Source organism: Anser brachyrhynchus, assembly GCF_964034855.1.
Source record: "Anser brachyrhynchus genome assembly, chromosome: 23".
Classification (NCBI taxonomy): domain Eukaryota; kingdom Metazoa; phylum Chordata; class Aves; order Anseriformes; family Anatidae; genus Anser; species Anser brachyrhynchus.
The window spans coordinates 2,284,274-2,547,222 of NC_137716.1; the positions used below are offsets into that span (position 1 = coordinate 2,284,274).

Genomic DNA, 262,949 nt, shown 5'->3' on the forward strand with positions numbered 1-262,949 from the left:
AGCTTGGTTGTTGCTGGCAGCCCTGGCCCCTGTCAGCCCCAGAGCTGAGGACGTGGCCGTGCAGCGGCCGCTGTGCCAGCACGGTCGTGCTGCCGGGGCTCTGCTGTGGGGCTGGTGAGCCCTGGCGTGGCAAGGGGGGCCCTGTGAGCATGGGGCGCCCCCAGTCCTGTGTGGGTGCGTGACCTTTCAGCTGGGGCACGAGCAGGGACGAGCTGCGTCCCCGGGCTGCGCCACGCAGCGCCCAGGCTGTGCGAGCCCCTCTGTCCTCACCCCGCCTGCTTCTCGCCCCCCAGGAAGCAAGTCTTGGGAACAAAGGTGGACGCTGAGCGGGATGGCGTGAAGGTCCCCACCACGCTGGCAGAGTATTGCGTGAAGACCAAGACTCCGGCCCCCGATGAGGGCTCAGACCTGTTCTACGACGACTATTACGAGGACGATGAGATGGAGGAGGAAGCAGACAGCTGCTACGGTGACGATGATGACTCTGGCAATGAGGAATCTTGATGGCCCCCTGGCGTTGCAAAGCGTACTATAAACTACTGAATTTTACCTCAACTAGGACAAACCGGTTTGAATTTAGGATCTGTCAGCCCTGAAATTAACTCTCTACATCTCAGGGAGACTATTCTGCTGTTGTAAAGGAAACCCCACCGCTGTCTTTGTAGAAGAAGCAAAAAAAAATAATCCCTATTTTAAAAGCTTCCTGGGTGGGGACGGGGAAGTCTCTCTGGGGCATTCACGAGCCCACAGAGGCTGGGGAGCTGGCGGCTCTGCCTGGGTGGAGGGACGGGGACGGCTGCTCTTGGCTGCCCGCTGTTCGGGCACGTTCAGCTCCCCTGGAGGCGCGGTTTGGGGAGGCTGTGGAGCTGGTGAGCGGTCGCTTTGGGGGGGAGCAGGGGCGCTTTTGTGCAGCTTTCCGCAGCCTCCAAGCAGGAAGGGGAATGCGGAGGGGGCGCAGCTCCCCCTTCCCTGCGGTGAGGCCGTCCCGTGCGGGACCCCGCTGCCGCCCCTTCCTGCGGAGCGGGGGCGTGGGGCAGGACGGGGCTGTTCGCAGCTTTTAACGAGCTGGGAGGGAGGGGGTAGTTCTGAGTCCTTCTGCTTCTGTTTTTTAGAAACTATTTAATAAAGTGCTTTAAGGGAGTGGCTGTGTGGGTGCCTGAGGCTCTGCCTGTGGTAGCGGTTTCTGCACCAGCCCCGGACAAGCTCCTGCCCCGCCGCCTGCGGCCCTGGCAGGCAGAGGCGCCGCTCCGAGGGCTGCGGGGGGGGCTTTGGTCCTGCAGCACCCTCATCCCTCCCTCCCCAAACCCAGGGGGCGGACAGGCCTGCGGACAGGCCTTAAATGTGAGAGCACGGCTGGGTTCAGGCGGCTCTGCGTGCCCGGGGCCTGCCCAGGCAGCACCCGCCTGCGCTGGGCTCGGAGCAGGGGCCGACGGGGGCCCAGGCTCCCCCCCCCCAGTGCCTCTGATCTGGGCGCAGCTGGGCCCTGCCCCAAGTCCGTGGGCTGGGACCTGCCGGGATGTGCGAGGTGCTGGGCTCAGCCCCCCAGCCCTCACCACACGTGAGCGGCGTTGCTGCCGCCTTGCTGGGCTGCGGGGGGCACAACGCTGCTGCCTGCCCCCCCCCCCGGGGCTGTGCCCTGCAAAACGCCTGCCTGGGGCCTCTGCTGGCCCCGCAGGGCTCCCGCTGTGACCCCACCTCGGATCGGTGATGAGCAAAACCTCCCCCTGCCTGATGTGTAAATGGGATAAGGCTTTGATTGACACCTGCGACCGCACGTGGTGAATGCATGTGCTTTGTTGCCTTAGGAAATCAGGCTAAAAGGTGAATAGGATTATTACTTTACCGGGGCTGGAAAATGGCTCCCAAGGTCACCGGGCTGTGCCAGCCCGGGCTGCTGGGTCTGGCCTTCCCCTTTTTCTCCCGGGGGCTGCTCCCTCCATCGCCCCACGCGTTGCTCCATGCCTTACCCTGCCCGGGCTCGTCCCTGGCCGTGGATGTTTTCCCTGAATCACCGTGCCCGCGCGCCTCTGGGGCTGCTCACGGCCGGTTGCCTCTCGCTGCCCCGGGATGCTGGGGGATCGGGCTGTGAGCTGCCACCAGCCCCGTGTCCGGGAACGCCCCAGCCCCGGTTGTGCAAACCAGGCAGCGGCGAGAGGGGTGGCTTCCCTACCGGCGGTGTCGCGGTAGCAGGAGGCCACCGGGCCCCCCTGTCCCGGGGCTAGGACGGCCGAGGGCACGGCACGGCTCGAGGTGCCTGTGGCTGCTGGGAGCGGGACCCTCGGGGGGAGGCTGCCCCTGCTCTGCCCCAGGTCTGCGCCGCGGGGTCCGCCGGTGCGGGAGGACACAGGTGGGGGGGGAAGGATGTGAGCGGATGGGGGGGCAGCCGGGCAGGACGTGCTGGGAGGCAGGCGCAGAGTTCGGGGGAAGAGACGCTCCGGGAGGATTAAGGAGTTTACAAGCCCGGCAGATCCCCACGGGGAGCGCGGCGGGGGCTGGCGTCAGCAGCCCCATTGTCTCGGCTCTTCCTGCCCCGCTGCCAGCGCCCCCGGTCCCCCCCGGCCGCGAGCTCCATGGCTCTCCTGGGGCTGCCTCAGCCAAGCACCGCTGCCCGGGCCGGGGATGGGCCGGGGATGGGGCTGCTCTCCTGCAGGGCCCCCGGCCCTGGTGATCAGGGCCGAAACAGCCGGCGGTGCGCTGCTATCGTCCGCCCGGCACCTTGGTGTTATCGGGCAGCTGCAGCTGGGCTGGGAACGGGGACCAGAGACCCCTCGTCCCCGGGGCTCCTGGAAAACCCTGCCTGGGCCGCGAGCGAGGGGTCTGCTCCTGCAGGGCCCAGCCTGCGGGCACGGCCGGGATTTCAGCCCCGGGGATGTCCGGTGGTGCTGGCCTGGGCTCGCGAGCGTTCCCCGCTCCTCGCGGCTCCAACCGGGGCTGTGTGAGCCTCGCAGGACTGGGGCCGTGCAGCAGGGGCCGGGCCGCCGGTTTGTCTTGGCGCGGGCCCCGCCGCCGTCCGCAGGCAGCCTTTGTCTCTGCCTCGCCCCCCCCGCCGGGGAAGCGCTGCCCGGTTCCCTTCCCACGCGTGGGGCCGCGGCCCCGGCTCACCCCGGCTGCTGGCAGCGCCTCCGGGATGGCCGAGGCGGGGGGGGGGGAGGCACCCGTCCTGCCCGGGGACCCCCGTGGTGGCGGGGAAACCCCCAGCGTGCCCTGTGGGGCCGAGGAGCGGGGGCAGAGGGCCCCCAGCAGCCGCCCCCCGGTGCCCGGAGCCGTGCCCCGGCCGTGGGCCGAGCACCCGGTGCTGCCCGGTGCTGCCCGGTGCTGCCCGGAGCTGCCCGGTGCTGCCCGCCGCGTCCTGCAGACAGGAGGGCGAGCCGGCGGGGGGCGGGCTGCAAACCCCGGGGCCCCCCCGGGCGGTCCCCGCTGCTGCCGAGGCACCGCCGGGAGCCCCGCGGCCGCGCACCGGCCCGTCCTTGCGCCGCCCTCCCCGGGCCCCCGCTCGCCCCGCGGCCCCGGGGGGCAGCCGGGAGCCGGCCCTGGGCCGGCGCGGGGGGGCGCGGGGGCCACCGGGGGCGGGCGGCGCTGCGCAAGCAGAGCAAAGGGCGGCCGCTGCGGGGGCTCGGGCACCGGGCAGGCGCCGTTCCCGTCCCCGGGGCTCTCCGCGGCACAGCGCAGGGGGGAAGCTTTGCCCGCACCGGGCCCGGGGCTTCTCCGCCCTGCCCCGCGGGCACGGCCTCGGCCTGCGGACGTGCTGCGCTCCCCGCACTGCGGGCACCGGGCGCGGGGGGGGGCCGGGGGAGCCGGGGGGGGGGACCGGGGAGGGGGTCGGGGGGGACCGGGGGGCACCGGGCGGTGGAACCGGGGAGGGAGCCGGGGGAGCGGGGGCCTGGGGGGAGCCCCGCGTCCGCCCGCGTTCCGCGCCCCCCCCCCCCCCGGTCGCGCCCTCCCATTGGCTGCCGTCGCGCGGCGGGCGGGGCCGCGGCGGGACCGGCCCGAACCGGCTGTCCCCGCGGGGGTCGGCGGGCCGCGGGAGGCCGCTCCGCGGAACCTTTGCTCCGATTGGCCGGGCGCGGCCGGGAGGGCGGGGCAACGCGCGGGAGCGGCCGTGCGATTGGCGCCGGGGAGAGCCGGGGGGCGTGGCCTGAGCGGTAGCCCCGCCCCCGCCGCCGTGCCCCGGCGCGGCGCTTATAGCGGGCGGGCGGCGCGGCGGGAGCGCGGGCGGCGATGGCGGCGGGCGCGGAGGGGCTGTGCGGGCTCCTGGCGCTGCTGGTGCTGGGCGTGCTGGCGGCCGGCGGCGAGGGCACAGGTACGGCGGCGGGGGGCGGGAGGGGAACGGGAACGGGGGGAAAGGGAACGGGGAGGGGGGGCACAGCGCGGCGGCCCCGGGGTGTGGGGGGGCGGGCGTGCCGGGGGTGGTCGTGCCGGGGGGGTGGTCTCGGGTTTGTGCACGGCCATGGGGCGGCGGTGGCGGCGGGGACTGGGGGTGGGTCCGGCACTGGGGGGATCGTGGCCGTGGAGCCCCGGGGGGGGGGGGGGGGCGCGGCGGGGGGGAGCGGGGAGCGGGGGGGGGGGAGCGGGGAGCGGGGGGGGGGGAGCGGGGAGCGGGGGGGGGGGGAGCGGGGAGCGGGGGGGGGGGAGCGGGGAGCGGGGGGGGGGGAGCGGGGAGCGGGGGGGGGAGCGGGGAGCGGGGGGGGGGGAGCGGGGAGCGGGGGGGGGGGGAGCGGGGAGCGGGGGGGGGGGGAGCGGGGAGCGGGGGGGGGGGGAGCGGGGAGCGGGGGGGGGGGGAGCGGGGAGCGGGGGGGGGGGAGCGGGGAGCGGGGGCTGCCCGCCCGGCCCCGCTCCGCCCCCCGGTGCTGCGCCCTGCCCCCCGCCACGTGCCTGCCCGCACGCACCTCGCGGTGCCCGGTTCCCCCCCCCCCATAGCTGAGGGGCTCCGGTTCCTGCAGCCCCCCCGGCCCCGGGGCGCTCGGAGCCCCCGGGCCGCCGCCGTGCCCTGCTCCGCCGCCTCGTGCTCCCCTCGCGGTGTGTGCTCGGGGCTCCGGGACCCGAGGCTCTGCCCCCACCGGGGCCCGCCCGTGGCCGCGGAGCTGCCTCGGAGTCGAACCCAAGGGGAAGGGTCGGGGCCGTCGGAGCGGGGCGGGGGGGGGGGACGCTCAGCAGCCCTGGGGAGGGTCGGGGGGGCTCATAAATAACCCAAAACCGCGGTGCCCCGCTCCCGGCCCGGGGAGCTGGGCGAGGGCACGTTCCCCTGGGGCCAGCGCCCCCCCCCCCCGGTGGCTGCCCCACGTCGGGCTCGGGGCTGGGGGGGCCCCGCTGCCTGCCCTCGCTGGGCGCTTCCCCTCCTGCCCGCGGGCAGACCCCCGGGCCTGAGCCTGCCTGGGGCGCTCAGCCGGGTGGCTCCTGCTGCCTCCGGGGAGGGACCCGGTGCAGGGCAGGGTGCCTGGGGGGGGCCGTTCCTGCCCCCGGGCTGGGTGCGAGGAGCTGCGGGGAACAGCCCCGGGGCCGCGCCTTTTAGCTCTGCGCTCCCGCTGAAGTCCCCGTCCCCTTCCCTCTTAGTGACCCGAGCGGGGGGCTGGGAGGTGGGGGGGGTCTTCTGCCCCTCCGCGGTGCTCAGCCCTTGGCTCGGGGCAGAGCCCCAGGGGTGTCCGCTGAGGCCGCGGCGTTTGTGGCTCGCGGCAAAGAGCGGCTGGCGGCGGCGTGGGTGTGCTTGGACTCTGCTCCCAGCCCCGTGCAGGTCTCCTGCCCGGTCACACAAAGCTCTGGGGAGAGTCCATTTTACAGCTATTAGTGGAAACGGCAAAAAGTCGCCGCTTCGGATGTCCCTCCCCGAGGCCAAGAAGCAAAGGTCAGGCTGCGGGGGGAGCGCGCCCTGCAGCATGGTGCCGGCCCCCGCCAGGCCCCCGGCGCCGCCCGCGCCCTCCCTCCGCACAGGGAGGCTGCTTTTAGTTGGAAGGTGACTCAGGGGAGCGCTATCTGCCCTCGCACGCCGCTGCGCTGCCCCTTGGCCTGGGGAGCTGGCTGCAGCTCGCAGCCCCTCGCCCCCCGGGGAACTTGGGGGCAGCTCTGACGGGTCCTGGGGGGCTGATGCCGGCAGTGCTCGTGTGCCCCAGGACTTAGCGGGTGCTCTCCCCAGCCTGGTGGTTGCTCTGCCTCGTGTAGGAAGGGGAGAGGACGTGAAATCCCGTGTGAGTGCAGGGGGCACCTGCTGTTACTAGTGTGGGCTAGCTGAAGCCTCTCTGAAAGGCATGAAGTGCCCTCTAACTCGGAGCACGTAACCTTGCAACAGCTTATTTTGTCAGCACACAATAATCACCTTACAGCTGCTAAAAACCAAACAAAAAGCCCCACCCACCCCCAGAGACAAAAACAAAACTCAAACCCGCTGATATTTACTAGCTCCCGTTTTAAACCAGGCTGCAGTTGAAGTGGGACAGGCTCCTACATGTGCAGTAGTCAGCTCCGTGACTCTTCAAAATAAGGTGGTTGGGAGTGTTTAATCACAGGCCCGAGGTGTAAAAGCCCATTCTGCTGCCCAGAAGCGTCAGGAGGCGTGCGAGCGGCTCGTCCCGTGCCAGTGTGCGAGTGTGGCCCTGGAGGCTGTTGGGCTTGTTCTCTGGGCGCTTCACGAGGCAGCCTCCAGCAAGTTCTGGTGCACGAGAGCTGCTTGTTGCGGGGACCCGTATGTCTTCTGGAGCCCCGGCCACCTCCTGCGCCTTCGTGAAACCAGTTCAGGATCGTTCTGGTGTCTCTGCTACAATTCTGTAATCCAGAATTGCTTGGAACATTTAAAACTGCTGCAGAGGTGTTACTGCGTTTCTGGAAGCAGCCAGCAGCACTGTTGCTGGCGTGTGAAATAGCAGCAGGCTCTTCTAGCCCCGAGCTACTCTGACCTCTGTTTTAAAGGTGCCTCAGTTTTAAATATCAGCCGTCTGCTAAAGCTGTCCTGTACCAGACGGGGGTCAGAGCTCTCCTTGCTTGTCCAAGCACGCTTATTCTTCCAGCTATGTATACTGAAGCTTTAAAAGTCTAAATTCTCCTTTGAGGAATGTGGAAGTGATTTACTTAGGACTCTGAAATGTACCTTGCAGACTCATTTGTGTTTTCCTTGAGTTTGAGCAATGCTGGTTTCATAATACCGGTTTGCTTCCACACTCTCAATAAGCCATGAGATTTCTTATTTGAAACATCTTCAGAAATTCAAAACCAAAAGAAATTGTCCCTGAACCCACCTCCCTCATGCCTGTGTGTTACGATACCTGTGTGGAGCAGCCTGTATAACCATGACATTCAAGTGCTCAGTAACAGAAATTTCCGGGGAATACCCTTAAAGTCTGCTGGTGGCGGTTCTGAGAAGTGCAGCCTGCAGTCAGTGCAGGAAGTACGTGTCACAAGCCTCGCTGGTTCTTCGGAAACCTTGCTCAGACTGAGTCACGTAAGTAACCTTGACGTTGGTGTGATGTCTCTTCCTGGCCTCCGGGACCAGCCCTCCCGGGGCCCTGCTCTTTCCCCCGCTGTCCTGGAGCGATTGGTGCCGGCTCCTCTCCGTGGGCTGCTGGTGGCAGCCGATAACAGCCTGGGGGCACCGCGGGCAGCTCGGCTTCCCGCAGCCCTGGGGCTTTTGGGGCTGTCTCTGGGCTGTCGGCTTCCTGAGAGCCAGGCCCCGGGGCTCCGAGCACAGGAACAACTTGAAGGGTGCCGTCGTTCTGGGTGTCTCTGCTTTTAAGCTGTTTATTGCTAATTTACCTCTGCAGAGTTGTCTGTCGGATGGAAAATCTGATTTTGTTGTGTGGCAACGGATGTTAGAAATTTCTTCACCTCGTTTGTGGCATCTTGCGGACTGCAGGACAATCTCAAAAAACCACACACACACACACACACAAAGTCCACAAAACCCAGGCAGTCGTATCAGTAAGGTGTTCAGCGGTGTCCGCCTGTTAACGAGCGGAGCGGTGCGACGAGCTCGTGGGACGGTGGAGGAGAGCGGCAGGGCGGCCCGGTGCCTGTGGCCGTGCGGCGGCTGGGGCAGCGCCGGGCTCCGGCCAGCTCCAGGTCACGGCTGGGAGTGTGGGGCCGGGGAGGAGGTGGGTGAGAAGCGTCTCTGTGCGGCGGGAGGTCTGTGCGGCATGCGGTGCTTGCGATGGGTGGGCACTTCGGGTACCCAGCTGGCGTTCTCCAGGTGGAAATGATGTTACGACAAGGAACGGCGCCTCAGTGTGTTCCGTATGCATGCGCAGATGTGTCCAGGGAAGCGTTTTGCTGTGGGGATGCTCAAGCAGTAGGGTCTGTGGAGGCCGGGGCAGAAACCCGCTGCTGCCTTGGCCCTGACCTTGCTGCGGGCCTGTCCCTCTCCGGGCCGAGGTGCGAGGCTGGGGGGCTCTCGGCCTGCCCCAGCGAGCGCCGCCTTGGGGAGCCGGCCCTCGCAGAAGAGGCAGTGCCGGGGTTCTTGCTCGGATCCTGGCAGATACCGTACATGCTCCTGGTGTTCTGGTCTTGCGGTGGGAGGCCTTGCTGCCTGGAGGCACAACTCTTCAGAGCCAGGGCCCTGTCTGAGCTGCGCGGCTGGACGGAGTCTGGAGAGTGGGGAGGGAGAGGATTCTGACCTGAACACTGTGGCATCTTCTCGATGGCTGAATTTTTTTTTGCTTGTAGAGGGTGAATTCTTGCTTTGCACTAACACTTTGCACTAATACCTCTTCAACTCGTAGCTGGCTTTATAAAGTCACCGCTGTCTCAAAAGAGACTGACTCAGGACAGCGTCGAGTTGTACTGCGAGGCGATTGGCAATCCCATCCCTGAGATCCAGTGGTGGTTCGAGGGGAACGAGCCAAATGAGACCTATGCTCAGCTTTGGGATGGTGCACGGCAGGACCGTGTCAAAATCAACGCCACCTACAACCTGCACTCCACCAGCACCATCTACATCGCAAACCTCACGGGCGACGACTCGGGCACGTACGAGTGCCGGGCCAGCAACGACCCTGACCGCAACCACTTGTCGAAGAGCCCCAAAGTCAAGTGGATCCGTTCACAGGCTAACGTTTTTGTCATCGAACGTGAGTGGCCGTCCTGAGGCCTTGGCACTTGCTCGGACACTGGTGTCTTGAGTCTCCCGCCATGCTCACCCCTGCACCCGTGTCCTGTGACTCCCCAGAGCCCCCTCACCTTCCCACCCTGGCTGTAGATCCGAGAGACTCCCCCTTGTGTCGTCTCCCTCACCGCCTCTGACCTGACCCAAAACGGCCCTCAAAAAGGGTTGTGACTTCCCAACCAAAACGCCATTCAGCAACCCCATGCCTTTTCTGGAGCCAAAGACCTGGAATGTGTCGCTTATTCCCGAGTGCCTCCGTGTCCCGGTGCTGGCTTGCAGAATTAAGTCCTGGTTCTGCTGGTAGACTCTGTCCTAACCACCACTGACAAACCAGCCCTTCCCTGCAGCTCCTACAGCCTCTGCTTCCGTCAGCGGTCTTGCTTTAAGCTCGCTTTCCTGCTAGTGATACAAGCTGTGGGGACCAAAATCTGCTTTTAGTTTCCCGTGGTGCAACCACTTTTGAAATGGCCGTGTCTGTGTGCGACACTGAGTGTGGCGTAGCTGCGCGCTGGGAGCGACCGGGTGTCCTCCGCTCCCAGAGCTGGCAACGGGACCGGAGCTAACGGGCTGCTGGCTTCTGAGTAACAGAAACCTGGGCCAGGGTGAGGGGGTGTAACGTCCTGCTAAGGCCTCATGAATCCTGAAGCGTACTAGGGAGTACAAAACTCCAGCAGAGACTTCTTCCAGTGGAATTGGGGTAGGAGGAAAAGCAGGTCCGTTAGGCCCGTGCAAAACTTGTTCCTTCCAGGTGCAGAGCCTGTGTGGAAGGGCAGGGAGCATAGTGCCACCGGGGCTGTGTAATGGTTCTGCTAATGGCAGCCGTGCGCTTCACTGCCTCTGAGTCGAAATGCCTGACTCGTCTTATGATGTATAATTTACTGCTTCTTGGCACACGGAGGTCCCGGACCTTTTGGAGTCATGGTTATGTGTGTTCTCCCAGGAATAAACCTGGCTATAAAAATTTGGGCCGCATCATATGATGCATGTATTGCTTGTGTAAGGTCACCTTTGTTACCCCTCACAAAAGAGGGCCTTGGCTGCCGTAGGTTATATTACCTGCAGGTTCCTAAATCTGCTCTGACTGTGGGAGGTGTTGACATGTAGCGAGCACTAAAGCGGCTCGTAAAAGCAGGGAGCTGAGCTACTGTAACTGCCCTTCACAGTATGGCTTTTTCCACTGCTTATTGAGCACTCGGCTCTATTAGAGCTGCACCCATTGAGCAGGAGGCTCAAAGCTGTCCATAGGGCATGGCAGCGATCCCGACCCCGGTGGGAGCAGCTGTAGAGTCAGTGTCCTGTTACTGCGAGGTGCAGTCAGGCCCTAGCTCTCTGGCTTTCCAGTCTCCTGCGCTGGTGTCACCAGTTCTGGTAGGAAACTGACCACAAAGGTAAGTGGAAAGCTATGGTGGAGGTGAGGAACTGCGGGTTTTGACTCTTTGCGGTACAGGTTGTTGGGCAGGTGCCTGACCTTGTGAATACCAGGTGCTAACTTCAGTGGGATTATTTACAAACAGGTCCAGACGTCCAAACAGGGTTCTCAGACTCTACTGGCAAGCTGATCCTCAGCTGCAACCTAACCGATCCTGCCTTTGCCGTCGAGGGTCATGAATGGAAGCATGGAGACAAGATACTTCAAACAGACACGGAGTCAAGCGCTTTCACCAGTTACATGTAAGTGTCGGGTGCAAGGCCAGATAAGAATCTAAACAAGGACATTTTTTTTTAACTGGAGGCAATATCTCCTACCCACTGAACTCAAAGCTGAGTGCTTGCAGTCTTGCCAGAAATAAAAAGTTTTAAACTTCAGAACATAAGCTGAACAAAATAAAGTTTTGGTGAGACCCCATTCTTCCTACTTCTGGGAGAGGAGGGAATGAGGAGGCGGAGGGAGGGAAAGTAAAGTGCCACCGGTGTCCTCCTGGTAGGAGGAGCCCCGTGGCCCCGTGTCTCTGTGCAGAATTCGGCCGGGCTGGGTTTGCCAGGCCCCTGCACTGCCTGTGCTGTGCCCGCAGCACTGACAGCAGCACGGCACGGCTGTCTCGCGGAGCTCGGAGGAGCCCCTGCTGCCCCCAAAAGGCACGTGGAGCTGCACGCTCCCATGTTTTCTGTGTATCGTGCTTTTACGTACGTCTCCCTGCTACAGAGCGAGCGGGGAAGCTGCCTGCAGATTAGTCTCTGAAGCTGTTTGCAGGCTGTAGCTGAGCAGGGCCGGGGATACCGGCCGTATTGTGGCGGTGCACTGAGCCTTCCTTTCCGATTACAGTCAGGCCCGGCTGGCTCTGACCCAGCAGCTGTAGAGGCATCATGTCCTTTTGTATGGCAGTGCCGACGTGCCTGTCTCCCCATAGCAACAGGGAGCTGAACAAGGATTAAAGTATTTATAACCCAGCCTCCCTCGCGTGACCTCAATTCCTTAGCTGAGTGGTTTTTGGAAGTGGGAAGCTCCGTGCACAGCAGAGCTAACAAACGGTCTGTTGTCCCAGCGCAGCCGGGGACTGAAACTTTGCCCCTTCCCCTGAGTGGCTATTACTAAGCTGCAGAATGTGATGTTTGTTGCAGTGCAGCATAATCCACTAAATCTCAGGGCAGCAGCTTCACAAAGACAAAAATGGGAGAGCTCTCTCTACACTTGGATCAGTCCAGAGTGACTCAGCCTGGGTTTTTCTCTGTCACTGTCATGTGTCCCAGCAGCCTTCCCTGCACAGGAAGAGTACCCTCCCTCTGAATCTGCTGTCTTAAGGTCCCTTCCCTCTCCTGTAGAGGGGAACCGCAGGGCTGAGGTACTGCTGGAGGTGTGTGGCCGTGCTCGCTTCGTGTGTGGGGGCTTGGTGCAGTAGGGGATGACTTTTAACAGGGCTGCAGTCGTACCTGGTGAAGGCGTGTTGTCCTGATTCTCTGCTTCTGTAGGGGCTAGCAGTCAGCTCTTATTTCCCCCCCTGTAGAGGCCCTGGAGGCAAGAGTGATTTGGGTTAGGGGGTGGAAGCTGCTGGTTTGCAGGGTTTGGGATGCGGGTTATCTCAGTGATCACTGAGTTGACAGACCCACGTCACACTTGGCATGTGTGGAATCCCTCTCTGCCATCCTTAACGTGTGGGGAGAGAAAGGCAGAGAGCAGGGATGCAGTAGGTGCGTGGTGCTGCACGAATCTTGGTGCTGGAATGGGAGAAACGGCCTGTACAGGAGGCTGCTGTTCAGGTGTCCTAGGGCTGTCTCTGTGGGTCTGGAATCGTGTATTTTTGGACAACAGTAGCTGAGCTGAATGCTTATCTGACAACCTGTTTTTTGGTAGAATCGAGGGGAAGAAGGAAGAGCACTCTGGTATCTATGAATGCATCTACAAAACAAGCCCAGAGATAAAAGGAGAAATGAATATATCAGGTAACTTCACGGGTTTGCTTCTGCGGCTGAGGAGGGGAGTGGGGAAGCTGTGGCCTCCTGAACACTTTGCTTTGGTAGCAAAGCAAGCTGAAAAGCTGCTTCTAGCCCTTACCAGTAGGGCTGCTGGGCTCTACTTGTGAATTACCAGGTTTGCTCTGTGAGGCATCTCAGTTACATCAAGCAACTAAGCTGTCTGTAGGGTCAGCCTGGGGACCTTGCAGTAAATCAGCCTTCTGCTGTGGGAGGGGGGCAGTACCTGGTGGTCAAACCTGTCTGAGCCTTTCCTGAAGCACTTGCAGGTGCTTCCTGCTCTGAAAATGCCAAATGTTGGACAAATGAAGAGATTAAGACCCGCTAATACATTTCTTAAACTGAAGTAAAGAAACGAGCAACTTTGTCTGATAGTGGCTAGGTGGACTGCAACGAGTCTTTCGCGTCTCTTCCATGGCGAGGTGTCAGACTTCCTTTTTCTCTTGCTGCAGTTCTGCCCCAAGTGGTGGCATACAAGAAGTCTGAGCATGGGAACGAGGGGGACACGGGGGTGCTGACCTGCAAGAATCCCTCTTTTCCTCCTGTCAGCGATTGGGTCTGGTACAGAAATGATCAAGAGGTAAGTGCTGTGTCTGTCCTGGCTCCCCTTCTGCCTACCCTACTTACCAACGAGGAGGCAGAGGACCTCTTCCCATCAGAATTAGCTGTTTCAGAGTAGCCTTCTCCTTAGTGCCATGGCAAGGATTTCTGTAGTGTTAGGCCTGTGCCCATAACGTGAGCAGCTCCCCTCATGCCAGGAGTACCCTGAAGCTCTCTATTCCTTCCTTCTAGTCCATCGTCAATGGATCTGGTCGATACATTATCAAGTCCAGCGGCAACAAGACAGAGTTACGCATTCTTAAGCTGAACATCGAGGAGGATACGGGTGACTACCACTGCAGTGCCACCAACTCTTTTGGCAAGGGTGAAGCTACAGTGAACCTGCGCGTACGCAGCCGTCTGGCAGCGCTCTGGCCCTTCCTGGGTATAGTGGCAGAAGTCCTGGTCCTTGTCACCATCATCTTTATCTACGAGAAGAGGAGGAAGCCAGATGAAGTTCTCGATGGTAAGAGGCACCTGGGGTTACATCTTTCTGGGGAGAAAAAGGAGCTTGTAGGGTGCAGGCGAATTGTTCTCAGAGAACTCAGACTTTGTCAGATGGGCGCTACACCTCAGTGGGAGGCCTGCTTCTCAGGAATGCTTCTTGTCTAACCGTCGTAGCCTCCACCAGGTTACTTTGGCGTGGAAGTACTTGCACGCTTTCTGCCGATCCTTCAGCAAGCTGTGCTTTGGCTCCAGAGTTACATTCGGTGCAGGTCAGCCTGACCCTTTGTCTCAGCAGTTCCTCTGCACTTTGTTCAGCGGCTTGACGCGAGCATCTCCAGGACAGGGTTTTCTTTGACAGTTAACATTCTGGAGAAAATGATTTGGGAACAGGTAGTAGAGCTTTTCTGAGCTGCAAAGGAAGGGAGTCTGTCAGTGGTTCCGTAACAACAGGCTTAGCCTCAGCTCGTGAATCTGTTTTGGGTCCTCAAATTCACTCATCCCAGCTCTCCGGGAGTTCCTCAAAGCCTGGTGTTATCTCTAATCTGTTCTGGAAGTGTGGCTCCTCCCTTTCCTTATCGGTAGGAATCTTCATTGTTACCCCAGCAGCCCCTCCCTTATCTGATCCCGCTAACAATGCAGTGTAAATGCTCGGTATCCTTCCTGCTGGCTGGGTCAGTCACCTTCGCCCTTTGCAGGGGAACAGCACATCAGGTGGACTGGGTGGTGTGAAGGGAAGCAGAGGGACTAAAACTGAGTACCGCTGCCTGGCTGCGGAGCTTGAGAGATTCTACTCGAGGCGGTTTTATAAGTAAATGTGTTGCCCTCTGACACGGTGCTCTTGGCTGGAAGGCAGATGTCTACTTAAGAATGGCTGTAGCTACAGCTTTTAGCAAAAAAAGCTGTAGCCTGTTTTGCTGAGTGTGGTTTCAGCTGATATCGGCTGAGTCCAGATCCTGCTCAGCTCTGTCCGAGTTGTGGTGGAGCCTTTGACAGATGACGACAGGTCCTGTAATACTGGCAGGCCTCCGGTCTCCTCTGGCGGCTCCTCAGCCAGAGATCTTAAGCTCAGGCTCCCAAGTGCTTGTGGATGAAAATACAGCATTGCACTTGATGCTACAACAGGGCAGTGTAAAGCTGCATCTCGCTCCTCGAAAGCCTCAGGAAGGCAGTGCTGAGCCAGCTTAGAGAGCTGCTGAGCCTCGGGTGTGTGGCGGTGAGCTGGCTGCTCCCTGTTACCTGGGATGGGAAGAGTCCAGCCTGTGTATGGCCTGATTTCCTTGCTGGTGTTATCTTTCCACTCTTCCCTTCTCTGCTGCTGGGTGTCACCTCAAATGGTAAGTGGAAGCTGGTTCCAGCCGTGTCCTCTCACCAGCTGTGTGCAGGTCTTGGTGCCCAAGGCAGCCCCGAGTTTAGAGCTCGGGTCTCACCCCTCAGCGCTGCTTGAGCGGAAGCCTGGGCCATGGAGGAGGTGATGGGAACCCTCTCCTGGAAGGTGGCAGATCGCAAGGAGCTGGTGAAAGGTCCCAGGGCTTGGCACTTGTTGGCAAAGGTGTTTTCTTAGCTGTGTTTCTCTGTGTAGCAAGAACGTGGCGTGCAGTGTTTGCTTTGTTTCACAAGATGTGCAGGGAGGAAGAAGGGCTTTACGTGGATACTGAAAGCCTTGTTCCTGCAGCCTTGACTTTGTGTTCAGATCCGGGAGCTGTTAACAGGGGTGAGAGCAGCAAGTACTTGGGTGTGCTGTCCCACCGAGTGGATTGTGGCTCCCATTTCAGCTCTGGGTGCTAGTGGGAGGACTGGCTGGGGACACGGGGTGTGGATGTTAACAGATGTTAGTGGTCAGCAGCGCTGCTTGAGGCTGCCTGGACACTTCCCTGTGTAATTCTGCTTCTGTGGCTTCCTGGATAGTCTCAGGTGTGCCTCGAGGTTAATAAAGCACCAGACCTGACCTCTGCTGACGGGGAGTAGGAGACCTGGTTGTGCCCGTGCTGTGCCAACAGAAGCAACTGCATAACAGGAGCTTATGTCTAAGCTTGTGCCATGTCTAAGCTTAGACAAGAAGCAGCTTAAGACTCACGCTGGGGGTGGTAGTGTTCTAAGTAGTAGCCCCCCCTGCTCCTCCCAGCCGTGGTGAAATGGGAGCCCTGTCTGCGGTGACCTGCGGTGTCCAGAATCCCGTCACCTCTCGGGATGCTGGTCCCCAGAGTTGCAGAGGTGGAAGAGAGGCAGGGATTACTTTGTGTGTGTGTTTCCCTTGACACTGTTTGTTCTTTCTCTTTCTGTGCTGTCCTGAACATGAAGATGATGATGGAGGTTCTGCACCTCTGTAAGTACCTTGTTTTTCTACTTAGTCATGTTTGTACTGGCAGATCACATTAATCAGGAAATCTGCTTTGAATATAAAAGCGAGCTGGTGCAGGAATACCACATTAGCTTCCGGGGGAACTTCCCCTTCCCATGTTTTTTTTGTGGCCTCTATATGAACTGCATACAACTTAGAATGGTACAGAGGTCTCAAACTGATTGTTCTGGCAACTAAATTCACCTTGCTGTATCTTGAGCGTCTATTTGGGTACGAATCGCATTAGTGGGTAGGGTGGGTTTTTGTGCTTTGTCTTCACTGCCCCTTTTCTCCCTTTTCTCTTTCCAGGAAAAGTAATGCCACAAACCACAAGGACAAGAATGTCCGCCAGAGAAACGCTAACTAAGCAGGGGCCAGGTGAGTGCTGCTCCCGAGGGCAGAGCTGCAGCTGAGAGCAGCTGCTGAGCCAGGTGTCTTCACCTCCTCACAGCAAGGGGCTCGTACGGCCGTCCGGAGGTGCTTGTGTCTGGCTGGAACCCAGCCGGGGCTCTTCAGCAGCTTGTAAAAGCCACGCGGACAAAGGCTCCCTTGGCCCAGCATCATAGAGCGGTTCCTGGGCGAGGGAAGGAAGCCTTGCTGTGAAGTTCAGGCACAGGCCATGAGCAGTATGGTAGGAAACTGCCAAAGCTGCTGGGGCTGCGTGAGGCACACTCAGCAGGGCCTGGCCTCTGCCCAGATGAGCAGAGGGAGGCGGGAGAGTGGTGGGCTCCACAGTGGGGGTCTTGCAGCATGGGAGGGTCAGGACTACCCAATAGTTCGTGCCCTGGACTTGAGCAAGAGATGAGTCCAAGCCCACAGCTTTATTCAAGGCAGCTGTTGTCCTGCTTTATCAGCCCCCCTCTAGCACTGCATGGCCTTATGGTACTGCTAGGTTATCTAAATGGCTTTTCTCTCTCTCACTCCAGGTGATATGTAGCTGAAGAACTCGTCTGGACATTTTTTTCTTCTTTTTCTTTGGTAAAATAGCACCATGAAATATTCTAGTGTGTCCTTGCGATTGAGTTACTTCACTTTCTAAAGGAACTTAAGTTGTAGAAACTAAAATACACGTGATGTTTTTTTAAAAAAAAGTTGTGGGAGGGTTTTTCTACCTGTAAGTGTAAATCCCTTGTTTCTGGTAGTCTTGGTCACTGGCTGTCTGTCCTAGGTCTCTTCATGTTGGTGCAGAGCGGGTGGGTGGGAGTACAACTTCTCTTCCTCTCCTCTCGAAGAGCAGCGTGCGCTGGGGGGGCTGTTCTGAAATGCCCTCCTTGCCCCACCTCAGTGTTGGAGGCCACACAGGGAGCTGCGGAGAGCCGACCTGAGCGTGGCAGCAAAATGCACAGTTCCTTGAGGGCTGCTCCACCAGACATGGCTGGCCTGGGTTCCCAGCAGGGCTGTCGTGTCCTGTGCATGCGGGTCAGGAGGAAACTGCTGTAGCAACCTTCTGGAGGTGACCCCATCCCTCAGAGCATCTTAGGAGGGCAGCTCCAGGTCTTTCCCAGTGCGTTACCTGGAGCAGGGCTGCGCCTTTCCCTTGCTTGGAAGCAGCCTGTGTCCTATAAGCTGCTCGTGCAGGGCCCCCGGGCACTGTCTGGGGTGGTTTGTGGAGGTGTGAGCCGCTCGCTTCCCAGCACGCGCTGCCCAGTGCCCTGCTGTGGGGCAGGCATTCCCCCCGGCTCCTCCAGGGATGCTCTTGGTGGTCACACTCGAAAACAGACAACCAGGAGACAGTGTTAGAGCTGGACACTGGCTGAACATGATTTGTGTTAACTTATTTAATGGGTTGTTAGTATTGCTTCTCAAGTGGCTACACTGGGGTCTGGGGGCAAAGTGTGGGGTGAGTGCTGGGGGTGCGGTGTGGTGGGGGGCGGTGTGACAGCATGTGTTCTTGTGCTTGGGCCATCTTGGTGTTTGTGCAACATAGGAGCCTGAGAGCAGATGAATGCTCAGTGGTGTCTAATACCTTTATTGCTGAGTAGCATTGAGCTGTTCCATCTGTTAACATACTTCACAAATAAAGATAATTCCTTTCTCTCTTTTTCCACCTTGGTTTGGATTCTGGTCTTTCATTTACCTCCTAGGTGGGCCCATGGGTTTCCTGACCTCCTCTGACCCCTTTCTGGCTCCTCTGGCTGCTGGACACAAAGCTTTGTCCCCCAGGCTCGTGCAGCTCTGGCTGCTCTCTGATCACGAGCACGTACACCCTGAGAGGTGTTCAAGCCCTTACAAAGGGAGGTGAGCAACGCTGGGGATGGGTGCTGTGTGCTGCCTCTTCAGGCAAGCTCTGCCTTCCTGCTCTGGCTTCTGGGTCGTGTCCCAGCTGGGCTGCAGGTTCTTGGGATCTCAGTTGCCTGGGACTTCATCCTCCAAGGGCTATTAAAGCCCCATCGGGAGCTCTGTGATCCAGAACGTGTGGGACTGGCTGGGACCTCTCAGTTCCTGCAAGCCCAAGGGGAGGGAGGTGAATGTGGGAGGTGTGAGGCCCGGCTCAAGAGGAGCCTGTGGCAGCAGTGAAGGGTCTCTGCTGACCTGACCCCCAGGAGCAGAGACTGCAGCATCTGAGTTTGCTGCATGCACGTCTCTCACCTCTCTAAACAATTTCTTTCTCCCTGTTCTCTCCTGGGTGGCAAAACATGGGTGCAAGGCCTCCGTCCGCTTCCTTTGCATGCAGCGGGGTTCCTTTAGAGAGGATGTGGCAGGGGCTCCCCATCCTGCGGGGGGTCGTGCAGCTGGGCTCCGCTTGCACCAGGAGCTGCTTCTCCCTGCCTGGGGGGCCACGGGCGGGGGGCCTGGCCCCGGGAGCAGCAGCAGCCGGTAACGGCTCCGCTGTCCCGGTGGCCCCGGTCCTGCTGCACGTCGGCGGGTTATGCAAGCCCTGGCACCGCCGGCCCCGGGCTCGCGGGTGATGAAAAAAAGAAAAATAAAAATCAATGCGTGGTTTAATTTCCTTGATGAGGGTTAGGGGGCCTGCCCGCCCCGGCACAAAAGCCTGCTTGTGCCTTTTGTTCGGCGGGGCTGGCAGCGGCCGGGGAGCCGGGGGGGGGGGGGAGCGGCCCCGTGCTGCTCCCTGCCGGGAGCTGCGGGGCCGACACCGGGCGGCGGGGGCCGGCCCCGAGCACCCGGCTCCCGCCGGTGCCGCCCGCTCGCCCCGGTGCCCGCAGCCTCCCGCCGAAGCGAGGACGCGGCGCCGGCTCCCGGAGCGCTTCGTGTCCCTGCAGGGCCGGGGGGGACCCGGGCAGGCGGGGGCTCTGCGCTCGGAGGCGTTTTGGAGATTGGCCGGCGCTGGGGGGGGCGCCGGGGGGGCTCCGGGGCAGGGTGCGGGGGCCGGGGCCGCGGCTCCGGGGCACCCCCGGGTGCGTTTCTGCGCGGCGAGCACCAGGTGGTGCCCGCGCCCCGCTCGCCGCCCCGGGCCGGCTCCGGGGCCGTGCGCTCCCCGGGGCTTCGCCGCCGCCGCTCCCGGAGCCCGTTCGTGGCGCTCGGGAGCCTCCGCCCCCGCGGCGGGTCCCGGCCGCTGCCCCGGCCGGCTGCTCGGGGCTGAGCGGCGGAGCCGTCGGGGGAGGACGGGCCCGGGGCGCGCCGAGCGGCGGGAGCCCCGCGGGGGATGCGCGCCCCGGGGGCAGCTCCCGGCCCGGCGGCGCCGGGGGACCGGGACGCGGGGAGCGGCCGGTGCCGTCGGGGGGGAGCGGGGCCGCGCCGGCGGGGGGAGCTGCGGAGCCGGCCCGGCCCCGGCGCCCGCCCCCGGCCCGCCCCCGGCCCGCCCCCGGCACGGCGGCGGGCGCCACTCGGCCGCCGGTGGCCTCGGCGGCGGCAGCGGCAGGATGCGGGCGGGCCGCGGCGCGGCGGGCGGGGAGGCGGCGGCCGAGGAGGAGGCGGCGGCGGCGGCGGCGGCGGCGGCCGAGGGGGCGAAGCGCGGCGGCGGGGCCGGGGGGCGGCCGCGGGGCCGCGGCGGGAAGGGGTCCCCGAACGGCGAGTGCCGCCGCGGGGAGCCGCCGCGCAGCCCCGGCGCGGAGCCGCCCCGCGAGCCCAAGGTCTCCTTCTCCTGCGGCGGCGGCGGCGGCGGCGGCGCATCCCCCGGCGGGGCCAAGGCGGCCGAGGAGGGCGACGATGCGGGCGAGGAGGCCCGCGGGAGCCAGGCCAGCTTCATGCAGCGGCAGTTCGGGGCCATGCTCCAGCCCGGCGTCAACAAGTTCTCGCTGCGGATGTTCGGCTCCCAGAAGGCGGTGGAGCGGGAGCAGGAGCGCGTCAAGTCGGCGGGGGCCTGGATCATCCACCCCTACAGCGACTTCAGGTGCGAGCCGCGCCGGGGGCGCCCGCACCGCGCCCGGGCTCCGCGGGGCCCCCGGGGCTCCGGGGCTGCGCCCCCCGGGGCAGCGCCGCCGGCCCCGGGCATCCCCGGCCCCTGCGGGGGCTGCGCGGGGCGGGGGGGCTCCGGCGGCGGCGGGGAGGGGGCGAGCGGGGCCCGCGGCCGGGGCAGGGCCGAGCCGTGCCCTGGAGAGGGCACCTTGAGCCGCGCTGGAGGTGGAAGGCGCAGCCCGCGTGTGTGCAGGGAGGGGCTGGCGGCTGGGCACCCCCCTCCCCAGCGCAGCGACCCGGGGGTGCCGGCAGCCCGCTGCCCCCCCGAGCGGGGTGCTCGGCCAAGGACATCCCCTTGTCCTTCCCAGGGCCTCGGAACGGCTCGGCCCGGCGAGGATGCTCTGGAGACTCCCACCAGGCTTTGGGCCCTAAAGCTGTCACGGGGGACGGAGTCACGCTTGCCCCTGGGGTCCCAGGGCCCCGAGGCCTGGGCTGGGAGACCCGCAGAGCTTTGTCAAGGTTCCCCTTCCCACCAGGAGGCCAGATCCCATCCCTAAGATTCAAGGAGTTTGAGGGATTCGTCTCGCTCCCCAGAGGGCCAGGTCCCCAAGGTCCAGCCTTTGCGGCTGGGAGAAAGGTGCTGCAGCACCCCCTCCTTTCCGTCTCCCCCCTCTGAGCCCTGGGGAGAGATCGGTGGTGAATGGGCTGGGTGGGGGCTGCCAGGAGGGACGTACTGGGGGCAAGCGGCACAGCCCTTCTGGGGACTGGTGGCCGAGATCGGGGCCGTTGGGAGCCCATGGCCTGGTGACCCCGAGGGGGCTGGGGGCCCTTAGCCAGAGGCCGGGAGGCAGCGAGTGGCTCAGGCCCAAGTCATTCTGTCCCTCTTCTAGTGCTCAAGGGGGCTTCACCCCCGTGCAGGAGAGCGGTGCAGGGTGCGGGGGCTGCGGGTGAGCCCGCAGGTGAGAGCTCAGAGGTCCCCGGGCAGAGGAGGCGGCTGCGGGCGGTGAGGCTCTGTGCTGGCCGGGCAGGCTTGGGGCAGGGACCAGCGCCTGCAGCTCCGGCGTCCCGGCCTTGTGAGCAGCTCCTGTGCTGCTCCGGCATCTTCCGAGGCGTGTGGAGGAGCAGCCGGAGGCCTCCAGCCTCCTCTCCAGGGCTGACCTCGCGCTCAGGGTCCCTCACCCTCACACCAGACATTCCCGGTGGGAGCCCACGCAGGTTTCTGCTCATGTTCCCAGTCGGGGACCAGCTCTGCTGCAGGGCCGGGCTGTGAGCGACGCCTGGCCTTAGCCGGGCACGAGGGCGTTACTGTTCCCGCGGGAGCTCCTCGGTCCCTGCTGTGGCAGCCAGCGCAGTGTCCCTGTGCCAGGAGGGTCCCCTGCCACCCGTGGGGGTTCCCGGGGAGCTGGTGAGTGCCCTGCTCACCTCGCGCAGCCACAGGACCTTTGGGAGCGGCGTGGCGATGGGGCCCCGTGCTGACCGCATCGGGGTGAGAGCCTGCCTGGCTCCATGGCCAACGCGGAGCCAGCAGCGCCGCGGTGCTGCTGGAGCACGGGGCCTCCCTGCAGGCGACCTTGGGGGGGTCACCCTGTCCCGCTGCGGCTCCGTCCCCTCCTGGAGCCTCTGCCACGACTCCAAACCCACGGGAGAAGAGCCGCTGCCCGTGCTGTGATGCTGCAAGTGGCGTAGAAGAGTTCCCTGCTCAGCGGGGAGGAGCTGCGAGGAGAACCAATGCATTAGCCCAGTCTACAAATGTGGAAATAAACAAGATCAGCTCAACGTAGGGCTGTGGGAGCCCAGCAGCGAGGAGTCCACTCCACTCATGCGTGTTTAGGACATGTGTCTGTGTATTTCACATTATTCCTGCCTTAAAAAAAAATACATCATTTACCTAGTAATGCTAATGGATATGAACCCATCCACGTTTGCCCTGCAAAGCCCATTTTCCCATCTTAAGATAAAATCATTACCCATCTGCATATGTGACATCATTTCATAATAGGAGTCATTTAGAGATCCTGTCTCCTCCTGGATGCAGCACCGCGATTATTCATGCGAAATTCAGGGGCATGCTTGCTCCAGGAAGGAAAGTCGCTATTTCCATAAATATTGAGTTATTAGGAAGCAGCATGGGTGGCTGTTTGAGATCCCGAGTTGCAAACCTGGTAAAAGAACCTTGCAAATTGTGGGCTGAAGTAGACAACGTTGAGCAGAGCCCCCTCATTCCTGGGTGCTTTGTTCAGTCGCCTTGCCCATCTTCTCCACTTCTGGTCTTTAGTGATGGGAGGAGAAAAAGGCAAGCATTGACTTCGCCGTTGTTTCTGCTGGTGTTTCTGCAGCTGGGGTAGCGCTCCTGGAGCGGGGTTTGGAGCCAGGATCAGGCCTGTGTCTAGCCCTAGCTTTGCAGGGACTTTGGGCATGTCGCTGGCCCAGATCCCGTCCTCGCAGCCCTTTAGGGCTGTGCGGGGGCAGGCGCTGGTGCCCTGCGGGATATGAAGCCTCGTGCCCAAGGCCAAGCACCCAGAGGGAGCGCGGTGGCTCGTGCAGCGGGGCCGGGGCTTCCCAGGGAGGTGGGTGACGGGTTAGGGGCGCTGTGCCGCCGCGCTCCGTCCCTTCCCTTGCCACCGGAGACTTGCATAAGCCTGGAAGCAGGATCCAGCCCGGGAGGGAGGATCCAGCCCGGGAAGCAGGATCCAACCTGGAGCTGCCGGCTGCATTAGTAATGCGAGCTGCAGGCAGCGGATGATTCAGTGGTGGTGGTGGTGCCGTGACGGCGAGGGGCTGCCTGCCGCGGGCGAGCCCGGCCTCCCGCACCCAGCACCCGCAGCGCTGCGGCTGGGCCGGGGCTGAGCCCACGCCGCAGGGCGCTGCCGCGGGAGGGGGGTCCCTGCCCCAGCGCGGGGCGAGGACACGTCCAGGGCAGGTGCGGGTCCTGGCTGCCGCCTTCCTCCTGGTGTAAAGCCGTGTCCGTGGCGCTGCTGCCGCCCGGGTGGCTGCCCTGGCTGCTTCGCGGCCCCACAGAGCGGGTCCTGGGCTTGGCAGCCTGCCGCTGCTCCCGGCGGGGACACTGTGAATGCCAGCGCTCTGTGCCTGCCGATGAGCCTGCTGCTGCTGTTATCTCTGGTGACAGTGACGGGAACTGTGCGCCCACTCCGCCGGATTAATGTGGGGCACGCAGACCTGAGAGATGGCAAAAAGCCACAGCTTACTCATCAGGAAAAAAGGCTGGGGCTGTCTGTCCCAGGGTGATTTTACAGGTTTGTGTCCTTGACATTTTGCAAAGCCTGAAGCCCCAGCCCCAGGGACCGCACGGTGAAAGCTTCTGGGGAGAGCAGCGCCGCTGACTTGCCCCGGCTGCGTGGTTTGGGTGTGCGCGGGTGTTTGGCACCGCACGCGCTGCTCTGCCTCTGCTGGGGCTGAACTTCTGCAGGTGGCTTCTTAACCCACTTCTGTGCGTGACCTCGTTATTTTTGGCTCTGAGTATTTCTTACAACTTCCCAAAGCCCGCCAGGCCCCGGTGCACGCAGCTCAGCCCCAGCAGCGTCCTGGTCGACTGGATTAGGCTAACGGGGAGCGATGCGTGGCACCGAGGCGGACGGGTCATCCCCAGGAGCCGCCAGAGCTCTGTGCTTGGGTGATGGGGCTGAGTGGGGATGTCCCCGGTGTCTCGCCTGGGTGCTGCCACCCGGAGGGGTCCGAGGGTCTCCCTGCCCTCCCCTCCTGCTGGGGACGGGGCAGGACGGGGCTCTGCCGCAGCTCCGCAGCCGCCCGGCTGGGGCTGTTGTGCCAGGCCTGGGGTGAGCTGCGCAGGGGGACAGCGGCCATCCCTGCTCTGAGGCCTTCAACATCTCCTGTCACCATCACTGTGGTTCAACTAGGTCAGAAGTGAAGGGGGGGCAAGGATCCTAATTAATTTGTTTTCAGCTATTTTTAGCAGCCTGGACTGGATCTTTTCTTCCGTGCACGCGCTGCCCTCCAAGGAACAAAGTGTTGGTGTCGCAGCCGGGCCTCCTAAGAGATTGCCCGAGGATCAGCCCCGTTTGTGTGTGCTGGGGGGCGATGGGGGCCGTGTCGTCTCCCTTGGTCCCCCAGGTTCTGGCCCCGTGGGGCTGCGCAGGCTCCTGGGCCGGTGCAGGGCTGTGCCCGGCTGGCGCGGTTGCTCGGTCTCTGTTCCTCACGGCTCGGCGTGGCCGATGGCCCCCCTGGGGCTTGCTTGGTGCGGGGGGGCCTTGGCGTGAGCCAGGGGGAGGCTTGTGGCCGGCCCTGCGGCACCTCGGGGTCCTGCCGGGGGTCTCGGGGGGGCCTCAGTGCCCCCCAGCTGCCCCCTGCTCCCAGGGGAGCTCCGTGCCGTGCCATACCGAGCCGTGCCATACCGAGCCGTGCCGTACCGAGCCGTGCCGTGCCGTGCCGTGCCCCCCCCCCCGGCTGGCAGCTTGCGGAGGGCACCCAGGAGCCGGCCCCGCGTGTGACGTCATGCCTGTGCAGCGGTGACATCACTCGCGGTTGCCATGGCAGCGGCTCACTCGGGGACGGTGTCATTGGGAAAGGGCAGGGGCCGGGTGCGGGGGGGGCCCGGGGGCTGTGCCCGGGGCTGCGCCGGGGGCTCGGGGGGCTCCGTGCCCGGGGCCCCCCCCGGTCCTGCCGTGACCTTGCCGGTGCTCGGGAAGGTCGCGGTGCAGACGTGCGGCGGAGGCGCCCGGCCGTGCCCCCCCCGGCTGTGCCCCCCCCCGGTGCCCCCCCCGGCTGCGGGCGGCGCTGGCTCCAGCTGCAGTTGTACGTGCTCAGCTGCTCCCGCAGCCCCCCCCCCCGGGCCGGGCTCTGCCGTGTGTCCCCCCCGTGCAGGGTCCCCCCCCGGGAGGTGCTGGCACAGAGCTGGCCCCGGCTCACCCGCACGCTGCCCCCGGGGTGGGGGGGGTCGGGGGGGTCGGGGGTCCCCAGCTGCCCCCCCCCCGTCCCGCAGCGGCTCCCCAGCCAGGGGTCTCCCCACCAGCGCCCGGCTTTGTCTCCCCCCCTCGCTCCAGGGCCCGTCGGGGTCTTGGTGCTGCTGCAGGCAGACCACCAGCAAAAGGAGCACAGCACCAAGAGCCCCCTGCGGCCCCGGGCCTCATCCTGCGCCCACACGGCCCTACCTGGACCCGGGCCCGCAGGATCAGGCGCAGGGCTGTGCTCCCTGGGGTGAGCGCGGGGGTGACACCGGGGTGGCCCGTCCCCTAGGGTCCTGCCACCCGTCACGGCTCTGGTGGCCGGACGGGGCCACGCATGGACGTGGCAGTGCCTGGGAGGGGCGTCGGGCCGTGCTGCAGCCCCGGGTCCCGTGGGGGCCGCGGGGTGCCAGCCTCCTCCGTCCTCCCCCAGGTTTTACTGGGACTTCACAATGCTGCTCTTCATGGTGGGCAACCTGATCATCATCCCCGTGGGCATCACCTTCTTCAAGGAGGAGACCACGGCGCCCTGGATCGTGTTCAACGTGGTCTCCGACACCTTCTTCCTGATGGACCTGGTGCTGAACTTCCGGACGGGGATCGTCATTGAGGACAACACGGAGATCATCCTGGACCCCGAGAGGATCAAGAAGAAGTACCTCAAGACCTGGTTTGTGGTGGACTTTGTCTCCTCCATCCCTGTGGACTACGTCTTCCTCATCGTGGAGAAGGGCATCGACTCGGAGGTGTACAAGACAGCCCGCGCCCTCCGCATCGTCCGCTTCACCAAGATCCTCAGCCTGCTGCGGCTCCTCCGCCTCTCCCGCCTCATCCGCTACATCCACCAGTGGGAGGAGGTGAGGGGCTGCGTGGTGCCGGGTGGGGGGGGCCCGGCCCGGCCCCCTCCGGGGGCTTGGGGAGCCCAAACCGTCAGCGGGGTCTCTGCGGCATCGTCTCTGGGATGGAGAATGGGAACAGTCCCACGAGCCTGGGGGCGGACGGGGGCATGGGGCCAGCAGCTGGCGGCGTCCTCCGGTGTCCCCGGTGTGACACCGGGACCTGGGCGCGCTCTGAGTCCGCTGCAGCACCGAGCTCCTTGGGGCCGCTGAGCTGTGCCCTGTGAGTACACGTGCGTGTGCATGCGTGTGTGTGTGTCCGTGGGGACACCCCACGGGTGACAGCACCCCACGCTGGCAGGTGGCACTCCCCGTGCCCACCAGCAGCTCAGCAGCATCCTGCTGCACCCCACCTGTGGCCGGGGGGCTCCTTCCCACTGCCCCCTCCCCACCGGGGCCCTGGGGGGCTGCAGGCGCCGCAGGAGCCGCCGGCCTCGGGGCAGGGCGGGAGGCAGGACGCTGGGGGGGCTGCAGGGGCTGCAGGGGCTGTGCCTTTGTGCCTGGATGCGGCGTGCTCAGCTTCGCCGCGTGGCTGCGGCGCGTGGGCTGCAGCCTCTGACAGCCCCGATGGATGCGGCCGTGCAGGTGCTCGCTGCAGCACGGCGCTGGCTCTGCGCGCGTGCCTGGAGGGGGGGGAGCTGCCTTCGCACCCTCCTCTGCCTCGCTCGTCCCCAGGCCCCAGATCCCAGCCTGCCTGCTCCCTCCTGCACCCTCCTCGAGGGCTGGGCTGTGCTGCAAGCGCCTCCTGCAAGCCCCGTGTCCCAGTGTCCCCCCCACGTGCTGGGATGAGCGGCCTCAGACCCCAGGGTTGGGTGCAGAGGCTGCTGTGACTTTGCTGTGCCCTTGTCCTGCCTTTGCTGTGCCCTTGCTGTGCCAGCTGCTCTGTGTGATGCTGTGGGGCTCCAGCCTTGTAGCTGCAGCAGGAGGAAGACGGGGGGGTATTTAATTTGACTTCTTTTTTGCTTCTTGAATTCAACTTTAAAAAAAAAGTTTAAAGGAGAAGGAACAAGTCCTGAGACTTTCTCCCTTTCCCCCACTGTGCGCACCCAGGGGTGAGAGGCACTGGGGACACGCAAGGCTGTGACCAGGAGGCTCGGGGCAGTGAGGGCACGCAGGGCAAGGAGCAGCCGCGTGTGAGGGCCGGGGGCTGGGTCCCCCTGCACCCGTGGTCACAGCTCCCCCTGCACCCGCCCCGGCCGGGGGCACCTTGGGCCGTCTCCATCAAAGCCACCTCGTGCTGAGCCCGGGGACGGCCCTGCTCCTTTCTCCCCCGGGGCCAGGAGCCCTCGGCTCTCGCTGAGCACCGCGAGCCGTCTTATCCTGATCAAAGCCCGCAGCCACCCGCGCTTCCCGGCGCTGCGGCTCGCAGGCACCCCGCCGGCTATAAATAGGCAGCAGGAGCGCGGCTGCCTTGGGGAGGACTGGGGCCGTTAATGGCTGTTTTGGCCGAGGCCGTGCAGGTTGAGCCTCGTGCCACAGGATGCGGGCGGTGTTCTGCCTCGCAGCCCCGCTCTGTGCCCGCCTCCATCGGTGTCGGGGCAGCCGGGGCTGTGCTGCAGGGGGCTCAGCCCCCGCAGGTGTTTGCGGCTGCGGCTGCGTCCCGCACCCTGCGCCCAGCTGACGCCGCGCTGTGAGCAGGGGCAGGGGCTGGGGCTGGCTGTCCGGGGCTGGACCCGCAACAGGCTCATGCTGGAGGCAGCCGCTTGTGGGTGACAACGGGGCTGGTCACGCTTCGTTCATCCAGGGACATCTGTGAGGGAGCAGCGGTCCCTGGGCATGGGCGAGCTGCAGGGTGAAAGCTGCTGGGGGGTGGGAGGGCAAAACCCCCCCCCTGCTCCGAGAGCCCCCCTCAGCGGGGCCGGGCAGCGGCTGGGGCTGGCCAGGACGGTCCCGGTCCCGCACTCACGCGGCCGCCTTTGTGCCCCGGCCCCTGCAGATTTTCCACATGACTTACGACCTGGCGAGCGCCGTGATGAGGATCATCAACCTCATCGGCATGATGCTGCTGCTGTGCCACTGGGACGGCTGCCTCCAGTTCCTCGTGCCCATGCTGCAGGATTTCCCCCAGAACTGCTGGGTCTCCATCAACGGGATGGTGGTGAGTGCTGGGGGGCACAGTGCGCCCTGGTCCGGGCGGCCCTGGGGACACAGAGACCCCGCAAAGCTGTCCCTGCAGTTCAGCGGGGATGAAGGCACAAGGCAGGGATTGCCTTATGGAAATCCCATCCCAGTTTCAGGCAAATCCATCCCCCCATCCTGTGCCCCTGGCAGCCTGGTGGTTTCCGGGTGCTGCCCTCCCCGAGGGGCCGCCCAGCTCCCGGGGTCCGGGCCCAGGGACACGCTCGCCCCAGCGCCGCTCGCCCTGGCAGAGCACGACGGCTCTCAGGACGTGGGGAGCGATCGATCGCCGGCAGGAGGAAGATGCTGATGTGGCTCTGCCCCTGTCCCCTGCCTCCATCCCCTTCTCATTAGCAACTAAGCTGCTATTAATAAATAATGGGACACACTGCTAATTGCTCCCTGCAATCTCAGCCCCGGTACAGGCTCATCTTCATCCTGCTCTCTCACCATTCATCCCTTCCGTTCTGCCGGGTTTCTATCCCTGTGCTGGTTTCCCTCCCTGCCTGCCTTCCTGCCTGTCCTCTGCTCCCCATCTCACTCTCCTCTTCACCGCCACGTCCGTTCTCGAGGGGAACCGAGGCTTTGTGCGTGGCCAGCCCTGCAGCCCCCCCGCCCGTCCCATCGCCAGCTGGGCAGGGGGCCCCCAGGCAGTGCTGCGAGAACGCGACTGCCAGGCCGTCGGGGCTTGGGCCCTGCACGGCGCTTCGCAGGGGCTCTCTGCGTGTTTGTAGAGCCGCGTAAAACGTGCAGAACGGCTGGCGAGCTGAAGCGAAGCCAGGCAGGACAGCGAGGTGCAGAAACCCTCCAGTCTGGTGGGTGCTGTGAAGGGAGCAGAGCGCGGCGGGACCGCTGCCAACCCAGCTGGTGCCTGGTGTTTGGATTTGTTTGGATCTCACCTGCGCGGTGAGACTGTCAGGAAAAACAAACAAACAAACAACAAAAATCATATTGCTTAGCACTGCTGGGAGCTGCAAGCGGAGGCCTGAGCCAGGGCCGCGCTTTGTACCCACGTGTGCGAGTACTCGCACCCGCACGCAGCTGCGCGCCCCCGGGGCTGACTGCTGCGCTCTCCGGCGCTGCAGAACGACTCCTGGAGCGAGCTGTACTCCTTCGCCCTCTTCAAGTCGATGAGCCACATGCTCTGCATCGGCTACGGGAAGCAGGCGCCCGAGAGCATGACGGACATCTGGCTGACGATGCTGAGCATGATCGTGGGGGCCACCTGCTACGCCATGTTCATCGGCCACGCCACGGCCCTCATCCAGTCGCTGGACTCCTCCCGGCGCCAGTACCAGGAGAAGGTAGGGCTGGCTGGGACTGGGCAGGATTGGGACCACGGTTCCTGTCCTGTGCCTGCCTGTGCCAGCGCCCCCCCCACCCCACCCCATGCGTGGGTGCCTGCGGGTGCAGCGGAGCAGGGCGAGGGCTCCGGGTGCAGCCGGGGCTGGGGCTGGGGCTGGGGCTGCTCTGCCCGCTGTGGACGGGGCGGTGGGGCTGGACCCAGCGGCGCAGGACCCCGACCCGGCTGACGCTGCCACCCTCCCTGTCCGCGCAGTACAAGCAGGTGGAGCAGTACATGTCCTTCCACAAGCTGCCCGCCGACTTCCGCCAGAAGATCCACGATTACTACGAGCATCGCTACCAGGGCAAGATGTTCGACGAGGACAGCATCCTGGGGGAGCTCAACGAGCCCCTGCGCGAGGTGTGGTCCTGGGGGCTGGAGGGTGGCAGCTGGGAGGAAGGGGCCCCCGCCCTGACCCCCCCCCCTGTGGTCAGGGAACCCCTGCTCCCAGCCATGAGGGGGGGCTGCAGGTCTCAGCACTCCTGCAGGACACGCGCACACCTCTGGCTCTGGCTTTGCAGCTCCGAGTGTGGTTGAGTCCTTGCACAATTGTTCCTGAGTGTGCTGACACCTCTGCGTGCGCAAGCCAGCCTCCGGGGACTGTGTCCCACCTCCCCACCTGCTTCCTCCCCTCCTTCCCCTGCAGGAAATCGTGAACTTCAACTGCCGCAAGCTGGTGGCCTCGATGCCGCTGTTTGCCAACGCGGACCCCAACTTTGTCACAGCGATGCTCACCAAGCTGAAGTTTGAGGTGTTTCAGCCGGGCGACTACATCATCCGCGAGGGCACCATCGGCAAGAAGATGTACTTCATCCAGCACGGCGTGGTCAGCATCCTCACCAAGGGCAACAAGGAGATGAAACTCTCCGACGGCTCCTACTTTGGAGGTGAGCTCTTGGGGTCCTGAGCCTGGCTCCCCTTCCAAGGTCTGAGAGGCACCAGGATGCTCGTGCTGCCCTGGGATCCCCTGGGCTCGGTGGCTCTCGCCCCTTGCCCCTGCCCCCCGCCCAGTTTCCAGTTCTTGCTGGTGGGGTTTTGGCTTTGGCACCGTTGCACCTCCCCTCCCCAGAAATCTGCCTGCTGACCCGCGGCCGGCGCACAGCCAGCGTCCGGGCAGACACCTACTGCCGCCTCTACTCGCTCTCCGTGGACAACTTCAACGAGGTGCTGGAGGAGTACCCCATGATGAGACGGGCCTTCGAGACCGTGGCCATCGACCGCCTCGACCGCATTGGTAGGGCTCTGGGGGCTGCGGGGGCGCGGGGACCCTCCTGCTGGCACATCCTGCTGCGGCGCTCCTCGGCGCTGCCGGTCCCTGTGCCCACGGGGGGGCAAATGCCCAAAGGGGCGCGATGGGAACACCGGGGTGCAGGGACCCTGCGGGGTGCTTGGATGGGGGGGTGGCAGTGCCTGGAAGTGGCCGTGGGGATGGGTGGTGAGGGGCCAGGACAGCCCTTGCTGGCACGGGGGGCCTGGCGCAGCCCCAGCACTGGGGCTCATCGCTCTCCCCACCCCGCCCCTCTTCCTGCAGGGAAGAAGAACTCGATCCTGCTTCACAAAGTGCAGCACGACCTCAACTCGGGCGTCTTCAACAATCAGGAGAACGAGATCATCCAGGAGATCGTCAAGTACGACCGGGAGATGGTGCAGCAGGCGGAGCTGCAGCAGCACACGGCCATGTACAGCCCGGTGCAGCCCCAGGTCACCTCCGCCATCGCCACCCTCCAGCAAGCCGTGGCCATGAGCTTCTGCCCGCAGATGGCCAGCCCGCTGGTGGGCTCCATGGCGCTGGGCTCGCCCCGCATGATGCGCCGCTTGCAGTACGCCCAGGCCGTGCCCAGCCCCTTCGCTGTCTCCCCGGTGCTGCTGCAGCAGAGCCCCCCGCAGCAGCCGCAGCCCCCCACGCCCCACGCCAACCCGTCGCCCTCGCAGGACCAGGCGCCGTCGACCGCCCTGCCCGCCTCCACCAGCGCCCTCGCCGCCGCCAGCCCGCCGTCCCAAAGCCCGCTGGCCAGCCGGACGTTCGCCTACGGAGGTGCCAAGGGGCAGCTGGGCTCCCAGCTCTCCCTGAGCCAGCAGCAGGCGCCCGGCTCGCCCCCGCGGCTGGCCGTCCACAAAAGCACACAGGCGCTGCACACCAGCAGCCTCAGCCAGGATTCGCGGCCCCTGTCGGCTTCGCAGCCCTCCCTGCCCCACGGGCTGGCGGCCGGCAGCACCCAGAGCCCCCCGGCCTCGGCGCGCGAGTCCTGCGCCTCCATCGGCGGGGGCCCGGCCGCCGCCTCGCCGAGCTCGGCGCCCCCGGCCGGGCTGCGGGGCCCGGCCTCCTCGCGGGGGGCCCTGTCCCACCCGGCGCCCGCAGGGCCGCCCGCCCTGCAGCAGGACTCGGGGGCGGCCCGCAAGGATTCGGTGGGCAGCACGCCCGACACGGACCCGGCCAAATCCAGGCTGTCTTCCAACTTGTGACCTCCGCACTGCGCCGGCCGCCAGGCGGGCGCGGGGACGGGTGCGCCGGGGGGGCCGCGGTGTGGGCGGCCAGCCCCGTGTCCGCTGCTCCCAGCCCGCACATCCCCACCGAGGCATCCGCGCCAGGGGCACCTCTGCCCCCCCCCCCCCCGGCCACCTCCAGCCCCGCTCCCCGGCTTCCTCCCACCGGGGGTGGGGGGCTTGGGGGCTCTGTCACCTCCGACCAAAGTCTGGCCCCATCTCCTGCTCCCTGCAGGGGTGCCCCACTGCCCCTGGCTGCCCCATAGAAGCCACAGCTGCATCATCCCCCGTGATCAACGCTGTATATGATATCTATGACCTGAATACAAACCTGTATGTGTGCATCCGCAGGCACCTCCCTGGGGGCTTAGGCACGCTGGCCAGCCCCAGCGCCGCCGCGTGTCCCTGCCTCCCCTCCCACAGCGCGATGGCGAGGGGTGACGGTCGCGGACTGGAGGTAAGTTGTGGGGCCTGCGGGACTGCGAGACCCCGTGCACACACCAGCCCCCGGTGCCAGCCCAGCGCTGGGGCTGGGGGCGAGCTCAGCCACCCTCCCTCCTGCTGCAGCCGAGCCCTGGGGTGCCCCAGGGGCAGCCGCTGGTGAGGCAGCGCTGGGCTCCCCTGGCTGGCAGGCTGGGGAAGGCGCACACCGCGCGTGTAAAGGCGTGCCCGAGCGTACGCATGCACCTAGGGATGTAGGAGGTGCGGGTGCACATGTGCACAGCCTGGCACGCCGGAGCCTTCCCCACTGAATGTATGCAGTGCCCCCCGAGCGAGGGGCCACGTGCCCCCCTGCAGCCACAGAGCTGGGGGGACAGGGCCCCGCTCCCAGCGCCCACCTTGCCATCCAGCCCATCCTGTGCAATAAACGTCAGCACCTGACAGAGCTATGCACGACTCCGTCTCTGCTTCTCCTTCGGCACCGTCCCTCCCTGCCGCGGCTCCGGCTGCTCCTGGCCGCGCTCCCGGTGCTCGGGCGCTGCCAGCAGGCACAGCCCCAGGCTGGGCTGCAGGAGGCAGGTTTGGCCTTTGCAGAGCTGCTGCCCCGCCAGCAAAGTGCCACGGCCAAAAGCCTCCTCCCAGACCCCTTCCCCGCCAGCCCTGGCTGGACCCCACGGGGCTGCAGTGGGCGCACGGCCCCCAGGCAGCAGCTGCTGCAGGAGCTGGGCCACAGACACAGCCCCAGGGGAGGAGGGTGGGGGTGGAAGGCCAGAGGAGGCTCCTGGCTAAAGCCGCAAGGAGCAGATGCAAGCAGCCCTGGGTGGGGTCTGGCTCCCGCTCCAGCTTCACCATTCTGCCAGCTCCGACAGCAAATGCTGCAGGAAAGTTTTGCATCCCTTTCTGCTGCAAAGCAGTCACCAAGATGCAACAGGCCCCCGGATAACCGGACCCCCAGCAGTCAGCATGGTGACAGCAGAAGGAGCAGGAGGGGAGAGCCCAGGCAGCCCTCAGACTTCAAGCAAAGATGCTGAGAAGAATAAACTTTCCACCCCATATTTCAAAAAACATTTTATTTACAGTATCATACACTTCCACCCGTGTTAGTGGTTTTCTTCCCCTACCTGAGACCCAGTGAGCAGAATTTAAACACATCCCTGGAAAAGAAGGGGGAGCTGCAGAGGCTGTGCTACAGCAAGAGCTGGGACGGTGCCCGGTGGCTGGACCTGGGCACGGAGAGCAGCACCCACCCCACAGGGGGAGGCTCCTGTGAGGGCCACGGTCACCCTCCTGCCCTCTAGCTGAAGAGAAGAGGGACACGAGGGACAGCACCTTCAGCAAGAGCGACAGCCAGGCCAGCTCTGGAGCTGGCAGCAGCGGTAGGGACACACCAACCCCATCTAATCCCTTGACCCCACACGAGATCACGCAGCCCTCTCCAGCTCCTCTCCCCTCGCCAGGCAGTAACAGCGAATAGCGCAGCCACCCCATCCCCACCAGCCCCCTGCGCTCCTCCAGGAGTCCCAGCTTGCCCCAGCATCTCCACGTGGTGCGGGCGTCTTGGTGGTCTGGCGGCTGTTCCCTTTCCCCACGAGCCGCAGGACAGAATTGCCCTGCCAGCGCCTACCACAGCCTCCGAGGCAGCCAAAGTCCAGAGGCGGTCCAGGGCCCGCTGGCTGCCGGGGCTCAGCTGAAGAAATAGGTGGAATCCATCACCTTCGTCAGGTTGAATTCTCCTGCGGGAAGCAACGGAGACTAGAGGTGAGAGGAGAGCAGGGTCAGGGCACGGTGGGGGTGAGGCAACTGGGAGAGAATGTGCCCTGGGCCCTGCTTTAGCTTGCAGGGAACTGCTTCAGCTCAGCCCCCGCCGTGGGCTCACAGAGGTCCACATGGAACCGACGGCCCTCCCCATGCCTGGGACAGGGAGGAACGGCCAGACGGGAGCAAGGAAGAGAAGGCAGAGGGGCACACGTGGCCTCTCGGTACAAACCGACTGCCTCTGGGCCGTGCTGCCTCTGGGGCTGAGCACAGCGGCTGCTCAGCAGCGGGGGCCAGCGCTCTGCTGGGCTCTGCTGTTTCGCAAAGGCAGGGCAAAGTTTAGCCAGATGGTCTGGCAGAAGCACGGCTGAGAGATTAGGAGGAGTTAAACTAATTGCCTTAATCCCATTGCGTGTATATCATCTAGATCCTGGCAATTACCGTGCTCAGTTCCTCGCTCCCATCTCCTGGCAAATGCTTTGTGGCTGGAAACAGATGGGAGAAGAGCAGCAGGACAGGGGACAGCAGGAGCTGGGTCAACCTGGGGCAAATCCCAGGGGAAAAGCTCCAGGGAAGGCAGGGGCCATTCGCAGGGAGGCTACGGGGGAACAACTAGAGGCGCTGTCTGCAGGCTCTGCAGTCCGGGACGGGCAGGAGAACCTGATCTTTGGGGACCCCTTTGGCAAGCCTGGAGCCTCAGTACGTCCAACTTCGGATGCCACAAACGTTCAGTGATTTTCAGGGCCATTCCCCAGCTCTTTCCCCTTGTTTTCAACCAGTTCCTGAGCTTTGCAGTTCCCATCCTGTGCTCCTACCTGTCTCGGGGACACTCGACAGCTGCTCCATCAGCTTCTTCTGCCAAGGGGCTCTGCTCTCTTTGCTGGGGCTGGACGAACCAGAAGGAAAGCGAGTCAGCAGGGAGCGCTGGGAGAACACGCGCCCTCTTCCACTCGCCAGTACGGGACCTGACAACTGGCTTCAGCTCGTCCAAAACGCGGCACCTTGTGGCAGCGGGAGCCCAGCCCCTGCCACAGCAGCCTCACGCGGGGACTGAGACACCTGCAGGTGCTCCCCAGCCCTGGGGATGTCTCCTTTCACCCGACTCCGTGGTGATAACCGAGGGTGACCCCAGCTCATCTTCCTGCCTCATTCACGGGGAAAGCAAGGCCCAGACGGCACGGCCCACCCCAGGCCCACAGAGGGATTCAAGCATTGAATCCCACTTCAGTAACGCAGCAAAAGGATGCAGACGCCTTGAGGTTCACACCGAAGTCTAAGACAACTTGGGTGTCGTTGGGAAGGAAGCAGAACTTCCCGCGAGATCAGCCCCCAGGGAGATGGCACAGCCTGGGAGCAGCCGTGTCCCACGTGGCAGCTGTGGGACAGGGAACTGGCAGCAGGGAGCGGCCTGGGGGCCACCCGTGGCCAAGCAATACCTGCAGTACTTCTTCAGCATGAACTCGGACAGATCCTGCAGGATCTTCTGGCTGTGCAGAGCCACGAATTGCTGCCGACAGATCTGATCCAGGGAGCAATGGTGAGTCGCAGGTTAAGAGGCGTTTTCCCCTCCTTCCCCTCAGTGCTTCTCAGCCAAGACAGGTCAGGGGTGAGAGGAGGGAAAGCAGCGGGCAAGAGTGGGAAAGGGGGGCTGCCAGACAAGGGTGAAGGGAATCAGTGTGGGGAGGTGGGAAGCAGAGGCCGACCCCCGTTTATCAATCCATCGCACAACAGCCCTGCAGCAGTTCGGAAGGGCCCAGGGCAGGACGGAGGCGCTGCCTCTGCTCTGTGCCGCTCTCCACCCTCCCTGAAGGGTGGCAGGAGGGGGCCTGCGGCAGCACCGAGTCAGCTGCAGCCACCAGCAGGCACCCAGGCTCACCCTGCCTGGGCAAGTCAATCAGCCTATGGAGCGAAGCCCAGGGGAGGCAAGGGCTGGCAAGCGCCCAGAGGACAGATCAGCAAGGTCCCTGCGCACGGGGGCCTCGGGAGCACACTTTTACCTGGTTCATGACGTCCACAGTGAGCGCGTGAGTCCAGTAGCAGTCGTGGACTGAGACGAAGGTCAGACCCTGCCTGGGAGGCAGCGGAAGGTGCCGTGAAGCAGCGCTGAGAGCCGCAGCTCTGCCGCGTTCCCTACCCCACAGAAACCCTGGGGCTGGCACGTGAGTGGAAGGAACTCCCCGCACGGGGCCCGAAGGCCTTCCGAGAGAGGTGGCCGAGCCCCGGGAGCTCCCCGGCCCTGCCCTGCTGCCTCCTCCCAGCCCTTCTCCACCAGAAAGCCCGGCGGCGCCTTGCCCCAGCGGCCCTCAGCCAGCAGCAGGGGCAGGAGCCCCGGCACCTACCTGAAGCAGTGCAGAGCCGTGAGCATCATGTGCGTCGAGTCCAGGGAGTGGATGAAGTTGGGCGGGAAGGCGTTTTTCTGCTTCACTGTGTCAGGCTTCCTGCAGCACAGAGCGGGACACAGGAGGAGCTGGGGCACATCCAGGGCCCAGGGTGAGAGAGCCAGGGCAGGGCCAGCCAAGACCTGGGGTTGACGGGGGCAGCCCTGAAGGGCCCCAGCTCCTCCAGCTGGCTTTCCACGGCTCAGGGGAATACCAGCAGCTTTGGCACGTTGGCGGGGAAGGTTTTGGCCCCAAAGCACAGAACTGGGCATCGGGGACTCGATGAAGGCCGCAGGCTCATACTTACTGGTTGTTGTTGGCGGAGCTTTTCACACTCAGGTTCTGCATGTTGGAATTCAACTGCGGGAAGAAAGGGGATCGGCTGTCACACCACGCTGCCCCGACACCACGAGGCACTCAGCACTGCCGCCCGCTTCTGGGGAGGGGAGCGCGCCACGAAGGTGTTCCGCACACCGCAGGGGACACCCCTGCTGGACGGGGACGTCCGCAGGGCACCCCAGGCACTGCGGCAGCTGTCACTCCCCGGTGGCACCTTGCCTGCTTCCCCTCCAAGGATGCTGGCAAGCATCCTTCACCCCTTCCAAGGGAGATGGAGACGCTGATTCACCCTGCGGGGGCTGAGAAGAGCTCCTGGAGGCGGGAGGCGCCCGCCCGCTCCCCCCCACACAGCCAACGTGAGGCCACCGCAGAGCGGCTGTGAGGATGGGACGAGAGGGGCCGGGGAGCTGTGAGTCAGTGCAGCGGCGCGTGGGAGGCGAGAGCAGCGAGGCTGAATCACGCGAGCCCCGAGGAAGGCTCCGCAGAGCGGAGAAGGGGCCTGAGCCCCAGCCGCCGGAGCGGGACGGGAGCGGCAGACGCCTCGCGGCCCGCCCACACGCTCCGGTCTCCGTGGTGAGGCGGGAGGACGCGCCCGCACGCAAATCCTGCGGGCCCTGCAGGCTCACCCGCAGGCATCGCCAGCCCGCCGGCCTTCAGCTCGCTGCCTCGAGCCCTGCTGCGCCTTCCCTGCTCCCCACCGCCGCAGAGGGACGGGCAAACGGACGTCGCTCTGTCACCGGACACTCACCACAGTGGACCTGACCCGATAGTAGGGCTGCACGATGGGGAGGCCCATGGGGGTGACCCACTCCACCGTCTGTCCCGACTGGGCGATGAGCTTGGCGCTCTCCGTCAGCCAGTGCTTGGGCAGAGGGAAAGGGGAAGAAAGAGGGAAGGGGGAAGAGAGAGGCTGGGGTTAGTGCAGGCGGGGGCAGACCCCGCTCCCTCCCAGCGCCCGCGAGTCCGGCCTCCTGCCGCAGACTGGGACAGCCCGGCACCCGGGGGGGAGCCTGGCCCCGCACCGGGCACAGCCCCACGCCTCCGGGCTGGGACAGGAGGAACCTCCCTGGGCCAGGACCCAGCGGAAGCAGCTCTCCCCACGGAGCTCCTCGCCCCCCTGGTCTGCGTTCGGGTGGACCAGCAAAGAAGAAAAGGGAGAGAGAGGCAAGAGGCGTCTCACCTGGATATCTCGAGTCGCTGAGAACATCTCCTTGATGCCGTTAAACACCTGCCTCACGAGGTATTGAGATGCTTCCCACAAGTACTCCTGCACAGACCAGAGGCAGAGTGAGGGGCAGGCAACGGGGCAGCAGAAGACACGAAGCCAAGTAATGGGCGCTGGGGCGAGCTACGCAGCACCTCCGCTCCCCGGTGCCTCAGAACCGCCTCCACCAACGCCGTGCCACGTCCTGAGCTGCTGCAGGGGGCTGGGGGTTGTGACGGAGGGGGGCTGGGGGCAGCATTCCCTGCAGCTCCTCGTCTGAGGGCAGCCTAACCTCGGCGTGACGTCCCTGCGAGGCTCTCACTGCCTCACCCGTCCCCCGGAGCGCAGCAGGGACAGAAGCGCCCCCGGCCCCAAGCTGCCTCAGCGCGCCGCCCCCTCGGCAGGGCCTGCGTCAGCGGGGTCACGGCACAGCAGCAGCGAGCCTCCGAGAGCTCTGCTGGGGACAAGGCCGCTTCCAGAGGGAAGGACACGGCCACAAACCGTGACTGACACCCGAAACACCAGCTGAGGCTGTCGTGCCGCCAAGGGCCCCGGAAGGATGGGGAGCAGCCCCACCCGCAGATCCCCCGCACCCCGTGGCGCCCACGAGCGCTGGCAGCCGGCTCTCCCCCAGAGCCCCCCCTGCAGGAACGGGGGCGCAGTCCCGCACACCCCTTTGCCAGCTGAGATTCAGGAGGGCAAGGAGAGAGCAGGGCAGGAGTGACTCCCGCAGGACGGGCAGTCCAGGGGCCTCTCCCAGCAGGGGCCGAGCCGGGGCAGACGCTGCAGGGAGGCTGGGGCGGGCACGCTACCTCGGGGAACTCGTCGATCTCCTTGAGACGCTTCTCTATCTGCAGCCGCCCGCCGTAGCGCGTGACGCCGTACACCACCGTCATCACCGTCTGCTTCACCACCTTGCGGCTGATGAAGCCCTCCAGCACCTGGGCGATCTTCAGCCCCTCCGCAGCATCCTTCTTCCGAAACTCCTCCACCTGGGGAGCAGAGCGCCCTGCAGCTCAGCACCGGCCCCCAGCTGTGCTCGCCCAGGACCCCTCCGTGGCTGGGAGAGCCTGGGGGACCCCGCGAGCCCCCCCAGCTGCACGCTGCCTGCCCTGAGCTATCGTCATAAACCCCGCGGCCCACCTCCGCCTGCCCTGGGTAACAGAGCTCATCTGCTGCAAGAATCAGGAGGCGGCCGGACGCTGCAGGTCACCGTGCCCGCGGGGAGCGGAGCCTTCCCCTGCTGCCTCAGCAGAGCCGCGGCGCTGGCGGCTGCGCGGTGCCGGGCGCCACAAGGACGCGGCCCCGGGGCTGCGGCGCGGGGCTCGGGCTGTCCTGCCCCTGCCACCCCGCCGGGACCCCTGAGCAAGCCGTGCACCACACGCAGGCCCCTCCTGGGCGCAGGTGTGCTGCTGCCCCTGAACCGTGCCGGTTTCTAGACGGGAGAGCCAGGGGCTCAGCGCCCACTGGACGCCTGGCAGGGCTCGCACACGTCCCAGCAGGCTCGTTTCACATCACGTCGTGCCAAGAAAACTGACATCTTGGCAGCAGGGCCAAGGGCTGAATCCCTTCCCCCTCCCTCCCACCCATCTCAAACGAAGAACATCCCGCAGCCTGCAGGCCAGGCAGCTGTTAGCAAGGGACGAGGAACGCTCCCCGCTCTCTCCCACCTCTCTGCTTCTCCCAGATTTCATTCAGAAGTGAAGGGGAGCAGAAACCCCAGCGGATTTCTCACAGCTACGTGGGTGGGGACAGATCTCCAGCCTGGTCCCGCTGCAGGTGCTGCAGCGACCCCGGCTGGGGCGATCCTGCCTCTGCCCAGCCCACGCTCCCCCAGCCCTCCACACGCTGGTCCCATCCCAACCTTTCCGCTGCAGCTGCGGTGACCCCGTGCAATGAGGGGCAGGGCAGGCCCAGGACGCCTCCCCGTGCTCCCACCACGCCTCACCTGCTGGGCCACCGCGCTGTACACGTCCTGGGGGACGCTGCAGGGCATCAGGTTCACAGAGATGGCGCCGATAAGGTCCCGGCCCAGCGCCGCGTAGTGCTGCAGGCCGTTGCAAGAGCCGTCCTGTGTGGGAAGAGGGAAGGAGGGAAAGGAGTCGTCAGCACGGGGACGGGGTCCTGCTCGTCCTGCTCAGCAGCGCCGAAACCCCTGGCTCAGGAGGGTTTTGCCGCTTCCTCCCCTCGGAGGGCAGGTTTGCAGCTGACCTCCCAGCAGTGGCCAGGGCCGTGCCAGTTTCAATTCCCCTTCTGCCAGTTTTCCTGTCTGGATCTCATCGCTAACTCCTGCTGCCTCTGAGGCTTAAAAAAAGAAAGAGGAAAACTTCGCCTCACGCTGCCCCCCACAACTTCCCAGAGAGCTCCATGGAAACACCAAAAACCAGAAAATCTGGAAAACAACAAACGTGTCTGGGATGCTAAAAGCGGCCCCACAGCCCGGCAGCCACAACAGATCTCAGAAAAGCCGGGAGCAGGACCGGAGACGGGGACGACCAAGATCCCTCCGCAAGCCCACAGCTGCCCGAGCAGCTCCAGCCGCGCGGCCTCGACACCCCTCCCTCTGAAGCAGGAGAAGCCCAGCTCCGACCAGCCCTCCCCACAGCTGCAGCCCCACACCCCGGGTGATTTGTCACGGCCGCCGGCCCGCGGCCCCCCTGGGACCAGGATCAGCCCGGATGAGACAGGCGGGACCCGAAGGACCGCGCGGGAAGGCCCCGCTGCCCCCAGCCAGCGCCAGGCGAAGCACTGCTCCCAGAAGCCGTGCCCCTGCCTCGGGCTGTCCCCGCTCCTCCCGTCCCAGGCTCTGCCTGGCCAGAGGCAGCCTGCAGCTGCGGCAGGGCCGGCTCTGGCTCTCCTCCTCCCACCTCCTCCCTCCCCAGGCCCTGCAGCGCTCGCTGGAGGACAGCGCTGACGGGGCTTCGGCAGCCCGGCTGCTGCAGCGGAGCCGCCTCAATTAACCGCGCGCTGATGACTCAGGTGGAAGCAGACTCGGGTGCCCTCCAGAAGTCCTTGCTTGAATTTTATCCCCTGCACCCTCCGCACACCCCCAACCGCTCTCTTGATCTTTTGTTGTCGTAACAATATCACCAGAGCCCTTCACTTCAGACAGTCTCACGCGCATTCCAGACCACAGCTAAGAGCAGCATACGCCCCCGTCCTCCCCCCCACGCTTCATTAGGGCCATCTGATCTTCTAATGAGATAAACGAGCAAACCTCTCTCACCAGGAAAAGAATTAATCACTGTCTCCATACAGCAAGGGAATTTATCAGTGCAGATGAAGAGCTGGCTGGGCAGCGGCTGGGGAGGGCTGGAGATCTGCTGGGACGCAGCAGGAGAAAGGGCTGAGGCTGGTGTCGGGAGCAACGCCTGGCTCCTCTCAAGCAGAGAGGGACGGACGGACGGACAGACGGACGGACACCGCCAGATGCGAGCAGCACCTGAGCGACTGGGCAAGCCCTGCCTAGAGCACGGGCACCTCTGGGGCTGGGTGGGGACGAGCACCTGGGGCCAGAGACACACCAGGGAACGCAGGGGACGGCTCATCTCTGTCCTCAGAGGTCCACGCCTCCCGTCTTTGCTCCTGCAGAGCCGCTCTCCGGGGGTCTCCAGCCCCTGAGAGGAGAGGAGCTGAGGCCCCCGAAGCCTCCGTGTGCCCTGGCCGAGAGCGGCCTCGAGCGCTTCCGAGCAGGCGGGAGCTGCCTGCACCACCCGCGGCCCTGCCAGCCTGCGGCGGGGCCGCTCCCGGTCCCCATCCCGCGGCTGGAGAGGGCAGGAGCGGCCCTGCGGGCGGCACCCAGTCCCCCGGACAGGCTCCGTTACCCAAGGGCAGGCGAAGCAGCACCTAACCCAACCGCTGCGTCTATGGCTGCAGGCAGCAGCAAATCGCTGAGCTCTCAGACCCAGACGCCTGTAGGCTGCACCCCCACCTTCGGAGAGCCTGGCCACGCCGCACGGCGAACACAGCTGGAGACCTGGGTGCCTCGGCTCTGCCCCCAGCTCCCCGCCCGGCCCGCCAGGCTGTGCGAACCCATCGGCACCCACCTGGTGAACCGGGAAATGAGAGACGAAGGCCGCTGGGTCCGGGGACCTCGAGGCTTTGGCGACTTCCATACAGCACGCCAAGACTTGCCAGGGTTCGTCGGTGTTCATCCACCACTTCCTGCCCTGGGAACGGGAAAGCACACTGCTAGGAGGCAGCGCTCTTGTGGCACCCCACAGCAAAGGCAGAAGCTGAGCCTCTGGGCTCTCAGGAAATACAGGGCAAGGCACCTCCTCACCATGCCTCCGTGGTGAAGTGTTATTTCCATAATATTTGTGTTTACGGACAGAAATGCGGTACTTAGGAAACCCTGCAACGCTTTGATTTGCTTTTTCCCCTTAAAGAATTATCTTTCAAAACGTTGCTGGTTCAAAATTGATCTGATTTCCTTTTTATTTTACCTCCCAGAAGCTGTGCTGAACAAGAGGGGTGGTTAAAGCCTCCTCTGAAATCACAGAGGTCACTAATGCCTTTTTCCCCTAGCGCATTTGGAACAACTCCTGTTCGGACTCAAACATGGGTGAGCTTTCCTGCTTTTTCCATCATCGGTTCAGCTGGGAGGCTCCCAGCCTGCCCCCCCCCGGCTGAGGGTCCCACCCCTGCCCCTCGAGGGCAGGCAGAGCCCCGCCAGCCGCTCCCCACGCACCGTCAGCGGGCGGTCGGCGGAGTCCAGGATCTCCTCCAGGATTTCGTTGGCGTAATGCAGCCGCTCCTGCAAGCTGTTTTTCTTCTTCAGCCCCGTGAGGTTAACGAGGTGGATCTTCAGCCAGTCGAGGCCCTTCGGCCCCAGGGGCCTGCCCTCTGCAAAGAGCAGGATGGCGCGGGTGACGTCGTTACCCAGGTGGTTGAAGTACGGCGGGCAAGGGTAAGTCCTGCCGCGGAAGTCCATGTTGTGAGGAAACCAGAACACCTTGTCCCTCACGTAGTTGGCAATGGAGAGCTTGTAGAGCGCGTCCATGCGCAGGCTGTGCATCTCGGCCGCCTTCTTCTTGCACAGCAGCAGCTCGTGCTTCTGGGACTTGTGCCAGGCAGAGGAATTGCTGGGGGTGACGGGAGGCTTGGGGGCCTCGGAGAGGGGCGGCGGGATGTCCAGCTTCTCGTTGCCTTTGTCGTTGAAGATGGAGATGATTATATCCAGCACCGGCTGGTTGATCTTCCACGCGCAGTTGCCCAGCTGGTTCAAGGCGTCCAGCACAGGGTGGAGGTTCACCTGGGGACACTGGTCCAGGAGCTGCTGGTGCTGGAAGGCCCCGTCCACGTAGCGCATCAGCTTGGTGTCGCTCAGCACATAGGCGCCGAAGTGGGGGGAAGTCCAGGGTATCGGGGGGCACAGCATGGGTATGACGGAGGAGTTGAAGGTCAGCGTGGTCTCTGCGGCGTCTGACATGAGCTGGGAGAAGATGGGGTGGGGCTTTATCAGCCCGACCTGGAGGGGAGAACGGGAGAGGTGAAGGACAGCAGCGGGGGGAAGCCTGGAAGAGCGTGTGGTCAGTCGGCAAGGAACGGCACCGGTCGTACGGAACCAGACGCTCCTTAGAGCCTCGGAGAAAGAAAGACATCGGGAAGGGAAGAGGGCCCTGCAAGAGCCCCCGCAGGGGTGACCCACGCAGTCCCAGCCCCCCGGGGGCAAGGCTCACCTGCCAGCTGCTGCGGAAGGAGTAGATGTGGTAGAGGACGGGGATAAGCCTGGACTCCAAGCGGGGTTTGAGGGTGTTCCTGGGCACCTTGACGGAGTGCACCAGGATCTCCAGCAGGCACACGCCCAGGCGCATCAGGAGCACGTACGGCCAGCTGCAGTCCTTGAGGGTGAGCGAAGGCCCGTAGCCAGCTTCTGCCACCAGCTTCTCCCAGTATTCCCGTGGCAAGTACTCCCCAGGCTGGGGGGGGAAGAAGAAGAATCGAGTCAGCTGGAGGGGGCAGCCACGCTCCAGTGTCGCTGGACGTGACCTCTGCACCCTGCACGTGGCTAAGAGGGACTCTCCTGCCTCTGTGTCCCTGCGAGCTCCTGCCTGACAGGGCTATGTGGGGAAGGACTGCTTTTGTGGCTGAGGCAAGGCCAACACGGAGAATCTGCTTCTGCTGCAGTGCCCCTGGCCCGGCCTGTAAAACCCTTCCCCAGCCACGTCTCCGCACCCGCCCCGTCCCTGCCCTCCAAACTGCAGATCTGTCCCTGCCGCTGTGCCCCAGGCGCGGGGCTCTGCCAGCACCCCGCTCTCCGTGCCCCCACTGCCTGCCCAGACCCGTGGCCTCGGCGCCCGTCTCCTCTCCTGCCCTGCCCCGCACAGCGCGCCCTCCTCGAGCCCAGAGCTCCCCGGTGCGGGACGCCTGGCCCCCAGCGGTCAGCTGTGCTGAGGTCAAACCTCCAGGAACACCCGCAGCTACGCCAGAAGCGACCTGACCCTCATCATGGGGCCGGGGCCCACAAAACAGGGCCCTGGGGGTTCTCATGGCCCCTGCAGCATCACAACCTGGACCTTGTGGGTGTGAGGGGCGCCCACACAAAGCGTCCAGCCCCACCTCTGCTCTTCCCACGGGCACCCAGAGAGCCCACCTGGCCGTCCTTCGCCAGCAGGTGGATGTAGTCCTCGTAGATCTCCTGCACCTTCTCGAGCTGGCGGCTGCGCAGCTTCCTCTGGGTGAGGTATCTGTCGTAGACTTTGGAGCCCAGCTCCCTGGCTAGGACAGACAGGGATTCTCCTTGCGGAGAGAGCGTGTCGAGGATCTGAGAAAGGGGAAGGCAAAGAGGGACTTCAGGAGGGAGGAGCAGAAAGACGGAGCAGAAAGAAAGCAGGAGTTAAAGTCCCTGTGCGGGGAGCACAGAAAAGCGCCGATTCCCGTGATGCTGAGCACACGAGGAAGGATACGGAGGGACAGCGCAGGGCTGCTACGGCTGCCCAGCAGAGGGAGCAGGCAGGGCCCGCACGTAATAGCCTGGGCAAACCTTGAGGTTCGTGCTCTGATTCTGCGGCCCTGACTGGGACGTCGGAGCTTTGTGGTAGCCCCAGGAGGCCCCGCTCCTGCGTGTCTGTGGGGTCAGGGCAGGCTCCTACCTGCATCATGATGTCCACGTACTCTTCATCTGGCAGCAGGCACAGGTAGGGGTAGAGGCTGTTGTACCCCGACATCGTCCTTTTCTGGGACATGTTGTGCTTCGACTTCTGCAGGGCCTGGAGGATGGCGCCGCGCCACTGGGAGCGCAGGGCGGCCAGCTGCTTGCGCTGCACACGGAACAGGAGCAGAAGTCCCGCTGCGGTGAGAGGGCACCACCAGGGAGCTGCCCCTTCACAGGACTGAGCCCTGCGGGTCCGTGCCAGCCCCGAGCGCTGCACCGCCCGCCTCCCTCAGCACGCAGCCCCAGGCACCCCGAACTTACCGCTCTACGGGCTTGCGGGGTCAGCGGTTTGGTCGACTCCACCGACTCGATGGTTATGGTGTTGTTCAGCTCCATCTGCAGCTGCTGCTGGAAGCGCTCCCGCAGCTCCTGCACAGAGAAATCCAGCTTGGGGTAGGACACCACCTTCTCCTGCAACGAGAGCGAGGCAGTAAGTGCCAGAAGCCAGAGGAAGACAAGATGCGCCTGTTCTGCCAGAGCCGGGCGGCTGGGACCGGAGCTCTGAGGTCTCTGGCTGGCGAGCTGCAGGGAGTCTGGGACAAGAGGCCTCCCCAGGGGCTGTTCTGCTCCCGGCCGTAGCCGAGCACTGCCCTGCCAAGAAACCCCTCCGGTACGTGCAGGTCCTACAGGCCCCCCACCGGCCCTCGGTGTCTCTGTGAGGCAGCTGGAAGGGCATTTACTTCCTCGGGACAACTTGCTGCCCGATGAATTGCACTGGCTGGCGAGCAGAGGTCAGGTTGCGAAGTTCTTCCCGTGCCGCAGTCCTGAGCTGGACCCGACCGCACCCTGGGGGCGTGCGGGCACCGTCTGGCCAGCTCCAACATCTCCACCCCCGACTTGGCGGCTTACTTTGGAGTAGAAGTTGCTGAGCAGAGCAGACTTGCAGCTCTGGGGCTTGGGTGCAGGGGGCAGCTGGTAGTCAGGCTGCACGATCCTGATGGCCCTCAGCACCGTCTCCTTCTCATCTCCCTCGAACAGGCACTTTTGGAAGAGCTCATCCACGTGGAAGCCGTCGTGTTTCAGCTGCTGCACACATCTGAGGAGGGGCAGGTAAGAGGTTTAATCTTTCGTGGGGGACCGCGCTGCGGTGATGGAAATTAGCACGCCACGAGGCAGGGAACAAAGCTCGTAAGGAGAAGACTGAGCACAGAAAAGAGAAGCCGCTGGAGATGTTCCCTTTTGAGGATCCAAGCTGCCTGCAGAGCAGAGCCCGTCCCCCACAAGGTCACCAGCCTCAGGTTACAGCCACCCCCCCCCCCCGCCCTCACCGCTGCTGAGCGGGCGGCTTCCACCTCCGCACGGTGGGGAGGCTGACGGCCGGGCTCCGCTGCCTCTGTGAGGCCAAGGAAGAAAGAAGCCGCTTCCCCCATCCTCAGACACACGGCGGGCAGCAAACAGCCGTGTGGGAACACGCGCGGGGCTGACAGCTGCGTGCAGGGTGCTGTACTTGCCCGCAGACAGCCCCGCGGGTGCAGCGCCGCACGGCAGCAGCCCCCCCCCCCTGCACAGCTCTCCGCCGCTCCCGCCCCTCCTCTCCCCAGGAGATCCGACAAGCGCCCGGCTGGGGAGGTGGCAGCCCGCGGGGCGGCTCCGTGCCTCACCTCCAGATGGTCTTGGTGCACGCCTGGCTCCGGCCCATGCACTCCAGCGCTGCCGCGTACGAGTCCAGGTTGGGCCGGAGGCCGGCGGACTCCAGCATGGAGAGGAGCCGGCTGAGGCGGTGCAAGCAGCCCTGCGGGTGAGAGGGAAGGGAGGCCGTGAAGAATGGACACCACGTGCCCCCGTCACAGCTTCACGCCCCCTGCTCCCTGTCCCCTGAGCCCGGCCCACGCTGCCCCAGGCTCTCCCTCCCCTCAGAGCCACCTCGCAGCGATCGGGGGCCTCGGCCCAGCTCCCCCCCTCACAGAACCCAATTTTCCCTCCTTGAAATCGCCGAAGGCAGACGTGGCAAACAGGAATCAACCCGCAGCTATTGCTCCTGCGAGCGCGGAGCTCTGCCCCCCGAGCCAGCACAGCCCTCCCCTCGGCCTCTATGAAGGCCCAGCGCCGCGGGTCGAGCCCAGCCCAGGCAGCACCCCGCGGCCCCTTACCTTCCTCGCCCAGCTACGCATCACGATGTTGTACGCGCCAACGTTCAGAAGCTTTCTCTTCACGGGGGAGCTGTGATAGAAGAGAAGCAGCCTCTCAGCCTCCTCCGGCTGCTGCAAGCACAGGAGGCACTCCAGGTTAGACTGGATGCTCTGCTGCATGATCTTCTGGTGGTTGCTTTCTCTTTTCTCAGGCACATTCGGAGGCTTCTCTGCCTTCACGCCCTGCTTCAGTTCCGCCACCCTGGGCTTGCTGCAGGCGTAGGCGCTGCTGGGGCCGGCGTGGCTCTGGCTCCAAGCAGTCGCTTTGGTTTCCTTGGGGCTCTTCTTGGCTTTGGGCTTGGCTTTGGCCTTTGTCTTGGGAATCGCCTTGACCTTCACTTTGGCGTTGGCCTGCCCCACCAGAGTCATCTTGGAGGCCGCGATGGACAGCTTCCTCTCCACCTTGGCCTGCCGCACGTGCATCTCCCTCCGCAGCTTCTCGACCCAGCCGCTGGGCTGGGCCGGGCCCGCGGCGCTCTGCCTGGGGGCTAGGGGCTCCTTGGCCGCACGCGTGGCCGCCGCCTGCCGCAGCGGCTCCTGCCGCCTGTCGATCCCCAGTGGCGCCAGCTCCGCTTTGGTGACCGTCACCTCGGGGACGCTGGAGGCTTGGAGCTGCTTCACGCGAGCTTTCAGCACTGCGGGGAAACAGCCAGGGCAGAGGTGAAGCAGCACAAGGCGCAGCAAGGTGCTCGGAAAGGGGGGTACGGGGAAGAGGGACCATGCGAGGGCTTCTCCTCTCCCCGCCCCGCCAGCCCTGCCCCAGCAGCTCCCGGCAGTGCGCTGACCGGTGTCTCTCTGGGGTCCAGCTCCAAGCCGTGGCCTGTCCCAGCGTCAGGGGGAGCCGAACAACGGCACCACGTGGAAGAAGGCACCAGCTCACCCTCATCCACCCCTAACCTGCTGCGGGGCCATTTCACTGGGCCTCCCACCGTGGACCTCACGCCCTCAGCTCACCCGGGCAGAAAGCCCAGAGCTGGAACTCCCTGGGTCAGTCTGCCGGGCCCTCGGACATCCAGGGAGGGGCTCTTCCACCACCCCTCAGGACCACCCGGCATGTCACAGGAACTCAGCGTGGGCAGGGGGGATCTCCAGGTACTGGGACAGGACAGAACTTGCTCAGGGAAGCCAGCAGGTCTGTGGGAAACCCACGTCCTTCGGCAGGCCACGAGCATGTCCAGTCCCAAATCTTTCCTTTATGGCTACACGGAATGGGAAGGCTCCTATAAAACCTCCCAGGACACTGAACGAGGGGGAGCGCTGTGGGTCCCCGCCATTTACCGCTCACCTTCCAGCAGCTCTGTCCTCTCGCAGACCGCATTTCTCCTCGCCTTCTCCTTGGTGCTGACGGAGGAGTAGGTCCTGAGGACGCTCCAGGGGATCCCTGCGGCAGGAAGAAGCAAAGGCTGGGAGGTGAGAGGGGCCCCGCTCGACAGGACGCTCCTCTCTGCCCCGTCCCACACGGGCGCAGAGCGGGGCAGTCCCCAGCTCGGCTCGCCAGCTCCCACCCGGCTCAGCAGCAGCGCCTCAGGAGGGACGGGGGCTGCGGACACGGATAAGGGGACTGGGGGCAGGGCTGCCCCTCGCCCCGTGGCTCAGGGGGGGCCAGGAGCCCAGGGCCCCGCCCCAAGGGATCCCCCCCTCAAGGACCCAGGGGCTCCCCCAGGGACCCCCCCAAGGACCCCAGAGTTCCCCCCCCAGGACCCCAGGGACCCCCCCCCAAGGACCCCAGCCTCCCCCCAGCCCCGGCCCCGCCGCACAGCCGGGGACTGCCCCCGCCGGGGGTCGGGGCCCGGTGCCCCCCGGCCCACTGCCCCGTGTGGGGGCGCGGCCCGAGAGCCCCCCCCGGCCCCGGCCCTGCCCGGGGCGCGGCCCCAGCAGCGCGGGGACCCCTCAACGCCGGCCCCTCGCTACCCGCGGCCCCCCCGCCCCCTCCCCGTGCCCCCCCGGTGCCCGGAGCCGCCGCCGCCCGCTCACCGCCGCCCCGCAGCCGGGCCGGGCCCAGCAGCGCCGCCCGCAGCCGCAGCAGCGCCATGGCCGCCGCGCTAGGCCGCCATGCCCCCCCGCCGCGCCGCACCGCGCATGCGCAGCGCGCAGCCCGCCGGGAGCTGTAGGAGGCGGCGGCGCGGGAACTACATTTCCCAGCGGGCAGCGCGGCCGCGCCCCGCGCCCCCTGGCGGCCGTGGGAGGAGGGGGCGGCGCGGCCCGACGGGGCGGGAGGGGACGGGGCGGGAGCGGGGGCACCAAGCGGGGCCGGGGCCGGGCCGGGCCGGGACCGGGGGCACGCAGCGGGGCGGCCCCGCGGGGCCCGGCCGGGCTCGTCCACGGAGCAGCCCGCGCCCACGGCCGCTCCAAGCCCCCCGCGGAGCCGGTCGGGGCACAGCGGGGGGAGCTGCGCGGCGCCTCCCGCCCTCACGGGGCCGCGGAGCCCCGAGCGGGGACCGGGACAAGGCGGGGGGGCGGCGTTAGGGAGCCGCGGCCCCGCTGTGGGGTTGGGGGGCAGCGGGAGCAGGCAGAGGGGCACCCGTCGGGGCACCCCCCCCACACACCCCGCGCGGATTTATGAATGGGAGGCCCCGCCCCCGGCCCCGCCCCCGGCCCCGCCCATTGGTCGCTCCCCGCCCCGCCCCGCCCCGCCCCGCCGCCTCGCGCCGCGCTCGGCCGCCCGCCCCGTCGGGGCCGCTCGCCGCCGCCGCCGCCGCCGCCATGGCCCGGAGCCGCCGCCCGCCGCGCCGCGCCCCGCCGCCCGCCCGCCGCCCGCCGCCATGAGGCGCGGGGGCCCCGCCGCTCTCGCCGCCTGCCTCGCCGGGGCGCTCGCCGTGCTGGCGGGGCCGGGGCCGGGGCCGGGGAGCCCCCCGTGGGGCGGCCGGCGGCCCCCCCGCAGCTACGGCCACCTGGAGGGCGACGTGCGCTGCCGGCGGCTCTTCTCCGCCACCCGCTTCTTCCTGCGCATCGACGGCGGCGGCGGCGTGGAGGGGACGCGCTGGAGGGAGCGGCCGGGCAGTGAGTGGGGCGGGCGGGGAGGGGGGCCGGGGCCGGGGCCGGGGCCGGGGCCGCCCCCTCCTCGCCGGCTCCCGGGGCCGTGCCCCGACGGCCGAGGGACGCCGGGCTCTGGCTCTGCCCCCCCGCCTCCGGGCCGCGCGGCTCCAGCCCCCGTTTGCCGGCCCCGCGACGTCGAAGCGGGGCCGGGGGCCGCTCCTCGCTGGGGGTCCCTCGGCCCGGCCCCCCCCGGCCCCGAGGCGGGGCCGGAGCCAGGAGCCGCCGGGCGCCCCCGCGGTGCCAGGGGCGGGCGCTGCCGGGGCCGGGCAAAGGGCAGCGAGCGCGGCCGCGGGGGGGCTGCAGCCCGCGGGGGGCGGCGGGGGGGCGCCGGCCGGGGCGGCGGGGCCGGACCCCGCCGGGGGGGGAACCCGGGGCCGGCCGCGTCCCGGCGGGGCTGCGGGACCGGGCGGCTCCGCCAGCCGGGCGGCAGCCGCGGGTCGCGGTGCCCCGGGGGGGCGGCTGTAGGGCAGCTCCCTGCCCCCCCGGAGCCCCTCTCCCGGGGTCTGGCTGCCAGGGGGGCGCTGCCAGCCTCGCGCTCTGCCCCGGGGGCCCGCTGTCACTTTGTCGGCTCTGCCCGGTGCCAGGGGGGGCCTGGGGGGGCCTCATCCCTCCGGGTGGCCATCTCCCCCTCAGCAGAGCCGGCGGCGCGGCCCCCAGCCCCGCGTTTGGGCTTCTCCTGCTCCGGCAGGGGCTGGGGGGGTCCGACCGCTGCCCGTGGGAGCCCGCAGGGAGAAGGGCCGAGGAGGAAGAGGAGGAGGAGGAGGAGGAGGAGGAGGAGGAGGAGGGCTGGGGGGGCTCCGGGGAGCCGCTGGGCTCCGCACCCAGCAGCCGGGGGGGCAGCGGAGCAGGGGGGCGCGGAGCACCCCGCTGCCTGCGGGGAGGTCGCGGCTCCGTCACGGCTGGGGCTGCAGGAGGCGAAGGCCCCGGGGGGCGGCGCGGGTCCCCCCAAGGCTCTGGGAGTCCCCGGGGCTGCGAGGCCGGGACAGCGCCAGCGGCACGGAGCGGGCCAAGAGCGAGCGCCGAGCGTGGGGATGTGCCCGGGGACAGCCGCCGGGAGGGGACCCGCTGGGCACGGCCGGCAGCCCCCCCGCGGCACAGACGTGGCGCGATGCCCGAGTGCGCTGGGGGCTTGCGGCAGCCTCCCCACGGAGGGGCCTGCAGGGGCCTCGTGGGGGTTGGGCAGCGCGTCCTGGTGGGCGCCAAGAGGGCGAACATCGGGGGATCTCAGCACTGCTGCTGCGAGCTGGAGTTTGGGAGCAAGCAGGCAGGATCAGGCCTTCCCCTGGGGCCGGGGCTGGCGCTGCGTCTGCTCCACCCCGCAGCCCTCGGGGGCGGCCGTGGGCAGAGGCCGGCACGAGGGTCCCCACGCCAGCCGGGAGGCAGCAACGGTGCTGTCGGCCCCGGGGTCCTGCTTCGGACCCGTGGGGGCCGCTGGGGCCCCTCCAGATGACGGCACCGGGGGCTGCAGGGGATGTGGTGCCCATGGTGCCACTGCGGCAGGAGCCGGGAGCTGCCGAGCAGGAGGCAGCAGCGCGCCCTGGGCACGGGGTCCTGGTCCCCGTGACAAGGGAGGTGGGCGCCAGGCTGGCAGGGCCGGGGGCGCTGGGGGTCTCGTGCGGGGGGGTGCCCGGGCAGGGCGTCAGGGCGTGGGGAGGGAAGGCTGGTGAGGATGGGAGCAGCATCCTCTGCCCCACGTCCGGGGGGATGTCACCCACCCGGGGACCCCGCGCTCTGCCGGCGGCGGTGTGAGGAGCGCAGCCCAGCCCGGCCGGGTCGGGGGAACCCTCTCGTGGTGCCAGAAGCTGTCGGGAGTCCCATGCGGGCGCGCTGCCAGCACCCAGCGCCCCAACACGTTCCCTCGGCCGTGTGGCAATGGGGCCTGGCAGGTGGAGAGGCTCCAGGCTGTCGCACCGTGCTCGCTCTGGTTATCGCAGCCGCAGATAACCCGCGCCTGGGCTGGGCCGAGGCGCTGCTCCTCAGCCTCCCGGCAGCCACCGGACCAGCCCTGCCAGCGGCCGCTGTCCCCGGGCTCCCCCCTCCTCGCACCCCACGCCTGCCCCAGCCTCCTGGGCAGGGCTGGCCCAGACCCCGCTGGGGCCGAGGGCCTGGGAGCTGCCGCTGCCTCCCCAGGGTCCTGCCGGCCCCGCAGAGCTCGGCCCCGGGGTGCCCCGCGCCCCTCAGCCCCCTCACAGCCTGCGCGGAGCCGGGCGCCCTCCCGGGTACCCGCGGAGCGGGGCTGTGCCGGCCGGCCCCGCAGAGCGGTCCCCAGCAGAGCTGGAGGGGCGCTGGGAAGAGCAGCGTGGGGTTATTTTTAGAGGAGTAAAAGTCCTTTGTTATAAATAGCAGCAGCTCCAGACGGCGATAAACTGAGATGGATTTGCAGGCATTTGCTCAGCCCGTCCCCGCGGCTGCTGCTCGTTAATGGCTCTGCTGGGCCGGGACGCGCTGAACTGCACCGCTGGGGTCCTGGCTGGTGCTGGAGCCCCGTGCGGGGTGGCTGGGCTGAAAATCCCCCTCTTAGGTGTGCCCCCAAAGGTGCTGATCTCTCAGGAGCGCTCACGCTGTCCTAGTGCCACATCCAGCCCCGTCCACTCCCAGCGATGGCAGGATTGGTCCCATGGGGGTGATGCCGGCTCCACCGGTGCTCAGCACTCTGGGGTGGGGGGGACGACTCCCAAAAGACCCTGCCCAGAGGCTGCAGACGCCGCTCTGTGCGTGCCGTGAGCCAGCCAAAGCCTCTGTGCATCCTCCAGCCCCGTCCAGCCTCCGTGGGGCTCCCTGAGCAGAGCAGGACGGGGCCGGGCCGGCGGCCCTCGCTGGCCTGGAAGCAGAATCCCCAGAGTCTCCGTGGGTGCTCTGGGTGTTTCCACCATAAAATCCGCCTGGTCTGACCGCATGCCTTTCCCATTAGCGGCTCCGATGGGGATCTGCGGGCTGGGCGCACGCTCCTCTGCCTGGGCTGGAGCCGGGCCCGGCTGCGGGCTCAGTGCCTGGGTTCGCCCCCTCCGTTGAGCGTCCCCCTCTGTCTGTCCCGCGGCCCCCAGCCCCGATCCCCGTGTCTGTGCTGGTGCCAGCCAGGTGAGCGGCACCGGTGCCCACGGGGAGCACCGTCCCAGCCGCGCTCTGGTGCCCGCAGCCCCCCGCCCAGGCGCGGAGGCTTCGTGCATCCCTCCAGCACCATCCAGCCCCGCCGCCTCCACCCCCAGGCCCCCACCCGCCGTCACCCTGCACCCTTCGCCCCCCCCAGGGCCACGCTGGCCTCGGTGGGACGGGCGCTCTGGGAGCCGGGTCGGGTCCCCGGGGCACCGCAGCACGTTTTGGGCAGAGGCACAGCTGCCAACGCGGAGAGAATGAACGCGAGGTGGGCGCGGGTCGAAGGCTGACCGCTTGTTCCAGGCAAGCAGAGGCTTGGCTCGGTGTCGCTCCAGCGCAGCTCTGCTCCCGGGGGCAGCTGGCCCAAGGGAGGGCAGGAAGAAAGAGCAAACCCTCCCCAGATCTTGGCTTTCACCCTCCTGCTCCTGACTCAGGCTGCAGCCCTTGCTCCCCACCGTCCCTCTGTGGGGAAGGCATCCCTCCATCCCTCCATCCCTCCGTTCCTCCCTCCCTCCCTCTGTCCAGCCGGCCGGCGAGGCTCGGCGGTGCTGTCCCTCCCTGGTGGCACTTTGTGGGCACAGCCGTGGCGCTGGGGAAGGGCCCCTCGGGGAGGTCGCCCGTCTCACTGCGGCGCTTCGCTGTCCCGCAGGCATCGTCGAGATCCGGTCGGTGCGTGTCGGCGTCGTGGCCATCCGGGCGGTGCACACCGGCTTCTACCTGGCCATGAACAAGCAGGGGCGGCTCTACGGGTCGGTAGGTCGGGTGCTGCCGCCGGGGCCGGGGTCGGAGGCGCAGGGCAGAGCTGGAACGGGGGGGCCTGCACCCACCGGGGCCAGTGCCCGGGAGCGGGCTCCTGGTTTCCCATGCCCAGGATGCTCCCCGCAGGGGATGGTGCCCGCGGAGCCCCCCCTGCCCCTCGGGGAGCCCGGGCTCCTGCGCCTGCCCTGCTCTCGGGGCTCCAGCCCGTGCCGGAGCGGGGCGAGGACCCGGCGCTGCAGAGCGCAGCCCCCGCTCACCCCCTTCCCTCCCCTGCCAGAAGGAGTTCAGCCCCAACTGCAAGTTCACGGAGCGCATCGAGGAGAACGGCTACAACACCTACGCGTCGCTGCGCTGGCGGCACCGGGGCCGCCCCATGTTCCTCTCGCTCAATAGCAAGGGCAGGCCGCAGCGAGGGGGCCAGACGCGACGGCAGCACCTCTCCACCCACTTCCTCCCCATGCTCATCAGCTGAGCCCGGCTCCCAGACGGTCCTGTGGAAAAAAGGGAAAAATAGGGTTATTTTATATGTGTAAATATCTTTTTTTTTTTTTCTATTTATTGTTTTGTTTTTTAAATGCATGGTGGAGGATGGACACGGACATGAAAGCTCCAGAACAAAAGCCGTGCGGGGACGTGGCCGTGCGGGGACGCGGCCGTCCCCGGTGTCCCGTGGGGGCAGAGCCGCACGCCGGGGCTGGGGCACGCGCCCACCGCGGGCCGGGGCTGCCGACGTCTCCCCCCACCCCGAGCAGCCACCGCCAGCCCTGGGACGTCCCGGGGCTGCGTTCGTTTTGTGGCCAAGCACCCGTGGAAATTAAAGCTGTGTTTGTGGCACGCAAAGGAGCTGAGTCTTGGAGGTTTGGTGCCGGGGGTGGCTCCGTCGGGGTGGCCGCGGGCCCTTTCTGAGCGGCTGCAGCCCCGAGCAGCTGCCCTGGGGCGGCAGCCGCGGCCACCAGCGGCCTCCCTGCTCCTCGCCCACCCACGCCCTGCCTTGAGCGTGCGGGCGGAGGCGCACCCAGCCCAAAACCTCACCCGTAGGAAAAAAGAGCGATTGTTGTTCCAGTGACACAAAGGACGGAGCTGGAAAAAGCAGCTGAGGAAGGGGAGAGCCCCGCATCCCAGCCTTGCGCTGGGCGAAGGCGCTCGTGTGAGCGCGACCTCCTGCAGGAGCGCCACAGCTGCACCCGCGCCGAGCGGCCCCCCGCTGCCGCCCGGCCTCGGCGCTGCTCCGCGCCCTCCCGGCGGGCAGGGATGGAGCCAGGCGCCGGGGAGGAGGCGCCGAGCACAGGCACCTGCCCCGAGGGGAGCAGGGCCAGAAATAGCCCTGTGCCTCGCCTCCCGGCCAGGGCACGTTCCTGCGCCGCCCGCCGCACAGCGTGGTCACTTCGTCACGTCAACGTGCGAGCGGTGAGCGACGGCCCAGGCGAAAACCACCAAACTCGTTCCATTTCTCACCAAACCAGCTCCCGGAGTCGGTGGCAGGAGGGAACAGCCACCGCGGTAACTCCGTCGGGACCACGGGGGGCACCGGCCCCGGGCCAGCAGCCCCGAGCTGGGGCAGGCAGCAGGAGCCACAGCCCCCAGGTGTGCTTTGCTTCGCCCACCCGAAACCCACCCCGAGCATTTTACACGCGGGCACAAACCATACGCGGAGCTCCCAGGGGGCTGCAGGAGCGTCCCCTCCGCCCCGGGACCCTCCTGCCATTGCCACCCCGAGCCCAGGATCCCAGTGGCAGAAGCTCCTGGCTCAAGCTCTGGCACAGGACGAGCTTTTGACCCTGATATTCCAGTCCTGAGACAAACCCTCACCCCGGAGGCGGCCGCCCGCTGAGATGAAAGGTGCCCCTGAGCCCCTGAGCTGCCCCGGCTGAGCTGGCGAAGCCAACGCCAAAACCTTCCGGGACGGTCGCTCAGCGCCGGCCGCGTGCTGCCCTCCCCAGCAGGCTCGGCAAATCGCTCCCCGTGAGCGAAGATGGGACGTTTTCCCCAGCAAAGATGCCGTTTATTCCGAAATGGTTCAAGAAGTGCCAAAGGACGCCTTCCCCCTCCCGTGGGGAGGCACGTCCCTGCTTGGAAAGCTTGCAGCAGGGTGGGGAGCCCTTCCGGGGCCAGCGCCTTCCCCAGACACCCCCAGCCTGCTCACAGGGCACCACCCGTGTGTCCAAAGGCTGGAGAAGACGCAGGGAACCTCGGGGCCAGAGATGCTCAACCCTCCTGCCCCGGGCAGGGCCAGGTCAGCGGGGGCCCCGCAGAGCTCGGCTGCCTCCCGCCGGGTCGCCCCCAGCTCGCCCCGGCCCTGCCACCTCGCCCCAGCCCCCTGACAGCAGCAGGGCAGCACCCCGCCGGTGCCCGCGGGGCGTTCGGCTCCTCCTTCATTCCTCATCCCTCTTCCTGCCGCACCGCGGCCACATCCGAGCTCCTGCTCCTGAGTCACCGGAGACACAAACACTGCAAGAGCCACGGCCCAGCCCCAGGACAGCGAGGCCACCGGGTCACTGTGCCAGCGGAAAGCCGCAGGGCACCGCGGGGCGGGGGGCACCACGCAGGGCTGGGCAGCCCTCGGCAAAACCAACCCCAGGTCTTGCAGCGCCCATCCCAGCGACGTCTGGGCACAGCGGGAGGGTGCAGGGCCAGTGAAGCGGCTCCCCTGGGACCACGGGGGTGTGAGAACCAGGAGCACAGCCTTCTCAAGCCTCCTGGCACACGGAGCACACAACGCTTCCACAGACACCAGGGGCAGGGAGGCCGCCGACTGCTGCAGGGGCTGGAGGCGAAGAGAAGGCACCGGCCGACATCCCTGAAGCAGCCCAGCCGCATGCTGCCCGCTCGCTCCTCCAGCCGGCACCGCACGGCCGCGGGCAGCGAGGAGCCTGCCCCGCTTCCCTCCCCAGCCGTAGGCAGCAGCCAGCAGAGCAGGAACCTCACCCTGCGTGCCCCAGCACGGAGCCCTGCCCGTGATCTGGGCTTCTCGGAGCCGGCAGCGCCGTGGCTGCGGTCCCGGAGCAGAAGGAAACAGGAGGCCCCTGGGGAGAGCTCCGGGGGGAGCCAGGTTTTTGTCCCCTTTCCCACACCCCCAGCCCAGCGGAGCGCGGAGGCGCAGCAGGTAGGTCACTGCCCACGCCGCTCACCTTCTTCTCATTCTCCAGCCCCCAGCTGTGACAAACTGTGAAACACACCTGGATATTTGTCTCTCTCCTTTTTTAATCAGCTGTATTTTAAGGAACTTTGAAATACATTTTCCTCCACAATCTTGGTTTTCCTGTCTATTATTTGATCACAATGATATTTGTCTGGTCCTCACTCTGATGCGCACCCAGTCCTGGTGTCAACACAGTGGAAAAGTCCATCGAGCTGAGAGAAGGACTGCAACAGGGAGATGTAAAAAATACAAAAGGCCAGGCAAGGATGCTTTCAGCTGCAATCCTGCGGCAAGCCGCCCAGCGATCCACGGGCTGGCAATGCACGGAGGGGTGCTGGCCGCGTCGGAGCCTGGCGCCCGGAGCTCCCAGCACGCGCGCACTCGGCATGCGGGGAGGGCTTGGACAAGCCCGGCCTGCCCTTGGGTGAGACGGGAGGGCTCAGCACAGCAGTCTCCGGAGAGCTTACCCTGTAGTTTTCCTTAAATCATGCATAACATCTCGTTGAGCTGAAACGTCCATTTATTTAAACAGCAGTAATAATTTAAAATTATAAAAACCCTTTCAGTGTCGAGTATCAGAAGGGCAAGGTTATAAAGAAAAATAAATGGGACTCGAGCCGGGGAAAGGGAAGGGTAATGGGATCTATTTCAAGAGTTCGTTTTTTCAGTGACAACTATTGCCCTCCCCAGCTGGAGATCCTGGGAGGGAGGCAGTGTCGTTACGCTTTCGTTTTAAAGATTTCAAACTCCAAAGCAGAAGAGATAGTATCCAAGGGGAGGAGGAGGAGCAAAAGAAAGAAAGAAAGAAATCTCAAATTCAAAATCTGACAAACAACCTTTCCATTCAGAATTGCAACCGCTAGCTCAGCACCTTGGGTTTCCATCTGTGGGGCACAGCAGCCTTTCACTGCAACGGTTTTAAGTCCACGCGGCAAATGGATGCATTTTATTACTAGACAGAGCTCCTCCCCCCCATCACAGAACTCGAGGCTTCTCATCTCTGAAGGACCCAGAGTCTCCGCGTCTTCAGAACTCAAAAGGGAATTCTGGGGGTGCAGCTTCCCCCTCGCTACCCTCCCCTTGCTCTGCTCTGGAAGCCCCTTTTGTTGCTTACGTTGGCTGGGGAGGGAGGAAGGACAATGGACAGGGCCCCAGGGACAGAGGTATGGATTAAGATTCATGAGTTGTTCGATGAGTTTTCGTTACTTGGTGAGCTGGAGGAAGAGGAGGAGGAGGAGGAGGAGAAGTTCATTCCTGTGAGTCCTGGGGGGTTTGTGGCAGTGTTTTGTCCGCTTAAGCTTTTCCGGCACACGGGACACGTGTCATGCTTCGGAGAGCAGACAAAAAACAAGAAATATGGAAAACATGGTTAGAAACACGATACAGGAGCAGCACTCGAGGAAAGGGCTAGGATGACACTTCTTCCTCTGATGAAAGGCTGCTTAGGCCTCATCACGGAGGTGTGGAAATATGTACAGAGGAGAACTGTACCACCAGAAAACCCCCAATTGCTACAAAACCCGCGAGATCCACGCAGAATGCACTAACCTGTTCCAGCCAAGGGACTATACAGCTGTTGTGGAATAGGTGATTGCAAGGTAACTGTCGGACGTTTTCCCCAACTGTATAGTCTTCTTTACACACGGGACACTCTAACCCAGAATCTGTGTCACAAGGGAAAGCAAAACACGGCTAAGCAATAAAGGAGAGAAGACAATCGAAGCACCCCTTCAGGACCCCAACACCCTCTCCCTTCCCCCCCATTTAGCTCTTGTGCTTCTGCCCCCACTGCTGCTTCATCCCGGGAGGGGAAACTTGTCGCTTTGCAGGCCCCACCACCACCACTCCACCTTCCGCTGCCCCGGGTTTGCTGCACTGTTCCCTTCTTCAGCCTACTACGTACAAACCATATTTAATGAGCAGATGCGCGTACATGGGCACATACTCGTACCAAAGCCTCTGGTGCTCGACTTGTGCCTGCCCGACTGACAAATGAGCTCTCACCCAGCACGCCTGGCAGAGCTGGCAGCACACGCCAGCACAGAGCTGCAGCCCGGCCCCGCAGTGCGCACGTGCTTGCTCATCTCTGTCTGCGCTCAACTTTTCAGAATAGACAGTTCCCCTCCCCAGGGCAAATCCATCCAGTCTACGCTGCTCTTTACTTTGTGTGAGTAGAGCAGAGCAATATTTCAGCTTTCGCCCCTCTTTGAAACGTTTTAGACCTTGAAGGTACTGGCAGACAAAATTAAAATCACAAGAAAGCGTTGAACAGAATTTTCACAGACCTCTTTGCGAGCAGTTCCCCGGAGGAGACATACACACCTACGTGTTCCTGCGAGATCTGTATGGTGGGGAGGGCCTGGATCTTTTCTTTGTCTGCTGGCGGCGGTCCAGTGTTTTCAAACTGATTTAGTAACTGAAAAAACAATAGGCCACACAAGGCAGAAAGATGTGAGCTCAGCACCACACAGAATCTGCCCATTTACCAAACGAAGGCACTTGAACCCAGCACCCCCTGCACTGTGGGCCTTGCTTCCCACGCCTGCACCTCCAGTGGTTGCTCCCCTGCATCACAACGGGTGCTGACAATTTCGCAGCGCTGCCCAAGAGGAGTGCAGACCCCATGACAGCGCCGGTTTTACCTGTGTAATAATTGCATCCAAGCCATTAGCACCCCAGGCGTAGTCCATTGGATTTGAATGCAAGACTCCCCTTTAAGAATAAGAACAGCAGTTAAATTCGGGTGGGAGTATGAACAGTGTCAGAAAGAAGAGTTCATCTTTAACTCACCAGGGACCAAGTCCTAGGTTTGGTATTGTTGTTGGTGCAATAATACCATTGACCAGCTGCTGAATGATCCTGAAAGACAAGAAAACCAGGATTAAAAAAATAATTCACGTCTGCCAGGTCCCAGCCCGGAAACCTGACACGGCAAGAGTAGCTGAATACTGCCGCGTCATCAGAGGGACTAGAAGGCAGAATTAAATACCCTGTAGTAACTGCAACTGCATCTTACAAACGGACGCCTGCGAAAGGCGGTCACAGCAGACAGCTGTGCCAAGAGCAGGCTCCCAGGGACTGTTCCTCAAACCGAGGAGTGAAAGACGCAGGCTGACTCGCAGCAGACTCCCCAGTGAGAAGGAGCAGGGCTTCCTCCCCAGGACCCTCGGCAGCCGCTCACCCTTCCAGCGTGGGAACGCCCTCGTGCCTGCCAGCGGCACGCCGTGCGGCGAGGCGAGCCCGCGGCTGCCTTGCACCGTATCGATGCCGGGACTGGTGCTCTCGCTCCCTCCGGTTCTCAGAGTCCCGGTTGTCTTCCGACTGCACGTTGGACCCGAACGGAATCTCAAAGCCGTCATCGAAGATCCCGAAGGCAAACTGGCCGTAGCCCTGCGGCAAGGTGAATAAGTGCTGATCCACGTTCTGGGGAGGAGAGAATTCGGGAGCAGATTGTAACGGGAACAGGAACAGCTCAGCTTTCACTGCTGGCGTCTCCTCGGCCTCCCAACAAAGACCAGTCTCTTCGGATCGGCTCACGAGCCTCAGCTGATACAGGTGCTCAGCGCACACTCAGAAGTGGCTTAGTGAAGAACAGACACAGACTGAAACTACACAGAATGGCTTGGTTTGGAAGGGACCTTAAATCATCTAATTCCACCCCCCGTGCCACAGGCAGGGGCACCCACCTCTAGACAACTCCATAGGAACCCAAGAAATAAAGACAGCTCCCCTGCGTGTAACTGCTGTCTTTTAAGCCGAGGCTACCGCATAGCAACACACCCAGACAGCTCTCCAGATCCCAGCTTAGCCCCCTCACGGCGAGAATAAGCTACAAGGGATGGTCCTATTAAAAACGCACAGCAAAATGCTACACGCAGAGATTGCGGCAGCAGCATGGGGATGCCACTAATACCTCCTCTCCCAGGCTTTATCACAATCCAGGGAACATTTAAACAATACGCTAACGGAGAAGTGCTTCAATTCGGCGGCAAGAGAACTTCTGAAGAGACAGGAAGGACTTACCTCAAAAGGATGCCTGCTCTGGTCACTGGTTGACGTAGAGGAGCTGGTCTCATTGTCAGTGTTCCTGAGAAGAACGAAGGGTGCTGGTAAGCATCAGAAGGGTGCTGTGCAAAGATCTTCCCAGCAGAGGGGATCAAGGGACATGAGTTTGACGTGCTGAGCAGAGGCAGAGCGGCTCAGTACACAGGAAGCGAGCCAGAGCTGAAAGGGACCTCAGAGGCCCGTTCCCCTGCCCGTCCGCTCCGTGGCAGGAGAGGTTCCATCCCAGACAGGAACCAGCCTGCCTCAGGTGCTCGTCTCCTAGCTGTCCCTATCAGTTTTCATTTTCCCCCCATGCAGCCCTCAGTTCCTCGTGTCTTTATCTCTCTCCCAACACTTTCAGATTCTGATTTTGTGAAGCCACAGAGAAGCCACGACGTCAAGCAAGGATTCCCTGCACAACCCACCTCAAACAAGCCAGCTAATCCTCTGGGGCACCAGGAAGAGAAGACTTAAGGTACAACCCCGACCCCTACGACCCAAACATGCTTAAGTCTAATCTCGAATCAAAGGAACTTCTCTGCTGCAGCAGCATGTAACCAAAGGGGACAGGCTAGCAGGAAAACTCTTAATGCCATTAGGCTTCTGCTTCTGGAGAGCTGCAGGAATATTTGCTGCTCGGCGTCCAGGTCTACATTTTGACATTACAGGTAACAAAGAACTAAGGTTCGGAGATTAAGAGCCTCTCCCCAAGGTCACAGCAAACGACCAGCACAGGTAGGGTTTGCCAGGACTGATTTTCCACCTCTCAGGTTGGCGTAGTCAAACAAAAGGTCACCCTGTCAGCGCAGAACCCTCCGCTGGCGACGAGCTGCTCTCCCCCAGCTCTAAGAGCAGTCGGGAGGCAGCAAGACGCGTCTGACACGCGCCCCGGGCAGCGCAGCGCAGCGAGCCCTCGCACTGAGCGCGTGCCAGGCTGGCTGCATGCTGCCCAGCCCGTGCTGCTCCCGGCTGAGGTCCAGCCAGCGCCTGAGACACGAGGACATTTCTGCCGCCCTCGCCCATTCTGACACTGCCAGGGAGCAGTCCCGCTGCAGAGTCAGCGGCAAGACACGTGAACGCAGATCTCAGCTGCCTCGGTGCAGAGTCCAAAGTCTTAGCCAAAACACAGAGCCACTGGTGCTTTAAACTGGGTTACACGCGCTCTCCCTTCTGCAGGTGGCTGAAGTCTCCTCTGGGATGGTTAGAGCAGAACGGTTCAGCAGGAAGGGACCTTCGGAGATCGCCTAGTCCAACTGCCCGGCCGCTTCGGGGCCAACCAAACGCTAAAGCACACGAGGGCATCGTCCAAATGCCTCTCGAGCTCTGACAGGCACGGGGCCACCAAGCACCTCTCCAGGAAGCCCGTTCCGGCGTCGGCCCCCCCTCGCAGTACAGAAATGTTTCCTAACGTCCAGTCCGACCCTCCCCTGCGCAGCTTTGTGCCCTTCCTGCCACTCTCAGTGAGCGGGGAGCAAAGACCGGCGCCTCCCCTGCTCAGGAAGCTGCAGAGAGCAACGAGGTCGCCTCTGGGCCTCCTTTTCGCATGTGCCCCAAGGAAAGCCTCTCTAGCGCTTTGTCTTCTTGTTCTAAATCAACACATTCGCCCCCAACCTCTGCCAGCACTGACACTCGGCACCGGCTAATTTGCCTACACAAATTATGTACTACACACCCCCGGTGACAGGCCACAAACTGGCCAGAAGAAAAAAAGCGTAGTGACATTGCCTTTTACCTAGGAAGAGGAAAAGCACAAAACAGGTTGGGATCACCCTCGCAAAAGCCTTTGGGAGCAGCGCGTTACCTTGGCTCTTCAGGAAGTTCTTCAATGAACCCAGATTCGCACCGTGGGCAGATGTAGTCCTGCGGGAGAAGAAGCAGAGTGAGAAAAGCGAGTGGTTAAAGAGCCACAAGGAGCGCCCGCAGCGCGGTGGGACGGAAGAGGAGAGCCCTGCAGCCCACGGTCCCAGCCCCACGCCACGATCAGAGCGCGTGCGACAGCCCCCAGGGAGCCAGGCAGCTTCCCCGGCAGCTGCGACGCCTTCAGCGGCACGTTCCTCGTGGATCAGAGCCAGCGAGACGTGCCATATTCCAACGCCACGGCGACATGGGCAGAAGCGTTCACTTCTGCTGCACGAGCGGCCAGACCAAGCAGGCAGCCAGCCTTGAATTCAGGAAACCTCTTCGATCAGTCTCACAGCAGAGCGTAAAGAGATCGATACCCCGCGTTGTACCTGCTACAAAGGGAATTCTGCCCTGACGAAGATAATTCGGGGAATAACTCGGCACAGACAGCAGAGTTCCTCTCACCATCTGGCTGTGTACTACTGTAGCCAGCCTCAAATCCCATTTCACTTTATTTTAAGGGTAAAAACGGTTTGCCCAGCCAGCACAGACAGACCAGTTACTGTACAAAACACGTTAGCAAGTCTGTCACCAACACTGCTCAGCACAGACAGCAAGCAGGGCTTGCAGAGCCAAAAAGCCGCACAAACCACTGCTGTCTGCCTTCACCAGGCTCACGAGGCGAATTGCTAAGCCTGACCCCGTTTGGGACTCGGGTTTAGAAAAGATTTGGGTGACAGCGCTGGGCCCACAGCGTACACAAAACGTTAGGGAACGTCCCATGCGGTGCTGGCTGAAGTGAAAGCAAAACCTCCGGCATTCCCAGAAGGGGAACTCAGCGCCGGGCTCCAAACAGCCGCGGGCTTTGTGGGCATTCCCCCACGTCCCCAGGAGGCCGAACTGTCCTCACGAGAGGCCAAGGAGGGAGCTGCACCGCGGGCTGATTGCAGTGACATCCTCACTTGGGAAGGGCTGAAGGAAAGCCGTGACTGACGTCCTCGGGGGCTCCCAGCACTCGAGCGGCATTCTGCGAGGCACAAGGCCCCAGCCTCACACTCCCACGCTCAGCGCTCGTCGCAGGGAGCCACTGCCACCCTTGTGGCTTAGCCCTGAGGAGCGACTGTGCCGGAATAACCAGCCTGTGTACGCAGGAGCAGGACTCCCTGAGCTCCCTACGCGTCCCCCCCAGCGCTGGGGGTCAGCAAGGAACCGACTCACACCTCACGGCCACGCTGCCGCAGCAAGGAGCCCAGAGCACTTCGGACCACGGAAGGAAATCCCCCCCGCTCAGCACGAGGCAATCAGCGCGCCGGGGGAGCGGCACCGCCACGGCACCGCTGAGTCACCGGAGGAAGCCCCAGGTCCTGTCCCTGCGCCCGGCCTCGCCACACCTACGGCAGAGCTGCCGCGGGCACGCAGCCCCGCGAAACCTGGCGCGAGGGACAGGACGGGACCGGAGCCCTGGGTGGCAGGGCCAGCCTCGGCACGGAGAGGTTCAGGACCTGCTGAGACCAACGCTAGCCCCGTTTACCCCTCTAGGTTCGAACTGAGGTGAGTCCCGGCACAAAGCTGGTGGATTCCCAGAGAGGGGAGAGGAGGCAGAGGAGGCGAGTCCCACGGCGCGGCCCGATAAGACATCTGCCATCGCGCCTCAGGCGCTGCGGGAGGACCCGATAAGGGCGCGCAGAAGGCGGCAGCGCCAGCGCTCCCCTCGGAGCCGCTCCCGCCTGCCCGGCGAGATAAGGAGGCGGCAGGCACCCAGCAGCTGCAAGGCCTCCGGAGAGACCTGCAGGGGCTGCGCCTCCCTCTTCCGGGCAGAGCCCTTCAGGTTGGCGATTGTGAAACCGCCAGATGTACAGAATTTACACAACACCTGATTTCAGCAACGTTTCTGCACCATCCAAAGTCTTCCCTGAGCTGCCACCAGCACACAGGGACCCCCGTGCGGGTCGCAGGAGCTCAGAGCAACCACCTCTGCCTTGGAAACAAGCCCTTTCTCTTTTACTTCTCACCAGCACGTCGCCGGGATGAATTATTGCACTGGGCACGCCTGAGAGAAGGCAGAAGCCGGCAATTCGCTCCTCTCGCCTCTCTTACTGACGGGAGCTGCGCTCTGCCCCCCTCTCCCCCCTCAGACCCAACTCCCAGCGCCGAGATCAGCGAATTCCTCGGCAGCCGGAGGAGCGCGAGCGCCAGCGGTGCCGTTCCTCGGCCGCCTCCGCCGCTCGCTCTGCGGTCGGGAGGTGAAACCAAGCGAACTCGGATCCCGCGGCGAGCTGACTCCCCGCTGCCTGGGCCTGCGCCAACACCAGGAGCCGCCTGCTCCCCGCCACGCTCCGCGGCTGCCGGGCCTGCTCCGCGGGCACGGGCCCAGCGCCGGGCGGCCGAACGGGGACGGGCGGCCGGACGCCGCCCGCAGCTCCGGCAGGAGCGGGCCCTGCTCCGCCTCACCCGGGTCTCACCCGGGTCGCTCCCCGCCGGGCCTCCCCCCCCCCCCGCCGGGCCGCACCGCGCAGCGCCGGCCCCGCACGGCCACAGCCCCCGGGGGCCGCGGGGCCCCGCGCACAGCCCGGCCCACCCCCCGCCGAGCGGGGCCGCCCGGGCCCGGTCACGGAGGGAGGCACCCGGGCGGGTCTCGCGTCCCAGCGGAGCCCCCCCCGGCCCCCGAACCGCTCCCGGCGCGGCGCCACGAGCCGGGGCAGGCGGGCACCGGCCGGGCCGCGGGGACGCCCCCAGGGCCTCATCACGCGCACAGGGAGCCGCGGCGGCGCCGTGACAGCAGCGGCGGGACCCGGCCGCGCTCCCCCCGGCAGCGGCGCCCCGAGACCCCGGCGGAGCGCCCGGAGCCGCCCCGGGGGCAGCAGCGCCCAGGGCCCGGCCCGGCCCGGCCCGCACCGGGGCCGCGCAGCCGCCGCCTCCCGGCCGCCCCCGGCCGCCCCCCGCCCCGGCCCGGCCCCAGCCCCAGCCCCGGTCCCGGCCCCGCTCACGGGCAGGCGCGGGGCGATCTCGGCCGCGCAGCAGTGGCAGAAGAAGCGGCCGGGCTGCGGGGACGCCTCCGCCATCTTCCCACCCCCCCGCGCCGCCCCGCCCCGCCCCGCCCCGCCCCGCCCGGCGACGCGCGGCCGAGGGGACGGCGGCCGGGAGGGGACAAAAAGGGGCGGGGGGGAACGCGGGACGGAAGGGGCGGGGCCGGGGGCCGGGGCCGGGGCCGGGGCCGGGGCGGGGGCCGGGGGCCGGGGGCCGGGGGCCGGGGGCCGGGGGCCGGGGGCCGGGGGCCGGGGGCCGGGGGCCGGCCCCGGTCTCGGTCCCATCCCGTCCCCGTCCCCCCCCCGTCCCCGTGCCGTCCCCGTGCATTTTCCCCTTCCCCCCCCGGCCCTGCCCGGTCTCAGAACCGCCGTGACCCCGGCCCCGAGCCCCGCTCCCCAAAAAACACCCGGCGGGGGCGGGGGGGGTTCCGGCCGCCCCCCCCCGCTCACACACCGCCCCCCCCGCACCGCCCCACGCGCGTGCACGAGCGGCGGCGCCGCGCGCCCGGCCGCAGCCCCCGGCGGCAGCCGGCAGGTGGCTCCCGGGGCCGGGGCCGGGGCGGACACCGGGGGGCTCCCGGCGGCACCGAGCCCGGCCGGGGCTTCGCTGCCGCCGGGGGGGGGCGCGGCGGCGGGGCGGGAGCGGCGGCGGGGGTGCGGGACGGGATGTGGGACGGGGATGCGGGGCTCTGCAGGCAAGCCCCGCGGCCGCCCCCCACGCATCGCCGGTGGGGAAGCGCCCACCCAGGCCGGGGACACGGGACCCTTCCTCCCGGCCCCGTTTCCCGGCCGCGGCACAAGCCGCCACCCGCGCGAACGGGTGAGTGGGTGCCGGGTGCCCGTGGGCCGGGGCGGCGGGACCTGGCTCCCCTGACCTCGTCCCTCTGGAATTCCCTGACGCAGGAGCTGCGGAAGCCGAACGTGGCGGCGCGTGCTGGGACAGGGCGGCAGCGGCCGTTCCTGCACGTGGAGGCAGCCGCCCCGGCCCCTCGGCCTCGCAGCAGGCAGGGGGAGCCCCCCCCCGGCTCCCTCGCAGGGCCTGGGCATCACCCCTGGGCTGGGGGGGTCCGGGCAGGCAGCGAGCACCGTGCCAGGGCTGGGGCCGTGCCCCCCGCTCGCTGCGCCCACCCTCCCGACCCGCAGCCCCTGCCCTGGGGCCGCATCGAGCTCCCCCCCGAGAGCCTCGCCGGGGCTGGAGGCAGCCCTGGCCCCAGGAGGCCGACGCACACCTGGGGAGGGGTGCCCGGGGTGGGCGCACCCCAGGGATGAGGTTTCCGGACCCGGCCGTGCCCCCTGCCCCACTGCCCCGAGGGAGCCTGGTTCTGGTCGGAAGCAAATTTGAGTCACCCTGCGAAGCCAGCGGCTGGGGCGATTTTCCCACGGTGCTGCAGAAGGCAGCAAACTGCACCCTCTCGAGAGAGGCCTGACGAAGGGGTGACACCTCCCGAATTAGCACCGATTCATCGTTAGACAGAGCCTGCTCCCCAGGCAGGCAGAGCAGCCTCCCCGCTCAGGGAGAGAGGGAGGGTTTGGGCCGAGGGCAGGGGAAAACACCACGGGGCCGTTGTTGTCTGAGGGGACGGGATGGGCTGGAAGGCGCCTGGGGTACCCTGCAGTGGCGGGGGGACGCGTGCCCCTCTGTGATCCCAGCCCGGGGATTTGGCTTCACGGGAACCTGTGCGTGCATCGGCCCCGCAGCGAGACCTGTGGGCGCTGGGGAGCGGGGGCGCACGGCGTGGGGCTGGCGGCCTCCCCTGCTAGCGGGGGGTCAGCACGGGGCCTGGCAGGAGCCGCAGCCTGGGCGTCGCGGGAAAGGCAAAGAGAACGGTGCTGCTCCCAGCGTCGGAGCAGGAGGAGGAGGAGGAGGAGGCGGAGGAGGGCTGGCGTTCACATGGGAGCCGGCCCAGGCAGCGGTGCCCTGTGCCCAGGCCCGCGGTGCCCGCCGGCCCCGGGGCAGGGAGCGTTCCCGCAGCCGGTGCGGATGTGGCGGCGCGGTCCCAGGGCGCCCGGCGGGGTTAGGCAGGGCCGGGGCCACCCGCTGCCACTCGCAGCGCCCGGCCGTGGGTGTTGGCGATGAGCTCACCTCCCGAGACGTTACTTAATGCCGGCGGTGCCACCGTGCCAGGCGCTGGTGGGGGGCGGCCACAGGCTCCAGCTCCGGCTCGGCACAGGCCTGTGCGTGCGCGTGCATGTGTCCGTGTGCACGTGTGCGTGTGCTCACACCGGGCTGGGCTGGGCAGGACCCGCTGCAGCACACGGCCGGGCTCGCCCATGGCACCGTGCCGGTGGCACCGGGGTCCAGCGCCCATTGCACCGAGGTGGTCGGTGGGCAGAGGAGCCCCAGCGCCGGGGCTGCCCCGTGTGAGCGTGCCCCGCAGAGAGGAACAACTTCTGGACAAATCCTTCTGACTGCAGGATTTGCTGACACGAGATCTGCAGTGCTTAGATAAATCCCAGACATGCAGATGTTCCGCACAGACATCGCGCTGCACAGACGTGTTCCCCGTGGCACTCCCTCTCCGCCTGCACCACGCTCCCGGTGCTCTGCAGAAGCCGGGGGTCTCCTGCCCGTGGCGTTTCCCAATGCTGAGCATGGGGGGGCTGGACGAGGACGCTTGGAAGAGGCCTGGGCTCCCTCTCCAGCCCCCACGCTCCTGCCTCCCAAGGAAGGGCAGGCAGAGCGAGCGCTCCCAGCAGATCCCGGGTGACTTTGGGCTCGGTTCCATCTCTGCTACCACCTCCCCCGTGACGTGGGCAGGTCATTTGCTAAAACGCCTTGGCCTCTGGGCCCTGTCTTCTTAAATAAAGCGGTTGCTGGAACAAAATCCCCGCTGCCTGGCTCTCCTCGCCCAGGCGTGTCGGGCCGGGGACCGGGGGCAGCTCCGGGCACGGGCCCCATCCTGCGCCCTGCCCCGGGTCCTGGAGAGCGCTCGCTCCCCGCTGCCTTCCCCGCGCCCTGCCTGCCGAGGGAGAATAACTGGTGCAGCTGGTCTCCCTGCTCCCCTCCACCCAGATTATATATAATTGCCTATTTTAATTAATAAATTGGAGGCCACTCAAAGGAAAGCGGCGAGATTTGTTACCAACACTGCAGGGATTGTCTGCCAGCCCCGAACCAGTCATGTCACGGCGGATTTGAATCGGCCTCCCTTTGAATTCGCTCGCAGACAGATCAGACGATTTGCATCCCCCACCTCGCCCTCCCCAGCCTTCCGCCCCGCAGGTCTGGATCCCGCCCCGGCAGCGTCTGGCAGCGCCTGCAGAGGGGCTGAGCCCGGTGCTCAGCACCACCGCAGCTCGGCCGTCCCTGTGCCGGGACGGGCCAGGGGCCGGCGGGTGCTGGCTCCCTGCCGGCTCCCCACGCAGCCCCCGGCCTCCCCGGCCCGGCCTCCAGCAGCACCCGGGGGCCGCGCGCCCGGTGCGGAGCGGCGGCGGCCGGCAGTGCCCGCGCAGGAGCCCACCTGCCTCCGGGAGCTCTGCGAGCCCGGGGGAAAGTTCTGGGTCTCAGGGGACTGCTTTTGGGCTCCACCAAAAATTTCCCTTTTTCTTCTTCTTTTTTTTTCTTTCTTTTTGGATTCTTTGCTTTTCTTTTCCTACGCTTAATTTAAACCATTGTTTTTCAAGGGAAATTTTAATGTGAAAAACATGTTTTTCTACTTACTGCAAGCCTGGGCTATGTAAGCAATCAGGCTGCTCTGCTGAAGGGAGCTGCGGGGCGGACGGGGCTCTGCGGGGGGGACGGGCCCCACAGCGCCTCTGCCCTTCGCTGGCCAAGCCCCCGGGTCCCCGGGTGCCCCAGCGCCAGGGTCCCCGGGTGCCCCAGCCCCGCTCCTCCCCTCCTCGCACCGCTGCGGGGGCCGGGGTCGGTGTCAGCCCGGCCGTGCCCGTAGGATGCCGTGGGTCACCCCGCTCCCTCGGGTGGCTTCGTCCTTGGGCTCCGAGCGGCCACGGCGGCGTGGGCGCAAGCCCCCCGCTTTCCCACGTGTTGCTGCTGGAGCGGCGTTGGGCAGAGCCTTCCCAGCCCCTCCGCGGAGCCGCTTCGCCGACCGGGAGGATTTGTACTGGCATTCGGCCCCGCTGGACCCGGCTCAGCCCCACACAGCTTCATTACGTTTTGCGGAGCTGCCGGCTCTCCCCTCCGGGCTGGGTTTGCTCCCTGCCTTCCCCTGCGGCAGAGGAAGCGTTTACGCTGGGGAAACCGCACGGGCGGCCGGCCGCTGACTCACGGCTTGTTTACACGGCGTGCCTGTGAAAGTTACTCAGAAAAGTGTGTCACCGCGCGGCACCGTGCGTGCGCAGCGACCTGGGGCTGGCACGGGGCCGGGCGGCGCGGGTCGAGGCGAGGAGCGAAAGGAACCCGCGAGGCGTGGGGAGAGCCCCGCGGCAGCTCCCGGCCTGTGGCGGGGACGGGGACGGAGCGGGGCTGCGTGGGGTGGCTCGGCCAGGGCCTCCCTGGGAGGAGCTGGGCTCAGAGGTGCTGCTCGGCTGTCCCACGGGTGCCTGCAGCCTCCCCCCCTCCGCCCCCACGGGGTGGCCGTGGCTTTGTGCGTGCACGTACACACGTGGCTTTGTGCACGCGTGGGTTTGTGCATTCACTTCTGTGCAAACGCATCCAGGGGGCTTGTGCAGGCGTGCACGCGCTGCTTCCCCTGCCCGGTCTCCTCGTCCCGTGCGTGCAGCAGGAGGTGGAAGCCCCCCGTGCCCAGGGGAGCGGTGTGGGGCTGGGCCCCCTGCTCCGCCCTCCCCTGGGCACAGCCACCTGTGCTGGCCGGCCCCCGGCAGGTGCCCTGGGCTTAGCACCGGGGCCACCGGGGCCGCCAAAGCGTGGCCGCGCTGCCCCGCACCGCCCCGGCCTCCTGCCCCCCGCACCTCCCGCCCCGGCCCCCCTGCGGGGCTCAGCCAGCCATGTGGGCAACAAGATCGTTTTGTAAGGAACTAATTAAGGCAGCTATAAATCTGCGTGTGCACAGACAGGAGAGATGAAAACCAGAGCCAACTGCGAGCCATAGACAAGAGACATCTGTTCTTCCACTCAGGGGAACCGCGCTCCCTCAGACACAGCTACTTCTCTTCGGCTGCCTGAGCAGGGCCCGCGGGACGTCCCTGCCGCCTCCCCTCTCTACGCCCCCCCTGCGCCCCCCCTGCCCACCTCTCCCAGTCTCTGCTCCACGGTGCACCCCCCCTTGGGGTGCTCCCCGCGGATGGACAGAGCCCAGCGCCTCCTCCAGCCCACGCGGGGGCTGCTGGTGGCATCACAGCAGAAGGTGCTGGAAGAAAAGAGGCACCGGGCGAGCGTGGCCCGGCTGAGCGCAGCCCCGGAGATCAAGGGGACGGCACCGGGGAGGGAGGGAGCGAGCAGCGGGCACTGCCCGGGGAGGATGCTCCCAGCAGCTCTGCAGCCTGGAAGCTGAGTGCAAGGAGCAGGAACGGGCCTGGACCCCCCCTGGGTGTCCCCAGGACCCTCCCCGGCACCCAGGGCTGAGCAGAGCAAGCCCCACGAAGGGGCAGCGAGCGCTGGGGGGCCGCAGGACGGAGCAGGCGGTGGTGGGTCAGGGGCAGCAGCTCTCACCCAGCCGGCACCGCAGAGCCGTGCCGACCGCACCGCTGCCTGCACGCACCGAGGGGGGGCACGGGCAGCAGCATAGATTGAGGCTTTAATTAAGCATTTGACACGGTGCCTTGTGAAATCTTACCCGAATAATTAAATCAAATTGCCTGTGATAGGAGCGCTTTTACAATACGCCGAAAACTGGCATGAAGATCATCAGAAAAGAGCAGCGAGTCAGGCTGGGGGCTGCGGGACGGGGGGGGGCGGTGCTGTTTAACCTCTTAATTGTCAGCAGCCTGGAGGCCGAGGCCACAGCGCGCACAGCGGGTGCTGCAGCAGCAGCAGGGCCCTGAGCGCAGCGGGAGGCGAGGGCGTGCGGGACGAAGCCGCCCCGCTCGTCATACCGAGTGATCGCAGGGTGCAGCCGGGTCAGCGGCGAGGCAGTAGCAGGAGGGATCTGCATGGGAGCAAACCACGCACGGTGATCAGATTTGGAGGGGCAGGTCTTGGGAAGCTGAGCGCCCCGCCGCCCCCCGCCCTTCCCCACACGCAGGCTCCCACCCTGCCCTCTTTCATTTTGCAGAAGTGGAAGTGCCCCAGTAACATGAAACGATTGCTTGGTGAGGAGAATCCAGCTCAGCACTTCTTGGCATTTGTTCACGGCTTTTCATCTTCAAAGCTCCTCGCAAACATTAGCTAACTGCTAATGCAACCTTCCTGTGAGATAGTGCAGGATCAAGCAGAGGAGCATTATCTCGCCGCAGCAGATGGGGAAACTGAGGCTCGGAGCAGTGACGCTGCTGCCCCCGGGCGCGGGGCGAAGCTGCGTGTCAGAGCTGGGGGTGGAGTGTGCCCAACCGGGCCATCGAGGTGCGGATCGCACGGCTCCGCGCTCTCCCCACGCCGGTGATGCAGCCGTGAGCAATACGCAGCTCCCCACTTGGCCCAGCTGGGGCCGTGCGGGCACAGCGGAGAAAATCCAGCCCCGTGGGGCAGAGCCGGGCAGCAGCGCTGCGCACCAGGGGCCCAGCACCCCCGCGGCCCCGCGCAGTGCCGTGGGCTCGCAGAGCCGGTGCCTCCCTGCAGCACGGGCTCAGCTCCTGCTTTCCAGGGGGGGAAACCGAGGCTGGGGTCAAGCCTCGCCCCGGCCTTGCTGGGTTCCCCCGTGCTCTGTAAGGGCCCAGCGGGCAGCAAGCCGGCCCCATCGCCCCGAGCACAGCCCGGGTCCACGGCAGCCTCCAGCTTCCCAAGGCCCCCAGCTCCCCACAGGCTGCACCGCGGGCAGTGCTGGGAGTAACGGGCTGCCGGGGCCGCCTGCTTTGCTCCCGGGGGGGGACGGCGGCCGAGCCGCTGAGGGACGTGCTCAAAGCCTCCCAGCAAATCCACAGAGCCGATAGGAAACCTCGACGCTTTTGCATGCGCCCTGACCCTGGGCTCTGCGAGAAACGCTTCTCAATTGAATGTCTTGTTGTAAATTGCAGCTCTAATTGGTTTAGCAGAGTTTAATTAGCCTGAACTGATGAGAGAGATGAGATTCCCTCCTTAAAGGAGCCCGGCAGCGCAGGAGGAGAGCAGAGAAGCCCGGGTGCCGGGGGGACGGCCGCCTCTTGAACCTCGGCCTGAAATCTTGCTGCAGACCAAAGGCTGACGGGAAGCCGACTGACCCAGAACAATACCAACACCCAGACAGAAAAGGTCAGATGCGAGGCTGCCATTCACTGCGGCTGCAAAGAGCTCCTTTGTCCCCGCTCTTTCTGCCGCCCCTGAGCCCCACGCATGGGCCGCTGGGCTCGGCTCCCTCCCTGCCAAGAGCTGGGCTCCGGCCGGGCGGCGCTGGGACCCCATCCTGCCCGTCCCCGCGGGCAGGGCGCAGGCACCGCTCCTCCCGCCTGCGGGAGCCGCCTGGCTTTCGGTCCCCTCGAGCAGCAGTGCTGCAGCCGGGCAGTTTTCCCCCCGGGGGTCCCCGTCTGCCTTTCTCTCCCCTTGCTCTGCCGGTGCCGCTGCGTTGGCTCGCGGTTGCCGCCTGTCCTGTTCTGGGCGCAGCAGGGGACGGCGGCAGGGGACGGCGGCAGGGGACGGCAGCAGGACATCCCCAGCTCACCGCAGACTGGTCGGTTGAGTTCTGCTCCCAGCCCTGCTCGAGAACCTGCCCTGGTCCCCGCCTGAGGCAGGACCGCGGACAGCCATTTCCCTGCCCCACGCCCGGCCCCCCAGCAGGCAGACGGCACTCCCCGGGGAGCCGGGCGCGGGGTGAGCCCGAGCCCCCAGCACGGCGTTGCCCTTTGTGCTGGGAAGGCCTCGGCGAGGCTGCGCTGCGCTGGGAGGAATGGGCCTGACCTGCTCCCCTCCTGGCCTCCGAGCTCCTCCCGTCCCCGCTGGAGCGGGGAGCCCAGCTGTGCTGCTCCGTCCAGATGTGGCGGCTTGGAGAGAGGTACGACCCCTTCCCTGCCAGAGCCGCCGGTTGTGCAACGCCGCTCACAGCCAGGGAAAATCCCTTCTTGGCCTCCGCGAAGCTCCTCTGACATCCTCGAGCATGTGAGCGAGTGCATCACTGCCTGCTGCTCTCTTACTGAGACCCAGCTCAGGGATTTGGCTCCCCAGCCCTCTGCCCTTACATGGGCAGCCGCTCAGAGCGGCGGCAGAGCCAGACGGGGGCACGGTGCCCCGGGACTGGGACCGGGGCAGGGGCCGGGAGGCAGCACTGCCCAGCCCAGGGCCAGCAGCACACCACGAGCCTGTGCTGGGCTCCTGGGTCCGCCTGTCCTCCTCGGGGACAGCACGTGCCTCGCCACGGCAGGGCGCCTCTGCCCCCACGCGCACGCGCGGGTCACAGGTGACGTGGCCTTTCAGGACCCAGGAGCTCCTTCAGCAAAGCCCCAAGGCTTACGGTGATGCTGCGCGGGGTAAAACGCAGCTCTCCCCATTCGCATCCCCTCCCTGGGGGCGCAGGGGGCTGTGTGGGGAGAAGCAGAGGGGGAGCTTGGCCCCGGTGCAGAGCCAGCAGCTCGTCCCCTGGGAGGGGAGGACGTGGCGGTGGCAGCGGACACAATCGCCCTGCCCGTGCTCCCGCTGGCATCGCCCCCCACTCCCCGGGCGTGTGACCAGCGCTGCTCTGCCTCGCTGGACCAAAGCTCATCCAGCCCGACCCCGCGCCAGAGCGAGCTGCTCACGCTGTGCTGGCATCGGCTCGGAGCGGGGCGGCCGCTGCCGGAGCGCAGGGGTGGTGCGAGCTCCCCGGGGCCGTCCGGATGGGGCCCCGCTCCTGAAAGAGCTGGGCCAGCTCTGCTGAAAGCATGACCTCAGCTGAGGCCAGTGCAAAGGGTAACACGTTCCCCTCAGCTGCGCGGCGCAAAGGGACGGGGAGGTTCAAGGGGCTGGAAAAGGCCCCTGGAGCGGCAGCAGGAGGGGCCCCGTGGCCCTGGCTCTCTGCTCTGGGTGCAGGGCGATGGATAGGGACCCTGACTGCACCCTGACCTGCCATGCAGATGGGCTGGTGATCCCGGCGTGGTGGCACCGGGCAGTGACCGAGGCCGGGCGATGCCAGGCCCGAGCCCCGCTCCTGGTGGCAGTGTGCGCCATGGGGCACGCGGCCCCCCCCCAGCTCTTCTCCTTTCCCCACCTCTCCCCGCACGGCTCACACGAGGGCTGACGCTGCCAGGGGAAGCGGAACCCGGCTGTGCCTCGGTTTCCCTAACGGCACGGCCTGGGCTGCTGGCGGGGCTGCGGAGCTGCTTGCGGAGCAAGGATGGCATCCAGCACGGGCCGGGCCCGGCTGCTGCTCGGGAGGGCTCCGGGGGGCCCGGCGGGGGCCAGGGCCTCGCTCCGGCCTTGGCTGGAGGGGGTGGGCAGGCTGGGGCCCCAACCCCAGCAGCACCCCGGGCTCTCCCCGCACAAACCTCGCTCCTCCCGCCTCGACGCTGCCTCCGCTGCTCGGCTCCCCCGCGCCGGGGGCACCCCCAAAGTTCCCCGCGACCGGGGTCCGCCACCGGGGGCCCCCTCCCCATCGCCACCCGGTGCGGTCCGGCCCGGCGGCCGCGGCCCCACGGCCATACGGCCCCACGGCCACGGCCACGGCCATCACACGGCCACCGAGCCCCGCGCCCCCCCGCGCTGCCGCCCGCCGCCCCCCCGCTCCCCCGGCCCCCCCGGCCCGCCCGCCGCCGCCCCGCCCGGTGATTCACGCCGCCCCGCCGCTTTATAGCGCCGCCGGCCCCGCCGCCGCCTCACAGGCAACAGGTCCCGGAGCGCCCCGGCCGCGTCCCGTCCCGCCGCCCGGCCCGGCCCGGCCCGGCCATGCCGCTCCGGCTGGCGCTCTGCCTGCTCGCCCTCTGCGGCCCCGCCGGCGGCGACGCCGCGCACGGTAAGTGCGGGGGGGCCGGGGGGGGGCCGCGGGGCACGGGGCGGCCGCGCCCGACGGCAGCTGGCGGGGCCCGGCCCGGCCCGGCCCGTCCCGTCCCGCCGGCAGGTGCCTGCGGCGGCCCCGGGTCCCGGCGCCGTTACCGGGCTGTGCCCCGCGGCGCGCCCCGTCCGGCCCCAGCCGGCCGCTGCCGGTGGCCCGGGGCGGGGGGGGGGGGCGCTCCCCGCCGGTGCCCCGCCGCCCTGCGGCACCGGCTCACGGCGGCGCCGTCCCCGCGCGTCCCTCCCGCGACGAGCCCCGGGGGCGTCCCGGCGGTCCCGGGGCTGCAGCGAGGCCCCGCCGCCGTGGCCCGCGTCGGGGCAGCGCCGGCGCCCGGTCCCGGCTCCCGGCTCGGGGCTGGAGGCGAGCGGAGCCGCCGGTGCCGCCAGCCCCGCAGCGCTGCCCGGGGGGGTCCCGGTCCTCAGCGCCCGGGGTGCTGAGCGCCGTGCTCCGGTGCTTCGCGAGCCGCCCGGCCCGGACGGGAAGAGCCGGGAGCCGCGGCCGGTCGCCGGGCTGGGTGTGGAGTTTGCAGCTCCGAGCCCTCCCGGGTCGGGCGGCCGTACCGGCGGCTGCCGCGGCGCTCGGAGGCAGCCCGGCGGCTCGGTGGCCGTTCCCTCGCAGCAGCCACCGGCGCCCAGGCCAGCCGGGATGGCAGCGGCCCTGCCAGCACCGCTGTGCTGAGCCGAGGTCGCTGCCTGCCAGCCTCGGTTCTCCTGCAGCAGCGCCGGAGTTTCCGTCTTCCTCCTCGTGCAATCACCTTCGTCTCCATCACTCGCTGCCAGCGCGGGCAGGGAGCGGCGCTCGCAGGACAGCAGCAGGTCGAGGTGCCCCAGAGGACTGGGGGGATTCCTGCGGGGTCCCTGCAGGGGCTTTGGCCCCCAGCATCGTGTTCAGCATCGCCCCGGCCCACGGGATTTCCGCTTGCTGCTTGGCAAGGTCCGGTTCAAGCAGCGAGAGGCCCCAGGCACGAGCACCCTGATGCTGTCCCTGCCCCCAGCGCACGTCCTCCAGGCCCCGCTGCAGGCAGGAGCGTTGCAGCCTCGCTGGCTGGGGAGACCTGGAGGATGGGGCACCCAGAGAGCCCCCGCGCTGCCCCCTCCTAACCCGCGGCTGTGGGCTCTGCCCGCAGCACGTCCCCCTTTCCCTGCCCTGGCTCTGCGGGGACGAGCGCGTGGGTGCAGCCCTGGGTACGGCCGCCCAGGTGCAGTGGGAGCCGCGGGGGCTCAGGCGCTCCCGTGTCCGCAGGAGCTGGCCCCGTGGGAGGTGTGAAAGTGGCTCTCGCTCTCCTGTCGGGGGCTCGGGGCTGCTCCTGCGTCGTGGCCCGCTTCCCGTTCAGCCTCCCTGCGGCTTTGCCGTGAGAGTCGGGGCATCAGGACCCGTCCCTTCCCCGTGGTGTGGCTGGGCGCTGCCAGGTGTGCTCAGAGCACAGCCCCGGTCCGGGGTGAGGAGCTTGCTGAGCTCTCCTGCCCGCTGATGCTGTGCAGGGCGTTCTGGGGCTATGGGGTGACGAGGGAGCACTGCAGCCTGGGCACTGGGGTGAGGGCAGGAGGTTCCCGTACATAGCAGCAGAGGAGACTCCGTGTTTTGAATATTTTTTATTTTTTTTTCTTATAAACATGTGAGCAGCTGACCCACTTTCTTTTGGCAAATGGTCTGCGAAGGAAACTATTTTAAAGTAGCCAAAGATCCCTGTTGGGAAGTTATCAGACTTGGAAACTACCTCCTGGGCACTGGAAGCACAGGGGGCTCCTGGGTCTCACTGGGGACCAACCGAAGCAGCACAGGGGGAACGGGACGGCTCCGTCCAGCGCCCAGGAGGGGCAGACGCTGCCTCCCCAGCACAGCGCGCCTCACGATGGGGATGTCCTGGGGTGTCCACTGGAGGCCTCTCCCTGCAGGCATCGGGCACCCGTGGGCCATGGAAAAGCTGCGGAGGGATTTGGGGCTGGGAAGCTCTGGGCTGGCCGCGTGCGCGCAGCCTCGGGGCAGGTGCCACCGGCGCAGAGCTCCTGCGTGCTGCACCGCTCGCTTTCGGGACCAGACCCCGAAGCAGGGCTGAGCCCATCCTGGGGCTCATGTTTTGCATGGCCTAAATGTGACGCTCAGGCTGCTGCTGGAGCTCCTCTCAGCCCAGCAGCGGAGGGAGCAAGCAAGGATCTAACTTTGCCGCAGAGCTCCTGGGGCTGCCGCTGGTGCGAGGGATGGCCGTGGGGGATGCTGGTGCGGCTGCCACAGCCACGTCCTCGGCGTGGGAGCAAGGCTCCGTGCTGACCCACCCCGGGAGCTGGCATCGGCGTCACTGCTGGCCCGGGGGGCTGCGGGGGTCTGGGCAGGAGGGGGGTAGTCCCGGTGTGAGCGCGGTCCAGAGCTGGCACCCAACTTCTGGCTCAGTACCATGGGGGGAATTGGGGCCATGGGAGATTGTAAAGGAAGAATGGGCTTGGAAGAGTGATTAGGCAGATTCCTGGAGGACAAAGGTGCCGATGGCAGGGACACGTTGGCCCTGCTGCCACTTCTGGAGGAGCCCAGGCCCTGGGTTCCCGGACACCTGCGGCTCGGGGCTGGGCAGGGTTTGCTCCATCCGTGCCGGCCCCGATGGGCTCCGGTCCCCGTGGGGAGCTGCTGCTGGCCACAGCCGCACCGAGAGCCCCTCGTGCTTAAGGCCAAACTGAAATGGGGCTCACAGGAGGGAGGGGATAGGGGACCAGGGGGCCAGGATGGGTGCTGACACCCGCTGTGGATCAGGGCACCCCAGCTGGAGGGGAGCGGCTCCAGCCCCGTGCTGGCGTGTCAGACAGCAGGATCCAGCCCTGCCCCCAGCCCTTCCTCACATCTTTAGCTGTTTAGCAAACCTCAAACGCAGCTAATGAGAACATAAACCCAAATAAGCGTCAGAAGAGGCTGGTTCGCAGAGGCGGAAATTGCAAAGGAATCACTCACAAAAAAAAAAAAAGTATAAATGATTTGCTCATGAGGTTAAGGAACAAACAGGCTTTTGACTCAGTGGGATCAGATGCTGCTGGGCTGGCTGCGTCCCAAGGGCTGTGTCAAGTGCCCTGTTTGCCGGCCGGCCCCGCACAAAGGCGGTGTGTGTCGGGCTCCCACGCGCGGGGTCGGTCACTCCGTGGGGACGCTGGCACACGCCGGGGGACGCCGGCTCGCGGTGCCGCGCACGCACCACCGGCCCTGCTCTCGCTGTCCCCTCGGGCAGCGCCGCAGGGAGCGGGCTGTAGGGCCCCGTGCTGGCCCGCCGGGCGGGCAGCTCCCGGGGCATCGCACCCACGGTGCTGCTGGCGGGGCTTTGGGGTGCCGGCCAGGCTGCGTAGGAAAGCGCGCGGTGCTGGGGGCTGGTGTGGTCACTTGGCCCAGGACAGCCCCCGTGCCAGGGTGAGTGCAGCACGGGCACCGTTAGTGCCCCCAAATGCCGGTCCCCATGCACCAGCCCCACACGTGCCCTGGTGGTGAGGCGGGTGGCGGGGCCGTGCTGGGGTCGCCTCACCCTCTGCCCTCTCCGCAGGTGGGATCTGCTGGCTGCAGCAGGGGAAGGAGGCCAAGTGCACCATGATCCTGAAAACGGGCGTGACGTGGGAGGAATGCTGTGCCAACGGCAACGTGGACGTGGCCTGGTCTAATTACACCTACCCAGGCAACAAGATCAGCCTGCTGGGCTTCCTGGGGCTGGTGACCTGCCACCCCTGCAAAGGTGAGCGCGGCCGCTGCTGGGCACCGGGCTGGGGAAGACCCTGGGGCTGAGCCCCGTGCTGGGGAGGATGCTGAGCCCGCGATGCAGCAGCAGCGGGGCTGGGCTGGGGCCCCCAGTGCCTTCCTGGGCCCCCAGGAGGGTGCTGCCGGGGGCCTGGGCTCGTGGCGCAGCCGCCAGCCCCGTGTTGCTCTCACTTAACGCGCGCTTTTGTCGCCCCTGCGGCGTGGGGCTGTGCGCCCTGTCCTGTGGCTCCCAGGCTGACAGATTGCTGGGGCTGGGGCCTCCCGGCCCCGCTGCCCTCTCCAGGTCTGGTTAAAGGGAAACTTCTTTCAGGTTTTTTTTAAGGGAAAAAGATCTATTTCTTCCCCTCTGCTCCCCCTTCCTCCTCCCAACGTCTCCAAGCGCGTGTGTGAAATGGCTTTATATAACGGGCAGCTCCAGAAATGGAAACTCTCCAGCTGTGAGTTCCAGGCCCTCCAGATGTTTTGGCGCACGCCGGAGGCACGGATCCCCTCGTCGCACTTGCGTGGCCGTGTGAGAACATGCTCGAGGACCTGCTGACCACAGTAGTCAGGAGCAGGTCTTTGGAAGGTCACTTCGTTATTTGCTTAAAGCGGGGGGAAAAAAAAGGCTCTTAACAAAACAGCCTCTTGCAGCGCCTCCACGCCGCCCCTCGGCGCTGCAGCCCCCAGCGCGCTCCTCTGGCCTCGGCCGCCCTGGCCGGACTCGGGGACGCATCCTGCAAGGTCCTGGCCCTGGCATTCTCCCCGTGGCAGCCAGGGGAGCTGGGCAGTGCCAGGGGCACCAGCACCGGCACCGGCTGCTCTCCCAGCCTGGAGGGGGCGGGCAGCCCTTGGCCAGGGGGGTCTGCAGCGGGGCTGGGGGTGCGCAGGGTGACCGCAGTGGGGGGGTTACGGCTTCCCGGGGTCAGAGAGCGGGGCCTGGGCAGAATCCAGCCAGGGGAAAATGGACGGAGAGCCCGGACGGCACGTACGCTGCCGCTCCCCACCCCTCAGAAAGCCCTGCTGGTCCCGTCCAGACGGAGCTGGTGCGCGCTCCCCGCCGGGCTCCAGGGGCCTGGGAGAGCCGGGTGGCCAGGGCAGCGCTGCATGTTCGTGGGGCTGGCGTGGGCCAGTCCGGGATAACGGGGTCACAGCTGCCAGCCCTGCCGGCAGCCGGGGCGGCCGAGCCCTGCGGGAAGGCGCTGGCCGGGCCCCGGGGGATGCGCCACGGCTCCGGCAGGGAGCTGGAGAAATTCCTGGCTCCAGCTGCCGGGGACACGGTGTCCCCCCCAGGGACCCAGCGTGGATGGGAGAGCCAGGCCATGGGGCCAGGTCACAGGCGGATGCTTCTGCAGCCTCACTGCCTTGCTGAGATGGGACGGACGGACGGACGGACAGATGGGTCGTGCCGTGCCGCCGCAGCGAGGGTCCCGTGTGCTGCTGGGGCCGGGCCCCTCCGTGCCCCGTCTTGTCCCTGCTGCGCTGCCCCTGCCCTCGGAGCCATTTTGGGCAGGCCCCAGCTATGGAAATCAAGCAGCAAACCAGGAAACCGCCCGTCTCCCCGCGTCTCCCACCAGGGAATTTCCCCTGGGAACGCTGGGCCAAGCAGACAGGGGATTTCCCCTTCCCCCACCTCCCCCTGCCGTCTCCCCAAGTGACCCCGTCTTCTGCGGGGAAATCCCCCTGCTTTATCTCCAGGCATCTGCCCGCTGACATCTTCCCAGCACACACCCTGTCTGCGGGAATCCCTCCTGCTCTGGGGTAAATCCGGGCTCGGGGTTCTCTTCCCTCCCGGCTCCCCTCGCATCAGGGCGCTGACAGACCTGGGTCCTGCCTCCCCCAGCCCCAGGGCTGCCCGGAGTCCCTTTGGGGTGGCACTGGGGGTGCCTGGACATAGGGTAAGGGGCTCGCAGCTGCCCCACATGCTGCTCCCCTCCTGCTCCCGGTGCAGGCAGCGGCGCTGGGGCCGGGCGGCCCCTCTCTGTCCCCTGCTCCCGGGGCCGTGGCGGCCCCAGGGTGCTTTGAGCCCCGCCGCCGTCCTCGCGGGGAGGCGACCCGCGGGACAATGCGTCCGTCTGTCTCGCCTGCTCCCGCCGGGAAGCGGACGGGACGGGGGATCTGCCGCTCGCTGCTGTGACCCGCTCTTGTGTTCAAGTCACGGAGGCCTGGAGCAAAACAGGGCTGGGTATTGTCTGATTAAAGCGGAGCTCTTGATTGCCCAGACAACTTGCAAAGCCCAGTTCCTTCTGGAGGATCTGGGGCCTTACAGAGATAGATTTTTTCCATTGCATAAGAAAAAGAAATGTCTCCTTCCAAAAAATAAATACATAGAAATGAATTAGCTGGTGCTGATCTGAGGGCCAGCTCTCTGGCTGGGGTAAGTGTTGGATGATAGCTCAGCGCCGCAGCCAACGACCTGCTCCTTCGCAGCGCTGAGCAGATCCAGATGCTGCTGCAGGCAGCGTTCGCGCGGCGCAGCCCCTGCGGGGCCCGGGGGCAGCCCCAGGTAAGCCCCGGCGCGGTGCTGCGGGGTCCGTGCCGCGTCCTGACGCGCTGCCCCCCCCTCTCTCCGCAGAGAGCTGCGAGGGGGTGGTGTGCGGCCCCGACAAGGTGTGCAAGATGAAGCACGGGCGGCCCCAGTGCGCCTGCGCCCCCGACTGCTCCAGCCTGCCCCGCAAGCTGCAGGTCTGCGGCTCCGACGGCTACACCTACCGGGACGAGTGCGACCTGCTGACGGCCAAGTGCAGAGACCACCCCGACCTGGAAGTGATGTACCAGGGCAAATGCAAAAGTAGGTTTGGTAGTGCCCCTGCCCTGCCCCGTCCCCGCTCCCCGCGGCTCTCGCGGCTCCCGGCACCGCGTGAGAGCGGTCGGAGCTGCGCCCGTGCGGGAAAAGGAGACCGACAGCGCTGCGTGGCCCCAGACTACACGTGCTCGTCGGTCCTGCCGGTGCATTGTGAGGGCCTGCAGTGGTGAGAGGCCGCGTGGGTCGGGCACGTGCTGCCAGCACACCGGGCACTGCCCGCACCTCTCCCGCCCCGGGAAGCCAGGGCTCCCGTTAGCCCAGCCACCGAGGCTGCAGCTGCTGGAGACGGAGAGGCCTTTGCAGTTCCCTCCCCTCCCGTGGTGCAGCAGGGGCAGATCCGCAGCCCGGGTTCGCTCTGCCATGCCCTGGCGGGGGGGGACGAGCCCGGCCCCCGCCTCCCAGCTGCGTCTCCCCGCCTGAGCGCTGCGCAGAGGAGTTCACTAGCGGCCGCGCTTGCTGGCCCCGGCATCGCCCCCGCTCCGCTGCCTGCAGCAGGGTGGAGCGGCTCGGAGCTGGCACCCGCTCCGGGGCCCCGGCCCCGGCACCCCAGCGGGGACGCAGCGGCGAGAGCCGGGCGGCCGAGGAGCTGCCTCGGATGCCGAAGCGGCTCGTCAGTGCGACGGGGGATTCGGCCTCGCCGCGGCTGGGGAATAGCAGTCCGTAAAATGTCACTTCCAAACATCAAGCCCCTTTTTTTGTTGTTTTGTTAAAGAGAGCAGTAATCCTCCTTTCCCTGCCAAGAACTGTCAGAATTATTATGATTATTTTTGCCAGCCCTCCTCTCTGAAATGCTTTGCCTGTCAAGCTCTGGACTGCACAGTAAAATTTGGGGCAAGAAATGTGAGTTGCGAGCTGGGAGTTGCAGATGCCAAGTCTCCTTCCAATCCAGCAGGAAAATAGAGGAAGGAGGAGGGAAGGCTTCAAACAGTGTTTACAGCATCCGGGGAGCACGCCGGGCCCGGCCGTGCCCCCGCGCTGGCGTGGGGCTGGTGCCACGGGGGCAGCCAGCTGCGCAGGGCCTGCGGGCTGGGTGTGCACAACCCCCCCGCCGTCCTGCGCGGCTCCGAGCCCTGCCCAGGGCCTGATCCTGCCCCTGCGGGCCCTCGCCGCCCCTGCTCGCTCTGCCAAGGCACCTGCGTGGGGCCACTTGTCCCAGCCAGGTCCCATCGGCCAAGCCGGGCTCCGGCCCTGCGCCCTCTCTCGGGTGCAGCGGTGGGGTCGCTCGTCGGCTCCGCGAGGCACGGACAGCTCCTGCTCCCTCGTCCCCGCGCGGCCGCCGGCGCGGTGGCAGCAGGCCGGCGGTCCCAGGCCCGGCCTGCCCGGGGCTGCTGAGCTGCGGCCGCGTTGTGCTTCCCCGCAGAGTCCTGCTCCAGCGTGGTGTGCCCCGGCACCCACACCTGCGTGGTGGACCAGACGGGCAGCGCGCACTGCGTGACGTGCCGGACGGCTCCCTGCCCCGAGCCCACCAGCCTGGACCATGCCCTCTGCGGCAACAACAACGTCACCTACCCGTCGGCGTGCCACCTGCGGCGGGCCACGTGCCACCTGGGGCGCTCCATCGGCGTGCGCCACTACGGGAGCTGCTCGGGTGAGCGGGGCGCGGGGCGCCCGGGGCCGCCGGTGCGGGGCTCTGCCCCCTGCTGCACCCACTCACCGCTTTCCCCCTTTTCTGCCCCCGTTTCCAGCCGCGGCCAAGTTCTCCCTGGAGACGGACAACGCCGAGGAAAACTACGTGTGAATCCTTCCTTCGCCGCAAGGCCGGACCCAGGAGACAGGGGCATTATGTGTATATTGTACAAACCATATACCTGATATTTATTAAGATAAAAGGTCCTTATTTATATCTGTGTATGTTATGCAGTCGCAGAGGGCCCGGCTCTCGGCCCTGCCAGCCGTGCCGGGGCTGCGCGGGGCCACCCGGGCTGCTCCGTGCCCTCGGCTTCGAGGGGGCGTCCGCACCGCTGCGCGCTGCCCCCCCCCCACGTGTCCTTGGATGGCCGCCCCGGGCCTATTTATTTTTGGATTGAATTCTTGGTACTCTGCTGACGTTTCTGGCCGGGACCTCGGGGTCAAGTGGGAATCTGCGCTTTATCTTTCCCCGGAGGGGCTCAGCCCCAGCTGCCAGCAGCAGGAAACGGAGCACAGAGCTGCACCGGATTTGGGACGGATAGGTCTATATTTTTATATACATATATATATGCACATATATATATGTATGTTATTTTCCCCTGAAGTTTTAGCACGTGTATGTTAAAACTGATTTTAGCTTAGGTTCTCCCAGGCCCACTCAGACCAGGCTCCCAGCCCTCTCGGTGCGATGGGGACGCAGCCTGCCGCTCGCCCTCGCTCACCCTGCCGTGGCCAAAACCCCGCGGTGAGCAGCCCGGGCCACTGCGGGGCAGGGGGCTGCGGAGCCCCCACGGGGGCACGGGGCAGGAGCGCCCCCGGGACCCCCAGCCCCGCTCAGGGGCAGGCGCAGCCCCCTCTGGCCCCCGTCTCCCGCACCCACTGCTCTCTCACTCTCTCTGTATTTATTGTTACTTCTCTCTTTTTGTGCGCGTTGTGACCTGTGTAAATACCATCTCGTCTCTGACACCAAGAAGCTGTTGCCTTTATATAAATATCATATTATATATAATATATATATATATAAAAATACCCTATTTTCTATTTTTGTATGATTGTGTTCTGATTCCTGAGGCAGATGCTATGGGAACGTATACATTTCCTATTCCATATTGTTAGGAGCATTTTACGGCTGTGTTACAATTTGGATTACAATTAAAAAAAGAATAAAAGGTGCTGCGGGTCTGGTTTTGTTGCGCTGCTGCGTCCCACGGGGCTGTGCCCCCGTGCCGTGGGACCTGCAGGGCGGCAGCAGGCATGGGGCAGGGGGGGTGTGCACGGGGGGGGCGCCTGGTGCGTGTGGCACCGCGTCCCAGGAGCTTTGTCCCCTCCGGTAACAGCCGTCCCGGCGTGGGCACCGGCCCGAGCTCGCAGCAGCAGCAGCGTCCCCGTGGCGGGGCGGCGGGGAGCAGGTGAAGCGCGCCCTGCTCGGCCCCGGCTCCCCGGCTGCACCAGGCCACCGCCAGCATCTGTTTCAGCTTTGTGTCGGGGTTTTTCCACCCTGGCCAAGTCTCTCTGAGCAGCAACAAGAAAGGAAAGGGGAGAGAGAGGAGGAAAAAAAAGAGAGAGCAACCAGCAATGCAAATCAAATATGTTCCTAATATCAGTGAGTGCCGTAAGGGTTTGGTATTTCACAAAACAATTCCTGCCATTAATTGAGTCCTGATGTGCGCTGCTCCCCCGGCGGACGCAGTCGCAGGAGCCGGGCTGCAGCCTGCGGCTTGGCTCCCGTGGGACGCCAGGAGCTGCGGCCGTGCCCCCGGCCGGGTCCCCTGCCCCGGGGCTGGGGTCAGCGCGCGGCCCGGCCACCCTGACCCGCGGCCCCGGTACCTGCCCCGCTCACCTCTGAGCTGCTCCCTGCCTGTGGGATGGGTGTAAGGGCACGGCCAGGGCTCTGCCGGCGCTTTCCCTGGTGCCAGTGTTTGCAGCACACGGGGCCGGGGGGCTTCCTGCCCCCTTCCTCCACCCGCCCCAGCCCTGGCCCTTGGGCTTTGGCCCCGAGGCTCCTGGCGCTGACCCACGCCAAGGCGGCGGGCACGGGCTGCGGCAGCAACGTCAGTGCTGCTGATGGGCGGGAGATTTCGGCTCCCAGAACACGGCCGTGAGTCAGGCGGCTCCTTCCCTCCGTTTTTTGGGTGGTCTGGGGCGAGCCGGGACAAGCGCCGGCTCCCCAGGGTTCCCAGCAGCGTGTGGAAGCCCCGAGGCTGGCAGCCCTGCCCCGGCATCCTCGGGGCTGTGGCTTCCCAGGGAGCCCACAGGGATTTGGGGCTTCCTTGGAGGCTGGCAGCCTGGCAGGGTCCGGCCTCTGCTCGGTGTCCCCAGTGTCCCCAGGGGTCACCGCAGCGAGCAGGGTGCTGGGCTCCCCAGTGCAGGGACCACGGGGACCGGAGGGGGGGCTGCTTTCTGGGGGACATCTCAGCCCTGCTCTTTGTGCCCCTGCACCTCCCGACCGAGGGATGTTCCGTGCCACAGCCGCAGCCCCAGCATCCCCCCAGGACCCTCCGCAGGCAGGGCCGCTGCGCCCCGCGGCTGTGGCGTGCCAGCAATTTGCAGATAAAACAAACAACCAGGAGCGGGAACGGCTCGGTCGTCCCCAGAGACGGCCGGAAAGCCGGGCAGGAGCCGTGCGCTGTGTGCGTTGGCTGAGACCCTGCCGCAGCTCGCACACGTCCCCTGACCCCCGGGGTCGGCGCTTGTACCCGTGCCAGCGGCGCGCTGGGCGGGGGGGTGAGGATGGAGCCCCCCGGGGGCGTCCCCGGCCCCTCTGCCAGCACGGGCGGGAGCGGGCGTGCTGGGAACCGACCTGCCCCGGGCCGTGTCTGTGGTTCTCACGATGGGGGGTCCCTGAGTGCGCGGTGGGATGGGATGGGATGAGGCTGGATGGGACAGGGTCGGACGGGACGGGACGAGGAGCCTGGCCCCCGCGGGAAGGCAGCTCCGCGCTCCTGGGGGTGCCCCACAGGGCTCAGACCCCAGCTCATGGCAGTGCCTGGTGCTGAGCAGGGTCTGGTCCTGCCCTCCTCTCCTGCATCCCCGGCTCCACAGAACCCTGCCCCGTGACAAGGCAGGGGGTCTGGCTGGGGACCAGTGCAGAAGGGCTGCAGGGGGGAGCAACAGGACACCAGAGAGGGGGGCTGTGGGGAGCACCGAGCCCACGGCCCCGGGGTGGCACTGCCCGTCCTCCCTGTGCCAGCAGCGCGGGGGAGGGAAAGGACAGAAGAGAAATCTGGAGAAAGGAAATCCTGGCAGGAGGTGAGGGGCAGCTGCCCCGGGCAGGGCAAGGTTAAGGTTGGGCCCCAATCAGCCCCTCTGGGACCAGCTGCCAAGGGGGGATTAAAGGGGGCTGAGCGCTGGGGCTGGGCTCTGCTGGCTGAGCAGGACTGGCAGAGGGGAGGTGAGCGGACAGCGGTCTGGGAGGGAGCTTTTATTGAGGAAGGAAAATGCTGCTGCTGCGAGACGGGAAGCAAGGTGCTGGGACTCTTTGTACAAGCCGGGGCGGGGGCAGGAGGGGAATGCTTGGCTCCTCACTAACAGTCAAAATCAGTCTCCTGCACTGCCTTGGAGCACGTGGGGAAACTGAGGCAGGAGCTGTGAGCCCTGGTTGTCAGTTCCCATTGACCATCAAAGCCCCTGGAGCTGGAGGGGGGCCCGGGGGGCCCGGCCCTTCCCTGCCCTCCTGGGAGCCGCCGGACCGCTGCGATGCCTCGGCCCCCCTGCTGGCCCCCACAGTCTGCCTGCCCCGGGACCCTTCGCTGCCCCCGGACCTGGTTTGTGCTCCTGCTGCCCCTCGGGGTGGCGGTGCTTGAGCACGATGAGGTGCACCCAGTCGATGTAGTTGGAGATCTTGGTGTAAATGTCAGGGTACCGGCGGTCCCCGCACCTCTCCCCGGAGAAGGAGACGATGCCGTAAACCTTCCTCTTGAAGATCAGAGGTCCCCCAGAGTCACCCTGCAAAGCGAGGGGACACGAGGGAGAATAGCATCCCCCCGGGACGGCGGGGCCGAGGCCGGGCACGCACTCACCGCGCAGACGCCCCGCAGCGTGGCGTTGCGGCTGGCCCCGCACAGCATGTTGGCCGAGACGCGGCCCCTCCACAGCGTCCGGCACAGGCTGCGCTTGACGATGGCGGTGTCGGTCTCCATCAGCTGCTCGGGGCGCTCGCCGTAGTTGGAGGTGTCCCCCCAGCCCAGCACCTCGCAGACGGTCCCGGGCTTCAGGTCGACGTGCGGCGAGGGCAGGCGGATGCGCTTCACGTACTTGTTCAGCGTGGCCGACCCGTTCAGCTGGGCAGGGAGCGGGGGTGTGGGTTCCTCCTTGCCCCCCCGGGCCGGGGCAGATCCCCCCGCCCCCCTCCCGCAGCTCCTGCCCCCCACCCTCCCCAGGCCAGCCCGGGGCCCCCTCCCCACCGCCCCGGCCCCGGCTGATTTTGGAGCCCCCGCGCCCCGGGAGCGGTCCCGGTCTGGCTGGAGGGCGGGGGGCGCGGGCAGCCCCCCCCGGCCGGGGTCGGCGCCTCCTCGGCCGCCTCCGGCGCCGCTCCCCGGCGAAGCGCTGACACCTAGCGGCGGCCGGGCCGGGCGCGGGGACCTGCCGGGCCCCCCCCGGGCACCCCGGCGGGGGGGCGCGGGGCTCACCCTGAGCATGCGGATGTCGTTGTCCACCGTGCGGGGGTCGTAGAGCGGGTGCGCGATGGACTCCTCGACGCCGAAGACCTGCTGGGACTCCTCGGGCCGCTCCAGCCGGTGGGCGCCCAGCACCACGCGCACCGAGGGGTTGCGCCTGCGGCCCCGGGGCACCGTGAGTGGGCACCGCCGGGCCGGGAGCCCTCGGGGGCGGACGGGAGAAGGGGGCCGGGGAGGCTGGGGGGCTGCTCCAGCGCCACGTAACCCCCCCAGGATGGGAGCACCCACCCCTACGGGGCCACGCCGTGTCCTGGGGAGGGCACCGGAGCCCGTGCCCCCACCGGAGCGCCGCTCACCTGGGGATGGGGCAGTGAGCCGCCGTCATCACCCACTTGGGCCACACGAGGAAGCCCCCGCAGAAGTGCTGCCCGTCCATCTGGATGGAGGCGATGAAGGGCCGGGAGTGGGGCAGCGCTGCCTTCCCCCCGATCACCCAGCTGCCGCGGGCACCTGGTGGGTGCGGGCGGTCAGCGGCTGCAGGGGGACCGGGCACCCCAGCGCCACCCACGGGTGCTCAGGCTCCTGCCCCAGGCCCCTCGTCCCCACCCTGGCTGCGGGGGACCGGCCCCGCGGCCCCAGCTGTCCCATTACCTGCTGGGCCCAGCGCCGGGAGCAGCACGGAGCCCCCCAGGCTGAGGATGAGCAGAGCGGTGACCATGCTGGTGCGGTGTGGGCCTCTGCCACCTCCTGTGGGGCCACCTGGGGTGCGTGGGGGGGGTTAAATAACCCTGGAAGGGGGTGCTGTGGGCACAGCCACCGTGCGGATGCTGGCGGGTTTCCTCCTCTTGGGGTGTTGCTGCCTTGTGCAATCACGTTGGAGTGGGGGGCGTGGGGAGTGCAATGCTGCGGGGCTGTGGGGGCTCTGTGGGCCCGGGGGGGGGGGCTCAGGCTCGCTGTCCCCAGGGCTTCGGAGCCAGCCTGGCTTGAGGCACTGCTCGGCAGCCTCCCTTGGAGCGCGGAGGCTGCTCGCTGGGAGGGGAGCGGATTAAGGAAGGAAGAGTGAAAGCAGAGCAGCTTCCAGCCCTGTCCTGGCTGCTCTCGTGCCTTGAGCTAACCGGGATGAAATCCTGTTCTTGGCGCAGTGGGTGCGAGCGGGGCCCTGCCATGGCCCAGGGACGCTCCCCAGGACGTGGCAGCGCCTGCAGGACTGGCGGTGGCCTGGCTGCTGCGTGCTGTGCCCTCTGCCAGCCCCCCGGACGCTGCCTGGCTCTGGGCCTGTGCCCGTGCACGGGGGCTGCAGCCCCTGGTCCGGATCCCCGGCGGGTACCGGCTGGGAGGGCCAGGGCTCCGAGAGCTGGGGGTCCCATGGTTGGGGGTCCCATGGTTGGGGTGCCCCCGCTGCGGAGCTGGGCTCGCTCCGGGGTGGGTGAGGAGCTCGCGCCCCCGCAGCGGGCAGATTTCTTCACACCGCCGTGGTTTGAGCCTCGGCCCGGGCTTCCTGTGTCAGTTTGCCAGCGTTTACCCAACGCAACTGTCAGCGGGAAAGAGGGAGCCGGGGGGGGGCAGCCCGGGCCCTGCTGGGGGTCCCTCTTGGCACCCTCGGGGTTGCGCGGGGGAGCTGGGAGCGGGGCGTTTGGCCAGGACCGGGGGGCCCCTCCCGGGGGCGGCGGGGCTCAGCCCGGCGGGGGGGGCCCGGGCAGGAGCCGGCAGCGCCCGCGACCCCCCGGTTCCGCCCAGCCGGGCCCGGCTTCGGGGCCCCCGCACCCCGAAAGCGGCCGCGGGGGCGCCCGGGGGCGGCGGCGGCGGGCGGGGAGCGCCGCGCCCCGAGGCCGGGTGAGGGGCGGCGGCAGTGGCGGGCCGCGCCCGGCAGACGGAGCTGTGCGGGAGGCGGCGGCACCGGCGCGGCCCCGCCATCCCTGCGCATCCCGCAGCCCCGCCGGGGATGCCGCCGCCCGCCGGGCCCTGAGCGCCGGGACGCCGGCGGCCGCCGGCCCCGCTCCGCCGCGCCTCGCCCGGCCCCCCCCGACCCGCGGAGCCCGCCTGGAAGATGGAGTGAGTACCGGGGCCGGGCCGCCCCCCCGGCACCCCCGCACCGGGCCGCGGGTCCCCCGGTGCCGCGCACCGCAGTGCCGGGGCGGGGGCGGCCCCGCGGGGGCCGGGGCTCCGGACCCCCCCTCCCCGTTCCCCGGCGGGGTCGCGGTACCGAGGGCTCGGGGAGGAAACACCGGCGGCTCGCGTGTCCCCCCCCCCCCCCCCGGTGCGGGGCTCCCGGACCCCAAAACCGGGGCTCGCCCCCCCCCCTCCCCCCGACGCTGGGCGCCCGGTCCCAGGGGCTCGCGTCCCGGAACCGGGGGGGCTCGGGGCCCCCATCCTCGGGGCCCGCGTCCGCCCCGGTGCCGGGGGCTCGGCCCCCCGCTGCTGCTCGGTGGGGGCTGCCCCCGGTGCCTGCCCCCCCCGCCCCGCCGCGGGGTGCCGGGGGGCGGCGGTGGGGGCCCCGGAGCCGGCGGGGGGCGAGTCCCTGCTGGCGGGGGGGCGGAGGGGCGACGCTTTGGGCGGCTCGGACCTGTTGTTGCTGCTGCGTGTGGCTGGGGGCGAGTGGGTGGCGGGGAGCCCGCGGCCCCCTCCCTGCGCACGCAGCCCCATCCCTCGGCGAGGGGCCTGGGGGGCAGCCCCGGGGGCTTCTCGCAGCCCGGCTCCCGCCGGGGGCGGCTCCGTGCGAGCCCGGGGATGCTCTCCCGGCCCCGACCCTCTTTGTGTGCCGCGGTGGGGCCCTGCCCCGCTCGGCTGGTGCCTGCGGGCCCGCTCCGGGCTGGGCACGGGGCTCCGCGGGCGGATGGGGAGAGGGGGGCACAGGTGGGGGCACCCTGCCCGTGCTGACTGTGCCCCTCGGGAGGGCGAGGGGCAGGCCGGTGCTCGACGCCAGGTGCCAGCGAGGGCAGCCCCATCACACCCAGGCCTTCCCTTCCCTCCCCGTGGCTCCGGTCCCCCCACGGCACGGGGGGGACCCCGGCATCTCCTGGGTTTGGCACCGGGGGCTTTGAGGGGCATCCATCCAGCCCAGCCTGGGGGCCTGCGCCTTGTGAGCGCCTCGCCCCGCACCGATTAATGGGCTGCCTGCTAATGAGGGGCTGGGTGCTCGACTGGTCCTGCTCGGCTGCCGGCTCCCCCCGGTTTGGGGGAGCCCTACTGGGGGTGCTGGAGGTGGTCGGGGTGATTGCTGCCTGCTGTTGGGGTCGGACTCCGGCTCGCTGAGAGCGGCGTGGGAGGGTTTCAGAGGCCTGGGTGCAATGTTTGGGATGGAAATGGGGAGGGGGTCAGCCCCCAGGCCTGGTGACAGCACAGGGCAGGGCAGCAGTTCCTGTCCCCAGCTCCCCCATGCCACATCTCCCAGCTCTGCTCCTGCCTCCGGAGCCCCTCCGACACCGGGGGCTGCGGGATAGACGCCACTGGCTGCCCCCGGGGGACAAGGAGCCCTTTGGGAATGTGCCAGGGCTGTTGTCTGTGTGCTGGAAATACCAGATTGTTCCTTTTCTTGACTAAAATCCCCATGAGGGAAACGTGCCCTGGAGGTGAGAGGTGAGCATGGGGCTGAGCAGTGAAGCAGAACCCGAGCGTGCACGGCTTCTGTTTGGGCAGCTTCAGCGCAGCCCCTTCTGGGCGCTCAGGGTTTGGCTCTTCTGGAGATGGGTCTTGAGATTTTGGGCTGGAATAAATGTGCAAAAGTTATTGCTGGATGACATGCCGACACGTGTTTTCCCTGGGCAGCTGTGGGTGTGTGAGCAGACCTATAGCTCCAGCGCTCCGGCACTGGCTTCCACCAGTTGTGCTCTGCTAAATTCAGACCCTCGTCGTTGGGATGGGGGCATAGGAAAGCCGCGGGTCAGGAGAGGCCCATGGCAAAGCACTCCCTGGACCTAGGCCTGGCTCTGCGGCTGCTAATGTGTGCCGGGGAGCGTGCTCCGGGCTTGGGTTGGCTCTTGCCTTTCCTTGGCATTGGCAGCAGCTGGAGGAGGGTGCTGGCCGCTGCGAGCTGCTGGTGCCAAGGGAGGTTTGGCTAAAAGCTTCCAGCTCTTATAGAGGCTCTGCTGGTCCCATAGGGGCTGCTTTTCTGTCCTCTGCTCCTGCTGCTATTGATGCTGTTGAGTAGCTGGGGATTTTGCATCTCCACTTCTGGCTGCTCTGATAGCTCTTCCCTGTGCCTTGCTGTGCCTCCCCCAGGCTTCTGGCCTCCTCAGGAGCTGGGTGCTCTCCTGGTCCTGCCCTTCCCCATCGTCCCAGCCCTGATCAGGAGCTGATAGCCTTGAGGAGGAGGAGGAGGAGGAGGAGGAGGAGGAGGAGGAGGAGGAGGAGGAGGAGGAGGGAGATTTCAGCCCTGGCGGTAACCTGGGAGCTCTCCCACTGGGTGGGACTCAGGGTCCTGCTCTCCCCTCCACGTGCCTCTGTGGTGAAGCAAAACCCGGCCCACCGTGGTTCCCAAATGTCCTGGAGGAAGCCATAAAGCTCGGCCGCAGACAGCCGCACAATGGCACCGCAGCCCCCGTGCCAGGAACCGGGGCTCGGAGCTCAGCCCGCAGCCGCTAGATGCGGCCCCGCGGCGCAGCCCTCAAGTGCGCCAGGCTGGGCAGGAACTGGAGCAAGAGCAGGTTTCCTTGGGAAACTGCTGCTGCTAGCTCTTCTGGTTCCTGGCCAGAAATAGCCACTTTCCCCTACGCTGGGGGGGCAGCTCACGCCTTCCGCACCGCGCCGGGCTCGGCCAGATGGGCTTTGGCGCTGGAAGTGGCTGCAGTGGAGCTGGGGCGGGCGGGCAGGGGGCTCTGCCTGGGGAAGCCTCTCCTGGGTCCCCTGCACTGGTGGGAGCCAAAGAGCAAGGCTGGGACGTGGAAAGGACGTGCACAGGTCTTGGGGGGTCAGGACAGGCCTGAGGGAGGGTGCAGAGCTCAGGGCTGGAGGCAGAGGTGGTGACGGGGAGCCTGAACTTCGGAGTCTGTACTTACCACTCGCACCCATTGGGAGGAGAGCGAGCCCCTCGGGCCCCAGACAGTCCCAGGGGATGAGGATGAGGCCTCCAGCAGCCCCGGAGCTCCCGTCGGGGAGGGGAGCCCGGGCTGGGCCTGCTCCAGGCAGATGCTTCCTAGTGCGGAGGAGCTGGATGTGGTGTGAGGACGGAGCTCCCCGCTGGGGGCTGCGGGTGCGGGCTTGGGGCTCGGTGTCCTGCTAGGGCTCTGCACATGAACCACGTCCCCACTGGATGCATGGAGCCTCGTGTGCCCTCATCTTCATAGCGCTGGTGTGGCAAAGCTGCGGTGCCTCGAAGGAGCGAGGACCGGGGACAACGTGACGCCGCCGGGGTGGCCGGAGCCGAGCGCCACGTCCCCGGGTGGTGCTGGGCTGCCTGGGGGGAGGAAGGCTCTGCTCTCATTCATAAACCGTGTGGGTGTTTCCTAGTGGAGCCTTGCTCCTCTAACTGGAAGGGAGCTGGAAACCCAAGTGTTTGGAGGGCACTTGAACCATTGTTTGAAAGATCTGTAATTTTCCAATCAAACTCTCTCCTTGAGCCTCCGTTCATCAAATATTCATAGGATCCATTTTCTCCTGGCACTCCCAGCCCACGTCTCAGCCCCAGGAATCAATCAGGCAGCTCTGCTGCTCTAATGCGTCCTGCGTTTTCGGGAGCTGCCACCCCTCCTCCCGCCTCCCCTCCTCGGTCCCGTCCCCTCCCCAGGCAGCGGCTCCGGACGGGGCTGCGCAGCCCGCGGGCACCCGCAGGGCTCAGAGCAGCCCGGCTGCGCGCAGCGGAGGCCCAGCCTCTCCTCGCTGTCACGGGGAGCCTTGTCCCTTCCCGCCCTAGCCTGCTGGCCGATGATTTATTTGCCTTCGCTGTCGATGGCTGTCGGCCCCGGGCTGCTGCAGCCCCCTCCCCTCCACACCCTGCTACGGGTGAGGGTGCTCGAGGGCGGCCCCGCTGCCCACGGCGGTGCTTTGGGGGGCTCGCAGCTGCCCCACGGCAGCAGCACTCGGGGCCTGCTTTCCCCGGGGGTCTGGCTGTTGGTGTAAACCAGCACCGCTCCTGCATGTCTGCCTGTGCTGCCGCCGCTTGCACCCGCGCTGGGCCCCGCACCAGGGCCCGTCTCGCCAGGGCCTCTCCCTGCCCTCCGCTCTGGCTCGGAGCTGAGCGGGTGGGAACGGAGCGGAGGTCAGGGGAGCGGAGGAGCAGCTTGAAACGGCTCTTCGCACATTTGGATGAGCTAATGGGAAAAAACAGAGGAAGGCAAATAAACATTATTGTTTCATGTCAGGCGGGGAGGAGACAAAAGGTCACGGGCTTCCCTTGTGATGGTGGAAACAGCGGCATCAGCAGGGCTGGAAAGAGCTGGAGAGCCAGGGAGGGAGCGCGGTGCGTGCTCGGGGCGCGTGCGTGCTCACACGTGGGCGCGTGGCTCTGCCCGAGGACTGCTGCCGTAGCAGGGGGAGTTCCCCCGGTGCTGTCTGTGCCCCTGGTCCCAGCGACCTCATTTGTTGTGCCACGGCCACGAGGCGCATCGGAGCCGGCTGGAGGAGCTGCCCCGGGACGGGCAGGGCTGGGACGTGCGCGCAGCGGGCACCGGGCGAAGCATGAACCTGTTTGCAGGAGCTCATGAGACCGGGTGAAATGAGGCGTGGCGGAGGAAGGGGTCGCTTTGTTGTTTTTTTCTGCCCTTGTGGCTCCCAAGTGGGGCGACAGCCCCTGGCTTGGTGCCGTTGGGATCCCCTTTCTGGGCACCCCGGCTGAGGCTGGAGCTTGGCGCTGCCGAGGCCTCCCGGGGAGCCCTGGAGGTGCCGAGTCCTTGGCCTGGCTGCGCCCTGGCCCCAGCCCTGCTGCTGGGCCCCCTCGGTCCCCGGGGCACAGCATCCTCCCTCCCGCGTTGCCATGGCGCCGTTGCCAGGGCGCCGTTGCCATGGCGATGTTGCCAGGGCGCCCGGCTCGGCGCGGCCATCCCTCATCCCTCATCCCTCGTCCCTCATCCCTCGTCCCGGGGCTGCCGCCCCCCGGGGACAGCCGGGGCTGGGGAGCGGCTGCTCGGGGGGAGCCAGGGGTGACCCCGGCCCCGGCCCACCCGGGGGCTCCACTCGCCAGCGCCCAGCCCCGGGGGGCCTGTGGAGCGCGGTGACCCCCCCGGGATGGGGCAGGGCAGGGGCTGGGGGGCTGGAGGGGGCTGGGGGACCGGGGGGGGTCCACCCTTCTGTCCCTATGCCCTGTCCCCATGGGCAGGGGTCCGGGGGCTCCAGGATCAGCCCCACCCTGCCCCTTGTCGGGGTCTGGAGGTGAGGGATGAGCGGCTGGAGCCTTGTGGCAGGGCTGGGGTGCACCCGGGGCTGGGGCCGGGGGGGCAGCGAGGGGGCGCCCAGCCTGTTCTGCGTCTTTCCCTGGGCCAGGAAGATTCCTGGCTTTCTCCCCGGGAATGCAGAGGCTTCAGCAAATAATGGAAAATAAAGAGGATGGAGGAAAAGCAGAACAGAACGTTTCAGGAACACTGAAAAAGTTTGGATCTGTTGCGCGGGGCAAGATCCAGGAAAGAAGCGGGCTTTGGTCCAAAGTCCTCTGAGGCTGGGGTGCTGAGAGCCGGGCTCGGAGGGTGCCCGCGGCCCCGGAGCAGGACGGCCCTGGCATGGGGCACCCCGGGGCTGCCGCGGGGCTGCCACCAGCCTGGTCCCACGGCTGGCGCAGGGGAGGGCGCGGGGGGCCCTCGGAGAGCCCGCGGGTGGGGGGCGGCCGCCGAGGGGGTGTCTGCAGGGCGCAGGCGGTCCGGGGGCTGCGGTGGGGTCAGGACAGCGGGGGGGGAGCGGGGCCGGCCCCTGGTGCCCCCCGCTACCTGCGGGACAGGGAGCAGCAGCAAAGGGAGCAGGGGTGAGAACGGGACCCACAGACGCTCCGACTCCCTTTGGGGTTTGAGTATTTAATTTCCCAGCTCGGGCGCAGCGTGGGGACGGCAGGCGGGCTGCCAGCCCGCTGACAAATGGAGGCTGCTGACAGCGGGCGAGCGCATGCGTGCGTGTGCAGAGCAGTCACGGCATCGCCTCAAACTGCACCAAAATAACCGCTCCGAAAGCGGCTCCGTCCCCGGTTTGTTTGTTTGGCCTTGATTTCACGCGCTGCCAGGATCCGGGTGCGGGGGAATCGTTGCCTTCGAGGAGGAGGAGGGCGGAGGCGGGGGGCTCCTCTCGCACCAGCGGGACATGGGGCCAGGCCCGGCCCCGGGGGGGTGCCGGGTGCGGGGAGCAGGTGAAGGTCGCCGCGGGGCATCACGTTTTCCATGGCCCCTTCAGGAAAGGTCCCCGTTGTTTTTCCGGGGCTTACTGGAAAGCAGTGATGTTTTGCATGCCATGGAAATGTTTTGCTTGGGGTGGGGACAGGGCAAACAGCCTGAACACAGCACTGTCGGAGGGCGGTTGGGAGGGGATGAGCCGAGGGGCCCTTGCAGGTCCCTGGTTGCTCTGGGAATGCTTCGGGGCCACCGCAGCCCTGCTCCCTCCCTCGCGGGCAGGACAGTCTGCGCTCGCTCCGAGCGCTGCAAACCCTTGGGCCCAGCCCGGTGTGCGCAGGGACAGGACCCGCGGGAGGCGGTTGGCGCCCCACTGTCCCCCGAGCCTTGGCCACCCCAGCTCCAGCGCTCCCAGCCAGGGCAGGAGCTCCTGGGAGCTGAGGAAATGGGTACGCACTTAGCCCCTTTCTCCCCGAGACTCGCTCCCTTTGCTCCTGCCCCCTCTCGGGCTCCGCCGTCGCTTGCTCTGGCAAGCAAATGGCAATGATCCATCGCCTCACGCCACCGCCGAGCCTCCCACCCTAATTACTGCCGCAGCTCAGCACTTCGTTAGCATCGGCTGGCACGCAGCCCACCTGCTCCCGGCGGCACCGCAGCCTCCCCAGGTCACAGACGGGCCCCGGGCGGGCGTCTCCAGCCCGGCTGCGCCCGCACCTGGTGCTCTGCAGCACGTCAGGGCCGTGTGGCTGCGGCCGTGTGTCTGTGCACGTCCGTGTGTCTGTCTGCACGCGTGTGTCGGTGTGTCTGCACGTCCGTGTGTCTGTGCTCGTTGGTGTGTCTGTGTCTGCACGCGTGCGTCCATGCGCACACAGCAGAAGGGTCACTGATCAGGAAAGGTGTGGGCAGCCAAGGAAGGGGCTTGCGATGGGACGTGTGAGGCAGGTTTAACGGCACCTCCATAGGCGCCGCGTCCACCCGCGTGCCGCGGGGTCACCGCCACCTGCAAGGGGGCAGACGGCGGGAACGGGTGCCTGGAGGAGACGTGCGGGGCGAGGAGTGCTCGGCTTCGGGGCGGCGAAGGGCAGGGGAGGCAGCAGCCAGCGGAAGGGAAGAGCTCGGCCTTTGTCTGTGCGCGGTGCCCGGCCCGCTGGCGGCACAATGTCCCCATTCAGCCGGCCGCGCGCTTCACGGCCGCTCTGTGCTCTCTTGCAGGGCTGTGGAGGCCAGCACCCTTCAGCAGGAGAGGCTGCAGGCCATCGCGGTGAGTCCCCTCGGGCGAGCAGGGGGCACCTGGCTGCTGGCCCCATGTCCTGGCCCCAAGGAGGTGACCCTCCCGGGACCCTCCGGGCTTGGTTCTGCACCTCTGGACCAGGGGCAGAGCTGGCGGCTGGGAGGGTTAATTAACGAAGCGGCACCTTGATGAGCCCCGAGGGAGAGCGAAACGAGTGAGGAGCCCCCCTTTGCCCTTCCCCAAGGGCTGGGGCTTGTGCAGGACCTGGCCCTGGGGGGTGCAGGCTCTGCCATCTCCCTGCCCCTGCCCCGCAGCAGCTCCCTGGCCCCCGGTGCCGCCGCCGGCTGCCAGCTCCCCGCTCCCCATCCCCATCGCTATCGGCCGATCTGCGCTGTACAAAGGGCAAATTGTTTGGGGCCAGAGGAGGAAAAAAAGCGAGTGACGCTTCCCGGGACTGGGACTGACTCTGCTAAAATAATCTGGACCGACCCCAGGATGTGCAGCGAGGGGGGAAGAGGGGGAAGAGGCCGCACGGGGCTGGATTCCCCGGTGCTGGCCGGCTCTCGCTCAGCAGGGCCAGGCGAAAAGAGCCCGTGCTCTGCGCCCTCTGTGCCTCAGTTTCCCCCAGCGCTGGGCTGGCGAGGTGCAGTCCCCGGGGGGGGCTGGATGAGGGAGCAGGGCGGAGGCGAGGTGAGGGGCTCCAGCCGTGCAGACCTGAGCCCGGAGGCTGCCCCCCCCCACGATGGAGGCGCCCCCCTGCCCACGGTGCCCGCTGCTGCCCCTGCCCCAGGCCGACCCCGGCTCTGCCGCTGTCCCGTCCCCGCAGGAGAAGCGGAAACGTCAGACGGAGATCGAGAACAAGAGGCGGCAGCTCGAGGATGACCGGCGGCAGCTGCAGCATCTCAAGGTGAGGACCCCGCTGGGGACCCCCCCCCCAGCTCCAGGGATGGGCCAGAACCCCCGGCCTTGGGGGCGGCAGGACCGTGACCCCCCCGCTTTGCTCCCCAGTCCAAGGCTCTGCGGGAGAGGTGGCTGCTGGAGGGGGCCCCGTCCTCCGCCTCCGAGGAGGATGAGGCGATGAAGAAGCAAATGCAGGAGGATGAAGTGAAGACCAAGGAGCTGGAGGAAACCATCCAGAGGTAACGGGGCTGGCGGTGGCGGGGCGGGCTGGTGCCTGGGAGCCCTCAGGGTGCCGGGGACGTGCTCGGAGGATGCCCGAGCCCCCCGGGCACGCAGGAGGCCACGAGGCAGCTGGGTCCCCACGTCGGACGCAACGGGCGCTGCCACCACGCTCAGGATGAGCGGGGCCGGCTCCCCGGGCACCCTTGGGTGGTCGCGGTGGCAGGAGGTGAGGGGGGGCAGCCCCCTCCCAGCCCCCCCGTGCTGGGGTGCTGACGGCACCGGTGCTGACGGAGGGGCAGGGACCCCCCGGCGGTGTCCCGGCAGCCCGGCAGGAATGCACCCGGTCCTTGGCTGCGCCCGTTAATTACCGGTTAATTACCGAGCATGGGAGCGGGGCCGGGCCAGGCGCAAAGGGGCCTTTGTGTCCGTGTAATGGCGCGGGGCATTCCTCCGGGCTGCAGAGGGAAAGGGCAGCTCGCGGGGAGATGGAACCAAAGGCTGGGAGCTGCGGCGCGGAGGTGCCCTTGTTCACACGGGGGGACGTGGGGGAAATCGGGGGGGCTCCCCCGGCCCCGCCACCTCCGGGGGCCACGTGGGGCCTTTGCCGGGCTGATGGCCAGGGCTCCCTTCTTCCTGGGGAATGTGATCGGGATGGACGCTTTTGGGAGCAAAACGTGGATGAGGTGGCGTGGCTCTGTGCCACCAACCGATGGCACTGACAGTGCCCACGGGCTGGGTTTAATCATCCCGTGGGGCCGGGGGGCAGCGCTGCGGGGCTGGCTCGGTGGCACTCTGTCCGTCTGTCCCTGGGTGTGTGTCGCTGCTCCGTGCTCCTCCGTCTGAGTGCAGCCCCCGGCCCGGTTCCTCCCCCAGGCTGGAGAAGGAGCTGGAGACGCTGGAGAACAGCAGCTCGGTGGCGTCCACCAAGGAGAACCTGGCCGAGGTGGCGGCGGTGCCGGCCAAGGAGGAGAAGGCAGAGACCGTCCCCAACGCGCAGAAGGTGGGCATGGCCGACCGCCTGCGGGGCCGGGTGGGCAGGGGGGGAGGGGGAGAGGGGCTGCATTTTGGGGGGGCTGTGCTTGGTGCCTCGCCACCGGGGCCGGGTGCAGGGGGCGGTGGGTCCCCTGCAGCTCCTAACCTCGCTCTTCTGTTTTGCAGAGTCCCCTGGGCACGGCCGTAGGTAGGTGACCCTGGACCCCACATCCCCCTCGCAGGGGGAGCCCGTCCAGGTGGCAGCGGGAGGCTCCGTCTGCCCCGGGGCCATCCCGCGGGCGTGTGTGGGGCACGTGGGTGGCTGGGGATCATCTTGGCTCAGGGCCTCGCTTCTCCTCTCCACCCCCAGCCAAGAAGGTCTCCAGCAGCCCCATGAAGGCGGTGGAAGGCACCGACATGATGAAGGCAGGTACGTGCCCACTTCCACGCGAGAAGCACTCGCTCCTGGTCGCTTCCCTCCTCCCGCCCCGTGGCACCTTGTGGCTCACCGCCCTCAATGCACAGCCCATCCTGCAGCCCTGCCACCAACGATCCCCGCCGCTCCACGAGTTTCCAAGCCTAGGGCATAAAATATCGGTTATTTGCCATCGGAGGGTTCGTGTTCAGTGGAATCCCGCGGCTGGTTTGCTGTTCGGGGCCCCCATGCCCTCCCCTCCCCACTCCATATCTCTGCTCCAGTTTCATCCTTTGCCTCCTGCTCTGTTTGCGGCTTCTCGGTGCGAGGGAGAGGAGAGGTGCGGGGCCGGGGCTGGGGCTGCCTGGCCGCGGGAGCTTGCACAGACGCTGGGAGCAGGCAGGGGCTGCGGGGCTGCAGCAGCCGGCACCGAGCCGCCCGTGCAGGGACAGGGCTGGAGCTCCTGGAGAGGTTTGCTCTGGTCTGGGGACGCTCAGACCGGGCTGAGGCACTGGGAAGAACCCGGCTCTGTGCCCATGGAGCCAAGCGCCGCCGGGCCGAGGTGACCCCGGTGCCCGCGGGGACCAGCCGGGGAGATGAAGGACCGATGCCGAGGATCGCCCGTCCCACGGAGCGCAGGGGCTGCCCTGCCGCCTCGGCCTGCACCAGCGCCCTCAGCGCCGCGTCCCATGAACGTGATCCTGGCCCCAAGCCCAGGCCCCTGCGGTTGGCCCCACTCGCTGGCCGGACAGACGGACGCGGCGGCCGCTGGCCCTGCTGCCTCCTGGGGCCGGCCCAGCAGCCGCGGAGGTAAGGGGATGCCGGCAGCACCAGGACGGTGAGAGCCCCGTGGGTCCCGTAGGAGGGCAGTGCCCGGGATGTCGCACCTGCCTCTGCCTTCACTCCTCCTCGCTGCAGCTGCTGCCTTGCTAACGCCGCTGAGCACCGCTGAGCACCGCTGAGCACCGCGCCGTGCCGCTGCGCCTGCCCGCTGCTGGCTGCTGAGCACGGGCTGGGGAGGGCCGGGGCCGCCGTAACGCTCACTGTGCTCTTTGTGTCCCAGCCATGTACTCAGTGGAGATCACAGTGGAGAAGGACAGAGTTACTGGGGAGACCAAGGTCCTGTCCAGCACCACCCTTCTCCCCCAGAACCATTGTCTGCAAGGGGTCAAAGTGTACGAGGATGAGCTAAAAGGTACGGCCCCGTCCCGCACCGCTGGCAGGCGTCAGGAGCAAAGGGCAGGGGACGAGGGACCGGCTGCCCGAGCATCCCATGGGCGCCAGGGTGAGGAAGGGCCGGGGCAGCTCCTGCTGCCTTCACCGGCTCCACAGGGGAACCAGCTCAGGGCAAGCCCTCGACAGCCCGTCCTGTGCCCCAGCCAGCCCGGCGTGGGAGCCATCCCAGCACCGTGGTGTGGACGGTCCTGAGGGCCCAGCCCGGGTTTGCACGTCAAGTCCCTGTGCTGATGGGGAGCACGGAAGAGGATCTGCTGCATCCAGAGCCCCAGGAGCACATCTCACCAGCGAGGCGATGGCACCGGCATCGCGTCGGTCTGGTGTCACGGGCACCTCCCGTCTGGGGACAGGATGGGGCTGAGCAGCTGGGCTGCTGGGGATCCCTGCGGCCCTGCGCCACCCAGGCTGGCAGCACAGAGCCCGTCCCCTGGGTGCAGGGAAGAAGCAGTTTTAGGGACCAGTGCCTGCTTTTTGGGGCCTCCCAGGAACCTGCTTTGATGGTGCTGGTGGCACCGAGGGACAGCTGTGTCAGCAGCGAGGACTGACCGCGGAGCTGCGGAATACGGCCGGGAGCTGCGGTGGCTGAGCAGACCCTGGGCTCCATGGGCTGACCGCAGCTGGCCCTGCTCCACGACGTCCTCCCTGCGGAGGGAGGGACTGTCACCGCCACCTCCGTCACCTCCGTCACTTCCACCACCTCTGTCAGTCACCTGCCTCAGCACAGCGGGACCCTGCGCTGACCGGGGGCCCAGGACTCCCCGTTCCCAAGGAGGTGCCGAGGAGCCCCCTCGGCAGTGAGCAGCCCAGGTCACTCCCGGCCGAGCCAGCCCTGCCTGGCCCGGTCATTATCTGTTATCGCTCGTCTGACTGCGTTCCGTGGCTGTTGCACTGATCATCACATGATGCTCCAAGCCAAGTGGAAAATGCGATGCGCTGGGTGCATCCCTCACCGCCGAGCACAGCTCCGCCTGCCCTGCAGCGCTGCGAGTGCCTGTGCGCTGCGCACCAGCGGCAGAAGACCCCGTCCCTCCATGGGCACGGGGCCACCAGGCACTGCGGGCACCGGGGCGCAGTGGGACGGGGTGCTCGGCTCGGGGCTGGCAGGCGGCAGCGGGGACCTGCTGCAAAGCGTCGCCTCGGCCCGGGGTTCAGAGGTGCCGAGGGCTGGGAGCTGCTCCTCGGGTGGTGCCGCTGGTGCAGCCGCCCCGCTCGCTGCATGGAGCAGGGGCTGGGAGGGCTGGGGGCTGCCAGGAGGTGAGCCTGGCCTGGGGGCAAGGGGGCGGCGCGGGGGAGCCGGGCTGCACGAGCGGGGCTCGTCCTGGTGCAGTCCGAGCCCCCTCCCCGCCACCCCTCACCTCCTCCTCTTGTCCCCGCAGTGGTGCACGCGGTGAGCGCCGAGGCTGGGGCCCTGCAGAACGGGGCCCACCCGCTCAGCTCCTCGGAGGTCGACGAGCTCCTTCACAAGGCGGACGAGGTGACCCTGAGCGAGGCCAAGGCGGGCGAGGAGGCGCCCGGCAGTGCCCCGTCCAGCCAGAAGCCGACGCCGCGCAGGGAGATCACGGGGCTGCAGGCGAAGCCGCGGGAAAACTCCATGGTGCTGCCGCCGGGCGAGGGCGCGGAGCCGAGCCGGGAGCAGCCGGTCACCATGATCTTCATGGGCTACCAGAACGTGGAAGACGAGAACGAGACCAAGAAGGTGCTGGGGCTGGAGGGCACCATCAAGGCTGAGCTGGTGGTGATCGAGGATGCCGAGAGCAAGCCGGAGCCGGCGTGCAAGGACCACGCACCGCCCAACGGCACCGCGCTGGAGCCTGCGGCCGCCCTGCCGCAAGGGGAGGAGGCCCCGGGCGGGCAGAAGCCGGGCGCCAACGCCACGGAAGCCAAGGAGGCTGAGCAGGACATGGACGCGAAGAAGCAGCGCTGCAAATGCTGCACGGTGATGTGAGCCCCGCGGCCGGCGAGAGCAGGCTGCCCCCGCCGAGCCCCTCCGCCCCCGCTCCCCAGGCCCGCGGCCCCGCAGGACACAGGGTTATTTACTGGCCAGACACAGCCCCCTTTTTTCTTAAGAACTGGGGAAATCCAACGCGGTGTTTGTAAAGCCTACCAAAGGCGGCAGCACTCCGAGGCCGTGGCATCGCTCGCCCCGTCTGTCCAACGCCCGCTCCGTGCGACACCCCCAGTGCTGCGTGTGATATTTATTAGAGACCCCCCCACGCCCCACGTTTCGCCTGCCCCTCCCCACGGCCCTGCCTCACCCCGGCGCAGACACCGGGAGCATTTCCCTCCTTCCTCCAGCAATTTCCCACCCACCGTTGGAAGACGTTCGCCGGCCGGGCCAGGGGACAGAGACAAGTCCAGCAGCTTGCAGGACCCGCGGTCACCCAGCCCGCGGCAGGCACGGCGCGATGCCCCCCGCCAGCCCTTCCCCTGCACCTCCAGCGCCGTCTCTCCAGCGCATCCCCGGCCCGGCTCCATCCCGGGGGCTTGGCCATCGTTGGCTCCGTGATGCTGGGCTCGGCCGGGCTGTCGGTGCGGTGCCGGGAGTGCGCAGGGTGCCGTGGACCAGGCGCAGCTCCCACGGGGCGGGCGCAGGCTGGGTCCAGGCAGGGAGCCTGGCTCCTCTCCCCTGGACTCTCCTCTCCCCTGGACTCTCCTCTCCGTGCGGGAGCTCCTCACCCTGCCGCTCGTGGTGACGGCAGCCACCGGCCAGGTACCGACGCCACCACCGCTGCCGCGGGGCCGCTCCAACACCTCAGCTGCCCTGCCGGTGTCACTGGGCTCCAGCACCCGAGGGGGGCGAGCGGGGCCGTGTCTGGGTGCCCACTGCCCACCCAGGGGGGCGGCGATGGCTGGGGGCAGCCCGTGAGGGCAGCGAGCAGAGGGGGAGCAGGGGGTCCCAGCCCACAGGGATGGGATCGGGGCTCGGACCTGCCTGTGACACCCCGCAGCAGCGGGAGGGTGGCCCAGCGCCCCCCAACCCTGCCCTGGGGTGGCCCCCGCGCCCTCACCACGTCCTCCTGGCCCCAGGCAGCTGCAGCCGGAGCTGCCCCGGCCGTGGCAGCTTTGCAGAGCCAGTTTGTGGGTGACCAGTGTCAGGTCCCCGGCCCAGTTCACCCCAGGTGCTGGGACTGGGGCCTGCTGGGGGGACTGGTGTCCTGTGCAGGGTGTCCCTGGGACGCTGTCTCCATGCCCTGGTGGTGAAGGTCGGGGCCGTAGCCCCGTGCCAGGACCGCCAGCAGCCTCCCTGCTCCTCTGCCCCACGCCCCAGCCCGTCGGCGGGGATTTCACCACCAGCATTAGCGTTTCCTCCCCACCGAGACCTTCTGGGGCAGCAGGGGGGGCTCCACCGTGGCCAGCCGGGCACCCGTGGGTGCTGAGCCTGGCCCAAACCCTGGGTGCTGCTGGCAAAGCAGCCAGCGCGGGCAGGGCTCCTGCTGGGAGCCCCCGTCTCCCCCCAGCCCGGTCCCCGAGGTCCTGGTCCGAGTGGGTCCTTGCTGCGGCACAAGGCCGGGCGCGCCGGGGGCCCTGCTGCGACGTCCCAGCTGCCGCCCCGGTGCCACCGAGGCTGCGGTTTTCCCCCGATTGTGTCTGCGGGGCAGGGAGCAGGGGCCAGAGGCTGGGGGGGGATGTGGGGGCTGGCAGTGCTGCAGTGTGGGGTCTCCTGGGGTGGGGGTGCCTGTCCCCGAGCCCCAGCCGTGTGCCAAAAGCCTCTGGGAGGGGCAGAGCCCCATCGGGGCAAGGGGAGAGCCTCTCCTGCCACCGGCAGTGACACGGCCAGGAGACCCCCAGTCCCAGGGCGTGTGTGGCGTGGGGCGCTGGGGCTGGATGCTGGGGGGCATCTGCCCCATTAATCCCTGGGGTTCAGGGCCAGGTCCCCCACGGGGTTTCATGTCCCCTCCTGCCACCCCCTCCCCGGGTGCTGATCCCAAACCAGGCCCCCTGCCACCCTCAGCACCCCCAGCCCCCCGGTTGCCTTTGGACCCAGCATTGGCCCCTGGCAGAGGCAGGATCAGGATCAGGCCCCCGTGGGGCTGGGGCTGTCAGGGGGCAGCAGCAGCGAGGAGCCCGGCCGTGCCCCAGCCCCGTCCCGGTGAGCCCCGCGCCGTCCCCCCGCCTGGCTCAGCTGAAGTGCACTTCCCGCGCCCCCCCCGTGCTTTTTACTTGTGACGAAGCCGTTTGAAGTTCCCCCCCCTCCCCGGCCCCCCCGTTGTTTGTAAGACACCCGAACCGAGCAAATAAACTGTGTGAATAACCAGCCTGGCGCCTCTGCCTCTGCCTGGGGGCCACCTCGGCCGGGGCACCGCTCGCCTGCGCTCAGCACCCTGACGTGGGCGCTGGGCACGGGGGTGGGAAGGGGCCGGGAGGGGGGGTGCTGGCGAGGGGACGGTGGCTGGAGGTTGGGTCCATCCCCACCGAGCACCATGGGGTAGAGGCCTGGTGCACCAGCGGGGTCTGGAGCAGGGTCTGGCCGCGTCTCGCCAGGCACCCCGAGCTGCTCCCCAGCCACGCTGCCTCGGCTCCATCTCCTCTTGCCCCTGCCCCAGAGGCTTCCCGTCAGCCTCTCCCCTCCGCCCGTTTCACGAGTGCAAGGGTCACGGGCAGGGGCATTCGTGTTGCCACTGCTGGCAGCAGCCCTCCTTGGCTTGGCAGCGTTCCTGTGCTGTGCTGGCAGCGGGGCTGTGCCGGTGCCCAGGGGTCCCCAGCTCCTCCCCACGCCGGCACCGAGTGCCCCATTTCCCCTGGAGCACCGGGGCTGAGCCCGTGTGGGGCGGAGGCAGAGGTGCTGGCTGGCCGGGCTCCAGCGCCACCAGGTCTCCCTGCAGGATAAATCCCCTTGCTTCCTCCCCTCCTGCCAGCGGGGTGCTGGCGGCGCACGGTCAGGGTGACGGCCAGCTGGGTGCGGGCACGCTGCCTTCGCCCCCTGCGTCTCCGGCCCCTGCTGTGCCACGGAGGTGTCTGTCCCCAGAGCGACGGTGACAACAAAGGAGGGAGATGTTCAAGTACACCCCGCCGTGGCAGGTCCTCTGCGCCACCCTGGAGCCCAGGGCGCAGGTAAGGTTGGGCAGCCTGCTTGTCATCCCGGCACCGCCGCGTCCCCGAGGTGGCAGCAGGGGACGGGGAGGGTGGGCACCGGGATGCTGGGAGGAAAGGGATGCTGCTGCGGTGCTGGCAGGCACGCGCAGGTGAAGATGTGGCAGCCTGGGTTCCTGCTTGTCCCAAGGGGACAGTGCTGGGGTCACGGACCCCTGGGGGCCACCGCTGTGCAGCCGAGGGTCTCTGCCCACCTCCAGCAGAGGTGGGGGTCCCACAGAGCTGGGCCTGGTGGGGGTCCCACAGAGCTGGGCTCAGGGAGGGCAGCGCTGGTGCTGGGATCCCAGGGTTCATTCTGGGCAACGGGGCCCCAGCTCTGCCCGCTCGCAGAGCTGCCCGGTGCCAGCCCCGGGCTGTGCACACATCCGCGCCCGCTGCAGGGTGTGGTGCTCGCCCGTGCTCCGCGGCCGCTGGCGTGGACTTTGTCTCAGCCCCAGGGTAAAACAGGCGCCGCGCTCCCTCCCGGAAACGCACAGCCGCCGGTGGCCGCACCAAAGCCACCATCCCTGCGCCCAGCAGGTGCCGGCTGCTCTCCCACTGGAGCCGCAGAGCGGGACGGGGCGCCCACAGGCCGGGCAGGGGTGAGTTGGGTTTCCCAGTGCCCCACAGCTGGGGCGAGTCGGGATTTACACCCGTGCCCTGCTCGGGCCCGGGGCCGGCAGCCGAGGCCGGGATGGGCCGTGCGAGGGGAGCGGGGTCCAGTGGGGCGCGGGGCTGCGGCGGGGGCCGCAGGACGAGGATGTGGCCAGAGAACGAGGATGGGGACATCCTGCCCCAGGGGCAGGCGCAGCGAAGGGCAGAGCACGGTGGCACGGGGGGCACCACCCAGGCCGGCCATGACGCCTGGTGCCAGGCAGGGCAGGGTGCCCTCGGTGCTGGCTGCTGGCGGCGCTGCCGCTCTGCCGGGCTCCGGCATCCGTGGCCCAGGGCACCAGGAGCGTTGCAGCCACCACGGGGCCTGTCCTCGCCCGTCGGATACAGTGGCTCGAGGTTTCCGTATCCGGCACAGGGGCTGCTCCCTGCTGACGGAGCTGCTTCGGTCCCCGGGCAGGATGAGGGCCGAGGGGGCAGTGGGGCCGGGAGCACCAGGGCTGCCACGGCAGCGAGGCCCCAGCCCTGCCTGCGCAAACAGGGGGTTATCAGGCAGCTGGCACGGGGAAAGCTGGGCCGGGAGAGGCCCCGCGGTGTAAACAGGAGAGTGCGAGCTGCCGGAGCGGCGACTCCCTGCTGTTTGCTCAGCCTGCGGGCTCCTCCGCACGGCTCCCGGCAGCACCCCGGGGCCAGGCTGCGGCACCCGGCCCTGCACCCACGCAGCTGCCGGCGCAGCGGGGATGCTGGTGGCCAACGGGCCGTGCCCCCACGCCACCTCCCTGCTGGGAGCTGCCTGCTCGCAGGGAAGCAGCGCAAGCTCTCCCCCTGTTTGTGCTCCTCCGTGGAGAGAACCCGGCCACAGAGCCAGGGCAGGAGAAGAGCGGCTGACACCCCCCGGCTCTTTGGGGTTTCGGGGCTCTTCAGCACCACAGTTGTGTCTGTGGAGAGGCAGAGGGTGCCCAGAGGAGGGGGCACTGGTGCATTAGCACGCCAACACGGTGCTGCAACGCACAGCACCTCGCTGCCTTGGCACACGGGCGCGTTGGTGCCCCGGCACGCTGCTGTGCCGGTGCATTGCTCGTTGGTGTGCACCGCGGGCCATGGGCCAAGGGCACGGAGGCCGTGCAGGCGTGGGAGCCATTGGCAGCAGGGCGATGGGTGGCGTGGGGGGGCTGGGAACGGGTCATTGAACCCAGGCCAGCGATGAGCCCAGCTGAATTCTTGGAATTCCTCCACGGGGCTCAGGCTGAGCTTATCAGGGCCACGCAGCCCTGGGCCGCCCCGGCAGCACCCACACCCCACCGCCGCCCGGCCAAGCCACTCCCCGAGGACGCAGCTCAGGCGGGTGCCACCCTGGGGCATGGGGACCCCCGCGCCGATGGCTCCAGGACAGTAAGTGCAGTGTGGTGGGGCAGGAGCGAGGGCTCAGGGCAGCCATCCCCTCCCAGCAGCGGGGACACTGGTCCCCACGCAGTGGGGTGGGTGCTGGGGGTACGTGCGCACCCCAGCCCTATCTATAGGTGGTGCGGGCGAGGGGCTGCCTGCAGCTCGCTGGCTGGCTCCTGGGTGTCGCAGGCGTGCTGGCAGGACTGGGGGCACAGGGACCTGTGTGCACGGGGTGTGTGGCACAGAGCAGGCAGGGGGCCGGGCAGGCGATGCCTCATTTGTGCCCCAGGTTCGTGCAGGAGCCGCCGGGTGCCGCAGCCCTGGGACATGGCTGGGAGCTGGGGCGCTGCCGCCTGTGCCCCTCGCCAGTGGGTGCCAGTGCTGGGCGCAGCCGGAGCCACTTGGGATGGCAGCGATGTGCCGTGCCCACTGCGGGATCCCCAGGGCGGGGAGACCCCAGAAAGCACCCGGCGCGTGTTTGATGGCGAGGGCGGCCGGCGGGCGCTGCAGTGCTGCCCGGCCCAGCTCCCCCCGGTCCTGCACCCCCAGGGCTGAGCCGGGTCAGGCTCTGTCGGCACCGCTCTGCGTGGGGCTGGGCCTGCTGGGGGTGCTGGCCCCCGGTGCGGTGCTGCCGGGAGCCTCTGCCAGCCCCGCTCCTCTCCTTGCCCCCCTCCTGCTGCCAGCTACCCGAGCTCCCCAGCACTCCCAGCAAGGACTTTTGCCCCCTCCAAACACGATTACCTGTGGGCAAGTTTTCATTACCTGGGTCCCCACTGACTGTAAACGGGCAATAATGGATTATGGGAAGGAAAATAAAGAGGCTGTGGGAATTCAGCTGGGCACGGAGCAGCTGGCGAGGGCATTTCCCAGCAGAGCCCAGGCCTGTTACTGCCAAAGACAGCGGGGTTAAACCGTGCGGGGCATCGCCCTGAGCCCTGGGACACCCCAGCTGCCCCTAATGGTGTCAGCGCTGCCCAGCCCCAGGTGCTGCCCCCCAGGAAAGGCTGAAATTGCCCCAGCTGAGGAGCTGAGGAAGGGCTGTGGATGCTGCCCGCAGCAGCATCGCCGCAGAGGAGGCACGGCCGCAGCTCCCCGGCCTGCTTGGGGAAGTGGTGGCGGGGTCGTGGTGACAGCGCTGCTCGCCCGCCCCCCTGGGGGCTGTGGTGTCCCACTGGGACCCGTGTTCCCTGCTGGGGGCAGGGACCCGCCTGAGCTGCCCCTCCCTGCCCGGGCACCCGCTTTGTCACCCAGCTATGGCCCAGTTAGCAGCGGGAGGACCCACACCAAGGTCAGGGCAGGCGTTTCCTCCCGCTGTGCGTGATAGATGGGTTAAAGTCCCACGTTTTTTATGAGCCATGAAACCATTTTTATGATCCTTGCTGTTTCAATAGTCCCAGTGACTTGGAGCTTCCTTCCCATAAACACGCAAGGAGAAATTCCAGGCAGAGGTAGGCACGGTGTCGTCAGTGCCTGTCCCAGCTGTGGGCCCACGTACCCGGTGCCACCCATGGCGGATGTGTGCCGAAACCCACAGCCAGGGCGAGGACAGAGCAGGCAGAAGCTGCCCAGGGGTGGGGATGGGGGCTGAGGGCAGGCGGGGAATCGCCCAACCCCGCGGTCTCGCAGCACGGGGCACCGCTGCCCATCTCCCGCAGCGCAGGCGATGCTGGCGGTGCGGGGAGGTTTGGCCTCTGTCACACGAGGCTGTGGGTCCGGCGAGGCGAGGGACTGGGGACGGGATGTGGATGTTGGCTTTTGGGCAGTTCCCTTTGAGAGCTGACCGCTTCTGTCCAAGAACTGCCATTTCTGGGTAAATGGAGCAAATCCCTTTTAAGACGTCTTTATCTTGCGTTATTGGTGTCTCCCCCATGGGCTCGGGTATCGCCCGGGCACCGCGGAGGTGCCGCTGCAGGCGAGGATGAGAGTGCTGGGTTGGAGAGGGAGCTGTGCCACTCCGACTTCTGCTCCTTGAGCTTCTCCTGATGGCTTTTCTCCCCTCCTGCCTGCAGGGCCAGCAAGATCCTGCTCTCTGCTCAAGACCTCTTCAGGTGAGCCCGGAGCCCGAGGGTGACCGCGAGGCCGAGCAGTGCCCCCAGCCCCAGGAAGGAGGAGAATTGGATGCTGACTCTTCCCAGGAGATGGACAGGGTCACCAGGCACCTGGTCTTCCAGCTCCCGCAGACCGCGCACAGACACGACCACGCGCCCGCGGATGGCGACGATGACGTCTTTGGCTCCTTTCAATACGGCAGCCAGAAGGTAGAAAATGGCTACGAGTGGAGAACGAGGCTGAAGTCGCCCTCGTATTTCCTGGATGGTGGAAAGGATGTCTGGACCCCTTCCCCAGACAGGGAGTCCAGGCTGGAGGTGGTTCGGTCGGGAAGCCTGTACGACCTGAGGGCTTACAGGGGTGAGAGGAAGCCATCGAGGCTTTACGAGGACGACGAGCAGGAACAGTACAGGATCCTTCCACCAAACATCTCACCCGAGAAAGCAAAGGAGCTGGAGGACGAGAGGAGGGAGGTGATCCGGGGGCAGGTGGTGAGGAAGAGCTCCACCATGGCCGAGAGGTGGAGCTCCATGGATGAGCTGAGCTCCATAAACGTGGGCGCGGGCGGCCAGGGGGAAGGCAAGCACAAGGGCACCAGCACCTCCAGCTTCGCCATTTACTATGACAAGCCATCCTCGGGGAGGGCAGCAACGCCTGTCGACCCTGAAAGCATAGACAGGGAGCAGATCAACTTCGCCGCCGCCCGGCAGCAGTTCCTGATGCTGGAGAAGACCAACCCGGGCTCCCTGTTCAGCCCGGGGCAGCAGGGCATGTCTCCGAAGCCAGAGGCGATGACGAGAATCTCTAGGCAAGAGTGGCAAAGTCCTGAGACCGCCACAAAGGCCGAGAGAGGTTACGGCGACGCCGGCGTGCCCAGCCGGGGCAGGACAGACACGACCACTTACCAGGTGTACAACGTCTCCTACAGGACGCCCGTGAAGACGGAGGTTTACGCTCAGGGAAGGGATGAAGCTGGAAGGTTATATCCCCTGGGAAAAACATCCAGCCTGACTAAAGCATCGTCCAGAGATGACCTGGACTCTGGCTTGGGTGAAATGTATGCCGAGGGCAGTGCAGGCTACGTCAGCAATGGAAGCGTGTCCGGCGAGGCCTTCAATGGCCTCGTGGATGTGAGGAACAGCAGCAGCAGCCCAGACAAGGAGCTGAAGGCCAGCAACGAGACGCCCATCGAGCGGGAAATCCGCAGGGCACTGGAGAGGGAGGAGAACCTCTGGAAAGAGAGGGGCATCCAGCGGCTGACCTCCAGCAGCGAGCTGGTGGAAATCCAGACCAAGCCTCTGCTCTCCATGCACGCGTCTCCTGTTCCGGGCAGGAAAGGGAAGGACAAAAGCCGCGCTTCCTTCTATGTCCAGCGGGAAATAGAGCAGGAAACCAAGCGTGAAGAGGATCTGAAGAGGCAAGGGCGGCTGCTGGGGCTGTATGACCGGGGGACGCAGCAGGAGCTGGACGAGCGCAAGAAGGTGTTTGAGCAGGAGGAACCCCCCCCGCCCAAGCCGGCCCCCGCGAGAAGGGCAGAGGAGCGGAGGAGCTGGATCCACGAGGAGCAGTCCTCGAGCCACAGCGCTGGCCCCGCGGAGGACGCGCGGGCTGGGAGAGCCGTTTCCACCCACACGGTGATCCTGACGCGCTCCCAGGCGGCCCAGCCCCGCCTCGTGCTGCCCGCTGCCGAGAGGGGCCGGGGGGAGCCCCTGGCGCACGAGCACGCTTCCGCCAGCGCCAGCAGATGGGCACGTGAGGAATCCCAGGGAGGAAGGCTTCCCGGCTCCACCCAGAGCCCGGCAGGAACGGGCGTCCTGCGCAAGGAGTACTTCTCCTTCCCCGTCTGGAAGCCCAGGTTCTCCTTCGTGGACGACATGGGGACGCAAAGCCCGCTGAGGCGGGAGAAGGGGCCGGACGGGGAGGACGGCCGGGACGAGCAGTACACGCTGAGGACGTGGAAGCCCCAGACATCGATGCTGATCGAGGAGGAGATTCGGAGCGACCTGCAGCGGGAAGAGGAGCTGCAGGAGCAGCGCAGGCGGCGGCAGCTGATCGATGGCTCCTCCCTGGTCAGCAACGACGGCTTCTCCAAGGAGGGCTCCCGCTCGCGCCACAGCTCAGGTAAGGGGAGGAAAGGCATGGCAGGAGCAGGGCAGGCAGCCGCATCCTGCCCCTGCCCCTTGTGGCTCTGAGTCTCAGCAGGAGCCCTCAGAGGGCGGGCAGGGAGCCCTGGGGTGCCCATACGGAGGGATGAGAAGCGACGAGGGAGCAAGGTCCTGTGTCCGCAGCCTGTGCGAAGTGCCCCTCGCAGCCGGAGGTGGCCTCGCGCTGCGCCCTGCAGCAGGGGGACACAAACGAGGGACAGACCCCAGCCCTTCCTCCCCCAGCTGTGGGCCAGCTGCAGATGTCCCGTTCGCAGCCCTTGCCCCGAGATTCCATACCGAGTCCCTGAGCCCAGACTCCCAGGAGCTGCACCGGGCACCGACCCTGCAGCCTGACCACGTCCCCGGCCCCGCTGTAAGTGCGAGGTGCCCGTGGCAGGGCCGGGTCCGGGAAGGAGGAAAGGCTGCAGGGCACGGGGCCCGAGTTCCTCCCCGTGGGGGCTTGCAGAGACACCGCTAAGGGCCCAGGTGTGTCGGTAGCAAGCTGTCTTGCAAGAGACATCTCTCCTTAGACGCCGGCCCTGTGGCCAGCAAGCAACAGCGCTCGATGTCCCCGGAGCCGGCTGGGCACAGCCCCGGCTGCCCGTGGGGCGCGGGTGCGGATGGGCTCAGCGGGGGCAGCTCTGCTTTCGGTCCCAGAGCTGCTCCGGTTTTGATGACTTTTTGTCACATTATCCCAGAAAAATGCCGAAAGGGCCCAGAAGTGCCCGGCGCACGCATTTCCCCTTCCTTGGTGCTGAAAACCTCGGGCTGGCACCCAGGGGTGGGCTCCCAGCGGTGACCAAGGACCCGCAGAGGTTCGGCCCTGCGGCTGCAGCCCGGCCCCGCTGTGGGTGCCTCCAGCCCCGGGACCGTGCTCCTTGCAGCCCTCGCAGCCCGGCCCCTCTCTCTCCCCCCAAGCCGCCTCAGGTGCCAGCGGCAGCTACTCGGTGTCCGGGTCCCCGGTGCCCATCCCCGCCTCGCGCCAGGCGGGGGTCCTGGGCCTGGTGTCGTCCTTCACCCCGCTGCGAGTGGCGGCTCCCGCCCCGGACAGCACCGACGGCCTCAGCCCCGACTTGGCTCGCTCCAGCCCCTTCGAGGAGAGGAGGAGGAGGACGAAGGAAGATGGCAAGGTGAGCACACGGGGGCTGTTGGAGCTGCCCCGGGGGCGGCAGCGTGGGCTCCCTGCCCTGCTGGGCTTTGGTCCCGGAGGCTGGGTGGGACGGTGGCCCCGCCGTCGGCTGGGGGTCCTGGCCCAGGGGACCCCCGCGGCCCCCCTGCCATGCTCGCACGGCCTGCGCCCGTCTCCCCCGGCATCTCCCTGGGGCTGCCGCTCTGATCCTTTTTTCCTTCCTTTTCCCAGTACGCAGGCATCGAGCCCGTGGACAAAATCAACACGGAGGTAAGGCCCCTCCTGCCCCTGGGGGACGGGGCTCGGGGGGCTCGGGGGTCCCTGCCCGCGGCCGCTGCTCCCGCCCCGAGCGGCCGGGGGGGGGCAGGCGCCGCACGGGGCCGGACGCCAAGGGCGGGGGCCCCAGTTAGGGGGAGGGCAAGTTGTGCGGAAAGGATTGGGTTTTTTATACATAAAAATGTTTTTATGATAAATCGTGCTTTCTGGTCCCCCCAGGTGGTGGAGAGCACGCGGGTGGGGCGGCACAAGAGCGCCATGGCGCAGCGCTGGGAGGCCGGGCTCTACGTGCGGGACGAGGACTGAGCAGCGCGGGGCCCAAAGCGCCGCGAGCACCGCTCCGGGTGGCCGCGACGAGCAGAGACTCGTGCATCGCAAATTGCATCCGTTTTTAATAGAACAGATGATCCTTCCGATAAATTAAACGTGCTCGTTTGTTTCCCCCCCTTCCCTCTGAGGTGAAATAATATTTCTTATGTAAGGGGGTAAGAATCAGATCACTTTCTTTTAATTTCTTCTGCGAGGAGACAGCTAGATGAAGAGAAATCATACGGTAATTTAACTTCTTTCTCATTGCAAGCTGTGTCTCTTACCAAAAAAAAGTTTTATTTCTGAGTGGTTTTAGGTTTTCAGGTGCTGCAGCCCCAGCTGGGAGGGAGCTCGGGCTGGTGCGTGCCGCTGGATCAACACCGAGCTGGGAAATCGAGGTTTCTGATTAAGTCAGGCAATCTGCTGAAGCGCAGTGATATCTAACATGTATTAATGCTGTTTATTTTGCTAATTTATTAAAGAGTCATTACTCTCATTCCTCCTGCTGTGGTGTTTGCCCAAACGCTCCGCTGGTTCTGCAGCCGGGGGTTAAAACGAGCGCAGGCGTTTCAGGAGGCCGGGGCCGTGCCTCCCGCTGCCAGCACCGAGGGGCGAGGGGGCCCCTGGCCGGGGCCGGATCCTGCCGACCAGCTCCGGAGCCTCCCCGGTGCTGCCTCGCCGAGAGGCCGAGGCATCAGACGTGGCTGCTTTGCAGCAGGGAGGCAGGAGCGAGCACGCTGCACCATGCACAGGACCCTTGCTTATCGCGGTGCTTTGAGCTCAGCCCCAGCTCCCCGCCCAGGGAGGTTTTAGGAGAGTCGCGTGGGTGCAGCAGGTTCCCTTTTGCTGCCGCTTCCCCTTTGGTCTTACACCGACAGTGCAGGCGGGGTCGAAATCCCATGTATGAAAAGAGGAAAAGGAAATGGATTTGCAGAACCCTTTGGGTGCTCGCTTCTCTTGCAAAGGACCAAACTGCTCCCGGCGGCTCCAGCAGGGCCCTGCCGTGACTCCCGGTGCCAAGCCCTGCGCTGAGCTGGCTGCGCCGCCGCCCGGCTCCGGCCACGCAAGAGCCCCGGTTCCCCGCCCGGACGGGGCCGTGCAGCGCCCGCTGGCACCGAGCTCGGTCAAATTAATTTTTCTGCGCTGTATCTGGGTCTCCACCCTAAGCAACTGCTTTTTTCTTGAGATGCAAAGATGAAAAGCAGGTGTGTAGCTGCTGGATCATCCCGGGTGGTTCTCTTTTTCTCTCAGGCCCCACAATGAAGAGGGGAGAAGACGGGGCGGTGTCCAGCCACCTCTCCGGGAACGGCCCGGCCCGGCAGCAGCCCCTGCCCTGCGTGGTCCTGGGCAGCTGGAGACACCAGGCAGCTGCAAGCCCAGAGCATTTGGTCACGGTTCTTGCAGAAAATAAATGTTCCTAGAAATCTGGTTCCACCAAACATATACATAAATACATTTTATTAAACAAGCAGACGAAACTGGGACACTGCTTTGCTTTAATTCTTCTTTCAAAGTAAAAGTGTGTTTCCAAGTCCCCTAGCTGAGGCCTCTCAGAAGCCCTTTTCGCAGAAGACACCGCTCCTAGCAACAGCCTACACTGGGTAATTTCCTAATTATTTAAAATGTTTACAGTTTGAGCTGCTGTGACATGCGCTGGGACAGCTACTCGAAATTTCTGAAAATACTAGGCCCTCGCTTCTACACAACGAAACATTTCTCTGGCTGATCGTTTCTTCTGTGAGCAGCAATTAATACCCTTGATGAGATCTAATTCAGCCATCTACACAGGATGCTTCTCATCTGTTTGACGTGCAGTTAACTAGAAATTTAGCTTAGAAACATCGTAAGACAAATAAAAGGGATCCACAGATGTCCTCCTACGTACAAAGAGGCAGGTGACTTTCCCCTGGCGTGTGAACACGGCGAGCGGAGGGTTCCTGGGAGGAAGGAGGGCTGCTTTCCCTCCCCAGGCTCTCCTTCGGGCAGGCCTCACGCATAAGGCTCTCGGTGCTGCTGAATTGTTTCCTTCTGCAAAGCTGCCGGCAGCCCTGAGGGCAGAGCTGTGCCGAGGGCAGGCTGTGGGGAGCAGCCGGGGCTAACGGGGAGCTCTCGGGGGAGCTCTCGGTGCCGGCCGTGCTGGGTGAGGGCCGATCGCTGCGCCTCGGGGCTCTGCTTCCCACCACTTGTAAGGTGTGGGGGCGGCAGGGCCCTGCTAGCGTTTAGTTCGTGTTTGTTTTGTTGTTGTTGTTTTCCTGTAGCAAGCCAGAGAACCAAGAGATGCCTGCGTGATTGTGAAAGGATTAAGCGAATTCTGCTGACTAATTGCACCACCTGATTTTTGAGGTGGCAGCCTGTCATTAACGAGCTTTGGGGTGTGGACTAAACAGATCAGCAGGGAGGAAATAAAAGGCTGATCTGGCTGCTATCTTCTTGTTTCATCCAGCAAGAGCAAACCTGAGCCCTGTGGGAAGGCGTTTGCTCTGGCTCTCGGTGCCTGTTTGCGAGCTGCCCGGTACGGAGCCACGCGTGTGGCCGGTTCTGAGCTGGGCACAAAAGGTTTGCAGGTTCCTTCAGCCACAGCTGCTGCGCTAAAAGCGCAGGCTGTGATCGACAGCACGAGGGAAGCTGGAAGGCTCTGAGCATTTGATTGAGTGAGTTTATCTTTTTTATGGCTCCTCAAACATCTGTAAGTTATTTGGTGACATTAAACTTGAACGGGGCTGCTTCTGGCGAAGGCCTTGGCCACAAAGGCCTCCTTAAGAGCCCGTGAACGGGGGCTCAGGGGGATTTCAAATGCCCAAAGCCCGCGCGGGGCCGGCTCTGTAGCCGGGAGCGCCGGCAGGCTTGCCGCAGAAGAGAGCAGTGCGTGTGCTGGTGTTTTGGGAAGCTGTTACCTGGTGACTCAGGCTTACTGGTTCATCCTTGTAGAACAGACAAACAGTATTAAGTAAGACTTCATTTTATTAGAACATGTCAACAATTCACTCCAACAACTTGACTGGACTGTACGAGAGTATATTGACCAAACAGCTGAAAGAAGTTGACTACGTCTACCAAAGACCACTTATGTGGCTATATTTAGTGCTCTGGGGAAAACACCATAAAACTTTTCAACACTGTCAGATATTTAAATAACTTTTAAAACAGTCAGAATTTCTTAAATCTACAAATCTTTCACTAAGAAAAATGACATAAACCTTGTTGAAAGCATTCCTACGAGCTATGGATTAGCAGCTGGCAAACATGGTATTTCATCACCCTCCTTCCACCCCAGAACTAACTCCTGTTATTTATCTTTTTATGATAGGCTGTTACACGGCAGACTAAATACAGTTTGCAAGTGCCAGCTTCCCTAAATACAAGCGCAGCTTGTTATTCAGCTGCGGAGCCCTCTCCCTGGTAGTGCTAGCATTTTATCACGTCACTAATAATACAGTAGAACGTTAACTTTTCTCATTTGTAAAAACAGAATTCTCTTATTTATTTATTTAACTTTCTGAATAATCAATTCTGTTAGGAAAAAGAATAACAGAAGTTTTTCACTTCACCTAAAAGCTAAAGTAATGCAAATCTGTAGATGCTCAAAGGTGAAACTGAAGGGATGGATGTTTTCTTCAACCTCTGCTAAATATCGCTACTTAAACCCTTGAAACGCTACTTTGAAACAGGCTCCTATCAAAGTGGCACAACAGAAATCAGCGGATAGCTTTATTTCTTGGCCTTCTTTTCAGTTCCTTTGACTTGCTGGATAATAACTTTCAGCATTTTTTCCATTTTGGCTTTTGTCAGTGATTTTCTACAGTACCATACTTGGTCCCACATGGAGTACAGGGGCTTGGGAGACAGATAAAGCGGATCGTAGTCGTGAAGCATGTCCAGCGGCCTCTTCTTAGCGTACTTCTTGTAGTCCTGGATCGGACAGTTATCTGGGTTGTCAGGCCTGGCAAAGAGGTGTGGAGCTGCTTCCCCTGTAGTTTCCTCTGCACGGAGGTCGTTCTTCCACTCCAGGTACTCCAGCCCTGCCTCATCCTTCCTTAGCACCAGCTGTCCCCAGTACAGGTTCTGGCTCTGATTGTGTGTACTTGCCCCAAACCCCCTAATGATATTTATGAGCATCAGGTGCAAAAAGCCCTGGGGGGTCATCTGACTCAACAGCCCGTTCTTACGAAGGACATCCACGTTTTCATCTGTCAGGTTCTCTAAAATAATCCACTCTCCCGCCCTCTCTTTTTGAGATAGGTGCTGATGCTTTACTTTTAAGGCTTCCTGAGATGTTCTGAATTCCGCTCCTTTAACCACGCTGTACTCGTAATTGTGATCCTTGAGGTATCTGTCTATGCTGCTCTGAAAGAAGTACAAAGAGTTGGCGGAAAAATCCATGCCGTTTTGTTTCTTTGCGGAAGTGTAGAACCAGGCCAGGTAATTATCGAGGTCTTCAGGTGGCAGCGTGTAGATCTCGCGCACTTCAGAAGGGCAATGTAAAACCAGCCAGTCTCTGAAAATCTTTATGTCGCCAGCATTACGGTTTTTCTTCTTCAGCCCATCTAAAAGATAAGAAACAGCATTGTGGACAGCAAGAACTAGCAAGGAGATCAGCGAAATAAAAGGGGGTACAGCACAATGTTCGCCTTCCTTTTAAAAGTAAGTCAGACGGAGACTGTCACAGACCCCTTCCCTTAAAGCTCTGGTTTTGATTTGTGTTCTCAGCCAGCCCGCACCACTCGACAGCGCTAGTCTGGACAGGACTGCTTCCTGCCTTGTTCCTTCTCGCTTGGCTGGTGAATCTGCATGCTATCAGCTAGGTAAATGTGAGGTATTCTTTCTTTTAGAATCATTTTAATTGGGACAGAATGATTACCTACTGAGATTTCATCACTGAATGGGATTGCGGGATTCACGGGGTGGAAAGCACTGGTGTGCGTTTTATGGGCTATCTCGGACAGCAATAGGACTGGAAACGGGAGCTGTCATCGGTGGCTTGTCCTTACGTTGGCGAGGGGCTGAATGTCAGCCCGGGTGACTTTGGAGCTGGTTCCGTGTGCTCATCAGACCGCGCTCGTGGGACCGCTCACGTACCCAGCCGCTGCGGTCCTGTGCCTGCAGCGCTGGCCCCGAAGCTCGAGCAGCCCAGAATGGACTCGATATCCTTCAGCAATTTGCAGCCACTCTGGCACGTGCTGTACCGTGACGGCAGGGGCCACGCTCGGCTCTGCTAAAATAGCTGGGAGTTGGCCTGTGCGTAGCTCCTGTGATCTGCCTCGGGGCTAAGTGGCATCCATCTCATATGTTCAAAGCCTTGTACCAGACGCTATGTAAAACACGTTTCAAAGTGTTCCCCTGCACAAAAACCTCTCCAGGGCAGGAGAGCTGCTCTCATTGTGAAATAAAAACATTAACAAAAGTTAGGGGTGAATAGTAAGGAAGTAGAAAAAGACGAGTAAAAGTGTATTTTTAAAAAAGGGTTGCCAGGATTCCAGTTGGGTTCTTTCTCAAGTTGCTATGGCAATACCACATCTACCTAGTTCGATGTAGCATGAGAAATTAATTCTTTGGATTGCTGAAAAGCTCCATCTGCTCGCCTGTGACTTTTCCAGGGCTGGAGAGGGGTAGATTAAAAAGGGTTCTAGAGCCAGCATCTAGAAATTCCCTTTCGTACACCGAATTATTTTGTACGTGCTTAGTTGTTATCTTAAAATGCTGTGGCTGGATTGAGGTGGATTCTACTGATCCCCGTGCTGCTGTTCTGGTGTTTTGCCTTTGTTATTGACTGATCTACGTGAAGAGATGAATGGCTTGTAAATCAATACATGCATGCAAAGGCCTCGCTTGAGCCATAAGCCATTTATCTTGACAGAACCAGTGATTGCACAGACGCTCCCAGGTGAATTCCCAGTCCCTTCTGATGATATATGTTGTCAATTATAGAAATAGTGCTCATAAAACAACTGCACCGGTGTGTATGCGTGTGGCTACGTCAGGAATGAAAACGTAATGCTGAGTGCATTGAGGAAGACGAGTGGTGCTTCAGCGGTACACCCACTGTGGGACAGACAAACCCCAAACGCTCTTTCAGTAAGCTGCTTTCTTTCGGAGGATGCTGGGCTGCGTGGGTATGGCGCGGGTGTCAGGGGGCTCAAACTGAGCGCGTGGGGGTGAGAGGCGTGCTCCTGGCCGCTCCTTCTGTTAGGTGGAGCCAAGGCATTAAGCAACTGGAAGGAAGAGAGATGCTCTGATTTGGATTCAATTTTCAAAGTTTGCCTCCGTGTTTATGCCCCGATACTAGCAGACAAAAACGTAAAAATGACTAGACAGCAGTTTACTTGGTATTAATGTGCAACACCACCTGCAGGCATGCAAATCATAGAGGCAAATGTTGTGGCTCTGCCACAGCATCTTTAAAATCCTGAGCATTTGCATTTTATTTGAGGTGTTTAATCATTAAGTAACGTGTATGTACCTGGCATTAAGGTTCCAGTGCATAACATATCCTAAAACACGATCGTTTATCAAACCAATTTTATTGATAGTTTCCCCACTGCCTGTGAAAGACTAGCATCATTTTGATAATGTCTGCACGCTGCATGCCAGCTGTTCCTTCTCATGCAGACGGTGTCTGTCTTACAGCAGGATTAACACAGCCGCTAGCCGGGCTGTTCTTATGACAGGGAGTCATTTAAAATACCCTCTGTGCATGACTTAGCCTTGGTATTGAAAGCTCCCTGGTGTATCTCGCAAGTTAATGTTTGTGAAATTATATTTTCCCCTGCTCCAGTAGGATTCTAAGGATAGCATGTAGGAAAACACCAAAAGCTTTGGTCCCGTTGCTGTCTCTGGGATTTTTTGTCATTGACTTCAGTGAAGCCAGAGATTCAGCCCCAGTTTCTCCATTTCACTGCTTTAAAAGTTACTTCCTTGTGCTTTTTTCTCTTGAGACCAGAGTTCACGTCTCTGGTTCCAGCTTCTCACAGGGATTCTCTCTTAAGTACAGCCAACACACTGTATGGTGATACTAAACAAAATGAAAGACCGAAGTATTCAAACTGGATATTTTAGGCTGGGCCACAGCCAAGTACACATTTGGGTAGCACAGTAAATGCCATCATCTACTGAAGTGATAGCTGCTTAAGCTAGGAACCTTTTTTAGTCCCTTTTGGTAGAAATAGCATGCCCCCAACCAGCTGCATTTATTTTGATGCTACAATACAGATTTTGGCAGCTCTACCAAGTCCCCCTCCAAGTGATTAACAAAACGTACCCACATGCCCGCCAACCCGTCCAGGAATAAAACTCTAGACTAGCTTACTTCTGTTTGAAGACGGATGGTCTGAATTCTTGCCTTCCGGACTCAGTGAGGCTGAATGATGAGGTGTAAGCTCAGATACCGACGGTTTGCTCCCCTCAGGAGGGTTTTCAGTAGCATTCCCACTGAAGCCTGTTCCTGGTGTGCCACACTCGGGACAGCACAGGTGGAGTTGCTGCTGGACATCTACAGAGGCTTCAAACTGAAAGAATGTCACAGAGGTGGGTGACTCCAGTTGGGATTTTGCTTCAGCATTGGAGACAGAAATCTGTTTTAACTGTTCTTTTGGTGTTGCTGACCCAGGGGAATTCCTTGCTCTAGAAGTTTCACTTGTGAACTCCACAGGATTAGGAGGACCTTGACACATGAAGCTGCTTTCCAGGATCTTTTGATTGCTTACAGGAGATTTTAGAATAGAGGGAAGAGTTAAGGGTGGCTTTTCTGTGGGGGCAAAGCCAGACGTGGGAGTGGCTGGCTGCTTGATAATTGCCGTCTTCTGATCATGATGCGTTTGCAGATCTACCTCAGCAGTTACATGGCTAGTTGGTGGCGAGTCTGAAAGAATATTCTGTCTGTCTCCTTGGTTTTCTGCATCTGATATATACTGTTCATCATCAGAGATGATTTGTAGATCTTCATTGCTTCCTAGCTTCACCGTATGTACGTCTGTTTTGATTTCACCTTTGGACGCTGACACGTGCTGTTCTGCTGCAAAGTAGGGTTTCATGGATTTGCTGTTTTTCTGGTTTTCTCTGGGTGCTGGTTCGTTATGTACTATGTAGACTGTGTCATCTCGTTGTTGAGTGACCCCTGGAGATCTGCGATGTGATACTGTGGCAAAAGGGCCTGTTCTAGCCCTCTCAAAAGATGAGGTTACCCTGATTCTTTTTTCACCTGAATTAGCTTCCCTTGATGGAGCCTCGGAGGATGTTAGCCTCTTTCTCTTTTCTACAGCTTCATTCTCTTCTCTGCTTCTGAAGTGTAATTTTCCACACGGCCAGTGATATGCATGGCCACCCCCACACATCCACAGAATAGAATCGTCTCTGCCGGGATGACCCGAGGTCTGCACCACTTCCAAGGCTGGGATTTGTTTGCATATATTCCCATGAGTGTGTGCCCAGGTGACAAGGTTGGAGAGATCCACGCGAAGTGAACTGACATCGCCGCACCTTTCAGCACTGATGCTCTCGTTCTGCAAAAACATGTTGGGAGAAACTTAAGTGAAAGAGTATGTGCATAACACAGCAGTCCTGGCGACTGTTTCCACCCCTTCTCAACACAGTAATAATTCTAAATCAGTGATCCTTCTAATGATTCTACTTAAGTGTTCTTTAAAAATAAATAAGTCCACTTTGAAGACCTAGAGGATAATATTTGAGTGTGGTCCTGGAATGAGGAGTTTATAATAGATACTGCATCCTTATGGGCTCAGAGTCTTCATCAAGTAGCTCAGCTTAAGAATTTATCACGGCACAGCAGCTGTGCGTGTGTTCTACAGCCACAGCACCGCTGAGATCGACGTTCTCATTGAGTCACCAAGCAGCTACCGTAGCGCCGGTGGTGGGAGGGCACCTTGCTGAAGTGCGGTGCGGTTTGTGGGGCTGAGTCCTGCGATCCAAGCGAGCTTGGACCCACGGACAATTCTGTACTCCCTTATGGAAAATATAACAAGGAGGTGTCAGGAATCAGCTTCTAAGTCTCCCACTTCCCCACAGCCAGCAGGGCTCGTTGTTCTTTTGACTGTGAAATTGGTAGCGCCGCTGGCACCAAAGGGAAATCGGACAGATGAAGCTGTCTGTAGGATGCTCGTCAGAAACAGAAAAGTGGCCCTTGCATCCATGCATCTAAAACTTGTTTTAAAAGATCTATTTTTTTTAATGTTATAACTGATTCTGTTAGAAAGAATCACCTATGGTATCATTTATGCCATAAAATATACTCACCATGCTGCTGTTTTCTATCTCACTGAGGGCTCGTTCGGGTGGAGTTCAGTAAGCGACTGTTGGAATATCCTTTCTTTCTCAGAACCTAAAATAATCATTGTGTGTGTATATATAATATACTTATTACATAGTTAAAATCTCTGGCTAGCAGATGCCACTAGTTTTTTCCAATGTTCAGCCCCAAATAAATGCTACTGCAGACCAGGTACCTTTACTAAGGTGAGCAATCCCATTTAGCTCAAATAACTATATACAGAAAACTTGGTCTATGTAAATATTTGCAGGATTAGCCTCTGGTGTATCAAAATTAGAAAAACTGAAATAATACATTGAAAAGAGAATTTTTAAAAACTAGGCTATGTGAGATGTTCCTTCTAGCACTGGCACTTTGATTACAGGCTGTGGCTAGCAATCTTTAATTCCACAAACGGAGTGAACTGCAGAAACAGAAGTACCAGAAATTGTGAAGCGAGTTCAGATTCTAACATTATCAGACTTTTCAAATACGAAAAAGAGGTAGTTTTCTAACTAAAGAGTTCTTTGCATGTGTAATTCATGTTTACTAAAGAAAATCTGAAATTCTCCCATCCATTTTGAAAACTTCCTTGTAGTAATCTGGAACAGCATTGTAATTTCTGTGTAACAGGTTAGAGAACAATTGGTGATACCCATTACTGTCGGTATATGTATTGCAACAGAGCCAAGAAACCTGACAGTGCCGTATGTGACTGATACGGCATGCATTTACCGTTCCTAATGGCAGCCCTTACCCCAGGCTGCTTAGTCTATTACTAACTAAAAATTTTGCGGTAAGCGGTGGCAAAAGATGCCAGAATGAACGCACTGGACACGGGAATCTCGTCTGGGCTGGTCCTGCGAGCAGCCCTGGCCCAACGCGACGCTGCTTCCCTCGGCTCTGAGGGCGTGGGTGAGCAGCGCCCCGTGAGCTCGAGCCCCGGGGCCGGCCGCCAGCTCCGTGCGCTCCTCTTCTCCGGGCCAGCTGCGGAGGACGGAAGAAGCCCATCCCAGCTGACAGACGCAGCGCTGCTCTGCAGCCCGTGAATGCGGCGTTTGTCTGCAGGGATTTATTTCATGGACGTGTTCGTTAAACTGAGGGAAAGCCTGCCGGCGCGCAGGCTGGGAAGCGGCTGTACTGCAGACGCCTGTTCGCGTGCCAGCAGCCGAGGCAGAGGCTGTGCCGCTGCCCTTCGTGCAGAGGCTATGCTGGCAGCCTTAGTGCCCGACCTCTGCCCTGCCGTGCCCGTCAGGCCCATGCAGGGCGAAGGGAGGCTGGGATGAGGCCGAGCAGCCCCGTCTGGAGGCCGGGAAGGACGAGCGTGGCCACCTGGGCTGCCAGCCCCATCTGTGAGGCGAGGTGGGGATGCAGAGAGCATGCGGCGGGAGGAGGCCGTTGTGATCATGACAGACAAAACCCAGTGACCACGGAACTGCTTCTTGGCCAACCTCCCGCGCTGGAGAGCTCCTGGAAGTGTGTTTACACGAGCCCTGCTCGGCCGATCCAAAGCTGCCGGAGACCAGCACGCTGCAGAGTCCCAGCAGCCGAGCTCCGTGGCTCCAGCTGGCAAGGCACTTACGCACACTGGTTGTGAGTACTTCAGTCTGCCGATGCCAAAGCAAAACGTGCTTCGCTGGATGCAAAGCCGAAGCGAGGAGGCATGCAGAATTTTCAGGCAAACATTTAATTGTTCCAAGCAGAAGGAAAACAAAATGCCATGGAAGTGGTACGGGCTTCCGAGCTGCCTGTCCTGAGTGAAGCACAGGTAACAACGGCACTGACAAACACCTGCAGAACAAGCAGCGGTCCCTCTGTAACTAGGCAAAGCACAAGCCGAACAGAAAAGGCAAGAAACAAAAGCAAAGCATAGAAGAAAAGCTCCCTGTACCCTCAGGAGACAGGTCGTGGCACTAAATGTTCCTTTCACCAAGAAAAGCACAGGTCAAATCTCTTGTCACATCAGTTTTACTTCCCGATGATGACTGAATAGGAGGCATCAGAACCACTCCTGTTTGGGGGTGAAATTGCTGCATGTCAGCAAAGCTCTGGAAAGCCTTCTGCTCTTACGCTAGCATCACTCCGTATGTTCCTTTTTATGGCTTCCTAATGATAGTACAGATAATTTTAGCCTAGAATGCTTTGCTGTCTGCATATGCCAGCTTGTGAAATATGTAAAGCCAAGATTTTAAAAGAATTTTCTAACTGAAGCTGCTTGCTTTAAAAAAAAATCCCTGAAAATGTTCTGGGAGCAAAGGCATGCTCACGGTGAATTTTAAAGCAGCAAATACATTCTGAGCTCAGGAACTGTTAATCTAGGTGTTGTATGGATGTATGGTCACCATGATCTCGTTCCTAATGAGCCCTAGCGAAGAGGGTTGGAAGCCACCTCAGGTGGCCATCTAAGCCAAGAGAAGAATGAGCTTTACCCAGGCTTCTCCTGAGAGGTGCTCGTCTTCAAAGCTTCCAAGGACAGGGAATTCACAGCCTGCCGCAGCGCCCTGCTCCTGGGCCTTGCCGTGCTGTACAAAGCTGAACTGAGGGGAGAATGTTTTTGCTCTTCCTGAAGCTAATGATGAGTTTTATCTTCCACTTCAACATGAGCAATTTCTCCCCAAAGAGCTGAACTGCCTGGACAATCTGGCACTTACACTTAGTGTGGGAAAAGGTAATAGAAACGGAAGCTCTGCGTGGTCATGAGGCCGTGAAATTACGGACTTGGCAGATGAACATCTTGATTTCCATCACGGGTGTCTTTACATGGAATGCTTTTATCTCTCCTTATCTCCGAGCACATGTCTTCCTTTTCCTGATCCCACTGAAAAAGCCTTTTTTCTCTTGATATTTAGGTCCAAATAAAAACTCTGGTAATCAGCTAAGGATACTTCTTCAGCCCACTCCTGTGTTCATACTTACATTAGCTGAGAGTACTTCCAGGGACGCTGTGAAGTGGAAGTTTGGATTTACAGTTAGAGCTGAGCGGGGGAAGAAAACCAAACTATGTATTTACCCCTAAAGGCTGAAGTGGCATAGTTCTCATCTCTTCGGTCAACAAAAATCAGTCGCAATCACTGCCGCAATGCCTCCAGCTTCAACAAACCTAGGATCCTTACGGGGGAGGCGTTCTGGGCTTGGGGCTTGAGTTTTGTTTTGAAACCTCACGTCTGGTTCTGTATCTGTGTGGCTGTGAGCGATGCAGCATTTTAATTGTCTTTCCAGGAGAGGCTCCCATCTGATAATGGACACTGTGTGTGCAGAACCCACACCTTTGTGCAGAAAAACAGGACATTCCAAAGCCGTATGATAAATGTTTTCATTTATTTTTTTTAACCAATAGGTTAAAATTAGTGCACTAATATAGCCTATAGTTAAGCGGATTCATGCTCGCTAGAAGGAAAAAGAAAAATGTTTAAGAAAAACGATCTACAAGATTTTGCTGTCTCATGGTCCTGATCCACACAGTAAGTTTTCAAGATGTTAGCACAATATACGCTTACTTTACTTGGCCACGTTTTCTTGAACACAGAGGTAATTTCAAAGAAGTCTACAGCATTTCAGGAGAGCCCTTTAAACTCAAAGCTGACTAAAAGCATTGAAATGCTTCTTCCCTTTTAGGACTTTCTTGTGCCTAGTTTCAGCCGTTGAGGGGGGAGAAATACTCAACCATTTCTGACAAACTTTCTGAAAACCATTTGTTTGTAAGGTTTGTATCTGGAAATCACCTGAAACTTTGTACTTTTTAACATTTCAGTGGACTCATACAGCATTATGCTATGCTGAAGGTTGTCTGAAACCCTCTGTGACACACAGGCTGATGCAAGCAGGATAACTAAATAAAGAAACTAATTGTATAGACACTCCAAGCCCTTTAACCACGGTGTTCCTGTCCCTCCACCCTGTAATAGCCCTAGCTGTGTTTCTCTGAAGTCTTACAAAGTCTGCTTCACAGATTAGAAACCCGAGGCAGGCACAAAGCACGTAAATAGGAGCGCTTTGCCTTTTCAGCTCTAGATAAGACAGTGCAGGAAACTGGAACAATCCCGGTAGGAAAACAACAGGATACAGAACAGCAGTTCTTAAACTTGACTCCCACCCCCTTCCCCCAGCATGAATTGTTTGCTCCCGCGCACTTGAGAGACGCTCACCAGAGGTGGAGCAGCACGGGACAGCTGTAAAATGGGTGTACGGGAGGGGACGGGCTGCCAGAGAGCCCTGGGAAGGGGCGAGGGATGCTGCTGGGGCACGTGGCGTCCGGGCAGGAGGGATGACGCTGGGCTTCCCCGCGTCCGCCTGAAAGGAGCAAGGAGGGAGCTGAGAGCAGAGCAGAAGTAGCTCATGGCTGCTAAAAGTCACTGAACTTATCCCACCACTTCTAAGCAAGGGCCTTTGGGGTGGATTAATCATTTCCCAGCACATCGTTCTTCCTGTACTCTGCAATGTGTCTCTCTCCTACCCCTGACTACACCAGAGCCTTCTCAGCACCTCTCCAGCTCTCTTCCTGCTCCACCGTGTCCTTCCACCGTTCCTCCTGCTCTGCTTGCAGAAATACAGTTCCCAAGATGCACTCGCTACAAGGTGGCATCGCTGCATTTCAAGAGATGCTCCTACAAATCAACATCTGATAGTGGGCAGGGTCTAACTGCGTGTACCAGCTCCGAGAGAGAGAGACTGCTGCTGAACAGCCTACAACAATCACATTCCTTAAACAAGAGTATTTTGGTCTGAAGAACTGGATGCTTTTTTTTCAGCTGAGTTCTAATTATCTCTTCTCTTGAGGGTCTGCGTTACAGAGCTGCTGTCCTTGTAATGTAACTGTGAGCTCTGAATCAAGCCTTCCTAGAACAGAGCCAATAAAAGCCTGCAGCCAGCTGGCAACGGATTGCCTGGTCCAACAAACAGTAATCAACCACTAAAACCAGACGTAGTAAAGGAAAAAATTAATTTGCAAACACGAGCTGCTATAAATAGGTCCTAATATTTTAGATCCCTGCAGAGAAGTGGGGAAGCCGAAATGCGAGCAGGGCAAATCAGTTACTCGTGCAGAAAATTACGCCACGTTTACGCTAATTGTGCTCCTTATCCTGTTAGCGCTGCCGGCTGTGAGCAGCCTCGCCCCGAGGCTCGGTGGGTCGCCAATCGGGGCCGTTACTTCCCGTAGCGATTTGAGGCGCAGGCTGCTTTCGTTTCCTTCTTTCCCCAGTCCCTTTACCTTGAACCCTGGCGGTTTCGCGGAGCCTGAACGCAAAACCGGGGGTGGGGGGGTGGGGGGGGTGCTCGTGTACGGCCGGGAGCGGGGCCGGGAGCGGGGCCGGGAGCGGGGCCGGGAGCGGGGCCGGGAGCGGGGCCGGGAGCCGCCGGCGCGTCCCCGGCAGGGGGGGCTCGGCCGCCGGCCTGCGCGGCCGGCCCCGCCCCCCCGAGGCTCCGCCCCCACCCCAGGCCCCGCCCCCTCACCGGGCCGCACCCACGGTGGCTCCGCCCACCCGTTAAACCACGCCCCCACCCGTCGAGGCCCCGCCCCTCCCGGCGCCGGGGGCGCTCTCCGGCGGCTCGGGGCCGGCCCCGGTGGCGCCCGGTGCCCCGGCCCCCCGCGGCCCCCGGCCCCCCGCGGCCCCCGGCCCCCCGCGGCCGCCCCGCAGAGCGCGGCCCCCGGCCTGGCCGTGGGGCCCGCGGGGAGCGCGGCCCGGCGGCGAACAAAGGCGCGGTGCCCTCGCTGGGCGCCGCCGGGGCTGGGCTCTGCGCTGCTGTCCCGGGACTTCCGCCCCCCCCCGAGGGCCTTTTCGTGTCAGCCGCACCCGCAGCGAGGGCCCGCCGAAGGGAGCTCCCCGCAGCGTTGCTGCTTCCCTGCCCGCTGGGCCCCAGCTGCAGCGGTGTGAATTTGTTATCAAACGGCATTCGTGGCCAGTCTGACTTGGGACTGAGGCACGGCAACCTCGCGCGTGCACTCGCTTCTTCAGCAACACTGAGCGATTCGAACTCCCGACACCTCCGCTCGCTCCCAGGCGGGGGGATGCCACCTTTCAGAGGCACCTTAAGGCCGCGGTGGCTCGGTGCAGGGGTGCAGCAGTCAGCCTCGCTAGCGACAGGCACGGAGCTGACTCCCGCTGTGTATCTCGAGTGATCGCGAAGGTTTAGGACGTGCTGGTGAGTGGCTCCTGGCAGAGGAAGAAATAACCTTTTGGCAAACAGGGCGCTTTCAGAGGGAAAGCTCCCGCTGTGGGAGTACTTTTTAGCAGCTCAGCGGGGCTCTCAGGCAGACACAGATGCCCACGGCTGGCACAGGGAAAGCGCATGGAAACACACGCTGTGGCGTCCACGGAAAGGAACGGGGCTCGTGCTTGCACCCAAGACTTTTGGCTGCGGGCAGATTCATCGGTTCGTGCTATCTGGCCGTGCTGACAGGACATTTGGGAGCCTTGCAGGCTTTCCACCTTTGCAGCCTTTTTCTACGCAATTTCCTACTGTTGTCTTTGTTTGGAAGTGCCCCCGTGGCCCTTACCTCCGGCACGGTCACTCAGGGTGCTTCAGGAAGCCTCCCATGGAGCACGGCAGCCTAGGGACGGAGGACGAGAATCCCACTAGGACCCAGAGGACAGGGTGGCCTAGGGAATGAGAGAAAGACGGCATTAGTTATTTAGGAAAGTGATCTGAAAGCAATTCGTGCGGAATGGAAGCAATAAACAGAAGGTTCTCTGCCCTGAGAGCTGAGTCTGCAGTCACTTTTTATAGGTTCGGAGGGGCAAGCCTGAGGCAGGAGCTGGGATCGGCGTTATCTGGAGAGGCACCCTAAGAGGCAGCGGCTCCCGGTTTGTCTCCCACTTGAGTGCTGCATTCAGCAGGAACCGAGTCTCACGGATGAAAAATACCACAGATGGATGGCATCTTGCCTCCTGAAGAAGCAGTAAAACCTAGCGCTGGCACACCTAACCATTAATTTGGAAAAGAAAAATATATTCTGGCATAGCATCCTGAAGAGGCTGCCAACCCTCGTTCTGCAGCAGTGATAGCACACTTTCCAAAGTGTGAGCAAGAGCAAATAATGAAGTCCACTCTCCAGATTCAAGCAAAATTTGAGTCAATGGCTGGGTTCAGATCTGGAGTTCTCTGCTGTAATTGCCCTGAGTGTACAAAGGCATTTCTGTACATACATTTTGGAAACCTCCCCAGGCCTGCACCACAAAGCCAGCTGTCTCTTCCTGGGCCTTCCAGCGCACGCTCTCAGATGGCCACGGCACCAGTGAGTGTGTCTTAGAAAATCACCTAGGCTGATGGCTCCCCGAAGCCTAACTGGGTACCTCAAATTAGCTATCTGCGCACGGCTAAGCTTTTGGGAAGGCAGGCCTGCTTGTCAGAGGGCTGCGCTACAGCCACAGCCGTGCTCCTCCACCGACATAAAACCCTTTTCGTTTCTCTGGTGACCACGTGAGTGCTTTAGTCCTCATGGCAAAGCTTGGGAGGGAAAATCCTGCTAGCTGCCTTCGAGTGGTTGCAGAAGTAAGTGGTTAGCTCACAGTACGAAATTAAACACCTCAATAAATGAAGAATTGGTTAATCGAGTCCTGGCCTCAATGCAAGAAAACGCACGCCATATGTGCAGGCCAGGTAGCTGCGCATACACTGCAGTTCTGCAGCCTCCCGTGCCCCTGTGTTGCAGCACACCTCCCAGGCCCCTGCCTAACGCTCCTCCAGCGCGGTGCTGTCCTCACGCTCTGCATTCACTGCCCTCGCGTCTGAGCATCTCACCAAATGAAATATTAAACATGCTGAAGGATATTATGTTCCTTTGTTCCTCTGGCAACTGAGATCTCGAGTGCTCTCCGTCCTCCCTGACTTCACGTGTCACAGGTTCACGTCTTAGTGTTCTTTTAATGCTTGATTTAATACTCCGGAGGTCTCAGTACACGCTCACCTATGCTACACAGGAGCTCTGGCGTACAACCTACTAGACAAGGAGGCGGCTATTTAACGGGCAGGTACTTCTCATCGGCACCCAGCCCCCAAACTACAAAGGTGGGAAGTGCTCCGGGCAGAGCCGGTGGCTGGCTGCACAGGAAGCCGCGTCCGTTCTGTGCCGAGGGCCGTGCCAAGCTGAGCCCAGCGACGGCTCCCAGCGTTCGCCCAGCGGGGCCCTCACTTGCAGAGGCCGGCTGTAACTCCACAAATAATATCAGGAAGTGGCCAGTCTCCGTGTTAAAACACCCGGCTCCAGGATACCGGAGGTAGGTTACTCTTTCTGTTCAGACGCTTCCATCCAGTTCTGTCACGTAAGAACCACTCTGAAATCACCGTACCGCTTCTTACCATTTCCACCACCTGAAGCACAAGCGAGCCCTCATCCCACAAAGCCAAGCCCCTTCGCTGCGGGAGCACGGCTTCCCTGCACTGCTTCCATTGCGTAACGCCCTTCAGGAACATATGGGCCAGCAAACAGAAGCCGTCCGCTGCATAATTATGGCACTGACAAACCAATTGAACCTCGGCAGCTGCCACTGGGGAGATTTCATTCATTCTCAGTATTGCCTTTTAAACTTAAGTGGCACTGGAACAAACACATCTTTGATCCAAGTAGGAAATCATTTGGAGCTTTGTGTTTAATAGAGCTGAGGCCCTGGGAAAATGATGGCTTTATTAGCCTGGACGACCGTGCGGGCCTCATGGCAGGCATGCAGTGGTTTGGTCTGTCAGCCCCATCGCTTCTTCAGACTTATTTGGAAATATTTGTTCTTGAATTGATGTGAAACAAGGACTTTAATTCAGCTGTGCTGCTGAAGCACCTATAAACTGTATGAGGAACCTCAAAAAGTATTACGGGAGGGGGAAAGGGAGCACAATTTGGGCAGTTCCAAAATAAAGTTATGTCTCTGCATTTCTGTCCTTGTGCTACGTCACGCTTTTCTGGGGCCAGTTGTTTGTCACTTATCTCCAGGGCAGTTACTGCAGTAACCAGTGCGCTGCGTATGCAAACACAGAGCGACGTACAGGGCTGATGCTGTGCTATATGCACACGCACACATGTATACGTAGGTCTCTGCACAGATACCTTTAGCTAATAGGACACCTATTCCGATGTTGCTGAAATATCCACCAGCTACTCTCACTGCTGTAATTTCATGAAAACGACTCAACAGGCATGCGAGGAATCCAATCTGGGTACATTTTGGTGTGTTCCCGTACGCGTATTATAACCTGCAATACCAGAATAAACCCTACCCTGGCTAGAAGTCTAACGAACAGGAGGGGGTGGGATGTTGCCAGCTGCACATTGACCGTGAGGTTTTTCTCTCCTGCTATGTATTAGTTGTGAGGATGCTGTGTGAGCTAATTGAATTCCTCTTCCTGAATACAGCAGTATCTTTTCAGACCAGTGTACCTACCCAGCGTGTTACTGAGATATTCCTGAAGGATGGCAGCCCTCCTCAGTGCATCACAGTAAAGAAGAACAAGATTTAAACCTCATACTGTATCAAAAGTAAATACATCTCTGCAAAATTTGCTACAGTAAGTTTAGTAAGAAAGGAGTAAGATCCATAAAATATTCAGTAATGATTCATACAAAGTAGCCACTAAAACTTCGTACTTCAGCCCTCTGAACTAGTTCGCAGACTGGTTTGGCAATACAGTTAAAGAAGCTGTGTTTCCTTCCTAAAAAGATAGTCTCGAGAGTATGTTCAAAATATCGTCTTGCTCTGATTTTTCAAAAAGCATTCTCCTGGATCCTTTGGAAACTACTTAAATGCTTCATTTCTTAGAAGGTTGCTTTAGAAAAGCGAGAGATTTCCCAAGAAAACCACATCATCTTATTCACTGGTGGAGGCAGCTGTAAACATTGTCAATCTAAATATTACTCTTAGTTACAAACAATTATATCAGCTGAGAATGGAAGCTGGCTCTTGCACAGCAAAGTCTGACGTGCAGACAGTAAGAGGGAGAGCAGCTTGCAGACGTACATCTAACGGAGAATTTCTACATGCTCTGCACGTGTATCTCTATCTCTTTTAGGGCCCCTTTCTTCATCTAAATGACCTGTGCTCAGACTCTGAAATTCTCCTGTCTGGAGTCACCTAGCATCTGTGTAATATCCATTTAAATAGCAGATGCAATGGGAGACAACCTGACGACAGAGGACACAGGCGACGAGCTAGCGTTTCAGCCAACAATACCTCGGCCTGACAGGTGAGCGATGGAGAGCCTTCAGAAATAATGCATGAGCCGCATCGGGGTGCTGCGGCGCTGCTCACCTGGTAGCTGCCGCCGGTTCGCCGCGGAGCTGACAGTGCCAGCTGCACGCCTGGAAGAAGTGGGGTAACGCAGCACCCGCTAATGGACTTGTTGCTGGGGCGTTTCAGAGAAAAACGGGCACCTGGGCTTCCTGTTTGAGTTACGCAGAGCCCACGAGGGTCCAGCATGAGTGAGAGCTCGTGTAAAACCCGCTTGCTGAGCCATCACGACCCCCTAAGTGGTTTAGCAGGAAACTGGCACCACCGCTAGAGTGGAATAAAATAAAATCATTGTAAGGAAATAAAAGAGCATTCCAGTCTCTTTCTGAGCAGATTTGTAGCACAGGAAGGTGACTGAACTGCGCTAATCTTTCACTGCAAAAAAATGCCTCCGAATAAAAAAAAGAAATGTAGAACTGCAGCCACACAGAAGAGAACCGAAATTATGTTTATTTCCCTGCCCTAGGATAGCACGGGGAGATGTGCTTGTAAGGACGGTTGTTTGTATAAATAAATGTTCATTCTTGGCAGTGGAATGCAAACTATGCTGAAGGGCTGGAAACAGACCACTCTGTAAAGCTGAGGCCAGAGTAAGGGAAAGATGAAGCGAGGTTGTCGGGAGGAAATTCACATTCATTTTTAGCAACTTGGAGAGTTTCTCAAGCATGTTTGACATTTTTAATTGTGCTGATGTAGAACCTATTCCAAGGACAAAAGAAGTCAGGATTACTGGGTAAACAATTAGGAAATCTCATACCAGCCAGCTAGGGGTAGTGTTGCCTGTGGGTCTGGAGACTCTGCTGTAGCACGGAATCATCTTTCGTACTTTCTAGACAAATGGAATTTGAGTGTCTTGCAAAATCTTCACCTAGGTCAGGAGACTCAGATCCTCATCTTGCAAACTTTTACGAAGCGCATATTTTTGACAGTACACACTAGACAGGAAGGAGATTAGTCTGCACTGCTGCTATTTGGCTGAGCTTTCCTGCAGGGTTTCCTGAGAGGCTAGGAAACAATCTTATTACATTTATACCAATTGTCTCCGAAGCTGTACCCTTACAATGGAAAATAAAACTGATATTTCTTCAGGAGAATAAGATCAGCTCTGCAGCACCGAACCACGGAGACACGGCCTGTTTGCCTGTTTTCCATGCTCAGAACATTCTGCATCATGCCTGCAGCGCCTCATTTTGTGTGTGTACCAGCGGAGGAGAGCTTAGCAGGCTTGCTCGCCCTCCTTCCTTTCCGAAGAATTTGCAGACGTACCTATGTTTTAATTTCTGTGTCAAGGGTGATAAAGACGGCACTGGAATGGCAAGAGTTTACCATTCGTTACCGAGCAGAAAGGTTGCAGAAAAATTATAAGGGAGTGGTTTTTAATGCACACCTGCTCTATTTGCCTTGGACACCGTGCTTCGTGTGCTGCCGGCACTTTTAGGCTCGGTATAGTTGAATAGGAACTTGTATTCTCTTTGAGATAATGGAAAGTCACAGAGGAGGTATCCAGCTTTCGGGCATGAATAAATCATTAAGGGGATGAATTATTCAGTGATCATCCCTACAACATGTGCTACATTCAGACTCGAGAGGCAACATCCCTATTGTGTGGGTTTTCTTCCCAAACATTACAGATGTATGACAGGCTAATGAATCTAAATAGTCAAATGTTGGGAAACGAGATTAAAAGAGTAATTTAAAAAATGGCAGTAAAAAGCTGCACAAAAGAGTTGGCATACTTCAGGCTGGCATTACACTGGTCAGATGATCTTTTAACTCAGGGACGTTGGATCAAGCTGTCCACAACAGTTAGAATCGCAATGTGAAGTATGAATAAAGAGCGGCTCAGGAAATTGGAAACACAGGTTGGAGGAAAGGGATGAAATTATGAGCACAGGAACAATACAGAAGCTGACCCAGTCGTCTAACAAAGAACAACACGGGCACTACACCTGGATTTCTCAAAAGCCCATATGCAATCTTGATGCCTCTTGCTAGATATCTGAAAATTTCTGGGCTTAGCTACACGTTGTTAGATCAGTATCTTTGCCTTAGGGCGCTTTTTTAACACTCCATTTTTACGAGCTGAAATCAGTTGGATTAACAGAACAATCTGATTGCAGTGTCTAGAAGGATGGCGTTGTTAATTCTGGACTGATAGAATTATTTGAATTCCACACCCAAAATCACAGAGCCTACGGCCTGAGGAAGCAGAGGCAATTTGTGATCCCCAAGCAACACGTGCTGACAGTTAATTATCTCGGAAAGCTGCAGTGAAGAGTTGCAGCTCTGGTGTAAGTTGGAGCGGCATAATCAAACCATAGAATAATCCGCTCCAACACAGGCTGGAAGAAAAAAAGTCCTGCGTTCAATAGCCAGGAAATGGCTGGTTCATCCTTCACAGGAAATGAGTCACCCGAAAGCATCCGCGAGGAGCAGCGAAGACAGGGAAGTTCTGAAATAACATGGACTGATAACGACAGAGCAGCACACACAGATAAGTCTCTCGTTTTCTCATAGATTGGGGAGAAGAAAAGATACGTAAAACACAAGTTTTTGTGATCATACGTACGATTTTAGGTCAATGCAACTACTTGCAGCACAAAAAATACCTGTGGATACAGTTTGTCACCCCTGTGAAAAGGTGAGTTCGGAACGCACAACGGCAGCGCTAACAGAAGTTGCACGTGCAGACAAAATGGCTTGCACAGAGCCATCTACCTTTGTCCCTGGAAGGGAGGCCTCAAATTGCCGTGGTGGCACAGCCATCACACAGGTCCAGTTTAAGGAACTCCTAAGCTGAAAATGCTTTGAAACGTTTCCTTCTGCCGAGTACTGGAGGTACACGAAGCTCAATTCCCGACCAATTTATTGATCAACCACCCACTGGTGCTCTTTTTGATAACACACCACAGTGCCAAATTCTTATGGATCAGTGGAAAAAAACACTTCCCTTGCTAATGATGTGTGCTGGTCGTAAAGCCAGAAACCTGCGGGTAAGAAGCGAGCTTTTTGCAAGCACTGGCGCTAACAAAGCCGGCTTTCCAACGACCCTCTGCACACTCACACCTCCAGCCGCCCCAGCTCTCTGCCTGCACTGCTTGCGACTTCTCCCTGATACTGCTGGTCTCCCTCCTTTCCCCTTCCCTCGCTCTGGGGTGAGTGAGGAACCTCCCTTCTCAATCGTTTTGAGCCACGTTCGGCCCGACCGGCCGCCGAGCAGCCACGCACGTCTTTTTGCCGATAAACGCGGCACCGGGTTTGCTCTGCGAGCTCCCGACTAACCACTTCCAGAGCCGTGATGTGGCACCGTGAATGATGCACTAAAGAATGTTCTGGCATCCCGAGACGTTACTAAAGCTGCAAATGCTCTCTTAAACAAAACAGCCACGTTAATTACAAGTGGATAAAAATAAATAAAAGCAACAAAAAGAGGCAAAAGTATTTGAAACACCCCCTGCCCCCCAAAATCCACTGGGGCTAGACTAGAAGCAAAGTTATACATGAACGAGTTTCCTGGTTTAGGATCCTGCAGGGTGCTGTGAATAATGGAGGAGGAGGGGAGGGTGCAGAAAAAATTGTTTTGTTAAAAGCGACAGCTGTTCAAAACACCAGCTAGCACCTCTACGGACAGTGGTTCATGTTCCTGACCAGAGACCGTATTTTTGGGGGGTTCTTGTTTTTAATTCACTGATAGACAGGGAGGGTGGAATTGTAAGGGGAAGGGGAAAAAAACTTCCTAGTTTGCAAAGGAATATAGTTACACGGAAAAAGTGTTCTCTGGCTGTGGTGCAGGCTTCAGGGCTATTTTAAAAATACAAAGAAAAAAGGCAGGAAAAGGGTCTTTTTCGTTTCCGAGAGTTTTTCTTCCCAGCACGGCAAATTAAATTCAAAGAGATAACATAGGCAGGAAGGGCTTAAAAAAAAAAGAAAAACCCGGGTGTGTCCCTCCAAGGCCTTCCTAGCGCTGTGAGTAACCGGAGCCTGGGGGAGGGTGGGCCCGTTCTGCTGGATTGTACAAAAGAAGCTGATTCATATTTTTCCCTTCTCCCTCCTCTTTTTTTTTTTTTTTTCCACACGGCTATTTTCATGTGGGTTTCTTTTTCAAAACAAAAAGATACACAGAGACGTGTCCTTCTCCCGGTTGTTTTTTTATGTGTAAAGTATTGTTTTTTTTCTTAAATGCATTTTCCTGTTTGGCCCAAAGAATCACTGTGCATGACCCCGTAGTATCTTTAGTCAGTTTGCTACCATTGTATCTGAAAAGATACTAAAATTTCTGTTAAATATTACAGGAAGATGATAAAACGTTGCATAATCAGCATTTCTGCTAGGAAATCTGAGAAAGCTTGAGCAAACCTTAAAAGAGTCTTTCAAGTTAGCCCACAACTGCACAGGACAGGTCTTTGAAAAGTGCTAATTCTTTGATGGCATCCCCCCGTGTTTGCTTTTCCAAAGATATTTGAAAAGCAGCTGCACACGCAGCGTATCTGCACAGGCAATAAACTAATTTCAACAGCCACTAAGAAATCAGATATCATTCTTACTAGCGATTAGTACATGGCATTAACTTTTTTTCAAAGTCTTTGTGTTATGTTTGGGGTACTGTTCTTTAGGGTGCACTTCTTTACAAATGGGCTCAACTATTGCATATTAAAAAAGGAGGGATTCTGCCTCCATGCTATCCTCTACTACAGAGGGGTTTCTTACAGTATATAAAGCGGGTTGTCCTGATGGGAAGATGAAATGAAACACCTCCATGGGAGATAGAGCTTAAAATAGGCATAGCTCAAGAAACTGTGTTACGGCTTCTGAAATGAGAACTAAATTCGTGCTCTGCTTTGATCAAATCACTTCAACTTTCTGGCCCTCAGCTCACCAACTCCAAAGTGAATCACATAATCCCATCGTTTTCCCATTCTTTGTCTGCCTGATCTAAGTTGTAAATCTCTTATCTGTAGCACAAGCTGAGCCTCCTTTCACATGCACTACCTAGCAAAGTAACTTGTGTTTCAGATAGGACCTTTGGTCGCCTGGAGTGACAGGGAAGAACATTCCTTTACTCCAGTTTAAACTTCACTGCTGCAATAAGGGCCAAATGGCCAGGAGCCCAATAAAGCGAAGATATGGAAATGAGCAGCTACCAGCTCTTGGTAAGATCCAAGCTTTTTGGAAGCTCCTGCATGTCACAAATGGTGACAAGAGCGATACAGTAGGTTGACATCCAACATATCTGACCGCTGTCCCACTCTGAGAGAAAATAAGGTCTTTGGCCATAGGAACCAACACAGTAACATGTTCGAGAGAAAATTATAGCTGGTTTCACGTTTTTAAAAGCTTTTTTTTGCTTTATTTATGTGTTTAGTATATGCTTCAGAAAGAAATGGGAATATAAAAGGCATGTCTGTACCTGTCAAAGTTACCTGACAGTGAGTAGAAACACTACCCAAGGCCAAGTTTAATCTGCACTTTTAAATCTTCTTCTAAACCTTCACAAGGACGCCACTGCCACTGCTGTTACAGCTCAGACGCTTCCATCAGAGGCAGATTGGCAGAAGCATACAAATGTTTTCACAAAAAAATGTCAAAAGTGGGTGTGCTAGTGAGGAACGAAGGATCCTTTCTACAGTCAGACCAGTATTATGTTGCCTAGAAACTCTCAAAACAGGATTGCCGCTAATGAATCCAAGATCAATGTGGACTGAACGTTTGATTCAGTGCTGCACAGGGGACTCGTAGGGAGGCCTGGGACAATTAATTCTTGTGCTGCAGTCAACGGGTAGGTTTATGACAAGCGAGGCAAGGAAAATAAATAATGCTGGTAGAATTCCCAGTGAGCAAATATTGTCTATATTTAAACAGAGCCACGCAGCATTTCATCTGGGGAAGCAAACATCTTTACAAAGCGGAGTTAGTGGGGAAGAACCAGCCAAGTCCTGGTGGATGGTGGAGTGCCTACGGGGCTGATCTGGGATCTGCTCGGCCTCCAGCAGGATCCTGGTCCTCATGGGCCTGTTCCTGTACAGGCACAACGTAAATATATCGAATATAGCGTCACAGTTCCCAGAGAGCACCAGATGGACGCTCATTTTGGTTTTTTATTTTAAGAACCTTCATCGCGTGGCACACGAACGAGTTGGAAAATTATTTTTAAGGGAGCACAAAGTATCTAATACATGTAAGTCCATTAAATTTACTCGAGACGGCCCAGCACCTGAAATTTTTTTTTTCAGAGTTTGAAAATCCCCAAGGAGAGAAAATCCATGGATTTTACCTGAATCTCTGGGGAAGTAAGACCCACAGGCAATTACATGCATTAAGAGTGAAACACGCTTATCTAATTAATCACTGGGCTCTACCTGACTAGGAAAAGAGCTGTTTTTATCCGCAAACTTTGCTAGAACTGGAACTTAGGAAAAACATGATCGTGGTGCGTGAGCAGGGCAGGTAGGTGGTGTCTTACCTCACAAGTCCTCTCTCTCTGTCACTCACTGCATAATCTTTATCCTTAAGACATTAACTGCAAACAGAGTTTGCCCTATATTTTAAGTAAAACTTTCAATAGCTGTCTAAGTCCGTTAAAGATCCCCAGACCGGCAGTGCTAAATTATTAACCCAATTTCGTCGAGGAGCCCGGTCTCCCTTACTCGAAATGGCGGCCGACAGAAGCGCGCGGCTTCCCTGCCCGTAACCAACATGGCGGCGGCGGCGGCCCCGGGCCGTGCCGCGGATGACAACACAATGTGCACGTTGGCGCCCTTGCCCGTACTCAAGATGGCTGCCAACGCCGTTCTTCCATGCCCTGCCCCCAATCAAGATGGCGGACCAGTGTGGCATTTCGGCATCCTTCCCGCTCTCAAGATGGCTCCTCCCAGCCGCGTCCCGGCGCCTACCCAATCGCGCCCCACAGCGGCGCGTCGCCCCGCCCCTCTCCCCGCCCTCACCCAATAGGCTCGGGGAGAGGCACCAGGGCGCCAACCCCCGGGGGCGGGCCATCTCCTCCCCTGCCGTCAAGGTGACATCGCCGGCAGCCAATGGCGCGGCGGCGCGGGCGAGGCGGGCCGGGCGGCGCCGCCATTTTGTGAGTCTATAACACGGAGCGGTCGGGTCCGTTCCTGCTATTCCGGCGCCTCCGCTCCGTTCCCTGCGGGTCTCCTCCGTGTGCAATGGACGGGTGAGTCTCCGCCCGACCGGGCCCCGGCGCGGCCGAGGCCGTGCCGAGGGCCTGTGGGGGAGCGCCACCGGCCCCCTGCGGGGCTCTGCGGGACCGGGGGGGGGCCGCGGCCGGGGCTCGGGACCCGCGCAGGGGGCCGGGGCGTTACCTGAGGGGGGCGCCCGGGGCGCGGCCGCCCCGCCGCGGGGGGAGGCGGGGGGGGGGGGGCGGTTACCGGCGGGGGCTCCTGGGGGGCTGCCCCCGGGGCCGTGCTCGCCGCAGGGGGAGGAGGTGCCCGGGGGGTGCGGGGGCGGCCCCGCTGCCTGCTCAGCGGCCGCCGCCCCGGCGCTGAGGCGCGGGCCTGGAGCGGGCCGGCCCCCCCCCCCCCCCCCTCACGGTCCCCTCGCGTCCTGCTCGCTCCCCCGGGGGCCGCTTAAACCCCCCCGGAGCGTGGGTGTGTGTGTGTGGGGGGGACGGCTCCGTCCGCCGTGAGGCCGCCCCCGGTTGGACGGGTGCCCCCCGGTGCCCCGTGCCCCTCGAGGGGGGGGATCCGAGGGGGGGGGTGGGGGGGCAGCGGCGGCGCGGGCCGCACCTGGCGGCGGGGGCGCACCCGGCGCCCGCAGCTCAGCCCGGCCGGCCCCGCTCCCATTGTGTGGCGCTTTCGCAAGCGGGGGGGGCGGCGGCGGCGGGGCTCCCGCCGGGCTCTCCTCTGCGGGAGGCCCGCGGGAGGCAGGTCTGCGGCGGGGGGTGACCGGGGCTCTGCGGGGGCAGCGCCGTGCCCGCGGCCCCGTCCTGCTGCCCGCCCCCGCCCCGTGGAAGTTTTTTCTCCGGGTGCCTGACTCGGGTCGGGGCCCGGAGCGCGGCTGCTTTATCCGGGGCAGCGTCGGTTCCTCTCTGATCACCACCTCATCGCTGTCCCGCTTCAGAAATGCTTACTTTAAAGCTTTCACGGAGGCAGCTCTTTCAGAAACGGGGCTCCGTGTTTCTCATGTATTTTATCGTGCATTTTTCTAGTGATCAGCTTCTTTTTTCTTCTAGAGCACCGTGTCTGTAGTTAAAATATGTTTGAAGGCCTCTGATTAGCGTGTTTTCCCAGAGCCCTGGCTGTGGGAAAGCCCAGATCGGTGCCTCCTCTCCTCGTGCCTTGACGCTGCTCTGGTGGGAATTAGGTGCAGTCACACGTCGGGGTTTTAGCACTGCCGAAGTGTTGTCTGTGTTGTTTTCATCTTAAAAGTCTAGACCTCTTAATGTAGTTTGCAGTCCAGGATGCCGTTCGGGTTGCCGTGCTTTTTCTGAGTTGCTTGACATGCTGAATGGTGTTTAAAAAAATCAGCATGTGAGATCACACGTTTTAATGTGAAAAATCAGTTTTTATCGGCTGTGCTCATCCTAGTTCCTGGGAAAGCTGATTTATTGTGTCTGGTGAAGAAGTTCTTACTTTATTGTTGAAGTTTAAGTATAATGTGGGTCTTAATTATTCATTAGTTCTTAAAGATCTTGGTGCGTGATCTGCTTACCCTGTGAAAGCTGACCCCCGTTGAAATTTCAAAAGCTGTTTTGAAAAAGGTTTTGTTTTTTGTTTAGCTGGCAGCGTGACACCTCTCTGGCTCTGTGCTCCTTCTGTTTTACTTCTGCTACCTAAAATATGCGTAGTTATGCTTTTGAAACGATTGATCACTTGAGTAAGCTGCTTTAAAACATGTAAGGAGTTAATTTGGGAAAGGCTGCTTTGCAAAGTGACCTCGAGATTTTACTGGCGCTGCTTAATTTTGATCTTTACTGTGCAGGAATCATCTCGTTCTGTGTAAAAAGTAACTTTTGTGAAAGGCTTTATTGCCGACTCTTCTAGAAAACATAAAAGCATTAATCCCGTATTTAAGGTTGACATAAGACAAGAGAATGCAGCTTTAAGCTATGACAAGTTGTGGGAGAAGTGAACTGGAAGAATATCACATTTCTTTAATAAAAATACTTAAACACTGTTGGTGCTAGTTTCATGGGGCATTTGTTATCAAATGGGTTACAACAACAGTATTCCAGGACTTGATAGTTCTTGGCAAATAAAAGCTCTTCCTCTTGGATAATTTTAAAGACTATTCCCTGTTAAGGCTACTTTATGTAAAACATTTCCTGTGTATGAGGCCCGCAAGAGGAACAGGAAGTAAGAGAAACTGCTCGGGGGCAAGTTCGAGAGTTTTGGAAACTTCAGAGATTCCCTGCTCGTACTGCGCTGTGCTGGAAATGCTTTGTTAAGGTTATGAAAATCCCGAGGTGAATATATGTATTTTAATTGAAGAAATGTGTGCTCATAAAGTATTTAGTAACTCTAATAGAACGATTACGATTCTTTAAACTGATAGGTACAGATGGGTTTAATTAGTTCATTACTGCTGGCCCTCGAAGTGCAGCAGAACCCATCTGTCCTGCTGGTGACCAGGCACCAGGGGGTTGGAAAGCCCGGCATTCCCATGCAGCGTTTGTGAGCAGTCACTTAGAGAGGGGGAAGAAATCGCAGCCGTGGCGGAGCCGCCTGGCAGCGGCCATTGGATCGGGCTGGAGCTCCGGCTGTAAATTGCTGGGTTATGATGACATGGCAGGTCGGTTTTGAAGAGGAAGTACAAGGAGCTGAGCTGGCTTATGCTTGTGTTAGGGCATAGTGAAATGCGGGTGGCTCGTTAGGAAGGAGCAGGGTTCACTTCCCTGAAAAATGAAGAAGTGTTGCGGGAGGAGGGTAGGGAAAGAAGAACTGGGCGATGTAAGTGCTCTGGCATTAAATCACTCAAACTGTAGAATTGTTCTGAATGCTTCAGATTTCCTAGTGCTTTAAGAATGACCGCACTGTTTTCTGCTTGTCTTCTGTGTTTCCCTAAAGTTGCTGCAGGTCTGCTAGCCAGCCAGTTTTGCATCCTTTACTCTGAAGCTGTGACTGTCAGAAAGATGCGAGTTGAGACAGGCAGTGCTGCGTGTGTCAATCGAAAGTTATCTTCTCCGCTCGCCAGTGTCATATTGCTGCTTTACCATGGATTGGATTAAAAAAAATCGTCAATGCAAGGGTGTAATTGATATCCTTTGCCTGTCCCAAGTACTCCCACAAAAAATAACACGTAGGCGCTGCAATGCCCTGGAATATTACCAGGGCACGATATGCCGGGCTGTAGGCAGGTCGTTCTGGTTCCCTCGATGAAAGAAGCTGCTCTGGTAGGTGAGTGGTGATAACAATGGTGGCTGCTGACAAGAGCTAGTGCGAGCTGCTGGAGGTGCAGCTAGCACTGTTACTGTTCACGTTGCTCACTTCGGCAGGAATTCTCATTTTAACAGGTCTACACACACGTGGTACGGGTTAATTGCCTTTTCCTGCAGATCTGTGCTAGGGAAAAGTTCTATTTCTTGAGCGGAAAATGCTTGGGAGAGGAATGCTGGGTGCCGGCGCTCCCTGGTCTGGGAGTTGCCTGGGCCTCTCGGCTGTTCCTCGTTGCCCTCTGCCAGCCTGGTGCGGGTCTGGCTCCGGGGCGCTGGCGCGGCCGCCAGGCTCCTGCGGGCCTGGCACAGGCGCCTGCCGCGGCGAGGGAACGGCCCCAGCTCCGTCTGGCGTGTGGTGCTGCTGGGGTGTGAGCATCGCTGGTCCCTGCTGCTGCTCATAACTTCTCCACAGCTGGAGGGGTTCTTCCCAGCCCAGCGGAGGTCACTCCTTTGGGCAGGAGGTCTTGGCGAGCTGTGGATGGGACTGTTGGTGGTGGAGTTGGCTCTTGCCGCTTTTGCCCTTGACTTAGTCAAAGGCTGTGCGTTCTCATTGCATCATGTTCCCGGGAAGGACGCTAGACTTCACTGTGTGGGGTTTTTTGGTTCTGGCCCCTGTGGTATGCTTGAAAAAGGAGCAAGCTCCGCTCTAGGCAGGGGAGAGCTGCGTTTTTCTCGGACTGCTGGGTCTTGGGTCTCCACCATCACCATCTAATAATTTTTCTTTGTATAAACTGTCCTTGGCTCACCTGCAAAGACAACTGTGCACTTTGACTTGCTTTTTTCTTACTACTGTAAACTATGCTGGATATTTGTGGCAAACCTATCTAACTTTTTAATCCTTTTCTTTCTTTTTTCTACAGCATTGTCCAAGATATAACAGTTGGTACAAAGGTAGGCACTTCTCACTTTTTCTCTCTTTTTACACTGCTCAGCATCTGACCTAGTTTTAGCCTCACCAAATGTAGATCTTCAGGTTTAAAGGGTTATTTCTGGTACCATGTAAATTGGTTTTAACCAGAAGGTAATTCAGTTTCATGTGCATTTAAAACTTTTATTGTGGCTCAGCACTTAGCTCTTGGCATTTGGACATTGATTATCAACTGTCCTATAAGAACATTATTGAATTTAGAAAGAGCCCTTTCCCCTACTGAAATGTCAAGCCGTGCTTATTTGTGTGCTAGACAATGGTTCTCAATGGAGAAATTGGTCGCTTCTCTCGTGACCTCCATTTCCTCTGTTTATGTGAATTCCTGTTCAGTTATATGTCAGAAATCCTTCTACCACAAAAAAATGGGTGTTTGGCTGTTGATTTTTATCTCCTGTGAGTACAGTAAATATGACCTTTACCCTTCTAGTCTCAGGTTTTGAAAGTGCAGGCCTAGCCCTGAAACTCAAAGTGCTGACAGGAGCCTCCTTATCTGTGGTGCGTGGTAATAGCTGTTGTGTTCGCGGGATGAAGGCGCATTCCTGGGAAATGGTGAGCTGGAATGTGCAGGATAGACTGGCGCTCCTTCGTGTATTAAAGGCTTTTCATTGCACGGAGTGAACATCGTAGCTAATGTTCTGGGATCAGGATTACTGCGAGTTTTGTATCAGATAGTACGTGTGTGAATGTTGGCCCTCAGAGTAGTAATCTTAGAGCTTCCTTAGTGGCCTGAATTCTGTGTTAGCGTCTTATTGTTAACGAAGAAACAGGGATGTGTGTGGCAGCTTGAACAGGCTGGTGAAGTAAGGTAATACGTGATACTGGGCTCATCTGAAGGAGAGGTGAGCTTGTGCGGTGTGAGCTCTGTTAGGTCTGTAAGCGAAGTAGAAGCATTGGAGACAACTGCTCTGAGCAAATAGCTTGTTATATTGGAAGCAGAAAACTCGATGTGACTGCTGAGAGCACAGGCATGTTTGTTAGTGATCCAGGGCTTCTGAGAAGCATTAAACACACAAAGGAGATCTATTTAGCAGCTGTAGGGGAAGGGCTACTCTAACTTTTCCTGGTATGATAACCTGAAATTTGAATTAATTGTAGTGACACGATGGTGTCTGGCTCTGGTTGAGAACACCATCTGCTGCAAGGAGTTCAGTGTGCCATCGGAGGAGGAGGAAAGGCTTGTTGGGACCATCAGGTTGGTTAATAGTTCATAGCCACTTTAAAGGTGGAATAAGTCATACCTGGACTGCTGTAGGGCAGTTTGATGCACCTTTCTGTAAACTGGTTGATCTAGGTAAAAGTCCCCTAAAATGGGTTTTAATGTTGTGTAATCTTCAGTTTCTGCAGCTTTAAGAAGTGGTTTTATATAACTAAACTTGACCAGGAAGCCTCTGAAGCTGTAATTGTAGTCCTCTCAGTGAATCTAGAGAAGCTGCAGGATGTGGTATTGCATGCCTCATCACTCCCATCTGCGGGGCGATTGCAGTCCTGAGCACAGTCAGATGTCTAAAATGAGGGCTGGGAGAAATCCTGTGCTAGTGCTTTCACTCCTAGCACAGGACAGAACTGTAACCGCTGTTATGCTAGAGGTAGAAAGCGGTGAAAGAAGCGCGTGCCAAAAATGAAGCTTCTCGAGGCAGGTAAGGCAGGCTTTGAGAAAATTGAATCAAAATTTAGAGTGGCAGAAGCAAAAGACAAGTTGAATCATCTTGATAAAGGTAAGTTTTAAAATGTTTTTGACATAGCCATGTTATCCGATTGCTTAAGCAAGGCATTGAATATGTCAGCGTACTTCGTGTGATGGAAGTTCTGTAATAAGCTGTAACGTGCTGCATGTGTCATGGGCTCTGCTTTAGGCAAGTTAGGCTCCTGTCTGCGCATAGTGAGGAGCCAAGTGAGGGCTTCTCGTACAGCTGCATCCTCTACGCGGCCGTGCACGAGCCGTCTGCCTGGCCTGTGCTCCTGCACTGTTAGAGATCCTCTGGGTGCAGAACTCACGTGGAGGAAGGTACAGGCTTCAAAAAGTATAACCAAGTTGGTTATCCGTTCCTTGTTAAAAACACAGCTCGGTGGTGAGTGTAAAACCTCGCTGGCTACGGCTCTTCTGAAATTTTGCTGTTGCTTCCATTTCGATCTACCTTCCTTTGGTTTGGCAATAAGTAGTTTGAAGAGACTGCAGAAGGTTTCTGTAACATCACAGACACATTCCAGCGTTGTCTCTGCTAAAACAACTACAGTAGTAGAGCTCTGTTCTTCCAGTGGCATTTTTCTGATCCCTGGGGCATTGCTGAAATTGCTTCAAGGATTAACCGACCCCCCCACCCATTCAGAAGCAGATGTTCCCCATAATTGCTTGATAACTTATAATGCTGTGTAATTGCAGTTTTGTGATCTGCTGACTTTATAAAACATTTGAATGGAAGCGGTGGTCAGATGCGGATGTACCTAGTTTGTTAGCATCCATCCTGGAAGTGTTGCTCACAGGAGAGCCTGCTGGCTCAGCTCCTGGGCTGGACGTGAAAATTTCCGCTGGAAAACTTAGTCTGAGGTGTAAACTTGCTCATTCTTACTACGTATGTACACAGAAGGTAGGAACAGTGTTCTATCGAGCTTCTTAAAGTACTAGGAGACTGTAGTCCCCCAAAGCGGTCTCCTCTCTTGGTTTACTTTAAGCAGCAAGTTGATGCAAGAGCTCTGGGCACCTCTTTAGATGTTCTTACTGTGACTGGAATGTCCCGAAGTTGGAGAATACTCACGCCAGTGGGAAAAGTGCCTGTAACTTAAAACACCGCTGAGCCAATTGTCAAAGATAATTTACGGTGGCCTCTTGGTTGTCTTCCTGCTGTAAAGCATTCCGGCTTGCTACAGTCTAACTTTGAAATTGAAGACTTTGTGAAAACATGTATCAGTTTGCTCTACTTTTTTGTTTTAAAAGGCAGGGTCTGGCGCCTTTTAGACTTTTCTCCCATCCTTAAAGTACATATTATGGGTACTCTCACATGCTTATTCATTGTTTGGAGGTCTTTGTTATGTTTAGGCTCTGTAACTTAAGTCCCCGGGTGTTTTCTTCATGGGTTATTACTCGAGCACTGCACAGTGCTGCCTGATGGTCTGGTGTTCAGCAGGGTGGGAACTGTAGCTGTTCCTGGGCTTCACATTTAACCTAGTCCTCAGGCTCCTCAGTTTAAAGTGTGTGAATCTGTTCAGGAAGCTCATTACAGTTCTGTTACAGGACCCTCGATACGCAGCCTTCTGGAATGTCCTGCAGATTAGAAACACATGACTTGAGACTTATTTCTGCCCATAATTTCCTTAATATCTGGAAAGGAAGGAAGCGCGGCCGTCAGATGGAGGGACTGTGTTTGGACTCGAAGGTCTGACCCGTGCACTATCTCTTCAGGCTGTAACAGCCTTTTGAGCTGGGTGACTTACTAGAGAGAGTATGAGCTGGGATATATCATTGTTCAAGTGAAGTTGCACTTTGGCAATTAAAAATAGTTGCTGAAGAGTTTAGGTGCTGAACAATCCGGTAGTTTCTCGGTTAAGTTGAGCTCTCTCTGAAGGGTGACGCTTCCAGAAAAGTACAGTGCATGTCTGTGGCATTTGAGAAGTTAATTTTTAAAACGGGGTTTGCTGGAGTGTGATACAGGCTGCCTGCATAGAAGTGATTTGTGGTCAAGCCAGGATCTTTGCCATGGGAACAGTAATTATGGCTTCAGGCAGCAGGCCAAGAATGTTGTGAGGAAATTCCAGTCCCCTCCTATGGCTTCAGTTAGAGGCTGCAACAAGCTGGCTCTTGTGGTCCTTCTGCAACAGGCGTGATCACACATGTGAGCCACATGCATACAGCAAGGCACACGGCTGCTGCGAGCGCAGCGCTGGCTGGGTTGGGGAAACGGCTCCGTCTAACCTGGCTAAGCTGCCGTGTGCAGACAGCACGTAGGCACCTGCCTTCAGTTCATAGCTAACTGTCCTTCGCAGGGGTAAGTGGTACGCCCTCAGGTAGATCGTGAGGACTCTGAATTCTTTACGTTTAATGGAATTTTAAGGTACTGGTTGAAACACAGGTGGCAAGCAAGACTGCTACCAGAGGCAGCTATTAGAGCTGTTTAAAACAGTTTCTCTACAACAAATGTAAAACATTTGATGTGGAAGCTAGCTGAAATTACATACATTTGGAAAGGAAACAAGCTATGATTCCTGTTGTAGATGAAATTGTGTGAGACTTCCTAGAAAGCAATCTGTTGATAAAATGGTTGTAGGAAATTCTGTATTTTAATCTTAAGCCTATCTTGCCCTCTATTTTTCACATCATCACAGACAGCGAAGTATTTCACAAATGTGACTTACTTCCTGTTTTTAATCTCACGAGTGTAGGGATGGACTCCGGTCACGTTCAGGTATCCGATGTCAAACCAGGAGATGTAGGTGTGCTCGTGCCACACTTGCCATCTCAGTAGCAAGGAAGAGTGAATGTTAACTTGAAATTCCGTGCGATTCTGGTATAGCTGTCTTTCAAGCTTCATGTGAAACCTTGACAAGTGCTGTGCTTAGTTCAGCATGTGCGTCTTGGTAATCTCAATATAATTGCTTGGTCTTTGTTAAAGCAGGTCCCGGTTATTACACAACCGTGATGTAGGTGGGATTGAATTAGCGTGGAGTTCCTCCTAAACCCGCACAGTCAATTTGCTCTTTTCTGGATTTGGTCACGGTATTTTTTCATAGGTTCCATTTGTTTCAGAGTGACTCATCCGGCAGCGTTTTTCTGATAGTGTTTGCATTAAGCTTTCTCAAGAGCCAGTCTGCTCCACTGCAATGATTTTAAAAGCTCAAGGCTGACTGCTAGTTAAGTTTCAACTTGGGAACAGTGTATCATAAAGCCTGGGTGTGTGCTATCCTACAGAGCAAGAATGACTGCATTACTTCAGTACGGAGTTCAGGAATTTGGGGCTATTTAACGTGGCCCCACCTTTTATTTGCTCAAAGGGCAGGTTTGTTTCGCAGGGTGTCTCCATAGCAGCTAAGGCTGAGCGAGGCAGGGAGGGGCCGGTGGGTGAGCGGGCTGGGGATCCGGCTCGGCCCCACGGGCAGCCTGTGCTTGAGCTCGGCGCAATCCCCTTGCGAAATCCCCGTCGGGCTGTGTGAGCAATGGCTGTAATGTAATGCTCCAGTTTCTGGTGTCTCAGGCTCAAATCTGCATGGAGCCGATGGAGGCCGTACGGGCCGCTGGGGCAGTACCCGGCCGCTGGGGCGGTACGTGCTGTAGGGAGGCAGGTTCCCGAAGGGCTGGGCTCCTTGCGGTGCTCTGACCAACAGCCCGAGTTCCAAGGGTGCTGAAATGTGCGCGTACACAGTCTGAACCTCAGCGGGAAGCTTCGTGTTCCGTAAACGATAGAGGGGGGTGTCTGCACTTGAATTCGTGCATAAAAACCAGCCGTGAGCCCTTTTGGGGACTGAAGTAATTTTTACTCCTGCTTCTGGGCCTGACCGGATGATGGATTGCGTGTCCCACACGTGGGCACAGCGCAGGGATGAACGCCAGAGCTCCTAACTCCTGCCTGTGGGGCAGCAGGATCCTGGTTCACTCAACAGCCGCTTCAGGCTCTTGAAGTTATTTTGTGTTAATCTCAACTTTTAAACTTTCCTGGGATTGAAGGGTATGCTTTTATCGCGTGTTCTTCGGAGGTGTTGTCACAAACAAAAGACTGCCTGCTAATGCTGCTGTTATACACCGCTGCACCTTTAAATGACTAAAGGATCTTTGAGGCAGGAGAGGAAAAAGGAGCGTGTGGGAGGGATGCAAGCGAACCTTGCTGGAAGTGAGTCTTCCATGGAAGATGAAGAAAACTGGCATCATTCTTCTGAGTAGTTTAAATTTAGTTCTGTTCCTAGCTCTTGAATCTCAACAGAAAATGTTGGAATGCAACATAATGAGTGTGAATGATGTCATCAGACTGGATTTCTTACTAGCTTCTTTGCGAGGCGATTGGAGTGAATCGGGGTTTCGAAGCACACATTCTTCAATTCCTCAGGGGCTGACGTCGCATGGAGCCCTTGATGCATGCTTCGGGTACGCTCAATTTGTTGTGCTCCAAGAATTTTCTGCTTTTATCAGAGCAGAGGGGGGGTTGTGTAAGCTTCTCAATGATCTGTGTGTATGGTAGTCTCTTACTGGGTCCAAAATCTTTTTACAGACGCAGGGACAGTGTAGTGGAAGGATGATGCTTGCATGCTCTGGCCAGGCAGTCACAAGACTCGACGGGATATTAATCTGAATTCCCAGAAGAGCAGACCGAGGCCTTTGAGCAGCACAGATTTTCAGTTTATTTTTTGGGGGGGAGGGGGGTGTACAGGTGGAACTGTTACCTGCTTTGCTTTTTGTAAAGGCATGGCAGCTTACAGCTTGTGTGCCTCTTAAATCCTCCTCTTCCTTCACACGGAGGGGTACTGCTCTCCGTCTGCTTAAACCATTCAGTGGTGTCAGTTGTTCCATATCCAGGGCAGAGAGTACTGCTGCTAGGCAGGATGTGCTCAGTGGGCCAGGGATAAAGTTTCTTTTTGTAGGCCTCAGGTTTGGCTAGCCTGGAGTTTGAGCTGGCCTTCCGTTGTCACTGCTTTCGCTTCCTGCATGCCCATTTGCCATACTTTAATTCTGCTTTCTGCCCATAACATTCGCAGTGTTCTGAAAGCTGTTAGCGTGTAGTAGTGTCACCTGTTTGTCTTTACACTCGTATTTTTATGGTCATTTACTTTGTGTATGTTTCTAGCCTTTTGTGTAGGCAGAATGTGGTGGGTTTATTGTAATCCATTTAAAAGAAGTGTCTGGATCTTAAGTGGATAACGAGTTATATAGGGCAGCAGTACTTCGAGGTGTGCCGGTAGAAGCTGGGATAATTTCTGGCTTTAATTCCCAACTGTGGTAAAGTTTAGGTAATATCCTAGTGAAAGAGAGAATTTGTAATTTTATGAATTAACGATTGCTTTTAAGCTGGGAAAGCCTAGACTAGTTCAAAATTCTTACTTGTTTGTTAAAACTGCCTTTTAAAACAAAGAAGACAGAGTTTGGGGGATAGTTGAGAATATAACTGAAGAAAATACGGAATGTTGGGGTTCTGCCTTGCAGCAGATTTTCCTGAATTAGGGAAGGGAACTCAAGTATTGATAGCAGCCCTACACGGAGCATGAGTGTGTTATTAAATTAATGCAGCTTGAGCAATAGGCCTTTTGTAGCCGTGAGTGTTGCAGACAAAAGGAGGCTGCTGTCATAGAAACGCTCCCAGGCGGTGTTTTACCTGTCAGCAATGTGTCCAGTTGGTGATTTTGGTGGCAGAAGCAGCCGTACCCTGGACTAGGTAAGATTTGGCGATGCAACTTTTAAAATGGTGTATTTTCCTCTAAGTAGGAAGAGATTTGTTAGCTCAAATGGAGCAGTGTCTGTAGAGCGGTGTTAGTGTATTGCTGTTTGTGGTAATCTCTTCATAAAAATGCCAGCTGCAATAGAATTGGCTGAGCAGAAATGCCAGCAGAAATGGATGTCTCTGCGAGCAGGGCTGCCGGCCTCAGGACGTGAGAGCCGTGTCTCAGGGTGCGTGCGGCACGACCGGGCCTCCCCAGGGCAGGGGGAGAACAAAGGTGGAGAAGTGCTGTGGGGTGACCCTGCCAGCAGCCGAGCGCTCTCCTCCTTCCTTCCCACCCTGGTTTTACACTTAAAAGATAACCAAATAAAATCGTAATGCTTCAGAATCCATACTTTTTGTAGGGCTCTTCCAAAAAAGCCCCAAATACTCAACATCCATTTTTGTTGGTGGTGAGAAGCTCTTTAAAGCTAAATCTTTGAGGCAACCAGGCTTGGTTTGTTCCTTCTGGTCCTACTGAACTAGGTTGCTTTGTATAGAGCAATTTAATTTATTTGTAACGTGGTTTTGAAGAAAAGGCACTGAAGTCTGGGAAGAGCTCTTGGCGATCGCTGCAGCTGTAAAGGATCCCTCCTGCAGCTCATGGTGTGGAGTGCAGGCAAAGAGTGGCTGTTCCCAGTTTACCTTGGGTTAGGTCCCTCCAGAAAGCAACCATTGCTAGAGATTTCTGGTAGTTACGAGGTGAGTCCTGACACTAGCAGTGAAACGACCGCTGAGGAAAGCAGCAGCTGATGCAGTTTGCTCCTGGTGAGGAGAGCTTGCCAGCACTGCCTGATGCGTGGTGATGGTGGTATCCCCTAACCTGAGCAACTCGGTGGTACGCGGAGCCCGCGCCTCTTGGGTGTGTACTTGAAAAGCTGTTTGGAGGGGAGTCCGTGGAGTGATGTTGACACAACTGTACGGTACTGTGTGCGCGGGGTCTGAAGCTCCCTTGTGTAGAGGAAAGACCTCGGAGTCGTGGCTGTCCAACTGCTTTGGTCGTCCCCCTCTGTTTGCACGTACTTCCAGCTGGGAAGCTTACAAATTGACTGCTGCTGCTTTTGATGTCGAACAATCATCCCCCTCTGCCTCCTGGCTCTGGTCACAGCGGGCAGCAGAGACTGTCTCCAAGATAAGAGGGGAGTGGATTCGAAATGCTCTTTCATTAAAGAAACACTGACATGTGGAAACTAGCAGCAGTGAGCACTCCCTGTCAAAGTGCGCTGCAAGTAAATCTTTAAATATGCAGGAAAATGTTTATTCTAAACAAGCCATTAGGAAAGTTAAATTCAGGGAACTTGCATTCTTTCCTCAGTCATATAAACATTTGTTTTTCTAGGATATAGTTTTCTAGCGGTGCCTCCACAAGAGCCAGATACGTGGCTGCTCGTAGCATTTCCGTGGGGATTGAGGGGCCGGCCGTGTGCTCGCACAGATGCCTTGCTTCATGCTGGGAGTGTTGGAGTCAGGTACATCCAGAGCTTTACAGGTGCCTTAAGAACTCTTTAGGACTTGAAGGCCCATTAGGGCCTGATGCAGGCGGTTTCATTAGGCCAATAAACACTGCCTGCACGAGGAGGTTGGTTTGCTGCTGGGTGGCTCTTGTAAATAGCTGCTGGTTGCATCCCAGGCCGCGGGAAGTACGCTGGCCGGGGCACTCGCAGTAACTTGGGCACACGAAGACTTACAGCAAGCCGGTGGATTCTTTTGCCTTGGGATTATGTGTTAATTTGTCACCAAAAGGATGGGCTTGCAGTATAATAGCCTCCCAGACTAGCTTGCCTCTTGCTTGTACTCAGGAATCCCAGTGCTAATTAGAGCAGCTCTTAAAAGGCCTATTGCTAATTACCACGTTGTGAGAGGGAGACACTGCTGGGTGTGTGCTGCCTTTGGAGGAGCTGGGCGGCGTGGTGCAGGTGACCAGCAGTAGTGCATGAAGCATGGTTTTGGAACCTGGCCTAATTTCCCCTAGTCAGTACATCAAAGTCCTTGAGCTCGTCTTTGAAGAGGCAGCAGTGAGTCGTCAGACGAGAAATTCAAGATTTGAAGAAGAAAAGGAAAAAAAGCACCACCCAAACCCCTCTGTCTGTAATTCGGTGTTGTGGGGCTCCTTGCGTGACCTACTTTTCCAACCTGTTTGCTGGTGCGGCAGCGGAGCTTTTGTTATCTCGCAGATACTGTTACTGCAGTTGCCACCAGATACGGGGCTCGGTGGGCGATAGGGTTTCTGGTGGCCGCGGCGTGCAGCAGGGGATGTTTCCATCCAGGTGCCTGGGAGTTAGCAGAGGGATGAGCTTGGTTGCTTTTTTTCTGCTGGTAGAGGTCTTTTGGTGTGACTACCGTGTAAAAATCATTTTGAAAGCTATGAGAGAGTGCTTCTGTAACTGGATGTATGTTACTGTGTTTGCTTGCTGCTTGCAGTAGGCTTTAAAGCCTTCTCTGTAGCTTGTTCGAAATTCTTACCGAGTTTAAGTGGCATTGTTTGTATAAGTATAGATGGTGCGAAGAAGTAATTTGTTGTAGTGTTTGCTTTTTGCCTTAGTAATGCTTTTTTCATACTTCCTCCTTAGGTTAGCATAGTGCATTGGTCAGTGCAGGTAATTTGGTGACTCTGCAGGGAATGCTGCAATGAGTTGAAATGTGTTACAGTAATGTTAGAGGTTGGTTAGCATTATTTTCTGGGAGTGAAGAAGGGAAGTGCTAAGCTTCTGCGCTTCCCTGTCTGTATGCCAATAGGTGGAATTACACCGTGCCTACAGCTACTAAAAGGCCCAGAATAAATGCATTTCTGTTAATTCCGTGGTATCAGTTTGAGCAGTGTAATTCCAGTAGGAGCAGTTTGTTCTAGTTTTTGATCAAACGTGTTCTTCCATAGTCGAAATGCATGACACTGCAGTATGGAAAAAAATCAAAGATGTTGGCATGCTCTGAGCTTCTCGTTCTGCAAGTAGCCATGGCTTTAGCAGTAAGCTCCTAGTGCAAAATTAAGGGTGTGATCACAGATTTTGTACCAGTGATACTCAGGTTTCTCTACTTCGGAATGCTTGTCTCTGTCCTCTGACTGGAGTGTGCTTACTGAGACTTTTACTGTTGTCCTAGAAGAGTGCAAATTATTGTATGCCTACTCCTGTAAAAAAACTAAAAGTAGTTATTTCCTGGGAGCTTCATTTTCTTGATTTTTTTTTCCTCCCCCATTTTCTGGGGGGAGGAAGGGGAAGAGTTCCATTTCTTTCAGTTCTCAACATCTCCAAGTTGCGTTGTCTCACTGTCGCTGGAAAATGGCATCTTTGACCAAATGAATCGTAACTTGTCTTTTGCTCAAGACTTCCTTAATCTTGGTAACCCCCAGTAAAATGGCTGCTCTCATTGTAATGAACGGCATTAAGAGTGAATTAATGAGTAGGTGAGACCTATCTGTTTTGCTGTTTCAGATCAGCTACGGGGTTCTAGCTTAACTTAAAAGAATGAAAATGTCATCTGACACCAATAGTCAGATCCTTTTTTCTTACGGAGAAAGAATGTGAATGTCAGCGCATGACGCTTGATTTGGTGGCTTCAAACAACTCAGCAATGCCTCAGCTCCTGAGATTCCTGGTGTTTAGCTATTGGATAGTGCTACTCAGTTACTAAATTGGATCTTACTTATATTTAATTTATGATGACAATGAGGATGACTGTCAGTATATTTTCACTTCTGTTCAGCTTCTCTACAACTTAATCTCAATTGTTTTTCTGCTTTCAGAATACCTGAATAGGATTTAGTAAAGATGCTGTCAGTTTACCTTTCTTCTTTTCTTTTCCAGCGGGGATCTGACGAGCTTTTCTCTACTTGTGTTACTAACGGACCCTTTATCATGAGCAGCAACTCTTCTTCTGCAGGTAATATTGCCTATAAGAAAAGAGCAACATATGATAAGTATTGTGAGTACTGAGGTCTGTTTTTTAGTGTCATCTTAATTTTTAATCTCTATTTTTCTTACTTATTGAGCCTGTTGTAAGATGTTGCTGAATAGTAAATGTCTGCCCTGTACTTTTAAGGTTTGCAGGCTGGAAAATTGTTGCAGGACAGTTGCTGAAATGATTTTTACAGTGTTAAAATGTGCAGGTTTTGCTGTAGACTTGAAGCACAGGTGAATTTAATGTAGGATTGTTTTGGCTGTATATAGCAATTTGCTGTTATTTAGGAGTCTTACACCATCTAGAGGTTAGTAATCCCTTGCAAGACGGAATTCTTAGGTGCTGAGTCCAGAACTTTGCCTTCTGTGCTTGCCAGTGTCTTCAAATGCCTTATTTTGGCCTACCGTAATCTTCTGAGGCCCTTACTGTTTTTCCTGTAGCTTCCCTGCCAGACTGTATCAGCTAATGTCTGGTATTGTGCTGCTGATAGTCTTTTGCCATATGTATAATCCAGCTGATCTAAAGTTATTTTGAGTCATATTATTTGTTTTAGTATCACTTGATCTAAGAAGTCCCTTTCAAACTGCTTCATTACTAAGAATATGTCAAAGTGAAAATGAACAAAGCAGCAGTCTAAAATTAATGGCTCAGACCTACATGGAGTAGAGTTGTGGGTGGGGTTGTGTATGTACTGTAAACAAGCTGTAAAATGGACACTGGAGAGTTGATTCCATTGCACTGGCATTCAGCTACGTCACTCACATTCATGTCATTTGAAAAATGAGTAAAACCATGTGTGTTCAGACTCTGGTTAAGTTAGACCATGGAATTTCTCTGTAACAGCAATAACTGATGGGGGAGCACCACGTATGTCAGAAGTGGTAAGTGCGTGTATGTTGCATGGAACTTGCTCTTCTAAGCAGTGACTTTCTTTTTTACAGCTAATGGAAACGACAGCAAAAAATTCAAAGGTGATAGTAGAAGTGCTGGGGTCCCGTCCCGAGTAATCCACGTCCGTAAGCTGCCCAGTGACGTTACGGAGGCAGAGGTCATTTCTCTGGGCTTACCTTTTGGCAAGGTCACCAATCTTCTGATGTTGAAAGGAAAAAATCAGGTATTGTTCCTAACTGAAAGCAGAGATTGTCAAAGGCTTGTCATCTCGTCAAAGATTTTGTCATCAGTAAACCAGATCTAAGTTTGAACAACTGTTGTGCATTAGGAGTCAATAACTTCTGCATACTATGTTTTACTTTTCTACAATTGTCCCATGAGCTGTAGAAAATGCTATTTTCAGACTGTACATGGAGCAAGTCCGTAATTATCGGTTGTCATTTATAATTAGCATTATGCTTGGTTTTAAATTACAGACCAGGTAAACGACTTGGGCAGCAGTGCTGTGAGTCGGCCTCTTTCACTCAAGCTAGCTTGGTAGTTGAGTAACCACCAGTGTGACTTTGCATATTAAGGACACCTTTACAGGTACAAAAAATGAACTAGGCAAAGCTGAAACGCTCTTGGGTAATGCAGGAGGTGTGCACTAGTTTGGTAACTAAAATCGTCTCACAAATTAAGGAGTAAAAAAGCAAGCCAACTTTAATCATCACTTAAAATACTACGTCTTTAATCTTATTATGAAAATGCGCCTCTGATATGTTGCGTGGTATGATTATATGTAAGTACTTAATGTAATGACTTGCTACGATCCCTTGCATTTTTGCTCTGAAGTAGAGGAGACCATAAAGGTGTGGAACAATGAGTAGGCTTACAGCTCTGCAGAGAAGTATGGAAAGTCGCTTAATGTAATATGTAATTGCTCAGAGTCTGGGTTATTGCTCTATTCTAGTGTTCCTGCAGACGTTTCTGTGGTAGCCAGTTAACTAAGGGTAGTGTAAAGATGTTAGGGCGACTGAAACCTTACATGAATGTCAGTCTGGTATGTGAATGTGTGGAAATCAATGCTTTTTGTTTCAACTGCAAGCTCCTCCTGAGTTTATCAATCACGTGCTGTTGTTGAGTGTTATGTTGTCTCCTAGTGTGAGCCGCTTCAGTAAGATGTTTGATTGATTTGGCTTTCTGTTCAGGCTTTCATAGAAATGAATACAGAGGAGGCAGCCAACACCATGGTAAACTACTACACCACAGTCACTCCAGTCCTTCGAAGCCAGCCCATCTATATCCAGTTCTCCAACCACAAGGAGCTTAAGACAGACAACTCTCCAAACCAAGCAGTTAGTTTTTCTTCTTTACATTGTCATACTGGTGGGAGGGATGGACAGTTCTCAGCTGATTTTGCTGCTGGTTTCAAGAGACTTGGTTTAACTATGAAAGTATTAAAAAGCATGATGATTTCCTGTGAATGAAAGTGCTTCTCATCTAGGTTCTAACAGACTGCTTTCAGAATGGGTGCTTTTGATTGCCTCTTTCCCCTTGCTCGTAGTTTTTCATTTGCTACTTTGACTTTTACCACAAGCTTGTAGTTTATGGAATAAGGTCTCCTATAACAGCTTTTGTCCAAAGTCTCAGCAGACTGTTAAATGAGCTGCTAAAACTGCCTTGATGTTGGGAAGAACATGCATTATAAATACGAGATCATGAGAAAGTGTTTAGCATTCTTTAATTAGAAACAGTAACTGAATGCATACAGACATGATTAATTTCTAGTGCTTTAAAAATGCTTCTAATACGTGAAAGTTTTATATAAAAAGCTCTAATGGGGCAGAACCTGTCTGCCATAGAGTATTTGTTACTGGTAAGTGCTATCTTTCAGGCAGGCAACACTTGAATACAGTGATTCTTAATACTTTGTCAGGACTATCTAGAGTTTATGTGCAGATGTGCTCTGTGTGGTATAAAAAGTTCCCTTTTTTGTCTCAGCTGCTCTTGGCAATCTTTCAGGACAGGAACACTAGAAAGAAGTTCAAGTTACTTGTGCCTCCTTATCAGGGTTGGCTGCCCAATACACCCAGTTTGCCGCCTCTCATTTTTCAGTCTGATTTACATCAGGATCAGAGCATCTAATGCTGTGCAGATGAAACACCACTACTTGGTTCATCTAACTAGAATTTGGCGCACAAGTGAGCGCAGTGTTGTACGAGAAGGGTGAATCTACAGGAACCTGCAAGTCCATTTCCACTCCTGGATCCCTGTAGCAGCTGTGCATAAATCTTTTAGTTTTTGTCAGCTTCTGTAGTCTTCTGGAGATGGTGGTTCATTCCAGGAGAGCCTAGTTTTACCTCTTTCCTAAACACTGGAATAATCTTGCTCCATTGGTAGGTGCTGAGCAATATTTTAGCAGTAGCATAAGTACTTCATGCTTTACGTAGTTTGTATTCTGCTTTGCTGTTATTGATAGGGGTGGCCTGGTATTGCCCATGTTTAAAATGCGCTGAAATCATTGTATCCCCAGCCTTAGGAACAGTAAATTGCTACCTGGTGTTCTGCTATTCTGTACTGTGCAGTTGGGGATCTTGAGAAAAGCTGAATGTGTATTTTTGCAAGCAGGAGTGTCAGTCTAACAGGATGTTTGGTTCTGCAGCGTGCCCAAGCAGCTCTGCAAGCAGTGAATTCTGTTCAGTCGGGAAACCTAGCGCTGTCAGCCTCTGCTGCAGCAGTTGATGCAGGAATGGCAATGGCTGGCCAGAGCCCTGTCCTGAGGATCATTGTTGAGAATCTCTTCTATCCTGTCACTCTAGATGTTCTGCATCAGGTAAAACATTCCAACGCTTCTTGAAGATTGTCCTGGAGGAAAGGGTAGCAACAAATACGGAATTATTGTATTTTAAATGCTGGTGTTCTAACATCATGTGTCTTTATCTGTAAAGAAAGTTCTAAGGGGAGCAGCTTTGAGCATAGCTGTCAGGTTTCTACTTTCTAGACACCCTGACGCATACGTGAGGTTCATCTATTTTTGGTCCCAGTCTGGCCAGATTTTAACTTCCAGAGATTTGTCTGCCCATTTTAGTTAGATTGCAACCTGGTAACAGTAGAAAAGACCAATATTCACCTTTTCAAGACTGCTTGTCATATTCTAGTTATGGTTTTGTGGAAGTAGTTGCTAAGCATCATTGTGGGAGGTACAGGGAAACAAATGCAGTGTATACAAGTCATGTAGGCAGTAGCCTATTTGGAAAGTTTATTCCTGCTGTCCACTATGGTTGCTTAAGTTAATCTTCATGTTCAAAATGCAAGCTTGACTGCATTTAAGAATCCCTAAAATTCTGGAAAATGTTCCAGCTTATGAAGGTGTATATGAATGAATCCTCCTCTATAAGATTTCATGACAAATTGAAAACTTCATTAAGGATGTACTTCAGTAATCCTGTCACTTTTTCTAGTCAGATGCTATGATGTAACATAAGCAGTGCCTGATACAGTTTAAAACCTTACATTTTCGAGTTGGAAAGCTAACAGGGTGATGGGATAACTTATCGTTTCTGCTTTTAATAATGGAGGTGAAATACAAAGTTCCATTACTGGAAATGAGGTAACAAGGCATGCAAATATTATCTTGCAGATTTTTTCCAAATTTGGTACAGTCTTGAAAATCATCACATTCACAAAGAACAACCAATTTCAGGCTCTGTTACAGTATGCTGACCCAATGAGTGCTCAGCATGCCAAACTGGTGAGTAATATGTTTGCAGTGCTAAACACCTGAACTATTTAAAATTCTAAGCTTGTTTTTGTTAATGCTTGTTTTTGTTAATCTAAGACAAATGTTAGAAATTAACATTTTGGAGTACCTGGTTATCATATTAGGCTTATGTAAGTGTTACCCTAGTGGCAGATTGCATGTGCAGGTGGGAGGGAAATTCACTACCAAGGCCAGTATGGTGTAACCTGAGTGAGTACTGAAGGGAATAGAATGGCGTGATGCTAACTCCACACAAAGCAAGATACCCGCCTGTCCTTGGATGCAGCACTACCTGGAATGATGTAACACCTTCTCTCTTCAGAGATCTGTTACTGTGATGTATAATATAAATACATCTTGGATTTAAAAAGTGATTTATTTCTTTGCAGTCTTTGGATGGACAGAATATCTACAATGCCTGTTGTACACTGCGCATAGATTTCTCAAAGCTCACAAGTCTCAATGTAAAATACAATAATGATAAAAGCAGAGATTACACACGGCCAGACCTACCTTCCGGGGATAACCAGCCCTCTCTCGATCAGACCATGGCAGCTGCTTTTGGTGAGAATTCTTAGAGGGGGAGTAGGACAAATGTAACTGATACTTCTGCCAGTTGGGGAAAAGGAGGGGATGTAATCCTAGTATATTTGGTCATATATAATTTTATAATGCGGTGTGAGAAATCTTGGAATCACTGAATCTGGCTACTGCAAAATACTAGTATGTACGTATGGTTGTGGGTGCACGTTGCTTTGAATGCTATTTTTTATTTGTGAGGACTGTTTTAATGTTACCATCTGTCTTGGCTTCTAGTGCCATCTGCTGTTCTGACTACAATGCAGACAGCAATAATTTGGGGTGCTGTAACCCATACTTTGAAAACTACTGTGTTTAAACAGTTATGGGAGTTGCTAGCTTGTGTTGAGGTCAACAGCTAACTTCTATTAGCTGCCAGACCAGCGGAGTTGGAGAAATGCTCTTTCTTCATTTCTTGAAGACACTCAGTATTGAGACATTTTTTTACTTAGTGGTTATGGTTTAGTTTCCAGCTAAATCTTTATGTTGAAGGATATATGGAGGTGTTATAGCTCAGTCTAGAGTTTTCTTGCTGTTGGCTCTGTATAATGTGTTTGTCTTTCCCAGGTGCCCCAGGAATAATTTCTGCCTCTCCATATGCGGGGGCTGGCTTTCCTCCTACCTTTGCAATTCCTCAGGCTGCAGGTACTGTACTTCGTAAGTTGGAATTTTATATAGGTTCTCTGGTTGTTGTTGAAGCATCTTGATGTTCTAGAGCTGAGTAGTGATGGGGGGGCTAGTCATGTAAATCTGAAGTGCTGGCATTTGGCATGTGAGTGAATGGTTTTTCAGTACATAATCTCAACTAGGAATGTGAGTGTAGCTGTAGCTCCTCTGCCTCGTCTATATTCGCATGGAGAGAAGAAAATCTGAATGTCAGAGTTGGTAAAGGCAGAATTTAAAATTACTTTATTGGGAAATTTAGGGGAGGCTATTAATCTGTTTGTATTTAGCACTTCATGCGGTTGCTGAGGTTAGGAACTCACTTTTACACCTGTTAAGATGGTCAGAAGGAAGGAATCTTTACTCTTTCATAATTTTGAGTAAAGCTAGTATTTGAGCATCAACCTAATTACTTGCACTACTATATTTGCACTGAGGCTTACAGCTCATGTTGCAGATAACAATGTAACTACTTACATGAGTAGCCAAATGTCTGAGTTTAAGTACTTAAGCTTTAGGTGCTAGACTAAACAGTTTTTACTTTGTTTTTCATAGCATACCAAGCTATGTTGACTTCCCTGTAACTTGATGTAATTTCCTTGCTAATGAGAAACAAGTACAAAAATTGTTTAACCACTGATATTTTTCATATCTTGTCCTCTTGAGGAAATAAACCACATCACTTTAAGTAATTTCATTTAATTCATTACTAGTGGTTTCCAGAACTTTAGCTCTCCAAAGGAAAGAACTTTAATACAGTGAGGTGCCAGATGTTGTTGTGAGCAATGTAGAAATGCCTGTAAATGAAACTAATGTTTCTCCATTCATGAGAAGTTAGCTGATGGTAGCATATAATATTCTTTTATATGCATGGTTAAAGATTGAAGCATTTTTGGCATGCACTGGTTGGAAAGACCCTTACAATTGCACCGTTTGTGATGCCTTTCCTGCACCAGCAAAGCTGAGGCTTTGTGCTGATTCCGCTCCTTGTGAAATGTGAAAAATACTGTAGTCAACGAGATCGTGCTGAGGCATCTGTTAAACACCAGGCACTGCAAGAGCAATTACTATTAGAAATTACACCATTTCCTGCAGCACCAGAATTGGAGGCTTCTGTTGCTGTTAGTACATAGTCACTGTGTTTTGAATGGTTACTTGCATGTTGCAGAAGGTGCCATGTTCTCCCTTCTGGTGCAGCAAATACACTAGAGTACGCGCTGTTAATTTCTTTACTGGTTAATATTCTTTAATTTCCAGGCTTGTCAGTTCCCAATGTTCATGGAGCACTAGCTCCTTTGGCTATCCCATCAGCAGCAGCTGCAGCGGCTGCAGCAGGACGGATTGCCATTCCCGGCCTCACTGGGGCAGGGAACTCTGTTCTGCTGGTTAGCAATCTGAATCCTGAGGTTAGTGGAGTCCTAATTTTACTTTTTTCTCCTTCCTGTTACCTCTACTTTCACTTTCTGAACACAGATTATGCTGAAACTCATTGAAAGTGAAATCCTGCTATATCTTAAAGGAAACGGCAAAACTAGAAAAGCAGATGATGTGTTCTGCAAGCTCTGAACCTCAAAGCAGATCAGTACTCTAGTTGCTGAAGGGAAATGAGAAAGTCCATCTTTCAAATTAAAATCTTGCTCTTCTTTGGTTGAAAGCCAAAGATGCTGCCTGCCTGCTCTTGTCCCACACAGACTACAATGCCTGTCCCCTTCCTCCCTTCCATTTGGAACCTCCCTGCCATTCCCATGCAGTAGTGTCATTTGGGTCACAGAATAGTCATGTCCATTCTTTCTTTCCCTTAGCATGTTCTAGTTTTTTAATACATTAATTCAGAACTACAGAGAGAGTTCATTCTGACCTTTGCTCTTTCTGTGTAGTGTCTGGACCCCTGCCAGCTTGACTTTGTACCTGTGCAGTTTTCCTCTGCCATGTGCTTGCACATTTTTCCTTTCCAAGATTCCTGGAAGGTTCTCTTTTTAGCTAAACCCCATAACAGCTCACAGTTTACATGTTCAATTCCATTTAACTTAGTGAGTTGAAATACTTGGGTTTCTTCAATAACAAAGCAGGAAAATTTGAACAAAAATCTTTAATGGAAGACTGCATCAGAGAATTTGATATGGGTATCTTGATTTTTTTAGTCAGATTTTGGCTCTTCGTTGGATTGAAAGTGTAAAATCTTCTATTGTGTGCAATAGAATATGAGTCTGTTGAAAGCACTTTTAACTGGTGGGACTGCACACACACCTTAATACTACTTTGCAAAGCTATAAAACTTACCAGTGATGTCAGAGTAACCACAAAACCTCTTTTGCATCAAAGGAGAAGCCTGGATGTGATGAGTAATCAAAAAATATTCAACTCTTGATGAGAGGCACTAATTGAATCAGTAGTTCAGACTACTCTTTATCTGTCATTACTATTTTCTCCAGGGCATGAAATAATGGCAGGGGCTGTGATACCAGCTTTGATTTGGATGAGTTGGTTTTTCTGCCTAGGAACTGCTCTGCCATTCCAGGAACTGTCATCTCTGGCTTGGTCCCAGTGACCTGCTGTTCAAACAAAAGTCTTAAATGTTAAAAGCTGGCATTGTTATTCTCAACTGATATAATACTGTTTAGTTTTTTTCTTGGGATGATTTTGTGTAGTCTGGATGGCAGTGATAAGTTAAAGACCATGCTTTACCCCTATTTAACCTGCATGTGTCTGATGGTGCGCACAGTTCTTGTTTAAACAGGAGCAAGCAGTTATTTCATGCCTTGTGATTTTTTGAACTCTTCACTATCCATCCAGCTTATCTTTGGGCTAGAGAGACTTTGATACTTGTACTGAAGCTGTGAACTAACAGATCTGAAACTTTTTCCATTGCCTGTATAATCAGTGTTGTAGAAACTTACCTGTGCCACAACCAGTTAGTAAAGAGACAGTATTTCTCTGGAGTGACTACTCCGCAGCGTGTAAGGCTTTTTCCTGAATCAGAATCCTGGAAATTAAAATGACTCTTTTCTTTTCCACGGTGAGTGGAAGAAGTCTGGATGTTTCAGCTTGCATTGACTTTGAAAGCACTCGTGTCTGCGTGCACAGTTAGTGTTGTTGCTGGGAGCAGAGATGCTTTCCCTTTCTGGATTAGCAGCAGTACTGGGCTTCTGCAGTGTGGGGCCAACGCGCTGAGACAGGTGGAAGGGAACAGACTTCTGTTGTAAACGTGGTGCCAAGCTCCTTTATAACAAGAACTTCTACCAGGCCTTTGAAGTACTCTTTTTTGCAGTAGAATAACTGCTCATCCAGATATTTTGCTCTATATGCAGTGGGTAATATCTAAATTGGCTTTTTTTGGTGTTGTTACAATTAAGTATGCCATATAGACTACTTCCTTCAGTCATTGGTCCTAAAGCAGCAACTACAGCTGTTTTGACTTGACACTTGAAGTCATTTCTTCTAAGAAATGCTAGTAATCAAAATCAGTATTTTTAGACAAATTTTAGGGAATACCATTGCAATTTAATTAGTGTTAAAGCCTGTAGAAGTCACTCTATTGTGATACTGTCTCTTACTTCTTTGTATATCTTAAGTAAAAATGCCTTTTCTTTATCGTTGTGTTCCACTAGGTAAAAACCTATTAACTGTTTCTGTAAACAAGTTATTGTATGTAGAATTCTATAAATCTGACTGATGGAACACTACATATTTCCTTATGTATTTACTGACCTGTGTTTTTTGCTACTTTTTTCTTTTCTCCCCCATCCCTGAATTTTTTTTCTTCCCCTGATCCGGAATTTCTTTGCCAACTGACTGCACGGTACTTCTGCTTCCTGTTGTTGCTTGAAACAAAAAATAAAAACATTCCCCTTCCAAAAAAAAAAAAACCCTGCTCTTCGGAAACCAACCTGCCCTTCAATATTAACCATCTTGAAAACTTCATCATCCATCAACCAATTTCGCCATTTCCTGCGGGGACTCTGCCCTTCCTCGTTGTGGACGATTTGTGCAACCTCGCTCTCCCCTTCGATTCCTTACCTCTTCCCTGTCCCTCCGCTGCCTTGCTCTGCTGTTCTCTAAAGAGAGTTACACCCCAATGCCTCTTTATTCTTTTCGGTATGTTATTATTCACACTTTTTATTACCTTGTTTTTCATTTATTTGAGATTACTTTTTTTGATACTTCAAAAATGTACAGTTTGCAGTTTGCCATTTTTTGAATGCATAATTTTTACATTGTTTACTTAGTTTGCTATTTAATTTATTTTGCCTTTATTTTATGTTCAGTTATGCATGGTTTATTGCTTTGCATGTCTTTTTATAAGAGTTTTAAATTGTGGTAGCATGCTAAATTGTCCAGTCTTCTGGCATTTAGATTTTTGCTTTTTTTTGCCGAAACCCAGTATCTTTTTCTTTAATGTATTGTTCCATTATTATTCTGCTATATAAGAATTTTCCTTAAGTAGAGCAGAATAAGTAAAACATGGTTGGAATGAGATTAGTTCTGGTTGTGAATGAATGTTTTTGCTCTTGGATTGATTAGCTAATATTAAGTTGAATGAGACTTCCTTTTTCCCCCCTACCTGAAACTATTTTTCCTCACTTTCTGAAGGAGTCTATGGTGATGTGCAGAGGGTGAAGATTTTATTTAATAAGAAAGAGAATGCCCTAGTTCAGATGGCTGATGGAAACCAGGCTCAGCTTGGTAAGCAAGCTTAAATTTATCGGATTGTTAGCATTAAGAGATATTGGTAATCAAAGGTTTAGTATCAGTGCTTTCTCCTCTTAAAAAAAGAAAAACACACAAACTGTTTGTGCCCTCAATTGCTTGCCTTCATATGTAGTATGGTTTTGGTGCAACTCTAGAGAAGGTTTGTTTATGCAAGATAATCCAGAGGGAAAATAATGGAATAAGCAGTACTATAAAGCAGAGTAATAACACCTGTCATGGAGTTCCTGGAAGATGTGATAACTGCATAGGGAAGAACTCAAATGAAATTCTAGCTTTGATATTAGTGTCTGAACAGAACTGAAATACCATTGTAGTCAGCACTGTCTTTAACTGTTACAGCTATGAGCCATTTAAACGGTCAGAAGCTTCACGGGAAGCCAATCCGTATAACATTGTCCAAGCATCAGACAGTGCAACTTCCCCGTGAAGGACAGGAAGACCACGGTCTGACTAAGGACTATGGAAATTCTCCTTTACATCGTTTCAAGAAACCAGGCTCCAAAAATTTCCAGAACATCTTCCCCCCTTCTGCCACTCTTCATCTGTCTAATATTCCGTAAGTATCTGCATGGAGAGTTTGTGTGCCTCATTGTGAAACTATTTGCAAATTTAGTGTGAGAGTGAATGTCAGCTTTTTAACTTCTGGCAGGAGAAAAGATTGCCCATCTTCCTGTCACTCCTCAGTCTTTCCAGTCCAAAGAGCTACTTGACTGGTAGAGAGTTTAGGGAAGGGTCTGATGGGAACTGTTTTAGAGGTGGTGATGTACATTTGACCGGAGAAATTATTTGTTTCAGACCTTCAATAACTGAAGAAGACCTCAAGATGTTATTCTCAAGCAATGGTGGGATGGTCAAAGGATTCAAATTCTTCCAGTAAGTGGTTTCCTCTTATGTCCTGTCCTTACCCTGGGCTCTCCAGTGTGAAAAAGGTAGAAGCACTTGTTTCTTATCAAAATCCAACCCAGGTTAAGAGAACGGCGAGCAGAATTGTTGCTTATGTAGTAATTGACTCATCTGGAATAAAGAATTCCAGAGTAAGCCTGGATTGGGTTCATGGTGAATGACTTGATGAAAATTTTAGGGTATCTGAGTGAGAAGTTTGGATAGTCATGTTTGTCTTACAGATGTACTCTTCCGTGTAAAAGGACAGGATGTTGCAGTTATCCAGGTAGCTGATTTTCTGCCTGGTCTTGAGTACTAGTTAAGAAAGCATGTACTGACTTAAGCTCTGTGTACAATGGTACTGAATGACTTAAACTTCTGTCTTGTCAGGAAGGACCGTAAAATGGCTTTGATCCAGATGGGCTCTGTGGAAGAAGCCATTCAATCACTCATTGACCTCCATAATCATGACCTGGGAGAGAATCACCACCTGCGTGTGTCCTTCTCAAAGTCCACCATTTAAAGCTTTGGAAGGCATGAGACAGAATGGACTTAACCTCTTGGGTTCAGCCTTGACCTTAGAAGGCTGAACACTAGGGTTTCAACTTCCATCATTCCAGAAAAAAAGCCACTTTAAAAATGCAGCTGAAGTGACCTTAAAAGACCAGAGATTTTATTTTTTTAAAGAGAAATCAGTTTACCGGTTTTTAAAAAAAAAAATTAAATCTAATTCATATTGCTAACCTTGCGGTGATGGGTAACAATCTTGACTGTTCAAATAAATCACAAGTTAAAGTTTACACTTTGGAACCTGCTCTGGGAAATTCCCCTCCCCTCCTGCTCCTCCTCCCCTGAAAAGCAGATCCCAACAAGTTTATCAGGTTTCACATTGATGCCTTTTTTTCTTTACCCATCCATGCCTTGAAAGACCTAAAACCACTGTGTAAATTCACTTTTGCGCCTTTGAGTCAGGATTTTGCAAAATGCATGGTGTATAGGAGCTCCCAACTCATCCAGCACAAAAATAAGTTGCATTGATCCTACCTAAACTGTGCATCTGCTATCCTGTGCCTTAAACTTTTTTCTTCTTTTGGGGAAAACATCTGAATTGTAGGGATTGGATGGGAGAGTTGAGGGGAATGGATGAGCTCTGGCTCAGTAGATCAGCTTATCGTAGTGAAGGACTAATGAAGCTGGCAAAGTGGATAAAGAAAATATTGGGCTTTGACTCTTTAGGCAGTTGTATCCCACTGTCCATGATGTCTCAATTTGCATAGGATCATGTGTCTTCATGCCACTTTCCAATCTGCTTGTGGTTTATCTCCATCTGCAAACCTTCCAGTGGGAGTTATTTAAGATCCTTTGTGTGTAATGTTCAGACCGAGTAGAAAGGTCTGGGTGGGGAAGCATTCCCAAGACCAAATCACATTCCATTGTCAATAGCAAGTCGACAGGCTCTGCCCTTCACAAGAGCGTTGATCAAGATACGAAATTAACCACTGTTGGACACTTGTGAAGATGAATCATAAAGAATTTGTCAAATTGTGTGTGTATATATATATATCTCTAAATACTTGGCTAGGATTTGAAGAATTATTGAATATCCCACATTTAGAAAGGTGTTCATGTGAGTCACCTTCGTGCCCCTAATTTGAAATTAACAAGACCAATGTAGCTCTGCCATCATTCTTATAGCATGTCTTCAGCATTTGAGCTTTTTGTTTTAATTCTTGTATTATACTTTTTGATGCAGTTGCTGTCATCTGTGCCTAGCAATATTTCCAGTTGACCAAATATTCTAATCTCTTTATATGCAAAAGAAATAGTTTAAGTACCTTTTTATAGAATGATAAGATGGTATAAACGTAATCTAAATTTACTCCTTTGTGGTATTACCCTTGTATACTGTACTTTCTTATTTTTTTTGTAATTGAAACTGTAGGGCAGGAATTTAGTTACCAGGCTGAGGTCATGACTGAGGGTGAATTAATGTAATGACATTGATGAAACATGCTAAGCTAAGCAGACTTTTAAAGCAATGTGTTTGAGATAACAAGCACGATTAGCTTGTGAATTTAAGTAAAAGGACCCAGGCTAAAGTTTTACCTTTTTAACCTATAAGCCCAGATATTTTTAAGTTATAGGAAGGGAATCTATTATAAGTAGAATGCAGATTGTTTTTTTCCCAATGATACGATGACCATTTTTTTCTGGCTTACAACTCTTTCCTGGGCCATTCTGCCTTCTATTTTGTGTAATCCAGTGTTGCCTTACGTTTCCCTCTAACCTGCAACCTGTTCGGATGCAAAATAACAAGAATCTTGTACTTTTTTTCAGGGTTTTTCTGCAAATTGTGGACCAAAGTTTGTTTTTTAATCGTCTTAGTGTTGCAAGTTATGATTTCCTTGCTTAGTGTGGGAGCTCTTGACTTGCCTAGCACTGAGTGTTTGGAAAAGTCTTAACTTTTCTTAGTTCCTCCCTGAAATCTTGAGGATATGCATTATGCTGGAGAAGTGTGTGAAGTCTGAGTGAGGGTTCAGCTTGGGTTGCTGGCATGAGATCAGTAATATTTGTCTGCCTTAGTCTTCAGTTGGAGGCTGAAAGGAGTGTGAAACCATGTTAAATGAAAGTGTTGCCCCCAGTTGAGCTGAGAAAAAGTTCAGCTGACACGTAGACACTGGTTTCAGTTACCTCTAAATCTGAGTAAGCCTGTTAAGGAAATCTTGATCTGCCTCTCTGAAAAATCTGTTTCCTTGCCAGCATCTTACATTCAGCGGTGCAAATTCAGATGTCTTGGTGGTAGTTGTCAACTCGAATTAGTTTGCTCATCTGCCTTCCTTCCCAAGTGGAAAACAGTAAATTGATTCCTCCTGCAGCCGGGGAGCACTGGCAGTGCGGCTGGTTCTCCTGAACATGCCCCGGGCAGCACTACCTTAAAGATCCATGCGCAACCCAAGTGGAGCAGCTGTGGTGGTTTAACTTTTGAAGCATTCAATCAACCTCACCCAAGACACTGGGAAGAGGCTTATTGGAGTGAAACCTGTCTGGTGGCCTTTAACATTGATTTGGTCAACCCACAGGCTTTATATATTTTGCAAAATGCAAGTGAATTGAGGTAACCCCAGAACCCAGACAATTGTGGGTTTTTCCTTTGGATCCCTGTGTTTGCATGTAAAGAATGTGAGTAACAAAAGGGTGTACATATTTATAATTTTTTTATACCTGTTATAAGACATGAGGGGGCAGCAAAACCCAGTTTTTTATGGTGAACAGATGTATTGTATATTTTGATAACAGCTATTACAGGTTCAGTATTGTGGAAGGTGGGGTGGGGAGGGTAAGCATACACAACATCAGAATTCCATTGCCTCTTTCAAAGAATGTTTGTAATGCAAAAAGAAACAAAATTAAAACTATTTTATAACAACCTTTGTACCTTTCTGTAGCTCCATTATTTACTGTTCAGATTGTAGAAAGCAGTTATTGGCCAGTCTGTACTTGTGCTTTCAATAAATTTCTTCTGTATTCTTTGCTTCTGATTTTCCTCTCTCTTTATTGTGCCTATTTTGCTTCTGATTTTTCCTTCTAATGTAATTTCAGCTGCCTCATACATAACTTTGACTTTTTCACATACCTCTGGGCTGGCAGAGTGTTTATTTGTACTAGCACCTCTGTGCAGGGGACAGGATGGTGAACCAGGCCTGGGGCTGTGTGGGGTGACCAAAGCCCCCCTGATGTTCACACTCCAGCCCTTCAGAGCTTGACCAGTGAAGTTCAGAGGTATGGGGTTATAGGGCCTTAACTGATGCTCTGCCTTTGTCACATTCCAACACTTTTTTTTTTTACTTCATGTTCCTAAACTTTCCATATATTCTAGCTAATATCCATGAAATAACCAACTCTCCAGTCAAATACGTAATACTCTCTGTAGTTTTGTGCTCTAGAAGTGTTGAAGCTTTCTGGCTAGCTGGATGTCTTCGTGCTGAGTTTCCCATCCAGTGCCCCGGTGTGACCTGGCCAGGTTGCTTTCTAATGACTGGGAGGGGGCTGGAGGCTTCTTTCGGTTCTTGGGGTTACCCTGATGTGCAGACACGTGAGCCGTGTTGGTGGGCATACCTGCCTGTTCAGCTCCTTGGGGAGCGAGGCCTTTTGTCCTGGAGGTTTTGTCCTCTCCACAAGTCCAACTCACTTGACGGAAGTACTGTCTGAAAGCAGATGCTCTGGTGTAGACCTGGACACCTCAGCATCCTGAAATTTGGGATCATGATGCTCAAAAAACAAAGCCTCGAAGGAACCCCTGAGGCTCATGGCAATGTGCTCTGTGCTGTCCCTGTCCTTGGGCTCAGCTCGAGGGCTGTCCCTCTCCTTCCACGCTTCTCCCCAAGATGGCAGGCACAGCGCTGCCCTGAGCGATGCTCGCTGTATGCCATCCTCCCGCAGCAGAGGGTGTGGATGGAAAGCCCGTGTTTGTGGCGGTGGGAAGAATAAATGCTGCGCTGCTGGGTTTGTGGCTCTGTTTGCTGTCCTTTGGCTGCGTTCCCTTTGTGTTGAACTGCATTAGCATTAAACACTGGCTTATTTTATAGGCTTCTCGGTTCCGGCTTCAGCCTCCAAGCTGGGTTCTGCAGGAGCCTCAGGCTACTGAAAGACATCACTGTTGTTCCTGGAAAGTGTAATAGGATTTGTAACAGCTGCCTCTGCCCTCGCCCGCTGATGCGCGTGTGAAACGCTGCTGCGCTCTGCGTGCCCCGGGCACCAGCAAGGCTGTGGGGGCCCGGCTGCAGGCAGGGGTGGCCCTGAGGTGCTGGGGGGGGGATTACGGCCTCCTGGCCCCTGCTGCAGGGGCAGCTCCCGGTGCTGCAGGACTGCGGTGCTGCCTGTGTCCAGGTGCAGAAAGGGAAGTGCCTGCACTGGCTCACACGTGTGCATCTTCTGACAGAAAGCTGACTCTCAGCCTGTGCTTCTAATTAGACCATTTTCACTGACAACGTAGGGCAACTTTCTGAAAAGATGTTTTTAATTGGAAAATGCTGACTGAAGGGGACCAATATTTTATTTTCAGTGAGAGAACAACAGCCTCATCTGCTCCCTGCCTCCAACAGATCATCCGAACAAGCTGCTGTGCAGTGTGAGATGGGGGGAGAGGCTTGTGCAGAATAAACACCAACATGAAAGGCTAGGCCACGCATCCTGAGCGTCTCTGGCTATAGAAAGTGAATTCAGATAACTTGGCTTCACCGCCAACTCTGTAAATGCTGCTGCTAATCCTCCGAGCGTGCCTCTGATGGAGAGTCTGAAATGCTGCTGCCAGCACTGGAGTAGTGCTGCTAACGCTGCTGGAGCTGAACCAATATTTGCTAAAGCCACTTCCCCGTGTTGCTAAGTATCCGTGGTGTAGTCGACGTCTTGCAGAGGTTCTTAGAGGGGAGAAAGGCTGTGCCCGTCGTCCTCGGAGAGCGGGACGGCAGCCCCCGGGGGCCCAGGGCCGGCGTCAGGGTTCCCTGTGCCCAGGGAGGGGGGCGGCCCTCGGGTGGCCGCGTCAGGGTGTTGAGGAGAGCAAATCCCTGATCTCCCCGCACGGACGGGGCCGTGGCTCCCCGTGTCTCCAACCACCCAGCACCGTGCCGCTACCTTGCAGGCACTGAGGGAATTTGCTTTATGCCCGCTGCTCCGGGAGCAATTAGCGAGTGGGGCCTGGCTGACGAGGCAGGTTTTCCCCTCGCCCCCTCCTGCAGGCCGGGCACCCGCTGGCGGCGGGGCTGGGGCAGGGAAGCGGCCGCAGGGGGGTCCCGGAGCCCCCCAGGACCAGGCCCAACAACGGCCTCCAGCCGGGGGTCCCCGGGGGGGCTGCGGCATGGAGCGGGTGGTTGCCATGGAAGTGGTGGGGTCGGGGAAGGGGCCTGCGACGCCGTTAGTCACGGCAGCGAGCCGGGGCCAGCCCAGGGCCCCAACCAACAGCTCGGTGCCGCCGTCTTTGTCCCCAGCACCCAGGGGCCAGGCGGCCGCTTCGTGGGCCTCACGTCGCTGCTGCCGGACAGGCCCCGGCCCTGTGCTGTCCTGCGGGGGGACAGGGGCCACGTGTCCCCCTCGTGTGTCTGGAGGAGAGCTGGGGGTGGAAGAGCTACAGTCGCCCGCATCGTGGTGCAGGGCCCTGCCACGGCCGGCCCCATCTCCCGGGGAGAGCAGGCAGAGCCCCCGGCTCCCATCACGCTGCCAGGCCCCTACCAAAGCATGGGACCCCCCCAGCTCCCTGGGCAGGCGCAGCCCAGGGGCACCCCCCTCACACAGCACCCACACCTCGAGCTGCTGCCAGCAATCCCCGCGCTAATCCCCTGGTGGCTTTTCCAGCAGAGCAGCGGGGTTACGCTGGATAATCTATATGTTTGCAAGGCTGAGGCTTTGGGATATCCACTGCTAATCCAATTGGCAGTTCAGTGCCATCTTCACATCACCCCGCTTCTGGAGGACCGGGGGCTGTTGGTGCTGTCCCCGCTGCACCCCTGGGGTACAACAGTTCTGGGGGCACCAAGGCCACGCTGGGCGTGATGGGGGCTGCAGGGTGAAACCAGCCCGGAGTCCGTGGTGCTCCGGAGCTGCTGGGTGAGGCAGGGCAGCTTTGCTTCGGGCTGCTTTGCCACCTCGTTCTGCCCCAGCACACCCGCATTGCACGGCTGTCCCCGTCCCTGCGTGCAGAGCTCCCGGGGAAGGCAGCACGCGGGGGCGGCAGCCCAATCCCACCCCCGGTCTGATTTATGAGCCGTGACAAATGGGAGCAGATGCTGCTCTGCGCCGAGGCTGGGGTCGTGCAGGGTTTCGCTGCCACCATACGGAGATGAGCTGGGGGGGAGCAGCCTGCAAGGCTGCCTTCGCTGCGGGTGCCTTGAGCTGCCCCGTGCCACCCCCCCAGCAGCCCCCGTGCAGCCGGGGCTCTGTGGTGCCCTCGCAGGAGGCCAGAGATGACGCGGGGACGCCGTCCTCGTGGAGGCCAGCACGGCGAGGAGGGTGACACGCGGGAGCTGAGCTGGGTGCCTGCATCCCCGGCGTTGCCACAGCAACGCAGCCAGAATCTGCAGCGCCTGCACTTCCCTCCCTGGGCGGCTCCGGAGCCGCGCTCGATGGCGAGCGGGGTCCCCGCGTCCTGCGCGTGGCGGCGATGCCGGGGTCACGAAGCCCCCGCGCACCGGGGGCCCCGCAGCCAGGGTTGCTGGGGGTCGGACGGGGTGGTGTCGTGTCGAGCTGTATTAACGTAATTGCTCGTCATCGCCTGGTTTTAATGGGCTGCAGCCTGGAACTGGTTTCTCCTGGTCCGTGGTGGGGCGGAGAGGAGCCTGAGCCCCGCCGGAGGCATGGGGGTGCGGTGGCTGCCTCTCGCAGGGGACGAAGGATGGGGCAGGGGGCTGCACGCTGCTCCGCAGCCTTGGGCCAGTCCCACACGGCTCAGCCGGGGCTCCCCCGCTCCACCCAGTGCCCAAATCCTCCGCACCCCGTCAGGCCCTTCTGGAGCTCGGTGGAGCGTTGCCCCCCAAGGACGCAGCCCAGCCGGGGCACATTCACGTGTTTATTCGCTTTTCAAACCACAGCAGGTTCAGCCATTGCCTGGCAGATGCATTCACAGCTTGGAGACCCCCCCCCCACCCCTGTCCTCCACCCAGGGCTGCCTCCCCAGCAGCACCCAGCCCCCCCCGGGACCTCATGCACAGGGAATCCCCCCGGGGGGGGGGGGGGGGGGGGGGGGGGGGCTCCTGCCAGCCCAGGTGGGTGCCCTGATGCTGGCAGGACCTGGGCTGGCTGGGCAGGCTGCGCCCCGTGCCCCCCGTTTGTCGTTCCCCCCACCCCCAGCACTTCCCTACCCCAATGTACACACTCTACTTTAGCCAGCACAGTATTTACACGCTCCTAACGCCCAGAGCTCAGGCCCTGGACAAACACCCCCCCTCCCGGCACCATCCCCCATCTCCCTGCCCCCAGAACAATCCAGCCAACGCGCAGCCCCCGCATGAGCCAGGAGCCCCATGGCACCCCCCCCCCCCCCCAAAGCCCTTTAATGCTGTTTGCTCCCCTCCCACCCCACAGACTTACAATGCCAGAGTCAGAATAAATTACCCCCCACACCCCAAAATGTCAGCACCTGTGTTAGAGAGAGAAGTAAAGTCCAAAGTGCTTGGAGACGCCCAGCCCCTGCGGGTGGGCGGGGGCACGGAGCCCCCTTTGCGCTCCCCGGGGTCCCGCGCACCCCTTGGCTGCCCCGGGGGGGTAAAGGTGTCTGGCCCCACCATTTTGTCATCCCGATGCTAAAGACAGCCCCGTCCTGCCACCTCCCCACGAGAGGGGGCCCAGCAACTACGGACCCCCCCCTTGTACCCCCCCAGGCAGGGCAGAGGGCAGGCGGCGGGGGCTCAGTCCTTAAACCTCCGGCCGGCTTGCATTTTCCTGTAGTAGCTGTCGGCCTCGCTGTCCGTGTGCCCATCCTTCTCGGCCGGCTTCCTCCGCAGCGTGGACTCCCGGCTGGCCGTGCCCAGCAGCCCCTCGGGGGGGCCGTCCCCCCGCTCCCCGCCGCCCCCCGCCACCACGTTGATGGTGGCCAGGCTGCCGTAGCGCGGCTCATCCTGCTCGATGTCGCTGACAGAGGAGCCGGGGGACACGCCAGCGCTCTTGGCCGGGCGGAAGCCCCGGAAATCCTTGCCCATCTCGCCCAGCTCGTAGGCGTCCGGCCCCTCCGGCCCCTTCTGGGCCGACTTCCACTCCCAGGGCCCGTTGCCGGTGGAGAGGTGGACGACGGGGTGGTGGGGCGCGTGGGCGTCGATGGTGATGATGCTGGAGCTGTCCCGCTCGGAGGGCGAGCGGTACTGCGACGAGTCGGAGCTGGTGGAGGACGAGGACGTCTCCGAGTGCTTGGGGGTGACGGACACCATGCTCTGCTGCTTGGACATGGCGATGACCTGCATGAGGCGCGGGGGGTTGGCCACCCGCTGCGCCCCCCCCCTTCTCCGCCACCATCACCCACTTGGCCCGCACGGCCGCCCCGCCGCCGGCCGCCCCGCCGGCGCCCGCCTGGCTCTCCTCGGGGATGTGCACCAGCTGCGAGGCACCCGGCCGGGGCTGGATGAGGACGCGGGGCCCCATGGCCGCCCGCTCGGCCGGGCGCGCCTGCACCGTGGGGTAGAGCGATGGGGGCACGTCCTCGTCGGCGTCCCCGGCCCCCCGGCCCAGCGCGCCCGCCTCCTCCGCCAGCGTCATGCTGCGGCCCTCCAGAGACTTCTGCTTCCACTCGGTGATGAGCTGCTTGGAGCGGGAGGCGTCCACGGGGACGTGGATGGTCATGTGGCGTCGCGCGGGGTCGTCCATGGAGGGGGTGTTGACGCGGGGCAGGGTGTTGCTGAAGGTCACCATGTTCTCCTTGCCCATGGGGCTGCGGGGGGCCAGCAGGTCCACGTCCACGCTGGCGCGCTTCAGGCTGCCCAGGGAGTTCTTCTCCCGCGGCACCGGCCGCGCCGCCTCCTCCAGCCGCGTCTGCGGGTTCAGCTCATCGGTGCTCACCGACTTGTTCTGGTGGTACACGGAGTCGTGGCCCCGCTGCGTCAGCGCCCGCAGCGCGTCCTTGGCCGGCGCCGGTGCCGGGGCCCTCTCCGTGGGGGCGCGGAAGTTGCCCACGGCGTGGTACGCCTGCGGCGGGGAGAGAGCGGGGTCAGCGGGGCCGGGACACGCGGCACGCAGCCCCCGCGCCCGGCGGCACCCACCAGGTAGGCGGCGATGCCCGAGCCGATCAGGAAGCCCACGTAGACGTCGGCGGGGTGGCTGCGGTACTGCGTGATCTGCGTCAGGCCGCAGATGCCGGCGGCGATGGCGAAGGCGAAGACCAGGATGGGCTTGAGGAGTTTGGTGCTGTCCGAGATGATGGAGTTGAAATACATCTGCGGGGGGGGAAGAGGCCGTCAGTCGTGACACCGGCACCCGCTGCCTTCGCAGCACCCGAGTCCCCCCCCCCCCCCCGGCGTCCCGGCCACGCAGGGCTCTGCAGGGCACAAGCAGCCTTGAAGCGCGTGTCGAGAGGCGGTCCCAGGACTCACCGAGACGTAGACAGCAGCGAACGCCGACAGCGTCGCGTGCTGAGACGGGAACGTCTTCCTGCAGAGGGGACAAAGCAGAGCTGCTGGGTGGTGGTGGGGACACACAGGGGGGCTGTCCCCTCCCCGGCACGTACCTGGCGGACAGGATGGCGTGCTTGTCCGTGCCCGAGCAGATGTCCTGGGTGATGTAGGGGTTGGCGTCGCAGGGGGTGCCCAGCAGAGTGTAGTTGGGCTTGCAGACGGTCAGGAAGAAGGGCGCATGGTAGCCGGTGGCCAGCTGGATCACGTCCGTCACCAGGGCGGTGGCACAGAGCCCGAACACGTGGACGCCTGCAAGAGGCAGAGCAGGGGGGGGGGATTGGTGGTGTCACCCCCACCCTGCACAGGATGGGGCCCCATCTGCCCCTTTCCAGCCCTCACGGGGCATCCAGGGACCCCCTACCAGCCCCAGGGCACCCCAAAAGTGCCAGAAAGGGTCCAGTAAGGGGGTCTGGGCAGGGCTGTGCGTTGCTGGTCCTGGCTGCCCCTGCGCCCCCCCCCCCAGCCCCAGGACACCCCCGAGGAGGGCACGGCTGCCCGGGCTGCGGCACAACGTACCCACAAACCTTACGGTCCTGCGCAGGAAGGAGTTGAAGTTGCAGCCGCCGGCGTTGATGCTGCCCTCGGCACCGGCGCGTCCCTTCAGCCTGGACTGCAGGCAGTACACGATGCCCTCCCCGACCATGATCTGGGGGGGAACCGGCAGCTCAGCGGGGCCCCAAAACCCGGCCCAGGCAGGATCCAGCCCCCCCGGCCCCCCTCCCGGCAGCGGGACGGGCCCGGGACGCACCGAGGCGGCAGGGGCTGCGAAGGCCAGGCTGAGCAGCATGAGCAGCGGGATGAGCTCCTCGTTGGTCTCCACGTAGGGCATGGAGAGCGCCCGGTCGTAGCACTGGAAGCCCACCTTGGCCGGCTTGAAGAGGTCGGTCAGCTCCAGGAAGTACAGCGTCACGATGGAGGAGGCCACGATGGGCAGCTGGGGGGGCCGGGGGGGGGTCGGTGGGGGCTCCTCACCCACCCCAGCCACCAGAGCCCCCGCTGGGTGCCCGAGGTCCCCAGGGGGCACCAGCCGGGTGCGGGGCCGTGCACCGAGCATCCCCGAGGATGCGCGGCCCCAGCCCGGGTGGGACCGGGGTGCTGAGGACGCAGCCCCCCCGCAGCAGCCCCCGGCCCACCCCACACCTACCTCCACGAAGTAGAAGCAGGGGAGGAGCGTCATGCTGTCCTTGGGCGCCTTGGCCTTGTCCTTCGGGGAGATCATGGTGCTGGGGCGGGCGGGGGTCCCTGCCGTGGGGCAGCCGGCGTCACCCCGGCGCTCGGCCCCACGGGGGGGCCCCCCCTGCACGGGGGTCGTGCTGCCCCCCCCCCCACCTCCCCCCGGGGGGGCTGTCACAACAGGTGGGGCGGAGGCTCGGCTGTCGCGACAGTCCCCTCTGCCGCGACATGTGCCGCTGCGGTGGGCGTGGGGAGGGGGCGCGCCGCCCGCAGAGCCCAGCCGGGGGGGGGGGGGGGGACAGGGGGGCCCCCCCCCGGCCCCCCGAAACTTCTGACAAGTCCTGGGTGCAAAAAGGGGGGGGGGGCACGGAGGGGGTGGAGCAATGGGGGGGAATTAAGCGAGGGGGCAATAATGGGGGGGGGGATAACGAGGGGGGGATAACGAGGAGGGGGGTACCGGGGGGGCAGTACTAGGGGGGCAGTACCGGGGCAGTACCGGGGGGCAGTACCGGGGGGGCAATACCGGGGGGGCAATACCGGGGGGCAGTACCGGGGGGCAGTACCGGGGCAGTACCGGGGCAGTACCGGGGGGCAGTACCGGGGGGGCAATACCGGGGGGGCAATACCGGGGGGCAGTACCGGGGGGCAGTACCGGGGCAGTACCGGGGCAGTACCGGGGGGCAGTACCGGGGGGGCAATACCGGGGGGCAGTACCGGGGGGCAGTACCGGGGCAGTACCGGGGCAGTACCGGGGGGCAGTACCGGGGGGGCAATACCGGGGGGGCAATACCGGGGGGCAGTACCGGGGGGCAGTACCGGGGCAGTACCGGGGCAGTACCGGGGGGCAGTACCGGGGGGGCAATACCGGGGGGCAGTACCGGGGGGCAGTACCGGGGCAGTACCGGGGCAGTACCGGGGCAGTACCGGGGGGCAGTACCGGGGCAGTACCGGGGCAGTACCGGGGCAGTACCGGGGCCGAGCGCGCCGCAGCCGCGGGCGGGGGCTCGGGGGGGGCCGGGGCGGGGCGGGGGCCCGTCCCTTTGTGCCTCCGCCGCCGCCCGCGCCCCCCACTCACCTCCGCTGCAGCCGCCCCTGGGGGGGCGAATCCGGGCCGGGGGGGGCGGGCGGGGCGGGGGCGTCCGCGGGGCTCCCGCTGGAGCGGGGATGCTCTGCCTCGGCCGAGCGCGGCGAGCGGCTGCTTCCTCCCCTCCTCCTCCTCCTCCTCCTCCTCCTCCTCCTCCTCCTCCTCCTCCGCCGCCGCCTCCTCCCCGCCGCCCCCCGCCGCCCCCCGCCCCGCCCCGCCGCTCCCGGCCCCTCTCGGGGCTCTGGGCGGCCGCGGGAGCCCGGGGGGGGCCGGGGAAGGGGAGCGGGGGGGGGTCGGGTGCGAGACAAAGGGACCGGGGGGGGGGGGCGCGGCACCGAGCGGGGGCGGCTCCCCCCTGCTGCTGGGTGCCCCCCCCGCTGCTGGGTGCCCCCCGTGCTGCTGGGTGCCCCCCCGTGCTGCCCTGCCCCCCCCCCCCAGTGCTGCTCTGCCCCCCCCCCGGGCTTTGCTCCTGGCGCTATGGGGGGGCAGAGCCATTCCAAGCCCCCATCTCCAGCCCCGCAGCGGGGCCTCCCCCCCCCCCCCCCGAGCCCCTTGCCCCCACGCGCAGCCCCCAGCTGCTGGGCCTCGTGTGGCCGCGCCGCCCCCCAGCACCCCCGAGCTCGGCTCGGCCGCTGGGTGAAGCCTCGAATCCCCCCAAGTTCAGGGCCGGGGAACCGGGGCGCAGCGCCCCTTGCCGCCCCGGGGGCTTCCCAGCCCCTCTGGAGGAGGACCGAGCCCCCCCCGTGCCCCCCACCCGCAGTGGATCCCGGCCCCGTGCCCCTCGCACACCCCGCGATGCAGCCCCGGAGCCCGCTCAGGCCCCGGCCACCACGCGCTGCCCCCGTTCCATTTTCGGCCCTAAGTGGGCAGAAATCTCCCGGCGTATTTAACGTTTAAATCCCGAGTGGCTGAAAGCTGCGGCTAAGCCGCTCTCCCTGCGGCTCCGTGGGCCCAAAGCGCAGAAATCCCCCCCCCCGGCAAGCCCGGAGCCCCCCCACCGCACCGGGCCCCCGGCGCTCTCCTCCCGCAGGGGGTCTGAGCCCCGTGGCCACGCGCTCCCCAAAACCTGGGGGTTGAAGGCGAGGCCAAAGCTGCCCCACGCAGGGACCCGCTCACCCCGCGTGCCCCCGTCCCGCACCCCATCTGTAGGGCCGAGGGGGGGGGGGGGGGCAGCGGCTGCCCCCGCTGTGCCGGCACCCGGCCGGATGGGCCCCGCGTGGCCGCGGGCGCGCGGTGACCTCGGGAGCGGGAGCGTTTGGGTGGCTTTGGTGCAGCTGCAGCTCGGGACGCTTGCACGGCAGCCTGAAATAAAACCCAGCAATTTTGAGCTGTAAAAACAGCACGCACATAAAACAACAACAAAAAAAAACGTGTGTGAGAAGCAGCTACGTGGGCTCCAGCCGGGGCTTCCTTCCTCTCCGCTCATGGAAATCCCAGATCCCGTCCCCGCAGTGCTGGTGGCGCGCAGCCAGGCCGGAGCAGCCCGCGGGCGACGCCGCGTTGGCCACGGCCGGAGCAGGCGGTGGTGGCTGGGCCGGGAACGAGCCCCGGGCGATGCCGGCGCCTTGCCCCGCTGCACCTCGTCCTCCCAGCCCGTCTGCGCAGCAGGCCCCGAGCCCCCCGTCCTGCCCCCCGGCCCCATCCTGCGCCCCAGGGGCTGGGCAGGGGCTGAGGATTTTGCGAGGTCCTGGCGTGGCCTGGGCAGGAGCCGGGGCCCTGCAGGTGGTGGGGGCTCAGGGGATGAGAAACAACCCTCGGCGTGGGGCCGGGGCTGCGGCTCTGCTTTGGGGCAGGGGGTCTCCTGCCTGGGGACCCCAAGCCAGCTGCTGGTGACCCCAATCCCACTGACCCAGGGGGTATTTGGGGCCATGGAGCAGGCCAGCGCTCCGCTCGGCTGCGTGGCCCCAAGCACCCCCCCGGGACAGCAACCGGTGACCCCCGTGCTGGGAGCCAACGATGCAAAAATCCCCTCCCGCCCGTGCCAGATCCAACAGCTGGGAAAGGCTGCTTCCTCCCCGCTTTGTTTGTGCTGAGAACTCTTGACCTGTTTTATAACCTGAATGTTTAGATACACTCGATATTTTCCTCACGCTGCGGAAACCCCCTCCTTTTTCCCTTCCTTCCCCCCGCCCTCCGTGGCCCCAAACTGGACATAAAAGCGAGACCCAGCCCTGCGAAGCCCCGCGGCCGGGTCGGAGGCTCCTCACTGCAGCCATGGGGCCGTGTCCTGCTCCCGTCCTCGTCCTCACTCTGCTCCTGCTGCTGGGGGCTGTGGTGAATGGTGAGTGCCCCCCCCCCCCATACCTGCACCCCGATACGGGGACGGGGATGGACTGGGGCATCCCCCGGGAGGGGGCCAGGGACAAACTGGGGCAGCCCCAGGGCGGTTCTGGGCTCTCCTGTTGGTTTTGTGTCAGCAGCCCCGGATGGGGGGGGGGGGCAGGGACGGGGTCACACTGTGAGGGCTGGGGATGCCCGCAGGGGAAACTGAGGCAGCGGGGAGGTGGGAATGTGGGCACCGAGAGCAGGCAGGACACCAAGCACACCAGAAAAAAACAGAAGCTGTCCCCAATCTCACGGGGAGCAGGTCCCCAGCACATGGCGTGGGGGGGGACACGGCTGGGGGGGGGGGGGTCCTGCAGTCCTCTGGCGCCCAACCAATGCTGCTTCTTTCCCGCCCGCCGCAGCGCAGCCCCGGGGACGGATCCTGGGGGGCTACGAGGCCAGGCCCCACCTGCGGCCGTACATGGCCTCGCTGCAGCTGGACGGGCAGCACGTCTGCGGGGGCTTCCTCATCGCAGAGCAGTGGGTGCTGAGCGCCGCGCACTGCACCGAGGGGACGTGAGTGCCGGTGGGGGTGCGGGGGCGGGGGGGGTCAGCCCCAGCCAAGCCCCGCACCGCGGCCCCGTCCCCAGATCGCCGGGGCTCTGCTGCTGCCCACGGTGGTGGCCGTGCAGGGGCTGCGGGACCCCGGGGGCTGCCAGCTCCCTTGGGTGGGTGGGGGGGGGGGGGGTCTCTCTGTGAGCCCACAGCCCCCAGTGCCGTGCGCCGCCGCAGTGGTGCTGAGCCCCGCACCCTGCACCCCCCTGCAGGAACGGCAAGCTCTTCCAGGTCCTGCTGGGAGCCCACTCGCTGACCGAGCCGGAGCCCCACAAGCACCTGTACCGGGTGCGCGCGCAGATCCCCCACCCCGGCAGCAACATCCACAACAACAGGGACGACCTCCTGCTCCTCCAGGTGCGTCGGGGCCGCCGGGTGCCCCCTCCCCACCGCCCTCGGCGCCCGAACCGCGCTCACCCCACGGGGGTCACTGCCGGCACCGGGAGGAATCCCTCGAGGCCGGGCTGACCGCAACGCTCAGCCCCCTCTGTCCCCCTCCCGCCCCGTGGGACCATCCCCGCGCCCCCCACCATGGATTTTTGGGCCGTTTCCAAGTGATTCCGTCGTCCCTGCAGCCGTGGCTCCGACCTCCGGCCGTGTGCTGGGAGCTGCGGGCGGGGAGGCAGCGCCGTGAGCTCGGGGAGGCCGGCGCGACGCCGGGGCTGGGGCCGTGTCCCGCTGAGCCGGGTCCCTTCTTTTGCTTGGTGGCAGCTGGAGGAGAAAGCGGAGCTGAACGCGCACGTGAAGGTGCTGCCCTTCCAGCGGGAGGACAGGGACGTTGAGGCCGACACGGTGTGCGAGGCCGCGGGCTGGGGCACCATCACCCACAGCGGCCGGCGGCCGGACAAGCTCCAGCAGGTGGAGCGGCCGGTGATCAGCCGCGACCTCTGCAACCACCGCACCCGCCACGACCACACCATCACCGAGAAGATGATGTGCACCGACTCCCGCAAGAAGGACACCTGCAAGGTACCTCCTGAGCCTCCTTTCCCGGAGACATAACCACAGACGGACCCACGGCCACGGGCTGGGGCTGCCAACCCCCCCCGGGGGCCTGGGAGCGGGGTGGGAACACCTCCGGCTGGTGGGGAGGACGTGGGGCAGGACGGGGGCTGCAGCCCCAGGGAGGGAGCGAGGTGGGGAGCGGGGGGAGCAGCGGCAGTGCCCCCCCCCTGCACTGAGCCTGTGTCCTGCAGGGAGACTCCGGGGGCCCCCTGGTCTGCAACGGCGTGGCCGAAGGGGTGGTGACGGCCGGCTCCCGGGTCTGTGGCAACTACAAGAAGCCCGCCATCTACACCCGCATCGCCCCGTACGCTGCCTGGATCGACGGCGTCATGGCCTCCGCGGCCGGGGCCGAGGCCGGAGACGGGGCCGCTCGCTGAGCCAGGCACACGGAGGGACCCGGCTCCACGCCACGGCTTGCTGCTGCCGGCCTGGCCCATGCTGCTGCGCCCCTGGGCGCTGGGCTCCCCGAGCATCCCCGCACCGCCGGGCCGGGAGGGGTCCGTGTGCCGGGAGGGGGCACAAAATGGGGAAGGGGGTCCCCAGCCTCCTGCTCGTGAAGCTCAGGGGCAGGCCGGGGGCTGAGCGATGCCCAGGGAGGGTGGGGGCCCCCCAGGCTGCAGGCTTTGCTGAACGCGCCCGTACCGCTGACCGCGACCCTCTGCAATAAAGCAATCACCGCTCCTGCCGCAGAGCTGCTGGGGCCGAGCGGGGCTGGGGGGGGGAACAGCGCGGGAGCACCGTGTGGGGGGCACGGGCAGCTGGACACACAGCTGGGGGGTGGGTGCTGAGCCCCCGGGGCACCCCCACACTCCCCATCGCTGCTCCGTGCCATCTCCGTCCTCGCCTCCCCAGTCAGACGTGGGTGAATCCTGTCCCCCCCGCGGTGTGCCGAGCCCCCCGTGCCGTCCTGCCACCGCTCACCCCCGTTGGGCTCTCCTGAAGGGGCACACGGACCCCCCTAAGCCCCAGCACCTCTCCCAGCCCCGATCCCATCACCACACTCTGTGGTCGAACGCCCTGAGCCCGGGGCCCTGGGTGGGAGCGTGGGGGCCGCATCCTGCGGCACAGCAAGGTCCGGAGCCGGGACCAGCCATGTGTTCCTTGCGCAAGCATCCAGCAAGGCCCAGGAGCTGCTTGCGGTGCTGCTGGCCCGCTCAGGACCCCGGTCCTTGCCCCCAGACCCAGCCACGTGGCCCCAGGGCTGGCAGAGAGCCCCAGCTTACAGTGCTGGGACCAGCAGAGCCCAGCTGGGACCAGCAGCGTCCCACTGGCAGCGGGGTCACGGCTCGGTCCCCAGCCACCCTCGGCAGCCCCGCGGGGCTGGGAGCAGAGCAGAGCTGCTCGCCCTGCCCTAACGCGGCCGCCGGGGGAAGGAGAGCATCCTGCCCGGGGAAGGAGAGCGTCCTGCCCGGGGAAGGAGAGCGTCCTGCCCGGGGAAGGAGAGCATCCTGCCCGGGGAAGGAGAGCGTCCTGCCCGGCCAGCGCAGGGCCCGAGGCAGAGGAGCCCCCCCATCGCTCCCTCCACGTGCCACCACACGTTGAATAACCCCAAACCTGCTCTGAGAAACAGGAAATGAGCGAGGGCCCAGGCTGATTAGTTTTACTTACAGGGGAAAAGAGCCTTAACAAGGAGTTGGAGTTTCCTAATTAGCCATTTGATTTTCCTTAATTACCAGAAGAATAGCAAGGCAGAGCGTCTCCGCACTGCAACACATTAAATGGAGCTGAGAGCCAAGCTCTTTGCCATCAGCTCAATTTTTCACTAATAAATGAAAACCCATTCCCAGAGGGATATAAATATATGAAAAAAAATGGCTCGTTCTTTCCCTCAACTGGTCTCTGAGGACAGCCCGAAGTTTTCTGGCTGGGTGGGAATTCGGCCAAGCCACAGATCAGCTCCAACCACCTTCGCTGTTGCTTTGGCCAAGCGCTCGGATTTTTGTCCGGTTCAGTGAAGTTGCTGAGCACCCCTAGCGTGGTTTGATCTCAGCAGGACAGGGCAGGTCCTCCCAGCAGATGTAACGACATTAGCACCGTGAGTTCGGCACTTCTACCAAAGTGCACTGCCCAAAACGGTGGCTGAGCACAATCCAGCGAGGGCAGAAGTGTGATACGATTCACGTGTGACCTTGAGCACAGGACAGAGCTGTACGAGGAGAGCTCTTCCTCAAACATGCTGCAAGCGCCCGGCCTTGTCCAAAGCTGCAGACTTACAACAATCTTAATTACCTAATGTTTTCTCCCCTTGTGTCCATAATAACCTCACAGGAGGCTGAAAACATTATTTTCCCATCCAATTCTGCAAGTGGTTGCTGCTCCTTGCCTAATAGAGATGCAATTAACAGCTTTCCTGCTTCGCTTCTGTTCATACATAAACAGTCCTGGACACAGGCCGCACGACCAAAGTCACATGAAAGTGCTGAAGTTTTGAAAACAAACCAAACAGCCCGTACAAAATTTGGGGAACCTTTATTTACAAAAGAGCTGCTGGCTCTCAGTGAGAGCCCAAGGGACGGGTTTGCTCCAGGCAGCCAGGCTCACGTTCCTCTTCCTCCGGAGGGGGAAGAAATGGCTCCATTAATTACAACACAGATATGTACAATGAAGCTTCCCCTCAGAGGAGCAAGTTCACTCAAAGGATGAAGTGCAAGGAAACTGGAATTGTAGAGCCCGTGCCCCATTCCCCAAGGTACCGGGTATTTGTTTCCCTTTCACTGGGGACTGTTTACCCCCTGCTACCACCCACCACCACTCTGCCTGTGCAAAGGCTGAACCCAGAGCTCGGCCGTTCTTTGTGCTAGCCCAGAGCCACAGGAAGGCAGCAGGTTTCTCTCCTCCCAGGCCCTTGGCCCCCAGCTGACGTTGCCTTCGGGATTCCCTTCCTGTCTCTGTAAAAAAACTCCTTTTCTTCCTCCCCTCTATTTTTTAAGGGCAAAAAGGGATGAAGCACAAAAATCAATGCAAGAAAAACCTAGCAGCACTGCCGGACAGCCGCTTGGCGCTGTCTGACGGGCAGCACCAGGACAATGCTTTCAGAGAGCTCAGGAGAGCTGCAGCTCCTTGGCTCCAGACACCGTCAGGGGAGGAAGCTCCAAGCTCTTCCACTCGGCACCCGTTGTTCTCTCCGTGCCCCACGGAACGCGCTCTCAGGAATAGCTGAGAGGCATCCTCCTCCACAGCCCCCCACACAAGCAGTTCTTGATCCAGCGCTGCTCCCACTGCTTCACCGCAGTGACTTTGTTTGGCGATTTCAGCATGGTAACACAGCCACACCTGGAGGGAAACAGAGAGGTGCGACTCAGCACGGCAGCCACAGGGGCCCAGGAAACAAGCCAGCAGTGCTGGAGCTTCTGTGCAGATCACACAGGGATCAAGGAATCTGAGGAGGAAACGAGCTTTTGTCATTTGCAGGTGATGTTTGTGAGCACTAAAAACCAGCTGAAACCATGTGAGCAATTATCTTAAATGAAGAGAGGTTATCTTGGAACAGAAGGCTGTCTTCAAGACAACAGCCCCCAGCTGCTATTTATACATAAAACAGCAGACATTCATCTTATAAAAATGATCTGCTACAGAGACTTTCTATTAAAACCAATAATTAGAGCTAATTCAATCACATGATCAGATGGGTGTTTGCTCCCTGCACCATTATTTCAAAATCCAGGCTCTTTTGTGAGAGTGGATGAAGGGGACAGCACAAAAGGACTTTAAATGCAAACCTAGCTTGAAAAACTTTCCCAAAATGGTACCACGGATACTGTGATTATTCCCTCACCACCTCCTCTCCAAGAACAGAGGTAGTGTCAGACCTGCAGGCTGAGCTTGGGATCTCTCATCACTAACAAAGACTCAGGTCTCTGTTTACCCGTGTAATCTGACTGCTCTCCTATTTTTTTTCCTGTTAAAGCAGTATCGTATTTATTCCATGCTGCCATATCCAGCCCTCAGATGAAAAGCGGTTCAACCACGGGCAGTGAAGAATGTAGTTAATTCTCAAAGAGCTGGGGTTACTTTGCAGGGCAAAGCAATAAGATTTTTAATTTAACAGCCACGCTGCAACGATAGCAGCAGCTATCTTGAGTCAGTCACACTGCTCTTCAATAAGCATTTTAAGGATCTTGGTCTTCCAGATTAGGAATATCTTAAACGTAACCACAAGTGCTTTCTTTCAATGCAAGCCGTACTGCCGTAAACGAAAAGCCTTATTTTAGAAGAAGCGTTTCCTCCTGCAAGCGTAATTCACACGAAATGTTACTGGGATACCAGTTGGGATGGTAAACAGAGACTAAAGGAGCTTTTGAATGACAAAAAGAACAGCTTGAGTTCCTGCCAAGACCTCCTCTGCATCTAAGGGATTATGTTTGCATCGCTTACCTGGTACATGACTTGCATTCTTCTGTGGGGTATGCTCCCAAATGGAGCCTTCTCAGGTGATCAATTTTGGGCTGTCCAGGTGCCCTGGATAGGAAGAAGAATGGGAACTTTTCTAGAATATCATCTCAAAAAGCTGTTTCCAGGGCAGCGAGCTGCATTTCGATGGCCAGTGGGGCCCAGGCTTTGACTACCTAGTCTGTAAAGTGCCACTGGATTCAAGGGCACGCTTGCACAGATCTAATCGTGAACTAGCATTTTGCCCCCTCCTTTTGCCACCTCTTTTCAATACTTTGAATTCCTAGTCAGCTGCAAGTTAAGAAAGGAATTCAAGCACAGAGGACACTCTCTTGGCTCACGTCATAACAGATGCCCCAGATCCACTGACCTCTCAGAGATGGAAAAGATCCCAGACCTCCCAGCACCCTCTTCCAACCGTGCCACCTATTTGTTTCAGATCTCTGTACCTTACAAAGGCATCAAACTGGGAAGAGACAGTGTGACCAACGAGCCCAGGAGCTTTTCCAAACTGCAGCCGGACAAGCTGCTTGTTCTGCAGCTTGCTGATAATGCCATCGTTGATAGGCAACCAGTCAATATTGGGAATGAGCAACTGGCTGGGCAGGAGGCAGCATTCATCTATCAGGGTATCATCTGGCTCCGTTATGTGATTTTCCTCACGACCTGCATGGAAAAAAAAGGCGGAGAGTGAAAGAGAACCAGCGTGATCTTGAGATTTCTCATTTACAGATCGAGAGAATTGCGTGCAGCTTCCTCCTCCATCCGCCAACACAGCACAGAAAACAATAAACTTGGCAGCTGTACTCACCCTTTCTAAACACTACAGACCCACTCAGAAGTTACTCCCCGCAATTAATTCTATCACGCACAATCCACATTAAGGAAGATTCTTTTGTTCAGGGAAACCGGCAAACACTTACAGCACAGCCAGAGTTTGGTTAGAAGCCTGAAGAGGAGGGACATGCTGTCCTGGGTGTCAGAGGTTGCTGTGTAGACAGGGAGGCAGCTCGGCTTTAACAGCCCCCAGATACGGATCACCACCATCAGCTCCCTGAACATGCCCAAGGACGCTCCATCGCGCAGAAAGCTGTGACCCGGCCGCACAGGAGAGCCCTGCAGAGGGGGAAAACAGCTGAGACTGGGACTCGGGCACAGACTGACAGAACCACTGTTCCATTCCCAGACAACTCCCTTTCTTCAAGCAGCAGACACCCGTGGAACTCGTGGCCAGAGGATGCTGCAGAGGTTAGAGGCACACAGAGGTTCATAAGACTGCCTGTTCTCAGGCCCGCCGGCTCTCACCTGGTTAGGCAGGCTGGCCAGCAGGTAGAGCACAAAGTCTCCCACCCACTGAATGAGTTGCTGCAGGGACTGCAACGTGGTCATCTCCAGGACAAACTCTTCTGTCTTCAGGTTGATCATCACCTTGTCAATGTCTGAAACAGAAGCAAGACATCTGGCTCAGGAGGAAGATGGATCCAAACTTCACCTCCTGTCCGTGTGGTGTGGGAAGAGGTCACACCCTCCTCCTCTTCAGACGCGGGAAGCCACTACGAGCCTGTGACACTTTACATCAAATTTGAAAGGGGAACGATCCGAAACAGAACACTCAGAAGGCAACGCCTGACGTTACGAGCGATCGCTGCCTACCTATATCTGTGATCTTGGAGCAGATCTCTGTGAGTCGGTCCCCAGGACTCTTGTCCGGGGTGTTGAGGAAGTGCGGGCGCAGCAGCGACTTCAAGGTGCAGCTGATGGCAATTAGGAACAGCTTGGCATGGTAGTCACACACACGGGCTATCGTGCTGGAGGAGAGCTTGCAAAGAGATGCCTTCATGGCAACAATGCGAGTGGAGAGGACCTGAGTGACAGGGAGACACCAGGAAAAAGTCAGAAGTGAAGGCAGAATTAGGATAAGCTCGTTATTCTCTTCTCTATTTCTGCTACATGAATGACAGGAGTAGCGAGTGTTGTTCTGTGCACGTACTAACTGTGCTACTGTTCCAGATACGCTGACAGAATCTGTCAAAAACTGGCTCCACCAGCTCACCAGAACTTTCCAACAGGTACAGACCCATTAATGTCAGTGACAACGAATGCTGCGTAAACAGCGGTTCTTCACAACTCAAATGCTGCTCAGGCAGAACATCCAATGCACAGCCAGGTTGTTAAAGCCCTCTGTCTTCTGAGCTCTAGCAATCACTGCTGCTGCCTCCCAGGCACCGAGACCCCTCCCTGTGCCCACCCTCTGCCGTGCGACAGGGAGCTTCCAGCCCCACTGACCTGCTGCAGGGCCGCGCTCTGGCGCATGTACTCTTCGTGCAGCTTCTCCACCAGGTTCTGGACCATGTTGGGTTGGACGTGGAGCAGGATGTCCCACCAGTCGTAGCCAGTCACCATGCAGTACTCCAGCAGGAACAGCAAGTGACGCAGGGACGTGTTCATGTCCAGCACGTGGCCCATGGAAGGGGAGATACGAAGCATGCTCAGCTGAACGGAGGAGGCAAAGGAAAACCTGCGTCAGGAACTGGGTTGAAAACATTCCACAAAACACGAAACCCACCAGGGACACAGGGTGACCTGCAGCTCACTCCTGACCCAAAGACAGAGCAATGGGATTCCTCCCGCCTTGTTTAACACGGATCACGCAGCTGGAGGTAACATTCCCAGAGTTTTAATCAATGATCCATCACCAATCAGAGAGAGAAAGACAGCCCTGGCGAAGACGAACACACACGGCCCACAGCTAACAAAACCCAGTACCTTCCCATGACTATCAATGCCAGCCAAGGCCAGAGATGTCCAGGAGAGCTGCATGGCTTTGAAGTGAACTAAGGGACCAGCAGTTCGCTGCCTTTTGATAGTCTGCTCGTCCACTGGGCGCTGGGAGGAAGAGCCGTAGAAGACAGCCATCATTTGCAAGGAGAGGCGATGAACAATGTGGACACTGCCATCATGAAAAGCCAAAGCCAGGCCTGGGGAGAGAAGACAACCAAAGGTGAGCAAGGAACTTCTCCCCGTATAGCCTGGGCCTCGCCCAGAGAAGGAGCCACTGAAAGCTCCTGTGGCAACACCACAGCACCCACAGAACAATAACGGCTCCTTACCCAATCCGGGGAAGAATTTGGTGTCGTTCGCTACCTTCAGGTCCGTGTTGGTTAGGGAGATGGGCAACTTCGGCAGAGCCACAGCTGAAACCCGATCCAAGTCATTGGTGGCAGAAAGAATTCGCCACTTCAGTATCATGGGCTGCTTGTCTCCGACTTTGGGAAACAAACGAGACATCTCTCACTACCACCTCCGACTTAGGGGGCAGAAGAAGCCACCCGCCCCAGATTCCTGCCCACCCCTGACTGTACAGCCATTCTGCCAGACCAGTGCATTTCCCACTTTTTTTCTGAGCTCAGTAACTGCACAAATTACGACTTGTTTTGCTCCATCTGTTTTGATGGAAGGCTCTGCCGGCAGCAAGTAATAAATCTTTATGCACAACGATCCTTTACATTTCACTGGAGCAAAACGTGTATGTTTGATTTTGTTATACTTGAACTCAGGTGGAAGAGAGATGCAGACCGGGTAGCTCGACTGAACCACTTGCTTGCTGCACAATTTTTTCCTTCTAGAAGACTCAGCTTGCTCTGTTCTCAGCAGGAAGAGTGGTTGTGCAGCAAAACAGAAAATGTTTTATTGAGTGAAAGTAGCAGCTGAACCACTTCCTGGAAACCAGCAATTTGTTGCCTAAGATGCAAACAAACGGATGGAACAGAACATGACCGAGAATACCTGGAAAATAAATGTGGGACTCCGGATAATCCCATACACGTGATAATGGACCTGTGAACCTCGCGTTCTCTCTCAGACCAGGCTCCTGCTTTTACAAGTACCAGGTGCTGAAACTCACCCACAGGAGAGATTTGCTGGAAGATGTTGTTGACAGGCAAGCCCTCTTTCCGGAGAGACCAGCACTCCACGATGCTGCTGTTCTGGTTGGAAGCACAAAGCAACACCTGCGGAACAGAAACCCTTGCTTCTGTACGCTCAGAGCTTACCATGGGGAACAACACTACCCAGGGGCATTTTCTGCCCTTCTCCTGCCCCATTTCGAGGCTTTCTCCTAATTATCTCGTCCTCCACCAGTGAAAAGCAGAGCATTGTATCAGCAATACATAACGGCGAAGTCCCCAGCTCCGGCTGGAACAAGAGAGGCAGAGCTCTGCACCGCGCTACCACAGCCTGTGCCTCTCCAAACCACAAATGGTCTCAGCTCCAAATCTGTAACCTGCCGACGCCGTCCCCGTGCACCACACTACAGGGAAAGGAAAGGGCAGGAGCTGAACTGACTTTGAAGCTGGAGCAGACGCGGTGTTCTCCAGCACGGCACTCGATCCTCTCCACGGGGAAGAGGAGCTCAGGCTCCCTGAATCACTTAGCTTTCCACAATCACATTATCGATACCCTGGCAAATAGAGTTAAGCTGCTAAATTAAGTCCTACGGATCCAGAGCTCCGAGTGTTCTGGAGAGGGACTGCTTTGAAGCCGAGACCTGAAGATGAAAGACTTCGTGCCCCAGAACCTCCCGAACAGCTCAGAACTCCCGCACCAACCAGCGGCGGGGCCGTAAAACAAACAAAGCAGCAAATAATCAGGCTAATGAGGAACGGGGCTTTGCAGAGAGCTTTTCCAGGAACTGGAGGGCTCACCCATTACACCCCGGACCTTTCAAGTGCAGGCTGCTCAAGTGAGGCTGAAGGAGCAGCCCCTCCAGAAACCACAACGAGAAACGCAAAGGGCACGGCAGGACACGATGGCTGCTCTCTGGAGCCGCGTGGGGAAGCCCGGGTTGGGACAAGCAGCTCTCTCCCTTGTTATTCGAGGAGCTCCTGCTTGTTTCAACAGCAAAGGCTCACCTGCTCTGACATGTCCCGAGCTAGGAATTTCAGGTGGGTGATTGCTGGGTACTTGTCCTTGCGGGCAGGGTCCGTGGTGCAGCGCATGAAGAGGGAAGGCAGGATCTCTGTGTCTATCTTGCACTTCTCGTTCACCACGCTGACGCAGACTTTGTAGAACTGGACAGGGGAGGTGCTGCTGCCGTCCGACGTGGCCACCACGATGTTCCCCCCACCAGTGAAGGCAACATCCGCCAGGGCAACGCGGCAGCGCAGCCGGCACAGGCTCTCCGTGGACGTCAGCACCTGCCCGTTGGGCTTGAGGAGGGAGACGGTGACCAGGCCGCTGATGGTGACGGCGATCCAGCCCTCCATCGGCTTCCCACCGAACAGCGTCAGCGACGGCGAGAACTTCACCCTGGAAAACTTCTCGCCGAAGTTGGATGCCCCGGACTGCGAACGGAGAGCAGCGACATGGAGACGTTTGTGCCCGGTGTCTGCGGAGCGCTTACAGCGGCGCAGCTCCGCTCCCCGGGCTGCCGACCAGAGGCAGGTCACTGAGCTCACGCGCCCGACGCTGCCGCAAGACCCCGGGAAGGGCTTTCCCCTGGCCCTGAGTGGGTCCAGCTTTACAGGCGGCAGCAGTGAGACACCAAGCCCTCAGCAGAGCTCTCGGAGCAGCTCAGATGCGGAGCTGCCACCGCGCCTGGAGGAGCAACGTCCCCTCTCCCCTTTCACAGCCTGCCACCAACCCGCTGCACGACCCCGGCCCCTTTCTGTGCCTCGGTTCTCCCGTGCTAAAGGGGAGAGAGTTTTCACTCATCACTGCGAGAGTTAACGTTTAAAATGTAAAGAGGTAACTCGTACTTGGCAGACTTTCTGTCTTCTGAGCCATGCTCCTAAACCAGCAGTGCACCTACGTACGCACGTGGCTCCCGTTACTGAATCCCTGGATCAAACCCCACGACCCCGAGCACGTTTGTTCCAAAGTGCTGCCGGTAGGCAAAGAAATGCTTTTGTCTCCATTTTACAGCCTGAGAAATTGGGGCAGACAGAGTAAGAAAGGCAAGCTAAAAGCACCGAGAGAATCGAGGCATCCCACGCTGGAATTCAGCAGGAACTGGGAAACTGCTCTTTCTTTCTGCCATGACAAATTCCCCAACCTGACTTGCCCAAGGCCACGGAAGAAGCCCACGGCAGAGCAGAAACACGCAGAGCAACACCACGCCGCAGCCATGACTCTGCTAATGGCTGCTAATCACACGGGTGCCCTGCTAATGACCGCAGCCAGCCCTCCTGACCCGGCGCAGGGCCGGGACACACCTTTTCCACGTGCAGAGCCAGCTTCACGCCGTTGTGCAGCCAGGACAGGGCCACCACGGGGTCTCCCTCCACCGTGCTGCCCACTGTGTTCTCCCAGCTGTTGGCCAGGTGGTCGGTCATGCTCCAGCACTTGATGTGGCCGTCCGCGTCCGCTGAGAGCAGCCTGGAGCCTGCGGACAAAGAATCAACAGTGAAACGAAGCCACCATGATGCGGTTGGACAGAGTCCTTGGACGCACGGCCGCGAGGCGACGACGGGCTCCCCGCGGCGAGCTGCACACGCGGGAGGCGGCGTGACGGGGACGAGGAGCGAGGCCCGAGCTCACCTGACTGGTCCCACTCCAAGCAGGTGATGACCTCGGCGTGCCCGGAGTTGACGGAGTACACGTCCCAGGGGTGCTCGGTGTCGATGATGTGCACCATGTGCGTGAGGTCTGTGCGGGAGGAGGAACGGGACGGCAGCCCTCGTCAGCAGCTGCAGGGCGGGCACTCCTACCCCACGCACCCCCCGTGGAGGCAGGGAACCACGGCATGGGCTAACGACGACGTGCTTTAACCACGACATAATGCTTTAACCACGACATGCTTTAACCACAAAATATTGTTTTAACCACGACATGCCTTGCCCACGACATGTCGCTTTGCCCATGACATGCTTTAACTATGATGTGTTTATTTTAACCACGACATACCGTGTTGCCCACGATGTGTTTTAACTATGATGTGTTTATTTGAACCACGACATATCGCGTTGCCCGCGACATATCGCCTTAACCGTGAGGTGTTTTACCCCCGACACGTTCGTTTTAGCCACGACACACGTCAGCCGCGCGCCGTTCCCCGCCGGCCGGGCTCGCCAAGGGCACCGTGGGCGCGGTGCAGGCCGGGCCCCGCTCGCCCCGCCGCAGGGAGCCCCCCCGCGCCCCCCCGCCCCCCCGCACCCTTCTCCTCCTCGTTGCGGAGGTCGGTGGTGAAGGCGATGAGGTTGCGGCAGGACCAGGCGCACACCAGCGGGATGGACGGGCAGTGGTTGCTCTTCGGCCGCCGCTCCCACTCGCACACGTAGGCCAGGTCCATCGCCGCGGGGCCTGCCGGCGGGTCCGGGGCCTACCGGGGGGGGGCCGAGGCCTACCGGGGGGTCCGGGGCCTACCACGGGGCCCCGCGCCGCCGCGCCGAGGCCCCCGCCCGGCCGCCCACCGCGCGCCTGGCGCCGCCGCTCGGGCACCGCCGCGGACAGCCCGGGCCGGGGGGTCCTCGCCGGAGGAACTGGAGGGGTGGAGCCAGCGGGGTCATTTGCATAAGAATCTACCCAGAAGGCATCGGGGGCGGAGGGAGGGGAAAAACTGGTGGAATTTGGGGAGACTGGGGTGAAGACAGAGCAAATTGGGGCGTTCGGTCGGGGAAGGAAGCTGTGGAGCATTAACGTGCTTAGTAACGAATAAAACATCCCGCCACCCTATCCTTAGCATTCTTCCATGGTGACACTTTAAATAGGGCCGCGGGAGCAGCAAAGTTCGTGCTCGCTTCGGCAGCACATATACTAAAATTGGAACGATACAGAGAAGATTAGCATGGCCCCTGCGCAAGGATGACACGCAAATTCGTGAAGCGTTCCATATTTTGGGGCCCCGGCTAGCAACCCGGGGGGCTCCGGCCTCGTTTGTTCCATTGGTTTTGTTGTTCCTGTGCCTTTATTGTCTTCTTTATTGTTCCCTTGGGCTCAGTGTTGCCAGGGGCCCATTGTCCCCTGGGCTCCTTGGTGCCTTTGCCTCATTGTCCCCTGGGCTCCTTGTTGCTATGGGCTCACTGTCCCCTGGGCTCATTGCCCCTGGGTTCATTATTGCCATAGGCTCACTGTCCCCTGGACTCATTGTTGACATGGGCCCACCGTCCCCTGGGCCCACCGTCCCCATCGGTGCTCCCGCTCCCCTCAGACCAACCCACACCCAAGGCCCGGTGACACCTCGGTTGCCCCGCACAGCCCCACCGGGGGTCCCAGCCCCCCACCCACACACAAAGACAGATCTACACACATAAAACCACGCTGTATTACGATTAAAAACAGCCCCGCTGCTCTGCGCAGGCTGTGGCGCCAGCTCCAGCACTGCCGGCCCCGCGCGCAGGCCGGGCTCCGGGCGGAGCGGCCGGGCCCAAACCGCGCACCGGCGGCAGCGGCAGGGCCGGCCCGGCCACCACGGTGAAAGCACCGGGTTAAAAATACAGGCACGGACACGGCCTGGGAGCACGGGCCCGCGGCGGGCACACGGAGCGGGGCCGGGGGCAGGAGAGCGAAGGCTTCGGTGCCGGGCAGGGGGCAGGTCGGCCCCCGCCATCAGCTCATCTGGCCCAGGTAGTCTGAGAGCAGGAGCTGGGGGGGCAGGAAGACGCGGTGCTTGTTGCTCACTTTCATCTGGCGTTTGCCTTCGATGTCCGAACCTGGGGGTGAGCAGAGCGCTTAGCATCACCCCACGCCCCCGGCCCGGCCACGGCCCCTCCTCGCCATCCGCTGGGTGCCCGCAGCCCCCCCGCCGTCCCCAGCCCCCTCCCGGTGTCCCTGTGGCACCCTGGGCTCCGCTTCGCATCGTTAGAGCTCCCTCGCTGCTCTGCAGTGCTAACGAAGCTCTCGGCGGCGAAGGCTCCTCCGCAGAGACAGAGCCCAGAGCCTCTCCCCGGGGTATCCGCAGGGCTGAGCCCAGCGAGCAGCCTGCTGCTTCGAGCCATCCCAACCCAGACCGAGGGGAAGGGGCGCACGAGATGCCCCGAGGCAGAGCTCTGGACAGGGTCCCGGTGGTGGGCTCCAGGCGGCCAACATCACCCATGCACCAGCGGGGTGGACGCAGCCCAGCTCCCGCGGTTATCTGCGAGCTGCAGCGGGAGGTGGGACGGGGGAGGAAGGGAGGAAGAGGACGAGCTGGAGAGGGGAGATAGCGATGGAGGGGAAAAACAAAAACAAAAACAAACGCGAGGCTCTTACTGGCAGACACGAGGTCCATGTACTGGCAGAGTGCGTGGAGCAGGAGCCGCTCGAAGCTGGGGGAGATGGGGGATGGGGTTAGAGCTGATGTGGTGCACGCCGGCGTTGTCCTGCCCCAGGTTGTCCCAGGGAGCCCAAGAGGGCAGAGGGGGCACAAAGAGCCACAAGTCCCTGCGTGGGGATGCCCCAGGTCTGGGCTCATCCCTCCGTCAGGTGCCCTGGACCAGGGGTGCCCCCAGCCACATCCCGGGAGCAGCGATGCCCCGCGGTTTGCGATACCTGTTGTCCATCAGCGCCGTGTAGACAGAGTGTGGGGTGACCGAGAAGAATGCCAGCAGCTCCTCCTCCAGGCCCTCCAGCGTCCCCTGCAAGGAAAGCAAAGGCACCACTGAGAGGGCGAATGCGAGGAGCCAGGCGAGGGGGCACAGTGTGGTACACCCCAGCCGCTCATCCCCATGTGGCTCCGTGCCCCACAGCCACGAGGGCTGTGATTTTGAGGAGCTGCAGCCCAGCCAGGGGCCCGGCAGAGCCACGAGCACTTTGAGATCCCAGCCATCCCCTGCCACGTCCACGCAGCTGGAGGCACGAGGCAACAAGCTGCAAAGCAGGGAGGAATCCGGCCCTGCCAGCTCCACGCTTCGTATGCCAAGTGCTGGCATCGTCCCTTGTGCGCGCAGCGGCAGCGGCCAGGAGGGCCTCGTGCCTCGCATCTCCTTTTCTCCTGGCAGTCAGAGATCAGCTCCAGTGCAGCTCTCCAGAGCACCATGACCCCAGAGACAAGCAGCAGAAACGAGTCTCATTTGAGGGCAAATTGAGCAGGAGCCAACAGGCAGGAGGAACTGAGGCTGCTTTTAGAGACAGAGCTCTAATTAGAGCAAGAAAAACAAACAGAGCAGGGAAACAGCACCGCTGAGAAGGGAGCGGGGAGCCAGGCGCCCCAGGGCCCGGCTGCGCGTGGCAGCTCGCTCCTGAGCCAGCCGGCGCGAGGCCACGGTGCCGTGGTGCAGGTTCACCTGCCCGGAGCATTATGCGGTTTGACCCCTTTCAAAATGCATTTCAGTTTTTCCAAGCATCTTCACACGGACGAGTCTGAAAACCCCCCAAGGCTCCTTTGCTGTCCTTGGGGGCAAGCACGCCTGGTTTCCTCTATCCCTCACTGAACGGGGACCAAAACCCTAGCAGGTAAAAATGCCCTGCAGCTCCCAGAAAACTTCAGCTGAGCCAGGAAAAGCCCCCTCTCTGCACAGGGAGCTGAACACGATGCCAGCTTCCAGCCCCTGCTGCAGGGGTCACACGAGAGCAGGAGCTCATTGCCCGGACCTCATCTGGAATCCTGGGCTCAGCGCCGGTCTGTGGGCTCGGGGACAGCACCAGGACGCGTCCCCGGGCCCTGCCCCAGCCCCCCTGCCCCCGGCTCACCATGGGGATCCTGCCCCGCTTCAGGGTGGAGCGCAGGCGGCGGCTGATGCGCTGGAAGCACTCCTTGGGCGTGTAGGCAGGGTGCTCTGCGGCCGCGGAGGGAAGACAGAAGGGGCTCGGATGGGGTCTGCGGCCCCGCGGAGGTGCCCGACAGCCCCAAGGACCCAGCCGGCCACCACAGCCACTGCCAGCCCCCCATGAGCTCCCCCCAGTCCACAATGGGGTCTGCAGGGCCGGACCCCTCCCAGCAGCACCCGAGGGGCGAGCGCAGCACCGTGACCGCTGCAGGGAGCAGGATGCGGCCCTCGGGGAAGAGCTCCCTTCCCAAAGCGCATGCAAGGGAGGGAAGGGAGAGGCTCTCCCACCCAGCACCTTTCCACTTCTCTTTGTTCTTCACAGGCAGCTTCCTCTCGTGCTTCTTCCGGGCCTCCTCCTCCAGGTAGAGCAGGACTCGCTCTTGCTCTTCCCCCGACCGGTTCATGAAGTCATTCCAGATCTGACAACACAAGGGCCCGGCCCCACCGCAGGCGTCGCGGGGAGCGCCGGCTGCCTCAGGCCCACCCGGCACCCCCAGGAGCACATTGCCCATCACACCCGCTCGGGGAGGAGCTGCAGAGGTGGCACTCAGAGCCAACAACAAGGCGGTTTTCTACGGGGAGCCCAAGCGCCGACAACACCGTCCATCCGTGCAGTCCAGCCTCAGACCCAGGTCTACATCAGAGCATCTCCTTCTGGCTCGACCGAGAGCAGAAGAGCACCCAGAGCACCCGGAGCCAGGCGTGCAGCCCCGCAGCCAGAACGCCGAGCACCCAGCGGGGACAGGAGCCAAGTTTCAGAGGGCTCGGTCACGGAGCAGCACCACAACACCAGCCGGGCCGCATGAAGCAACCGCGGGGTTTGGCAAGGGGCCCGGCGCGCAGGAAGCGCTGCAGCTCACCCAGGATTAACCTCTGCGGGCGCAGCCTGCCCGGGGCTGCTCTCAGCAGAGCTTCGGGCACCGCGGGGACAGCGGCAGCCGCTGCCAAGCCAGCGCCGTGCATCGGGGCCCCGGGCGGGACGGGCGGCCGCCTCCTACCTCCACGTAGGTCTCGTTGTTGCAGGCCTCGGCGAAGATGCTGGGGGTGGCGGCGTGGGCGAGCTCTGCCTCGTCGCTCCCGCACTCGTCTCGCTCCAGAAGCGTCATCAGGTACCGAGCTGGAGGAAGGGAAAAGCGGCGTCCCCGCCGAGGCTGCGGCCGCCGGCCTCCCTCCCACCGCTCCCGGCCCTTACTGTTCTCCAGCCTCTGCAGGCTCTTGCGGCCCTTGGCCTTGGGGATGAGGTCCGAGTTGCGGATGGCCTTGTTGATGTAGTACTGCTTGCGCTTGGAGGGGGAGAAGCGCTTGGAGGGGGAGCTCTCCAGCGGGGGCAGGCAGTCCTCGATCCTCCTGCGGGGGACGCGACGGAAGGGGCTGAGCGCCCCGAGACCCCCGGGGCGCGAGGACAGGCGGGTGGCAGGGACGGGCAGCACCCAGCGGGGCTGCACGCGACGGGTGCCACATCCCCCTGCCAGGCCCCGCGCCGTGCCCCGCGGATCCGGATCCGTCCTCGCCTCCCGGCAGCGCAGACCGACCGGCCCAGCAGCGGGGGCCGTGCTGCGACAAACCGACACCCCCAGCAGGGCTCCCCCGGGCCGCACGCAGCGTTGGGGTTTCGGTGGCAGCAGTTCCCCGGCCGGGAGGTGTCTGAAGGTCACGGCCCGGCCGGGTTCGGGCCGAGCTTCACCGGGAGCCCCCCCCCGGGCTCTCAGCCCACCCAGCGGTGCCGTCGGGTTCACCGCGCTCAGCCCGACGCAGAAGCGTCGCTGCCCGGTGCCCGCTCACTGAGGTCCCCCCGGTCCCGGTGCGTTTGGCCACGGGGGGGGCGACCGGGAAGTGGGGGTCAGGCACCGGGTGCCCCCCGACGGCCCGGGGAGGGCAGGCAGCGGGGAGCCCGGCAGCTGCCACACCGGGAACCCCCCCCCCGGCACCGGGACCTCAGCACCGGGACAGGGACCGCGTCCCCCCCACCGGCACCGGGACCCTCCGGTACCCCACTGGCACCGGGACCCCGGCACCGGGACGGGGAGAGGAACCGGGTCCCCCCCACCGGTACCGGCACCGGTACCGGCACCGGTACCGGCACCGGGACCCCCCCCGGGGGCCGGGACCGAGACAGGGAGCGCGCCCCCCCCGGCACCGGGACCGGGACAGGGACCGGGTCTCACCCCTCCGGCACCGGCCCCGGGACCCCCCGGCCCCCCCGCCCCTACTCACGGGAGGGGCTCCGCGGGGCCGCGCCCCGCCGCGCCGCCCGGCAGCAGCACCATGGCGCGCCCGGCCTTAAAGGGGCCGCGGCACCGGCACCGGCGCCTCCGCGTCCCCGCAGGAAGTGGCGTCACGGGGGCGGGGCCGCGCGACGGAGCCCCGGGGGGTGCTCCGCGGGGTGTGCGGGGGGGGGCCCCCCTCAGATAAAATAAATTAAAAAAAAATTTAAAAAATAAAAAAAAAAAACCTTGGGGAGGGCCCTCGGCAGCCGGGGCCGCGGCCCCTTTAAGGCCCCGCCCCGCCCCTCCCCTCTCTTAAAGGGGCCGCGCCCCTGAGAGCCCCTGAGCGCCCCGCCCCGCCCCGCCCCGCCGCCAGGCGGCGCTCCCGCTGCGCTCCCGCCCGGCCCCGCGGCCCGGCGCCGCGCCATTTGCATGCGGCGGCGGCGGCTGGCCAATGGCGGCGCGGGGCGGGGCGCGGCGGCTGCGGCGGGCCAATGGCAGGGCGGGGCGGGGCGGCGAGGGGGCGCGGCGGGCGCGGCGGGCCAATGGCAGCGCGGGGCGGGGCCGCGCCGCTCCCCCCCCCCCCCCCCCCCCGCCCGCCCGCGGGGAGAGCAGCCGCCGCCGTGCGGGCACCGAGCGCAGCCCCGGCCCCGCCGCTGCCCGAGCCCCGGGCGGCCGCGGCTGCGATGCGGCTTTGGCGGCGCCCGGCCTCCTCCCACCCGGTACCCACCCGGTAAGCGGGCCCGCGCCGCGCCGCCGCCGGTTACCGGGGGTCCGCTTCCCCCCCCCCCCTCCGCCCTTTCCCCTCCGCCGCCCGGTACCGGCGGCCCCGCGCCCCCTCCCCCGCCGCCCGTTGGCCGCGCGGCGCTCGCTCGGGCCGGGATTTCCCCCCCCCCGGTGCGGCCGCTCGGGTCCCGCCGGTGCCCCCCCCCCCCCCCGGTCGGTTACCGGCCGCCGCCCGGTGCGTTGGGAGCAGCGGGGCGGGGGGAGGAGGAGGTGGGGGAGGAAGGACACCGGGCACCGGGAGCAGACCGAGCCCGGGCAGCGGCCCCGGCCGTTTTTCGCCCCCCCCGCCCCGTCCCGGGGCCGGTCCCGGTGCCCCCAGCGCCGCGCCCTGCTCCCGGCCCCGCCACGTGCCCGCGCCCCGCGCTCCCGGGGCTGGGCCCCCCCGTGGGGTCCGGCAGGGTGCGGGGCCGCAGCGGGGCTCGGGGGACCCCCGGTGCCACCTCCCACGCGGGGACCGGCGGCGGCCGCGCACCGGGGCACCCCGCGGCTTTGGGGGTCCCGGCGGGGCTCGCAGCCCTGCCCTCACCGGGGCGCCCCCGGCTGTGTCCGGCCGCGGGGTCCTGGAGCCCCGCACGGCTGCGGGAGGTGGGCACCGGGCCGCCCCCACCGCCGCCGGGGGGGACACCGGGGCTGGCGGCAGCGCTCCCCGGTGCAGCGGGGCCGGGAGGGCAGGCTCCGGGGCAGATGCCGCCGCCGCGGCGGGGGAAGCGGCTGCGACCCGGGTGCCGACCAGCGGCGGGTGCGGGGGGGGGGGTGGGTCTCCGGTTCCCAAACCACCGGGGCAGGGTCGGGCCGGGGGCTGCCGGTGGCTGGGCTGCGGGCTGAGCCCCGGCTCCCGCTGCCGTCGGCCGGTGCCAGGCCGAGCGGCCCCGGTTTTGTGGCTGGCATTAGCGGCGGGGCGAGGGACAAGCCGGTGACCTTGCGGGCGGCCCTCCCGGGAGGGGCGGCCGTGGGGACCCCCCTGGGCCCGCACACGTCCCTGCCGCCGTCCCCGTCAACGCGCAGCTCGGAGCTGCGGCACGGGGCTGCACGGCACCGGGCAGGGCTCACCGGGGCTGCACGGGGCTCACCGGGGCGCATCCACCCCCGTGGCACCGGGACCTGGCGGGGCAGAGCGGGGGTCCCAGGATCGAGCCCCCGCGGGACCCCCGGGCGGGGGTCGCGGCGCGGGCCCTGGGTGCCCCTCGCACGTGGCACCTGGGGACCGGGGGGCTCCCCGGGGACGGTGCCGGCCTGTCCGCGGCGTCCCCGGGGCGAGGGACGTGGGGGCCGCTGCCCCCCCCGCGGCCCCAGGGCCCCGTTATCTGCGGCTGCTGGTCCCGAGCCGCCTGGAGGGCCGGCGGCTATCGGGGCGGGCAGGCCCCTTCCCCCTGCAGCAGCGGGGCCCGGCCTCCCTATCTCATTAGCTGGAGATTAATGAGGCTCCCGGGCTGCCTTTAACTCCTTCCTCCTCGCCCTCCGCTCACCCTCTCCCGCGCTTCTCCCCGTGCAGGTCTGCGCCCTGAGCCGGCCCAGCGCTAGGACGCCCGCCCCGTGCCACGGCCGAGGGGGGGCCGCCGGCTGCACGCAGCCCCCCGGGACGCGCCTGGAAGGCGAGGACGGAGCGATGCGCCGGGCCGCGGCCGCCTGCTGAGCCCGCGGAGACTTCGGCGCCGCGCCCCCGAAGACGGCCCAGCGTCCCCGAGCCCGCGTCTCCGGCGGCGGCAGGAGCACTGCAGCGAAGGGAACGCCGGGGCGAAGCCGGGGGGGGGCCGGGGGGGGCGTCCTCCCGCCCTGACCCAGCCGCAGCGGGCGCGTTGCGTCCCGACGGCCTCGCGGAGCTCCCCTGTGCCCTCCCGGGGGCCCGGCAGCCCCCTCGCAGGGCTGCCGCCCCCGAGCCCCCCGCCTTGGCCTCCCGCCCCGCTGGAGCGCGGCACCCTGCCGGGCGCTGCCCCCCGCGCCCCCAGGGCGTCGCCCCCCGCCCCGCCGGGGACCTGCCGCCCGCCGGCAGAGCCATGAAGCTGCAGGCGGTGATGGAGAACCTGCAGCGGCAGCAGCGCGCCCGGCTGCAGCAGGCGCTGGAAGCGCGGCAGCAGGAGCAGCAGCAGCAGCAGCGCTCCACGCCCCCCCCGGCGCAGCCCCCGCCGGCACCGGGGCAGACCCCAGCCCGGGGCCGAGGCCCGGACCCGGCCCCGGCCCCCTCGGAGGAAGGAGCGGAGCCCGAGAACGCGCACATCCAGCGGGCGCAGATGGCCGCCCTGGCCGCCATGCGGGCCGCCGCCGCCGGCCTCAGCCACTCGTCCAGCCCGGGGCTGTCGGAGGAGAGCCAGGCCTCCGAGGAGGAGGAGCGCGGCGAGGAGGAGGAGGAGGAGGAGGACGGCGGCTACCAGCAGGAGATGGGCTCCGAGGAAGAGGAGGATCTGTGAGTACGGCTGCGCGCGCCGGCACGGCCCCACAGCGGGTTTTGGAGAGCGGGGAGCCCAAACCTGGGGTCTGGGGAGGTGTCGGCGTGCGGGGCAGGCAGCAGCACCAGGGCGCCGACCCTGGCTGGGACGTGCCGGTACTTTTGGGGACACGCGCTGGATTTGGCCGTTTTCTCCCTGCTCGGGCCAGTGCCCCGGGGCGGCAGCGGCGGAGGGGCAGAGCTGCCCGCCCCGCCGCACCGATTCCTCGCAGCGGGCTGGCGTGGGGCAAAATTGCATCTCTGCCCGGGGAGCCACATGGGGCTGTGACAGAGGATCCCGGCCTGGTTTAAATAATGCAGGGCTGCCGGGCTGCCTCCTCCCAGCTCTCCGGGCAGGGAGCGGGCTCGGCGCCATCTGGCCGAGCTCTGCCTGCGCCCCCCAGCACGGGGAGCACCCCGTGGGGACAGGCAGGGCGCTGCTGGCGCTTGGGGCTGGCTCTGGGGCTGAGCGGTTGCGGGTCTCATCCAGATGCTGCGCAGGGACAGTGCGAGGTGCCGGGAAACGGGGAGGCTCGTGGAAATGTCCTCCGGCCTCCTGGCACCGCGGGGCATCCGCCGCTGCGGGGAGGTGGGAGAGGGCTCGGCTGGCAGCCCGGGGCGCGCTCAGCGAACCTCTCCCCTGCTCCAGGAAGGGCAAATGGGATGAAGAGGACTTCGAGGAGGACCTGGGTGAGGAAGAGGAGGAGGAAGAAGAGGAGGAGGAGGAGGAGGAAGAAGAGGAAGAGGAAGACTACGAAGAGGAGGAAGACATGGGCGAGGAGGGGCTGAGCTCGGCGGAGGCGGTGCGGACGGGCCCCGGGTCCCTGCTGCTCCGCAAGCCGCCGGCGCCGCAGCACTGCCGGGGCGAGGCGCAGCGGCCGCCGGGCGGGCAGGAGCGGCTCCCCGCCGGACTGGGCCCCCAGGGCCACGCGCAGCTCCCGCAGCCGGCGCCCGACCACGGCGACTGGACCTACGAGGAGCAGTTCAAGCAGGTGGGAGCCGCCGGGACGCGGGGACGGGGGGCCGCGCGTCCCTGCGGGTGTCTGGGGGTGCCACCGCCACAGCTCGCTCCTTGCGCTGCCTTCGTTGCCGCCGAGAAACCACCAGGATCCCCCGGGGTTTGAGCCCTTTGGCTCCCCGTGGGGACCTGGGAGGATTCTCGCTGAAAACAGCAGGAAAAAAACACCCTGAGGCTGCGAGTCCAAAGGGATTCTTGGGTTTCTTCGTGCTCTCAGGGCCCTTCTCGGCAGGGCTCTGATGTGCCGGGGCCGTTCCTGCCTGGCCGGGGGCTGCAGCCCCGCAGAGCCGAGCTCTGGGCTGACCCAGCCCGCCGAGGGGCGCGGAGCAGCGGGATCAGCACCAGCCCCTTCCGAAACGCAGCGCGGGGACCCGTGGGTCCCCCCCGCGCCTGTCCGGCTGCAGAGCGGGTCTGCGCGGGTGCTGTTGGAGCAGAGCCACCTCCAAAATGCGGTGGAGGAGTGGAAGCGCCCCGCTGCCCCCCTGCTCTCCCGGGGCCTTCCCCCGGCTGGAGATGTGGGGCTGGGGATGCGGGGCCGCGGTACCCGGGCTAATAGAAGGAAATGCGCTTAAAGCGGGGCTCCCCGGGGGCTGCCCCGGCCCTTTGATGTGTGTGTTTAAGTACATCTGAGTTTAGGGCTGGGGGAGGGGGCGAGAGCAAACAGCAGCAGATGGGACCCAGATGGAGAGGCCGGCGTTTTGGGAGGGGTGCGGTGGCCGCAGCCCCTTCCCCGGCTCGGGGCGAGGGAAGGGGCTGGGGGCTGCCAGGGGCTTGCCTGGGCGTGGGCGGCGCGGCCCTGCCGGGCTGGGCTGGGGCCACTGGGAGTGCGGAGAGCGCGGCCACCCTCGGAAGGAGGGGAGCTTCTGTCCCCCCGCCTCCCTGCTGCGGGGAGGAAAACGGCCGCCGGGGCTGGAGGCTGTTGCACAACTCCCAGCCTCCTCGGCAGGATACGGCCCGGGCTTTTGAGCATTTTGCCGTGTGCTGGGGCAGGGGGGGGAACCCCCCGAGCGTGCCCTGGGCCGCCCTCTCCTCCTGATGCTGCAGGGTTTGGGCACCCCGAGGTGGCACCGGGTGGACGGGGTGCAATGGGACGGGAGCCGTGGGGCTCCCTCGGTGCCAGGAAGGAGCGAGTGCCTGTGCCCGACCCCCCCCAGCCACGATGTGCTGGGAGCCCCCGGCACGGCAGAGCCCCCCTGGCACCTTTGGGCACGGCACAAGCGCGCTGAGGACCGTGGGTCATGGCCGCCTCGGTGCCCTGCGTCCCCAGCCTGGAGGGACGGTGCCGCGGTGCGAAGCAGCGCCGAGGGGCAGGATTCGGCCCCGTCTGCGCTTTTCCTCCAGGCTCGGCGGCCCCGGCGCTCTCAGCGGCTCTGCTGGCTCGTCCGTAGCTCTAACAACGTACGTGTGGGTTTTAGAAACACACCGAACTTTTCCTGTGCTGTCTCGAGTGCGCACATATCCTCACCTCCCGGCGCTGCATCGTCTTCTTGTGGTTTCTCTCTTTTGTACTTCCTGTAATTAGAGAGTGGGGGACGTAATCTTTTTATCTGTGAAAAGGCTTTTAGATACCACAGCTGTGATCTTCCTGTTTGTCACCGTGTGAGCGTGTCCCGGACCCTTGCGATCTCCCTGGGAGCTCGGGCTCCCGAGTGCCCACGTCCTGCTCCCAGCCCCTCGATACCTTGCGGGGAAATTGGGGGCTCGGTGCCCGGCGAGCGCGGCCGCTCCGGGTGGCTGCAGGCGGCTCTGCCCCGTCCACACCGTGCGGGTGAAAGGGGCCGAGCATCCCTGCCCGTGCCCTGGGCACCCCAGGGAAAGCCGCCTGTTCCAGCGCCTGGCACGACGACAACTGATGGTTGGAAGCACCCGGCGGGGGTGTGGGGGGGAAGCGCCTTCTGCCTCCGCGGGTGGAGGCGAGGAGGCAAAGCGCCCGCTCGGGGAGAGGCTTCCCCGGCACGTCAGCGCGCGGGCGCTTGGATCCCGGCCGCTGGATTGGGGCCAGGGGTTGCTCGCGCGGCGCCTGGACGGGAGCTCCTCCTGGCCGCCCTCCAGCGCGTGCCTCTGAACGCGCTCCAGCCCAGCTGACGGGCTGGGAAGGAGCAGCAGGAATGTAAACACAGCGCGGGCAGGATGCGCCCGCCGCCGCGCTGCTGCCGCCGCCGCAGGGGCGCTCCGTGGGGCAGGGGCTGCGCCGTGGCTTCCTCGCCCCCCCCCCCGACCCCCCGGCACGCCGCTGCCGTGCTCTAACCGAGCCCCAAAGTGCTTCAGGGGAACCCCCCAGTGCTGGGGGGGCTGCCACGCCGCAGCCCTGCGTGCTGTAGGGTTTGATGGAGCGGGGGCCGAGGGGAGCTCTGGTGCTTCGGGCAGTCCCCAGGGCTCTGCAGGCGCCGCGGGGCTCCGCTCCTTCCCCGGGCGTTTTCTCTGCTCCGTGCGCAGGGCTACGAGCGCGGCGCTGGCCTTCCTGCCGCGGCGGGGAAGCGCGGCTCGAGGAAGGTGCTATTTCTGGGTTCCTCTCTTCTTGCAGGCCAGCTTCTCGCAGGGCGCGCTCTGCTCGCGTGTGGCCTCGTGCTCGTGGCGGCCAAACCGTGCCCCCCGCGGGGCGAGGAAGGCGGCCGGGCTGCGCGCGTTTGCGGGAGGAGGGGAAGAGGGGGCTCCCCTCGGCACCCCGGCGCTGCTTTCTTTGGGGACGTGTGCCGTGGTGCTCTGCCCCACCAGGGCAGCTCTGCTAGGACGTGGCACCGGTCCCTGCACGGCCTGGGGGACTCTGCCCGGCCCCACAGCGCCCCGAGCCCGGCGGGGGTTCTTTATTGCCCGCTTTGGGGCAGATTCCTGCAAATAGGCGCTCCGGTCAGTCGGTGTGGAAGCTGCAGGAGGCCCCGGAGGAGGGAATGTGGTGTAAAGGGGAGAAGCGGAGGCGCGGGGCTGGGAAGCTGTTGTGTGGCACCTCCCCGTCCCCGGGGACGGCCACCGCGCAGGCAGAGGTCAGCTCGCCGCTGACCCGGGCGCTGGCAGCAGAACAAAGGAGCCCCCGGCGCGGCGGGGCAGGGGGGGCTGCCAAAGGGCACGCTGGATCCGCAGCGGGGGGAAAAGGGGCATCAGTGGGGGGGCTGGGGCTGGGGGGGCTCAGCCTCCACACCCCCGTGCTGGGGTAGCGCTGCGCTCGTGCCGGGCTGGATTGGGCTGCGTCTGTTCCTGCGGAGGGAAATCCCCTTTGCAGGACAGGGACACCGAGACCTGGTGCTTGGGGCAGGGCGTCCTCAATCCTCTGGGAATCCCCCGTTCATGGGCCTTTTGGGCTTTCTGGGCCCTTTACCCAGCCCCAAGGAAAGCACGGAGCTGCCCCGACCCGCCATGTGCGTCCCTTCCCGGCCCCGCGCGCGGGACGTGGCGCTCGCTCGTTATTTCTCCTCCCTCCCTCTTCCTTCCTAGAAAAGCCTGCGGCGGGGCTGAGCCCCCGCCACGGTCCGTCTCCGGGGAAGGAAGAGGTTTGTGACGGTCGCCGTCTCTTTCATCTCGCCCCAAGAGGCACGCCAGGACCCCGGGGCTGGCGGCTGTGCCGGTGCGAGCGGCCGGGCGATGCCGGCGTGTCTGAGCTCCCCGCCTCGAGCCGGGGGGTTATGCCAAACGGAGGCAGCTGGGATGGGTGAGCCCCTGCCCGGCCCCCCAGGGGCTGTCCCCGTGCCCAGGTGACACCGCGGGTGCTGGCCGTGGTGGTGCTGGGCTCTGCTTTGACACGGTGCTGAGCACGAGAGGCTCAGCGCCTGCCAAAACTCATGCGCTGCTGCGGCAGAGTGCTGCGTAACGCCGGCCCGGCGCTGGGCTGCACGGAGGAAAAACTCGCACGCATCAGGCACAGTGCTGGGCCCGGGCACGGTGCTGAGCCCGGGCACGCTGCGGGAGGAAGGGCCCTGCCAGGCAGCACCGTGCCCCGCGGGTAATCCCTCCCCTGACCTTTCTGTTTCGGATGGCGAGATGAGTGCGCCCCACTAATACCAGGAGCCTCAACCCGGGGCGCGCTCGCAGCCCACGGCATCGGAGTTTCCTGTCCCTGCCCCTTCTGGAGTTTCCTGTGCTGAATGCGAAAGCCAGCTGCTGCCCGGCTCCTCGCTCGCCCTAATCCCGGGGGCGGGGAGCGCGGGGCTGATTCAGCAGCGAGCCGGGGACGTGCACCCCATCACCTCGCGGGGGTCCCGGGGGTGCCCTGCTCCTCGGGGTGCTCGCGCGCCTGTGTCGGAGCTGGTGGCCTGAGACGGGGGGAGACGCTGGCGCTGAGGATGAGGAGCGGGGTGTGCTTTGCACACTCATGGGGTCGCCGTGCTGCCTGCTGCTCGCCCGGCACCGCAGAGGGGCCGTCAGGGGGTGCCCGGTGCCGCGGGGCTTGGTGCCGCCGCCCCGCGCTCCCTCGCCTTGCAGCCGCTGAGCGTCGGCCGCGCCGTGCTCGGGTGCTGCAGGCTGGTGCTCGACTTCCCGCGGCTCTGTTCCTGTTTGAAAGAAGCTTTAAAAAGACCGAGGGGGGGGGAAGGCTCGGCTTGCGGTGAGGTGCTGGTACTTTTGGGGGGGCGGGAGGTTTCTGAAGATGTTCCAAATTGGGATGGCTCAAACTCGCTGGTGGCACGTGGGGGACGAAAACCTCAGCCCTTATCTGCTGCTGAGCAGAGCTCGCCCGAGATACGGGGTTTCAAAGTGCAACGGTTAGAGAAAAAAAAAAAAAAAGAAAAGGCAAAACGAAAGCAACTCGGTAACCCCTGCGCAGGGGCTCGCGCGCCAGCGTCCGGCCCCGTCCCGCTCCCTGCGCTTTATGGGCAAGTCTAGACGGCGCCCTTCGCGCGGGCTGCCATTAGCTCGCAGGAAAAACAAGCCGGCCTTTTTCTGGGAGACGGGGCTTTTTTATTTTCCTCTAAATGATGGGGCAATCCAGTCAATGGCGGGGTAATTGCAGGCGGCCCGAGGAAGCCGGGGAGTTGCGACACGGGCGTTGCAGCGAGCTGGGAAATCGCGCCGGGTCCTCTCCGAAAGCTGCCAGCCCCCTGCCAGGGGTTCGCCCCGGGAAAGGCGTGTGGCGGGGGGACAGCGAGCCTCGGAGCGGGGACAGCCATCCGTCCGCCCGTCCGTCCGTCCTCCCGCCTGCCCGTCCGCCCGGCGCTGGGGCCGCGGCCCTGGGGGCAGGTGCCTCCATGGTTTCATGCTGCTCACATGACTCAGCCAGCAATTAAAACTGAAAGGGGGGGGGGGAAAAGCGAGAGGGGCTGAGGAGGCAGAGGAAATGGTGATTTCTCGCTCAAAGGCCCCCTTTGAACGCAGCCGGGTCCTCCCCGTGCTGCTCGGACGCCGTCTGTTCGGGAGGGGCGCTGCTGGTGGTTTCTGGGGGGGCCGGGGCTGTTTCTGCCGCGCAGCCCCCGGGATGTGGCCGGTGCTCGGGGCTGGGGTCCTGAGAGCGTGCAAAAATCCCGACTTCAGCTTAAAACACAGAGCGCCATCCCCTCGTGTAGCGCGTGCTCGTGGCGAAGGCCTCCAGCCCCGGTGTCCTGGGGTTTCTTCTGCTGTCACTTCCCTGGTAAAAGCCCCCACAGCCCCACCTCGGCCGGCTCCGTCCTCCCCAGACCCCTGCCGGGGGCTGCAGGCGTGGGGTTCGCCTCCTGGGCCAAGTGGGGGGGCTAGCAAAAAAAAAACCAAAACCCCAAATCTTGATTTTCATCAGCTGGAAGGAAAGGGCAAGCTGCGAAATGTGAACTCTGCCGGGCGCCGGGGGCCTTCCCCGCGCGTCAGTGCAGCAGAAGTGATACCGGCACCGCCGCTCCCTGCCGGGGGACACCGTGGGGGGGCCAGGGCCCGACCTGCCCCCCCGGGGGGCTCCGAGCGGGGCGGGGGGGGCCGTGCCGCTCCTAATGGCGGCGGCAGGGTCCATTTACTTTCTTTAAAATATTGATCGGGGCTTTATTGCATTAGCGAGCCGAGCGGATGAGCCGCCCCCGGGGAGGGAGAAGGGGCCTCTTCCTGGGAAAGGGGCGCCTCGTCCCCGGGGCCGGGTGCTCCCGGACCCCCCCCCCCCCCAGTGCCGCCGCCGCCCCCTCCCACGTGCGTGCCCGCGGCGGGGGGCTCGGGCAGATAACGCGGCCGCTCCTGCGTCAGGCGGGGGCCCCGGCCCCAGGCGGTTCGGTGCCCGGAGGAGGGCGATTGCAGGGCCTGGCCGGCCGCAGGCTGATAACGGGGGCGAGGAGGAAACGGGGGGGGGGGGCACAGCAGCGGGGGGTGGCTGGGAGAGGCACCGGGAGCGGGCGCTGGGTGCTGGGGTGGGAGCTGAATTGCACGTGGATGAGTTGTGAGAGGCACGGGGTTGTGCTCCCCGGCGGGTTTTTGTTGGCCACGAAGCGGGGAGCTGCCAACCCACGGGGTGTGGGGGGAGCTGGGCAGCCCCCGGCCCGTGCCCTCGGCGGAGCGCTCGCCCCGCTCCTTGCTGCCCGCTGAAGGGTGTTCCTGGGGAGGGATCCGGCCCGGTAATCGGCTCGGGGAGCCTTCCCGCGGCCGTAATCCCCCGATCCCGGCCGGAGGTCAGGGACTTCTCCTCGGCGAGAGCGGCTCAGGCACCAAGTGCCTCCGGGCGTCCCGGCCGCGGGGTCCTTGCCCTCCGGCCGCGCGGGTGCTGCCTTCGGTGGGGCCGAGCTCCTGGGGTCCCGGTCCTGGTTTTTCCACCAAAATGGAAACCCAGCGTGGGAAGCGGGCTGGGGAAAGAGGGGACGCTTCTCCTCGGTGCCAGGAGCTGGGGATGGAGCAGGGGCAGTCCCAGGGCCACAGCTCCACGCGGCTGATCCTGGGTGAGCCATCCCCCCGGCACCCCCAGGCTCTGCTGGGGGGGCTCCCCAGTCACCCGAGGCACCCCCGCATCGCCTGCTGGCATCCCCCCTCCCTGGGAGCCCCGGGGCTGATTCACAGGGCTGCAGAGGAGGCAGCCGCCCCACGGCTCCGGCACAGCTGAACCAACAGGAATAAGGGTTTATTTAAAAGAAAAAAAAAAAATGTTGCAGAGAATAGAGCAAGGCCTTTGTCAGCAAAGCAAACAGTCGCGCCTGGAGCGGAGCAGTTGGGCAAGGGCGCAGCGTTGCTCCATCGCCCTATTTCTGGCCGAAACCGCAGGAGAAACGCGAGGCTGCCTTTGGGGCCGGCCGGACGTGCCGCAATCGCAGGGTGGGGGGCGTGGGGCCCTTGGGGGGGGGCAGGGGCCGCTCCCCGCGTGCGCGGCCCTGATAAGGCACCTGCCCGCGCGGCCGCCGCGCCGGGAGCCGTGGGCGCAGCTCCTGACCCCCTCCGTGACCCTCGGAATAAGTCACTTAATCTCCCCGCGCCTGGGTCTCTTGTCTGTAAAGTGGAGCTGATGATAATCCTGCCTTTGTCGTGGCTGCTCGGAGGCAGGGACCTGGCTCCCCGGGGAGGGGGGGCCCTGCTGATCCCCCCCCCCCCCCCCCCAGCCCCACAGGCGCTCCAGGGAGGGGGACGGGAGCTGGGGAAGGGCACCCCGGCCCCACGGGCAGTCAGCGCGGTGCAGGCACAGCCAACAGCGCAGGCACCTGCTGGAAATCCTTCCGGTGAGGGGCTTTGCCTCCTGCCTCAGTTTCCCCCCGTCCGAGCATCCCACCCTCCATCACGTGCGGCGTTGCCCGGAGCGAGCCCGTCCCGGCGCTGTGCCCGCCTCACGCCAGCCGTGGGCGCAGGGGCCGGAGCGGTGCCCGCTGCCTTGCCCCCTCCCCGCTGAGGTTCCCCCGCGCGCCTGAGCAGATTTGCGGTGATGGTTCCCAGGGCTGACGGCCCACAGCTGGCTGCCCATCAAAAACCATCTGCGGCGGCTGGACCTCCGCCAGGGACCGCGGGGCTGGCAGGGCCGGGGGTGGCGGGACCGGGCAGGAGCCCCCGGCCCCGTGGCGGCGGTGGGGATGGCTCAGCAGCGCGGCAGCGCCCGCCCGGGACGGAGGCGCGGGGCCTCGCATTTCAGGAACAGATTTGCAATTACACAAATCCCCGGCCCTGCCGGGCTGAGAGTGGAAACCCTGGGTGACTCATCTGCTTTGGCTTACAATGATCTCCTTTCTAAGACGATCATTTACATATGGTGGAATTTAAACCCCGGCTTGCCTACAACGGCTAATTCAGCCGCGCTCCTGCCCCTTCTCGCCTCTGCCTGCGCAGGTGCTGAAGCTGCGCGCCCTGCCTGCGTTCCCTGCCTGCGTTCCCTGCCTGCGTTCCCTGCCTGTACGCACTGCTTGTGTTCCCTGCCCGCACGCCCTGCCCGCACGCCCTGCCCGTACGCCCTGCCCGCGTGCCCTGCTCATGCACCCTGCCCGCACCCTGCCCACGCCCTCCCCAGGAGATGGGTCCCTGCCCGCCGGCCCCAGCCTGCCGTTCCTATTAGGCTTTAATCCCCCCCAAAAACCCCGGGGAAGGCTGCCCCGATCCCACGAGGTTTGGGTACAGCCGGTGGTGCCCCTTGGACCGCCCCGGCTCTGCTGCTCCGGTGCCGGATCCCTGGCCGGTGCCGTGCCCGAGCCGTGCGCGCCGGGTGCATGGGTGTTGCTGCCTCGGACGAGCTTTCCCAATACTTACTGACTCCACTGAATTAATATTTGCACAGGGTCAGGTGTGATAGAGAGCATGTGTCAAGGGCATGCACAAACACATACGTGGCGAAGGGCTGCAGGCAGCCGTGGCGCTGCTGGTGGGAGCTGACTTCCAAACGACCTTTCCTGGCTGGCAGCTTTTGGCTTAAAAGAGAGGAACTGGCCCCAAAACGGGGAGTGGGCATGTGGGGTGCTGACAGGGCTGGGCTAGCCCCCCCCGCACAGGAAGGAGAGGGGCTCGGACCCCCCATGCCGCTGGAGGGGGGGCAGTGGGGACTCCAGGGAAGCTCGGTCCCGGCTCTGCGGTGACCAGTCGGCACGCCATGCAACGCCTGGGTGTTTGCGTTCAGCCAAAAACCCCTCTCTGCTTTTCATTTGAGCCAGAGCCCCGCGAGCTGCCTGCAGCGGCTTTGTCCGAAATAGTTGTTCAAAACGCGATTGCAGCAGAATTCACTTCCTCCTTTGCAAAAAGGGGAAAAAAAGCAGCGAGCCAGCCAACCGTCCTCGAAACCGGAGCTGGGTCTGGGCCCGGCTTCGGGCTGCTCCGGCGCGCTGGTGATGCTGAGCGCCCCGAGCCTGTGCAGGGCGTCCTCCGCGTGCCCCCGGGAGCGGCTCGGGCCCCTCGGGGTGGCCCAAGGGTTTTGTTCCGAGCAGGCGGACCCGCAGCAGGTTTTTCCTTCTGCTCCCTCTCCCCTCCCTGCCACTTAAGCCGACAGAACCGGCTGAGCCGATCGGTCGTGGGGCGGGCGCTCGCCTGCTCCGCGCCTTTCGGCCGCGCGCGCCCCGGGTGCCTTCGCAGCGCGGCGCTGGGACCGGGCAGGATCGGCCCTGCAGCATGGCGGGGCGGGCGGCCGACACGGGGCGGACAATGGGGGGTCAGGGAGGTTAAACGGCGACTAATTCGCCCTTTCAGCATCTCCCTCTGCTTCCCGGTGACGCCCGCATTGTCGGCGCTGACACCGGCCCGCGTCCCTTGGCCGGTGGCACAAGGCAGGGGGTCCAGGGCGCGTCCCCGCGCGGTGCCAAGTGGCAGGGACAGCGCTGCTGGCCCTGCATGGCCCCGGGGGAGCAGCGCCAGAGGGGGCCAGGACCCCCGTCCCACCAGGGTGCTGGCCTGGGAGGGCGAGGGGTGCCGGGTGGCTCAGCTGGGGACGTTGTGATGGGCTCCTTCGTCCCTGCGGGACCAGGAGGGGGACGGTGCCACGCGAGGTGCCCCGGGGCATGGCTTTGGTGTGCCGCAGCGGGAGGGCTTCAGCACGTGGCTGTGGCCGGGCTCGGTGCGGATGCTGCGAGGTACCGGGGGGGGGGATGTGGCTGTGGTGGCGCTTGGGGTTTTCACAGGTGCCGGTGGCCTCGGGGGGCGGGGGCAGCCCAGTCCTTTGAGGAAATCGGGAAATTGGGAAATTATCCCCGTGGTGCAGGAGCAGTGACACCTCTGAGGGGGTCCCCAGGGCCTGCCACCTGCCGGGTCCTGCAGCCCCCAGCTCCTCCCAGGCCCGAGAAGGGGACCGGTGGGGGACAGGCACCTGCGGCGGGGCCACGTCCCCCCGGTGCGGGAGGTGGCCGACCTGCGGAGGGGACAATGCTGGGAACCGGAGGGAACAATAGAGCCGACGGGAAGCGCGGCACCGACGACCCTGTAAACCTCTCCCAGCAAACGTACCCAGGCTCCCCCTCCGGAAAGGGGCCCTCGCCCGGCTGCCCCCGGGGACGGGGAGCGCCCGCGCCGCCCCCCTGCGCCCCGCCACGCTGAGCTCAGGCGGCAGGAATCCGGCCGGGCCGGTCAGCGGGCTCCCTGCGGCACGGCCGCCCGCGCGCCCTCGCTGCTGCCGGAGAGGCTGCCCCGGCCCCTGCTCGTGGGGAGCCCCCCCGCCCCTCTGCTGATTCCCGGCTCCACCGAACCCCACTTTTGGGGAGGGGGCTCGGCACTGGCGGGGGTGCCACGTGCCCCCGAGGGGCTGCCGGGGGATTAGGGGCACGCGCGCAGGGCAGGGCCGGGGGCAGCCCCTCCAGCGGGAGGTGACCCCGTCCCTAAGCCGAGCTCTTTATCTGCCCGCGGGATCGGGGACGGGGACGTTCGCCCTTCGGCTGCTGGGGGGGGCCGGGGGTGGAAAGGGAATCGGCCCCGCGCATCACGCGGTCTGGCCGATACGAACCTGATACCCCGGCACAGCTGCTGGGCGGGTGGCCCCTTCCGCGGCCCCCCCCCGGCAGCCCCACGCCCGCCGAGCCGGGGGGGTCGCGCCGGTGGTGCCGCCGTCCCCGCAGGGCTGCGCTCGCCTCGACCGGGGCACTCCTGCGGACCCCAGACCCCGCGGTGATGGTGCTGCTGGCACCGGGTGCCCCAAAGCCGCGAGCGGGTCACGGCTTTACGGGAAACCGCGTTCGAGCAGCATCATCCGAAACGTGTCATCTCAGGGCTCGTAACCAACCCTCCAGTCTAGTTTTTACAAATTACTTTCTTTTTCTAAAGAAATCAACCCCCCCCCCCCCCCTCCACCCTCCGCACCCCGAATCCGGGCCCCAGCGCGAGCGGCACGGTGCCGGCGCTTTGCAGCGGGACGGTGGCAGCTTGAGCGTGGTGGGGGCCGGGGGGGCATCGGGGCGACGGCGTGGGTGCGGGCTGGGGGCTGCGCACGCGCCCCGGGCCGGGAGGAGCAGGGAAAGCACCGTCCGCTTGTTTATTCTTCGTTAAATAACTTCTGGCCTCGCGGGCTGCCCGCCCCTGCTTCGCCCCTCCGCTGTCAGCAGGACAAAGGAGCCGCGGCCCCGGGGGAGAAGAAGGGCAGAGAGCAGCCCCTCGGTCACGGCGGCCGTGCCGAAACACAGCTCAGAGTGCTCCGCGACCTGCTGCGCTGTGCGGGTGCCGGCCGGCCCGGGTGTCCCTCTGCTCTCCGGAAGCTCCAGCACCTTGCTTTATTGTTTTTTTTGTGTTTTTTTTTTTTTTTTAATCCCTAAACGTGGCAATCCCAAGCATTTTAGCGCCTGCAGGAGGTCTGCCTGTTGCTGACAGGGTTTACCCGTCCTTGGGACTGGGGGGGGGTCTTGAGGGGGCCTTCCACCCACCCGGCGCACGGCTCGCACGTCCCAGGCAGGCGTGCAAGAGAAAGGAGGAAAGCGGTGAGCGCCGAGCCTTCCTGGCGGTGAGAAAAAAGCCTTGGCAATTGTTCCCCAGGGCCTGGAAACCCAGAACTGCGGCACTGCAGCGGGCCACGGTGCTTGCAGCTCAGACGGCAGCACCGCGGCGGCAGGCGAGGACCCGCCTGGCTCCTCCACGCTGCAGGAGCCTCGTTACGTGGGAGCCTCGTTAGACCGCAGCCTCCCAGGGTCTCTTTCCCTCCTGGCTTTAATTGCCCCCGGTGCTGGCAGCTCGCGGGGCGGCTGCTCGGCTCATTCGTTATCTCAGCAGACCCCGGCGCATCCCGCGGCGCTCCCGTGCCGCCGCCGCTGGCCGGCATTCCTGGCATTGCCGAGGGGCCGCCGTCCCGCAAGCCCTTTTAAAGTCAACGGGCTGGGATTTTCACGTAATCTGGTTTGAACGGCTGAGCCGGCCATCCACACCAAACGCCGGGCTGGGAGCCTGCCGGGGGCTCGGCTGCGCCCCCCTCCTGCCTCTGCTCCCTCCTTCGCTCCCGTAGGGACCCTCCGGATGCGGGTGTCCGGCACCTCGGCCGGGAGCGCGGCGCTGCCGGGGAGCCCGGACGGACGGTCCCCCGGTGCCAACGGCGATGATGGTGCCACCGGGCATTGCTCCTGGGCTGGACAAGCCCCGGCGTGGGCGCCCTCCTCCTCTGTCCCCCTCCTCGGCCACCCTGAGCCGGGTGTCCCGGGGGCGGCCCCGCTCTAAGAGGATATCGTCGGGGCAGCTGGTTTACAGATTAAGTTATTTCCACCTCCGTGCAGCCTCCCTCGTTACGCCGTGTAAACCGAACTGCACACACGCTGCTGCGCCCGGGCTGCGTTTCCTGGTGCCTCCGCCGCCCCCGCTCCTGGCCCCGCCGTCGGCCGCCGCGTGTCCCCGGCTCGGCCCCGCGCCGTGCTCGGGGCCGGGGGCTGGCACGCACCGCGGCTCGGCACCTGCTGGTCTCGGTCCAGCCCGCGCCGTGCCCGGCCGCCTGCTGCGTGGTTTCGCACGCTGCTGAAACGAGAACGAGTTTCGGTTCCTCAGTTTTTATTTTGAGCTCTGATCGCCGCATGCGAGGCTGGGCCGCGGCCCCGCGGCACGAGGAGGGGACGGGTGCGCGTTGCCAGAGGCGGCCGGCAAAACCGGGGTGCCGTCAACGCACGGGAATCCTGCGAGGGGGCCGGGGATTTCTGTCCCTTTCCACGTCCCAGCCGGTGCCCGGGTGGCACAGGGGAGCCGGGCAGCTCCCAGGTGCTGCCTGGGGGCATGGGGCAGCCGGCGCAGGGCACCTTTGGGACGCTCTCCTGTCCTCGGGGACGAGCCTGGCCACCCGTGTGCCAGAGGAGACCCCAGGAAGCCGAGGGCGTGCTGGGGACCCGGCGGCCCCGTCCCCCCCGTGCCACCCACCTGTGGCACGCACACGGGCACGTCTCAGAGCCGTGGCTTCCATGGTGCTGTCGACACCTCGCCAGTAGCCCCAAGCAGCCGTTTGCCAAGCACCCTTTGTCCTGCGGCGTCGCTGGGGGTGCTGGGGGACCCCCCGCTGGCAGAGGGCATGCAGGGCTGCTCGGGCTGGGGGAGCAGAGGGAAAGTCCCCAGTGCGGCTGCCCCAGGCCCCAAAATGCTGCACCAAGGGGCACCAGGGCTCGGAGCAGCATGCTCCAGATGGTGCCCAGACGTCCCCTGCAGCTTTGACCCAGGATTTGGGGTGAAAATCCGGGCCGAGCACCTGCTCAGCCGTCGGATTTCAGCATGGGAACGCCGGGCACGGGAACACCCAGAGCTCGCCCCCAGCAGCACTTTCCCCGCCGGGAGCCCGCGGATCAAAGGTGCGTGCAACGATCGGCGCCCGCGGCCGGGCAGCCCGCCCCGCTGCCACTAATCCCCCGCGGCTGAGCAGATGCACGTTTTCCTCAGCTGACGGTTAATTTTCTTTCATCCTCTTAAATGCGTATGTCCAACATTTCCTTCGGGATTGAACCCCTGCCCCGGTGCACCTGGCCGGGGGGCGATGCCCAGGGTGCGGGGAAGGTCCCTGCAGGACCCCAGCCGCTGCCGAAGCCCCGCAGGGGCTGCGGGGTGGTTTCCTGGCCCCTGTGGGGCTGGGAGGGGGCCGGGGAGCCGCACCAGGCAGCGCCAGGCCCCCGTCCGGAGTGGGAGGGCAGAGGGGCAGTGCTTGTCTCTTCCCAGCCCCGGATGCAGATTTCCACCCACGCATCCCTCTCAGCCCTAGCAGCCCGGTGAGAGGCGCCGAGAAACTTTATTTAAGAGCTGTCCTTATAAAAATTGAATGAGCCGATGTTTTAATAAATGGCTAATCAATTTTTAGAGCCCTGCAGGTTAATAGGCCGCTCGTGACCCTCACGCCACGCCGGTGGTGCTCTGAGCTGGCCGTGCTGCAGGCGCCGGGTCCGGTGCCGGTGCTGCACCGGGGGCACCGGGTGCTGGTGGCAGCCCCGCGGGCACGGCCACCACGCGGTGTCGGAGCCGGCCCCGGGCCCTGCCTGCACGGCTGCTCGCAGCGCTCCCGCCCGCCGCGGCTCCTTCCTGGCACTTTTGTTCCTTTGCGTTTCCCTTTTTCCTCCCCCGCTCCGGCAGAGCCGAGCACCAGGGCGATGTTTTCCCAGCCCCCCCCCCCCACCTCCCCTCCGCTCAGCGACGCTTTTCTCCCTCCTTGGGTTTGTATTTAATCAGCTGGCTCGGCTGAGAAAGCCTCTGCTGCCTCCCCGTCCCACCTCCTCCCCGCTCCTTTGTCTGAAATGCGGGAGCGGGAGCGGGAGCGGGGGGGGCTCCGGGCTGCTGCAACCCCGCAGGCTCGGGGGGTCCCCATGGGCTCGGGGTCCCCGCGGTCCTGGGGCACGGCAGGGCAGGGTTGGGGTGTCCGGGTGGCAGTGCCGGGTCTGGGGGGGGCGTGCACCCCCTGGGCACCCTCCCTGCAGCACGTCGGGTGCGGAAGCAGAAGCGGGGCAGGTCCTGAGCCAAGCACCGAGGTCTTTCTGGCAGCGGGACTCTGCGGGCGCAGGAGGAGGCAGGAGCCGGCAGCACCCCCGGTGCTGCTCCCGGCCTCCCCATGGCTTCAGCCTCCTCGTTTCCGCAGGGCAGCCGGGGAGGGCAAAACGAGGAGCGATGCCGTGCCCTGAGCTCACCGCAGCCGTCCGTGCCGGGGACGTCGGTGGCCGCGGCATCCTGGTCACAGTGCGGCAGTGCCGGCTCCTGGCATGCGGCACCCTCTGGTCCAGCTCCCGTCCCAGCTCCCGTCCCATTGCCCGGCCCCGTTAGCAGGGGACAGGGGGCACGGGGCCGGCTTGGGGCTCGCCCAGCGCGGTGCTGCCGTGGGCTCGAGGCGCTCGGCAGCAGCGCGGGGGAAACCCTCCCTCCGCGTGCGGCTTTCCGAGCCGCTGCAGGAAACGGGGGAGGCTGGATTGGCAGGGGCCCAGCAGCCCTCAGCTGGTCGGGAGCAGCCCTCTGCCAAAAAGCTGCACCGGCTGCATCCCGCACGCCGCCGGGAGCTGCCCCTGCCCTGCTGGGGGGCTCTGCTCTGCTCCCCCTGCCTTGGGAGCTCGGCTCCCGGCACTCCCGTGGGGACCGCGGCACCCACGGGGCACCCGGGGCCCCACGCGGCATCGCCACCCCTCTCCTGCCGCGGGGGCAGCGGGCGCTGGGGGGGCCGAGGGGGGGCTCAGAAGGGGTCAGCGGTAACGACAGCTCCTGACCTCTCCCCGGCTGTTTGCTCAGGGGCCGGGCGAGCTTTTGCAAGGTTTCCAGGGGAACTGCGGGTTTATGGCTTTCCTGTAGCGCCCTTCCCTGTTATCGGCTCGGCCTCATTGATCCCTTTGATCGACGCCGGCGGGCGAGGAATTCAGCCCCGCGGGCACCCTCTGGGGGGGTTTGGGGGGGTCGCACCGCACCCCGCCGCTCGGTGCTGCCGGGTCCGCGTGCCAGGCATGCCCGCTGGGGGGGCGGATCGGTCCCCCGGTAAACGCGGCCGTGTGCGGGCGTGCGGTGCACGGCCCCGCGGTGCGTGCCTGCGGGGTGACGTGTTCGTATTTATAGCCCCCTCCCCGCCGCCCGCGGCCCCGCTGGCAGTTGCTCAAAACCGTCAATGAGAAAAGCGAGCGCGGCTCGGCACGGGGGGGCTGGGGGCTGCGGCGTCCTCCCTGCTGCGTCCTCGGCCACGTCTGCACGGCCCCGGGGCACCCGGAGGAGCTGGGAGCCCCCTGCATGGCCACCACCCGGTGTCCCCCCATGGAGCCCCCTCTCTGCCACCAGATGCTTCCCGTGCTCGGGGGGGGGGGGGGGTTCTGTGCGGCTGGGGTACGGCTCCCGGCTGCGGGGAGCGGCAGAGCCCGCGCAGCGTGCGTGCGGAGGGCGCGATGCGCTCGGCGGGCCGGCAGCTCTCGCTGCCATAAATCAGGGCAGGAATGTGTCGGGCTGTCAAACAAAGGGTGGGGTCCCAAGACAAAAGCTGGCCCCAGCATAAATGGGCGCTGGAGGAGCGTCTGTGCATAGATCTTCCTGTCCTGGCTTATGAAAACATTTCCCAGTTGTGTGCGGCTGAGACCCCGCGCAGGGTGCGATGAGACATCAATCTTGTCGGGTTTGCTCCTCGGGCAGCGCGGGGGCCAGGACGGGAAATGCTTTCGCAGGAGGAGGGGTTGCCAGCCCCACGGCCTCCCCCCGGCAGGCACGAAGCCGCTCTCAGCACCGGGCTCCCGAGGCAGATTTGTTGCTTTGCAAAGCGGGAGCGAGCTCTGGAAGGCGGCACGTGCCAGAGCCGAGCGGCGAGCAGCCGGGAGGGCACGGAGCGGCTCCAAGTCCCCATCCTGGGGTGCGGGTCCCGGGTCCTCCTCGCCTCCTCACAGCCCTTGGTTTTGGTGTTCGGGCCCCGGACTCCCCGAGCACACCGCGGCAGGCACGGTCGCACGCAGTCTCGCAGCGTGGCACAGGCGTGCGCCCTGGCACACGAGCTCGCTGCCGACCCGGCGCTGGCTCCCTCGGGCTGTGCAGGTGCGGAGGAGGGATCGCACCGAGGTGTTGCCCCACTCCGCGCCAGGAGCGCGCCGGGTGCTAAAAATACCCGGGATCTGCGTTCCCGGGAGGAGCCGAGGGCCGATTGCAGCATTCTCGGCGTCGGAGCTGCTCAGCCTCCGGGCGAGGTTCGGGGCAGCGCCGTGGTTTCGGGGCCAGGATCTAAGCAAGGCAAACGCCTCCGCTCGCCCGCGCCCTGGCTGTGGAGCGCGGCGGGGCTGTGGTGGCGGCGCGGCCACCGAGGCCAGCGGTGGCCCCGTGCTCTGCTGCACTGTGCGCACCCCGAGCACGGCTCTTTGCAGTGGGGGCAGCTTCTCGCAGGTGTCAGCACGAGCACCGAGGCGCCGCACGCCCCCAGCCAGGCGTCCCCAGGGCTCCTGTGTGCCCTGGCTGGGCTCCTGCGGTGTCCGCAGCGCCACCGTTCCTGCAGCAGAGCATGTGTGCAGGGCTGGGCTCCTCGAAAGCCTCCTTCCGTCACTGCGCTCAGCTCCCACTGAATCCGGTTTCCTGGGAATTCGGGCACCCGACGAGGGGCCGCCCTCGCTTCTGCCACCTGGGAGCCGCCTGCCAAAGCCTCCACGTGGCCGCAGGCCCGCAGGAGGCGCCTTGGCGCGGTGACAAGGCCGGGTCGCGGCAGGTGAAGGCCGTGCTGCAGCGGGGCTCCCCCTGCTCCCAGCGGCCTGGCCCCTGCCACCCCCGGTGGCTCCGCGGGATGCCGGGGGCACGATGCCGGAGGCTGGGGGCACGCCTGCCCCGAGCCGCAGGGATATTGGGACCCAACAGCTCCACGCTCCGGACCCCCGCGATGCCGTGGAGCTCCACAGAGCTGCCTGGCACTCCCCAGGAGCTGAGGGAGCTGCCCCCGGTCCCTCATGGGCTTCGACATCCCCGACCTCGGTGCTCTGGGGGGATCGGGGTCAGGGCATCACGTGCCTGCTTTCGGTCCCGCCGGGCACGGCTGCCCCTCGCTCTCCGGCACGCCGTGACCGCAGACCTGCCCGCTGCCCCGCGGGGCTCGGGGGCCGCCGGGGGGTTCCTTGGGTCCTGGGAGACGGGTGGGGGCTGCCGGCGGAGGCGTGAGCGGTTTTCTCCTCTCGTTGTGCAGCTGTACGAGCTGGACGGCGACCCCAGGAGGAAGGAGTTCCTGGACGACCTCTTCAGCTTCATGCAGAAGCGAGGTGAGCCCCCCCCCGCGCCTGCCCCGCTCTGTCCCTGGGTTTTATTTCCTCGCATGTCATTGGAACCCAAGGTTAATGCTCTGGCCAGACGGGTAGTTAATTTTTAACCTCTTTGCAAACCGGGGTCAAACCTGCTCCGCTGGAATCTGCGCCACGAGCTCGGCGCAGCCATTCCCTGGCGCTGGCCCCTCCAGGCTGGTTTTGTCAGTGCCGCGCTGCCACCGGGCTCTGTCCCTCCCTGGGCAGCTTGGCCCTGGGGGTTCGCCCCCTGCCTGCCCCCCCACCCCACCCCGCCGCCCCATCCCGGGGTTCTGGCAGGTCCAGAGCAGCCGCCATCCAAACCTGGCTCCGCTTTTGGGGCCGAGGGGGGCATCCAAGTCACCGGCCGCGTCTGGAAAATGTTGGGCTGCGGTATCAAAATGAGGATGTCCGTGTCGGTTTTGGCTCATGCCAGGTCCCCAGGACGTCTCGCTGCATCCTGGCGGGGGGCAGCTTCAGGGGGTGCTGGCAGCTGAGACCCTCCCCGGGGGTGTTTGGGGAAGGGGGCGGCGGAGGGGCCGCAGCACTGCCTGGCGGCTCGGGGCGAGGAGCCCAGCCCGGTGCCGGCGGTGCCGCGAGAGGCCACGTCAGCTGCTGCCACCTCCCGGCACCGCGCCGGGGAGAGCCGCCCGCTGGCCCCGCTGTGGAGGGAGCGCGGTGTGGTGTGTGCGGCACGGCACGGCACCGCACGGCACGGCACGGTGCGGCCAGACGGTGCCCGGGCAGGGGCCACCGCTCACCGCCGGCACAGCCAGGGTCTGGCACTGGGAACACTGGTGCATGGGTGCACTGGGACTTGGGGCAAAGAGGCGCTTAGGGAAGCACAGGGCGGGGGGTGCATGCGTGTGTGCGTGTGCATGGGTGTGTGTGTGCATGCCTGTGCATGCATGTGCGTGTGCATGCGTGTGTGTGCGTGCAGGCGCACAGGCAGGGGCAGCCCCCAGGCACCGCCGGGTTGGCTCCCACCCCCCCAGGGAGCCCCCCCAGCCCCTTCCGGCCTGGATCCGGGTGATTTTTGGGGTCCTCCCCAATGCTCAGGCGTCTGGCTGTGACTGGGGGCTCTGCACCCCCTCTTGTGCGGGACGGGGGAGCCCCCCCGCGTGCGTGCGCGGCGCAGGCACGGCGCGACCCTCGCGTTATAAATAACCGCTGTCGCTGGGCGCCGCGCGGCAAACCGCGGCCGGCCCCGCTCGGGCGGCTGGGCTGACATCTCCGAGTTTCGTTTTCCTCCCTGTGTGGGGCCGGTGTCGAGCGAGGTGCGATGAAGGGGGGGGCTTGCAGAGGAAAATGGGGTGCAGGGGAAGGGCAGCTGCAGAAGCCCCGACCTTCCCTGAGTGCCCCCGTCCCCCTGTGGCCCCCAGCTCCCCCCTCACCGGTAGCTGCGGGGCGCTGGTGGCCGCCCGCCGGGCTTGGCCCCGGCACGACCCGAGCCTGTCCTCTCCCCCTCCCCAGGGACCCCCGTCAACCGGATCCCCATCATGGCCAAGCAGGTGCTGGACCTGTACATGCTCTACATGCTGGTGACGGAGAAGGGCGGCCTGGTGGAGGTCATCAACAAGAAGCTGTGGCGAGAGATCACCAAGGGGCTCAACCTGCCCACCTCCATCACCAGCGCTGCCTTCACGCTCCGCACCCAGTGAGCACCGGGGGGACGCGGGGTGGGGACGGGGACGCGCCGGGGCGCCCGCCACCGCCTCACGGCGCCTTTCCGCCGGCAGGTACATGAAGTACCTGTACCCCTACGAATGTGAGAAGCGGGGGCTGAGCAACCCCAACGAGCTGCAGGCGGCCATCGACAGCAACCGGCGGGAGGGCCGCCGGCAGGGCTTCGGCAGCTCGCTCTTCACCTACTCGCCCGGCGGCACCCACGGCCTCCTCTCCTCGCCCAAGCTGCCGGTGCCGGCCCTGGGACTGGCCTCGGCCACCAACGGCGGCTCCATCGCGCCCGTCCAGAAGATCAAGAAAGGTAAAGCACCCAGCACCCCGAAACGGGCTGAGCCAAGCACCGGGGGCCGGCACGCCTCGGGCACCCCATGGCTCCATTCCGGTCCCCTCCCCAAGCCCCAAATAACCTGGGGTTCCCTTGGTGGCACGGCCACACCAGGGCTTGTTCTGGGGCGGGATGGGGACCCTGGCGCCCATTGCACAGAATCACAGAACGGTGTGGGTTGGAAGGGACCTTTAAAGATCAAGTCCAGCCCTCTCTCCAACAGCCCTCGCTGCATCAGGCAGCCCAGAGCCCATCCAGTACCCCAAGCACTTCTCCGCAGGGCTGCTCTCCGTCCGTCCTCCCATCCCCAGCCACCCCAGTGTTCGGGGTTGGGGTCACCCTGTCCCTGTCCTTACTGGGGGCGAGGTGCTGGGCTCCTGGTGCACACATGGAGAGGTTGTGGGGGGGCCCCGTGGCAGCGTCCGGGAGCTGGGGACGCCGCAGACACCGCGCCATGTCCCTGACCCCGCGCTCTGCCCCGCAGAGGAGGACGCACCCATCCCCATCTCCATGCCCAGCCGGCTCCCGGTGTCCCTGGCAGGGCACCCGGTGGTGGCAGCGCAGGCTGCGGCCGTGCAGGTGGCGGCGGCCGCCCAAGCCGTGGCTCTGGAGCAGCTGCGGGAGAAGCTGGAGTCCGGGGAGCCCCCGGAGAAGAAGATGGCGCTGGTGACGGACGAGCAGCAGCGGCTGATGCAGCGGGCGCTGCAGCAGAACCTCCTGGCCATGACGGCCCAGCTGCCCATGAGCATCCGCATCAACAGCCAGGGCACGCGCTCGCCAGGTCAGTGCGGCCGCGCGGTGCGGGCGCGGGGCTGGGCTGGGGGGCGCGCGGCGCGTCCCGGCGGGGTCCCTCACCTCCGCTCTCCCCGCGGCAGAGAACCGCCAGGACTCCTCCGGCAGCCTGAGCAGCAACGGCACCAACAGCATCAGCATGTCGGTTGAGATCAACGGTATCGTCTACACAGGTAGGGAGGGGACGGGGCAGCGTGCGGGGTCCCCTTTGGGGGAGGTTGTCCCATTTTCACCAGCGGACGGTGCCGGGACACGGGGTGCCCCCCGCTCAGCCCTGCTCTCCCCCCGCAGGTGTGCTGTTTGCCCAGACGCCCGGCCCTTCCTCCTCCTCCTCCTCCTCCTCCTCCTCCGCCTACAGCAAAGGCAACGGCAGCAACGGCGGCGGCAGCCGCGGCAGCGGGAACGGCGGCGGCGGGGCGGGGGGCGGCGGGGGCAGCGTCCCCCCCGCCGCCCCGGCCGCTCTGGCCGTGCCCCCCCCCAGCTCTACCTCCAACAACGCTTCGCCTTAACGCCCCCGCCGCCCCCGGCGTCGCCTCTCGCCAAAGCCAACAGAGGTGACGGGGGCAGAGCGTGCCCGCCACCGCCGCGGCAGGCCGGGGGGCTCGCGGCGCTGCTGGCGAGGGAGGGGAGGAAGCTTCAGCCCCGGGGGTTTCATTAAAGGCTGCCTGGGCTCGGAGCCACCGCGGTCCCCGAGCGCTCCGAGCGGCGCGCGGTCGGCCCAGACCTGTTTACCTCACACACATCACACTTTGCACTGTACATTTATTATTATTATTATTATTTTTTAACTCGTGTTACCTCCAGACAGACGTCCAGACGCCTGCCAACGCGAGCTTTAATGAAACCTCCTGGCACTCTTTAAAGGAAAAAAAAAAAAAGATAAAAAAAAAAAATTGGAAATCGGGAGATATTTTATTCATTTAGATCCTTTTTCTTCCCCCTTTATTTTGAGAACTACACTCACTATATGGGATCTTAAGAGGTTGTTGTTTGATCGTTTTGTTGTAAATAGCTTCTATTTTATTCTCTAAAAAGAAGAAAAAAGAATCAAACTTTAACATGCAAATGATATATATTAGCATTCATCAGGGAAGCAGGAGCTGGGGAACCTTGTAACCTCCTTTTTCTTTTCCTCCCGGGGCGAGCCATGTCCGTGCTGAGCCGCGCTCCTCGCCCGGGGAACGCCGCGGGCTCCGCGCGGGGCCGGGGGGCTCCGTCCGCCGCTGCAGGGCTGCGGGGAGCGGGCGCCCACCACCTGCCCGCGCCCCCCGGCTGCCCCCACCCCGTGCCCGAGGCAGGCACCGAGCAGGGCGAGGAGCCCGGCCCCGTGCGGTGGGACCCCCCCGGGGACGGCCGCGTGCTGCATGCTTTCAGCTTGTTGCGTTGAGTTCTCGGTGGAGAAAATGGACTCGGATGGGAACCCGCGGCCCCAGCGCACCCGGCCCGGCACCAGCGCTTGGGGCGGCGGGCACGGTGCTGGGAGGGGAGCGGCGCTCGGGGACAACCGGGGGCTCCCGCAGCGGCCGGGGCGGGCGGACTCGGGGTGGCCAGGACCAGGCCGTCAGCACGGGCCCGGTCCCCGGCGTTCCCCCCGATTTCCCCATTTGGTGCCCGTCGCTCTGCCCGGAGCCGGGCTGCGTTGTCAGGTCGCTGTTTTCTGTCCCCCCCCCTCCCCTGTAAGGCGATACTACTGTGCAGATCCAGTTTGGGCACATTTTCCCCCCCCTCCGCCAGGTCCAGGCCGAGGTGACACCCGATCTGTTATTCACGCTTCAAGCAGCAAACTGGTTTTGTTTGCACTGGGGACGGGCGTTTTGTTTGTGATACTGGGGAGCGCAGCCAGAGGAATCAGGAAAATCTGGTGGCGGCGGCTGGGCCGCGGCGGCTCCCCGGGGCCGAATTCTGTTTTCTCGGCTGCTCCCCGTGCCCCAGGCACCGGCTCGGGGGGGGGCCGTGCGGGGCGAGCTGTGGCCACCCAGCACCTCGGGGAGCCCCCAGCACCCTCCCGGGTGTCCCCAGCCTCCCGCCCGGTCCGGAGGCGCTCCCCCTCGCTTAAACCAGCAGGAACCCGGAGACGATGTCCTCAGAGCAAGGCCAAGGGGCCGTGCGTTGGTGCACGGTGCTGGTCCCGATGGCGTTTGTGCCGGCTCAGCTCCGGACGCCGCCCCGGGCCACGTTGGTGCGCGGCGCCCCTGCGGGTGCTGCTCGGGATGGTTTTCGTGGCCGTGCAGCTCCGGGCTGTGGCCGTGGCGGGGCCGTTGCGGGCGCCCGTCGGAGCTGCGTCTCAGCACGCCGCTGCTCCCCGCCGAGGCCGTGCATGATGCAAGGCCGGGTGCTGTTGCGGGCGGCGTCCACGCGATGCTCTCCCAGGGCGTGCCCCGGGGGTGCTCGTGGGGCCGTGGGGTGCTCTGCGGGTCCCGAAGGACACTCCGCGGTCCTTTGGGACCCCCAAAGTCCCCCCCAGCCCCAGCACGGGGCGTTTATTTTAAGCTTCGCTCTGCTTTAGCCGTGCGGGTTTCAGCTTTCCTCCTCCCTTCGACATTTTCTGGCCGCCCTACCCCAAAAAACGTTAGCCCAAGCCATGCACATCTGCGTGAGACACAATCGCGACCTGATACCGACCCCCCCCAATCGGTATCTCGATTCCTCAGGTTTCGACGGCGAGCACAGGGTTTGCCCCCCTGCCCCGCGCGGACCCCCCCGGCAGCACAGATGCCCCCCCGCCCCGGCTTGGGACGGGGACGCGGCGATCTCAGGGGATTTGGGGTTTTCCAGCCCATTTTTGCTGGCAGGGAGGGAGCCGCCTTGTGAGCACCCCCCCAAAAATGCTGGAAATGCCCTCGGGTGGCTTCGCAGCGCCCCAGGGGTGCCGGGGGAGGGGGGGGGGGGGGCACTCGTCTTGTGCTGCTTTTAGGATCCAGCCCAAGTCCCCGGAAACCCCGGGAAGCGGGCGGCCGCGGGGTCTCCTTGTGGCCGGGCGGTTTAGAGCTTTAGTGAGTTTTGCATTTGTACAGTCACTGTTTTTTCTGGTTTTGTTTTTTTTTTTTTTAATTATTTTTAACCCCCCCCTTTTTTTTTGAGAGAGAGAGCGCATATCACCTTCCCCTTTATTTTCTTCTTGCATATCGATTAAAAAAAATCTGTTTCTCTGGGGTTTGAAAAGAAAAAGGAATGGACACAGCTGCAGACGCATTTATCCAGCGGGCATATCTTAACTCAGGTAAAAAATGAAAAAAAAAAAACACACAAAAGACAAAAAAAAGAAAAAAGAATAAAAACCACATTCTACCTCTGAGAGCGGCGGCCTCGGGCACACTGTCCCGAGCCCCCGGTGAAATATTTCAGTTTTTCAAACATTCAGGTATTGAAACTTTTGATTATTAAAAAAGATAAAATAAAATAAAAACACTGAAAGTTTACATTTTATAATAACATTATTATACAGATTGTATTTAAACTTCAGAATATTTAAGACAATTGTAACCCTGTAAAGTTGATGAAATATTAAAAAAAAAAAAAAAAAAAGTTCCGTTGTTTGGAGTTTCTGACTTCTCGTGGGGGCTGGGGGGGCACGCAGGGCTGCGGGGGGCCATGGGGTGCCCACGAGGTGGCCACAGAGCTGTGGGGTGGCCCCTGGGCTATGGGGTGCCTACAGAGGCTCGGGGTGTCCATAGGGCCATGGGGTGCCCATAGAGCTGTAGAGTGCCTGTAGGGCTATAGGGTGCCCAGGGGGTGTCCGTAGGGCCATGGGGTGCCCATACAGCTATAGGGAGTCCTAGGGGTGTCCACAGGGTGTCCCAGGGGTGTCCATAGGGAGTCCCAGGGGTGTCCATAGGGTGTCCCAGGGGTGTCCATAGGGTGCCTGTGGGGTGCCTGCAGAGCCATAGGGCATCCATAGGGTGCCCATAGTGCTAGAGAATGCCCATGGGGTGCCTACACAGCTAGCCACAGGGTACCCATAGGCGTATGGAGGGCCCAGGGGGTGCCCGTAGTGCTGTAGGGTGTCCAGGGGGTGCCTACAGGGCCGTGGGGTGCCCATACAGCTGTAGGGTGCCTGTAGGGCTATCGGGTGCCCAAGGGGTGTCTATAGGGCCATGGGGTACCCATACAGCTATGCAGAGTCCCAGGGGTGTCCATAGGGTGCATAGTGCATATGGGGTGCCTGTAGAGCCGTAGGGTGTCTATAGCGTGCCTGCGGGGTGCCTGTAGAGCCATAGGGCACCCATGGGACACCCACGACACCCCTGGGTGCCCCCGGGGCCCCGATCCACCTTCCGGTCTCCCATCCCGAACCCGACCGGGCCGGACCCCGCTGAGCTTCCTGCCGCGTGCGAGCTCCCCGCGGCGCCTCCCGCCCCCCCCCCCTCCGGCCTGTCTCGGCAGCCGGTTGGGCGGCGCGCAGGAAGGGCGGCGCTCTGCGCTCCCGCCGCGCTCTCTCTGGCCCTGGCGGACCGCGAAGATGGCGGCGCCCATGGAGGTGGCGCTGGTGTCGGACGCGGCGGGGCCGCTCTGCAACTGCTCGGTGTGGGAGCTGCACTCGGGCTCCGCGCTGCCCGGCTACCGCGGCGGCAACAGCGGCCCGCGGGGCCTGGCGCTGCTGGGCGGCGAGCACCTGCTGGGGGCGCAGCTGGGCAAGAGCTACATCAACGTCTGGGAGCTGCAGAGGAAGGTAGCGGCGGGGCGCGGGGAGCTCCGCGGGGGGCTCCGGGCAGCCCCCGGGCCCTGAGGGGCCCCCCCCGGTACCGGGGTGGTGCGTGAGGCCTGCCCTCCGCGGGGGGGGGCCAGCCCCGTGGCGAGCTCCCCCCCGCCCCGTGGCCGCGGGGCCCCCCCGGTGGCTGTGGGGTGAAGCCTCCTGGGCCCCGAGGGCGCCCTGCCCCCTTCCCTGGGGCCCCCCCGTGGCTCCCCCCAGCCCCCCTTGGACTCCCAGGGACCTGCCCGCAGCCCCCCCTGCCCCCTGCATTCCCCGGGGTTCTCGTTTTTGGGGGGGGGGGGGTCCTGAGTTCACTCGCTGGAGAGGTCCCCAGCCGGTTGTGTGGGAGCTGCTAAAAGGCGTGTTTTGGGAGAGGGCTTAATCCTGAGATTGTCTTCCTGAGCCCCGGCGCTGCCCACGCTGCTCCCTGCGTGGCGCTTTCCTCTCTGAGGCCGTGGGGCTGCCCCAGGAGCATCGCCAGGAGCCCACCCGTCCCCTCCGAGGGCAGCAGGACGGCCGGCGGGCACCCTGGGCTCCGCACCCCCACAGACCACGGCCAAGGAGCGGGGAGACTCCGCGCTGAACCCCACGGGTGTCCCGAGGGTCCCCTCCGGGCCTGGGAGGGTTTGTCAGGGGGGAGTCGCAGAGAAGGCCTGCAGGACGATTCTGCTTCCGCTTTGCCTGAAAACTCCCATCGGCTCCTCCTGTTCTCGGCACGTTTCAGCCCAAAGTGGAAGATCCACAGACTGAAACGCCGCCAGCCAGACCTCGCCCGGCCCTGCAGAGCCGCCCCGGCCCTGCTCCTAGCTGTGCCCCGGCTGTGCTGCAGTTAGGGCAGGAGAGCAGCACAAATCCTCCACCCCACAGCTGTAACCTCTCCGTTTCCTGTCATTCCCTTCAGTTTTGCTGCAGAGAGCAGCAGCGGTCCCTGAGCTTCAGTGCACGCACGGCCCCTTCTTCGCTATGGCTCAGGCTTTGCTCCTGCCAGCTCCACTTACCCCAAGCCAAGAGCTAGCTCAGATCGTGGTTTCCCCCCCTCCTTTTAATTAATATTATTTTGCTGTAATCTTAGCTTGTTTTCTGCTGAATCTCCAGGGTCCCCCAACTGTGGAGCACGACTGTATCCAAATCCCGTGCCTCTTGGTACTGCTCCCACTGCTTGCGGCTGGAGCTCTGTGGGTACAAGGAGGGCAATTTACCTTTTCACTGGGGGATTAAACACAAAGCAAGTGCGAGGAAACCTGCAAAACACAGAGCAATTTGATGTCATTTGTGCAGTCCTAGGGATCGCGCTTCTCCATCATTTTCTTCTTCAGCTCCTCTCTGCACAGAGTCTCCAGGCTCCAGTGTCAGGGCTGAGGACGCTGCCAGAGCTGCCTCTTCTGGCCTATGCCAGTCTGGGCTGAGCCAGGCTCTTGTTTCTCCTTCCCTCCCCAAATTTCCACCCTCACTGAACGGCTGCTGTTGTCTTTGTGCTCCCAGGACCAGCTCCAGCAGAAGATCATCTGCCCCGGGCCGGTGACCTGCCTGACGGCGTCTCCCAACGGGCTCTACATTCTGGCTGGCGTTGCTGAGAGCATCTACCTGTGGGAGGTGAGGAACGCTCACAGCCTGGCAAGGGGATGGCGGAGGGCACCGGGACACCAAAACGTGCAGGCCAGAGCTGATCAAACTGCCCAGGCTCTCCCTTTCAGAGCCCCAGGTGGCTGGGCTGGTTCGAAAGGCACGCCAGCCCTATGGAGTTGGGGACTCTTGGTTGCTGCTGGGGGCGTTGTGATGATTCTGCAGAACGCATATGAAACTGCATCGTGCTGAAAATGAACACAGGCTAACGACTGCGGTGCCTTTTGTCCGCAAGCCCTAAAGTGTGGCTGCTTATGGTGGCGTTCCCCAATGCCCTTGGGGCTGGGGCTGGGTCATACCCGTGTGTAAACCCACGCGTGGGGCTGGGGACTTGCCCCGTGCGCTGCAGCGACTCAGCGGTGGCGCCTGGGGCAGAGGCAGAAGGAGGAGCTGGACCAGGCCCTGCTCTGCCACACGCAGGGTGTTTGGGCGCAGCAATTCATCGCCTTTCTGCTGGGCTGGGATCTTCAGATTTGCCCTGTGACGTTGCACTTATTTACAGCTGTCTTCTGGCAGCTTGTTGGTGCTGCTCTCCCTGACCTGTGCACAGGAGAATCGTCAGTTTGAAGGCTCCCATAAATGATTTGGAGCTCCGTGCAGGTTAAAGTAATTTGGATCCCAGGGAGATGGAAAATCCTAGCAGTCCTAGAGGGGAGGAGGTTTGTATTTAGCTCCTTCTTAGATGAGTGAGGGTCCCCTGGGCTGGAGGAAATGGAAATGCAGAGATTTGCATCCTGTGTAGTTAGCGAGTGCCCCAGTCCCATCGGGTGTTAGTAAATCTGTGTTATCCGTGCTGCGTGGTGGAGGGAAAGCTCCTCTGGGTCGTGGATGTTAATGTTGTCCCTGGAGCCGTCAGGGATCCGTGCTGTGTGCTGGCACGAGGCGCTGGGGCCGCTGCCCAGGGGTTCTGGCAGCACCGAGGAGGAGGAATTGTGCTGCGAGGTGCTGGCTGGGGTTTGGGCCTTTTTCTTTCCGAGCCACTGCAGATGCTTGGTCTGGTATTCAAGGCTCAGACGGTGAGCCTTCTTCCTCAGTGCAGAAACCAAGACTTTGTTTTCATTTAGCGCTCTTTCCACGTTTTAGCCTAATATTTTTGTGTGGCTTGTGATCTGGATGCCTGCGAAGGCTGCTGTGCTCTGGTCGTCACCCTATTTTTAATTAGTGGTGGTGTTTACGTGGGGATTACAATAAGTTCTAAGCACTTCACCAAGTAAATAAAAGAACACAGCTTGTTCTTAGCCACAGGATTAAAGACCAAGATATCTAACCTGTAAAGCTCTCCATCTTGGGGGATGTTTCTGAGCCTTTTTATGTGGGTGGCTCTATCTTAATTCATCAGGTTTTGCTTTTAAAAATGTGCCTGTGGCAGTGCTGAGATAAAAAAACAAAAACCCTCACAAGGAACGCTGGGGCTGAGACTGCAGCAAGTGGGAGTTGCTTGCTCATGATGCTCTGAGCTGGTCTCTGCTCTGCCTCATCTGCAAAACGCATCCCTTCTGCTTGCCTCCAGCCAGCCTGGCCTCGCGGACGCTTCCAGGCGTCTGGCAGGAGTGGTGACGGCGCTGTCCTTAGGGCAGAGTGAACAGGCACACTGGAGAGGCCGCATGGAGCTGGGGAGGGGTTCCAGGAGCCCTAGGTATTCGCCTGCTCTGCAAAACCACTTGTTCTCTGTTGAATTGCAGTTTGCTTTTATTTTTAGGTGTAATTCAGACAATGAGAGGGAGTTGGTTCTGTTCTTTTATGTGGAGCTCCCTCGCTGCCTCTTAGTTCCCTCCCTACCTGCAGCGTTGCCTTTCACCAAGAAGAGCTCCGGGTTTAGGAAGGCGTTTCCCACCCCGGAGCCCTCCTTGGCCTGAGACCACGCAGCCTTGCCAAAATGCAGCAGCAGCCCCTGGGGCAGCACACAGCAGGTTTGTAACCGCCGCAACCATCTCCTGCCTTGGAGCTGAGTAACGAGCTGCTGTGAGAGGCTGGAAGAAGCCATCAGCGTGATATCGACAGCGAACAGGAAAGCTTTACTGCATGCCTGGGTCTTGACCAGGGAAGCTGCGCTGCTGTCACTAGGTTCTGGAGCTCCTGTGGGCAGGAGCCTCTCAAACTGCCTCTTGCTGGATTTACCTGGGGATGGGCTCTGGGTGCTGAGAGCAGGGAGCAGAGTTGCCCTGGCACATCCCAGTGCTCCTTTCTGAGTATTCTCCTGCCCTTTCCTCTGCCCTAGGTCTCCAACGGGAACCTCCTAGCCATCCTGAACCGGCACTACCAGGACCTCACATGCCTCTGCTTCACTGATGACAGCAGCCACTTTCTCTCAGGGGCAAAGGACTGCCTGGCTCTGGTGTGGAACCTGTACAGGTAACAGTGCCACGCGAGGGCATCTTGGCCTGCTCTTGCTGGGGACAGAGAGCATCTGGGCCAGGAATACAGACCACGAGATCACCACCGCTTCCAGGAGGCAGAATCAGCGCTGCTTAAGCCTGCGCCTCTAAGCTGTTCTTAAAACCTGCTAGTGGTGACAAGGCCGTGCCTCCTTACGCAAGTTGTTCCAGCGCTGTTCTCCTCAGTGCCAGGTAGACTTTGCCTAGTGTCTCACCCAGCATTCCCAAGCTGCAGCGTTTCCATCCGACTGCCTTTTCCCTTCTGACGCAGGGTGGATTGTGCCCTCCCCCAGGCAATGGCAGCTGAGGGCTCTGTCCCTTGGGATGGGGAATCTCTGCAGTGGCCCTTCTTGTGCTGTGGCTGCTGGCAGCTTCTGCATTCGGCTTGGTTCTTGCGGCCACAGAGCCTTCCCCGAGGCAGCAGAGCCTTGTTCAGCTCTTCATGACAGCCACTTTGCGTTGGCATCCCCAGTGTGGCTCTTGCTGCTGGGCTGTACTGAGTCTCCTCTTCGTCCTCCCTCCTACAGCGTGCTGCAGGCAGAGCCCTCCCAGATCCCAGACCCTCGCCACGTGTGGTCCCGACACAGCCTCCCTATCACGGACATGTGCTGCGGCTTTGGAGGGCCCTTGGCACGAGCTGCCACAGCATCCCTCGACCAGACAGCAAAGGTGAGGCTCGGCTCGGTCGGAACAAACGCGCGTCCCAGAGGTGCGCAGGCCCCAGAGGGTTAAAGCCTGCTTTCTGCTGGGCTGCAGCAGAGCTGTCCGTGCGGCTTGCAGCAGCTCGGTTTCTTGGCTGTCTCTGTGATGACTCAGAGCTGCCAGACCTAATGGGTTTTGCCTCTCCAAACACCAGCGGGTTCCCTGCAGCTGCCCTCAGACTGTGTCTCCTCATGCTTTGCAGTCCCTCTCGTCCCCGGGGGGCATTGGGCTCGTCCCTCATTTCCCTTCCCCGGTGTCCCTTCAGTCTGGAAGGACGCAGAGCACGGAGGTGGCTCCTCTGGGCACGGCAGGCACCGGAGCTGGAGCTGCTCCTCCTGCCTTGCAGGAAGGTTCTGCCCTGGGGAACGAGACGGGGTGAGACGGGCACAGGCAGGTCAGGGGCTGCTTCAGAGCTGCCGAGGAGCGTTGTTGTCTCCTGGTCACAAAGAGGCTGCTTTGGGTGACCCAGGGCAGGCCAGCTTGTGCCTCAGTGTCCCCAGCCGCAGTGAGGAGGGGGTTCCGGTACGTGCTGCCAGCTCGCCGCTGGGCGTGCGGGTGCTGATAAGCAGCAGTGTGTTCTCCCAGTCCTGCAGTGGACGTTTAAGCCCTTAATTCTCCTGCACTGTCTGACTCCAGCTCTGGGAAGTCTCATCTGGGGAGCTCCTGCTGTCCGTCCTGTTCGACGTGGGGATCATGGCCGTGACCCTGGACCTCTCCGAGTACCACATGTTCTGTGGCGGCATGGACGGCTCCATCTTCCAGGTTGACCTCTGTGCCTGGGTGAGTGCTCGGGGCATGCCCAGCCTGGGCACAGCACCCTGAGCCTCTGCTGCCTCCCCGCTGTGATCTGCCAGGACGGGAGGGCCTGGCTTCCCTGCGCCTCCCCTGCCCTGCCCAGACACAGCGATGAGCCTGCTGCCTTCGGTCTTCCCGCACTCAAACCCCTCTCGCCCTCCTTCCTTCTTCCATTTCTGCAGCCAGTCCAGAGAGACCGGACCTTCCAGACAGAGCGGGAGAACGGGAAGATCTTCAAAGGGCACAGGTGAGATACCAGACATACCTGCCGAATGCTTCACTGCCCCTGCCTGCCCACCTCACCGGTTCCTGGCAGACCTTGGGTCGTCCTGAGGTTAAACGTCGCCTTCCCTTCCCCGTTCCAGGAACCAGGTGACGTGTCTGTCCGTCTCCACGGACGGCAGCCTGCTGCTTTCCGGCTCACACGATGAAACAGTCCGGCTGTGGGACATCCAAAGCAAGCAGTGCCTGAAGACGATGAATCACAAAGGTAGGCATGCCCTTATCTCCACAATCCTTTCCTCCTCAACTGTTAAAGGCTGCTGCTGTCTCGCTTTTGCTGATGCTGCCGTGCGCAATTCAGGCATTTTTCTGGTACTTGCTTCACACTGTCAGGAAGGGTAGAGGCATTAAAGGGATGCCTTAGCTGTCTGGAGCAGTGTTTTGACCTTGCCCACGTCTGTTAACAACCCTCTTGTGCTCTGTCAGAGACTGAGTCAGAGATTTTACCCTGTCACTGAGGAAGTCCAGGATCTTCCGCCGTGTTTTCCAAAGGGAGCCATTCCCCCAGACCCACCCTAGCGTCTGAGGAGGCTGAGGAAGGGGGAGAAGCTGTCCCCATGCCCATGCCCCCAGCAACAGGCACCCATGAGCTCATGAGGCTCATGTAGCAGAAGTACAAGCTTACTCTCTGGACAGAGGTGGGCGAGCCGCTGCATCGGGGCAGGCACTGAGACCCAGGCTGCCTGCAGACCCATTCCTGCTTGCCTTTTGCTGCCAAGGACCGTTCCTGCGGGGGGTTTGCTGCAGCGTCCATCCAGCCGTGCTCCGCAAGCACTAGAAGAGTGAAAACAGGCAAAGCCTGAGCTGTGTGAGTCATCGCAGGAGAGGTGGCCAAGCTTTCACTGCGAGCCAGGCGTTAAAGCCTTCCTCGAGGCTCCAGAAGAGCACAGAGGGACACAAGCCCCTGCTCTTCCCGCAGGGCACAGGACCGTGCCGCTGGGTGCCGGGGCTGTGAGGTGAGGGTGCTTTTTGCAACCTCTGCAGGCTGGCTTCTCCCTGCGGGCAGGGATTTGGCTTCCCCAGCAGCCCTGGCACCAGTTCCACCCCGCTGCTGCCCGGGCGCTTCATCCACGCGTGGGAGCAGCGTGGGAGCTGCACGTGGCTCGGGAGGTGTCTCCCAGGGAGCCCCCTGCACCGGGGAGCTGTGCCGCCGGGAGCGCGGGACGGAGGGGCCCTACACTGAGTTCTGGCAGGCCGCAGATCCACCGCAGCCCTCCCACATCAGCAGCGTGGGACTCCTCCATCCCCGGGGTTTTTTCTGGAGCCGCCCCACGCGCGGGCTCCCCGCAGCGCTGGTTTCCAGCTGGCCGTGGCGCAGCCCTCCCGGCAAGGTCTGTCCCGAGCTGCCGCCCTGCCGCCCCTCTGGCGTGTGCCCTTCACGAGATGACGAGGGCTTCGGCCACAGCTGATGTGACAACCACCTCCGGCCTGGCGTGCTCGGGTGGTGACGTCCCTCTGCTCACAGGGGCAAAGGCTGCGGGAGCTGCGGGCAAAGGAGAAACCAGCGGCCTCCCCACATGACGGTGCTGGAAATAGATCAGAGGAGCTGGAGCGTGGCTCGGGGCTGGAGAGGAGCGTGCTGTGCTGGCAGGGCGGCGCAGGGCAGCGCAGGGGGCTTCTCCAAGGTTTGCCTGTCCTTGAGTGGGGCAGAGCACAGGCAGAGGGACGGGCACCGAGGGGCTGCTGCTGCTGGTACGGAGCAGGGACACGGCAGAGCTGCTCCCTGCCACCCCGGCGTGGCTGGCACCGGGTGCGCAGGCACCGTGCAGAGGGAACCTGCAGGCCTCGGGGGCGTGCTGTGAGCCAGGACGCCCGGCCTCTCTGCCCCAGCGTCTCTCCCGACCCCAGTTCCCTCGCCATGCCAGCGCTGTGCTGCCTGCGGACGCCTGGTGGCACAGCCCAACCCCGAGGGCTCCTTCAGACGGGGCCAGCGCGGGCATGCTCCATCCGAGTCCGTCCTGCTGGCACCTGCTGCAGCCCTGGAAGCCGGATTATTTGTTCTGCCTCAGTCCCACAGTGGCAGGATGTTACTCACCGCCCGGTGCCGGAGCCATCCCGGACCATCAGGGGCTGGGAGGAGCATCCTCGCTGGTGGGGGGAGCTGGGCTGGCTCTGCTGCAGGCCTGGGCCTGGGCGGAGACCAGATGTGGGGACTTGTGAGCTACTTGGTGAGGTCTTGTCCCCTCTTCCGTGCTTGTCCCTTCCTTTCAAACGGCTCCTCACACCCGCTGGTGAGCTGGAGGTGCTCGTCTCACTAATGGCTATTTTCATAAGCAGCGGCAAACTTTTTGTTAGGGAGGGGGCAAGAGTGAAGCAAATGGTTCGTTACAGCAAAGTGCTGGCGAGGAGCAGCCTCAGGGGCCAGCCCGGGCCTCCTGGCAGAGCAGCCTCTGGATGCAGCGTGCTCGGCAGAGCCTTTGGTGTGCCAGCCTCAGCCACCCGCCTGCTGAGGGTTTGGGGCAGCCTCTGCTCTGGCTGGTGCTGGTGTTGAGGGAGCCTCTCCCACCACCAGAGGTGCTTTTGTCCGGCTCCTCTGCAGAGACCAAAAGCCTCGGGTGGCTCCTGCCCCCCAGGCTCCCTCCTCCTCCCGTTCCGCACCTTTCCCTGCCGCCCTTGGCAGCGGTTCCACGCGGGAGCTGCGCTCTGCAGCAGCCTTCGCTCAGGTGGCTCTGGATCCTTTTAACCTTTCCCTTTGTGCTGTCGAGTTCAGCGGGGGGGAAGACGGATGGCCGGGGATTTATGAGCAGTGCCTGAGCCGCTCTGTTCGCACACAAGCCCCTGGGCTGCGGGGGTGCTGCCGGGGAGCCTTGGTGGTCTTGGAGGGTCCTGCGCCCGACAGCGCTCCGGGGAGCGCGAGGCTGCAGTGGGAGTCTGCTGGCAAGTGTGAGCCTGCAGCGGGGGGCGGAGGGGGCTGCTGACAGAAAGCAGCAGCCTGTGCGGGTAAATGTAGTAATTAAAGCACTCATTAACTCTGCCAAACGAGTGTGTGTGATAGATCATTACCGGCAGACAGCTGTGAGCCGGCCGCTGATGGATGGCTCGCCCTGCAGAGGACGAACAGACCGCCGCGCTCCTGCGTGCCGGGGGCTCGCAGCGGGGCCTGGGGCTGGGAGGTGCCCGGGAGGCGTCTCGGGGGGCTGGGGGTGAGCACGGGAGTCCTGGGCGTCCGCGGCTCCTCGGGCCGCGTTTATCCTCGGGGCTGCCCGAGGAGCCGTGCGGGAGGCAAAGCTGGCAGAGCGGAGCAATGCGACCCGTCCTCCCCCCCTGTGCCGCCCCAGGTCCGGTTACAAACGCCTTCATCGTGCTGGCCCCAGCCAACATGTTCAACCCGGATGGGAAGCCCAGCGTGCCTCTTCCTAAATTCAGCAAGCACCTCTACGGCACCGAAAGCAACGACGAGCAGGGAAGCGAGGGAGTGACGCTGCGCCTCGGGCTCCACCAGCAGGTACCGGGGGGCGAGCAGGCTGCCGGGGGGAAGGGGTCAGGTGGGGGGTCCGGAGGGCGCAGAATTTCTCCTCCAGCCCCCTTGGGGCGAGGACCTGGTGCACTTCTTGCTGACAGAGCAATGTGCAGTGGACAGTGAGGGTCCAAACCCCCACGGTGGGTTCAGGGCCAGCAGGACAGGTAGCTCCATGGCTTAGGTGGGGCAGGGAGCAGAGATGCTTGGACTGACCAAGCCTGTGCTGGCTGGAGCAGCTGCGTGCCCGGCTCCTGGGAAGACGTGGGCCCTTCCCTGCACAAGGCTGCTCCCTTTCCCTGCCTCCTGTGCACATCTGATCCTCTCTCCTGCCTTCTCCGTGCTGCTGAACTTCCCCCGGTGCTGTTCCTAAAGCACTGCCCGACAAGCACTCGTGGTGGGAGCCTCGGGTCCCTCTGCCAGGCAGGGCACACGCAGGCGCTGCCCTCGCTCTCGGCCGAGGGAGAACTGTCCTGGGACCGACTCCTCGGGGTGCTGCAGGGTCCTGGCTGCGTCCCCTGGAAACCACAGCGCTGGCTGGGACGTGGAGGAGCTGAGGGCTGCTCGAGCGCTGCAGCTCTGCTGCGCCCGGAGTCCTGCCTGCCGAGATCCCCCACCAAGCAGCATCTCTTTTCTTTTTTTTTTCTTTTTCTTTGCCGGAGGCTATTCCCCCCTCCCTAAACTCCGCTCTCCAGTGCAGTGAAATCCATTCTCCCTCCTTGCGCTCCCCTTGCAGTCCCGGCTGGTGCAGTCATTTGTCCTCCCAGCCCGGTGCCGTGCTGTGGGCTCGCTCTGCTCTACCTCCTGGGCTGGGTTCCAGCCCCGGTGCATCTGGCCGCAGCACGGGGCTGTCCTGGGCCATGAGCAACCAGGGGCTCGCCGTCACGCTGCTCCCCCTTCCCCGTCCTGTCTGCCAGCAGCCCCAGAGCTGCTCCCTGCCCTGTCCGTGTCTGTCCCCAGAGAGCGACAGCGCAGTCGCTCTGATGGATGAGCTCCACGCAGAGGAGGTGTCGGCCCTTCCAGGAGGAGCTGTTTGCCCGCTGCTCGGCAGAGGGGACGGAGCTGCTGGAAAAGTCAGCCGTGCTGCCAGTCGGGCTCCCCTGCTCCCACAGGGTGCTGGGCGAGGTGCTGGCCGTGCGGCGGGCCCAGCGCCTCGTGCTGCCAAGGCAAAGCGCGCCCTGTCTGTGCGTTTCCCCTCCGGGCTCTCATCACTCGGCACGGGCCTGCCGGGAGAGGAGCTCGGTGCACCCCTGCACTGGGCACCCTCATGGGGACTCTTCTGGGGACCCCTGCCCAGCGCTGGGCACAGGGCTCCCGTTTTAAAGAGGCTCTGCAGGTGCCGCAGTGAGGGGCATTGGCCGTGCCCTGCTGGAGTCGCTGCTTTGCCCCATGAGGCTGGGTCTGGGGGCCGGGGGGGGCCCTTTGCCTGCTCCTGCAGGGGGTACCCGGCACTGGGGCTGTTGGGAGGGGGTCCTGTGAATCAATCTGACCTGTCCCGTCCTTGCAGGACTCTGGGGAGAGCTACCTGGAGAAGGGCGAGAAGATGTACTCCCAGATGTGCTCGACGAGGGAAAAGGTGAGAGTTCCTCGGGGATGGGGGAAGCGCTTCCTGCCTGTACGGATCCCTTTGGGCGTCCTCTTTTGAGCAGAACTGGTCCTTAGGGTGCTGTGCCGAGCTGGGGATGGGGGGAGTAAATCCCGGAGTCTGCACGTGGTGTGGGGGGGGGCTGCAGTTTTTGAATAGGAGACGGAGAAGGGAGGGGATGAAATGGTTCTGGATTTGCTGCTGCTCAGGGGAGCACCAGCCTCCACTGCCAGAGCTGAGGGCCAGGTGCCTAAAGCTCTTCTGTCGCGTTTTTCTGTCGCAGAACCTGGTGGGAGACCAGGAGCATCTGACGATCCAGGTGAGCGAGCTGGAAGAGGAGGTGAGCACCCTCCGGAAAATCAACAAGAACCTCTTCGACTTCTCCGCTCGCATCATCACCAAACCAGCCAAATGAGGAGGCGACCCCCGGCCCTCACACCCCTCTGCCTCTCCCTGGGGAAGAACCAGCCAGCCCGCGGGCACGTGTGCACGCAGACGTGCAAGCACGCGTGGCTCGCCGCCTTGCCAGCGTGCGAGCGTGGCGTAACGCGCAGGAGCATTTGCCTGCTCAGTCTGGCCTCCCTTTGACTGCACGGCTGAGATGGGCACGGGGCTGCGGGGCTGCTGCGTGTGCTCCCAGGCCGGCTGCGTGCAGGACGCCACAGGGACCGTTTCCACCCCCAGGCGCTGCTCGGTGCTGGAGCGGCGCAGCCCACGGAGCGGCCGGCTGCCGGCAGAGCGTCCCGGCGGCGGGGCGGCCTTCGGAAAGCGGCTCCTGCCCTTCTCCCGTCTCTTCCCCTGGCCTTTTTGTTTCTTTTCGTTACTCGACCCTGCGGTGCAGACAGAAAAGTGTTTCCTCTCTGCTAATACCGCTTTGAGATTGGATTTTTGAGACCCCTTCTGCCCAGCCTGCCCTGGGAGATGCTGCTCGGTACCACCGGACCCACCACAGTCGGGCCCCTGCTGGGGGCTTGGGGCTTGGTTTTGCTCCCACGAAGCGGGGGCTGCGCAGCTCCTGCACCCCCCGTGTGCCCGGCCCGGCCCATGGGCAGGGGTCCGGGGTCGTCCGCGGGCTTGGCTGTTCATGGCGGGGCACGGGGCTGCCACTGGGAGGGGCGGGGTGAGCACGGTGCTATTTCCGATCTCGGTAAGGTGACAGTTTATATATATTTTGATCCAGCTACTTTGTTTTCCACGGTGTTCCGGGGACTCGGCCTTTTGTATTGTCACTAGCATGGCGGCGGGGGTTGTGGGTTTTGTTTAGGTTTATTTTTTACATAAAAGATTTGTTTTTTATAGTGAAAGATGCCTGAGTTTTTCCTTTAAAAAGCCCCTGGTGCCCACAGATCTCAATAACCTGCCGCCGCCTCCCCAGCAGGGCTGTCAGCAGGGAGCAGGGAGGTGATTTCTTGCCGCAGTCCCTCACTCATCCCTGCCCCGAGGCTCTTTTCCCGGAGCCTGCAGCAGCCCCAGAGCATCCTCAAGCCCCGTGCAGCTCCCCCAGACCTCTGGTCCTCAGGTCCCAGAGCAGGGGGCAGCAGGGGGAGCGCAGAGGGGTACGTTTGCTGCAAGGATCAGCAGTTGGCAATCCTCTTCCTGCAGCAGCAGCTGCCTGCTCCGTCGTCCGGTGCCCTCACCGCCAGCACCATGTCCTGCTGCCCCTCGGGGGGCTCTCTGGGGCTGGAGGGGGGGGCACGGCAGCAGCACAGGGGTGGCCTGGATGCTCAGGGGTGCTCTGAGCCCCAGCCCCGCACGCACCCACCGCAGCGAGCAGCTCAGCGCACCAGAAGTAAGCGCAGCTGATTTAAAGTGCACTTTAATAGCACGAGTGTCCGCGCAGCCCGCTCGCACGCCAGCTCGCTTAGATAATGCTTTTAGCTTAATAAGCCCCATTTCTCTTCTTTCGCTCCCCGCCTTCCTCCTGACATTTTGGATCAACGTTAATCGGCTGCAGCAGGGAGCAGCAGCCGGAGCCAGGGGGATGCTCGGGGCACGCGGAGAGCTCGGCTGCAGCAGCGGAGCCCCGGGGGCTCCCTGGGGGCTGGGGGCTGACCCCCGGGGGCTGCCCCAGGTCGGGGCGCTCCCTCCCAGCGCCCCCCCCCCCCCCCACTGAGCGCGGCTCCAGGCCCCCTCCGCGGGGCTCACGTTGGGGTGGGGGCTGCGGGGGCTGCTCCGTGCCAGGGTCCCCCCAGCCCCTGCCCGGGGCCGTCAGGATCCGCTCCCCGCAAGGGGAATTCGTTGGCTTTGACTCATTAAATCTGTCTGGTGATCAATATTTTCGCCAGCTGGTACTTGGCTCCCTTCTCGCTTTCTTTCTCTTACGAATTCAGCGGAGCCGCTCCCGCCCCAGCTCCCCGGCAGCTGAGGAGCCCCCTCCCGGAGCGAGGAGCCCCCCGGCCCCGGGCCGAGCCCCCCCCGCGCCCCCGGGAGCCTCGGGCTCGCTGCGCCCGCGGGGGCTCGGCCCGGAGGGGCCGGCGGAGCCCGGCCGGGTCCCGTCGGGCGCGGGGGGCCGCGGCGGGGGCGGGCGGAACGCGCGGCCCCGGGGCTCGGTGCGAGGCGCGGCGGCTCCTCGGGGCCCCCCCGACGGCTCCCCCGGGGCACGGGGGGGACCCTGCGAGGCGGAGCCACCCCCGCGGGGCTGCGGGGGGCGCGGCGGGACCCGACCCCGGGGAGGTCTCCCCCGGCCACGCGCTCCCGGAGCCCCGGGGGGCCACCGGAGCCGGGGGGGGGGGTGCAGCTCCCGGGGCCTCTCCCGGCCCGTCCCGGCCCCTCCCGCCCCGCCGCGGCGGAGCTGCCCCCGCCCCCGCCCCCGGCCCGCCCCGGCCCGGCGCGGCTCGGCTCGGCTCGGCTCGGCTCGGCCCGACGGGCGCAGAGCGGAGCCGGGGGGGGGGGCCGGGGGCGCCCATGGCGGGGCTGGGGGCGCTCTGGCTGCTGGCGGCCGCGCTGGGGGCGGCGGGGGGGCACCCGCAGCCCTGCCGCGTCCCGGCCCGCGCCGGCCCCGCCGTGCGCCTGGGAGCGCTGCTGCCGCCCGCAGCCCCCGGCCGCGTCCGCGCCGCCTTGGCCGGGGCCGCCGCGGGGCCGGGGGGGGCCGGGGGGGCGGCGCTGCCCCCCAACCGCAGCCTGGAGCTGGTGGCGGGCGCCCCGGCGGCGCGGGACCCCGGCTCGCTGGCGCGGTGGCTCTGCGGGGCGCTGGGGGGGCGCGGGGTGGCCGCCGTCCTGGCCGTGCCCCGCTCCCGCCGCGAGCTGCTCCAGCTCGACTTCCTCGCCGCCGCCCTGCGGGTCCCCTTCGTCAGCGTCCTCGACACCCGCGGCCCGCTGCCCTTCCGCCCGCAGGTAAGAGCCTCGCGGACACCGCTGCGGGCGGCGGGGCCCCCGGCCGGACCCCCGGCTCCGCGCCCCGGCTCCGTCCCGGCTCTCCGGGCCGTCCCGGCTCCTGTCCCGGCTCCTCTCCTGCCCCCATCGCGGTTCTGCCGTGGCCCCCCCATCCTCGCTGCATCCCTGCTCCATCCCGACTCCAATCTCAGCCCCTATCCCGGCCCCAATCTCTGCCCCCATCCCTGCTCCCTCTCGGCTCCCGTCTCGCCCCCATCCCAGCTCCGTCCCGGCCCCATCCCGGGGGCCGGGGCTCTATCCCAGCTTCATCCTGCGCCCCATCCCATCCTCATCCTGCTGCTGTTCCAGTCCCTGTCTAGGCACCATCCCGAGCTCCATCCTGGCTCAAGCCTGGCCCCGTCTCAGCATCACCCCAGTCCCCTCCTGGGCACCATTCTGGCCCCTTTCTGCCTCTATTCCAGCCCCCATCCTGGCTCTCTCCCACCTTCATCCCAGCCCCCATCCCAGCTCCGTCCCAAGCCAATCCCAGTTCCCAGTTCAAGGCAGCTCCACTCGCAGCCCCGTGCTCCCCCATCCCCTATCCCAACCCTGGCCCAGCCCCAGAAGGGCCCTGGGGACATGCCTGGAGTCTCCTGTGCCACCCAGTTCGGCCCCACTGGCCCAGGCGCAATGGCCACACTCACCCGTGCCGTGATCCACAGCCTAAGCACTGCCAAGCAGAGACCTGTCCCCAGCCCCGCGGTCCTGGGGTTGGATTTGTCCCTCTCCCTTTCCTCAGCCAGTCCCCTCTGGGGCCAGACCCTCGCCACGCGGGGCTGTGTTGCCCGACCCCCTTGCACTCTCCGGAGCATTTGGGCTCCTTCGCCCGCGCTGGGCTCAGCCGCCAGCCTCCGCTCAGTCACCAGGAAGGTGACTCCGTTTCTTGGCAGGCAGCAGGAGCACGGCGGCAGCCTGTCCCCCAGCCTCCCCCGGGGACACGCGCAGGCTGCGCTGCCCTCCACGCCTGCTGCGTCCTTGTAGCTCCTGCTTGGGGCTGGGGCCGGCTGCGTGCTGCTGGGAGCAGGGCAGATGCACGACCCCCGGCTCAGGTGGCAGCGGGGGGACCGGGGCTGGCTCAGAGCAGGGTCTCCTCCCTGGGCAGCTCTCTGGTTTCCTGGGCTTTTCACACCCTCGGGTGCATGGCTGGAGCTGCATGGGCAGGGGGGAACCATTGCTCCGATCCGTGCTGGTGCTGGAGAGAGCAGGGCCAGGAGTGGGGTGGTCCCAGCGTGGGAGGGATGGTGCTGAGCCGAGGGCTGGAGCTGCCCTGGGCTGTCCCCAGGGTCAGCAGCAGGGTTGGGGACAGCCACCACCCCTGTGTGCCGGCAGAGCCCCTTCCACTTCCACATGGACCGGCAGAGCTCGCTGGAGACGCTGGTGGAGGTGCTGGCGAGCATCCTGCAGGCCAACGACTGGCACGAGACCAGCCTGGTGCTCTGCCACCCCTGGGACGTCTCCGGCTTCCTCGGCCTCTGGGCCCGCCGCACCCAGCTCCTCCTCCGCGCCGTGCTGGACCTCGGCTACCTGGATGAGCCCAGGGCCTCCCGCTACCTCCGGCAGCGCGGGGAGCGCCTCAAGGCTCTCTCCAGCCCCGTGCTGGTGCTGGGCTGCGACCTGCGGCGCGCCCGGCTGCTCTTCAGGGTGGTCGAACAGTCGGGGCTGCTGCTGCAGGAGTTCCACTGGATTCTGGGCTCCCCGCTCCGTGCTGGCGAGCTGCAGACTGAGGGGCTGCCCCTGGGGCTGCTGGCCTTCGGGGAGGTGGGCCGGCCCCCGCTGGAGCCGTTCGTGCAGGACGCGGTGGAGCTGGTGTCCCGCGCCATCGCCAGCGCCGCCGCCGTCCGCCCCGACCTCGCGCTCGTCCCCACCACGGTGAACTGCGACGACAGGCTCAGGGAGGGCGCTGAGTCCTCGGGGCGCTTCCTCTCCAGGTAAGGACAGTGCTGGGGGGGGCCTTGCCCCCTCCCTGCTCCTCTGTGGTGGTTTTGGGGCACGGTGGGGGGGGTGACCTGGCCACAGCCGGTGCGGCCGCTGCTCTGGGGCTCAGTGCATGGCCCCTTCCCCCCCCCCCCCCCACCCCACGACAGGCTCTGTGTGGCTGCACAAGGGGGCTGCGTCACTTTAGATCTCCCTCATGCTGCCCGAGCTCTGGTGCTCTATAAATATTAATAGCGCTTGGCCCTGCTAGCACAGCGAGCTGCAGGGCAGAGGCCGCAGGGCCAGATCCTGATCCTCCTCTGTGCCGAGCTGGGCATCTCACGCTCCCAGCCACAAGCCCCGTCCTTCACCTCCCCTCTCCAGAGCAGGACCCCCCTGTGCCCGAGCCGTAACCCCCTGTGCCCCCCCCAGGTTCATGTCCAACACGTCCTTCCACGGCCGGACGGGACACGTGCAGGTGCAGAATGGGACGCGGGTGCACACGGAGCAGCAGTACCGCGTCTGGAGCCTGCTGCGGGACTCGCTGGGGCAGCCGACGTGGGTGACGATGGGCGCCTGGCGGCACGGCAAGCTGGAGCTGGAGGAGGGCGCCTGGCAGAGCCACCTCCAGCGCAAGAGCCTGGCCGAGGGGGCTGGCGGCGCCCGCGCGAGGCTGCGGGTGGTGACGCTGGTGGAGCACCCCTTTGTCTTCACGCGGGAGGTGGACGAGGACGGGAGCTGCCCGGCTGGGCAGCTCTGCCTGGACCCCGGCACCAACGACTCGGCCGTGCTGGACGCCCTCTTCGAGGAGCTCGGCGCTGGGAACGGCTCGGTGCCGCGGGAGTACAAGAAGTGCTGCTACGGGTACTGCATCGACCTGCTGGAGAAGCTGGCCGAGGACGTGCCCTTCGACTTCGAGCTCTACATCGTGGGCGATGGGAAATATGGGGCCTGGAAGAACGGGCGCTGGACGGGGCTGGTGGGGGACCTGCTGAGCGGCACAGCCCACATGGCCGTCACCTCCTTCAGCATCAACTCGGCGCGGAGCAAAGTCATCGACTTCACCAGCCCCTTCTTCTCCACCAGCCTGGGCATCCTGGTGAGGACCAAGGACACAGCGTCGCCTATCGGGGCCTTCATGTGGCCCTTGCACTGGACCATGTGGGTGGGCATCTTTGTGGCGCTGCACATGACCGCACTCTTCCTCACCCTTTACGAGTGGAAGAGCCCCTACGGCATGACCCCCCACGGCCGCAACCGCATGAAGATCTTCTCCTACTCCTCAGCCCTCAACCTCTGCTACGCCATCCTCTTTGGGCGCACCGTCTCCAGCAAGACGCCCAAGTGCTGCACCGGCCGCTTCCTCATGAACCTCTGGGCCATCTTCTGCCTCCTGGTGCTCTCCAGCTACACGGCCAACCTGGCGGCCGTCATGGTGGGGGAGAAGACCTTCGAGGAGCTCTCGGGCATCCACGACCCCAAGGTGGGAGCGCGCCGGGGCCGCTTCAGAGCGCGCCGCTGGGCGGGCTTGGGGATGTGCTTGGGGAAGGGAGGGGGCTCTGTTCCCCCCGGGCTGGGGGTGCTGATGCTGCGGTGCCTCCTTCCAGCTGCATCACCCCTCGCACGGCTTCCGCTTCGGCACGGTGTGGGAGAGCAGCGCCGAGGAGTACATCAAGAAGAGCTTCCCCGAGATGCACGAGTACATGCGGCGCTACAACGTCCCCACCACCCCCACCGGCGTCACCATGCTCAAGTGAGGGTCGGGGGGGGCGTCGCGGGCCCCTCCGGTTACCCCCTCCCCTGCACGCCCCCTGAGGGTGTCATGCTGGGGGGGGCAGCCCCGTCCCTGAGCCCCCCCCGCCCCGCATTGGCGCAGGACGGAGCCCCCCAAGCTCAACGCCTTCATCATGGACAAGTCCCTGCTGGACTACGAGGTCTCCATCGACTCCGACTGCAAACTGCTCACTGTGGGCAAGCCCTTCGCCATCGAAGGTGGGGGAACTGGGGGGGGCACACCGGGGCTGTTGGGGGGGGCTCTGGCCACATGGCATGGGGGGGGGGACCCTCAGTGGTGGGTGCTGGGGGCTGTGCCTGGCCATTGCCCCCCTGGTCCCAGCATTGCTGCTCTCTTCCCCCCCCGCCATGGGGCCAGGCTACGGCATCGGCCTCCCGCAGAACTCGCCGCTGACCTCCAACCTCTCCGAGTTCATCAGCCGCTACAAGTCGGCCGGCTTCATGGACCTGCTGCACGACAAGTGGTACAAGATGGTGCCCTGCGGCAAGCGCGTCTTCGCCGTCACCGAGGTGCGGGCGGCCGGGCCCTGGGTGCGGGGGGGGCTCTGCGGGTGCCCCCCCCCCCCCCCCCAGCACCCTGCCAACGCCCCCCTCTCCTCGCAGACCCTGCAGATGGGCATCTACCACTTCTCGGGGCTCTTCGTGCTGCTCTGCATCGGGCTCAGCGGCTCCCTGCTCACCTCGCTGGGCGAGCACGTCTTCTACCGCCTCGTCCTGCCCCGCATCAAGCGGAAGAAGAAATTCAACTACTGGCTGCACACCAGCCAGGTGGGGCGAGAAGGAGCCCGGCCCCGCCACTGCCCTTCCTCCCTCTCACGGCCTCCGCCTTCCCCCAGCCTGGGTCCGTCTCCCCGGGGGCCCTCACTCCTCCCTTGTGCCCCCACAGAAAATCCACCGGGCTCTGAACACGGGCGTGGAGGAGCAGAAAGGCCAGAAGCTGAGCTTGGCGGAGAGGTAGGGCCCGGGATGGGCGCCTGCCCTGCTCTCATCCTCCCCACGGGCAACCTCCAGCCCCGGGACTGCAGCGGGATCCCCCCCGCAGCCCCCACCTCGACCCTTCTCCCCCCCCCCCCCAAGGTGCGACCCCCAGCAGAGCCCCGGGGTGCAGCCCTGGCCCAGGCTGCGGCAGGAGGGACGCCGGGTGCACTTCCAGCTGGATGCGGCCACCCCCGAGGGCGAGGGGACCCCGGGGTGCTGGGGGAACAGGCCGGTGCAGGGCGCTGGGGCCGAGCTGCGGGAGCTGGAGGAGAAGATCGAGGCGATGCGGGAGCAGCTGCGCGCGGCCCTGGTGAGGAAGAGCGAGCTCGTGGCTGCCCTGGGCATGGCCAGGAGCAGCCGGGCACCAGCCTCGGAGGAGCCCCAGGAGGACAGGTGAGCGCGGTGGGGGGACAGGGTGCGCCTGTGGCACCCCAAAAAGGCAGCCGGGGCTTCAAGTGCTCTGCACCCCAGCCTTGGGCTTGGCTCCTCCGCGCTGGGCTGGGCTGGGGAGGGTCCCGTGCAATGCTGGGCCCCTCGGAGAGCAAGGACCGGGGATGGAGCCTGGGGAGTTCGTGCCTCTCCTCCCCTCTCTCTGAATAGCAGGGTTTTACACCAGAGCCAGCAGCCTAAGATTTGCGGGGGGGAGAGGAGCTTTAATTTTGGGGAAAGTAGAGGGTTAAGATGTGGTGAGAAACCCCTGCACGACCAAGCTGAACAGCCGGGCAGCTGCTTGCCAGCCTTCAGGCTCACTTTGTAATCTGTAAATGGAGCCGAAAAGGCCTGGCTTTCCCCCCCACCCCCAGCAGCATCCCGAAGGCACCGGGCTCAGGGCGAGGCTGACAGTGCTCCTTGCTCCGCAGGCAGGTGCCGGCCCCGCCGCAGGCGAGCAGTGACTAGGGCTGCCCGAGAGCCCCGAAGCAGGAGCACGGAGCAGCCCCAGGGGCGGCAGCACGGAGCCGAACCAGGCTGAGCCCCAGCACCAGCAGCAGCCCCTGGGCAGGGATGGGAGGCTCCGGTGCTGGCCCCTTCCTCAGCCCGCTCCCCTCCCTCCGAGGCAGCAGAGGAGATGAAGGAACTGGGCCCAAAAGCGAGGGACGAGGGGGGGGGCTGTGGAAGGCTGGGGGTGCCACAGGCACGGCTTCCTTCCCCGCAGCCTTCCCACTCCCACTGACGCTGCCCACCGCTGGTGGATGCGGGGATGGGGGGCTCACGCTCAGCCCTGGGGGGCAAGCAGGGCCTCCCTGGCCCCCCCAGCAGCGTGCGAGGCACGGCGGGGTTGCGGTGCTGAGCCCACAGCCAGGCCCCGGGCTGCTCCCGTGTCACCTTCCAGCAGGAACCCGGCACAGTGCTAGCAGGACACCGGGGCAGCACCACAGCAGCTGTTAGATATAATATTTATTATTATATACAAACACATTTTGTACATTAATTAAATAGAATGAACTCTACTCTTCATTCGTCCAATGATTTGGTTTGCTTCCCTCCCTCCCTCCCCCTCCCACCCACCCCCTTGAAAGCCGGCGGATTTCTCCTTGCTCTTGCACGTCCATGCGGTGGGGCCCCGGCGCGTCCCCAAGGGCGGCTGCAGAGGGGGCTGGCGCTGGTCACCAGCGGGCTCCCCCCTTCCCCAGAGCAACACCCGGGGCTCCGCGGGAGAACAGGAAAACAAAAACGGGGGGGGGAGAGACCTGGGGGGGAGATTGGGGGGGGGGGGGGGGGCTGAGAGCCCTCATGGTGCTGACGTGGAAACGGGTGGAAGCCACCGAAGGTGGGCAGGAGGGGGCCACGCGCCGACTGCTCCGTGGGGAGGCGAGGCCAAGACCCAGGGATGCTCTGCAGCAGCACCCCCTGCAGCTTTTCTCCCCTCCCAGCCCCCCCAGCTGTGCCTCTCTCCTGCATCACCCCCCTCCTTTTGCAAGAGCTCTGCTCTCCCTACCAGCACAACCCCCCCCCCCCCCCCCCCCCTTCCCGTCACCCACCCTGGGGGCAGCGGCCAGATCCGGCCCCAGGTGCGCCACACCAGGCAGGCAGCTGTGTGCACGGGGCTTCACCTCTGCTGCCAGGGGAACGAGGGAAAAAAAAAAATCAGCTGCAAGTTCTTAGCTTTAGTGTTTTGGTTCATTGCTAAACCTTCTCATGCACCACCAGGCCAGCCAGCGACAAGCCGCTCGCCCCGCGGGGACAAGGCACTGAAGAACAAACTGCACCCCCTGCAGCTGCCCGAAGCAGAGCCGCACGGCCCCAGAGCTGCCGGCCGCCTACAGACAGAAGCTACGGACAGAAGCTACAGCCCAGGTCCCAGAGGACATTAACTACTAACGGCCCGGGGCAGGAGCTCCCGCTTTATGGGGGCCACATGCATTGAAGAGGGGCCAAATGAGGGAAGCCTTGCAGAGATCACCAGCAGCAGAAGGCAGAGCGTTTCTCCAGGGCTGGGAGGTTTTCTCCACTGCTTCCAAGCACAGCCCAGTGCCTCTTTCGTGGGGTGGATGCTCTAACCTGCACAGGGCAGCTTCTACCCCCTAAACCCACTGACCAAGGGAAATTCAAGGGGGAAAAAAAAAAAACAGGGCTAAAATGCAGCTTCTGCTTTGGTTATTGCCCAGCTTTGCTCTGGTGGGAGCAGCTCTAGTGTCAGGGGAAGGCGTTGAGCTTCTTTTCCCCTAGAGAAGGAAAGCTTACCAGTTTTCTCCCAAGCATGGCTGAAGATGCTCTCCCTGCTCACACGCGGTTGCTATTCTAACCAGAGCTGCCGCACACACACGTGGCTCGTCACAAATCAGCTCACATCTGCAAGCAATGCCCGGACCGCAAACACAACCTCAGAGGGCAAAGCCGGGGGGCGAGGAAGAGCTGTGACACTGGGCTGGTGGCAGGGAGGACGCAGCCAGGGGGCTCGCCCACAGCCTCGGCGGCGGTGGGACGAGGCCCCGGTGCCCCGCAGGCGCCGGGAGCCATCACGCCTCGCGCCCTCCCTGCAGGGAGCAGCTGGCACCGAGCAGTCCGACACGCGCCAGCCTCTCCTCTTGTACACGAGCACGCGCGCGCTTTTCCCAGGGGAGTTCACCGCAGCACCTTTTCTCTGTCCCAGCTGCTCTGCCTCCACTAAGAGGAATTCATGGGTTAAGGATGATGGTGAAGTGAGAAATAGTAACAAACGAAATCCAGGTGCCTTCCCGGCAGTCCAGAAGGACAGTAACAGGGACTCAAGACAGGCTCCTCGAGTCTGGCTGCGAGCACGGCCCGGAGCTAGCTGTACTATCCGCTGGTGCTGGGCAAGGGCTGCTCTCCCCCCGGTCCCCCAGAGCACGGCCCGAGCGTTTGTCCTGATCAGTGTTCTCCCCAGAGGCTGGCGGGGTCTCTGCCACGCCGCTGCCCGCGGCGCAGTTCTTGCTGCCAGGTTTCGCTTGGCTGTCTGAGCCCCGCGCGGCCTCAGTCTGCTCAGGAGGGGAAGGGCTGGGGACAGAGGCCCCGTCCTCCTGCGCCAGGCCGGGGGGCGCAGCCTCTGCGGCGGGGGGCACGTCTGCAGCAGCAACCACAGCCGTCGAAGTGACTTCGATGGTGATGGAGCCCACAGCAGTCTCCGGGTGGTCGCTGCTGACCCTGATGCGGGCAACCAGGCTGGAGGCGGCGGCGTCCTGAGGGCTCCCGTTGGCCATGGCTTCGTGCACCACGTTTGGCTCCAGCAGGGTAGAGCTCAGGTCGGAGAGAAACGAGGCCTCCGTGACGATGGCGGCTGTCTCAGCGACCCAGTTCAGGTCGCTCCCAACCGACGCCGCCGTGGCCGCGGCGATGACGCTGGAGGCCTCGCTGGGGGTCAGCGCCGCCGGGCCGCTGCTCTCCCCGGAAGGGCCAGCGGCCAGGTGGGGCTGACGGCTCCCCACCTCAACCGGGGCAGCGGTAGTGTTGTTGTTGAGGTTGTCTTGGAGCGTTGTCTGCGTCCCCTGGCCCACCTGCTGGTTCTGCAGCAGCATCTCCTGGATCCTGATCTGCTGGAGAATAGCCGGCAGCTCGTAGTGGTGGAAGAAGTAAATCATTGAATGCTAGAGAAGGCAAAGGGAAAGGAGTCACTCATCAGGCTGCAAGCCTAGCCTTACCTAGCAGAACTATTCGTTCATCTCCTGGTAAAGACAGCGACTGCAGAATTTGGCTGCTCTGTCCAGAAGCTTATCTGAAATTCTGCAGAGATTTATCTCTTCTACCACAGCTCCTGCAAGCTGCTGTCGGAGAGCAGCTGAAGAGCTCTGAAGACATGTAATAGAGCACAACGCCCCTTCCTTCGTTGGGGCAAGAACAAGGATGAAGGCATTTATCTCCGGCCCATCTTCAGTTCCCCATCTGCACCTCACAGCAGGGAGAGGGCAGATCAACAGCCAGAGACACACAAAAGATCTGCCTGAACCAGGATACTGAAGGCATCAGCTCGGGAGTGGTCTTGCCAATACCTGCAGTGCACAGACACGACCCACTCCTCGGCTTCTGCGGGGGAGATTCTCAGTGAGACTTCTTCCAGAGATGGGCCAGAAACCCTTCCTAACACCTTCCAAAACTCAGCCTGCTGTCAGTCACATGGCTGGATTTGAGCTTTAGACCAAAAAGTCCTGCTGTTTGATAGTCACCTCTTCCCGTTGCTCCATTTCCAAACCAGGGATTATTTTAACCTCTTATAAAAACAAACATAGCCACTCAAACTCTGCTTGACATGGGAGTTTGATGAAGCCCAAACTGCAGCTCATTTCCATCGCTGTTTAACAGCGCAGCCAGCGCGAGCAATCAGCAACGGAACAGTTTAAACTGCAGGCAGCCAGAGCCCTCTGAGGGACCAGGACTGAAGTCACCACGATGGCACGTGCCCCCATGCAGCTGGTTGCAGGAACGTGAGCAGAAACGGCAGCTACTCACCTGGATGAACAGCCACGAGGTGACGAGAGCCAGGCTGCTGTACTGCCCGTTGAATCGGTAGTGGTAAGCATAGAAGGCAAAGTGGTACAGATAGAAGAACCTGCACAGAGAGGCAGCAGATACCGGGACACATCAATGGACAGGACAAACAAGAATTTATTTTTAGTCATAACTCTGCTCTGAGCTGGTGCCTTTTGACAGGACTGTGCAGACCCCCGTTAACATGTAATTAGCACGTTCACTATCGATATGTTCATGCTTCACTATGAACAGGTCTCCAATGAAGCAAAACAAAGGGCAGGCAAAGGGTAGGGGTGATTCCATGCACGAGCGCTGAAGTGGAAAATAATTGCACTTTGGACCCTGTGACATGCAGGGCAGCTCCCAAGGAGACGTACAGCTCTCAAGAGTGGAAGCTCTCCTCTCTGGGAGGACTGGAAAGGATCTAAAGAAGGCTCCCACCAGAGAACGGGACACGCAGTCAGTTTGTGCACTATGGGAATGAGTTCCTCTTACCTGAGCCAATGCCTCTTGCTCGTATTGGTGTGGCAACAAATAGCATCATACTGGTCGGCCAGCCACACGATAAGGATGATGTAAAACGCAGTTGTGGTGTCGTTGAAGAACTCCGACATAATGGCCTCCATACCTACGGGACAGAGAGGTGCCTGACGTCAGCACGTTGCAGGGCAAACAGGTACAGCAAGGGGCTGCTTGAAAAAATCCTACATCCCTCCCAGAGCTGGGGCTGTATGACTGTACAGCAAAACTCACAGCAGGACAAACTCATCTCTGTTTAAAGCAACAGCTGCGGTCAAACAAGTCTCGCTGCTGGCTGCAGTCACTGCACAGGCCAGAGGATCAGCTGGCTCTGGCCAGCAGAGATTTTGGTGGCTTTGTTTAAAATCCAAACGGCGCTAACAGACTGTGGTTACAGGAAGGGGGAATCTGAAATGAACTAAAGTGAAAGAAGGACAAAGGTTCAGGTTATGTGACTTCCAAATGAACTGCTGTTCCAGAGGACTCGGAAGGACAACCCAGCTCACTGTGCCATCAAATTCCAGAGCCTTCCACCTTGTGAGAAGCAGACACGCTGACCACCTGCCGCGGCCAGGTCAGAACAGGGAATTATACTTCTACAGATCCCAGAGGGACTTGCTGCACATACACAAGAAGTGAGCCCACATCCTTACCTACTAGGGCCAGGATGACAGTGAGCAGGGGAGCCGCAGGGAAAGCAATTGTCATGTTCATTTCCAGCATCTGTAACAGGTCAACTGCAAGAAGGAAAGCGTACCATATCACAAAGCGATCGTGGGACCAAGGAGCCCTCCCCCCCCGTACCACTCCCCATTCAGAGCTCTGCAACGTGTCGTGAAGTCCACCGCCCCACGCCCCCTGTCCCTGATACTTGTCAAGGGACAGAGCAGCCCTCGGAAGAAGCATGGTGCAGGGGGATCCATGGGGGATATAGCTCCTGCGCGGCTACGTGCAGGACCCTTCTGAACCACAACAGTCCAGGGTATAGACACAATACACCGTGCCAGAGTGGGCTGCACAGTGTCCAGTACACCCCAAATCCCTTAGTGAATCCTTACCAATGAAGACAAAAATCTGATGGTGTGAGTAGCGCAACAGCATCGAAACGGACAGAGTCTGAAATATGAGAACAGAGGCCGCTGTTAGAGCCACACGGGTTCAGGGTTTCTTTCAAAACCACGCTACCGCAGAGGCTCAGACAGGTGAGCTTGGACTCCCGGCACCGCACTGAATGCTGTGCATGTCCCACGTTCCTTAGTTAGAGCTACGCAGATCAATTTCCCAAAGAGCAATTAGGACTTCACAAACAGCAATTCATCTTTGCATTACTGCAGTGAAATAGACAGTAAGTAATTTGTTTGTAGAGAGACTGATTTTGAATATTTGAATATTTTGAATATTTGAGCAGTGGCCAAACCAAACAGCAGCAGAACTGGAACTGGGGTTTGCTCCCATTCTGTATCTGCGCTCCTCCTAGCTCCTAGCACCTCTCCAACAAAGGTCACCCTGCGTTCTTCTCCATTTCTCCTCTCGCTGGCCGTGACTTTGTTGTACAAGGAGCTGCATCAATGGAACGTCAGGCACAAAGGGAGACAGTCATCTACGACTATGAACACAGGCTCAATTATCACTTGAGGTCTTGTCTAATACAGATCTTTAATCGCCTGGTCACACACGTACTCACAGGAGACTCGATTCTATCTTGACGAGCCCTGGCACATTAGTTGGCCCACTCTTAAAAATCTGAGGACAAATTTGCCTTGGCAATCCCCGTGTCTTGGCAGCCTGAGCATTTAATTACACTTAAGAGACTCTAATCTGGATCTCCCCTTTGACAACAAAGCCATTATTTCATTCTATTTCCGCTCCTCTGTTTGTTTCACTTTTTGGACACTAAACACCCGCATTAGGAAAAAAAAAACAGAGAACTGCACGCTCCATTGGCTTAGCTTTAGAAGCAGCTACGAGCTCAGGCCTGTACTGTGACATAAAACCTCACCCGCATGCTGATCAGCTGAGCTCAGAGTCCAGGCAGTGCCCAGCTCCTGCCAACTTACGAATATGACCATGATGACAAAGGCTGCCAGGTAGGAAGTCCTGGCCATCCACATGCTGACAAAGCGGTAGTGCTCTCCAGACACCACGTTGCGAAGGAAACCTGGGGGGGGGGAAAAGCAAAACCACCACATGACCCCAATGTAACCAACTCACAAAACAAGACCAAACTTCTCAAGAACTAGGATGTAATGCAGGAGATCTAAGGCAACCCCTCTGCACGGCTGCACCCCGTTGTTACGCAGTGCAATAAGGAAGTCACATTTGCAGATGTCTCTCCCCTCCCATTTGTTTCATTTTGTCCTTGACAATAACACCCCTCCGTAACGCAGTGATCTGCATCAGGGATTAATCAATAGTCAGAGGACAATATTCATGCGTCCACAGAAAAAACACCACCTGCTCTGCACAGCTGCTGAAAGTGATTCCCCCAAGCCTTACCTTTGTTTTCTTCATTTTCAGCCAAGGCTTTGACGCTTGACATCAGGATGTCGTCATAACCCAGGAACTCATCCAGCAACAGACGACTGAATCTGTCCCCAAAGCACTGATCCCTGGTAGGATCTAGGCAGAACACACGCACAAAAATTCAGATTGTTCAGATCTTAAACCACAGAGGAGGAAGGCAAGCACGGTCTTCTCATCACTTAAAAGGACACAGATGCCAGCAGAGCCGTGCCTGCACTCAGACCTCTGGCAGCTAACTAAACTGGGCAGGACTGGGAGGGAAAAATGTCACACAGACAAGCACAGCCACGCTGGCCAAGTGCCAGTGCCAATCAGGCCTTAAGAATTCCATCAGGGCTGTGATACCCTCATTGGCACACACACAAAGGGAATTTGCCTCCTGGGCTTCGAGTACATCCCTAGCAACAAAAGGCTCACCCCCAAGTAAATGCCCAGAGAAACTAGTTCTGGAAAAGCTCAGAGGGACCGCAGAGGCTTTCCAGCCATCAGCTGGGCTCTGTGTGGTGCTGCTGGAGCCCACCAACACCTCCCCACGGCTCTGGGCACCAACAAAGCTGGTACAAAACATCCAAGCGCATTCTACTGTACAAACACTGATCAGCTGGTAAAAACACCCCAAATCCAAGTGAAATGAAAGCCCAGAAACAAACCATTTTTCAGTAAATTACTAGGATACTTATGAAGGAATTTGCCTAGCTGAACGGGAAAGCCCAGGTCAGTAAATAACCATTTAACATGGAAACTGCCCATTAACCGTATGGAATCCCTGCTCAGTACTCCAGCCCAGCTGTGCCTCAGTTTGATTAGGAGCGAGTAATGCAATCTAGTCCAATCGCTGCACCACCAGCTCATTACAGATCAATTAACGTCACAGGCAAGAGAAGGTTTGAGAGCATATTTCTGAACCGAATGGAGTAAACGCCAGAAGAGAATGCTGCCCCAGGAAAACGGTCTGCCGGTGCTGGCAGGGGCACAGAAGGGTGCTGAGGAAGTGCTGAGCAGGTCTGCTCAGGACCGTCCCTGCCGCACGCACAACAGCTCTCACCACTGGGCACCAGCACTGCTGCTCTGCTACACGCTGCAGTGTCCCTGCCCCAAAGGGCCACGGGCTGCGTTGTTTCAAGACTCTAAACCACAGAACCAAGCAGTCCACTTGGACTGTACTGAAACAGCACCCTCAGTACCACCAGGCCTTTCCTTCCTCAGTGAGAAACCTGAGCCGGACGTACCGTTAAGGCTCACGAACAGAAGCAGGCTCCAGCACTGCAGAGCGCTCCTCTTGGGAGGGCACCACCTACTACAGCGGTAACGGCTCCATAAAGCAGCTCTCCCACGTGAAAAATGAGCGCCATCAGCCGTTATAAATAGTTCCCACAAGACTAATGAAGAGTAGACGGGACATGACTGACTTCCCAAGGAGAGCCAGCAGACAGGTACCTGCAGGAACACGCACACACCAGTGCACCAGAGCGGGCTGGCTCCCTCACTCACCCAAAGTCACCACCATGACGGGGATGCTGAGGCGCTGGCGCGTGCTCTGGGACAGGCGCAAAAAGCCGTACTCCAAGGAGTACTCCACGATGTACTCCTCCTGCGGCCACACTGCAAGAGAGGGTGGGAAGGGAGACTCAACAGCAGGGCTTGCAGACAGCTGCCAAGAAGAAATAGCACCTCTGGACTTCCTCCCCCCATTTTACCACGTTCTTGAAAACGGAATCAGCTGTGAACACGTTCCAGGCTTTCTTCAACCAATTTAAAATAAATCGATATGAATTGCTGAATCCAAAGCCCATTCCCCTGACATCAGTCCTTAATGCGAAGCTGCTGGGAAAGCTTCAAGGCAGTGGTTTCAAGCTGTGTTGAGCACCACCCAGAATCTGCCCATGGCATGCCCGACACCGCTCATTTTTGCTCCATTCACTTTCTGCCTTCTTCGCTGCTCAGGAAACAGCGGGGAAGTAGACTTTGCAGCTGCTGAGCACCAAGTAAACAAGGCAAGGACAACTGGCACTGCACTTCTCTGGATACAGAGGTAGAGGTCACTGCTACAATTGCAAATCTCAAAAACTAAAGGCAGGAACAACTACAGATTAAAAAAAGCCTTCAGCGTCTGAAGTTTTTTTGATTTATTTTTTTTTAAGAACAGTTTTAAATTAATGCTTTTTGCTACCTCATTTCTGAGATGACAAAGCCTCCTGCTAAGTAGGAGCCAAGCAATTTAATCCCCGATCTTTTGAACTGTCACAGCATATCTCGCGAGAGGTGAGGAGAGGCAGCTGCCGGGTGTCTGAAACACCACCACCAAAAACGTTTAATAGGATACAACAAAGAAAGAAGCATGCCTGCCTCACCCGACTGAGGCTCACACATCACTGACAGAAGCGCCCAAGCAACTTCCCTGACCATCTAGGAGAGAGATTCAATTTCTTGGGCAGCAAATGCAGGCTGGTGCCTTTGTCTCAGTTTTAGCTTTCATTACAAAACAGTTTTAAGTTCAAATGAAAACGAAGTGTTGAAATACCAGCAAAAGAATTACTCCTCTGGTATCACAAAGCATTTTTCCACGGCAATACATTCTGTCTAAACGTTGGTGTACTTACAGAACAGAAAAGCTGGAAATACACTGCAGACAGGCACTTGTGGCTTTAGGACCCATTTGAAAAGATGAGTTCTGTAACTACGTTAACGAGGGGCACGATTCTCTCTCCTACCATGTCGCTGGATCGTTTCCCACCGGGCATTCAGCACGGCAAGGCACAGCCCGTCGGTGTACGCGGCGTCGTACAACAGGGCTCTTACAGAACTTAAGCAACTATTAACGAAGGTATTGCACCCAAAATATTTACATGTTCTCCAGCCTTAGGAGACTTAATCATCTTAAACACAGGACTAATTAGTTGTGGATCAGCATCAAGCAAAACTCTGCAAGACCAAGGGAACGGTGCTATTGCCACGTCCAGCCTCACAATCCTCCACTGCTAGAACACCCAGTACTGCTGAAGAGCAAAGAAGGCCAGTACTTCCAGGGCAAGAGCGTAGCGGAAAAAGGCAAATGAGAATCAGATGTCATATTTCTCTTTTAACAGTTTTTTTTTTTTAACAGATTTCTTCCCCTAACAGAAGTTTTCTAACACTGGAATTCCATTTTAAACCAAACAAAGCCACCGAATCTCCCTCTAGCGCTTAGGAAACATTAGCAGCTCAAGTCACGCCGAAAGAGGGGAGGGAGGAAGCAGGACGATGTCCTGAGCGATGTTCTGAACGACACAGAACAGCAAGGCTGCATCTCGCAACCTACTGAAACCTGCTTGGTGGCTTTCCAGATTAGTTTGCTCTTCCAGGTACTGGTGTTGAGTCAGGGCCCCAAAATACAGCCCAAATCCTGTTAATGCAGCGAGGAATGTGCACCGTCAGTTGGATCCCTGCGGGTCTCCAGAGGACAGTAAATGCAGAATGCTCAGAAGAGGGAGGTTCGCATTCATCTGAGCTATCTGGCACCGATCGCTGCAGAAACACGATGCCAGACCAAAAGGCTGCAGCAAACCTTGTCACCCAGATGCACCCGCCCAACTCCCAGCTCCCCCCAGCCAAAGGCAAGACGTTGCTGTAGGTCTGTTGTTAGCAGGGACACGGGTAACCACAGGTGAAAGCGTCGGGAACAGCCTGGGGACGTTTAAGGTTACTGTGCACAGCCCCAGAAAAGCCGGGATGAGATGCGCAGGGAAGGAGCAGGGTGCAGGGGAAGGGGGGAGCACAGATAGCAGCAGAAGTTGTCTTTACCTGCTCTGGTTAGCATCTCTAACTCGGACACAGTCTCCCGCAGAGGCTGCATACCTTTAGCGGCTGCTTCACTAAGCGAGAACTCCCGGCTTTCGTTGTGGCTCAGCGCCTCGGCGCTGCTCATCCGGGACGGCTTGAGGAACACCTTGGGCTCGATATCCAGCTCAAACTGTTGGAAAACCGCGGCAGGGCAAGTCACGTTAGCAGTCACTTCAGCTCCAGCCTTCTGTGCTCCCCCTGTGCCCCAGCGACGGCCTCAACCACCAGGAGGAAGCCAGGAGAGCCCAGCCTCGTAGGCTTTCATTTCTGTCTTAAAACAGGAGAGGCTAACTCGGACGTACAGGGAAAGCCGAGGGCACGCGCCCTGTGCCAAGTGAC

At 61.6% G+C, this 262,949-nt stretch overlaps 20 protein-coding genes across 46 annotated transcripts in view; 12 read left to right on the plus strand and 8 right to left on the minus strand.

Moving 5' to 3' along the window:
• Window positions 1–1,140, plus strand: part of CDC34 (cell division cycle 34, ubiquitin conjugating enzyme) — a 5,209-nt gene extending 4,069 nt beyond the window's left edge. Inside the window, exon 5 of the mRNA XM_080565619.1 lies at window positions 294–1,140. Within this exon, the coding sequence (XP_080421745.1) occupies window positions 294–504 (211 nt within the window). The 3' untranslated portion in view covers window positions 505–1,140. The remainder of the gene's footprint in view (window positions 1–293) is intronic.
• A 3,001-nt stretch (window positions 1,141–4,141) lies between these two features.
• Window positions 4,142–17,922, plus strand: BSG (basigin (Ok blood group)). 2 transcript variants are annotated; one of them, XM_080565621.1, is made up of 8 exons: window positions 4,142–4,300; window positions 10,597–10,753; window positions 12,372–12,460; window positions 12,943–13,070; window positions 13,283–13,556; window positions 15,836–15,860; window positions 16,185–16,253; window positions 16,802–17,922. In XM_080565621.1, exons 1-7 carry the CDS (start codon window positions 4,219–4,221, stop codon window positions 16,240–16,242), a joined length of 813 nt encoding a protein of 270 aa, XP_080421747.1. In that variant the 5' UTR covers window positions 4,142–4,218; the 3' UTR covers window positions 16,243–16,253; window positions 16,802–17,922. The 2 variants fall into 2 exon arrangements, with proteins under 2 accessions (XP_080421747.1, XP_080421748.1); XM_080565622.1 differs by lacking the exon at window positions 15,836–15,860 and having other exon boundaries at window positions 13,283–13,572.
• Window positions 17,923–19,662: 1,740 nt separating this feature from the next.
• On the plus strand, window positions 19,663–32,827 carry HCN2 (hyperpolarization activated cyclic nucleotide gated potassium and sodium channel 2). The gene is made up of 8 exons (XM_080565768.1): window positions 19,663–20,166; window positions 25,524–25,947; window positions 27,923–28,084; window positions 29,190–29,408; window positions 29,663–29,809; window positions 30,096–30,336; window positions 30,519–30,683; window positions 30,981–32,827. The coding sequence occupies exons 1-8, from the start codon at window positions 19,697–19,699 to the stop codon at window positions 31,910–31,912; spliced, it is 2,760 nt and encodes a 919-aa protein (XP_080421894.1). The 5' UTR covers window positions 19,663–19,696; the 3' UTR covers window positions 31,913–32,827.
• Window positions 32,828–33,429: 602 nt separating this feature from the next.
• On the minus strand, window positions 33,430–49,450 carry POLRMT (RNA polymerase mitochondrial). Of its 8 annotated transcripts, none has more exons than XR_013941621.1 (21): window positions 49,310–49,450; window positions 48,621–48,716; window positions 47,297–47,970; window positions 46,808–46,938; window positions 46,056–46,242; window positions 45,468–45,617; window positions 45,145–45,312; window positions 44,646–44,816; window positions 43,732–43,971; window positions 42,741–43,520; window positions 42,097–42,219; window positions 39,999–40,121; window positions 38,863–39,042; window positions 38,027–38,113; window positions 37,595–37,708; window positions 36,815–36,867; window positions 36,469–36,567; window positions 36,127–36,199; window positions 35,566–35,777; window positions 34,945–35,015; window positions 33,430–34,107 (listed from the first exon to the last, which is right to left on the minus strand). XR_013941621.1 is itself a non-coding variant. In XM_080565758.1 (21 exons), exons 1-21 carry the CDS (start codon window positions 49,365–49,367, stop codon window positions 34,058–34,060), a joined length of 3,729 nt encoding a protein of 1,242 aa, XP_080421884.1. In that variant the 5' UTR covers window positions 49,368–49,450; the 3' UTR covers window positions 33,430–34,057. The 8 variants fall into 8 exon arrangements, 4 of the variants coding, with proteins under 4 accessions (XP_080421884.1, XP_080421885.1, XP_080421883.1 ...); XR_013941622.1 differs by having other exon boundaries at window positions 35,566–35,648; window positions 36,469–36,650; XR_013941623.1 differs by having other exon boundaries at window positions 36,469–36,650.
• A 629-nt stretch (window positions 49,451–50,079) lies between these two features.
• Window positions 50,080–58,609, plus strand: FGF22 (fibroblast growth factor 22). 2 transcript variants are annotated; one of them, XM_080565795.1, is made up of 3 exons: window positions 50,080–50,335; window positions 54,114–54,217; window positions 54,504–58,609. In XM_080565795.1, the coding sequence occupies exons 1-3, from the start codon at window positions 50,098–50,100 to the stop codon at window positions 54,693–54,695; spliced, it is 534 nt and encodes a 177-aa protein (XP_080421921.1). In that variant the 5' UTR covers window positions 50,080–50,097; the 3' UTR covers window positions 54,696–58,609. The 2 variants fall into 2 exon arrangements, with proteins under 2 accessions (XP_080421921.1, XP_080421920.1); XM_080565794.1 differs by having other exon boundaries at window positions 50,083–50,335; window positions 54,501–58,609.
• Window positions 57,407–66,368, minus strand: RNF126 (ring finger protein 126). Its single transcript, XM_080565792.1, has 9 exons — window positions 66,236–66,368; window positions 63,208–63,266; window positions 61,386–61,449; window positions 60,544–60,785; window positions 60,153–60,221; window positions 60,005–60,074; window positions 59,685–59,778; window positions 58,911–59,026; window positions 57,407–58,689 (listed from the first exon to the last, which is right to left on the minus strand). Exons 1-9 carry the CDS (start codon window positions 66,308–66,310, stop codon window positions 58,540–58,542), a joined length of 939 nt encoding a protein of 312 aa, XP_080421918.1. The 5' UTR covers window positions 66,311–66,368; the 3' UTR covers window positions 57,407–58,539.
• Window positions 66,369–76,036: 9,668 nt separating this feature from the next.
• FSTL3 (follistatin like 3) lies at window positions 76,037–85,530 on the plus strand. Its single transcript, XM_080565793.1, has 5 exons — window positions 76,037–76,182; window positions 79,736–79,921; window positions 82,499–82,714; window positions 84,090–84,317; window positions 84,415–85,530. The coding sequence occupies exons 1-5, from the start codon at window positions 76,116–76,118 to the stop codon at window positions 84,465–84,467; spliced, it is 750 nt and encodes a 249-aa protein (XP_080421919.1). The 5' UTR covers window positions 76,037–76,115; the 3' UTR covers window positions 84,468–85,530.
• A 2,234-nt stretch (window positions 85,531–87,764) lies between these two features.
• Window positions 87,765–90,694, minus strand: PRSS57 (serine protease 57). Of its 2 annotated transcripts, XM_080565788.1 has the most exons (5): window positions 89,626–90,694; window positions 89,331–89,484; window positions 88,987–89,131; window positions 88,378–88,638; window positions 87,765–88,303 (listed from the first exon to the last, which is right to left on the minus strand). In XM_080565788.1, exons 1-5 carry the CDS (start codon window positions 89,690–89,692, stop codon window positions 87,977–87,979), a joined length of 954 nt encoding a protein of 317 aa, XP_080421914.1. In that variant the 5' UTR covers window positions 89,693–90,694; the 3' UTR covers window positions 87,765–87,976. The 2 variants fall into 2 exon arrangements, with proteins under 2 accessions (XP_080421914.1, XP_080421913.1); XM_080565787.1 differs by having other exon boundaries at window positions 88,378–89,131.
• Window positions 90,695–90,871: 177 nt separating this feature from the next.
• PALM (paralemmin) lies at window positions 90,872–106,445 on the plus strand. 3 transcript variants are annotated; one of them, XM_080565790.1, is made up of 9 exons: window positions 90,872–91,026; window positions 98,427–98,475; window positions 99,272–99,352; window positions 99,454–99,584; window positions 100,441–100,567; window positions 100,726–100,747; window positions 100,910–100,969; window positions 102,018–102,149; window positions 103,567–106,445. In XM_080565790.1, the coding sequence occupies exons 1-9, from the start codon at window positions 91,022–91,024 to the stop codon at window positions 104,133–104,135; spliced, it is 1,176 nt and encodes a 391-aa protein (XP_080421916.1). In that variant the 5' UTR covers window positions 90,872–91,021; the 3' UTR covers window positions 104,136–106,445. The 3 variants fall into 3 exon arrangements, with proteins under 3 accessions (XP_080421916.1, XP_080421915.1, XP_080421917.1); XM_080565789.1 differs by lacking the exon at window positions 90,872–91,026 and adding an exon at window positions 93,841–95,618; XM_080565791.1 differs by lacking the exon at window positions 90,872–91,026 and adding an exon at window positions 96,985–97,075.
• Window positions 106,446–107,488: 1,043 nt separating this feature from the next.
• On the plus strand, window positions 107,489–115,658 carry MISP (mitotic spindle positioning). 2 transcript variants are annotated; one of them, XM_080565774.1, is made up of 5 exons: window positions 107,489–107,862; window positions 111,268–113,428; window positions 114,370–114,581; window positions 114,812–114,850; window positions 115,076–115,658. In XM_080565774.1, exons 2-5 carry the CDS (start codon window positions 111,397–111,399, stop codon window positions 115,160–115,162), a joined length of 2,370 nt encoding a protein of 789 aa, XP_080421900.1. In that variant the 5' UTR covers window positions 107,489–107,862; window positions 111,268–111,396; the 3' UTR covers window positions 115,163–115,658. The 2 variants fall into 2 exon arrangements, with proteins under 2 accessions (XP_080421900.1, XP_080421899.1); XM_080565773.1 differs by lacking the exon at window positions 107,489–107,862 and adding an exon at window positions 108,891–109,264.
• A 152-nt stretch (window positions 115,659–115,810) lies between these two features.
• On the minus strand, window positions 115,811–141,538 carry LOC308181929 (uncharacterized protein KIAA1958-like). 6 transcript variants are annotated; one of them, XM_080565777.1, is made up of 6 exons: window positions 141,099–141,276; window positions 134,660–140,653; window positions 130,921–131,023; window positions 124,412–124,496; window positions 122,469–123,660; window positions 115,811–119,709 (listed from the first exon to the last, which is right to left on the minus strand). In XM_080565777.1, exons 4-6 carry the CDS (start codon window positions 124,412–124,414, stop codon window positions 118,874–118,876), a joined length of 2,031 nt encoding a protein of 676 aa, XP_080421903.1. In that variant the 5' UTR covers window positions 124,415–124,496; window positions 130,921–131,023; window positions 134,660–140,653; window positions 141,099–141,276; the 3' UTR covers window positions 115,811–118,873. The 6 variants fall into 6 exon arrangements, with proteins under 6 accessions (XP_080421903.1, XP_080421902.1, XP_080421905.1 ...); XM_080565776.1 differs by adding an exon at window positions 128,570–128,714 and having other exon boundaries at window positions 134,660–141,276; XM_080565779.1 differs by lacking the exons at window positions 134,660–140,653; window positions 141,099–141,276 and adding an exon at window positions 141,283–141,538.
• Window positions 141,539–141,671: 133 nt separating this feature from the next.
• On the plus strand, window positions 141,672–172,243 carry PTBP1 (polypyrimidine tract binding protein 1). 6 transcript variants are annotated; one of them, XM_080565783.1, is made up of 16 exons: window positions 141,692–141,809; window positions 144,661–144,990; window positions 145,889–145,919; window positions 157,151–157,226; window positions 158,186–158,358; window positions 159,326–159,472; window positions 160,780–160,950; window positions 161,758–161,868; window positions 162,267–162,441; window positions 163,024–163,113; window positions 164,377–164,525; window positions 167,181–167,214; window positions 167,710–167,802; window positions 168,169–168,385; window positions 168,625–168,702; window positions 169,102–172,243. In XM_080565783.1, exons 4-16 carry the CDS (start codon window positions 157,202–157,204, stop codon window positions 169,232–169,234), a joined length of 1,596 nt encoding a protein of 531 aa, XP_080421909.1. In that variant the 5' UTR covers window positions 141,692–141,809; window positions 144,661–144,990; window positions 145,889–145,919; window positions 157,151–157,201; the 3' UTR covers window positions 169,235–172,243. The 6 variants fall into 6 exon arrangements, with proteins under 6 accessions (XP_080421910.1, XP_080421912.1, XP_080421907.1 ...); XM_080565781.1 differs by lacking the exon at window positions 144,661–144,990 and having other exon boundaries at window positions 141,682–141,809; XM_080565782.1 differs by lacking the exon at window positions 144,661–144,990 and having other exon boundaries at window positions 141,682–141,809; window positions 163,024–163,101.
• A 4,513-nt stretch (window positions 172,244–176,756) lies between these two features.
• On the minus strand, window positions 176,757–181,217 carry PLPPR3 (phospholipid phosphatase related 3). Its single transcript, XM_080565797.1, is given in 9 exon segments — window positions 176,757–177,690; window positions 177,692–178,374; window positions 178,449–178,622; window positions 178,779–178,836; window positions 178,913–179,108; window positions 179,376–179,505; window positions 179,608–179,793; window positions 180,004–180,101; window positions 181,108–181,217. Coding segments are annotated over 8 exon segments (2,085 nt in total). The 5' UTR covers window positions 180,079–180,101; window positions 181,108–181,217; the 3' UTR covers window positions 176,757–177,107.
• Window positions 181,218–183,237: 2,020 nt separating this feature from the next.
• CFD (complement factor D) lies at window positions 183,238–185,687 on the plus strand. Its single transcript, XM_080565798.1, has 5 exons — window positions 183,238–183,397; window positions 183,804–183,957; window positions 184,209–184,353; window positions 184,708–184,965; window positions 185,193–185,687. The coding sequence occupies exons 1-5, from the start codon at window positions 183,331–183,333 to the stop codon at window positions 185,376–185,378; spliced, it is 810 nt and encodes a 269-aa protein (XP_080421924.1). The 5' UTR covers window positions 183,238–183,330; the 3' UTR covers window positions 185,379–185,687.
• Window positions 185,688–187,451: 1,764 nt separating this feature from the next.
• On the minus strand, window positions 187,452–196,817 carry MED16 (mediator complex subunit 16). Its single transcript, XM_080565796.1, has 14 exons — window positions 196,543–196,817; window positions 195,928–196,035; window positions 195,603–195,772; window positions 194,301–194,732; window positions 193,295–193,400; window positions 192,501–192,656; window positions 192,157–192,368; window positions 191,677–191,883; window positions 191,044–191,254; window positions 190,696–190,829; window positions 190,314–190,506; window positions 189,840–190,056; window positions 189,376–189,459; window positions 187,452–188,274 (listed from the first exon to the last, which is right to left on the minus strand). The coding sequence occupies exons 1-14, from the start codon at window positions 196,676–196,678 to the stop codon at window positions 188,148–188,150; spliced, it is 2,493 nt and encodes an 830-aa protein (XP_080421922.1). The 5' UTR covers window positions 196,679–196,817; the 3' UTR covers window positions 187,452–188,147.
• An 813-nt stretch (window positions 196,818–197,630) lies between these two features.
• Window positions 197,631–202,446, minus strand: R3HDM4 (R3H domain containing 4). Its single transcript, XM_080565799.1, has 8 exons — window positions 202,287–202,446; window positions 201,265–201,419; window positions 201,071–201,189; window positions 200,368–200,491; window positions 199,996–200,081; window positions 198,856–198,941; window positions 198,577–198,632; window positions 197,631–198,038 (listed from the first exon to the last, which is right to left on the minus strand). The coding sequence occupies exons 1-8, from the start codon at window positions 202,337–202,339 to the stop codon at window positions 197,935–197,937; spliced, it is 783 nt and encodes a 260-aa protein (XP_080421925.1). The 5' UTR covers window positions 202,340–202,446; the 3' UTR covers window positions 197,631–197,934.
• Window positions 202,447–204,920: 2,474 nt separating this feature from the next.
• ARID3A (AT-rich interaction domain 3A) lies at window positions 204,921–228,213 on the plus strand. Of its 2 annotated transcripts, none has more exons than XM_080565800.1 (8): window positions 204,921–205,463; window positions 206,134–206,476; window positions 224,366–224,438; window positions 225,930–226,113; window positions 226,196–226,443; window positions 226,952–227,248; window positions 227,343–227,432; window positions 227,551–228,213. In XM_080565800.1, the coding sequence occupies exons 1-8, from the start codon at window positions 205,057–205,059 to the stop codon at window positions 227,766–227,768; spliced, it is 1,860 nt and encodes a 619-aa protein (XP_080421926.1). In that variant the 5' UTR covers window positions 204,921–205,056; the 3' UTR covers window positions 227,769–228,213. The 2 variants fall into 2 exon arrangements, with proteins under 2 accessions (XP_080421926.1, XP_080421927.1); XM_080565801.1 differs by having other exon boundaries at window positions 227,009–227,248.
• A 3,436-nt stretch (window positions 228,214–231,649) lies between these two features.
• Window positions 231,650–244,072, plus strand: WDR18 (WD repeat domain 18). Its single transcript, XM_080565802.1, has 10 exons — window positions 231,650–231,928; window positions 233,432–233,542; window positions 235,791–235,924; window positions 236,475–236,616; window positions 237,286–237,429; window positions 237,627–237,691; window positions 237,810–237,934; window positions 241,005–241,171; window positions 242,691–242,759; window positions 243,052–244,072. The coding sequence occupies exons 1-10, from the start codon at window positions 231,719–231,721 to the stop codon at window positions 243,181–243,183; spliced, it is 1,299 nt and encodes a 432-aa protein (XP_080421928.1). The 5' UTR covers window positions 231,650–231,718; the 3' UTR covers window positions 243,184–244,072.
• Window positions 244,073–245,672: 1,600 nt separating this feature from the next.
• GRIN3B (glutamate ionotropic receptor NMDA type subunit 3B) lies at window positions 245,673–253,420 on the plus strand (the record flags this gene model as incomplete). Its single annotated transcript, XM_080565814.1, has 10 exons — window positions 245,673–246,101; window positions 247,470–248,068; window positions 248,487–249,537; window positions 249,662–249,807; window positions 249,931–250,046; window positions 250,207–250,358; window positions 250,452–250,616; window positions 250,735–250,802; window positions 250,926–251,219; window positions 251,687–253,420. 10 exons carry the CDS (start codon window positions 245,673–245,675, stop codon window positions 251,721–251,723), a joined length of 3,057 nt encoding a protein of 1,018 aa, XP_080421940.1. The 3' UTR covers window positions 251,724–253,420.
• Window positions 252,207–262,949, minus strand: part of TMEM259 (transmembrane protein 259) — a gene marked incomplete at its 3' end in the record, with an annotated part of 15,003 nt that continues 4,260 nt past the window's right edge. The window contains exons 3-11 of one of the 3 annotated variants that reach the window (XM_080565816.1): window positions 262,626–262,740; window positions 260,283–260,393; window positions 258,765–258,887; window positions 258,326–258,426; window positions 257,327–257,384; window positions 256,922–257,005; window positions 256,245–256,377; window positions 255,729–255,828; window positions 252,207–254,869 (exon numbers count right to left, since the gene is read on the minus strand). In XM_080565816.1, coding sequence (XP_080421942.1) covers window positions 254,033–254,869; window positions 255,729–255,828; window positions 256,245–256,377; window positions 256,922–257,005; window positions 257,327–257,384; window positions 258,326–258,426; window positions 258,765–258,887; window positions 260,283–260,393; window positions 262,626–262,740 — 1,662 coding nt within the window. Of the gene's footprint in view, window positions 254,870–255,728; window positions 255,829–256,240; window positions 256,378–256,921; window positions 257,006–257,326; window positions 257,385–258,325; window positions 258,427–258,764; window positions 258,888–260,282; window positions 260,394–262,571; window positions 262,741–262,949 lie in introns of those variants that run through there. The other 2 variants (XM_080565815.1, XM_080565817.1) reach the window with 2 other exon arrangements.

Bases quoted from the DNA above. Each gene is read 5' to 3' on its own strand.
- HCN2 (XM_080565768.1), top strand. From the start codon at position 19,697: ATGCGGGCGGGCCGCGGCGCGGCGGGCGGGGAGGCGGCGGCCGAGGAG. The intron at 28,085-29,189 runs GTGAGTGCTGGG...CCGGCGCTGCAG, and splicing joins TCTCCATCAACGGGATGGTG to AACGACTCCTGGAGCGAGCT. The intron at 30,684-30,980 runs GTAGGGCTCTGG...CTCTTCCTGCAG, and splicing joins CGACCGCCTCGACCGCATTG to GGAAGAAGAACTCGATCCTG.
- WDR18 (XM_080565802.1), top strand. From the start codon at position 231,719: ATGGCGGCGCCCATGGAGGTGGCGCTGGTGTCGGACGCGGCGGGGCCG. The intron at 235,925-236,474 runs GTAACAGTGCCA...TCCCTCCTACAG, and splicing joins CTGGTGTGGAACCTGTACAG to CGTGCTGCAGGCAGAGCCCT. The intron at 236,617-237,285 runs GTGAGGCTCGGC...GTCTGACTCCAG, and splicing joins CCCTCGACCAGACAGCAAAG to CTCTGGGAAGTCTCATCTGG.
- LOC308181929 (XM_080565779.1), bottom strand. The intron at 119,710-122,468 runs GTAAGCTAGTCT...CTTATCTTTTAG, and splicing joins CCATCCGTCTTCAAACAGAA to ATGGGCTGAAGAAGAAAAAC.
- MISP (XM_080565773.1), top strand. From the start codon at position 109,076: ATGAGCCCAGCTGAATTCTTGGAATTCCTCCACGGGGCTCAGGCTGAG. The intron at 109,265-111,267 runs GTAAGTGCAGTG...TCCTGCCTGCAG, and splicing joins GCGCCGATGGCTCCAGGACA to GGCCAGCAAGATCCTGCTCT. The intron at 113,429-114,369 runs GTAAGGGGAGGA...TCTCCCCCCAAG, and splicing joins CCGCTCGCGCCACAGCTCAG to CCGCCTCAGGTGCCAGCGGC.
- R3HDM4 (XM_080565799.1), bottom strand. From the start codon at position 202,339: ATGGTGCTGCTGCCGGGCGGCGCGGCGGGGCGCGGCCCCGCGGAGCCC. The intron at 201,420-202,286 runs GTGAGTAGGGGC...CGTCCCCCGCAG, and splicing joins GGCCCCGCGGAGCCCCTCCC to GAGGATCGAGGACTGCCTGC. The intron at 200,082-200,367 runs GTGCTGGGTGGG...CCGCGGCCGCAG, and splicing joins GAACAAAGAGAAGTGGAAAG to AGCACCCTGCCTACACGCCC.
- ARID3A (XM_080565800.1), top strand. From the start codon at position 205,057: ATGAAGCTGCAGGCGGTGATGGAGAACCTGCAGCGGCAGCAGCGCGCC. The intron at 226,114-226,195 runs GTGAGCACCGGG...TTCCGCCGGCAG, and splicing joins GCCTTCACGCTCCGCACCCA to GTACATGAAGTACCTGTACC. The intron at 227,249-227,342 runs GTCAGTGCGGCC...TCCCCGCGGCAG, and splicing joins CCAGGGCACGCGCTCGCCAG to AGAACCGCCAGGACTCCTCC.
- MED16 (XM_080565796.1), bottom strand. From the start codon at position 196,678: ATGGACCTGGCCTACGTGTGCGAGTGGGAGCGGCGGCCGAAGAGCAAC. The intron at 192,369-192,500 runs GTAAGGAGCCGT...TTCTCTCCCCAG, and splicing joins CAAATTCTTCCCCGGATTGG to GCCTGGCTTTGGCTTTTCAT. The intron at 190,830-191,043 runs GTAGGCAGCGAT...CTTCTGTTTCAG, and splicing joins CTCCAAGATCACAGATATAG to ACATTGACAAGGTGATGATC.
- RNF126 (XM_080565792.1), bottom strand. From the start codon at position 66,310: ATGGCGGAGGCGTCCCCGCAGCCCGGCCGCTTCTTCTGCCACTGCTGC. The intron at 60,222-60,543 runs GTGAGCGGCTGC...CTTGTCTTTCAG, and splicing joins GGCGTTCCCACGCTGGAAGG to GATCATTCAGCAGCTGGTCA. The intron at 59,027-59,684 runs GTGTGTATGTCT...CTTGTGACACAG, and splicing joins GATCTCGCAGGAACACGTAG to ATTCTGGGTTAGAGTGTCCC.
- FGF22 (XM_080565794.1), top strand. From the start codon at position 50,098: ATGAGGCGCGGGGGCCCCGCCGCTCTCGCCGCCTGCCTCGCCGGGGCG. The intron at 50,336-54,113 runs GTGAGTGGGGCG...GCTGTCCCGCAG, and splicing joins CTGGAGGGAGCGGCCGGGCA to GCATCGTCGAGATCCGGTCG. The intron at 54,218-54,500 runs GTAGGTCGGGTG...CTCCCCTGCCAG, and splicing joins AGGGGCGGCTCTACGGGTCG to AAGGAGTTCAGCCCCAACTG.
- POLRMT (XM_080565757.1), bottom strand. From the start codon at position 49,367: ATGGCGCTGCTGCGGCTGCGGGCGGCGCTGCTGGGCCCGGCCCGGCTG. The intron at 46,243-46,807 runs GTGAGGCACGGA...GCCCCTCCTCAG, and splicing joins TGCACCAAGACCATCTGGAG to ATGTGTGCAGCAGCTGAAAC. The intron at 42,220-42,740 runs GTGCGTGGGGAG...TCCCGTTCCCAG, and splicing joins CCGCCGACCGCCCGCTGACG to GGCAGGAAGTGGTGGATGAA.
- BSG (XM_080565621.1), top strand. From the start codon at position 4,219: ATGGCGGCGGGCGCGGAGGGGCTGTGCGGGCTCCTGGCGCTGCTGGTG. The intron at 10,754-12,371 runs GTAAGTGTCGGG...GTTTTTTGGTAG, and splicing joins AGCGCTTTCACCAGTTACAT to AATCGAGGGGAAGAAGGAAG. The intron at 13,557-15,835 runs GTAAGAGGCACC...CTGAACATGAAG, and splicing joins GCCAGATGAAGTTCTCGATG to ATGATGATGGAGGTTCTGCA.
- PALM (XM_080565789.1), top strand. From the start codon at position 95,587: ATGAACCTGTTTGCAGGAGCTCATGAGACCGG. The intron at 100,748-100,909 runs GTAGGTGACCCT...CTCCACCCCCAG, and splicing joins TCCCCTGGGCACGGCCGTAG to CCAAGAAGGTCTCCAGCAGC. The intron at 100,970-102,017 runs GTACGTGCCCAC...TTTGTGTCCCAG, and splicing joins CACCGACATGATGAAGGCAG to CCATGTACTCAGTGGAGATC.
- PTBP1 (XM_080565781.1), top strand. The intron at 145,920-157,150 runs GTAGGCACTTCT...TTTCTTTTCCAG, and splicing joins ATATAACAGTTGGTACAAAG to CGGGGATCTGACGAGCTTTT. The intron at 160,951-161,757 runs GTAAAACATTCC...ATTATCTTGCAG, and splicing joins CTCTAGATGTTCTGCATCAG to ATTTTTTCCAAATTTGGTAC.
- PRSS57 (XM_080565787.1), bottom strand. From the start codon at position 89,692: ATGGTCACCGCTCTGCTCATCCTCAGCCTGGGGGGCTCCGTGCTGCTC. The intron at 89,485-89,625 runs GTAATGGGACAG...CGCACCCACCAG, and splicing joins CCCGGCGCTGGGCCCAGCAG to GTGCCCGCGGCAGCTGGGTG. The intron at 88,304-88,377 runs GTGAGTGCGTGC...CTCGCTTTGCAG, and splicing joins CGCTGCGGGGCGTCTGCGCG to GGTGACTCTGGGGGACCTCT.
- FSTL3 (XM_080565793.1), top strand. From the start codon at position 76,116: ATGCCGCTCCGGCTGGCGCTCTGCCTGCTCGCCCTCTGCGGCCCCGCC. The intron at 82,715-84,089 runs GTAGGTTTGGTA...GCTTCCCCGCAG, and splicing joins GTACCAGGGCAAATGCAAAA to AGTCCTGCTCCAGCGTGGTG. The intron at 84,318-84,414 runs GTGAGCGGGGCG...CCCCGTTTCCAG, and splicing joins CCACTACGGGAGCTGCTCGG to CCGCGGCCAAGTTCTCCCTG.
- CFD (XM_080565798.1), top strand. From the start codon at position 183,331: ATGGGGCCGTGTCCTGCTCCCGTCCTCGTCCTCACTCTGCTCCTGCTG. The intron at 183,398-183,803 runs GTGAGTGCCCCC...CGCCCGCCGCAG, and splicing joins GCTGGGGGCTGTGGTGAATG to CGCAGCCCCGGGGACGGATC. The intron at 184,966-185,192 runs GTACCTCCTGAG...TGTGTCCTGCAG, and splicing joins GCAAGAAGGACACCTGCAAG to GGAGACTCCGGGGGCCCCCT.